Source organism: Bacillus rossius, chromosome 8, assembly GCF_032445375.1.
Source record: "Bacillus rossius redtenbacheri isolate Brsri chromosome 8, Brsri_v3, whole genome shotgun sequence".
NCBI lineage: Eukaryota > Metazoa > Arthropoda > Insecta > Phasmatodea > Bacillidae > Bacillus > Bacillus rossius.
The window spans coordinates 67,159,858-67,415,364 of NC_086336.1; the positions used below are offsets into that span (position 1 = coordinate 67,159,858).

The 255,507-nt window shown below is 41.5% G+C and overlaps 9 protein-coding genes across 29 annotated transcripts; 3 read left to right on the forward strand and 6 right to left on the reverse strand.

Moving 5' to 3' along the window:
- The first annotated feature begins 8,869 nt into the window (after nucleotides 1-8,869).
- On the forward strand, nucleotides 8,870-16,475 carry LOC134535173 (leucine-rich repeat-containing protein 23-like). 2 transcript variants are annotated; one of them, XM_063374184.1, is made up of 4 exons: nucleotides 8,870-9,399; nucleotides 12,062-12,415; nucleotides 13,737-13,916; nucleotides 15,982-16,475. In XM_063374184.1, exons 1-4 carry the CDS (start codon nucleotides 9,016-9,018, stop codon nucleotides 16,201-16,203), a joined length of 1,140 nt encoding a protein of 379 aa, XP_063230254.1. In that variant the 5' UTR covers nucleotides 8,870-9,015; the 3' UTR covers nucleotides 16,204-16,475. The 2 variants fall into 2 exon arrangements, with proteins under 2 accessions (XP_063230254.1, XP_063230255.1); XM_063374185.1 differs by having other exon boundaries at nucleotides 12,152-12,415.
- Nucleotides 16,476-17,163: 688 nt separating this feature from the next.
- On the reverse strand, nucleotides 17,164-42,603 carry LOC134535338 (aminopeptidase N-like). Its single transcript, XM_063374408.1, has 16 exons — nucleotides 42,569-42,603; nucleotides 34,350-34,539; nucleotides 34,159-34,264; nucleotides 32,716-32,926; nucleotides 31,459-31,614; nucleotides 30,500-30,808; nucleotides 29,693-29,876; nucleotides 28,855-29,011; nucleotides 26,719-26,987; nucleotides 26,102-26,321; nucleotides 24,491-24,768; nucleotides 23,559-23,758; nucleotides 21,389-21,556; nucleotides 20,376-20,519; nucleotides 19,494-19,575; nucleotides 17,164-18,444 (listed from the first exon to the last, which is right to left on the reverse strand). Exons 2-16 carry the CDS (start codon nucleotides 34,518-34,520, stop codon nucleotides 18,274-18,276), a joined length of 2,826 nt encoding a protein of 941 aa, XP_063230478.1. The 5' UTR covers nucleotides 34,521-34,539; nucleotides 42,569-42,603; the 3' UTR covers nucleotides 17,164-18,273.
- Nucleotides 42,604-48,821: 6,218 nt separating this feature from the next.
- LOC134535162 (ubiquitin carboxyl-terminal hydrolase 1) lies at nucleotides 48,822-78,046 on the reverse strand. Of its 2 annotated transcripts, XR_010075582.1 has the most exons (10): nucleotides 77,567-78,046; nucleotides 77,169-77,426; nucleotides 67,651-67,886; nucleotides 65,194-65,417; nucleotides 62,637-62,971; nucleotides 61,615-61,851; nucleotides 60,909-61,095; nucleotides 59,147-59,545; nucleotides 55,729-56,361; nucleotides 48,822-55,677 (listed from the first exon to the last, which is right to left on the reverse strand). XR_010075582.1 is itself a non-coding variant. In XM_063374149.1 (9 exons), exons 2-9 carry the CDS (start codon nucleotides 77,413-77,415, stop codon nucleotides 56,082-56,084), a joined length of 2,145 nt encoding a protein of 714 aa, XP_063230219.1. In that variant the 5' UTR covers nucleotides 77,416-77,426; nucleotides 77,567-78,046; the 3' UTR covers nucleotides 48,822-56,081. The 2 variants fall into 2 exon arrangements, 1 of the variants encoding a protein (XP_063230219.1); XM_063374149.1 differs by having other exon boundaries at nucleotides 48,822-56,361.
- A 7,463-nt stretch (nucleotides 78,047-85,509) lies between these two features.
- Nucleotides 85,510-90,984, forward strand: LOC134535164 (coiled-coil domain-containing protein 12). The gene is made up of 3 exons (XM_063374151.1): nucleotides 85,510-85,809; nucleotides 87,880-88,018; nucleotides 89,657-90,984. Exons 1-3 carry the CDS (start codon nucleotides 85,655-85,657, stop codon nucleotides 89,858-89,860), a joined length of 498 nt encoding a protein of 165 aa, XP_063230221.1. The 5' UTR covers nucleotides 85,510-85,654; the 3' UTR covers nucleotides 89,861-90,984.
- A 2,134-nt stretch (nucleotides 90,985-93,118) lies between these two features.
- On the reverse strand, nucleotides 93,119-100,557 carry LOC134535163 (transmembrane protease serine 11D-like). The gene is made up of 7 exons (XM_063374150.1): nucleotides 100,484-100,557; nucleotides 98,335-98,432; nucleotides 97,776-97,864; nucleotides 96,454-96,580; nucleotides 95,795-95,911; nucleotides 95,044-95,199; nucleotides 93,119-93,391 (listed from the first exon to the last, which is right to left on the reverse strand). Exons 1-7 carry the CDS (start codon nucleotides 100,521-100,523, stop codon nucleotides 93,236-93,238), a joined length of 783 nt encoding a protein of 260 aa, XP_063230220.1. The 5' UTR covers nucleotides 100,524-100,557; the 3' UTR covers nucleotides 93,119-93,235.
- Nucleotides 100,558-105,772: 5,215 nt separating this feature from the next.
- LOC134535166 (protein maelstrom homolog) lies at nucleotides 105,773-125,276 on the reverse strand. 6 transcript variants are annotated; one of them, XM_063374154.1, is made up of 10 exons: nucleotides 124,970-125,253; nucleotides 122,695-122,841; nucleotides 120,021-120,154; nucleotides 119,095-119,260; nucleotides 116,917-117,086; nucleotides 115,729-115,839; nucleotides 114,755-114,835; nucleotides 109,952-110,018; nucleotides 108,935-108,986; nucleotides 105,773-107,725 (listed from the first exon to the last, which is right to left on the reverse strand). In XM_063374154.1, the coding sequence occupies exons 1-9, from the start codon at nucleotides 125,124-125,126 to the stop codon at nucleotides 108,955-108,957; spliced, it is 1,065 nt and encodes a 354-aa protein (XP_063230224.1). In that variant the 5' UTR covers nucleotides 125,127-125,253; the 3' UTR covers nucleotides 105,773-107,725; nucleotides 108,935-108,954. The 6 variants fall into 6 exon arrangements, with proteins under 6 accessions (XP_063230224.1, XP_063230227.1, XP_063230223.1 ...); XM_063374157.1 differs by having other exon boundaries at nucleotides 105,784-107,231; nucleotides 124,970-125,276; XM_063374153.1 differs by having other exon boundaries at nucleotides 105,784-107,231; nucleotides 108,926-108,986.
- A 1,019-nt stretch (nucleotides 125,277-126,295) lies between these two features.
- LOC134535167 (upstream stimulatory factor 1-like) lies at nucleotides 126,296-141,880 on the reverse strand. 12 transcript variants are annotated; one of them, XM_063374166.1, is made up of 6 exons: nucleotides 141,564-141,704; nucleotides 138,895-139,100; nucleotides 137,285-137,326; nucleotides 135,834-135,934; nucleotides 133,825-133,971; nucleotides 126,296-130,685 (listed from the first exon to the last, which is right to left on the reverse strand). In XM_063374166.1, the coding sequence occupies exons 1-6, from the start codon at nucleotides 141,593-141,595 to the stop codon at nucleotides 130,470-130,472; spliced, it is 744 nt and encodes a 247-aa protein (XP_063230236.1). In that variant the 5' UTR covers nucleotides 141,596-141,704; the 3' UTR covers nucleotides 126,296-130,469. The 12 variants fall into 12 exon arrangements, with proteins under 12 accessions (XP_063230236.1, XP_063230229.1, XP_063230239.1 ...); XM_063374159.1 differs by having other exon boundaries at nucleotides 137,285-137,488; XM_063374163.1 differs by having other exon boundaries at nucleotides 126,297-130,685; nucleotides 137,285-137,416; nucleotides 141,564-141,703.
- A 448-nt stretch (nucleotides 141,881-142,328) lies between these two features.
- LOC134535170 (signal recognition particle receptor subunit alpha homolog) lies at nucleotides 142,329-161,127 on the forward strand. 2 transcript variants are annotated; one of them, XM_063374176.1, is made up of 13 exons: nucleotides 142,329-142,520; nucleotides 142,666-142,863; nucleotides 143,019-143,193; nucleotides 143,879-143,932; nucleotides 145,381-145,522; nucleotides 146,829-146,973; nucleotides 148,324-148,490; nucleotides 150,454-150,598; nucleotides 151,039-151,230; nucleotides 152,508-152,679; nucleotides 154,704-154,831; nucleotides 155,508-155,684; nucleotides 156,691-161,127. In XM_063374176.1, exons 1-13 carry the CDS (start codon nucleotides 142,404-142,406, stop codon nucleotides 156,814-156,816), a joined length of 1,938 nt encoding a protein of 645 aa, XP_063230246.1. In that variant the 5' UTR covers nucleotides 142,329-142,403; the 3' UTR covers nucleotides 156,817-161,127. The 2 variants fall into 2 exon arrangements, with proteins under 2 accessions (XP_063230246.1, XP_063230247.1); XM_063374177.1 differs by lacking the exon at nucleotides 143,879-143,932.
- Nucleotides 161,128-166,296: 5,169 nt separating this feature from the next.
- Nucleotides 166,297-211,739, reverse strand: LOC134535168 (interference hedgehog-like). Of its 2 annotated transcripts, none has more exons than XM_063374173.1 (15): nucleotides 211,601-211,739; nucleotides 198,065-198,156; nucleotides 195,031-195,245; nucleotides 193,710-193,908; nucleotides 187,894-188,097; nucleotides 185,516-185,734; nucleotides 182,517-182,672; nucleotides 181,002-181,166; nucleotides 179,032-179,136; nucleotides 177,004-177,256; nucleotides 176,551-176,704; nucleotides 175,776-175,992; nucleotides 174,165-174,353; nucleotides 170,983-171,149; nucleotides 166,297-168,994 (listed from the first exon to the last, which is right to left on the reverse strand). In XM_063374173.1, the coding sequence occupies exons 2-15, from the start codon at nucleotides 198,135-198,137 to the stop codon at nucleotides 168,854-168,856; spliced, it is 2,457 nt and encodes an 818-aa protein (XP_063230243.1). In that variant the 5' UTR covers nucleotides 198,138-198,156; nucleotides 211,601-211,739; the 3' UTR covers nucleotides 166,297-168,853. The 2 variants fall into 2 exon arrangements, with proteins under 2 accessions (XP_063230243.1, XP_063230242.1); XM_063374172.1 differs by having other exon boundaries at nucleotides 187,522-188,097.
- Between the last annotated feature and the right edge of the window lie 43,768 nt (nucleotides 211,740-255,507).

Below are 255,507 nucleotides of genomic sequence, written 5' to 3' on the forward strand. Positions count from 1 at the left end.
GTATCGTGATGAAGTATGATTCACATATTTGTACTCTGCATTTTTATTACTATTAGCCAAAGACTAGCCTATAATTTGTTTAATAATATTTCCATTTTTGGCTCGACACCTTGGGTAAATAGAGGGGTTGATCTTTTTGAGCTCTTAAAATATTTTTGGTATTCCATTTTTTTAATTGTATTTGCCCAGAGTGTGTCGAGGACGCAACCCCCCTTCCATGTTGGACGGAAGGCGGGTTACACTGGTGATCGCATATTTACATGTTTGCGATATTGTTACGAGGATGCTAGTGGCGGGACTGGCCAGTCGGTCAGCCTGCGGGAGGGGCGCGGTCAGACTGCGCCCGTCCCTCTATCACCGCTACACGGTACTCCAATTAGCCTGTCTCCGTGGCTCCGTGGCTCTGTGGCTATCCTCTCTAAGGCGTCTGCTTTTTTTTTCAAATAATTATATACATTGGTACTTACACGTAGCCCAATGCCCAGACTAAATAATTTCTTTGTAAACAACGTTGGCAGCTTATTTCACATGAGACAACACAAACAGATTTTATCTGTTCCTGCAAAATTGAACGTTTGAACCTACGCTTTATTTATTGCACATTGCTTTAATTTGTCTGTCATTTAAGTCAGCGTAAGCCGCGTAAGCGCTATATAATCGTTATTTTGTGACTTGATTAAAAAATCATCGGGATTATCTCTACTGTCTTTGAATTTAAAATTGATGTATAGTACACATAAACCTTCCGGGAGATATTCTCTAAGACCGATATTTCAAGACACAAATATAAAGGTTTACGTAGGTGATGAACCGAACCATACTCCTAGTGCACTATAGGACACGGCTGGTCTCTTATTTTTAGGCAACAGATTTGTGTGTCCTATCCTTTGCTGCTTTGTCGCTCAAATTCCGCGCATGCGCAGAGCTCACTTATTCGTTCATTTCATCCGCATCTGGCGCCATTAACTCGTATATAGTCATTAATTGTGAATGTCGGAGGACGTACCAAACTTGTTGGTGTGCCAAATGAAACTTTATGATAGCTAGAGACCGGAAAAATTCGCGGATTCATTTCGCGATAGGCTAGAATTCAAATAGTTATACCTCAGTGCTGCCTCTGCTATTGGCTCACAATTCGCATAGATGACTCTGGACCAATGAGAAAAACTCAACTAAAGCAGCATCAAATCACAGACTGCTACGTTGGGACGTCTCACAAGACAGCAGCCAATGAGTGGGTGACATTTGAATGAGTGTACGTAGAACTATGGAGTTCATCCTACAGGTCATTGAACCCGCGAATTTTTTCAGTCCCTAATGATTGCAAAACTCTTCTGGATTACATTTTGTACACTTCAATGTTTATAAAAACAAATAATTGCAACTTTAAAAGTACTTGAGAAAATTAAAAATAACGTCATTTAATTCGCGCAAATGTGCTGCTATCTGTGAAACATTTAATGCAGCAAATATGTCCATTGTTGCCAAACGTCCGCTAGAATGCACTACAATCAGTTTCTAGCCTCGTATAGGACACAGTTTATTAAAACGGGTTATTTTACGTTAACTGACAGGGATTGAGTTTGTACACGTCCTGGAATACGAGTTAGGTTACGATTGTGTCCAAACGAGGCAGTCCTTGCCCGAATGTCTTGGAACACAACCCTGAAATGATGGTGAAAACCATGGCCCCCACGAGGGTGGGGCTGGGTGGACCCCTGGGTCCACTGCTCGGGCCCAGACCTGTTTATTGTTAAATGTTTAACTATTATAATCTTTACAAACTATAAAAAAGCATATAAATAAAGCTTATTTTGGACTTATAAAATAGTAACCATTGTTGCACTCTGTATTTCCAGGTTAAATAACATTCTAGGTAAGAAATAACCTATCAATTGTAATGTACGTGGCTGCACACTGATCCTGAGTCCAGGGCCCGAGATGGAACGTGGGGGCCGTGTGAAGACCACATCAAATCCGCCGTGTAGTTCAGCAGAAAGCGCACAGACGGACGCGGTCACGCGGATAGCGACTGTCGAGAGAGGCTGGAGGACAGACGGCGGTAGGTGGACGCAGACATGGCAGGGACACGCGAACCAGCATGGGGTGCTGTCACAACTTAGAAACACACAAGATAGAATCTTCTTAGTTATGCCTGTTCTAAGTTGTGTGTTTCTAAGTTAGAGACGTTTCTAAGTTGTGTGGTTCTGCGTAGCGTGTTTCTAAGTTACGTGTTTCTAAGTTATGACCGTTCTAAGTTGCGTGTTTCTAAGTTGGGGTGGTTCTAAGTTATGATCGTTCTAACTTATGATGGTTCAAAGTTACGTGGATTTTTTTCGAGGTTTCTAAGTTATGACAGTTCTAAGTTGTGTTTTTCTAAGTTACGTGTTTCTAAGTTATGACAGTTCTAAGTTGTGTTTTTCTAAGTTATGTGTTTCTAAGTTATGACAGTTCTAAGTGACGTGTGGTTCCCAACCAGCACGACCGAGAAGCGCGGTGTCCCTGGTGACTCGGCGTGGCTGGCGGCCGGGACACGTGACACGCCTCTGGCACTCCGAACACGAGCTCCTCGCGCGACCCGGAACAAGAGCCGAGCGCACTTGACACGCGGACACGCGACCTCGGGTGTGCATCCGCCGCTTCGTTTCTCGCTGTCCTGTAACCTCTCGTGTCTGACCTCCCACACCCTCCTTATCGGCGGCGGATCCACAGGTTCACCTCGGAGGGGCACGCTAGGATTTCAGAGTAGCCAGAGGAAAAAAAAAACGTCTTAAATTTACTAAATCTACTCACACTACACATAACATCCAACCACCAGATTTTATGATTCTACAATAAATTCATTAATTATATTAAAATATTTTATTGGTTTCAGAAACAATAATTTTTGTCGACAATATTAATGTAGCAGACAACGGGTTTTTCGGGGGAGGGGGGGGGGGCACTTGCCCTTGGTGCCCCTCCTTGGATCCGCCACTGCTCCTTATCCGGGAAATCCTAAGAACTGTGTAAAACATCCATCATGCCCACCGACAAAATGAAAGAACTTGTAAGGAAACAGCAAGCAAATTGGTTCTATTCTCCAAACCCTTTTTTTTCCCCTCCAGGAATTTAAAATTCTGCGTTCTCTCCTGTTAAGATTGTGTTAAGATAGTGACGTAACTAGGGGAAGGGGAGGGTGGCACTAAACTGGCTCTGTAATATTCACTATAGATGTTTACTCGAATATCACACAAGTGTTGGAACACACCCCGCGCAGACGTGCCGAACCCTCGAGAGAGGCAGAGAGGCGCCGCTGCTGATTGGTTTACCGTGTAGCGATAATAGACGGGCGGGCGCTATCTGCACCGCGCCCCTCCCGCAGACTGTCTGGTGCCGGCTGACTGGCCAGTCTCGTCACTAGCATCCTCGTAACAATTCCCTAAGCATGTAAATATGTAATTTTTAGTTCAATAATCAAACTTCATAGCTTAAATGTGCGTGTTTTCGCTATATATTATTTTATTTCTTTCTCTTGATAGCTAAATTCTGGTTTAAATCCCTCCTTTAAGAACATAATTCCAGATTTGGATTAGACCCATCAGCGAATACCTTATATTTTCCTTAACACACGTGTGTTTTCAAAGTGCAATTCGTGCAGCCTACTATTAGGGGCAGGCATTTTTCGCGAAAAGATCTGCAAACCTATTAGACTGCAACAAGGTATACCCGCACCTGTGGTTTCTTCCTTGTGATTGGCGTCCGTCTGCGAGAGAAGTCGTTGCCTTGTTTGCCCGAGCCATTCAAGACGCCTTTGCTTCCGCACTGGATCACTGTGATTGGTGTTGTTACAATCGATATGTACCTGGAAGAAACTCACCCAATCACGAAACACAGACGATGCTACAGTGTTCTAACTTTCAGCTGGTCTCAAAATCTTTTCGCGAAATCTGCATGGCCCTACCTATTATTCTACAACGGGCGTTTGCCACGGTGGCGGTAGGACCTCGGAACTGTGACCACTGAACCGTTCGACGGTCGTGTGTCGGCAAGCGAGGGAAACCGAACAAGCGCGCGTGAACTGGCCGTAGAAAGTGCAGAGTTGCCGACCCGTGTCCGATGCAGTTCCGCGCGCCCGACTTGGCAACACCGCCGCCGGGGCGGGACGCGAACAGTCCAAGTGTGGCCTGGATTATCCGGCGGGAGGGGGTCACGGGACACGTGGATAGGCAGACAAGGCAGTCGTGTTTACGTCTTGTTGTCAACAAGGTCATTAGTAGGGACCGGAAAAATTCGCAGATTCAATGACCTCTAGGATAGCCTCCATTATCCTCTGCACTTCTCAAGTATCCACGCGTGTTCATTGGGTACTAAATTGTGAGGCCTCTCCACTGGGCAGCTTGTGATTCGAGGCTTCTTTGGTCGATAGTCTCTCATTGGCCCAGAGAGCTCCAGTTAAACTGCGAGCCAATAGCAGAACCAAAATAATTGTACACGTGTTTGAATTTCAGCCTATCACGAAATGAATCCGCGAATTTTTCCGGTCTCTAGTAATTACTGTAGAGACCTGCAAAATTCGCGGATTCATTTCGTGATATGCTACAATTCAAATAATTATACCTTAGCGCTGCTTCTGCAATTGGTTCACTGTTAATCTGGAGTAATGAGGGCCAGTTAGAGACCCTCGCTCAAAGAAGTGTCGAATCACAGACACTCGGTCGAGACGACTCACAAGTCAGCAGCCAATGATCAGGTGGCATTTGCCCGAGTGTGTAGAGTGTAGTAGAGTCTATCCTGGAGGTCACTGAATCCGCGAATTTTGCAGGTCTCTAGTCATTAGTAGAGACCGGAAAAATTTTGCGGTTTCATTTCGCGAAAGGCTAGAATCCAAATGCGTTTAACTTTTTGTTGCTTCAGTGATTGGACTACACTTGGTCTGGAGGACTCTGAGCCAATGAATAACCCTCACCGAAATAAGTATCGAATCACAAAACTTTCCAGTCGACAGGTTTCACGAAATATTAGCCAATAAACAGGTGTAATTTTCCCGAACACATAAAGGATCATGAAGTCTATCCTAGAGGTCACTGAAACCGCGAATTATTCCAGTCCCTAGTCATTGTCATTAGTGAAGGTAAGCAAATCTCGCACATTCGTTTAGTCGATAGTTAGAATGCAAACCTTCGCACCCTTTCACTGTGTTCATTGGCTGGACGTCAAAATATTCGCGGGCCAATATTACATCGTACAGCCTTCCAGCGCGACAGTCACAATACCACGACAACATTAACATGAACCACTCTAACATGGTTGTCGGCAAATCTTCCCATACCGAATTCGTTCATAAAATTCAGTATAGAATGTGCTAAAAACAGCGTAGGTCATGTAAAAATATTTTATTCCGTGTTGGAAATTGAAGTGCATAAAAAAAGAACATTTTGTCGTCTCTGGCACGAAATGATAGCTACAAGGAAGCTATAAATGTGTTATAAAAAAGTACCAGAAAAATTTATACTACCGTTAGCTGTTCAAAGGATTAAAATTAAATGTTGACAATGTAGAATAATAACGTTACATAAACAGTTGAAGGCACACTACAAATATGTAATTGTACCCACACGTAAAATGAAATTTCGCTTTTTAGCATAAAGATTTACTAAGTAGGTGAATATTTTCGAAGTTTAGGTATGTAAGGTTTCCGTTTGGTTTTCCATCATGCGGCATGACACGCCGAAATTATAATCTACTTCTTGCGGGGCCAATGGGATGCGTATCTCGTCGTGTCGACGTAACGGCGACCTTGTCTTTCATTGGCTACTGGGCGTGTCGTGTCCGTCGTGTTATTGTGACTCCAGCTTTAGGCTCCTGTTGATGAAGGCATACGAGCACTGATGTAGTTGGTTATTGTTACGAGGCTGCTAGAGACGAAGCCGGCCGGCCAGCCTGCAGAATTCCAAGGGATAACACCACCGGCTAGTGACCGGAAAAATTCGCGGGTTCAATGGCCTGTAGGATGAACTCCATAGTTCTACGTACACTCTGTCAAATGTCACCCACTCATTGGCTGCTGTCTTGTGAGACGTCCCAACGTAGCAGCCTGTGATTCGATAAAGCTTTGGTTGGGTGTTTCTCATTGGCCCAGAGTCATCCAGGTGAGTTGTGAGCCAATAGCAGAGGCAGCACTGAGGTATAACTATTTGTATTTTAGCTATCACGAAATGAATCCGCGAAATTTTCCGGTTTCTACCACCAGCCCTCCCCGTTCACCCTTTCCCTAACGCTACACACGAATCCCATTAGCGGCTTACCAACGATTCCGGGTCACTCTGAAGGTTTCGGCAGGTTTCCAGGGCTCCATCGCGTGAAGTGGCGTAACTAGGACGCCATCGTTCTTGCAGCTTCGGGTGTTGAGTCTGGGAACATGGTTAACGCGACTCTTCAGATCCAGGGTGGCGCTCGGCAGGTACATCTCGTGAGGCGACGCCGGCCTGCGGAGCTTCTCGGAGAGTGAAGTGAAGAGTTGGCGAGCGATAGTGGGCGACGAGAACTGGGTTTCGTGGGCGAATATCGGAGCATCGGGGACGGTGTTGTGTGTACGGCGGACGAGTGAATAGTGCGAGGCAGTGTGTGAGGACCGAGGTGTGTGGTAAGAGAGGAACAGTAGACACAGCCACTGTCGAGCCGAGCTCCAATGGAGACAGTAAATAGTGGACTTATGAAAGTGTAATTAATTTGTAGACAATTATTTATGTCTCTGTAATTGAGAGAAAATAAAAGTGTACATATTGGCTAGTAAAAAAAACTCTAATTAATTAATTTCAGCTAACATTTCTGTGCCTGTATTTCCTCCAATTGTAACATTATTATGACAGACGTAGTTAAACCCCGTAAATCTCAGTTATTTCTTCTCAGTGTTTACAGACTACAACATTAATACAGACTACAATATAATTATAGGCTGTAAGGAAGTATGAAAACGTTGGGTGCTTAATCCACGCGTCGGGTGCTTCATCCAGATTATATATTCTTCTCACTCACAGGAGTTGACAATTTCTGATTTAATGTTAACTTATTTACTTCTTATTCTTATGCTCTTCTTCTCTACATATTATATGTTAACGAACACGGAAGTAATACGAAAAATCGTTTGGCCAGGCAAGTTGATAACATGTGTTCATATCACCTGGAATTAACAAGAATACGTCATTCTGGGATCCACTAATAGCGCTCAGGATTGTGTTTCGATGCGATTATTCTTGCTTTACGAATTTTCTATTATTTAGGGCCTTTGTGCATGGACAACCACAAATTTTGTTTCTTGTCTGCACAGCAAAATAACTTTTTTGTTATAGTTAAGTTCAATGATAATTTCTTGTTGATGTGTTGGCATCATGCTTTAATTATTTATTTTTTTTAGCAATATTTACTACATTATTAAATTTTTACGATTCTTCCTAGCGAGTTATTTTCAAGTTTTTTTCCTTTATAAACAGTTGCAATTTGTTTTTTTCTAACCAGTTGACTTCCAATACAGAACATACACTCACTCCATAGACTAATAGCTCCACGTGTCAACCATACCTCTATGAATTATTTGACCTTTTCAACCATTTATATTGTACAAAAGCTGTTACAATATAATACTTGCTTAAAAAATACATGCGGCGGAATTATGAAACCTAATCATTGACAATGGGTTTTTTTTATTTTTTTTTGTTGGTAAGATGTTGGATGTCATATAAAAAGCGGAGGTATGCGCCACTTTACCCTGGGCGTACAGCAGCACTGAGTTGATCCTATAACCGCCATGATTTGTCGTGCTTCATTCTCTCTAGCTCGTGCTCCGTCACGGACTCTTCCAATATATTTGCAAACACGCTTGAGGATTCCCTTTACCAGGGGGATGACAGTAGATAGGACAAACTGAAGCCTTAAAAATTGGATCATACCATGTTTCACCAAACATCGGGAAAAATAGATTACAAGTTTTGATCTCTTTAGTTTATTACATGTCCAGTTGTTATTAATTTGTGTTAATCTAAGTTGCTGTTACAGTACTAGAAATTACTTCTATTCTAATTATAAATAGTTTCTTGTGATGCCATTTTTTATAATTTTGTTGGGTTTGATTCTCTGTTCTGTGGTCGAGCTTCGAGCTATCATACGGCCATCTTTGTATTGCCTCGTGGTAATAATGGGATTTGAAAGTAAAAGCGTATATTTTTAAAATGTCACTTAAAACTAGGTGCTGCGTGCAGGGGCGTAGGGAAGGGGGGGGGGGATCATAGGGATCCATCCCTTCCCCCCCCCCCCCCCCCCCGAAATGTGTGGAAGGTTTTTTTTTTTACCCGAGTTGATTTTGTAATTTGTGTTATTTTAATATTCAAAATCAATAATGTTTACAGCAGAACAATATTCAATGTTATATTATGAAAACTGCTAAAATAGCACCATTTTGCACGTAAAAATCCAAATTTTTCCGGGGGAGGACCCCCGGACCCCCCGCTTCGTAAAGGGGGGTGGGTTAATAGCCAAATGTTTCCCCCCCCCCAAAATAAAATCCTGGCTACGCCCCTGGCTGCGTGGCATATTGCCGAAAACGAAAATTAGAGAGCACGTTGGCCTGTCGTTCCACAGATTACCTGCAGAACCTACAAGGTATGTTTTATAAACCTAATGTGCTAACCTGACTTCCATGCGTACTGTTTTGAGAAAAAAATACCGAGTCCTGTTAAATTTGATCTGTCACGCGCCAAACCTTCTTCAGGTTGTATTCGGCTGTAATTTTTTTTTTCGTTGTCAAGTTGCAAAGAAATGGTATGATCGCCAAGGGTTTTGTTTACAAATTCAAGCGAACGATCATTACCATGGGAGTGGCGCCTCTCCCTTTACTTACTCTATGGAGGATTCGGATAATATGTTGAAACCACGTAGACGCGCTTGACGTTAACTGCTGCTGGAAGGATATTTTGTTTTTATCCGTGAGCGTGTGGTGGAGGTAGGGTCTAGCGCCAGGGGAGAGGCGAAGCGGCCGAGATGTCTGACGAGGAGCTGGAAGACATGGGCGAGGAAGAGGAAGAGGATGACGAAGAGGCGGCGAAGGAGCAGGAGGAGGAGGAGAAGGTGGAGGACGAGGAGGCGGCCAAGAAGGAAGAGGAGGTGGAGGACGAAGAGCTGGAAGCGGGGGAACCGGGGGTGGGACAAGAGGCGGCGGAGGTGGAGGAGCAGCGCGCGCTGACCCTGGAGGAGGCCAAGGACGGGCTCGCGAACCTGGGGCGCGCGGCCTCGGGTCTGCAGCACGCCTACCTCCTGGCCAAGGTCAGCGACCTGCGGCTCACCGACGTGTCGGCGCTGCAGGTCTTCCGCCACCTGCTGTTCGTCGACGTGAGCGGCAACCTGCTGCGCGACGACGCCTTCCAGGTCAGGCGTCAGGCGGCGCGGCGAGGCGAGGCGCCGGCAATATTCTTAGGTAAATATGTAGTTGGGCTATATGTGTTAAAAAAATTTATAAAATCCGAAAATACTTTTATTATATGCTCTTTCACTTCCTCTTTTCATTAAACCCGGCAGAGATAAGAAATTCCAAATACTTTAGGAGATATCGAATTTTTTTAATTTTCATCACAATACCTGTGCATTCATGCGGCGTGGACCATTGTTTCTTGTTTACGAGTATGAATTTTTTTTTCTTGCGGTGTTCACCATTGTTTACCCGCCTCTAACTTAGGTGAGTTTTTAACGTTTAAAATTTTAATGTTTTATTTGTTATTTGGATATTGTTGTGCAAGTAATAAGTAAAAAAAAATTACGTGAGTTCCTACTGTTCATCCTTTGTCCCGGTTTGTTTGGTCAGGTCAGTTACATTATAAATACTTTAAAACTAAATAACCATTAAAATTAATACATATTATTTTTAATGTCCACATAGTTTGAAAATATGTATAATGTAACTGACCTGACCTAATCGACCATTTTAATTAATTGGGCATTCACGAACACACGGCATGGTCGAATGATTGCACAGGTCTTGTATTGCAAAATAAGAACGGCGATATCTCCTGAAGTATTTGTAATTTGTTATCTCCGCCGGGTTTTATGAAATGAGGAAGTTAAAAGCATAGAATAAAAGTATTTTCGGAATTTTAAATTATTTTTTTTTTTAACAAATATCGCCCAACTACATATTTACCTTCTTACGTCGCGGCTTCCCCGTGAATAACATAATAACATTTCGAAAATACTTTTAGTGAATACTAAATACGTTCCTCTGTTCACCCTGAAAACAGCGTTTCTAAATTTCTACTGGTTCCAGCAGTTAAGCGGTAGTCACCATGTTGTGCTTTAATTGCATAGCACGTAACCTGACGTACAAAAATTAATTATTACGTTCGATACACGTAACGACAATTAATTTTATACGTCATGTTAGGTGCTAACGCATTTAACATGTCGGCGATTCGCGACTATTACTGCTATTTAAAAAAAAAAAATCCCTGTCTAGTTTTGACGCTTGGGTTTGGATGCACGGTAGGAACTCGCGTATTTTTTTTTTTTAATTATTGTTTACATTCCACTGAATCACAATATCTGAATACAAAATACGCACATTCTTATTTACGTATAACCGCAGGTTCGGCGACGCAATCAAAGTACAAGGCGACGGCCGCTGCAACTGCATAGACCATCTGACGTGACCTATAAACGGTATTTTTCTCAGCCATCAATAAGGATTTAGAAACGCTGTGTTCAGGGTGAATAAAGTAACGCCTATTATCTTTGAAAGATTTGTGCAATAGGAGTGCATGATTTGATGTAAGCTTTTGGACATACGCCATTGCTAAGCACATGTATGTCTGTAGAAGAAAACTACAAAAAACACTAATGACGAAAAACACAAATTAAGCAAAAAATTGCTGTTGTCAGGATTTAACACCACACAATACTCCACAACATGAATATGGTCAACAAACAAAGAAAAACAAACAAAAATGGACTAACAGAACGAAAAAAAAACCACGAATGCTGACAGCACAAAAATACCGAACCCAAAACATTCAGCACAACATTTGAAACGAGACAAAAACACAGCAAAACGAAAAGACGAAAGTAACGCATTTAGCATTAAAAAAAAAAAGTATTTTTGTAATGTTATTATTTGACTACGGAAAAGCCGCGATGTAAGTATTTTACCTGCGGCATGACTCGCAGGGGCTCCAACAGCCGCTCCGCTGTCGGACAGTCGGGAAGGAGCCAGGTGAACTTAGACGTGGCCACGGGTCAGACCACTGCCATTGTGCAATGTTTACAACGTACGAAACCGAGAACACCAAAAGTCGATAAGTGGTCATATGTTTTAACTTATGAGAATAAGCACAATGAAAATTGATCACAAATCTTAGCAAGAAAAATTAGGCTTGAAAAATCCTTGCTTGTCTCTTTTTTTAGCACTAAAATTTTTTTTTGGAAGTTCAAACTTTTCTCTATCATAGAAACAATATCTGTTATTTTATATTACTGATAAAAGTTTTTATTGTTTTTTTTTTGACGTGATAACGTCTTATAAATCCATGAACAACGGCTGCACGTACGAAAAAGCGTGAATCACAGTCAAGTTCCGCCTGAGCCGAGCGTGGAAGAACCGGCCAACCACCGTGCGAGAAAATCTTCCATAATATCAAAACAGGTTTAGGGCGGGCCTTTTTTAAAAGCAAGCAATTTGAAAAAATTTGATTTATTCGTCCAATTTCGTCATTTTTAAATTAACAAATTTAATGACATTGATTTGATTTCAGTTTATTTCTATAACTAACTGTTCGTGAATATAAGTATTTAGACAAATTATTTAAATTAAATTTGCAAAAAACTGTAAATAATATTTGAAAATTAAAAATAATGCAATTTTTCATCAATGTTTTCTTGTGACGTTATCACGTGAAATTATCGTTCGTAAACCGACTTTACAGACAACACCCCTTCCCACCTATCTTTTTTTTGTGAGTTACGTTTCTGCTGGTGCGTTGAACTCTCCGTCGCAGTCTCCAGGGTAGAGACGGCAGCCGGAGCGCAGACGTGGTGGGCTCAGGTGCTGGCGAAGATGGCGCAGCTGCTGAGCATCCAGGCGGCGGGGAACCGCCTGACGAGCCCCTACCTGCCGCCCATGGGCCTCCTCCAGGTGCTGGCAGTCAGCGACAACCCCCTGACCTCGGCGGCTGGAGTGGAGCACCCGCTGCTGGAGTGCCTGGAGCTGAGCCGCTGCGGCCTCCAGGAGCTTTCCGGCCTGGAGGCGGACAGCCTGCCGCGCCTCAGGACCCTGGAGCTGCGTGGCAACTCGCTGGCCTCCGTCTCCGGCCTGCGCCTGGAGGCTCTGGAGGGCCTGTACCTGGCGGCCAACTCCATCGCGCGGCTGGAGGGGCTGGAGGCGCTGCCCAGCCTCCAGGTCAGCTCCGTGCTTCAGCCGTTTCCAGGCCTTCGACTCAGGGGTGGATCCAGCGTTTGCTGTCAGGGGGGGGGGGGGGGGGGCAATGTAGGTTTCAAAAGTATTTAAAATGGGAGAGTCCGGGGGTCCACCCCACGGAAAAATTATAGGTTTGTTGGCGCGGCGTATAGATGGGGAGGGGGGTTGGTTGTGGTCGTACTGCAACTCTCCTCACTCCACCCTCCACTCCAGTAATGGGACAGCCCAGCTTGTCTCCCGCCACCCCCTTCTAACCCAAGCTACGATTTCCCTTGGGCTCAGGACAGCTGTAAAGTTGAAGGATGAAGGAAACATGCCCAGAGTGAAGTTACTCTGTGTCAATGTGGCACACAGTTATCGATATTTCGGTTTCATGTAAGACATTGCGTGGGTCTTTATATGTATTTGGCTACATCATCGATTTTGCTTCCCTGGGTGAAAAGGAGAGGGGGGCGATTGCCCCTATCGCCCCTCCCCCCCCCCCTTCTTTGTATCCGCGCCTGCTTCAACTATGTACCGGGAGTTTCGTGCCAAAAGGTTGTTCTGAGAACACGAATTTCAGCTATTTCCACTCTCCTGCGTCAGGCCTTTGACTATGTACCGGGAGTTTCATGCCTAAAGGTTGTTCTGAGAACACGTAATTCAGCTATTTTCACTCTCCTACGTCAGTCCTTTGACTATGTACCGGGAGTTTCATGCCTAAAGGTTTTTCTGAGAACACATATTTCAGCCATTTCCACTCTCCTGCGTCAGGCCTTTGACTATGTACCGGGAGTTTCATGCCTGAAGATTGTTCTGAGAACACATATTTCAGATAATTTCACTCTCCTACGTCAGGCCTTTGACTATGTACCGGGAGTTTCATGCCTAAAGGTTGTTCTGAGAACACGTATTTCAGCCATTTTCACTCTCCTGCGTCAGGCCTTAGACTATGTTCCGGGAATTTTTATGCCTAAAGGTTGATCTGAGAACACGTATTTCAGCTGTTTCCACTCTCCTGCGTCAGGCCTTTGACTGTGTACCGGGAGTTTCATGCCTGAAGGTTGTTCTGAGAACACGTATTTCAGCTATTTTCACTCTCCTACGTCCGGCCTTAGACTATGTACCGGGAGTTTCATGCCTAAAGGTTGTTCTGAGAACACGTATTTCAGCTATTTCCACTCTCCTGTGTCAGGCCTTTGACTACGTACCTGGAGTTTCATGCCAAAAGGTTGTTCTGAGAACACGTATTTTAGTTATTTTCACTCTCCTGCGTCAGGCCGTGTGGACCGTGTGACCATGTGGACCGTGTGGACCGCCCCAGGTGCTGCACCTGCGTGACAACCCGCTGACCTCGCTGGACGGACTGCCCGCCTCCCTGGCGGCGCTGCGCTACCTCAACGTGCGCGGCTGCCGGCTGGCCGCGGCCAGAGAGACACGCAAGCTGGCGGCGCTGCCCGCGCTCCAGGTGCTGGTGGTGGCCGGCAACCCCTTCGCCGGCGGGGTGAGTCCCGTCGACCCACTGCACTCCAGGCCTTCCTGCCACGCCTCAGCAGGCAGGACAAGTGTTATGAGTGGTGTTGACGGGTGTGCAGGAGGCAGAAGAGGAAGAGGAGCACTACCGGCTGGAGGTGCGGGCCTTCCTGCCATGCCTCAGGAGGCTGGACAAGTGTTATGAGTGTTGTTGACGGGTGTGCAGGAGGGAGAAGAGGAAAAGTAGGACTACCGGCTGGAGGTGCAGGGCTTCCTGCCACGCCTCAGCAGGCTGGACAAGTGTTATGAGTGGAGTTGACGGGTGTGCAGGACGAAGAAGAGGAAGAGGAGGACTACCGGCTGGAGGTGCGGGCCTTCCTGCCATGCCTCAGCAGGCTGGACAAGTGTTATGAGTGTTGTTGACGGGTGTGCAGGAGGTAGAAGAGGAAGAGGAGGAATACCGGCTGGAGGTGCAGGCCTTCCTGCACGCCTTAGCAGGCAGGACAAGTGTCATGAGTGGTGTTGACGGGTGTGCAGGAGGAAGAAGAGGAAGAGGAGGACTACCGGCTGGAGGTGCTGGCCTTCCTGCCATGCATCAGGAGGCTGGACAAGTGTTATGAGTGGAGTTGACGGGTGTGCAGGACGTAGAAGAGGAAGAGGAGGACTACCGGCTGGAGGTGCTGGCCTTCCTGCCATGCCTCAGGAGGCTGGACAAGTGTTATGAGTGTTGTTGACGGGTGTGCAGGAGGGAGAAGAGGAAGAGGAGGAATACCGGCTGGAGGTGCAGGCCTTCATGCCACGCCTCAGCAGGCAGGACAAGTTTTATTAGTGGTGTTGACGGGTGTGCAGGAGGAAGAAGAGGAAGAGGAGGACTACCGGCTGGAGGTGCTGGCCTTCCTGCCATGCCTCAGGAGGCTGGACAATTGTTATGAGTGATGTTGACGGGTGTTCAGGAGGAAGAAGAGGAAGAGGAGGACTACCGACTGGAGGTGCTGGCCTTCCTGCCATGCCTCAGGAGGCTGGACAATTGTTATGAGTGATGTTGACGGGTGTGCAGCAGGAAGAAGAGGAAGAGGAGGACTACCGACTGGAGGTGCTGGCCTTCCTGCCATGCCTCAGGAGGCTGGATGATTGTTATGAGTGTTGTTGATGGGTGTGCAGCAGGAAGAAGAGGAAGAGGAGGACTACCGACTGGAGGTGCTGGCCTTCCTGCCATGCCTCAGGAGGCTGGATGATTGTTATGAGTGTTGTTGATGGGTGTGCAGGAGGAAGAAGAGGAAGAGGAGGACTACCGTCTGGAGGTGCTGGCCTTCCTGTCACGCCTCAGCAGGCTGGACAAGTGTTACATGTGGTGTTGATGGGTGTGCAGGAGGAAGAAGAGGAATAGGAGGACTACCGACTGGAGGTGTTTGCCTTCCTGCCACGCCTCAGGAGGCTGGACAAGTGTTACATGTGGTGTTGATGGGTGTGCAGGAGGAAGAAGAGGAAGAGGAGGACTACCTACTGGAGGTGTTGGCCTTCCTGCCATGCCTCAGGTGCTGGACGATTGTTATGAGTGTTGTTGATGGGTGTGCAGGAGGAAGAAGAGGAAGAGGAGGACTACCGTCTGGAGGTGCTGGCCTTCCTGCCACGCCTCAGCAGGCTGGACAAGTGTTACATGTGGTGTTGACGGGTGTGCAGGAGGAAGAAGAGGAAGAGGAGGACTATCGGCTGGAGGTGCTGGCCTTCCTGCCACGCCTCAGCAGGCTGAACAAGTGTTATGAGTGTTGTTGATGGGTGTGCAGGAGGGAGAAGAGGAAGAGGAGGACTACCGGCTGGAGGTGCTGGCCTTCATGCCACGGCTCAGGAGGCTGGACAAGTGTTATGAGTGGTGTTGATGGGTGTGCAGGAGGAAGAAGAGGAAGAGGAGGACTACCGACTGGAGGTGTGGGCCTTCCTGCCATGCCTCAGGAGGCTGGACGATTGTTATGAGTGTTGTTGATGGGTGTGCAGGAGGAAGAAGAGGAAGAGGAGGACTACCGACTGGAGGTGTTGGCCTTCCTGCCATGCCTCAGGAGGCTGGACGATTGTTATGAGTGTTGTTGATGGGTGTGCAGGAGGAAGAAGAGGAAGAGGAGGACTACCGACTGGAGGTGCTGGCCTTCCTGCCACGCCTCAGGAGGCTGGACAAGGTGGCAGTGGACGAAGAGGAACTGGAGCAGGCTCGAGAACTGCGCGCTGAGCTGGAGGAGGCGGACCAGGAGGAGGCGGACCAGGAGGCCGAGTCTCAGGCGGATGACGTCGGCGATGGCGACGACGATGGCGACGAGTCACCGTAGCTGTATCTGTCCTCTTCTGCATCTCCAGACACTCGTGGTTCTTTAACGATATATACAAAATGAAGCCAATAGTATATAGGTTGGCATGTAGAGGTGGTGGGACCAAACTTGAACTCAACTCATGACATGGAGCGAAATAGCCTATCAATGTAGTCCATTTTTATATCCCAAAACTAGCATTGTTTTTTTTTACTATATTGGTGCAATCTCATCTGTAGGAGTGTGTGTAGAATTGTAATTTTTCTAAATCAAAAATAAAATAATTAATGGATTAACTTTGCTATTTCATCAGAATCTTGAATATTAATGCTGGCCTTGCATTACTCTGCAAGCTGGAAGGTCTTCCATTCATTTGTGTTATTTCCGTTCTGATTGGAATCTTCAAGGAGGTGGCTGCAAGGACTACTGCTTCTTCCAGGATATGTCCCTTCCAACCCTAAGTACTGGTAAATGGCGAACATTTGAGGACGCCATTCACCAGTGAGAGATCCCGGATGTGACTCGTGGTAGGACCAACCTGAGGTCTCACGAGGCTGTAGCAGACACAAGCAGTGGGTCCGCTCCTTAGGTCTGAGTTTCAAGTGATCAAGATTTTTAAAACACGTTAGCAAAGATATGGACACTGTGTATGTATTTACTTTTCTTGCATATACTAAAAAGTTTTTTTTTAATTAATATTTTTTTAAGGCCTGTCCATCTCAGTTGCTGCCATACTAATGGTATGTAGGCCAAGATCGCTGATTAGTGTTTGTTAACATTGTTGCTTTAATAAAAACAAAGTAGTTTATAAATACTGCCTGTGGCAGAGAGCTCCCACTTCCTTCCTTTATTTCTTTCTATCTAGACTGGTTTGGTATGTGACGTTCTTCGGCAGTGTCGTCAGTTGGAATGGCATCTGTACTTGCTGGTGAGTTCGTGTTGTTTGCATCACTTATTATTGTAATTATTGTATGGAAATTATTTGACGCAATAGAAAAGGTTGTTTATTAATAAGCATATATACTTTTTTTATACATTAAATAATATTAAATTCCTTGAACAATTTGGAGGTTATATTTCGCTCAAGATGAAAATAGAGGTTAAGACTGCCACATTCCCAGCAATCAGAATGTCCACCTGTGGCTGCTGAAGCACTAGAACATCTTCAGCAGGGACACTGAACAGCTTTTGTCCCAGAAGCCAAAACTTCAGTAGCCTTGGAGTAGGAACAGAGTCACTGGAAGTAGTATACACATTTATCCTTAGACCAGTTTAATAATATATGTAAGATAAGCGAAATGCACAAGGTTTTTTTATAACAACATTTACAAAAAATCCTTTTATTAAACATGTAAAAAGCAAAAACACAACGCAGGCTTTGTCCAAAATTATTTTTTCGTGACGAGAAAAATAAATATTCTATGAAAATTTTGTTTAGGTATTCTTACAGCAATGAAAGGTATTTTTATAAGTCGAAAATACACAACCCCGTGTACGACTTTCAGTTAACAGGAAAACAACAACCTAAAAAAGAAACCATTACATTAGACCATAGTTTTATAAACAGAACCATGTACATCTGGTACGGTCACAACACCTAGTTTTGTTTAGCTATCAGAAAACATTGGGTAAGCTGGCATGAGACTCCATCCAGCTAGGGCGTTATTTGGATAAGTTACCGTTGCAGTCATTTTGATCTTGAGCCCTCCTCTGGGCCAGATACTTGAATCACTTGAGGGTGGGCAAGGGAGCACCAAGGACCAGTAGAGACACACGCGCCAAAAGCCAGCTGGATATGGGCTGCATGTTGTGGCTCAGCCACTGCGTGTTAGAACGCGCCCTCTCCACGGCTTGCCGCACGGACTGCCTCGCCGAGTTGGAGCGCCAGCTCTGATGCTCCACCAGCTCCTCTGGGCGCTAGAGGGCGGGTGAGGGAGCACCAGGGGCGCGTTCCTGGAGCCAGCTGGAGATGGGCTGCAGGTTGTGGCTCAGCCACTGCGTGTTGGAACGCGCCCTCTCCACGGCGTGCCGCACGGACTGCCTCGCCGAGTTGGAGCGCCAGCTCTGATGTCCCACCAGCTCCTCTGGGCGCTAGAGGGCGGGTGAGGGAGCACCAGGGGCGCGTTCCTGGAGCCAGCTGGAGATGGGCTGCAGGTTGTGGCTCAGCCACTGCGTGTTGGAACGCGCCCTCTCCACGGCGTGCCGCACGGACTGCCTCGCCGAGTTGGAGCGCCAGCTCTGCCGTCCCGCCAGCTCCTCCAGCTGCAACATGCATGCATTCATGAACGAACGAATGTATTAATAATTTATGAATAAGTGAATGCATGGATTAATGAACGAATGAACAAAGCAGTGATAAAATTTTGTCATGTTCGATGTCACTTTAGATGGATGAATGGTTAAAACCATGGAGTTAGGAATTGTCAGGAGACTGCATGCGTTGACGGTCTCCATCGCCACATTGTCTGTCAAAAACATTGCGGAAATTGTGCCTGACCACATCTGATGATGGTTAATAAGTTTGAATTATATTATCCGAAATTAAACACAGTCCCTTCCATTAAATAAAGTCATTTACAATGGTTTCCGCAATGTAAACACTACACTTAAGCAAATGTTTTGGCCGACTAACAAATTGGCGCAGGCTATTTTATGAGATTAAAAGTCTTCACTGTTTACAATGTAATAAAGCAAACATGAGCACATCCTGGTTAAAAGTGAGAGATGAATCAGTGTCGAAATACACTGGTTCTGAAATCGAGAGCATCTCATGAAATTCCGCTGCCTTATCAAATATTACATTTTCCACCCGTTCCTTTCGCTATACTTGCTCATGAAGAGGCATTCTTTCTTAAATATAAACAAAATAAATTCTTACGTTCTACTGGCCGAGAATTCTTTAGATGTTTCATGAAAATAACATATTTCCAGCTTCTGCACCCCTTTGCATAAATAATAAATCGTACACAATATGTACATGAGGAATTTACGCAAATATTATTTTATCAAAGTTTTGCCATAATGCAGGATTATTTCACTTGTTAACTAATGTGTTGGCTTGAACAAGTGTTGTAAAATGGTCCCTGTGGTTTATTGAGTCAGCAAGCTGTGGTTAGTATTTTAGATGCACGGGATGGTAGGAATTTATTCCCCCGCATTTTCTCGCAATGCTACCAGAGGATCTGGTCTGCAAACAACCAAAGAACATTATCCAGTATCTACCCTACTTATTGTACAGTCTCCAGAACATCTTAAGTTAACTGGCTGCATGTATATTCATTGCAATATGACATCATGTGTAGAATACGTACTTCTTTGATGTGTTCGGGTTGCTTCAGCCCTGCAGACAGCGCATCAAGCAGTGTGGGGACGTAGAAAGGGTTCAGCCCGACACTGAAACACAAAAGAGAAAGCAATTTCAGTCAACTGCTAGTTGCTTCAAAGAGTATGGTCTGATCTGAGAGCTGCACTGTGGTGTCAAGAGGAAGGACTTTATGTGTCGTGGTCCGGGAGATCATAAAGACGAATACATGCCACACAACTCAGGAAAACCAAAAAAGGAATCTGCGATGGCATATGGTATGGCTAAAACTGGAATTTTCCTGGAGTTCAGGAAACCATTTAAATCCGAAATCCATACTTTTGGATCACTGTTCGAAACAGGCTCCTCCCGGATGAGAGTTCAATGTTTTTTTACAAAGCCAAGCTTTGGTCGTTGTCAAGGTCGTATGCAGGGGAAGGAGATGGGGGTTGAACACTTCCCCCAAAATCCTAAAATTTTATTATTACCACCAATAAAAGAAAATAATTTTAAAGCAATCAACAGGCCAAGTGGTACCTGGTCTTACTTATAATAAAATCAAGAACACTGCTGAGTCCATAACATCCAGTGTATGAAAGCCAACATTCGAGACTCCACCTGTCACCCAGAAAAAGTGCAATGAGCATACAGTCACGGGAATTGCTGCAACAGATAACTGAATGTATGAGATCATATCTGAGTTACTAAACAAACATACATTGCATCTTTCTACCCAGTTTTTTCCAGAGCCTTGATATATTTATATATATAGTTGTACTTTAATATTATTTGTTACTTAGTTTTGCTGAGCCAATATTTTAGACCGTGAGGAAGGAAGTCTTCAGAACACCAGGGAGACACAAAAGCCCACCGCGGTATGGTCTGCACTTACGCCTGCACGACATCGTCCAAGCGCTGCTGGAGGAACTGCCGACCCACGTCGGCGCCCACCTCAGTCTTCACGACGGCCCTGAAGACCGCCGCGCTGTCCTGCTGGCGCATGCGTGGACTCCTGTCCAGCGACCAGTCCAGCAGCCTGGGGCATGGACATCGCATCTAGTCTCCCCGTCCACCACACAGCACCTGGCCTCCCCGTCCACCACACAGAACCTGGTCTCTCCGTCCACCACACAGCACTTGGTGGGCTCGTGACGACTTGCGGACCGGCGGGGCTAGAGTAGCTCATCCCGGACTTAGCACTGGGTTTGATGGTTTTATTTGGGTGTTCTGTAGGTGTTCAATGCATAATAATGACTTGTCATTTATCCGCAGTTTAAGTTGTGATGATGTATTCCTCCCATTATAAAGTCCGCATTAAATCTCAATCAAGTATTTATATCAAAAACACTTGCGCATTACACATGAAGTTATAAATCTATTAGATTTCAGTGAAAACTTTATGTTATTTTGGGTGATGCTAAGTGAGCTGTTACAACACCCGAAACTACAAACTGCACAGGAAGTACTGCATGTTGATAATGTTACAGTCTAAACCCCTTTGTTGTTGAACTAAGTTTTTTTTTTAATTCACCAAATCAAATTTTACTAGTGATATTACTTGTTTAGGCATACTGAGGGGAAATTGTTAGTTTAAATCAAAATGTGTGCACACCATGCATGTGCGTTTCGTCTATTTGTGTTGAAGCACTAGATATACAAAGTAGCACGTGGTTTATTTTCAAAAGAATGAAAAATGGTCACTGTAACACAAATATAAAAAAAACATATTCTTAAATCTATTTATTTAATGTTGAACTAAATGATATGACTCATCGTACATAAACGCATTAATTTACTATCCGAAAGAAACTATTTTGAAAATACAATTTTTACCGGCGAGTGTGCTGTGCTCACTTGAAGGTACCACTCATGCCAAAGAAGTGTGAGTGGAGGGACGTGTCTCACCTGCGCAGCGAGGCGGGGTCCCGGGAGCAGGCCAGGCCCTGCAGCAGGCTGGCGCCGTCGGTCCTCGACCCGGTCCCTTGGAGGCGCTCCCACAGGAACTGCCAGCGCCTGGGGCCGCCCCGCTCCGCCGCGGTGCAGTAGGTCGTCGCCCTCAGTTCAGCGGCGATGCTGCGACCAGGGAGCCCTCGTTCAGCACCCTTCACCACCCCTCACGGCTACCTCGCAACCACTGAGGTCGACGTTACTCCCTACCTCGCGACACCCACGACGTCGCAGGAATGGTGCTGCTACATGCCCGATGGTGGGCACTAATAATGAACCATAATTGTCATAAAATACAACCCTTCAAAACTGTTCCACCATGAAAACATTACATGTCGCCCTTCATACATGGCGCAACACCATCATCTTGACCAAAAAGCAGTTTCACGCGTGCCCCTCGTTTACAACGTCCCGCCACGTTCTCCGTAAAACCTTTCTGTTTTCACTGCTGAAATTGAGCAAAATTTATCTTGGGAAATTTAAAGTCTGGCAAGCTTTTGATGGATGGATGGAATTTTTCGGACCATCTGAATTGGCTGCAGGTCACATGATTGACGGACAGAGGCGTTGGACTATTGTGGCCCTGTTAAAACCGTTTGGGTTTTTGTTATTTAATCAATGATTAATTAAATATTTATGTTGTATTTCCACAGCCTTTCAAGGAGGAGTATCATTTTGAGTGATAAGATTGCATGTCCATATTTTTTTTTAATAAACTCATACATGCTAACAAATATTGGAAATGTTTACGAATGCTCAGAACACTTTGGTAGTTACCATGCACTTACTGTTTAAAGAAATATGTCTTCAATAACAACCCTGATCTCAATTATTTATCAAAAATTAATCTCAAATACTATAGGTCAGCCACCAATTACCCATACAAATTAATTTTGTTTACTTCTAGTCTATTTTCTCAACCATTAAGAATTTAAGAACATTCCAAAGTCAAAATCAGTATGAGTAATGTTTCCATGTCGTGAAACTATGTGCTGGAAAATCAAGAAATCTGATAATCCTGAAGGCACCGGTTCACCATCAAGACCATAATTTTGACATTATGTGCCCCACTCTAGTACAGACCGAGTTTTTGTTGAATTGTTTTTAATTATTAATCATGGGTACAGGAAGGTTCAATACATTTATTTTGAACAGTTCAGATCAGCTGCACTGAGAGAGCTAAACCTGTGTACCCACAATTCCCCATGCCCGGAGGGTTCTCGGCAACCGGTCACTAGCGTGTCGCCTTCAATTGATGCCAAGCATCCTGGCATGAATCAACATCTGTGATCATCAAGTTGGTTTTCTAGTGGTTCGGAATCCCATGCATAATGCTAAATATCCTGTTCCTTCAGGCCTTTGTGCACAGCCACGCGGCGTTAAACCCACGGAGATGGCATCTTATGATGTAGTTGAAGTCTCTTTCTGCCCCACCATCATTGTATCGCAACACCCACAATATTGTGGAAATAAGCTCGATCGTGCCAGATGATAGTCAATAGGTACGAATTATTCATTCATTGAATTATTCTTGCAATGTAGAAGATTGATCTAGAACAATTTCAATGACATTCACCATTGCTGATGATTTATAGCTGATTTTTGACTTTCTCTTCATATGCTTATGCATTTTTTATTGTCCATACTTTGAAGTTTTTTCTATGACATTCATGTAAACCAACAATGGAATATGTCATGAAATTGCTTGAAATCGAGTAAAATTGAAATTTTCCATCATTAAACACAGTCAAGGGCGTCTCTGGCAGGGGGGACGCCGGAGACATGTCTCCCCCAATATTGTCAAGCACATCCAGTAGTTTTATTTATACTATTTTTATGTTTATAAAATACATGTATTTACAGTGATGACATATATTAGTAGATCAGGTGTCAAATAAAAATTACATACAAAGCATAGTTTGAAAATAAACAAACATGTTATACTTAACTCAATGGAGGTACAAGCATTTAAATTAATTAATTAATTTAATGTCCCCCCCAAACTTGATGTGCCAGAGACGCCCATGAACACAGCCGCTCCCGCCGAGCCTGGAGTCCTCTGTGTCTTGTGACCTGTCGGAGCCACAGAGGTCGCAGGGGTCGGGGGGTCACGGGGGGAAGGACTCACGGGTTGCGGTCGTCTGGGTGGGGCTCCCTGACCCACGAGTCCAGCAGCTCGAGGGCGGATCGCGCGCAGCCCTCGTGACCCAGAGTGCAAGCCCACCACCGCAGTTGCTTCCTCAGCTCCCGCGCCTGAGGGGACTCGCCGGCCTTGGTCCGGAAGCCCAGCTCCTCGTACCGCCCCGTCACCAGCCTCAGCACGAAGCCCTGTGGAGCGCGCACTCGGTGACTGTAGGCTCTCCGTGGAGACCACGTCACAATCCTGAGCATGGCCCACACAAGGGTGGGGCTGGGTGGACCCATTGGTCCAGGGCCTGGGCCTGGAGGGGCCCCGGGGCTAAGCCCCGTTTATTTTTAAATTTGGACTTATAATATAGTAACCATAATTATACCATGTATTTCCAGGTTAAATAACATTCTAAAAAGGGTATAGGTAAGAAATAACCATGCAATTATAATGTAGCACTTGGCCGTACAATTTGGGGCGGAGGCGTCTCCGTTCCTGGGTCCAGGACCCGTAATCGAATGTGGGGGCCATGATCCTGAATCTGTTCACCTTACATTTACTAAGAGCACTGGAATTTAAAAAAACAATGGGTGTGTAAGGCCACCACGCATATTAGAAGTGAAACTACGCAATTAAAAATTTCACTTGACAGATGAAACTGAACAATAATGAACACAGTGGAGGTTCATAACTGTAACAAACATGGAAATTTAAAACCTTGCGAAGATTTTAGAACCACTTTCACAGTCAGCAAACAATTTGCATTTTTTAATTAGTTTTTCTGAGCCCACAGATCGGACTATGAAGGCGGTATTAGAGGCGGGGATGAGAGCCTGTCCTTGAATGCGAGGGAGCTATCATAGTGGTACAGGAGAGCGAGGGAGCTATCAGAGGTGGTACAAGAGAGAGAGTGGCCTGGCCGCCAGACTGACCTCGAAGGCTGGGCCCGTCTCGGTGCCGCCCAGCATGCGGTACAGGTAGGACAGATTGTCGAAGGCGGCCTTCCACGGCAGCACGTGGTCCTCGCGCAGCAGGTAGGCCAGCAGCTCCAGGGCCACCGGGTAGGCGAGCTGGCCGGCGCGCGCCAGATCCAGGGCGTCGTCGAGCAGCTGCACGCGGTTCAGCACGTGCACGTCGCGGAACTGGTCGCTGTCCAGGTGTCTGGCCAGCAGCCGCCAGTTGCGCTCGTCGTACTGCACGCGGTAGAGGCCTGCGAGGTGCGTGCCAACAGTTTTGCCAAAGCCCAGCACAACTCAGAGAAACTGAAGAAGGTATTGGCCATGACTATCAAAAGTCAGCACCCTGGTATTTATTTGGAGTGATGGAAAACAGACATAGAAGACGGATGGACTGGAATTCGAACATGGGTCCACACTAATGCAGTTCCACGCTCAGTCTGCATGATAGAAGTGTTGTACAAGCACCGTAAACTTCCTAACATGCCACATGTTCCCATCATCAGGCATGTAATCATTCTCCAAGTATGCTGTTGGCTAGTGCCTAGGGTATGGCAAAGAGTTAATCAGCCTGGAGACTTTTTGGTACCCCCAAGTCATCACCAAAGATAGTTGTTTATAGCATGACTGGGGCATACTATGCAACTGTCGATGATTCTGCAGTGTTTCACCTTTGCCTTCTGCAGTACTGAGGTGAACGGACAGCACATCACCCAGTTCTGAACCCAGAAAGTAAATTCTCCAGAATTGAACAATCAGCAAGGAATCGACACTGGGACATCACTGCAAGGAACCATAACTCAGAAACCAGCAAAACAGGCCTTCTTACTCACCAAGCAAGCTATACAATAAGTCAATCACAGTTAAGTAAAAAAAACATGCTTTTGAAATAGAAAGTTCTTTAAATAACAAAAAAAGTCATGTTTTAATAGGCGGAGATAGAGCTTCCTGACCCAATTTCAAGGTCACGTCTACATTACCCTTTCCCTCCTTCAACTTCAAGGTCATAGCAGTGAACTTCGGAAACAAGATGGCGTTCATGATATACAACATGGCCGTCAACAGCAGATGACACCTGGAGGGAAGGTTCCTGAATAAATAGCTGGAAGGGGTGGAGATTTGGGTGGAGGGAGTAGAGGCGGACGAAAAGGGAAGAGAGGTGGGGAGAGGGTAATGACCTTGAAAGTGGGGCAGTAAGTACCTGCTCCCCCTAGTTCTTTTATTCCCCATTATTACAGTTTTTTCTATGAATATTTTTGTATTATAATCAATAGAAAAAATTAGGTAAATTTTGTGTTCAATTATTTTCTTTTTTTTAAGAGTTTTAGATTGCTGACAGGCCTCACTCGCTAGATGTCCAAAGATGTCTTAGAAAATTGAAAGTACGATAAAATATTTGATATTCCATTTGTTAATAATATATATTTTTTATATTTTTATAAAGAATCATTTATATTTTTATTATGTATCATTGTATTGTTGTATTGTATCAGTGTTATCTCATGCTAGTTGGAACTTGTACAATCACAAGGAAACAAGGCCTACTGGTGCTGAGCTAAGAGACGAGACTGGAGCGGCGGCAGTTACCGGCGGCCCGCACGTTGAGCAGCACCCACTCGTCGGCGGGCAGCTGCTGGAGCGTGATGTGGGTGTCGGAGGGCCGCAGCCAGCCGACGGGGCGGGTGTCGTTGAACCCCAGCGCGCCGCGTGTGGTGGAGGTGACGGGCACCCACCAGCCCTGCCGGCTGCTGGGGCGCACCTTGCCGCCGCCGGAGCGCGCGCCGGAGCCCTCGTCCAGGAACCGCTCCTGCGCCACACGGCGGTCCCCCCGTAGACACGGCCTTGGTGGGGCTGGGTGGACCCCCTGGGTCCAGGGCCCGGGCCCAGCCCTGTTTATTGTTAAATGTTTAACAATTTTTAATTTTTACAAACTAGAAAACATATTGAATATTTTATAAATAAAGCTTAGTTTGGAATTATAAAATAGTAACCATAATTATACCCTGTTTTTTTTTTTAGGTTGAATAACATTCTGAAAAGAGTGTGGGTAAGAAATAACCATGCAATTATGATGTAGCACGTGACTGTAAATTTGGGGGGTGGGGGACCGTCTCCGATCCTGGGTCCAGGGCCCGTAATCGAATGCTGGGGCCCATGCTGTAATGACCCCGACCAAGAACCACGGAACTCGTCCCGGGCCATACCTGACTGACGGTCGCCGTGTCGTTGTCGTAGTCCCTGAGCACAGCGAGGACAGGGTAGCCCGCCCTGAGGCTCCACGGCGCCATGATCTGACCCACGGTGGCGTTGGCGGGCAGCACCACGCCGTCCTCGCGGGCCTGCGAGTCCAGGTGCGACCACAGGTCCTCCTGGCCCGCCGTGCCGAACATGTGGACCTTCAGGTACCTGGTGGTGCCCCGCTGGAAGGTCCCCTCGCCCAGAGCGTGGCTCAGCATGCGCAGCACATAGTAGCCTGCCGGCCAGTTCACGTCCATCAGCATGTGCCAGCAGCGAGTAGGTACTCTCATTTACCTCATTGACACAGCTGATGATGGTGTGCGCCATGAGAGGAACAACTTGGGCGAAGTAAAGCATTTGGATTGTGCGAGCAGTTGGAAGGGAATAGCAGCTAATATATACACTCTATTAGGGAAGAATTTACATCATGGGCACAGCTGATGATGGTGTGTGCCATGAGGGGAACAACTTGGGTGAAGTAAAGTGTTTGGATTGTGCGAGCAGTTAGCAGAGACTGGGCTTTACAGAAGTGGATGTGTGTAAGCATGGAAAATTCTAATTCGAACTTACTAAACTTCATCGGATTTGGTCGAGCTCCATTTTCTCAATGTTGGAGTGTGGTGATATTGGGGTTCGAAATGACAAAGTATGCTGTCTCCTAACAATTCCTAACTCTGTTGGGGAGAGGGGTGATATAGGAGCTGATAGCTGCCATATTTCTTCAAATGTTTTCTTATTACAATTTTTCATTGTTTTATTTTCAACATTTGCCTTCATTAAAGCATAATATATATTTAAGGTTAATGCCTAGTGTTAATGGTGACTGGCTACTATAAATAGTGTCTGGTGTAAAGGAAACTGGCATTTGGTATTGTACCTACACATTTTTTTAAAATGACTACAATTGTAATAACACTCTCAATAAAAATTATATGATGGTCTTTTAAAATCTATTAATTATTTATATCTGCCTGAATGAAAGCAAATTTTATTAAACTGTAAAAAATTGTAATGGCATTTTAACTGTGGAAAGCAATGTGGTGTCACCTGAAAAGATTGTTTGCCTTTCGGAACCAGCCTCAACTGATCATTGACTAAACACTACAACGAATGAGAATATTGCGAGGCCAATATTTTCTGCCCATCTAGTTGTTTGGCACATACATTAAACACATTCGCTCTGTAATACCAGGCAAGTGTCCATTGGCATCGGCACTATGTTGGGCAAAGGGGGGAGTGGATGTATTAGGTATTGCCCACCACATGCAAAGGAATGGCCGAAGCAAATATTTAGTGAAATGCAGCAGTGTTGCCTGCATTTAGGTTACTTGAATACAGTAACTAGTATAAGACATGCTTTGTGCCCAAAGGGTTAAAATCATCTTCAAATGTTTGTTTCCTATTTCACTATTTATGTTAAACAACATTATGTTGAACATAAGTTATCAATTTCTACAGACTTCTAGAAAGCTTTAAAATTAGGCTTGTATTGTTTATAAGTTCGGTGTTTGCTACATTATTTTTTCGATTAAATTATACAACAAACAATATAAAATAATCATTTGCCCCTTCTGAATTTGAACTAGATAGATGTCTTTGCGAGGGTTGGCACTATGTTGGTGGTGGATTATTGGAATAAACTCTTTGGAATTGACTCTATGAGCAAAACTCTGCTAAGGCTGGCCCTGTGTTGGTAAACTTTGTGTGGACTCTTTGGGATTGACATTTTAAGATTGACTCTTTGGCAGCCACACTATGAGCAGGGCTATACAATGGTTGGTGGTAGCAGTGTGGACTCTTTGGGATGGACTTTTTTAAGATTGACTCTTTGGCAGCCACACTATGAGCAGGGCCATATGATGGTTGGTGGTAGCCGTGTGGATTCTTTGGGATGGACTTTTTTAAGACTGACACTTTGGCAGCCACACTATGAGCAGGGCCATACAATGGTTGGTGGTAGCCATGCGGACTCTTTAGGATGGACGTTTATAATATTGACTCTTTGGCAGCAACACTATGAGCATGGACATGAGATGGTTGGTGGTAGCCGTGTGGACTCTTTGGGACTGGCTTTTCAAGATGTACTCAGCGAGGACCGGCACCTTTGAGGTAGGTGATGGAGTCGAAGATCTTCTGCAGCTCCTCGGACCTGGTGACGCCGAGCGTGAGCGGGTGGGAGTTGCGCTGAGCGTCCAGGGACAGCACCCTGATCAGCGCCTTGCCCGCGAACATCGTGTGCTGGTCCCACTCGGGCCGCACCTGCCGACACCGAGGCGACAGTCAGGCGACATCGACCCGCCCGGCGAGATCGACCACCGACTAGAGATCCTTGTTTTCTATGCATATGCTCAATAGAACTATCAGCATCTGTTTGATGATGACACTCAAAAAGTTGAGGCATGAGGTGTGTATTTTAATTATCTAGTCACTTGATATCAAACACTTACTATGTTGAAATTCGAAGAATAAAAATAGGAAATTATTGATTTTAATAAACGCTAAACATGTCTAAAGTGCATGTCATGCTGTAGGTCTATGATTTTTTTTTATGGTTACTTTAACAAATACTCTACAGTTGTGTGCATTGTCTATCTCATTACTAGTATGTGAGATGGACCCGCCTAACCAGTAATTATGGTAGAAAAAAACTTTGTGAAATCTGATCTGTAGATGAACTTCCAGATACTTTACTGAAATACTTTGTCTGCAAAATATTCCCTACGATCCAATATTTGTCTCAGCAGATTCAGCAAACTCATACACATGCATACAAACTTTCTTTATATGGTATTTTCTGGGTTTAATGCAATAAGTCTTTTAAATGTCTAATTGGCTGAACGAAGCTTCTCAAATGAGCTCACAACTACGAGTTACCAAAGCACGAGGTCATTTCAGCCCTGGGGGAGTGGGGGATGTGTCCGCAATCGGCCACACACTCACTCTATCGACCACCAGCGCGGCGTAGTATGTGGCGAAGCCCTCGCTCAGCCAGATGTCCGACCACCATTTTATGCCGACCAGGTTCCCGAACCAGTTGTGGGCCAGCTCATGCGCCATTACGAATGCAGACTTCTCCTGGATACTGGTCGAGCTGATGCCTGGTTGGTGTAGCAGGTACTTCTCCCTGGAGAAGTCATTCATAGCAATACTGACGAGGAGGCATATGAAACAACAAAAACATGTATTTAGTAAAAACAATAGTTATTATTGATAAAAGTATTGATCAATTTGTAAAAAAAAATTACAAATCAAGTCAAAATCAGCATACTCCCTTCATATATATCAAAGATAATTCAGGGTAAAGCTCGGATGATGCCCCATTACCACATTCCAAAAATTTAACACAAGCAACACTTTATCACACACTCTCTCTCTCTCTTTCTCTCTTTCCTCTCCCTCGCTATCTTTATCTCAGTACCTAACCTTTTTTTTCTCCATCTCACTGTCTCTCTAATATTATTCTCTCTACCCCTCTCATATGTTGAATCATTCATCTGCAGTCATCTATTGGAAAAGGTCAGTTCATGAATAAGTTTGGTGGTAAACTATTACCAAAAACTAAGAGTAAATGTGAGTTGAGTTATGATTAAGTTTGGTGGTAAACTATTACCAAAACTAAGAGTAAATGTGAGTTGAGTGTGAGTCTCGCCCGAATGATACAGACTACGACCTGTCCCAGGAAATATGTAAGTAGGCGAGAGCTCCAGCTAGAGTACAGTCCGGAAGGCTGGAGGAGAAGAGGCTCACTGGAAGGAAATGAGCCCCCAGTTCTCGAGGGCGTCGGTGACGAAGGCGGGCAGCGCGAGCACGTCCTGCTTGGGCAGAGGGTTGTCGACGGCGGCCAAGGAGGCCAGCGCTCTCAGGAGGTCGGCGCCCATCCTGGTGGCGAGGGCGGTGCGTGGGACCACCTCTGGCCTCGCCCACACCCGAAGCGGCGTCCCGGGGCCCGGGGCGGGGTCCCCGCCTCGCAGCGACCCCACGTAGAAGGCCACCAGGTAGGTGGGCATGGGCGGCGACTCCTCGAAGTGGTCCCACACCCAGCCCTGGCGCCCTTCCCTGCGGCACAGCACGCCGGAGCCAGGTTGCATCGAGGCATCCCGTGTCTGGTTGTTCCAGAAAACAGTGGAAGCATTTCGCCACGATTGTTCGGCTTGAGGGTTCCAGCCCTTCTGGCGAAGGGTTTACCAACGTTTCGGTCGACACTACAGTCATCATTTTCAGGTTGGCCTCTTAGTAGTCTTTTTGTAGGTGACTGAAACCTCAAAGACTGCGATTTCGACCGAAACGCCGGTTAATATGCGTCTAGAACCCAAGAGGCAATGGCTACGAAATCTTGACAACCTCCATGATTACTTCTGATTTGCTGTTTATTATTTTTTTTATTCGGGAAAAGCCAATTGTTTTACAATTTTTTTAATGCTTGTTTCGAAAAAATAAACATTGGCTAACAATCTGAATCACTGTGACTTGCTATGAGAAAGCGTCACTAAGGTGACTGCTAGGTCGAGCCACGTCCTTGCACCAAGCGGGAGTTTGCCTTCGTTACTGGCGGGCAAGCCTTCGGCTGTCGAGAAGTTGTGTGACGATGCGTGTTCGAGCATGCAAATGTGATGGCAACAGAGCACAGGAGAGCATGTCGTCGCGCTCCCCAACGGGCAAGGCGAGCGAGGCAGCCGAGGCCGCGCCAGCCAGGTGGGGACACTCACATCGGCTCGGAGCTCGCCAGCGGCATGTTGGACAGCGCCGAGTGATCGGCGGACCGCGCCAGGCTCACCTGGAACCTGGCCCTCAGGCCCGGCTCGTCCCAGCAGGGGAAGGCGCGCCGCGCCTCGCTGGGCTCGAACGTCGTGGAGGCCAGCCACCTGCGACACCGTACTCTGCATTAGTTTTATACATTTACATGAAAACAACTGTATCAGTACAAGATAGTGTTCCAGGTTATGCTGGGTTCGGATTCTTACCCGAGCATCTATGCTTTGTGATGTCTCATTACCTCCCATAGTTGAAGTTATTTGTTACCGTTCCTTGAATAGCAAAACCAAATAAAGTCAAATTGATGAATTTTCGATTATCTTCTCCGCTGTTTAAACTTTGCTCGAATGAAATATCAATTAAAATATAAAATTATTCGCTAATTTCCATAAAAAAAAATACTCAATATTATCTTTAAAAAAAATTTCATATATGCAAAAATAACCATGGCAATGCTGCTAGGGCATGATGATGCCAGCTACTACCTGGTGGTGTTGGCCTCCTGGTCCGTGTAGGACTGCCTGTAGTAGCCAGATAGAGAGGAGGACAGACGGCCCGAGAAGCACAGCTGTAATGCTGCTAGGTCATGATGATGCCAGCTACTACCTGGTGGTGTTGGCCTCCTGGTCCGTGTAGGACTGCCTGTAGTAGCCAGATAGAGAGGAGGACAGACGGCCCGAGAAGCACAGCTGTAATGCTGCTAGGTCATGATGATGCCAGCTAATACCTGGTGGTGTTGGCCTCCTGGTCCGTGTAGGACTGCCTGTAGTAGCCAGATAGAGAGGAGGACAGACGGCCCGAGAAGCACAGCTGTAATGCTGCTAGGTCAGGATGATGCCAGCTACTACCTGGTGGTGTTGGCCTCCTGGTCCATGAAGGACTGCCTGTAGTAGCCAGTGAGCGAGGAGGACAGACGGCCCGAGAAGCACAGCTGTAATGCTGCTAGGTCATGATGATGCCAGCTACTACCTGGTGGTGTTGGCCTCCTGGTCCATGTAGGACTGCCTGTAGTCGCCAGTGAGAAAGGAGTACAGACGGCCCGAGAAGCACAGCTGTAATGCTGCTAGATCATGATGATGCCAGCTACTACCTGGTGGTGTTGGCCTCCTGGTCCATGTAGGACTGCCTGTAGTAGCCGGTGAAAGAGGAGGACAGACGGCCCGAGAAGCACAGCTGTAATGCTACTAGGTCATGATGATGCCAGCTACTACCTGGTGGTGTTGGCCTCCTGGTCCATGTAGGACTGCCTGTAGTAGCCGGTGAGAGAGGAGGACAGACGGCCCGAAAAGCGCAGGTGCAGGCGGTAGGTGCCGCCAGGCATCAGCGAGTCATCCAGCGACACCGTCAGGAGGTCACGTGACGCCTCCACGGCAGTCGTGTTGAACAGCTCCGACCCCAAGACGCCCGCGCTGTAGTTCATTCCTGCGGACCGGTGTCCAGGCAGACTGTACTCACAAGTCTCGTAAGGAGCACCAATTGTTCCACTGTGGTTCTGTTAGCAGTGCTTGTAAGCACCATTTGGGTAATGGATACCACTGGTAGTAGTCCTGTTCTGAACACGTCTGACGGGAGACACTAGTATCCTCTCCTGTGAGAAGTGTATAATAGTTCCTTCGGCGGCATTGTAGGAGTGAGTAGTCGGTGCCTACTGCCATCTTGGATATGACATCATGAACGCCATCTTGGATGACTTTGACATTCAAAATTTGACAACATTGACCATAAATTTGCCAAACTGACATCCCCCTTTCGAGGGAAACAAATTCCTTTTAAAAGAAAAACTTTGTCGTTTTACTTCCCAAAATTTCTTGTTGGATTGAAATGTAATGAAATAGGAATTTTTATTTTAAAACTGAAATTTTCCCTTCGAAAGAAAATTTTTTTGATATAAATTGTTTTGAAATTTTTCTGTAGAAATATTTTTTCTGAAAACTGGTAATTTTGAATCATTTTGGCAAGTTTGTGTCAATTTTGAACCAATTATGGCAAATTTTGAATGTCATGGCCAAAGAAAAATGTCATCCAAGATGGCGAGGGAGACGTCACAATCCAAGATGGCGGTCGGCAACAGCATCACATTCCTACACCTGCTTCCGCGCCGGATATACCTACTACTCCTGTGGTTTACAGATCATGAGAATACTCGTAGAGAGGGTATACAGTAACGAATGTTCGCCGCCAACATATATTATGTGGCACAGTCTTTGGCTAAACAGTATGAAGAACGTGAGCCGAAAGAAAAAAATGGGTGGGAAACGGATATTTTTTTCTTTTAATGATAAAACTTTTTGGCATCCGGATCCTGGGAATAAGACCAACCATTCATTACCACATCTCTAGGCCATGGGCGTAGATTTAAGAAGTGGGGGTGGGGGGGGCACCCGAGCCTCAAATCAAAAAGCCCCTCTCTGAAGAGGCTCGCTTTCCCTTTAATAGATCGTTACTGTGAAACGGTAATGATAAAACTTAATCCCCGGGAATCCTACAGAATTCGCCCCAACCAAGCCAATGCACTAGTACTTGCTGTTGAAAAAAAAACTGTCTATTTGAAACAACACACACTTGCGTGATATGCGGGAGATCTTATCACTTTGAAGTTCCCGCATATTCCGAGAGGCTGCTGGGTTCCTCGGGAGGCATGGTAGAGATCTCACCTGGAGACAAGGAAGACACCGTCACTTCATCTTCGACGATGTGAAGACCTTTGCTGTGGAGGGTCAGGTTGCTAGTCATCTCCAGCACATGGAAGTCGATCCACTCCTGGAAAATAAACGTTTATTGTTTGGTTTTTATTCCGTGGTTAGAGATATCTGATTGTTGAGACATGTGCGGGGATGGCGTTCACCTCGCCGTGGAACGTGAAATTGTCCTCTTGGAAGCGCGTGTCCATGCTGATCCTGTAGTGGGAAGGCACGGCGGTCCCCGGGAGCCTGTGCACGGGGCGGTCCCCCAGAGACCCCGGCAGTGACGTCACCAGGGCCACCAGCACCAGCCTCGTCGCCGACAGCGCGTCCATGTTGCTCCGCGGGTGGACACTGCGCAGAGAGAACGCTGTGGTCGCTAGCTTCGTCCCGCTTCGGACTTGTTTGGTACTTAGCGTGAACTCTTGTATATAGAACTGTGTTGTGAGTTGACTTTGTGGCACTTATACCGGACCAAGTGATAGACAGTTTAAATCACCCACGCCCCAGCTTTTTACAGTTGGCACCATGTTGGAACACTGCAAGGGTTGACGTCCATAAACCGTGAGAGTGGCATCCCTGCAGGGAGAAACAAAAAAACAGTCTTTGTTTTCATCGGCATGATGGCGGTAGGTCTCAATGGTGCGGGCTGATGCTATCGTGTAATTTATATTGCATCGTCGGTTAATACCATATCGATACAGTCCACATATATTTGTCATCATTAACAGGACTAGTCACCCACACACTTCACTTGTCGCCCTGGGTGTCATCCGAGGAGACGAGGACATCCAGTGGAGTAACTCTGAACAGTGGCAGTCGGTTAGCAGCTGGCGATCAGTCTGCCGAATCGACGCCAAGTTGGTAGTAGTACGGGAAGAATCCATGAGAGACGGAATGGTGTCCCGCTGAGGTTTCTCCAAGGCCCTGGATTCTGATTGGGTAGGACCCGCACATGGTAGTGGTGCTCCGATCGCTTGGAGCAGCTTCCAAGGGCTCCCTAGCCTGACGCGGAGTCGACGTGGTGAGTGACGACACAGCTCCGGTACCAGCCTGGACAGCTGGGAGTGGTCTGGATAGGCCTCCACCCGACCACGGGTTCACTTTTGGTGTTTTGAGGGGTCCCAGTGTGATGTGGGAGCTCGGGGTAGGCGCCAGCAGGGCTCAGGACACAGCAAACTGCCTGGTGAGCTGAATCCTGATCAAAGGGGGGGAGTCCCTTGACAGCTCTGTCGTAATGTTACTTGCTCTGGATTTAATAAAAGGATCTGTAAGCCACTCCCATTCTACCCTTACAGGGCGTACATGCAAGAGGACTGGTGGAGGATGCCGACCAAAAGGTTGGAACATAGCTGTCTTTTATTAATTACTTAAATCTTGGTGTTTGTATTTATTTCGTTTCTGGTAATGTTACTTTTGTTTGGGATTATATATATATATATATATATATATATATATATATATATGAAACACTATGGCTTTTCTAGTATCACTATGGTGTGTTTTGTAAGGGTTGGTAGCCTGGGTTTAATACGTTAATTTTTTTTATGCTTTATTTCTATAAAAGTTTTAGTATACTGTATATTGCTTACGGAAGTTCAAACAAAAATCATAAGGGTTGTTGATAACTTGTTTTAATGTGCGGGATCTTTAGGAGTAATTAATTCCGTTCACGGTAGTTTGCATTCTTCGCCGCTAGAGAGGGGGTGGAGGGAAGGTGAAGGCGTAAGGCGCTGGCGACTTGTGCCACGTATACTGAGCAGAGTGTGTCGAGGCGGTAGCATGGGGCGACTTTATGTCGATGTTTTATTCGATGTTTCGAAAACATCGATACATCGATAAACATCTATGCTACATTTCGATGTATCGAAATAAAAAAATGGGGGTGTCTGTAAAGTCGGTTTACGGACGATAATTTTACGTGATAACGTCATAAGAAAACATTGACGAAAAATTGCATATTTTTTAATTTTCAAATATTATTTACAGTTTTTGCAAATTTAATTAAAATAATTTATTTAAATATAATCACGAACAATTAGTTAAAGAACCCGCCTTCACCTGTTTGATATTGTTACGAACGTGAGCAAGGCCACGTCGCGCGCAGGTGCAGAGCTAGCTGGGCTGACATCACATGCCGCCATAACATGAGATGTGCAGTGCGCACCTGGGTCGCCGCTTTATCTCCCTCCAGCCCCCGCTCCCCCCGCGCGGCACTGTTAGTTTGACATCCGAAACCTGACAGCTGCGGAGTTACGCGAGCCGCCGACACGTGTTTCGAGAGATTTCTGCCGTCGTGTCGGCCCGGAATGACGCGACTGGCCCCAGCCGCGCTCGTGAGTTCTATAAATGGCTGCTGATATATAAAAAGAGGACGTAGGCCTCAGGAGAGAGAGTTCAGAGAGAGAGAGTTCAGGCGGGAGCCTTCCAACAGCGGAGCTTCCGGGGCGATAGAGCGGCGAAGTCCCTGGACGAATGTCCCAGGGCGAAGAGTTCAGTTCCGGGCGATAGTCCGCGCGGCGGAGTCCCGAGCGAAGTTCCGAGCGATGCGTCGAGCAGATTCTCGGCGAAGGCAAGTACGTCGGCGGCGGCGGAGTGCGGTGACGGAGTCCGGCGGCGGAGACCCACGAGGGGTGCTGCGGCGAGAGTTGCGCCAGAGGTGCGGCCCAGCGAGGTGTGTGGATTGTAAGAACTGAGTGACTGGGGAAGCAACATTTTTAAGTGCAATTGATTATTTGGCAATTTTATAAGATTAAATTGTAAGTGACATAAGTAGTGGCCATAAATAAAACTGTGTAGTGTAGTAAAATCTTTAATTGGGCTATCCTTTACGAACCAGCCGTAAATCGTAACAATATTATAAAAGATTTTCTCGCACGGTGGTTGGCCGGTTCTTGCACGCTCGGCTCAGGCGGAACGTTACAATGAGTCGTGCTTTTTCATGCGTGCAGCCGGCGTTCATCGATTTATAAGACGTTATCACGTCAAAAAAACATGTGAGTATTTTCAGCACGCGCGTCCCTGTTAAGGCTGCGGCCTGGCGCCAAGCCTCGCGGTTCTGCCGCCAGGGGCGTTGACCGCGCTGCGGTCAGGTAACGGGACGGCTTGCAGGTCAGCCCGGCGCAGGACGCGACCCAACTGGCGGAATATAGCAGCTGAATAGCTGCGCGGCTGAGCGACTCCAACATCTCCAACTAAGTTTTTAATATAAAGAAAACATAATCACTTATAGTAATTTTACATACATTCTTAGTACAGAATTTATGGAATGGTGTATTAATGAAGTTGCTTATTAATTATAATTGTAAAATTTAATTTGGAACACCTGTTTTAATGTTTAAATATCTTGGCAGCAATTAAATAAGCAGGCCTGTCATGTACACAAGTGCATGAGTGTATTTTTTTGATAAATAGAAATTGAAGTTACGATTTTCAACACTCATGCTTTGCGGCTATTAATTTTTTTATTTAATTTATTTAATTATTTAATTTTTGAAACAAAATATAACGCATTTTACATAGAGTTTTGGTTGTTCCGTAATGCAACCAACGACCACAATCAAATCAAGGTTGCCAACATTAACTTTTGAAAATTTAATGACGTTTAGGTTGTTAGGTTGCTTATCAATACCGGATAGGTCGCTTATTTCCAAAGAAACCAAGCGCGTTAGTTACAGCATTGAGTTTGCTACTCTATCTTCCTTGCTTTAGGCCCCCCACCCCCCTGATTCACGATACAGGCATAGTGTTGGGTGCAGTCTGCCAAACACTGAGGTGTCCGAGTTTATGCGCGTGGCAGCGCTTCGTTACAAATATTGTTTTTTCAAATATTAACTACTTTTCCCCACTTTTCACACCAAATAAATAATTGATTCGTGAGCTTAAGTAGAACAACAGCCTACCGCTTCATCAGGCCATGGTCCTTCGATAGTCGCGAGTTCCCGAGACGTCGCCTGCACTTAGGCCTTGTTTACGAACTGCGCAAGAGCGCAAGGAGCGAAATGTTCAGCAACCACATTTTAAAGTAGGTACCGGTTTATGAACTGCGCGAGGCGCAATAGCGCAACGCAAGTTTCTAACGGCCATGTTTAAAAAAGAAGTGTTCCAAAAACTGTTAAAAGGCTCAGAAGTTTAGAAGCCAGCGATGTTCTGTTTAGGTATTATACACACAACGTGTTTACTTGTTAAACTTTTACACTGTGAAAGAAAATAACACTTCAATCAATGTATTGATATATTTTGTTTTTAAGATTAATATTAATTATAAAGTAAAGCTCGGGGTAGAAAAGTGTTTTCTACTGCTTTACAAATTTTAGCTAAGGGTTGGTAACGTCTTGCGACGTACCTTCTTTATAAACGATCAATTTTTTTTCCCCCATTGGTAGAGACCGGAAAAATTCGCGAGTTAATTTCGCGATAGGCTAAAAATAAAATAGTTATACCTCTATGCTGCCTCTGCTATTGGCTCACAACTCAACCTGGATGACTCTGGGCCAGTGAGAAAACACCCAACCAAAGCTGTATCGAATCACAGGCTGCTACGCTGGAACGTCTCACAAGACAGCAGCCAATGAGTGGATGTCATTTGACCGAGTGTACGTAGAACTATGGAGTTCATCCTGCAGGTCATTGAACCCGTGAATTTTTCCGGTTCCTACCCATTGGTTGCGTGTTAAGTTGTTGCGTAGTTTATAAACCCGGCCCTACATGGAAGGATGGCTATCACCCAGGGGTGGCGCTAGAGGCGGCGGTGGAGAGAAGCGATGCCGTGGAAACGGGAGCAGCTACCTCAGGCCCCACAAACCCAGTGGTGACTACGGACTTGTAGTAGGTCTTGTTGTGGGGCCTGGGAGATATGGAATAGCCTTCCCCCGGATATAAGATTTATAACAACGTTTTTTAAATCCAAACTTGAACTTAAATTTAGGCGAATATTGTAATAAATCAAAGTCGAGTTAGTTTTATAAGTGGATGATAATCGAAACCCGATGAAGTCGCGTCATTACATGAGAGAATACAATTTTTGAAAGTTTTTACAGTACGAAATCTTGAAAAAACCTCAATTGAAATCTAAAATAACTATTGAATACTCCCTTTTACTGGTTGATGTCGTTATTTTTCACAGAAAACCAGACACACGGGGGAAATAAAAATGCCAGGGTCTTGGCGCGGGGTCCCTGGGCCTGCGACAAGTCCGCGCGTTTCCCGCCTCGACACGAGAGCAGCACCGGTCGTCTAGAGCCGTCTCCTTCCCCGCCGGCGCAGCTGAGACCACAGACATGTGCGCTCTGGTGCCAGCTGACGGCATCGCACTGGACGTAGTAGGTGTAGCTTATCTGAACGATTGGGCGGAATTCTTACTGGCGTGTTGCGCTCTAGCTTCTTCATATTGTTACGAACGTACACTATAAATTTAATTACTGCGCTCAAGATCTCTGTCACAGCAATTAGTCTTAGGTCCAGATCGCTCAGCAAGGGTCACTTGTCCTCTTCACCTCTCGCTGATCGCACGGGTATCGCCAGTATCACTCCCCGAGGGGGGAACTCTCTCCCCTACTCTCGGAACTCCCGCGGAGGCCGGCGTCGTAGCTTATATACCCGTGTAGTCCTTCTAGAAAGGACGAGAAAGGCTGTGACGTGTCGCGTCATCCCGGACCGACCCGAAAAGTCCAGAAAGAAGGCGTATATTCGCGCCACTCCGCGCGGCGGCCTCGGGAATCCCGCAGAGTTCCCAGGTCGCCTTGCCAGTGACAATAGTCCACGGAGGGACTATGTGAGGGGAGCGGAGGAGGATGGACAGCCAGGCCTTTGTAATCCGGCCGGGCAGGCGTGGCACGTGTGACGTCAGCGCCCTTGCTGAGCTGCAGCCAGTCTCGCTGGAAGGCCCGCTCAGGTACCTACCTGGCAGGCGTCACGGTCTTGCCTCGTAGCACGCGTGTAACAATATAGTACGTATTTCTGCGATTTCAAATATTTTTATACCGATTGCAATTCAGCTTCCGTGCTTTTTTTGTTTTGTTTTTACATGGCATAGGACTTTTGACGTGACAACATCTAATAAATCGATGAACGCCGGCTGCACGCACGAAAAAGTGTCCCGTTACGCACGTTGTTCCGTTACGCTGTGTCCCGTTACGCTTATTGTACGCTTGCGCCGCATCTATCTCTCTTCCACTCGACTGTTTATAAAGTGAAGTGAAAAGTTAATGTGGTTTTCATTGTTTATTACAACAACAATTTCGGTAATAAAGGTTAATTATTCTTTCATTTATATATCTGATTACTAGTATATTTTCAAGTATTTATTCTTTTATTATCAAAATAAAAATGATTCAATTTTATTCATAAAGTATGCAATCATTTCATCAATGTTTTGTTATAACGTTGTGACGTTAAACTATCGTCCGTAAACCGACTTTACAGACAACCAATTTTTTTACATGGCATAGGACTTAGTTTTGGCTACTTTTTGAAGTTAACACTTGTGAACTGGTGTGATTATTATGATAATTCTAGTCGGCCGCGAGAAATGATAAGTTATTTATCCGCGACGCTTACGGACTAAGAGCCTGTTAGTGTATACGTGGTCGCAATAAGGTATAGAAGATCTGGGAGATATGATTTATGCCTTGATATTCCAAAAATTACGATGAACAGTAAAAGATTATAATTATAGCGAAAACATAAGACAGATTCAAGATGGCGGGGCCTAGTCTCCCTTTAAGATGCCCGCCTCGCAGCAGGGCCTGCAGACCACCGGGTGTTAAGGCGCCATTTACAAATCGCTCAACGTTTTTCGAAATTCGCTGATTATGAATAACATTTCAGACCCATTGCACGTGTCTCTACCAGGTTTATTTCCATGGTTTAGTCTAAACGTGAACATTCAGTACAGTGAAAAAAGCTGAAACGGGTGTTTTTACGCTCGTTTTTTGGTATCATTAACCATACACCCAGTATTATAAATGGTACACTGCTAACAATATTCATTTTAAATTTACGAAGAACACTGGTCACAAATTATCCAGGGTTTACAATTGAAATATTACTATTAATTTCAGCCAGTGAAATGTATCGACGTATCCGACATCTCTTTGGCAGTGTTAGTAAATAACTACATTAACTACCAAATGAACGTCCCACGACATGTGACAAGCAATTTGTGAACATAGTTTTTCAACATAAAAAAAAAATTTGAAATATGTAAAATTGTTAGTTTACCATTCTACACATGAATAATTTTTATTTACATTAATCACCAGTAACTTCTTATAAGTAATAACTAGAGACCGGAAAAATTCGCGAATTCATTTCTCGATAGGCTAAAATACAAATAGTTATACCTCAGTGCTTCCTCTGCTATTGGCTCACAACTCACCTGGATGACTTTGGGCCAATGAGAAACACCCCACCAAAGCTTTATCGAATCACAGGCTGCTACGTTGGGGACGTCTCACAAGACAGCAGCCAATGAGTGGGTGGCATTTGTCCGAGTGTACATAGAACTATGGAGTTCATCCTGGAGGTCTTTGAACCCGCGAATTTTTCCAGTCCCTAGTAAGAACACCTGGGCATTCTAATATCTCGACAATTTCTAGCCACAGTATGGATGAAGAATATGAACAGTCATCTACTCCACTCTCATTGGCTGTTGCGCCGTGCGTCCAGTGACAGAAATGAGATATGTATTAATTTCCCTCACGTGCGCACGGTCGTTGCGTGTGCTACTGCGAGTAGGGTTGTAGGGTTACCAGACATTGATAATAAAAAAAGGAGGACATTCATCTCGCAAAAGGAGGACATTTCACTAAAAACGAGGACAATATATATATTTTTTTTAAAAAAAACATGAATTAATTGCAATGGAGTACGATATTTTACAATGTTTTGGCATTTAATACAGTTTCAGTATAAAGAATCAAACAAACTACGCATATACAGCATATTAAAAACACCTGCTTTTGCATGTGCTGCTACCTGTCTAGCTGTCATAGAACTACTTACTAGTGGGGTGACTGCGGACAGCGCATTAGCGCGCACCGAGCGCTTTACTCAGAGTGTAACTGCAGGAATTATCTCACTTTATAAAAAAGCCGGACATTTTGGAGCATTAAGGAAAATCCGGCCGGACGCAAAAAAATACATATAAAGGAGGACATGTCCTCCTTTTGCCGGACGTCTGGTAACCCTAACTGCGAGTCGGTGGGTCGGAACACGCTGAGCGCACGGACTCAGACTCAGACGGACACTCTCAGACTCAGACTCAGACCAAGTGTCGGTGACGGAGACTCTCAGGCTCAGACTCAGACCAAGTGTCGGTGACGGACACTCTCAGACTCAGACTCAGACCAAGTGTCGGTGACGGAGACTCGCGGAGACTCACCTGGTGCAGTCCGCGCGGGGCTGCGGTCGACGGACGAGTGTCTGGGGGCCTGGGAGGCGGGCAGTGGGGGCAGTGCCGCCTCCGGGCACGCCGCCACCTCGCGCACGGACGCTACACGAAGGGCAAGGGGGGGGGGTCATTCCCCGGGCGCTCACTGGCACGTGTTCACTTGGATACCGTTCCAGGGCAATTCAAATTACGAATCTAGGGGCAGGCATTTTTCGCGAATAAATCTGAACGCCTATTAGACTGCAACAAGGTATACCCGCACCAGCGGTTTCTTCCTTGTGATTGGCGGCCGTCTGGCGAGAGAAGTCGTTGCCTTGTCTGACCGAGCCACTCAGACGCGTGAATCACTGTGATTGGAGTTGTAAAAAATCGTCGTGTACCTGAAAGAAAGACACCCAATCACGAAACACTGCCGCGATGTTACAGTGTTTTAACTTTCAGCTAATAGAGGAATCTTTTCGTGAAATATGCATGCCCCTAATTATTCGTATTGAAATATACATACACGTGTATCGTCTAATATTTAAAAAAACTTGTAATTTTTTCCCCCGTACTAAAAATGAAACGACTGCGAATAAATATATATTTTATTTGCCATCTAAGTCGAATCGAAATATTTGTAATAGTGTGGATTAATATGTGGTGGCGATGTGAGGTTTCGTCAGGTTTGGTTGGTTTGTAAAAAGAAAAAGAAATTGTCGCCAGCTGGTGGCAGGATAAACGGAATAAACCAGTCCTCCGCTGCGATGATGGTTCTTCCAGGAGTTGGTCGTAGGTTTCAGTAGTAGCCGGTAATCTCATTGAGAAGAATTTTGAAGGAGGAACACGGAGGAAAACTTGGAGAGGTGATTTCAAGAACAACACTGTATACAAACGGTCTGGGTGGAAACTAGTTTAGTTGTCTAGTTACGTCCCTGACCACTTTCCCCCGCGCACTTATTCCACACTGCTCCACAAACACCTCATAGCACCGACATCACGGCGTATCAGGGTGACGTGATGAAGGAAGCGTGTTTGCTAACTCGCTTTCTTGTCTGCCTGTCCGTCCGATACAAATTTTGCAATCGATTTCAAACCAACTTCCCGATGAGCTACACACACTTGAAAATTTGAACATAGCTCAGAACTGGATGACGCAATTTTAACTAGCTTTCTATTTAAGTTTGTATGTTTGTTACAAATTTGTTTAGCAAAGCTTCCTGATGTATGGCGTTAGGCTACGAGCAGAACAGTGCAGTGTTGCGGGATGCATAACTCAGCACTCTCAGGCGGTGCCTGTATCACGCATAAGGGACTAGGAGAAATGTCAGTCACACGGTCATATAGTAAGGTCTGGCAACTTCCTACCCTTCTCCTTGGCGAGGCCCGTTTACTTAGCAGAGCTCACGGCGACTTAGTGAACTAACAGCGCATATAACAGTTCAGTTTAGAACTACGTCAATGAACGGTGTTTGCACTGTATTTTACACCCACTCTAGTTTAGTGCGTCCATGGGCGTCGCAAGGATACATTTTTTTTTTTTGGGGGGGGGGGGAGGCTTCAATTGATTTAGTTATTGAGGAATATCTTTCCCCTGGAAGAAAAAAAGGCGGGGGGTCCAGGGGTCCTCCCCCGGGAAAATATGGGGTTTAAAGGTGCAAAAAGGTGGTTTTTAGGCATTTTTCTTTCCTAAATATTCTAATTATAGTTGGTTGCACTATAAAATTTATTTTTTATAAAAATATTTTCCGAGAACAAATTTGTAAAAACACAGTTAACATATCTGCTGGTGCTATATCCACACAAAATCATTAATTTAAACATCCGAAGAAACTACGAAACTAAATATATTATTGGAGAGGCAGAAATTAAAGACCTTTATTATTGGGGGGGAAGTGTCCTCCCCCTCCCCCGTCCACCCGGTTGCGACGCCCATGGTGCGTCCGTCACGGCTTCTCTCCATTAGACAATTGCTGCATCAATAGTTCACTAATAATTTAATCCCACTGCAAAATACATTAACTGTTGCGAGTTCTCTCAATGACAGCTACTCCCTACACTTCTTACTAATATTGATCGCATGCGCTCCACGATTTTAGTTTTAAATCTTAAAAGATAATAATTCATAGGTGTTAAAAATCAACAATCACAATTTTTTAGGACAATCTGTATGTTTTTTAGAATATGTATGGGATTATAAATCTTTACTGGGCTAGTAGAAATTATTTTATACTTTTAGTACGTTTTAAACTCTTTTTTTTAAATATCATTTTACTAGTCATTATTGTTTTGACCTGGATAGCTTGCACATGTAACACAGTCGCTGAAGGATTTGCAGCTATTAACTTTAAGGGGTCCACCTAGTCAGGGGTGTATCTGTGTCGATGAGGCGGAACGGTAAATGCGACGCCCGCTGGTGCTTCTAGCAAGCGCGGCTCCAGGAGGGGGGCGGTGGGGGCGACAGCCCCTCCCGAGACCAATTTTATTGATTAGTGTATATTTATGTTTACTTAAATATTTAATTTCATATGTTTAACTTTTATCTCATCAAAAGTTGCACGGAGCTACTAAGGTTCTGTATTTGAAACCTGTAATTTGTAAATAATATTCCAAGGCCAATATCTGGCCACTTTAATTTTTTGCAACTACGACCTTTCTTTGTGCGATAGCCCCTCCCGAAAAGTCATCCTGAAGTCGCCATTGGCTTCTAGTGGGTTATCGCCTCTGATATCTTCCCAAGATGACCTAGTGACGTCTGACCCTCAAGGCCGGTGTGTAAGCATATCCTGGGGCGGCTCCTTGAAATGTGCCACGCAAGTCTCTAGCAGTGAACGCCCGTCTCCGGAGTCATCTGCAGTGCTCCAAGGTTCCTGAGAGTCGACCCCCGAAGGAAAGGTGCCAGTGGGTGAAATAAGGAAGTCAGGAAACCTCTCGTTTGAGCTACTTGCAAGCCTCTGACCAGTCATCTCACTGCGATTCTTGCGACTCGCCACACACTTCTTCACTGTTGTGACCGCCACCACTGGGGAAACCTTCTTTTAACAGACGAGAGAGACAAACGAACGATCGTGCATCTTCGGGGTTTTTTTTTTTTTTTTGTTCATTGTAAATAAATATGGCGGTGTTGATAAAAGGATACTAATGGTCAATAAGGTTAGGTTAGCTACATTATAAATACTTTAAAACATTGTGGACGGTTGATTTGGTTATGATAGCTACATTAAAGATACGGGAAAAAAAAAAGCATGAACTTCGGGGAACTTCGGGTTTTCGGTCTCTCGTCTGTGAAAAGAAGGCTTCCCGCCACCCACAGACACCAGGTCCCGGTGCCCCACAACCTTTGGAATCTCATTCGTGGGCCCATCTAGCACCTGCACCTGGCTTAACCCAGTGTGCTGATTGGCTGTACACTTGAATCTCAATACACGTGTGCCTGTATCCATGGACACAGTGTAGACACAGTGTTTGGATGGGTAGTGGTGGAGAAAGTACTCAAACTCTGCAGTATCTTTCAGTTGTGTGCTGCTTCATTGTACACACTGATACACGATGAGACACTTCACAAGTTATGGAAGAAGTAAGAGGTTATCACACCACCAAAGCCTCCCACTCAAGACTTTCAAAGTGGAGGTATATTTATGAAGACTTGGAAAAAATGATATTTCTTTTAATTACCATTCAAAGATTTTGCACGCTATTTTGAAGAATAACATGTTCAGGTACTTTTAAAAACTTCAACTTGATTGCAAGATGACAAAAAAACATTACTTCATGGCATCCTATGTAATTATCTTTGAAAGATTTGTGCAATGGGAGTGCATGACTTGCTGTAAACTTTTGGACATATGCCATTGCTGTCATCATTTGTGGTTTTTTTTTTGTTATCTTAGTCCATTTTTCTTTGTTTTTCTTTGTTTGTTGACCATATTCCTGTTATTGAATATTATGTGGTGTTTATATCTTGTTGACAACGGCAAATTATTGCTTAATTTGTGTTTTTGTCTTTTGGGTTTTTTGTAGTTTTCCTCTACAGACATACCTACATGTGATAATAATGGTGTATGTCCAAAAGCTTACATCAAGTCATCCTATGTAATATGTATGTCACATTATGACCAAAGTGCACATGGTCCCTGGTTCAAGATTATACCATCGTTTTAAACTTTTCATTGTGGAGTCCTGAAACCAGAGAAGTATAACAGAGCTGCACATAGTCATTGATGCCTCAGCCTAGAGCAGCAAGGTAATCTCGTTAAATTGGCAGTTTAGAATTTTTGGAGTAGGTAACAAAATAAACATTAACTAACTTATTTTAAATTTAAAGTAACCTACAAAAATAATAATTATATTTGTCATTGGTACACTATGTAAATTTGTTTATAGATTTTTTTTAACAGGTCAATAAACATTAAAAAGGATAAAACTAGTCACATTTATCTTGAATATGCTGATGTTTTGAAACACTTGATGAACAAAATGTAACATCATTTGGTATAATAATTTCGGCAGCCAGTTAGGCCAAAAACAAAATGCATCATTGCTAGACTTCGAAAACCCAATCTCAGAACTTCAGGCCACCACTATCTCAACTTCCCGCTTCAACACTCAGATAAGTTGAATTATAAGTAATAAAAAAATGTCTTCCAAATGTTTCATTTAGCTACACAACACTGCTTACATTGAGTCCCAATAAATATTCACCTTAAAACACTAAATTCAATCCCGTTGTATTAAAACCTAATGTAAACCTAAATAACTTCACATTCTGTCAATCCTGTTTTTCTAACATGTAACTTTTTGATACTTTTTCCTGAGTAATAGCTGATTAAATATTTTCAAGTCTCATCTTAAAGTAGATAATAAAGGATAGCTGGCTGGACTTAGTCACACTGGTAGCATCCACTGTCAAAACAGGAACACATAATGCCTGTAGAAGAAATTTCACGAAATAAATTTAACAGGTCAGACGTAATGTGCAGATTCTTTACGTATGAGAATGTAAAACCATTTTAGAAATAATTTCCACACGATTTACGTAGACAGTTTCCAACCACTCACGTACGACTACATTAACTGAAGTGAGGCGCCCAAAAAACAAAATGCAAGTCCACATAACGCTGCTAGGACTTTCATGATTTCCAGCTGCGTTGTTTGTTTCGGAGCTTTTCCACATCTTTCAAAGCCTGTAGACATCCTGGCACAGTACGCAGCTACTACTTGGGGCTGCACGCCGGTCCATCTCATTTTTAACCTTGTTGTTAAAAAAATAAGATGTTATTGGTAAAAGGAAATTTGAATTTTTTCTAGCAAGCCATTTAAAGTGCTGGTCAATTAATTTTTCTATTCATGATTTCGTTATTAGAAAATGTTTCTTAAATTTTATTGCCTCACGTAACGCGATATTTCCAGAATTTGATCGTAAGAATTTATAAAACCAACCCAATGATGATTCATAAGGAAATGATACAAAAATTTGTCGAAATAAATTAGCAAAGGCATTGTTGAAATTTAAGTTCCAAATTGGCTCAAAAAAACTTTTGTTTTAAAGAGTTTATATTTAAAATTTTCTGGAGCAGTGCTTGGCAGGTATCACATATGCCCCTCAGGCCTCCCGCAAAGTCCAAAGCAGCCACTGGCAGTACATCTGACAAAGTAAAATAGGTACTTACGAACAATCATTTGAAACCTGTGCACAACACACTGCTTAAAGGACGAGGATTCAGAAAAGATGCTGCACGAACATGCCACCAACACTGCCCGCCATTACCATTAATGACGGGCGTTTATTCACTGGCAGTCACTTGAGTGCAAGGGAACTATGGCTCCTTCACAGCCGCGCAGAGAAATCAAACACAACAGCATCAGCAGCTCTGCACACTAAAGAAGTGCCAGGTCGAACGACATATACTCCAGTTAGTCGCAGCCAGCACTATTGGTAGCCTTGCAGATGTGGTCATTTACTTAAACTAGTCACCACATCAAACTAATTATGCACCTCGAGAAAGGATGCTCTAACTGTACACGCATCTGAGCAAGCAGTGCGTAAAACTGATGGGATTTGGGCAAGGTGAAAAATAAAACTTTATTTCCAAAATGTTACTTATTTCGTGTGATCTAAGCAGATGTGAACTTTAAAAATTGTTCACATAATTTGAGTTTTTAACTGCAGAATGACTGCTAAAATTCAAAAAGCATGGTCTATCCCACAAGGAATCACAAATGTTAATTTTAATACCATTCATGTCCAATACTGAGTACACCGAGCTCATTACCAACTTCATTTTATTCAAGAATCATAAATTAACATACTAAATATGTACTTCCATCAACAATCAAGCACATTATTTTAATTTACATCTGGTTACAAGAGTTACTAAATATAATCGTATAACTCTACTTGCTATAATTTAGTTATTCTAAATTAAACTTAACATGGCTTACCCTACAGTGTTCATCTGAAAACAGTGATTGGAATGTAACTGCCCAATTTCCAACACCCCTTTTAGTCATAATTATTCTTACTAAATTCCAAAATACTTTCGATGCAACTAATTCAACCTAAGACATGTTTCAAATAAAAACTCTTTATACAGCATACAAAATAGATAATTTAACACATAATTTTGTTGTGGTTAGTTTTAATGGGATTACTAAAACTTGCACCGTAACTCCGTAACTTTAACAATACAGTTTTCTCCAAAAATTTGCAGTAAACTTTAAGGTCACATAGTTATTTGATCACGTCAAACATATCTTTAAAAATAAATAAAATGTGCATAAACATTAAAATTGTAACCACTGGGTGGGAAGACGTACAGGGTGCACAACAAAATAAACAGGTATTATTGTGTGTACAATGTCAAAAACAATAGGCACTTACAAAGCACACACAAACTAATTCATAAAAATTGCCATTACAAGCAAAGTGTAGATAATAAACATTTGTGCAATATTTTTCTTCGTGACAGCCAACCTCCTGCAGTTAGAGACCTGATGTTTGCTCATGCATAGAAGAACGCTATCACGAGAGCATCACATGCAATAAAAAAATAAAAATAAAAACAGCAACAGAATTATTGCCAAGTATTTCCCACAGTCTTCAAAATCAAACACACACGCGTCTGCCACTTCACAATAACCGCAAAATGAACGCTCGCGCTCCGCTAGGGACCGTACCCGCTCCTTTACCACGTTCGACTGCTCATTCAGAGTTCTGTAACTCCGCGCGGAAGAAAGCAAACCTACCATTCGTTACGAGCTGTCGAGTTGATCGCAAACAGAGGAACCGAGAGCTGACAGTTGCATCTTCCACGGCTAGGCATTGAGTGTGGATGCCCGCGGCAGCCTGACCGGCCAATAAGAGACAGTGGACTGTTCATTTAAAGCAAGGAAACCAACCAGAAAACTGTTCCACTCTGCAGTAACTAACACAACTTGTAAGCTATGTTGTATGTCTAACATCTGGTCAAGTAATCAACAGGTGTTAAAATAAAATTCTTCGATCTTTATTGTTTAGTCTTTCCATAAATAAAAGGTTTAAAAATATGGAACTTTAATTAATGACTATTTAGTATTCATCCCTCATATATTTTCAACAAAACTACAATTTTAATGCTATTTTATACATATTCTTAACATTACACAACTGTCTGGCAAGAGCCTGCAAATATTTTCTTTAAACTGCTGTAATTTCGACAAATTAATTTAATTTACATTTTCCACATAACAAAAGTGTTCATATAAAGTATTATCGGTAGCAGATAAAATCGACAATATACTATTCAAAACTCCACACAATCATTTTTACAGTAACTTGTTACAAGCTACTTGTAAATGTCAGCACATAGTGTTCTGCTGAATTAAAAAACATTTACTCTGAATTTTTTTTTAACACACACATAATTACACATAATTTCTACACCATACTATCACACAACAAACCCTGTAAATTTAAAAAAAAAAAAAAAAAAGTGTTTAATCTTCACAAATTTCTAGTACAAAGTTCTACACATTTTATCACTCAATTATGAGTTGACCAAAACAATTTGTTGTTTCCAATAAACAATACAGCACACGCACTAGTGTTTTACAAGCTGTCTGACCTTAATATGGTTTATCTTAATTTCATCCCATTTAGTGAAATAAACAACTGTGGAAACAAATATGTACAGATTGGTAAAGTAAATAAAAAAATATATTATCTGTATATTATATTTAAGAGTTAAGGCAGCATTATCATAATGCATTCCTAGCAATAAATGCCAGAATTCCCTAGACTCCACAAATTCCTTAATTTATTCAACATGCAATGCCCAAGTAGCTGTACATTGGAAGGGACGATGGCATACACTCCCCCCCCCCCTTTTTTTTTTTTTTTTTACAAAACCAAAATTTGCTGCACCACACATTCAAAGTTCGTTCAGATTGTATAAAATTTATTATTTAAAATTGTTTTAGTGCTATTGGTTGGTTTATGTCAGACACACGTGAAAGTAGACTTTTGAGGGGCTGTTCCTTTAAAAAATTTCGGACTCTCCCAAAGTAACTGGGGTAACACCTCCGATCATCCGGGAATCAAACTAGCCAACACAGGCATGCTTTTGTTGAAACCATTGAAGGCAATGCTGTATGCATTTAGATGAACTAGCCCAAGTCTTTCTGCACTCAAGTGAGGCACTGCTCAACATTCCTTCCCCTCCTTTCCTCTTCCCTATCCTCCTTTCCCCTTCCTCTCCAACCTCCTCTTCCTACCTTCCCCGCCGCGCCACCAGCGCACTCTGACGTGTGTTGTTCCTGGCCTATATAACCCGGCACCCAGGCTTATTTGCCGCAGTCTCTCGGTCGTCTGACTCAAAGGCTGTCACTTGGGCTGGCGTCGCGTTTGTGGTATGTACTCAGCTGTGAAACTTAGTTTCAGTAATTAATATGTTCTCTCATTCTTGCCTGCGCGTTGTGGCCGCGCTTTCACCTTTGCATTTTTGCCATGATTTGTAATGTTTGTAAGCCATCTTGGACCCTTCAGGTCATTGCTTGATTTATTTCTTTGCTTTATTTTTCTTTGCTCACGCCGAGTACTACTTCTAGCTTGTGTAATACTTCTTTTCTGCGGTTGTATATGGGCACGCCACGATGGTTTTGGACACTTCTTGTCAAGCCGCGTCATAATTGTAATTGTAATTTATTTACTTCTTGCTGTTGCTTTTAGCCTAGTGGCCCATATGATTTGTGCTACGTCAAACGCATCGCCAGTTGACCCACTTAATCTCAACAATATTTTAGCTTGTATGAATTCCCACCTGAATGCACGATGAATGCATAGTTATTGCTAGTAAACGACTTATATATATATATATGTATGTTTTGCCTCTATATTTTTATAAATAAAATGTTATTTTGCATACGATTGACATTATTTCTTGCAGCACTAGCACACCATTGCCGTGGGTCTTACTGGAAAGACCCCTTGTTGTTTTTTCTTCGTTTTCAGTTGTGACCCTCCTGTCACGGCTACACAAGAATCTACACACAAAGCTACGCAAGACTAGGCATGAGATGAAATACGTGGATGACTTAACCCAAAATGATTTAATGGGCTATAATAAATTGACAACCAACATTGCCTGTTGCCTACGTTATTTTCCTGTGCTGTAGCCAAAGTAACATATTAACAGGCATCTCCAAAATCTCTGAACATTTAGGAGCCACACATAAAATCTAGCAGCCAACCATACAGTCTTCCGCTTAATTAGATTATTTATAAATTTATTGTATCTCACGCAGCAGTGCCCTTCCCACTTGATAAATGGTTTAACTAACAATTTATCATGCTATCTCATATTCAGTACTATGGTTAGGTTTTCTGACATTTAAATACCAGCTTTTTATTCCTTTCAAGAAGTATTTGTGTGTTCGCAATATGTTTTACAATCATGATTTACATTATTTCATGCTCTTTAAATTATTCCGACGATTGGCTTGCATTATGGGAATAAGGCCCTGGGTGTTATTTTTACGTTTCTGTAATTAGGTTTTTGTGTACCAGGGAAAATTTTGCAAGCGCTAATTTACGAATAAAGAAAAAGTATATATATTTTTTCCTTTATTCATAAATGAAAGTTAGCATAATTTTCCTTGGCATTTAATGCACTGGTTATTTGTTTGATCTGGCAGGTGCAATGGTTTGCCAAGCACATAATAATTAGAGAGAGAGAGAGAGAGAGAGAGAGTTGGGTTAGCTGTGAGAAAAGACTGTGGAATTAGTTGAAGTGCTGTTGCCATGTGCCATGATTGACTAATATTTTTTTCATGTATTTTTTCTGATTGGTTAAAAATGATGTCACTAGACTAAGTGATTATTTGCTTGGAGTAATTTTGCCAGTAAAGCATCATGCGAGAGTTCAATTATTTTAATACTGCTGTGTTTCTGCGAGTGCTGTGCTTTGATTGGCCAGTGAGGTCACGCAGCTGTCTCCTCCTGGTACGGTGGACGCAGATTCGTGGACTCGTCGTCAGTCGTCGCTCGGGAATCTGCATTCAGTGGCGGCTCGCCAAATTTAACACATAATGTTCAGTCGAGAAGAACTTCACGTCTGTATTCAGACCGTGCTGAGGAACATTGTTTAGGACATTTTTAATTAGAAGTTTTTGAGCATAGGCAGCAGCGTAGGCCCAGTTGGGGGCGGTTTTTGTGAATCGGTGGCCATGCCAAGCAGATGACTGTCCGTCTGCCCTTTGCACTGTGCGTCGCATCGTGGGATTTTCGTTAATGAACTGTGAAAAAAATATTGTCCCCTAAATGATGAACCTGATTTTTTTTTAGAAGCTTTGTTAGTCTGCTAGCTTTTAGTTGTTTTAGAGTGCAAATGCTACTGTGTGGTAAAATGGCGGCAGTGTTCATTGTTTGATGAACAGAGAAATAAATCAACAAACTTTATTCGTGACTTATTTATTCAAAGCAATCTTCAAGGTAAATACGTACATAACCTCAAAAAGTCAAATTCAATGGAACTGAAATTATTCTTGATGCCCAGAAAAAAATTCAAGTTTTTTTTTTGTATGTGCAATTCAGGCCGTGGCTAGCCGGTGAGGTCTGGATTGTTACTAAGTAAACAAAACAGTGCCAGTGCAATGATACACTGGTGTGTTTCCAGGTTGCACCGTTGCCTAGTTGTAAATATGCTATGTTGCCAGACCTATGGGACACACGGGTAATGCGTTCACGGAAAGAGTCCATCATGTACGATTTAAAATTATAGATAATACATATTCTACTTTATGTATATAATCAGTTCTATAAACAAAACTATTTTCAAACTTATCATTTTACAAAAAAATTTCACAGATTGTTATAATTCTATTCAAAAAATATTCAATATTTGTGAAAATTATGATATTCAACTTGAATTATAAAAAATAGTGTTCGCAGAAGCCTACGATCTACTCTAAGTACTTTTATTAATCTACGAGCTCATGTTATACTGCACACACTCTAGTTGAAATACCATACCAGTTCTTTGCCTGTCCCATAGATAAAACAAAAGTTTCTCCCCAAGCTCATGATACAACTGCATCTTTACTAAGACATCACATCAATCACTTAAGTGACTTAATGCTTTGTTTAAACTGCCAGGTCAAATAATTAGGTCTTTTTTTTTTTTAACATAATTCCAAATCTTTATGCAGAAATATGTATTATGAAAATGGTTTTGAAGTAATGTTTTACACTTTGCCCATCCATGGAGAAACAGAAGTTTAACTTCCAATAATCAACCATGTAACAATTTGTAAGTAAAATGTTTTAATTATGATTGTTTATGTTACTAAAATAATGTAACATGTAGAATATAACTGGTGCAAATATTAACTAAAAGCAATTTGAAATGACTATATAAAAAAAACTACTCTAAAATGGGGGGGGGGGGGGGGGGGGGAAGAAAATTAAATAACTCAAAGAGCAGGGTGATACATGGAAAAATCTCTTATTTTTAGTATTAGTAACAGTAGTATTTTTACTAACAGCATTTTAGTCTGTATTACAGAATGTTACAGTCTGTCGCCGGAGTGGGGTTTAGTACATGGAGAAACAAACACAGAACCAGATGAAACGGGCACTGGCACCATCACAAGTGCGCGTCTGAACAGCCAGCGTCGCCATCAAACCATTTCACGGCAGCTCCTAGCAGCCGTACACAGCCCACGTCTTCCGTGATCTCCTAGCTCAAGCGACACTCCATCATCACTTCAATAAACTACATCCCAACAGCAACACACGGTTAGTACAGTACAGTTATTGTATTGTGGAGTGGATTCCGTTGGTCGAAAGTAACTTTTGTAAAACACTAGTACGTAATTCCTTTCCATTTTCTCAGAAAAAAAGAAAGGCTATTAACATTTACCCATATCTGAAATATACGTAATTTATGTAGGTATTGAACAAAAAAAAAAAAAATTTGTGAACATCTGAAAATAAAATGTTAACCTTGGCCCAATATTAGCGTCAAAACCAAAATACTAAAAATGAGCCACGTCAATCACATTAATCAGCATACATCTCATTAATTCCAATCAAACAGGAAGCTAGTATCTTCAAAACAGTCCATCTTGTACGTAAAATTCAATATTCATCCAAAAAAAAAAAAAAAAAAATGTGTTTATATTTGCTCTAATTTTTTAGTAACTTAAAAGTTATCCTAACCAAACCTACTATGAAAATAGTAAAATTTTACCTAGAAAATAGCTTGCTGCAATCCTGGTATTGAAATCTCTGTGTATTGAAACAAGTAATATCATTATTTATAAAGATTTATAGTTGCAAAATGAAACATAATCAGAACAAACACTTAACTACACTAATAAAAAATTAAATAAAGTTACGTAAACAATTTTGAAAGTCATAAGTCGAGACATTTGGTTTTCAGAAACTTACAAATTGAAGATTGGAAATACGCACGCCCATCAAAACACTATATAGGCATTAATTATTGAAACTAGCAAATCCTGCTGATCCTGACTGTGGCAAACACAACATGAAGTTTTTATCATCCTTTGATAACCAATTCAGACAACTACGATCATAATTATGTAATTATGATTACATTGGCTATGAAACTGGCCAAAAAAAACTGTTTGGTTAGCTACGAAATGTGACCACTATTCCAAACAGTTTTCAAAACTAAAACTAAACTGTCGGGTCGGTTATGGAAGTATACATGACGATGCATGTAGCAAGTATTAAATGTAAGGAAGTGAAATGCACAGCACCTCCCACCATTGCTACGTGCATCACAAACTCACCTACACGGTCGAGCACAATACCTCTGCGGCTACGTTACTTACGGGGAATAACTTTAAACAACGCCCTACATGCACAAGTACATGAGCATTTCCCCCAGTATTTATACACCGATAACTCTGAACACAAACTCTTGCCAAAGTTTAACAACTTTCGGTTTGTACAAAGACAAAATGAAGTCGTGTCGTCAACGTACAGCCATGGAGCGAGACCGTCCCGAGGGGAGGGGAGCGCCTAGACGGGCCGGCCGCGGCTCCGGCGGGAGTAGAACAGAAGGTAGGGGGTGAGGGCAGACACCTTGGAAGGCTTGGGCGCCAGCACATCCTCGAACTCCTTGCGGGAGAGAGCCCGGACCGTCTCGTCGTCGCACTCCAGCCACGCCGGCTCCGGGGAGGGGGCGTCCCCGTTGACCCGGAGGGAGCCGTAGGCGTACGCGTGGTGGGGGGCGGGGTCCCCGTCCGCGAGGGACTGCCCCAGCTTCACCCCGCAGCAGTCCATGGAGCGGCACGCCAGCCTGCCCACAGAGTCCTGCGTCAATACACGTCACTACGAAGCTACATCACGATGGTCTCTATTTCGTTCTAAACTGTACATTCTCTGGGACTGTACTGGATAAATATACTGTACTAGGGTTGTCAGTAAAATAAGGTCTCCAAAATTTATTCACAAGTAAAAACACGTTTGTTTGCAATGAACTGAACATTATTGGAAAGCCTGGACTTTCTACTATTTTGCTACATGATCTCCATTGCGATTGATGCATTTTTGCATGCGGTATAGTATTTTTTGTATACCCGTGTCATAGAACTCTCCGACCACGGCCCGCAGGTAGCGTTATGACCTCTTCAACTCCTCATCGGTCCTGAAATTCATCCCACCCAGGTGTGACTTCCATGCAAGACCAAATCGGTTGAAATGTTCGGTTGTTGCACGGGCAGTATCGGGACAAGCATTGTCTTGATGAAAATGCAGCATGCCCTTCTTTTGTTTTGAATTGCACGGCGAAGGTTCTTCAAAGTTTGATAATAGCGATCAGCTTTTATTGTTGCCCCCGTAAGCATTAACTCAAACAACAATATCCCCATCCTATCCCAAAACACGATCGCCATCACTTTGCCGGCAGACAATGTTTGTTTAAATTTTAGTGGCTTCAGTGATCCTGAATGTCGCCACTGACGGGACTGTTCTCTTGTCTCTAGTGTAGTGTGATGCACCCAGGTTTCATCGCTAGTGACACCTGAATCCAAGAATTCCTTTGCTCTCTTCTGCAAAGCAATTACGGAATTCACAGGTTGCTTAACCCATTGAGGTTTGTGATCTTCGGTGAGCATTCTGGGGACCCACCTTGCACACACCTTGTGATAATGCAAATTTTATTTCAATCTCGTCAATAGTAAGTAGTCCTACTGATATCAGGGATTGATTTGCACAGCTCCCGAATCGTCACCCGTCGATCTTCAAACATTACCCCCTCCACTTTTGCAATTGTTTTGTCCGAAACGATGGCCATTCAGCACGATGATCATCATGGACATTTGCAGATCCACTCTCAGCACCATTTTCACATATTTTTTATGTCCACATACTTCACATAATGAATTTCTATGTCCTAGTACACAAAAATCGAATCACAGAACGTAACACACACTTGGCGGTAGCGGCGTGTGGAAACTCCATCACAAATGGATACCAAAACACAACTAAGCATCCCAGACAGCTCTGAGTGGTGGGAATTTGTAGGGGGGAAACCAAGCTACAGCCAGAGTTGCTGGATCTTGCATTAAAGCGTTCCTCACGACTGCAGCGCCTTGGAGACATTTTATGGACAACCCTCGTACAAATAGTCAAACCCAAATATAATCATTATAATCAAGCACAGTTAATCCTGCGATCAAAAAAAATAAAACTACTTCAATCAAAACATCATGCTTCACATAAACATTAAATTGATAACATAGTCAAATGCCAATAAAGCAGTCCACTATTATATCATTGTATTAGCAATAGCATTGAAATTTTGATATACCAATGAGCAAAAAAGGAATAGAAGAAAACCTTTATTGAACACTTAGGTACAGGCTGGGAAGAGGAAAAAAAATTATGTGTGTAGTACTGGTGCAAATCAACATACATCTCTACAATAACTTTAATTTTTCAAAGACCTAGTCATAAAAAAAGATCATGAAAAAAATTCCCCAACTAAGAAATTCCTTGAGTTTTCCATGTTGCCAAAAATCCCCTTAATTCTCCAGGTTATCAAGTTATACCTATTTCTAGAATCCCTGTAAACGTTTCTTAAAAATGCAAGGTGCAACTGTCCACAGATTTTCCCATTTTACAGTGGCGGCAAAAACACCACTAGTACTCAAGTTGTACACGGTCAAATTACCGTATTTACTCGTGTATAGTGCGCACCACGATTTTTGCAACAAATTCAAAAGAAAAAAAATTAAAAATTTTTTTTCCTGAAATTTTTTTTCCCATAAATAAATTTTACTAATATTTTGTGGTACCTGTTAAGTAATTACTTACGAAACAAATGATAATTTAAATTGATGTGTGGTGATGCGTCAGGGAAATACTTAAACTCTGCTGTGTAGATGGAAGATAATGAAGCGCTGTATAGTCACAACTGGTACGAGGCGGGAAGGAGGGAGGCAGGCAGGAACGGGACTATGACCATCAAGTAACCTTGACAGTTGACAGGACTAAACACCACCACTCCCGTCACGCTACGTTGCTAAGCTGGCGCGGAGGACTGGATGACTCACTGGTAGCTGCTGGGACGAGGAAGCGAATGAAGTGGGAGGGGGACTGGTGACAACATTCTCTGTCTCTCTCTCTCTCTTATTTTACTAGCTGCTGCGCTGGCTTTCTGTAGAGGGGGAGGTCTAAAAATAAACAAGAGACCATGATGTGCGAGCTTGCGCGATCACGTGTGTGTGTGCTGTGAGCGTGTGTGTGCGAGTGACCAGGTTGTGTGTGTGTGTGTGTGTGTGTGTGTGTGTGTGTGTATGTGTGTGATAGAGAGGCCTCGTTGCGTGTGCGTATGTGTGGGGGGTGGCCAGAAACGTCACCCGGCAGTTAACGACTTCCACTCCTCCTCCCCGCCCCCCCCCCCTCACTTTTTTTACCCGTGTATATCGCGCATTCTTATTTTTTTCCTTTACTTGAGGGGAAAAAAGGTTGCGCTATACACGAGTGTATACGGTAAATAAAATCACTTCTTTACAGTGTACACTACAGTTATCGTCATTACAATCACTCTCAAGACCTGTGAACTTCACATGAACAGTCACCTGGCAGAGCGGTAGCCGGTGTTGGGGCCCAACAGCTTGCCGGAGGGGTCTGCACTGCCCCCCGCACTGCTCTTTGGCCGGCTGAGGAACTTGAAAAGGCCCCCGACCTTCTCCCCGGAGCCGGAGCCCTGGGAGGCAGGCTTGCCCGCGGCCGTGAGACTGTGTGCCTTGCGGCGATCCCGCTCGCAGTGATGGTAGTCGTGCTCCCCATCCGACGCGCGCACATACGCCACGTAGTGGCCCGAGGCGATGGTCGCGCCCAGGTGCATGATCACGCCGTACAGCTCGTACTCATGTGGCCGCTCCTCCTCCGGCAGAAGCAGGCACTTCTCGCAGAAGCACGCCAGCCTCAAAGGCGTCGGCATGTAATCGTTTACCTTCGACATGCACACCATCGACCTGCGAGCAAGACACTGCACATTACTACACAGAGCACAGACATGTAGTCCACCTTCGACATGCACACCATCGACCTGCGAGCAAGACACTGCACATTACTACACACAGCACCGACATGTAGTCCACCTTCGACATGCACACCATCGACCTGCGAGCAAGACACTGCACATTACTACACAGAGCACCGACATGTAGTCCACCTTCGACATGCACACCATCGACCTGCGAGCAAGACACTGCACATTACTACACAGAGCACAGACATGTAGTCCACCTTCGACATGCACACCATCGACCTGCGAGCAAGACACTGCACATTACTACACACAGCACCGACATGTAGTCCCCCTTCGACATGCACACCATCGACCTGCGAGCAAGACACTGCACATTACTACACAGAGCACCGACATGTAGTCCCCCTTCGACATGCACACCATCGACCTGCGAGCAAGACACTGCACATTACTACACACAGCACCGACATGTAGTCCACCTTCGACATGCACACCATCGACCTGCGAGCAAGACACTGCACATTACTACACAGAGCACCGACATGTAGTCCCCCTTCGACATGCACACCATCGACCTGCGAGCAAGACACTGCACATTACTACACAGAGCACCGACATGTAGTCCCCCTTCGACATGCACACCATCGACCTGCGAGCAAGACACTGCACATTACTACACAGAGCACCGACATGTAGTCCCCCTTCGACATGCACACCATCGACCTGCGAGCAAGACACTGCACATTACTACACAGAGCACCGACATGTAGTCCACCTTCGACATGCACACCATCGACCTGCGAGCAAGACAATGCACATTACTACACAGAGCACCGACATGTAGTCCACCTTCGACATGCACACCATCGACCTGCGAGCAAGACACTGCACATTACTACACAGAGCACCGACATGTAGTCCCCCTTCGACATGCACACCATCGACCTGCGAGCAAGACACTGCACATTACTACACAGAGCACCGACATGTAGTCCCCCTTCGACATGCACACCATCGACCTGCGAGCAAAACACTGCACATTACTACACAGACACTCCACATTATTACACAGAGCACTGACATGTAGTCCACCTTCGACATGCACACCATCGACCTGCGAGCAAAACACTGCCCATTACTACACAGACACTCCACATTATTACACAGAGCACCGACATGTAGTCCACCTTCGACCTGCGAGCAATACACTGCACATTGCACATTACTACACAGAGCACTGACATGTAGTCCACCTTCGACATGCACACCATCGACCCGCGAGCCAAACAGTGTGCAATACCAACACACACCTAGCAATGGCATGCAGTGGTTTACCTTCGACTTACCCGAATGTTGAGGAGAATCTCTTGAGCTGCAGTACGAGCAGGCGGGGCAAGGTCTCGTAGCATACAGAGCGTCGGGCCTCGTTGTAGCGTAGACACTGCTCGCACCAGTACTTGTTGCCATCTCGCAGGTTCTCACTCGTCACTATGGCTGCCTGGTACACCTCACTCACCCTCTGCGGGCCGTCCACTGCAGCAAAACGTGCAAGCACACGCCTCTACTGACCACCCTTGTGATACATAAATCCACGCTACAGGTGGGAAAACCTATAACTTCAACACACTCATAAAAATGAAAAGACTACAAGAAAATCTTGTTTTAATAAATTGAAGGTCAAATCACCAACTGAATTCCAAAATTAAAAAAAATTAGATGTAGCATGTTTGAGGCAAACCACCCTTTTTATGTACTTGTTAGAACTCTTGCTACTTCAAATGCAGATGGCAGATGTAGAAAATTGATGAAAGGAACTAAGGCAAATATTGCAACATAGAATCCACAATTTAGGAAATGGATTGAAGCGACAGTTAACATTTATTGTGTATCGAAATCTCATTACTAGATATATTATGTATTATTTTTAAAAAAATGAATTTTCATGTTTTATGCACATTGACTACATTTCTGGCGGGACTACATTAAGTTCACTCAATAACCTTTATCAGAATCATTATGTGTATTTATAATCGACCCAGATGCATGCCGTACCTTCCTCGACGGGGCAGCCGGCGGTGTCCGTGGTGATGGGCACGCAGATGTCGCTGAAGGTCTCCTTGCGCTCCGTCTCGTGCTCGCACTCCATGCACCTCGTCCGCAGGATGGTCACCCCCTCGAAGTCCGCGGACACGAAGTTGTAGCCCACGGCCCGCTTGCGGCCTGCCTCTGTGTCCTCCCCGCCTCGCTGGCTCTCTCCTCCCGCCGCGGCGTCCGCCGTCTCCGCTATGCCTGGCGGCCGCAACAGACCTCATTCAACATTCATTATAAAGACTTCTCCATCACAAAATTGCATTACTTTCGGAGAGACGGTATTGAATAACTTTATCAAATGTATGATTCCATGATGACTACGTACGTACCTGTGAACACAGTAACAAAATGTCTAAGAAACAAAGAAAAGGAAAATACTTTTGCACTACTTTCACTAAAATGTTTAAAAAAAAAAAACACACAGTTATGAAACTGAATACACATTTTAAAGACGTAAAAGACTTCAATAAGCCAGACCGGGACACACCAAGCGTGACAGCGCCTTAACCAACAAGACACATGAGAGCAAATTACAGTACAATCCCGATTATCCGCGAAGTTAAGTGGCAGGGCCATCGCGGATAGTGAAAATCGCGGATAATCCGCAAAAGAGCTGAAAATGGGAAACAAAAATGGAAACATTAATTTCAACTTAAATATCTAAAAATTTATGTACAGTTACAGTTACAATTATTATTACTGAATAATTAACATACAATACATTTGGTCTTTTTTCTAATACCGGCTATCATTTGGTTCTAGTATGGCACAAAATGTTATTAAGCTCTCCTGAAAAATTTGCTTTATGTCACATGGGTGGTGATGTTCCTTAAGCGACAACATGAAATTTACTGTTTAAGAAAGCAGTGACGTTTCTTAAGTGATGATGTGTATGATGTGTATATATGATGTGTGTTGCCTACGGAGCAACTTGTTTTAAATATCAGTGAAATGTTCCCCCTGGTTGATCCATCAGACGATACCTGAGAGGTGCTGGCCGCCATTGAGCAGGGCCTGCTCCGGCTCCTTGAGCAGCACCGCGCTGCCGTTGCTCAGGCCGTTCTTGGAGGCCGAGGAGCTGCTCCTCTTGAGCTTCCAGGACTTGCGCACGGTCCACGAGGACCCCTTGGCCCCCGGCGCAGGGGGCGGGGGCCCCGGCTCGCGGTCCGCCAGGCCGTTGACGCTCTCGCCCAGCAGCTGCGACGCCTGGGCCTGCGTCGCCAGCAGGCGGCACGTCTCCCGGATGTTGTCCAGCAGACACACCAGCAGCTCGTGCGCGTCGTGCTGCTGGTTGCCTTCGAATATGGGGTTCACCTCCCTGCCGCACACACAGCCCGCCAGCACCATCACCTCCCTGCCGCACACACAGCCCCCCAGCACCATCACCTCCCTGCCCACAGCACACTAGCACCATCACCTCCCTGCCGTGCACACAGCCCGCCAGCACCATCACCTCCCTGCCCACAGCACACAGCACACTAGCACCATCACTTCCCTCCCGCACACACAGCCCGCCAGCACCATCACCTCCCTGCCGCACACACAGCCCACCAGCACCATCACCTCCCTGCCGCACACACAGCCTGCCAGCACCATCACCTCCCTGCCGCACAGCACACAGCCCGCCAGCACCATCACCTCCCTGCCGCACACACAGCCCGCCAGCACCATCACCTCCCTGCCCACAGCACACTAGCACCATCACCTCCCTGCCATGCACACAGCCCGCCAGCACCATCACCTCCCTGCCCACAGCACACAGCACACTACCACCATCACCTCCCTCCCGCACACACAGCCCACCAGCACCATCACCTCCCTGCCGCACACACAGCCTGCCAGCACCATCACCTCCCTGCCGCACAGCACACAGCCCGCCAGCACCATCACCTCCCTGCCGCACACACAGCCCGCCAGCACCATCACCTCCCTGCCCACAGCACACTAGCACCATCACCTCCCTGCCGCACACACAGCCCACCAGCACCATCACCTCCCTGCCGCACACACAGCCTGCCAGCACCATCACCTCCCTGCCGCACAGCACACAGCCCGCCAGCACCATCACCTCCCTGCCGCACACACAGCCCACCAGCACCATCACCTCCCTGCCGCACACACAGCCCACCAGCACCATCACCTCCCTGCCGCACACACAGCCCGCCAGCACCATCACCTCCCTGCCGCACACACAGCCCGCCAGCACCATCACCTCCTTGCGCACACACAGCCCCCCAGCACCATCACCTCCCTGCCGCACACACAGCCCGCCAGCACCATCACCTCCCTGCCGCACACACAGCCCGCCAGCACCATCACCTCCCTGCCGCACAGCACACAGCCCACCGATCAATATCGAGATAAAACACTTGCAGCAAGATTACAATACCTACAGGTAACATCTGTCATGCCAGTGACGGAAAAGTAACGAGCCCTTCCACAAAACCATGCCATCGTACAGAAATATTCCATCCAAAATTACTAAGTTTTATTTATTTTGTATTTCCCTCTGTTGGAGAAACGCAACCCACCATCCTGGTTAGGGACATTTAATTTTGTCATAGCGTTGTTTTGAAATACGTATCTATCCTAGTTATTGTCAACTCAAGGCATACAAAATATATTTTTAAAATTTTCTACATTGTTATTGTTTGTTATTAATTATAAATTAGCACCAACCTGAATGTCGTGTAAAATTAATATTAATAGATAAGAAGGCAATACACTAACACTTAATCACTTTCATTTGATGTAATAACTGCACAATGCCACAGCTAGGTCCTATACACTTAGAAACAAGATTTTATGGTTTTATTTTCTAGTCAATTTCTTTTTAAAACAGGAGATTTTAGTGTTATTGTTTATTTTTTAATATACTGTCTTTATTCAATAATAAAGTGTTTTATTCAACACACATAAATTCTTCTCTCTACTCATTTCAACAAAAATAAGATGCACTTGTACAGTAAAATAATCAGAACTGATCACAAAAAAATTAAAATAAGTCAACAAAATTTTTGTGTGTGTTCGAGAAATGATCTAACATCATTACTGTAAAAGGTGTTGGTAATAAGAGATGCGAGATTATATATATTTTTTTTTACAAAATTATTTAATTTATGCGTTTTGGCACAAACTTCATGCTAAATAAATTAATCAAATTCATTAATTTACTATTATTTATTTATTTATTTAATAGTTGTTGTATGCCTACCTACAGCTTATGGCCTTGGGTGGTAGGCACGATGCAAACAACACGGATACATGCAGACAAAACAAAACAATACAAAATACAAGACGACAAAACAAAAACGATACACACACAACATGCAACATTTAACAATTAGTAAATAATTTCTTTGCAAATTTTATAATGTAGGAAATTAGAACACAAAAAAAAAAAGCTAACTTGAAACAATATGATTATTAACCACAAGAAAGAAAGAAAAATTAAGTTAGGAATAGTTGTATTTTTTTTTTGAATTTTAAGTATGATAAAAGATTAAATATTGTCGGATTGTCGGTCGGCTCGGACGGTACCTGAGGGCGTGCAGGAAGACGTCGGGCTGGAAGGGCTCGCTGCGGTCCTTCAGCTCCGAGGCGTGCAGGCTCTCGTAGAGCTCATGAAGCCGCTCCGTGGCCAGCTGGATGCGCGACTTGAAGGGCAGGTCCAGCACGCCCGGGCCCAGCGACAGCAGGTCCTTGCTGCTCCAGCTCTTGCTGCTGCTGGCGCTGATGTTGCGTCCCAGCGACGACGACTTGATCTGCCGGCACACCGCACACGCACGCTCACACACACCGCACCGAGGGGGTCGACACATCACCGATGTTCCAACCTAGACATGCTCTTAGGGCCTGGAAGTGCAATGAACTCGAGGATCATCACAGAAGAGGATTCGCTGTATCGTCGGCTTACTTCTAAAACCTCGTTAACTCCATTTCAGTCAATTTTACAAGAGAACTTTATGAGCTTTTGGAGCACGGTTTCGACTGACAAAGATACGAGGTTTTATAATCTGTGAATAGAAAAGAGACCAAGTAGAGTTGACTTACGAGGTTTTATCAGCATATGCACTATGAAAAAATGAAAAAAATACACCAAAACACATCCGGAATATAAAACTGGGAAAATCTGGACTTACAAGGTTTCGGAAGTAAGCTGATAAGTGTATTCAAAAACCTAGCGAAAAAAGGTTTATAACGACATACTCTTCTCATGTCAACTTTTATTAACATTTGCTTTGGACAGTTTCCCCCTTAATAATTATCAAAATCGCATATACAGCTCAAACCACAGGCCCTGAAATGAAGCATTGTTTCATCAGCTGACGGGCTGCCCACGGATAAAATTCTTGCAGACTCCAGCTAGTCAATGAATACCAATAATAAAACTGTTTGAGATAATAAACTGTACATTGGATGAAATTATGGGGGGGGGGGGGGGGGGGGGGAACCAATTGAAAACTATTAATATTATTCCAAACTCAAACTATAGTTACTTTTTAATTGTTTTTTTTTTCTGTGTGTTTATAAACATTGCCACAAACATTGCTACCTATTTGTTGTAGAACCAATTAGAGTTTGAGTTTCCCCCCAACAAAGTTTAAAAACTATAGCTTCAGATTGCTTGTTACATATGCGTTACATATGCATTACATTGTGGTTCAAAGTTTCTATAGCCAACATAGAATATCTATTATTTGCTTCGTGGTCAATACCTTTTTATCAGAAATTAATTCAAAATTTATCAATTTTTTTAGTCTATTCCAGCAACAGTTAAAAGTTTACTGTCAACAGTGATCTCATTTACACATTTACATTTCTTACATATAATAATAGTAGCAGCATTCGACACCACTGTACATGATAATAAAACCTGATACTTTCTTTGAATGATTGTTGCAAAGGGGAAGATTGATTTGAAACTTTATTTTGGACATTCAACACTGCAGGTTTGCACTGTATGCCATAAGAAGAATGGACAAAGAATGGACAAAGAAAGGTGAATACACAAACGCACAGAAAACAAGTCAAAATCAGCAGATGACCAATGTAAAATGCTTAAGACAGCACAGAGAATTCTGGGGAAGGAATTAGAACATCATCACAACAAAGCCGAACACAGTACACATCCTGAGACTAGCGCAGTGACGAGGGGACATCAGACCATAACATGCCAGCAGGAAATGGATTTGCAAAATCAGTGATTTTTCATTCTTGAGCCATTCACATTCAAACAACTGTACAAAAAACTTATATGCCGGTAACTACAGTATATATATTTTTTTCTGTTTTTCTATTTATTTATTATACTATATATCAATTTTCGGTATTTTAATTAATAAATATATTCACCCCACTCTCATATGCTTCCCTATTGGCTGCTTTCTTACGCAGAACCTCACCGTATTATTAAATCAGCAAAGAAATGCAAAAGGCATACAATTTGGCTGTCTCCCTTTCGACCAAAATATCTTATGAAATTTCCATGTGTCTATCAATCACGTATTTTACTTATTAGTAGGGGCAAGATTATAAGGTGAATTATGATAAAATTGAAATAACGCCGAGAAGCATGTCAATACAACCACACACCTTCAAAATGCAAGTTGATAATCACATAGAACCGAAACGCAAGTCATATCATGCAAAAATTACTTCAAATCTCAAAAAAAAAAAAAAAAAAAAAAAAAAAAAAAAAAAAAAAAAAAATTATGTTTGAAATTCAAGCAATGGACAAAAATTGTATGTACTAAAGTGCGTAGACCAGGAAAATTAATTTATTTAGCTTTACCGTGCATCTCACATCGAATCACTTCCAAACCACAAACGCCCATGTCCTGAACTTGTCTGAACATGTCTGCGCGGGGACGGACCTTCATGAGTAATTTTTAATGTTTGAAAATTCAAGCAATGGACAAAAATTGTACTGAAGTACATAGACCAGAAAAAATTAATTTATTTAGCTTCGCCGTGCATCTCTGCGCGGGGACGCACCTTCATGAGCTGGCTGCGGCTGCTGACCTCAGCCAGGTCCGCCACCAGGTGGTGCAGGTTGTGCAGGAAGGCCGGGGCGAAGCGCAGCGTGTACAGCACGCTGTTCAGGAAGCAGGTGTTGCCCAGGTTGCAGAGCGTCGCCACGGGGGAGCAGCCCGCGCCCGCGTCGCTCCCGGGGCTCTCGTCCGCCGAGCCCTTGTGGCTGTCCCCGGCCAGGTAGCCATTCATGGTGGCGTCTGCCAACAACCGTGCCCCTTCCACTCTCCTCTCCGTACAACACACGCCCGTTCAGAGGAACCGACCAAAAAGTAATCAACATATTTAGAGACACCTAAAACATACAAATGCATTTTATGCATGCAATTATAGTTGTACTGTACAGCTGACATGATGTGCAAGATGGAAGCAACAAGTGACGTCTGTCTCAAACGTGTTTTTGTTTAATATAAATAACATTGTCCTATGTAGTGTATTGTCCCACTCAAAATTTTCATTAACCCAGATCGACTCTGGTGACCACAGCACGACTTCTGAGTTGTATGTCTTGAGATGCCTGCATGGCTGCATGGCTGTTAATGCTTAGTTTATGCCCCACTGTATAAAAGTATTAACTGCTTAGCACTGATAACCACACAAAACATTTGCTGCACTTTTTTTTTTTTTGCAGTTGAATCAAACTTTAGAAATATTATGGGGTGGATATGAATGTACATACAATTATGATCATACATATAATTAGCTGTTCATACTGATATAACCTTTGGAAACTGATTTTTTGTTTCATTTTAAAGTTTTACTCTCGTTAGTGTGTTGCAATTCTAGTGTTTACTTTATAGTCAATATTAGTTTTAAATGTCTATGGCAACTGCATGATGATAATGAATAGCAACCAGATGAAACTTAAAGTTCAATGACATCTACGATGAAGAATCCACAGTCCAAATAGTCATGCAAATGTGACTAGTCCATTAGCTGCACTTGAGAGATATCTCAACTATGTTGAATGTGCTCTGATACTTCTTTCGTGGAAATTTGTCAAGCTGCCCCTGAGACAGCTTCAAGAAATGTAAAATATTTATTTAAATCTCCTGTTACACATACAGAGAGTTATATCATGTTTTTTTTTTACTATTACGCTTGCAATTGGGCTTTCACTCTGTGGCAAGGAGTCCTCCCTTTTCTCTCACTTCCTCCCCCCCCTCCTTTAGCATTATCCTCAGATCCTTTGCAACTTCCACCCCTACCATCTCTTCATCCAACCCATTCCACTCCCTTCCTGTGCTGCCAAGAAAAGCATTCCTACCCTTTCCGTTCTGCCGGTTTCCACAACCTGGGGCGAAATTTGCAAAATGCATGTGCCGATGTGGCAGTAAAATACCATTGTATAGTCATTGTAAAATAAAACCAAATAGACTAAAAATTTATATTCACTAATTAAATGAGTGAATGGACAAACTTAACGCCTCGATATCAGGTCATTACAGATGATGAGTGGGTGATAAGATTGAAACGAAGCATTGGCCAGAAGAAATGCACTGGGAAACTAGAGCACCCTGAGAAAACCCCCCGCTCATAACGTACGCCAAGTTTCAGATTTCAGACTTGCGGAATATCGTGGTTTGGCCCCACCGGGAAACAAACCTGAATTGCTTTGGTGAGAAGCGGAAGATCCGACTAAAAATACCACAGTAGCTTCATAATCATGTACTGGCAATCAACAGTCATAACAACATAAAACGTTTTGAACAAACACACTAATTTTTAAATCCAGAACTGTCAAAAGATGTTATTTACCAAATTCTTATGTGAAATTACTGAATAAAGTTAAGTTACTCATTACAACATTTATTTTTACTTTTAAAATTCCTGACTATTACTGAATTTTGCTGATTGCTTGGAAATGTGGCATTGTTAAAAAGGAGAAACATGTTACTGATACACACATTTTTATTCTGAACTAAATTATGGAATTTTAATAATGGCTTAATTCAAATACTTTCCAGTTCAAACACATTTTCAAGAAGAAGTTAAGTACAAAAAGAACAAGATACGGAAAATTCACGCATTCATTTAGTTGCAAGTTAGACTGCAAACTTTCAGACTCTTGCACTTTGTTCCTGATTGGACCGCAGTTATACGGACACGCCCCTTCTACGGCCGTGAGCCAACGATGCCCAGCTAGGAAAGTAGTAAGTGAATCAAGTAGTGCCGATAAACAAGGGTAAAAATGTTCTCGTTGAGAAATCAACCAACGGTAAAGTAAACACGACTTTGAATTCTACCCCGAGCCAGACAAATCGGCTTAATTTCCAGGTCTCTACTCATTTACTACCAAAATAATTAGTTGTAGGAACATTGATGTTTAAATTTAATTTCATACAATAAAATTCAGTCTTGCCTTCAATATTTTATTTCAAATCTACTGAATGAGTGCAAACACTCTTACCGCGAACAGCATGTGTCCTCCTTAGGCAGAGAGACAAAGAATGCTGTCACTCACATTATAAATAATAGATGATATTTTAAACAAGTAGCCCTGCGAACATTAAAATCTGATAAAGGGGTCAAACAATTGCCACACCAGACAGGTTTACGCTCCGCTCAAAGATACAACACGCTATGCCACAAGCCTTGGCCTGTTATCACAGAAAATACGGTTATAACTATAAAGCAAACATTTCCTGTTTGCAGTCTCCGAGCACTAGCGATAAGTGCAGATAAGAAAGAGATAATGCACTAAATATTCAACAGAAGTGTTTTAGTTCAATGAGTTCTTTCCACCAGCCCACAGAATGCGACAGTGCTGTCTCCTGCAAGCACTGCATAAGGCCAAGGTTACAGATGTCAATGAAACAAAATATCAACAGATGGCTGTACATACCAAATTAATTATTTGTTCCAGTGTTATAATCATTTTTAACCAAAAACCGTCCCAAAAAAATAGCATTTTAGCCTATTTCACTTCAGCTGGCATTGCAATACTGATTTATAAATGTACGTTCAATTATCTTAAATGCTCTTCTAAGAGTCCTTACAGACAAACTGTTCTAATGATGAACAATTTTCTAAACAGGATGTCAACACAAATCTGTAAAAAAAATTTCCCTGACTTTTCCATAACCAAAATTACAAATTTCCCTGACAATTTTTTTTTTACACGCTTTATATTAGCTTCACCTGTATGTTTGTAACCGACTCCTTTGGGTGCGATTTTGAACCACTTTAAACGGCCAGATTTCATTGAAACTTTGTAGATTTATCAAGGACCGATGACAATAAACTAATTTGATAAGATTATTCCATTAATCAATTTGCAAAATAAGATTTATGTCAATTTATATAATTGGTAAAATGAAACAAAGACATATATGTACAGAAAACTATTTCGCTCATGTGCAAACTCTTTTCTTTCAGTTTGTCTTTGGCGCGATATAAACAAAGCCTACTAAATATTGTGACATTTAATTAAATTAAAATTGAGAGTGGGTTATGATTATTGTGAACAATATACTTTCTTGAAGAGAATATTATCTATATTTGTAAAAATATGAAGAAAAAAACTGAAATAAGGGCTTTAAATGTTGTTTCTTTCGTTAAATAGAGAAACACAATTACGTCTGTTTCATTTTTACCAATTAACCAAGAGTGAAACATTATTATAAAACAACATTTTATGCCAATATTTCACGAAACATGGAAAAATTGAGGTTTGATTTTGCTGTGAAACCAACAGCAGATGGGAAATCAAACACCATATGCATAACCTCAATAGCTACACCTGATGGGCAGATTTTTGAAATTCCACTCGAACACCAACCTGCAAATCTTCACCAAGCAGTTACAAATACTCCAAACTATGCCAAGGTCAGTAAATCATTAAATAAAAGACATCAAACATGGAAAATATGGATAAGTTTGACATGATATATCAAAAAACATATTTGGATAGAGAGCATACAGTTTAAGGATTTTTACCTGGAAGAAATTGAGGAAAAAAAACACTTTTATAAATAAACCAAACTAAAAAGTAGAAATTAATAATAGTTTCAAGAACTAAAAACACGCTTTATATAGAAAACCAAACTAAAAAATAGAAAATAAATTTTAATCAATTTGAATTAAGAATAGTGTAAAAATTTTTTTATAAATATAAATTAATAATAGTGTAAATAAGAAAATAATGTATTTTATTAAAAAAAAAACTGTGGGGTGCTTTTTAAGATATTATTGAAATGATAAACCTTCTACTCATATCTGTCAATAAAATATTTACAACTATTGACACTATGCCGTGGCCTATGGCATTGGAGACAAGGGACAGTTAAAAACAGAATGATTGGACCGGGATTGGACCAGAGTCTTCCCGAAGGACAGTCCAATGCTTTACCACGACTACAGGGCTCTCTACAGGGAAAATTATGTACGTGGCTGACTCCCTCTTCTACATCTCTTCAGTGGTCACTAAATTTTCACGTCATGCTTTTATGATGTTACGACGTGGGCTTCGTTCTCGTCGGCTGCACCTTTTGCAACTTCTGCACTCAAGAGGTGTAGTAAGTGAAAAACGTTGTGGGTGTAGAGAGTACAAAGGATGTACATCACAATATTACCACCCGAACCCATGAAGACTAGTAAAAAAAAATTATTTCATTAAGAACATGTAAAATAAACTGTAATTTTAAAATTATGTACGCAAAATTAAAAGTTTTTCTTGAATATGAAAATTTATTTTCAGGTTTTTTTTTACCCCCCTTTAAATTTGTGACATGTATTTTCTCGCTAAATATTATAACAATATCTGAATCATCTGTGAAATTGAACACTTTATCGTGTTACCACCACTTCCTCGTCCCGTGTACAAGATGCAGCACCCAGGTGCAGTCGCAATTGCACGTCCCAGCAGTTGCAGTTAGTCTAGTACTAATTCCGATAAGACAGCTTAGTTATCGTCTGGTTGCAGTTTTGGAAGCTGAAGTTGCAAAAGCTATTCCCCTGGCCTTCACCAACTCAATGGAAATTAAAACCACATGCCCTTATTAACATATTTATAACATTCTGATACTCTATAAAGCTTACCCACTCAAAAGAGTAATTTAAAAAATAAACAGTGATGACAAAATTAATTCAATTGGCTACCAACAGCTAGTAAATCAATACTTTTGGTTTGGAACAAGAACAGAGGACATATCTTACACCTGCAGAATCTTATCATTTTTATCATGTGTGCTCTGCGCTTACTTCAGGAAGCACAGTTGTAATTATTGCTGATAAAAAAGAACAGAAAAAAGTTCAGTCTAATTAAAAACAAATATGATTTTTGTGGGATTATCACCCCAAGATTAGAAAGACCGAAAATATCTACTTTAGGTGCCAAAAAGTTACTTTTTGTTTCAATGCACAAACTTTAAAATAATCTTCACTGTAAATAACCTTGTAAGAAATTCATCAATGTGATAGGCTGTACACCAATGTTCAAATCTCACTCCTTAGACCAGCGGGTTGTTGAATGAAATGAATGAACTAGGTCTTCACATCTCGTCAACAGCAGGGTTGTTAATACACGAGAGGCAATACAACGAGAATGGAGTACTGACGGAATGAATGGCTGGGGGAAACTGGAGCATTGCGACAAAAACCCAACGTCCGCCACATTTCCTGCTAGCGACAACCAAAGGTTTGACCCCAAATTGCTCTGTTTAAGCCTGTTTTCATACCTTATGTCATAAACAGCTAGAGTATAAAGCCATACATAATCATATGTATGGAAATTTACGCAACATAATCGCCTTCAGACCTCATGCTGCGATGCAATTTAAAGTAAACCAGTATTCAGCAATCTGCCAGCTGATATCTTTAATATAGGTTTAACTACTGAAGGTAGGTAACTGATGAATATACAGCATATTTTAAGATAAACTTAATAATCAACTACATAATTTATTTACAGTATCATGTTATTCCCCCTGACAGTGTCCTATTAATAGAAGTTGTTTTATTCTCCCTGAATATTTTGTTTTTATAGTACATTTCAGTCATATTGCAGGAGAAAAAAATATATGTACTTAAGTATATTAAATAATTGACACTTTATAACAATATATTCGCAATATAGGAAACAACTCAATTACACCATTTTCAGAATTTTAATTTTGAGGTTATACTTTCTTAGGTGCATTATGGAAAAATGGAAAAATGATGAGTGAATTTTTACAATGCAAGTTCATCATGCAATGAAATTTGCACAGGAAGATGGAGATCCCACGTGTACTAACATAAACCCATAATTAAGTCTCTTCATACAAATTTTGGGACATACCAAACATATTGGTGCACCAAATGAAAATTTATGATAGTGAAAATTCCCTGGAATATATGTGGTAAACTAAAATTGTCATAGTAAAAAGAAATTCGAAGTTTTAAACAAACATAAGGTTATTGGTATTACAACAATTATAACACGCACAGCAAATTAGCTATGGGGATGTAGTTCAAAACTTGGCCGTGTTTATTTATTTATTTTTTTACTTTTATTAAATTTCAGATTACTGGTTACAAAAATTTTACTTTTAAGCAAACATATATGAATACATTTTATTTGTTTATTGAATTACTATAATATTATTAAATACATAAACTTAGCTTAGTCCACTGAATTGATTTTTCATACATGGTAGGCCTAAATCCTCTAATTTTACTTAAAGTAATAAAGTAATAATTTAATTGCATATATTACTTAGGACATGTAATTCCATGAATTTGCATAGGTAATAAAAATATAATTTGCAATAGTACAACTATCATTTAATACGCAAAAATGTATAGTAATCTGATGTGTGCGGAAACTATACAGTATAAGCTTTTTAATGAATTTTAACAAAATTAGCAGTATTTTAGTAAAATTCCTTGTCAAACTCAGGTCCAAGCCGAAGTTTAGAATTTTATCAAGTCATTTTCATTTTTTATTGGAGACGTTTCATTATATAGTTTAACCTTTCGCTCTACAAATCTAATGATTCTATAGTCGACATAGCTGCTCAGGTAGCGAAATATAGTAGCTGGTGCGGAACTACGTGTGAATCACTTTCAGAAATTTAGTGACATTAAATACGGTAAATATGTATTGTACGGATTAGCGCCAAAAAAAATCGTACAAATATGAAATAACTTTCATTATATGCTATCTTACGTCCTCTTTTCAGAACCGCCTACGGAGATAAAAAATTCCAATTACTTTTGGAGATATCGAATTTTTTAATATTCATTTTTTGGCGATTTTTTTAAAAAAAAAATTAAAAATCCGTAAATACCTTTATTCTGTGCTCTTTAACTTCCTCTTTTCATTAAACCCGGCGGAGATCAGAAATTCCAAATACTTTAGGAGATATGGAATTTTTTAATTTTCATGATGTGCACTGATGCGGCATTAAGCGGGAAGCCTACGATTCACACATCCTTCTGGACATACCCGAATACTCACGTTGGCAAGCCTTCTTTTCTTAAAATTAGCAAGAAGTAATTAAAAATACTTTAAAACATTGTGGATAGTTGGTTATATTAGGTAAGTATAGCTACATTAAAAAAACTGTAAAATCATTTTATGGTTGCTTAGCAAATAACTTTTTAATATGTAGCTATCCAGCGCTAGGAAACAGTTTTCATGATTTCACAGTATTTTTAATGTAGCTATCCTAACCAAATCAACCATCCACAATGTTTTGAAGTATTTATAATGTAGCTAACATAACCTAATTGACCATTAGTTTTCATTAGTTGCATATTTATTTACAATAAACAAAAAAAAAAAACGAAGATGCACAATCGGGCGTTTGCCTCTCGTCTGTTGAAAGAAGGCTTGCCAACGTGAGTATTCGGGTATGTCCAGAAGGATGAGTGAATCGTAGGCTTCCCGCGTTTTTCGTTCACCATTGTTGCTTGTTTACAAGTATGATTTTTTTTTTTTTCGCGACGTAGTTGAACGACTACATCACGTAAAAAGAAAATTACGTGAGTTCCTACTGTTCATCCTTTTTCCCGGTTTGTTAGGTCAGGTCAGCTACATTATAAATACTTTAAAACTAAACAACCGTTAAAATTAATTTTTATTATTTTTAATGTCCGTTCAGTTTCAAAGTATTTATACTGTAGCTGACCTGACCTAATCTACCTTTGTCCCGTTTTGTTAGGACAGGTCAGTTACATTATAAATACTTAAAACTATACAAGTAAAATTAATTGATATTATTTTTAATTTCCGTTTATTTTGAAGTATTTATCATGTAACTAACCTTACCTAATGGAAAATTTCTGTTATTTAAGCATTCACGCACACACGGCAAAATATAAAATGGTGTCTGTTAAATGATTACATAGGGCTTGTATTGCAAAATAAGAACGGCGATATCTCCAAAAGTAATTGGAATTTTTAATCTCCGCAGGCGGTTTTGAAAAGAGGACGTAAAAGAGCATATAATGAAAGTTATTTCATATTTGTACAATTTTTTTTGGCGCTAATCCGTACAATACATATTTACCTTAAATACTGTTCCATAAGGTAAAAACATTTATTTAGTGTGGATATTAGAGATAGAAAATATGTTTATAAACTTTCACAAGTGTATTTTTATAAGTGAGGTTATGTTCCAGTATGTATAATTAATTTAATTATGAATTACGTCATTTTTAATAAATAAATTAAATAAATTAGAATAAAACATCATTTTTAATAAATAAATAAAATAAATTAGAATAAACATTCTGCATATTTATTGATTTCCATTATTAATTAAAATTTACTGTATTTTACTAAATTAAATAATTAATTTAGACACATTTTTATATTAATATTGAATACCTCCTGAGAATTTATTTAATTATTTTTTATCTAAATTTCAGAATAGTTGAGAGTGATAAAAATGAAATATAACTTCTAACAATTGTACATAAGTGCACACTTTTTTTTTTATTATGAGTACCTACAATAGTAAATTACACTTAACTGCATTTTTGAGACAAGCACTTAGTTCTTTAAATGATTTCTTTGAATGATTCTTGCACTGAGGAAAATTGATTTTAAACATTTTTATGAACAAACATCACTGCCGGTTTTTACTGTATGTCATACAGAAGGCACAAGAATGGACAAGAATGATGAACACACAAACATACAGAAAAACAATCCAATGTTAAACGGACAGCACAGAGAATTCTGTAAAAGTAATTAATCATACAAAATATTACGGCACAGACGAACACAGTTAAGAAACCTACTCTGTTTGTCCATGCTGCCGTTGTGTTTCCTGAATATATGTTTAGTTTCATAGATGGGTTCACCTGTGCATCGCTATTTTGTCAAGTTACCTGTTTTGTATTAATGCTGGGTTCATCTGCTTATCTCCGAGTTGTCCATCAGTGATCATTCAAATCTTATAATAAACACTAACATTAACACTAAATAATCAGTCACTCAACATATATATATATAGAGATAAATAACCTCATACGGGAATGTCATCACTTACCTCCTTCCAAGGGATTCAATAAATCTCTATCCTTGGAGGTTATACTCCTAGAACTTCTAGGAGATGAGGAATACCCCAATTCTTGATATCGCTCCGGCAAAACCAGGCACCCTCTTCTCGCATGTGTCAATTCGTTATAAGGCGTTCTTACTAATTTCCCATGACCACCAAGAGAGAGACAAATTTTCTTCCTCGGTGGGGCCCTACTAGACTCTCCCGCAGCATTTTCTTCTGAAAGAACAGTCATCTTCTCTACACCTGAAAACATTAGGATTTATTCAAGTACTCTATAATAATTCTACACCGACACACTCAACTGTCCCATTTCCAATGTTCTGCTACAAATTTCGTGCCAACGTTTATTACGATCATTTAACATCAAATGGACAGGTACTCACGTATTATATTTGTGAGAATTCATGGAAATAAAGTATATAATTAATATTGAAACATAAATAACTGATCGCCCATAACTTAGGCTGGGCTACACAAATTCTTTAGAAGCACTTCACATCCTCCATTTTCATCACTTCTGAACGTAACAATTTAGCCCACAGCCTTCTAATCACTGGACAATCCCACGAAACAGCACCAAAGCAAGAAAAGTAAATGTACCAATATTTTCATAAGTCATGCCGGAAATAGTTTTTGACATTTCATAAAACAAAAATATATTCTAAAGAGGTGGAAGATAAAACTTTAAAGAAAAATAAAATATTCGAGCACACAAATTAAATGGTAGTCATATGTCTTCAGAAAGTAATCTCTTCAAATCTTAAGGCTCTGTCAAACTGTCATAATCTCGTTCCAACAACCATGGAGTTAGGAATTTCAACAACTTTATATTGTGTAAATACATATATATGACTATACTACAATAAGACTTCTAACGACGAGAGAAAATTTGGGCCAAGAACGCCCATTATAATACAAGGGAATTATTTTAATTTTGCTGGCGTTCATCAGGCTGAGCCACTAGTATCGCTACAGTGGGGTGTTGCCAACTTTCGCCATGGTAACAGCTTGAATTTTCTTTATTATAAATTGGAGTGGGAAGTATTGCAAGGGTGGAGGAGGGTAGTAAGGTTAATCATGCTGTTTAAGGTGAAAAATTAACTAGGGGGCTGGGGGCAGCTAGGAACTAGGGTGCACAAAAGTAGGTATAGAGAGCAGAAACTCTGGAGGGAATGGAAGGGGACGGAAAGAGGGAGGCTTGCCTTCCTAGTGAGGACAGGGAGGGTGTGGAATGGGCTGGAGTAAGGAATGCTGTGGGTGAGAAATGCAAGTTACCTGAGGAGATGACTAAAGGAAAGGGGAGAGTGAGAAAAGGGGAGGACTCCTTACCGAAGGTGAAAAACTGATTATTGGTGTAAATTGACATCAACCGCAGTTTCGAGCTCGAAACTATGGGTGTGCTTAGTAAGTGCTGGCTGATTTAAGGTGTTGATTGCCCGAGAGGGTGCCAGGCTGGCTTGTGTGTCTAACTGAATCTATGTTGTGACATCGTCCGACCGAAGGCCACCCTAAAGCCCGACCTGCAACTGCCAGCATCCGACACCGCTAACGGAACGCACCCCTAGCCATGACCAACCCGAGTAAGGCGAGCACCGGAAGAACAGGTAGCATAAAAGGCCACACCCTAATTAACCAGCCACCGCGATCCCTGTGCATTATAAATTAAACATAATTTAATGATAATTTCATTTTTAATTAAAAACCCCGTCCAAAGAAAGTGCGACGTAGGAGTGCCCGGGTCACTCACGTGTGGATTTATGTAACTATATTTGTGAATGCTCCCCTTGCGGCCTTCAGCCTAAATTAATTAGAGAATTGTGTGACGTAATTATGACCTCCCAATTTTTTGTATATAACTCGCCACTAGAGCAGTCAACAAGTGACGAACAGTCTCCAGTGTGACTCACTTTATTCAAACTTAATTAATGCAAACTTGTTAAATATAATTCCTAAAGAGTATCTGTGTATTAAGTTAAATCTTATTATTTTATGTATGAATTTAGAGCCACTTTCAATCTCTTGTTAATTTAATAATTTCCGAATAACGAACCTTTAGAAACTTTGGCGTGAGAGGACGCTGAGCCCTCCCCTCGCGCCAGGGCCAGATGCCAGTACCGAGCGACTCGCGGACCGGGACGGACGTGGGTCCCACGGGGAGTCTTCAACCGCTGTCTTCACCGATTTCACTCCTGGTAATTATAGTCACTCTACAAAACCTTTTCGTATTTAACTTCCCGTGTGCACCCGGTCCTATTACAGTTGACTTGTCCCAGGCAGAGAGGAGGAGCGGGAGCGGTCCCCGAACAGGGGTCGCTGCCCAAGAGCAGGGGAAGATCGGGCAGAGGAGCGGGAGCGGTCCCCAAGTTGGGGTCGCTGCCCAAGAGCAGGGAGAGATCAGGCAGAGGGGGGGGAGAGAGTGGGAGCGGTCCCCGAGAGAGGTCGCTGCCCACCAGAGGAGGAGGGAAGGAGGAGGAGCAGTCCTCCAGAGAGGTCGCTGCCTAAAACAATACTGCTCAAGAATTCAGTCACTTTTATTGGCCCAGAATTACTGGGAAGAGCTTTCTGCCGAGCTTAGCTCAGCCAGGGTAAATATACAATGTATGTACATATTCAGTAGGGAGGGCACATCAGTACCCTTCCTGTGCATACATATTCGAATTACAATACTCTTTACATTCACTTGTATCATTAACAGGTTTCTTGTCACAACACTATATATTTACATATTTGTCCTGAATTAGGCTGGGCAGATAGACAAAGTTACCTTAATTTACATTCCCCTTTGTCTGCCATCTAGGGGCCGGTTGCGAACTAACTTTCATCCCCATAGATTATGTAGGATGGGTGGCGCACTTGGGGCTTGTGCTATCATACCAGCCAAGGCCAAACTGGTGGACATGACACGGTGTAGGGCCTATCCCAGCCGCATGAACGTAAACACCCCGCACAAAACATTACGCGGGGCAGTGCAGCATACGGCACGGGCCGACTCCCGCAACCACAGACATTTAGGTAATCGCCGAGTGCAAAGGCACCGGCAGCAACGACGTAAAAACTATTGATAAATTTAATAGCGAGCCGCAGGCCACACAGGTGGACCCGGGTGTCGCCGTTTGCAATTTACGGGATTGGCCGCCTCAAATCGACCTCCCCCCTCAACCTCGACTGTCGTGAGGACTTAATATTAGTGACGGCGCATCAGAGCGCCCAGTGTCAACTTAGTGTAATTTGTGTAGGGAAATTCAATGTGCATCGTGTAACTGTAACTGTTCATTTGTAATTAAACGTCCACTTCGCACACTCCGTGCGCGATGTGTATACGACAGTGCAAAACCGAACCCGTGTATGTTATTTTGTGAACTTCCCTAATCCAGTCAGGAATAAGCGTGCTATGCTGTGTAGGGCCAGTAACGTATCAATAGCCAGGGATCCCTCCCACCACGACCACCGCCGCCGTTCCTAGTGGGCCACGCAGGGGCATTCGCACCCAAAGACCCAACTCGTGGTTAGCCACAGAGCTAGCCTGGCGCCCTCCCGGACACATTTTCAGTAAAAAACCAGCCTTCCCACTAGGAACCACGCCGCACCTCGAACACGAGAACCCGGACGACGGCAGTTGTTAGTGGATCATCAGCTCCAGAGTGAAACACTAGGCTCATAGGCTGTAAATTACTCAATATATATATACATATATATAACTAGCTGCTTTACAAGTGCCCAGTCCCTCTGGAGCATGATTATCTTATTCCTGACTATTATTGATAATGATTGGTAAATATCTGAAGAAAATTTCAAGAAACATAGTTTTATTCACATATATTATTTTACAGTTGTAGCTCATGCGAACAAGTTATGCTGTTGAGCCTTAAGCAAGAAATAAATACACATTGCACTAATACACTACACTTAACCAGTGGCGGATCCAGGATTTTGGTTTGGGAGGGGCTTGACCCAGCTGAAGCTAGGCTTTATCAAGGCAAACACTAAAACAATAGTGAACCCAGATGCTTTTGGAGGGGGCTTGAGCCCCTTAGCCCCCCCCCCCTGGATCCGCTACTGCACTTAGCGGCAGTCTCAATGAAAGTGTGATTGTAGGGGGCCAATCCCATAAGTTTGCAAATATAACCATGGTTCGGGCTCTGCTGTCAGCAGCAGGTGGCAAGGTAAAGTTAATAACAGTCATGTTAGACCCTACATCGCAAAGTGACCTAGTGTTTAGGGTTAATTAATTATTATTTCCAAAATGAAAAGATCAATTGCATTAGATTTAATGCTCCCCATGGAACAGAGTGTCCGCCCCTGGCCACGATTTGATGAAGACTGCCAGATGGTAATGGTGCAGCAGAAGAAATAGTCCTACTCTGAGCCAAAACCATTAAAAAATAATAATAATAATTTTACATGAAAACTTATAGACTAAAAACATTACTTTTATTTCATATTTAACTACTGTAGTACAAATAGATGGCTAAGGACCCAAAAAATGGTGTATTTAATTATTAAGTAAATAATTAGTTTTAAAATGTGGATCAAGTCAGCAACTGTTTGTTATTTCCTGTTGACGCCGACCGCCAATGCTCCTCTATGTCGCATAGACCGCTATGCCTTATCAACGTCTCGCAAAAGCGTGTGCACCGAACGCGCTCGTGCACGCAGCAAAGTGTAGTCCGTGCGACGAGGCGAACGCCATGCAACGAGTGCTGCGCCGGCGGAAGGATCCGGTCGGGTGTCCGCCGCACTACAACAAATTATTTTAAGTATATTTTTCCCCAGGTTTTTATTAAACATTATTTTTCATCAATTAATATTTCAGTCCTTGCAAAATCATGTTTCACTGTGCGATTTGTCCCGAACCTGGCTGGTTCAGTTTCCCGCGAAATTCACACGTTTCCGCAGGAGGGCTGGCGGGGGAGGGGGGTCGCGCGCGGCGACACCAGCAGTGTCCTATAGGAGCTCCAACAGGCCGGCAGCCTGCGCGCAACGCGGAACCATCAACCTTTGCTTTCACCGACATGTAGTTTTCAATTGTGTAATATCTTTTCAAAATTTTACGTACAGTTCCGCGGTCGGCCTCCATCTACCATGAGGTATTTAACTTAATTAAATCAGTGCTCCAAGATGAGTGTTCTACGTCATACGTAAGTACTGTGGGAAGTTTACGAGAATTTACGTCGGCGCTTCACGCCCCAACTTAGCCTACAGGCTACTTAGTTTTGGCCCGCACGGGACAGCCAGCAGGCGATGCTTGCCGTCGAACGTAATAACGATTCAGTCCCTGGGACACATCTAGGTATCACGTAGAGACGCCGGAGACACGGGCCTACGTGCCACTAGCCCAGTTTATTAAGTGTTATGTAGTAGTGAAATAGTTTGACGTCGTCCGACCGAAGGCCACCCTAAAGCCCGACCTGCAACCGCCAGTATTCAACCCCGCTAAAAGAACGCGCCCCTAGCCATGGCCCACCCGAGTCAGGCGAGCCACCAGCAACCAAGGTAGAACCCGGCCCCACCAATATAAACAGACCGTCATTTCAATCAACCACGTTATAAAAACAAACACTGATTATTAAACAGTATTACGTATTAATTTAAAGTCGGTTGACGAAAGTGCGACATAGGAGTGCCCGGGCACTCACGTGTGTAATACTTCGATACGTGTGTGAGTGTTCCCCTGGCGGCCTTCTGCCTGTATTAGTCAATGAAACCATATGACATAATTATTCATCCCTCGTGTTACGTTATTACCTCCACCAGAGCAATCCGGCAAGAGACGAACAGTCGCTGGTGTGACATAAAATTTAAATGAAATAATTCCTAAATATAATAACTTTAATTTGTAAAAGGGACAAATGACCTTGATTCAGCTTTAATATTTAATGTAAGAATTTAACGCCTTTAAATTCTATTATTAACATATCATATCAAAAACTAATGTAATGAGGTCAACCCTGGCGCGAGGGCCACCGAGCCTCGGCCGGACGCCATGACATGACGCCAGTACAGCGCGACTCGTGGACCGGGGCGGACGCACGTCCCACGGAGAGACATCATCCTTTGTCCACACCAAGTTCACTTCTGGTAAATATAGTCACTTCTTAAAACCTCTTTTTTAATAACCTCTCCGTGCGTAATTTTCGGTCCAGGACTTAATCCGGCCGCATAACTTTAAACCCCCCCCCCCCTGCTCCACACTTGGTCTGCGTGGTAGGTTCGGCATACGGTACGGGCCGCCTCCCGAAGAACAGAACTTTGGTTAATATCAGTCGCTCCAGCACTGACACCACCCCGTAAGGGAACTTTGAGCGAATTTAGCCGCGGTCCGCGCTCTACGCTCGTGGACGCTAGCACTGCCTCGATACGTAGATTTACGGGATTGGCCGCCTCCAATCACCCTCACCCCTCGTTGAGTAACCAGGCTCAGAAACGCCTTGTGCCACGCTAACACGAATATTTAGTGACTTTGTAACGCACCCTCGTGCAACATTTCTTTTGTAAACGTGTGCAACGCAACTCCACGTAACATTCATAGACTTGTGCAACGCACCCTCGTGTAACATTTCTTTGTAAACTTGTGCCACGTTTTTATTGAGTAGCTTTCAAACTCGTTATTGTGTAATTGTGTAGTTTTGTATTTTTGTGACGTCACCTGTTGTACGACGTGACGTGTAACCAACGACGTTACACCAAGGCCACAGTCGCCTGAATAAATGACGCACGTCATTTATTGTCTCATTTCAGCGTATGATTATTTCACCTTACGATTCCCAACCTCCGCCGAGTAGGGAATCCCTTAAACCCACGCAACATCGCCGACGGTCCTAGTGGGCCACGCAGGGCAATCGACCCCACGACCCACCTACCGATTAACACCAGAGCTAGTCTGGCGCCCATCCGGACACATTACAGTCACAGCAGCCACCCCCGCTAGGAACCGCACCGGGACTCGAGCCCGAGACCCCGGACGACGGCAAGTTGCTCGTCAAAGTGTTATCTGTCACGTCAGGGTTTATGTATCACCGTTGTACGGCATTGTGCCGCCAAATGTATTAACGATTCAGTCCCTGGGACACATCTAGGTATCACGTAGAGTCACCGGAGACACGGGCCTACGTGCCACTAGCCCAGTTTATTAAGTGTTAGGTAATAGTGAAGTGTATTGTTCGTCAAGATATCGTTTGTCATGTCAGAGTGTATTTTTGTAACTATCGCATCACGTGTACAAGTCCGCCCCTCACGCGCATTAAAATCGAGAGCCGCCACTGAGGAAGTGAGCTGCGCATGTGACTAGTCACGTCGGGCAAACCGTTACGGCCAGAACGGGCAGCACCATGTATTGGGCTGTGCTGTATTAAATTCACCAAATATCTTCCAGAAACTTTGTGTTATTCTTCAGGCGTCCCGAGTGGCCATAACAGCTCGGGGGGCCCTACTGCGTTAACCCCTACCACTAGCCACAAGGCCGGACCTTCCCTGAGATCACAAACCCGAGCAAAAATCACGTCTAAATAGTCAGAGGTAGCGGGGACGGCGTCACTGTAAATACTCCTTCTGTTAATATTTACATTTCTTATAATTATGTGACACACTCAGATGATTGTAACAAGTAATTAAATCCCAAGGTCCCAATAGGAATTAAGGGCTTTTTTAAAGCACAGTGCCCTTGAGGGCCAACGGACATGACTCACATCGCACTTTCTTTGTGGGCATTAATGGGTTTATATTAATTTCGTTATGTGATTACTGAATTGTTTCGTCGACAAATGATAAGTTGTTGTAACCAAAAAAAGAACACTGGGTATGCTATTTGCATATTGGGTTCATGCTTGACTGGCATAGGCTGTGCAAGTGTGTTCCACGAGTAGAGGCTACTGCTGACAGGGTGGGAACTTAGCATTACTGCCACCGGAGGTACATCAAAATCAAATCCAATCGATTGTCGAATAATTAAGATGGGTAGAGGGTGGATTCCTATTGTCCAATTGCAATTGGTAAAGACAGTTCTCCGAACCAATCCCAGTATACTTCACTAGTGGTGCAAATATGTTTTGTAGTTTTTTGTTATGAAAAGTTTTTAATTAGTTAATATGAGTTTTAATACGTGTTACAAAACTCTCAAATTTTTTTTATAAACAAAATTTTCTAAAAATATTTAGTATATAATTGGTTTCATGATTACTTGTTATAGTTTAAAAATATATTCTCGGCCCATATAATCATATTTTGTCTTTACCAACAATTGTTTTTTTCAATTTTAATTACAATATTCTATTTTGCAAAAAAAAAAAATGGTTGGGAATGTTTATTTTCCACGTGAGATTTGTTCATATAAACCTTCTTCAAGGAGACAAATCAATGATAATAGTTGCGAACTTTGTGGTTTGTTGACGCTTGTGTTTACAAAATAACGGCAAGATTACTTTGATGGTTCAGATTGAAGTGTAGTTTTTTATTGAATCTTTAATTTTAGCTAAATGACTATAATGAAAAGTGAAGAGAAGGTTGGCATGTTAGAAGACGAAGCTTTTAAAAGGAAAGAACGTTTAAAAGCCTTGAAACGCAAACATGATAATGTCCCTCAGAAAGAAGATTTAGATAATGTGAACAAATCGGATCTAACGCTTCCAAGGTGTTTTCACATAAATATGTGTATATTATTTATTTATAAATTCCGTTGAGCCTTGATTTTGGTTGATACCATAAGGCTATGGAACTACTCATTTAAATATTTACAGTTTACATTTCTAAAACATGCAACAATCTGAAGTGATACATTGATGCACTGAAATATACATTTACAAGCAAATAATACGTACATAGTTATATAGCTTTGAAAGATAACAATTTTCAAAATATGTTAAAATTTAGTTCAATATTAATTTTTCTCTATACAGACATGTGGCTATTGAGAAGCCAAGGGGAGAAAATGACCTGGAAATAAAGATAGAGGAGGTGGGTAAGATAAAGAGGGGGGGGGGGGGGGGGAAGGCGGCTGGTCCCAATGGGATAGGAATCGGCCACCTCAGATTAGGAGGGAAGGAGATCTGTAGATACTGGAGGAGGGACAGCTGTCGAGGCAATGGAAGGAGGCAGTGGTTGGTGCATATTTTCAAGGGAGGTGGAGATAAGGCAAAACCTAAAAATTATAGGCCTCAGCCTTACATTGAGTGCAGGGAAGGATATGGAAAAACTGATAGTGAGGTGTATGTTAGGAAAAATTGGAGAGCTGGAATGGATGGATGAGAGGCAACACTGCTTTAGGAAGGGTTTCTCCTGTGAGATGCAGTTGGCTGGATTTCTGGAGGACTTGGTGGAGGCAGTGGATGAGGGCAAACAGGCAGACACAATCTTTTATTGATTTTTTAGAAGTTGTTCGATAGGGTGCCACACAAGAAGGTGATAGAGGACAGTAGGGCGGTAAATTGGACAGGGGACTTCCTGAGGAATAGGACACAGCAGGGTCCTCTAGCCATCGATGTTGAAGGTAAAGGTTGCAGGTTCAGTCCTAAGACCCAGCATTACACAAAGTTATCAGCACTGAGTCTATACCCAAGTAGTTCGGAGCCCCCTATAATCTTGGATATCTGTTCTTGTAAGCCTTAGTGCATATCTTTGTGATGTAAAACCCTATCTTAGCTGTAATTTTTCCAAAAAGGTTTTGTTATAAAAGTTTTAAAATTTATCGGTTGGACTACTTCCATGTTTCTAACTCGTAAAGGCCCCGCCTACCTGTTCACACATCCGTTGTGCAGAGCTTCAGATAAAAAAAAAATTAATTTGAAAACAGCTGAAGATATTCAAATGGTGTCTCTTTAAAAAAAACATTTAAGGATACGCTGAGGGTGGGAGAGTAGTTCTGTTCCCAGATTTTATTTTTAACTATTTTCGAAAGAGTGAAAATGACTAAAACATATGTTTTCAGAATAATTTTTAGGCATGAACCTGGTAGAGATTGTTGAGAGTACTATACAATTACACCGCTTACACGGCGGACCCCCTTAAGTGGTTTGATGTGGAATATGGAATTTACTTTGCATGGCCACTCGGCGAGACTACATATCGTGGGCGTGCAAGGAAAACCCACAAAGTCCCTGAGATATTCATATGGAAAAGTCCAGTTTAATGTGTTTCATGACAAGTATAATTATATGACAAGTATGTTATTATGTTAGATTAAAACATGTTTCACTACCGTATATATTTTACAATATTTTACAAACCCATATGAATATAAAAATCAATTTTTCTCATAATTTCATTATATGGACTTAGTGAGTTTTCCTTGTACGCCCACGATATGTAGTCTCACTGAGTGGCCATGCAAAGTAAATTCCATATTCCATATCAAACCATTTAAGGGGTCCGCTTTGTAAGCAGTGTACTTGTATAGTACTCACAATCATCTCTACCAGGAGGTTCATGCCTAAAAATTATTATTCTGAAAACACATGTTTTAGCCAATTATGAGAAAAATTGATTTTTATATTCATATGGGTTTGTAAAATATTGTGAAATATATACGGTAGTGAAACATGTTTAATCTAACATAATAATATACTTGTCATACAATATACTTGTCATGAAACGCATTAAACTGGACTTTTTCATATAAATATCTCATGGGCTTGGAGGGTTCTCCTTGTACGCCCACGATATGGATGGCAGCACCTCCGGAACGCCCCGGGTAACGTGTCCGCAGGCCCAAGTTCCGCAGCTACCGGCCGGCGGACGAGGCGCTGCAAGGGGACGTGGTGGAGGACGCCGAGCCGGGGGACGTGGCCGGCGAGGTGAAGGCCCAGCTGGAGGCGGCTCACTCCCGGGTCGTCATCGAGCAGCTGGTGAGCCTGCCCCCCCGACCGCTGTTGTGACCAGGAGCGACACGCTCTCGCTCTCTGGATCGCTCGGCCACGCTCCACAGTTCAGAATGTTCTCGTGCCCTCTGGGATTCTGACTCGGAAGACCGTTCCAGGTAGTTTGAAAATTTTTTAAATCGTATCCTGATGGTCATCATTTCGGTTCAGTAACTGTTCAAAATTCAACTTAACCATTGCCTGTCTTCCGCCAGTCAACTATTGACAACTCTGGCGTATAAGGTGAGGATTTTATTGAAAGTTAGAAGATACTAAAGCTGCTGTTCGTTGTACGACAGGTTCGTCTTGTGTGACTGCTCTTATGTCACCAACCCTTCCTGTCATCTTTCTACCAGGGTGCAGTGGGCAGAAAGATCGTGCCCTCTTCATCCTGCCTCCCCGCCCATTGGCTGTTTGTTGAGTCATTCATTATCGGAAAGAGAGCAAAGGCCTTGGTCAGGGGGAGGGTCTGTGGGATTCCCCCCCCCCCCACACACACACACACACACCATTCCTTCCTTTCTCACAAAAGATCAGTCCAGTCTTAAAACTGTACTACTAAATGTATGTGATTATTAGCAGCATGTTTGTGAATACCAAAAAAAAATTAACGGTCCTCAAAATATGACTACAGATATGGTTTAGGCTTGTAATTTTTTTTTTGTTCAAAAATTTTTACTCAGGTAAAAGGTTCTGGCTGCAGATCTTGAGGTAGCTGAACGAAACCAGTATTTTTTTATTGTTCTTGTTACATATTTTCCTCTTAAAATGGCACCAACACTATTATTAGATGGCATGTGGCCAAGCAATGTAACGCCAAGGATCAAGTGAGTGGCTTCACGTCTTACGTGATGGAGCAGATTTACTTTATGGTTATCAGTATGTATACTTAAAAGCTGACCATGTTCTGCATGCAGGAAACTGTGATATCAGTGTCCGTAATTTCGTATTGAAATGTTTTGTGAAACTGAAGGAAAACCCTCATCAATATTTAATAAGTGTTGAGGGTTGCTTTAGTACGGTGAAAGTTTGCCTTAGTACAGTGCAAGGTCGTGAATCCGGCACCTTCAGGACAACAGCCCATCGGATTTGCAGTGTTGTCGGAATTCCAAACATCAGATAGTTTTAAAAGGAATACCAAAGAAAAATTAGCACAGTTAAACCTTGTCTACTTGGGCTAACTGGGATTAAAAGGCAATCCGAACAGTGGAAAATTCAGATAACCCAGGTAATATGTGTAATAAAAAAATATATAATCCTTAAATAAGCACACTTGCCATTTACTACGATAAAAAAAAACTAGGTTTTGTAACAAAAATTCCTGGTATTCATGTTTCAAACATGTATGGCGTTTGAATGCCCTAAATTGTGTACCCGACAGTCACTGGTCGCTGATTGGACCACGTGACTCTCTGACATCGTAGGTGTTGTGGGCGAGGGTCCTATCGGATTTGCAGTGTTGTCGGAATTCGAAACATGAAATAGTTTCAATAGGAATACCATAGAAAAATTAACACAGTTAAACGTTGTCTACTTGGACTAACCGGGGGACCAAAGGCAATGAGGATGAAAGACGTGGCACGGCACGGGGCGAGCTCTGGGGGTGCGTGCGTGTGTGCGGGGCAGGACATCAGCAACCTGGCGCCGCGCAAGCTGGACTGGGACCTGAAGCGGGACGTGGCGCGCAAGCTGGAGCGCCTGGAGCGCCGCACGCAGAGGGCCATCGCGGAGCTGATCCGGGAGCGGCTGCGCAGCGGCCAGGAGGACCTGGGCACGGCCGTGAGCGCGGGCGCCAGCGCCGCCCGGGAGCTGGATGTGGACGAGGACTGAGCCGTCCTCTCTCGCTTCATGTGTCTGACTCAGGGGCATAGCCAAGGGTTCAAACTCCCCCTCTTAGCAACAAATCTTTAATTAATTTCTTTTTCATCACTCAAACGAATTTCATATTAAAATTAATAAAAAAAATTTTACCATTACAATATTTAAATTTAAGTACTAAAAACTGCTAAAATAGCACTATTTTATACCTTAAAATCTAAAAAATTTCTCGGGGGAGGACCCCCCGACACCCCCCCGCTTTAATACGGGAAGGGGGGGGCATGCTTCTTAACACCCCCTCCCCCATACACAAATCCTGGCTACGCCACTGGTCTGGCTTAACAGCACGAGTACACCACATGACTGCAAAGTTTTCATGGGTCTGCTGTTGTAATTTATAGATACAGTAAGTCCTCTATTTACGTCGTACCGATTTACGTCGTTTCGGATTAACGTCGCTAATGTTTGAGTACTCATGTTTCAATTTAAGTTGTCGCCGATTCACAATAACGTCGTTTACAATGACCGTAAATCTTTATTTTAACCAAAACACCGTATATAATTCGTTTATAATTCTTTGTTTCCTTCGGTAGTTAATTTATGCTATGTAGCGTAAGCTACACGTTCACCGCCTTATCTTATCATACATCATGAGGGACGCTTCCTGCTCTCCGCGCGGTGATGCAATACTACCAGCCCGCCCGCTCGGCCACCCACGTATCTCGCACGTAGAAGTGTTATCTACTTCCCGCAACGACACAGCATTTTCTCCTACCCCTTTTCGTCCAACTCCTTGGCACTTCAGTAGAGGTGTAAAAGTAACTAAAAAAAGTGTACCCGTATGTATTCGTTACTATAACAATTAGTACTCGTTACTATCGTATCGTTACTCGTTACTTCTGATACCGCATAACATGCTATGTTATGTAACAGCAACGAATCGAGTCGTATTTCGTACGCGTATAGTATGACGTCGCGTAAATAATAATAAACCGAATATAAACAATGAAAAGTATTTGATAATTAACAGCTTTTGTTAACCAAGAAACAATAAAATCTCATTAGAGCAGCTTTATTATATCTCTTTTAAGATAAGAACAATAAACGTGAAAATACGCGATAATAAAAAACAAAAACATACATATTTATAATTTGTAAAAAATACTTTCTTACGTTTCTGTTCCAATCTCAAACTTTGTCTACACACACAATACCTTTAATAAACAGTAAAAAACTTGGACGACGAATTTCCAAATTATACTTTTCTTAATAAACAAACATTGTTCTTTGTAACGAATAAGCGCGCGCATGCGTAAAACATACGAAAAATGCGAGTAACGAAATGCATTCGTGTGTAACCTTTCGTTACTCGTTACTAGATGCCACACCCGTTACTCAGTAACGAATACATACGGTTTGCTACAGCTCTACACTTCAGACGCTATGATATCATTGAGTTGGCCGGAGTTTTAAACGTGCCGTTGTTAACTTTATCGTGATTAAATGCGTTTGTAGTAGGCCTACAGTATCAGCTCACTGCAATTTATGATTTTTTCTTCATAAGATGTCTTCCAAACGACTATATATCTGTTTTTATATTTCAATCAATAAAGGTAATAAAGCAGCTGGTTAAATAACCATTCTATAAAGCTGAGAAGTACTAGTTGGACTTGTTTCCCACGCTGTCGGTTGTCATTTGCTGATAAAATTGCCCGTTGTCACGTCTGTATGCCAGCGCTTCCGGCCGACCTTGGGCCGTGGTCGGCCGGTGGCATGAAACATGGCTCATTTTGCGTCGTTTCTATTTACGTCGCGGTTTTCAGGAACGTAACCCCGACGTAAACCGAGGACTTACTGTATACCTAAATTGTAAAAATTTGTATTTCTATTATTTCTTAAAAAAAATTTTGGCACAAGATTGTGTGAATGTGCCTAACATTCGAGGGCATCATACCAGAAGGGCGTATCAACGAAAATGCAAGTTTACAGGGGATTATGCACATACGCCCATCTAGCATGACCTGATTTCCTTTTCTTATATGCCATAATGTAATAGTTCACCACCACCTAATCTAATCACATTGACCTTGCGCCCTTCTGCCACAACATTTATCACATTATTAGATACCCTTACGTCAATTATCTCGATATTGCAAAAAGTGTTGATCCGCCCTTCTGGTATGATACCCTCGAATTATGTCTGTGTGATTTGAAAGTTTTTAGAACTATTTAGCTGTGTATAGTTAAATATATGTAATTCTCTCCGTACAGTTTCAAATTATAATTATTATTTTTTTATTTATTTACTGTGGATTCTAATTTTGGTCACAATATCACGTTAGTACGGTTTAATTTTCCATTATGCTTTTTTTTAAAAAAAAAAAGGTATTCGACAGTATTTTGTAATGTGCTCATCAGGAGGCAAGGTTTTATTATCAAAGAGCTGGAGAGGCACTAAGATTATGTCAAAAAAAAAAAGTAGACTTTAAAATATACATAACAAAGTATTACTCTGTTGATTATGCATTGGTGATGGTAAAGTTACGGACCACCCTGACTATTTCGGGTGAGACCGCTTGGACTCTGAGTTTGTGCTTGTGACGGCCACGAACAAAGCTGTTCACCCATCCTTCAACTAGCTAGTGTGTGCTGTGTTTACTAGGAGCGAGGAATGAACTGTCTTCAATAAGCACGGTGGATGACAAGAATCCTTCGGCCAGGCACACACTGCCACCACTTAAACATGGCTTCTCTGTTACTCAATCGTTAGATCGCACAGGTGAACAACCAGTCAGGGACGCAGATCTGTAGGATTCGCAGGGGGGGGGGGGGGGGGGGGGCCTACGGAAATCTCCAAGGGGGCCAGCGCGGCCCAAGAGTTTGGCAATCGGGTTTAACCGACACGAGTCATCTCTGGACGCTGTGCTCGTATGTTGCATGCTGCCCATATTTTGGCATAAGTGCATACAATAAGCTGAAAACTTTCAAATGTACAGAAAGTTTTCCACGAGACGTAGTTTTTACATCAAACCCGTTTCGCGGTCACGCTTTCGCAAATGCAGGCAGGCTGTCCGTGTGAGGGGCTTCTTTTTTCCAGGGAGGGCCTCCCCCCCCCCTGGCCCCCCATGCGATCTACGCCCATGCAACTGGTTCCTCGGGTCAGCCGCAGATAAATGCGCTGTTGCGTAAGGACTCGCACCATTTAGTATCACTAGGCTGGAATAATTCTTTGGACGTATGTATTTACCAACTCGGGGAGAGGAAAGTTGGAAAAAAAAAAATTTTTTTACATCGGTTTGACACATTTTAATAACTATTATTCTCGTAAACTCGTGTTTCTTGGTAGGGAAGGGAAGGGGAGGGGGTGGCGATGTCTGGCGGCCGGGGCTACGCCCCCGTCTTGAGGTGGACCCAGAGGCGGTAGGCGGCGAGGCGGGTGTAGACGGCGACGGCCCGCGGGCCCGTGTGGTGCACCCAGCCCAGCAGGCCCACCAGCTTGGCCCGGCGCCGGCTGCGTACCACCATGGCGCTGCCCAGCTCTTCCTGCGCAGTTTCCGGTGCGTGCGGTGGACCTTTCTAACCGTGTCAGCGCGAGATAGTAGCTTGCTCCGAGGCCGGGACGCTATTCGCCTTTTCCGATGAACAATTGGTGAAGCCAAAAAAAAAAAAAAAAAAAAAACTGCAAAGGAGCACAAATGATAGTATAATTTTAATGATAATGAACTATTTTGAACGTAATGTAAAATTGAGAAGGACGGTGCGATTGGTCAGCAGCAAACAGCCACAGAGTTACTGCACATTCTATTTACTGTTAGGAAGGGGGAGGCTAGTTTTAACCTTCAAATAAGACACGTTATATGTAAGTTCTCGCCACTGACGTGGTCGAAAGTTGTGAATATTTTTATTGTATCGGCCAAACATACTTCAGAATTTATTGTGTTGTGCGACAATTGTTGTGACGGTGTATGTATTTTGGAATACTTGAATAAATTTGACAAGATTGACTCAAGAAATATCTTAACAGGACTGAACGAACATTTTGGATTTATGATTTATTCTTCAAGAACTATAAAGCTGTACATATATTCCAGTTCAAACTATAGAGATATGTGAAATAGTTATATGGAAGAAAATGAACGTGTTGTCAGAACTCATTGAATAGTCTAAACTAGTAGAAGAGGATTTAACTAAGCTTCAGGAATTTTAAGTTTGTCGCCACAGAACTTCTGTGTTTGAGCCGAAATTAGACTACGGCAGTTCTTATATCAGAGAGCATGAATAGTCGTTCATCCTAAGAGACTTTCGCGAGGCAGAAGGCAGAAGATCCACATTGCTGCTGTACCTTTATTGAGAACGTTGGATGTGGAAAACTGAACAAACCAGTAATGTGTCCTTAATAAAATCCTTTAAATTGCTGTTACAAGATTGATTGATGTTTGTTAAACCATTAAGTTTTTTTGTAAAACTGTTTAAAATTGTCTTGTTAGCTTTCAAGCGGTAGCTAATTCTTACAGTTTTCTTAATTGTGTTTGTCTTGACCAATTTTAAGTAAATTATTCAGTTTATTAAAAGAGTTGATTAACTGATGTAATGTTAATCTCAAGTGTGAGCGTATATTTTCACAGTTTTTTTAAAATAAAGTTCTGTTTATTTGGCACCTAAAATATAAATAAATTTGTTCAATAATTTAAAATACTGAAGAATATTAAGTTCTTATCAATGTTATAAACATCACAATTACAGATTACAGAGTATTTCCACACACAGCAAAATGTCTCTATGGATGTAGACATTTATCATACTTAAACACTTTTATAATCATAACGTGGATTGAAACTAAGTAAATATGACACAAGTCAGGTCAGGTTTAGTATTAATCAAAATAAATATTGGCCATCCCAACATAGAGGAAATTTAAAGAATTATAGTCTTAACATGTTGCATAAATACGTTAAAATTTGCATAAGAAGGAATGTAAAAGGCTGTCTAAACTAAATGCACCTTACCAATTTAACTAACCCTTTTTTAATTTTCGTAGAGAAGAGAACAGGATTAAGTAGTCTTGGATTGCTTAGTCTGCTCTGGTGAACAGGTTGTTCCCATCTGATTTCTCAATTTATTCCGAGCTCTACGTGCATGCTCCGATGTACCGGCAATGGTCCGTGCAAGCTGGTGACCGGAGCCAGGTGGCGCACCTTGTAGGCAGCGTTGGCGCTCCTCTGCGCGCAGATCATGTCGGCGGTGACGGCGAAGGAGCCCGAGTACACGGGGCTGCCCTCGCACGCCTCCTGGGACTCCAGGTCCACGGACAAGCACTTCAGGTCGCCCCCGGAGCTGCTGTTGGCCTCGTCCTGTCGGGCACACACTGCCTTCACAGACGCGAGATTTATTCCTCAGTTCCGTTTACAAAATGGAACATTTTGGAGTTACTGGTTTTATTTATATAAATGTTGTTTGTTTTCTGAAGATAGTATAAAAACCAATTCACAATGGTGTTAATTTTTTTTTTACAACAAAATTGTGTCTTTTAAAATCATAATGTGGAGTAAAACTAAGTAAATATGACCATAAGTGAGGTTTTGTATTTATCAAAATAAATATTGGCCATCCCAACATAAAAGGAAATTTAAAGAATTATCATCTTAACATGTTGCATAAATACGTTAAAATTTTCATCAAATCATATTTGGCTTGAAACAAAAAAAAAATTAATTGGCAAACATTTGTGAAACAGTGAAATTTCCCCTGTAATTTATGAACATCTCTATACACATCGCAGCAAACCCTGAGCCAGTGACAAGCAATACGAGTCGCACACAGCTTAGTCCCTGTGACGTCAGGCCCCTGGACACACACCCCTACACCTCCACACACACACACACACACACACACACGTCTACACCTCCACACACAGACACACACACACACAATCACCCGAGAGCTCACCAGCGCTGCGACCCTACGCGCAATGACGACGGCCTTTGTGCTGGCAGAGAGGTCCTCGTCTTGTAGCGGAAGTTCTACGGTCCGCACGTTTCTGTTAGCAGAGAACGGATCTTTCACCTGTTGGCAGAAAACATGTTCAACATAACGTGCACTGATGGTAAATAAGTGTGGCAGTGTAACCAACGCATTGGTAAATAGTTTAGCTTCAAATCTTTGTGTTTTGTGCACATGCTGTTGGATATAATGGACATTAAATATGTGCTGAATATTTCTTCAAGAATAATTGAATTAAATATTGGTAATGGCTCAGGTTTTGTGGCAGTAGTGTTCCACAGAACAAATGCTTTTCAAATCCCTTGCACAATCTTTCGATTTGACGACATATGAAGACTGGTAGATGGCTACCCTAGGTTGGGTCTTACCCGGCAGAGGGTGGTGGCTGATACAAAGCCAGCACAATGTTTTTAATTGATGTCGCGTGGTTTTGCATGATATGCATTTATTAATTTGCACTCCATGCAATAGGCAGGAAATTCAGCTAACTTTATAACACACATATACGTAAGCACTTTGAGGATGCAGACCACTTGTAAAGGTTTGACCTCCAGAGAGCTGACATTGCGTGTGGGCGTGAAGAGAGAGTAGCAGTGAGTTCACACCTGCACGAGCGCAATGTTGCCTTCCATCTCCGAGAAGCTGTGGTGCACCACAACAACGGCGATGCGGTGGATGGTGTGCGAGCCGTTCTTCGTCGCGGCTATGATGTTTGCTTCCCCGGCTAGATGCCTGTTCAACAAGATTCGTTTGACTGTGCAGTTGTTAGTCGCCTGGGACAATGTTTTAAAATGATATCTTTATTCATTCACAAAGTTATTTCGTATACATGCATATTTGCCAGATTCTGAATGCCCTCCAAGCGAGCTTGGGCGTAGCCAGGATTTGTGTAAGAGGGGGGGACCGACGGAAGTTACAAGAAAATATTTTGGACGGACCTGTTTCTGGGGGTCTGGGTGTAATGGAATATCCCCCAAGGAAGCAAAAAGCCTGGGCACCCTTTCATGGATATTTTTTGAAAAGATATTGCTAGAAAACTCATTTTTAGGCTTTCTGATGACCCTTCAGAACATCTTCAAACCCTGGAATTCTTAGATAAAAAGTTTCCCTTATGAAAGGTAGATCCTTGCACTGTTTACCACTGATCATGACTTTATGTCCCATAACATGTTTAAAGTAATGGTTGTAAACTGAGTCATACTTGAGTCATTTTAAGTGTGAAGCATGGGTGTTTAAACTACATACTAAAGACACTTAATATTAACTTAAATTATAGAACACAGCAAAGTAGTATTCATGCATAGGAGCCAATGTGTAATGGAAGGATTCACAGCGTGGCTTAAGTCATTCATTCATATCATTTTTGGCATACTGAAAGATACGATGTAAACCGTCACAAGACTTGTGATAACATAAATAAATGAAGTGCCCCTTGCAATTGACACATCAAATTTAAACCCATATAGAAAAATACTATTTAGTCTACAAAAGTAACATTCAAACCACGCTGTAAATAACAATTAGTCCAAGTCTTAGATCACTAGCGAGCTCCGGGTGTAGGAAACAAGTTTTTATCTGCACAATTTTAATATTTTAATCGACGCACAGTATTTGATCTTGCCTAGGAAATGTGGAGTGGAGAAGTTGTTTGGTCTGAGAACACAGCCCAACTGTGGAACACTTACTTGATGTCTTGAAGTGACCTTGCCAAGCTGGCTAATGGGATGCATTCTTATTGAAAAAGGACGGGGGGGGGGGGGGAGTAATGACCCCACCTGACTATGCCCTTGCAAGCAAGGTGCAAGGCTTGTTTAGGAGCACATAAAAAAAACATTTTGATTCCCCTGCCTCGTGTGATAGATAGCAGATCTCAAGACTGGCTCGACATTGCTGTTAGAGCTGAGCTGTGGGGGATGTAACTTCGTACCGCAGGGCACAGGAGGCGACGGTGACCGCCCACGTGTCCGAGATCACGGCGGCTCCGCACCTTGTCTCCTCCTCTTCCCCCATCCACACCTGCAACACGACAGCCTGCAGCTGAGCTCAGTCCACTCCGTCAGATGTCTACCCTCTTGGTGTGTTCTCATAAGTGCACGGATGTTTCTGTCAAACGTGATTGGTGAGGTGTCATTTTCTTTCCCAACATTGACCATGTCTCAAGTTTCTCAGAAGCCCACTAACATCTGGGAGATCAACCTTATGCCTGTATTAATGACACATTAAGACCCTACAGTCACAGCAAGGACCGTATCATTGTGGAAAAAATGTATATGTACATTTTTTTAACATCTTGTAATGCCGTTAAGTTCACGCATCAGGTGTTACTGGCAAACATTTGAAAACCAGTAAGTGGAATTTGAAACTTCTTGTATTTACTTGGATTCATTAGAAATTTGGTAATCCACTATGTGATGGAACACGCCAAGTGAGCTAAAATAATACGCTCAACTTTAACATGCTTATCTCATTACTGATGAATGACTCACCATGAACGTAACATCTCCAAACCTAGCATTCCTGATGGTCGTCTCTTTCTGTTCGAGGTTGTCTGTCTTGGCCAGTAATGACTGCACTCCGGTGGGAACTGTTTGAAACATGGAGAAACGTGCAGATACAGATAATTAAACATGACTGGACTGTACCTACCTCTAAACTTGATACTTCATTGCCTTCTTAACATCACCATCAAACACTTGTGTAAACTTTTCTCCCCCCCCCCCCCCCCCCCTCACCTTTTCCAAAAACCTCTCATAAAACATACCAGTGCCACCTTCTGTACTGTTGCATTGGAGAGGCTCATGTGGGGGAGTGATCATATTGATCGCCTGCCACCAAGGCGACTTGGGGTTCCTATCATGGCATTGTCAAACCCAAACTGTCACAAGTGGGAAAACACAGCGTATTTTGCCGCGAGCCAGTGAGTCTTCTCTATGTACTCCCTTTGAAACCAGTACGTACAAATTAAACCTGTTAGACAGTCCCTTAGTAATAAAACACAGTCATCACTGTTTACGGTAAGTGTGTGGTCGTTCATTTGAAAGGTTCGTCTGCAGGGAAGAACAAGCCATGAAAATTGGTGGTTTGGGATGATTGTACATGCCAGGTACCTAGCCTATGACATCAACTGGATAACATAGTGAGTACTTCCTATGAAATAGAGTAAAATAAAACACTTAAAATGCTTAGTTGTTAATGTAATTTAACGGTCATAAGGCTAACTAGGTAATGCCCAGAGTGTCAGTTTTTGAAGGGTGGAAGGATTTGAGGTGCGAAAAAAAATCAAAAAAATTTCATTTTTTACAATAGAGTACTGCCATGGACAGATTACAGGGGAAGGTTAGTTAATACTGTTACGAACGTGAGCAAGGCCGGGACACGTGCAGGTGCAGAGCTGGCTGGCGGCTGCCGCCTGGAAGATAACAAGGATTGACGCTTACCCCCCCTCCTTCTCTTCACTCCCCGCGCGGCGCCCTGCCTTTGACACGTAACTGAAACCTGACAGCTGCGGAGTTACGTGAGCCGCCGACACGTGTTTCGAGAGATTTCTGCCGTTGGGTCGGCACGGAATGACGCGACTGGCCCCGGCCGCGCTCGGGAGTTCTGGAAGGTGACTGGGCACATATATATATGTGTGTGTGTGTGCCCGGGACGCCGGCTGAGGAGTCTAATTTGAGAAGAGAGTTCAGGCGGGTGCCTTCCCACGGCGGAGCTTCCGGGGCAATAGTGCCGCAGGTGCGGCAGAGTGGCGAAGTCCTTGAACGAAGGTTCCAGGGCAGGGAGTGAGTGAGTGAGTGGAGTCGGTAGTTTTCCCGCGGCGGAGTTTCCGGGCGATAGAGCGGCGAAGTCCCTGAGCGAAGAGTTCAGTTCCAGGCGATAGTGTCGCGGGTGCTGCGAAGTTCCGAGCGAAGCGTCGAGTGGGATCTCGGCGAAGGGGAAGTGCGTTGGCGGCGACGGAGGACCACGAGGGGTGCTGAGGTGCGGCCCAGTGAGGTGTGTGGATTGTAAGAAACGAGTGACTGGGGAAGCAACATTTTTAAGTGCAATTGATTATTTGGCAATTTTATAATATTAATTGTAAGTGACATAAATAGTGGCCATCAATAAAACTGTGTGTGTAATAAAATCTTTAATTGGGCTATCCTTTACGAACCCGCGGTAAATCGTAACAATACTAACTATTGCAGTGTGCTTAAAAATATTACACCTTAAACCAAATACTTTCGAAATAGATTTAAAACTCGTTTAACAATATACAGTATAGCTACTATAACGCTTTTTTTTTTCGGTAGTTAAAACTGCAACAACTATTTATTAAATTTAAATAAGGACTAACAGCTTATGTCTTTGAAAAACCTTATTATTTAGTAGCAACATGTGCTGTTTTAAAAATGATAATAAATAAGCTGGAATTTGTAAAATTTTATGGTGCTTTTGGGTAGTTGGAATAGGAAAGGGGGCGGTTGAAGATAATCTGCACGGAGCGCTATCTGTCCGGAATCGGGGCCTGACGGATATGCCATATACCATTCCCGGGTTTTTCTGGGTGTTCATGAAAACTTGGGCATCCTGAATGAACTGGTTGCAATGTTCGAACCCAATGATAAGCTTTGATGGGCGGGGTGTGGGCCTACTCACCTCGGCCTAGCGCCAACAATGCCAGCAACAGCGCAGACATCTTAGCGCACGTAGCGGTTACGGCGAGACTGCCAGCAATTGGCAGTTGCACGCCGCGGTAGCGCACGGGCGCTGTTGTTACGGCATCGCCTCCCGCGAACATCGTACTGCGTGCCTCAACTATCGCGTGCTCGTTCGCAAGCCACGCATGATGGCTTTATAGAAGGTTGCAACGCCCTGTCACACTGTCAAATTATTATCGCTTCCTACACCTTCGTACATGTTGTGTCCAATAAAGTTGGAGGGTTACGACGTCACTAGCACAGCTAGATTTGTTCAACAAGTTGGATGTTTATAAACGATTGTAGCCTTGAAATAATAAAAAAATTGGTTGTCTGTAAAGTCGGTTTACGGACGATAGTAATAACAAAACATTGATGAAATGATCATAGGCGTGCCTACAGGGGGGGCCAAGTGGGCCATGGCCCCCCCTAATGTAATCACTCAGATCGGCATTTTCTCTAATGCGTTCGTTAATATTCGTATATTCCTGGCACTGTGACACTCAAAACTGTTTTTCAGTGTTGCAGCGTGCTAATGAACAATATTTTTAAACATTTTATCGTTCTGGAAATACAGCCGCCTTAGTTTATTTAAAACACGAGGTCCTTTAAAATGGCCAAGCAAAAAATTTTTTTTAAGAGGTTTGTTAAAGTTCTGTTGTCTGAATTGCTGTTTTTGCATTCTCTAAAAACAAGTTCATTTCAAGGTAGATCTGGATCAAGCTATTGGAAAATTTGAGGGGGGGAAATGTGAAAGTACCCTTTAAACATTGTCTATGGAGAAAAAAAACATATTTTCAAGAATTTTTAAATTATACGGATATAAATATTAACTAGTAAACATATCTCGTTGATACTGCACAAAAATATAAACACGGCAATGAGTGAATGTATTTAGGCTATTTATCATTCTAAATTCAGCTTCTGATTTAAAAATTTAGCAGGGCCCCCCCTAATGGAAATTTCTGGGCACGCCTATGGAAATGATTGCATACTTTTATGAATAAAATTGAATCATTTTTATTGAATTATCACTATTTTGTATGGATACAAAGGAGTGAAATGAAATCTACAATTTAATTGATAAATTTACTTTTATTTGCACTCATTAATACGAACAGATTATTTTAACTATACCTTTTATACATAATTGCTATTTAACTTCTTCCAATCTGTGTTATTCTGTTAATGATAGGAAACGTAGGAAACGAGTGGGAGTGTTTCAAGTTAAATGTGCCTCGAAAAAGTCAAATCGATGGTTGTTCCAATCGAGTGGAAGAGAGATGCGACGCAAGCGTACAATGAGCGTAACGGGACACCGCGTAACGGGACAATGTGCGTTATGGGACACTTTTTCGTGCGTGCAGCCGGCGTTCATCGATTTATTAGACGTTGTCACGTCAAAAAATTTATAAAAAAAGAATTATGTGGTCAATGATGCATCTGTAGACATATTGTTGGGAATTCGGAAACTGTTGGGAAGTACTTTTTCCTCTAATAATATTGATGACAGTAAATAAATTTTACCCATCGTCCTTTTTTTTTCCGCAAGGGTTTGATACATCTTTAATGGCAGCTTTTAGCTATTGTACTTGTCTACTTATCAGTTGTATTCACGAAATACAAATTCAAACCTGGAAAACTAAGCCGCTGTTTTCAGATTTCTAAACTTGACATCGATATATAACTCAATTTATACAGTTTATTTTCTTTACTCTCCCTTTCCAGCTCCTATGAACCAAAAGAAAAAAAAAATGTTTACAAAATAATTATAAAAAATATTATTAACATTTAAACATAGTTGAAGTAGAAAATAAGGAAAAAGCGTGGTGTTCCTAAGGTACTTAGGTACGGTCACAAAAAAAAATTAAAAGAGGTAGGAATTTAATTTGAACATATTGGCAACAGTGGCAAGTATTCCATCAGTCATTCATGCATAGACAAAGGTAGAAGGGGATGACTTCATCGGGTAAGTAGTAGGCCTATTGTTCATTTTAGTGTTTTTTACATACTAAAATAAAATTTTTAGTAGTTTTTTTCTTCGATTGTTCAGAGTACTTTACAGACACAAACTATTTAAAAATAAATTCTATTGCTTTTCAAATGTTATAACTTTTCTTTTTTTAAATTTATAATAAACGTAATCATTCTAACCGTGTATTTGTTGGCGATTATATTAAAAATGGCCAGCTGTTGAACCAAGGGACAGTTTTGCCTATCATTCCTATTAGAGCTTTAAAAGTCAAAACTAGTCTACAACTGTTGACAAAAAAAAACAAATTACTAAGCCAAATCGTAAGACCGTTTGACTCATTTAAAGAACATTTCTCGCTTACTCGTATTCCGCAACATGTGTGTTAAACCAAATATTGTATATCCTATTACAATATTTGGTTAAACTGACACTCAAAATGGCGGCCGAACGACTGCCACGCCATACAGCGGCAGAACTACGCAACTCGTGAGCGTCGACACGGTACGTGCGGCAGCAGCTAGAGTGCTTTGCCACTGTTACGAACACTTACGACACTTATACCTGCCTAAAGTTGCCTAGTTACCTTAAAAGTTGTAGTTTGATACTTTGAAGTGTTGCTGATTAGTGAAATGGGTTCTAAGAGGTGTTCACGGTGCTCAGATAAGCTGAAACGCAGTGTAGCGAGGTTCTGGAACAAGGGTGATTAACCGGTAGTTAACCGGCCAATGAGCTGGCGCGTGGGTAGGGGCCCGAGTCACGCGCCAATCAGCGTGGGCCGAGACGACCAGCAGGTCAAGCATTGTTCCTTTGCTCGCCACCGTCACAACGACGTCTCAGATACGATGGCTGCGGGGAAATGAGAGCACGGATCCCATCGCCATAATCTCCCGTCATTTGGGCCGTCTCTCGTAAACCATAAATAAAGTTTGTCGTACACCCAGCGTGTAGTGTGTGGCACGATAGACAGCGCCAGGTGCTACTAAATTATTCAGGAATGTATGTGTGAAGTTCACAAAGAAACCAACTATGTTTCATGCAATCGTGTAAAAATAATTTCAACTTTTAAAGCTATTGCGGCATATACGATTTTAAAACAATAACTGAATCGATATGCTTAATCAAGAAGTGCCTACCAAGATCATTTCTTCATTTGTCTCTCAGTTAAATGGTCATCGGGCCTTAATTACAGGGCCTCCAAGATTAATATTGACTCAGAGCTTATTTTATACAGACTCATCACTCATACATTTAAGTCAATGCCAGGATGTTGGTATCACATTTGCAGGTGGGAATGGCGGTGATAACTCCTTCCAAACCAAATTATATTTAAGTTAACATAAATAATTTTTTTATTTGTTAAGTTTTCTTTCATTAAAAGTTGTTTGAAACTAATAAGCAACAGTATTTGAGACCATATATTGTTAAATATTCCACGTCTATCTCGGACTTTTTGGGCTCCTTTCACGCTGGGCCACTCATAATGCGCCACAGTGCAGATGCGTGGTGTGTTAGGAAAACTTGCAAGAATTGTCTCATGCCACTCCGCCAAATTTCCAATCGCTAGAATAAAATTTTATCTGAAGGAGGAAAGTGCATTGTTTTTGCTAAATCAAAAGAAATACCATAAAAACATAAGATGATTCATCCAATTCTTTGTTGAGCAATAGCATAACAATTACTTCTTTTTTTTAACTCTCTCAGCATTCCTTTGCAGCCATGTGTCAGACTACGATTCCCTCCCGCACTTCTAAAATAAACCTTTCATTGTGGAAATTAGATTCTGCCATTGCTCAGTGGCTTGATTGAAGACGTACCAATGTGTGCACGAACCCTGGTCATTGATGGCATGAATGTGCCACTCAATGTGAGTAGCTCTGTTTGGTTTTATGTAACCACGGTGTGGCACGTTTCTACCAGCACACTAGCAGTGTCTCAGTGTGAAGGGAGACTTCATGTCATGTTTCGCAGCTGCATTCTTTCTTTGTATGAGAGCCATCCAAGGAGTCTTCCTGCAGCTGTCCCTGACTCAGGGGGCAGAAACAATTTTTGATAATACTAACTATTACCGTAAAAACAGAGTTTAAATTTAAAAAAAAAAATTAAAATATCTTAGTATCCAATTTGTTTGGATCTATGTATAAACATCTTAATATTATCTTAAACCTTGATACAAAGAAAATTTCTATACAACCACATATTAGCGGAAAGGATAAAAAATAGTTTTTTAAGGTTAAAAATAATTGCATAACTACCTTAATAGTAATATGAAATTCACAAAGCTATTCAATGCTGGATGCATGGAGTTAAAAACATTCAAAATATTTTGCTGTATGAAACATGAGAAAATGTTTAATCGATCATTTTAGAATATTGAAGAATATATACATTGTAATGTAAATAGGTTCTTAAAAAGTTCCAGCAGTTTACAGAAATTCCAAAAACATTTCCAGAATAAATAAGTACTTAAAAATCTACCTACGTCTGTAGGTTGTGTCAAAAGGGATTTTTTGTAATCCGAGTTGAGTTTTGATAAAATATGCTAATTATTTTCATGATTTTTTTGTTGCATTTTGGTGCTTTCAGCGTTATATGATCTACTGACATGCTTCATTGTAATTCTTGTCTCTAGTAAAGAACTATCGGGGGCGTCATTACTCTGCATTCCCTTGACCAGCAATACTGTCATTACGGGACAAACCCAGTCCAAGGTACATCCCACCCACTCTGCGGTAAGTGCTCCCGGCCAATTGCAGCCACTTCCTCTGACCGCCAACTCGTTCCAGCATCCCGCGGGGTTTCCTCGACTGTGACATTAAGTGCCTGCAATTAGCACTTTTGACTTCTGAGAGCCGTGTTTCTTCCATTCTTTACGTTGACCTTGGCCTGCTGGACTGAGAGAGAGAGAGCAAGGGCTAGGCACAGTTGGATCCAGTAGACAGGAATAATCATCATTTCATCCCATAACCATTACAGTCAAGTTTTAAATAAATGCAAAGAAAAAGACTGAACCTAAATTAATGTATCAATATCACTATTCGGGTACCTGGAAATTTTTTTTTTTCTTCAGTGAGCTATATAATACATTTCAGGTATTTTTCAAGTCTAAAAATTATGTTTTCAAGCAAAACTTCCATCACCAAAACTTTTCCTCAGGATCAAGTTGCAACTTGTAGCAGCATGGCTATTAATGTAGTATTTAAGTATGAAAAGGATATAGCTATTCCAGCTACATACATAGGTCACTTTTATACAGAATTCTAGAAATTTAGCAGATAGGTTTTATGTCTTTATGTATTTCAATTTAATCTGAAGGAACTGCATGCACATAAGGTAACAATGCATCAGAGGGTATACACAAAATTGTGTAGTCAACAGCAATCAGTTATAAAAAAAACAGTTTTGAAATTTTATTAAAAAAAAACTCAAGCACTAATTCTACATACATTTTTCCCTTGAAAATTACACAGTACCATCACTCAGTTTTAATAACAGTGGGAAGTCATGTACTGTGTAATTTCTCAAGTGTGTCATTCTTATAATGGAATGACCATACAATTATATACATAACTCTACAAATTCATATTGTCTCCAAAAACAGGTCAAATATATTTAAGTGTTTGTATTTGTACAAAAGAACATTTTAAGTTGGATGAGCCAAATAACATCCTTAATATGTCTATTCAGGAAATATTATTTTAAAACTATCAAGTTTCACCAACATGTGTCGAGATATTCTGTATGCCCTGAACTTATTCCAGTCTTTTAGGTTCAAAACTAAAGCAAAATAATTTTTTTTTTTTACATTTATCTTAGCCCAATTCTAAATGAGCGAAAATACTGAGAACGGACTACATGTGACTAAAAAATTAAACTAAATAACCCAAAGCTATCAAACAAACATTGATTTAGTAATCTTAACGTAAGTTGTTATCACACACACCTTTAAAGTGTTGTTCACTTAGTGAACTGTTGTGATTTGTGGTGTATGCGTGTGTGTGTGACATTTGTGAAGTGTTGCGATTGAGTCAAGAAAGATGCAGGATAATAGGATATAACAACTGAAAAGTTTTTACATCCTATTATCCTACAGCTTTCTTGACTCATCGTCATCACATCTGCAAGTTGTATTGCAGTATGCAGACACAACATGGGTCATTGTAACATGGGGCACACTTGTTAAAAGTACTATTTAGAACTTTTTTCCTCCCTCAGGTTTATCACAAAATAATTTACGGCAATATTTTATGTAAATTCAACTTATCGTTAAAACAAAATAGTTGACATTTTAAAAGAACATTCTTTTAACCATCATACAAAAATCATGAACAAAAAATTTCAGCACAATTCATTACACTGTTTGAATCAATTGAATTGAACGAAATAGAAACATAAACTAATCTACACCAATCACTTTGTCATCATCACAGAACTTTAAAGAATAACTGGACACTTATTTGAAAGCTCACATCAATATACAAAATAAACTGGTATTTCCTACGTATTTTAATATCAATCAAAATGTGTGATCTCCCACAGCTGGCAAATGTCATAGACATTGCACATATCAATAAAAATGTGCGATTTCCCATGACTGGCAAATATAATTAAAATTACTGAATACAGTCTGTGTAACCTAAACCTATCGTAACGATCTACATGAAAAAAAAGCTGTAATGACCAACTAAGGCATCAGTCTTCAATGACGAAAATCAGCAATTCATTTTCTTATAACCTAAAAATAAAAATAAAATAAAAAAACATGTCAGATATTACAAATTTAAGATTTAACATTCAAAAAACAAAAAAAATGTTTTTGGAAGCAAAATCTAATGAGAGAGAACTTCTATATTCTAGATTATACCTAAGTCCACACCTCCACAGCTCACTCAGGAACTAAACCAGGTCCAAATGGTCCTACAAGGCACTGTTTTAAGAGTTAGTGCTGATGCCTGCTCTTATGCAGTCACTTATGAAACTCCATTGCAACAGAGCACAGCAGGGTTATATTAATACTGTTTCAGATATCACATGTAATGCTTACTTTTTCCTACACAAAGGTTTGAAAAAATTTTTAATTATATACTTTTAAAATCATCCCACTAACTCTCAAAACAGAATTAACCATTAGCCAGCTTGAACTTTTCACACACGTAGTCGCAGCTTGTAAAACAGATTTTGTATTATATTCAATAACTCTTCAGTTAACTCTTCAATAACTCTGTTCACCTGAAACAATATTAAATATACAAACTCAGAAATTTGCTGCACAGATGCCCACAAGAATAATCATTTATTTCCTTCAGTTAGTTACAAAGGTACTACAATTTAGATAGTTGAGAGTGTAACAACATAACACAAATACCGGGTGAATTAATTTCAGGACTTTTTCAGGACCTTTATATAAAATTCTATTGCAACTACTGTTGGTCACATGGTCATATATACGTATATCATTACATACATACTAGCTGTACTCCGTGGTTTCGCCCACGGTTTAACATTTCCCACAACCGTGAAACAGACAGGCAGCCTGCTGTTGTGAGCAGACGGGTTTTCTCAGGGTGCTTCCATGCTCCCCACCACCCCCTCGTGGCATCTTGCGTACTCTGCAGCCCGATCCTTGCTGACCCTGCCTGCAGCAGGAAGCCACATCTGCAACTTCTTCCAAGAAAGTGTCCACTATCAACACTTTCAGGATGATACAAGCTCCGTGTCCTGGTCTGGCAATCAGCATTCACACCCTGCACGGGCAGCAACTTTCCTTTAGCTTATTAAATGCACTGATCACACTGCATACAACTGCAAACTATTCTACAATGTATTTTATAAAATATGAAAGAAAAGAAAATATTTTGACAGTGAGGCATTGCCGAAAAGAACAAAAATAAATTAACAAAAAAATTTGGGAAAAAAAAAGTGAATTTGTAAGTTTGACAATTAACCACTAAATAGTCTGCTAGTACTTTACAGTGTTAACCAACTTCAAGTCTTTCACATTCAAACGTTAATCGTCACTTCCTATCTGCTTTATGCCCCAAACAATCTCGCACTGCGAAGAAAAGAATTTCCATACATCCATCACGCACATTACCAGTAGTTCAGAGTCAGTCAGACCTGTACAGGCCAAGATAAACGAAGGTCTACTTCGCACCGAAAATCGGTCAGTTCACTAAATGTGTGCTATGTTCATTGACATGTTATAAATGGAGATTAATCCATTCCAAATGAACATGGATACGTAGCAAATGTATAACACACCATGTACTCAAGGAAGTCTTAGTATAAAAATGTGGTTTATCTCACTTATTTAGTATCGTGAAAATGAAACAAATTTTAAAAAAATCAATGTACTCACCTATGATTAATCATTACTCATTAGTCTTTGCAACCTGACAAATTAAAATTGGTAATTAATGTTTCACTTACCATAATTACCTTCAAAAAGAGGTAGATGATTACAGGTTGTGTTTCATGTCTTGAATACTCGCTGAAATTAAATCACACATTAATTACATTCAACTTGAGCCAATGGTTTCAGTAATAAACTAATCATGCACACTACGATGAACATAAAGTGTGGTTCTCTGATTCAAAAACACACACGAAGGAGTGGCTTTTAGAACTTTGGTTGTTTGTACAAAAAGTGCCCCTGTGATGGAAATACCACCAAAAGGGTTCTCAACAATAACGCTGGGGAATTCATCTGCACTTCTGACATTTCGCTTGAAAGGCAACACATCTACCTGAACCATTACATGACAGGTTTCATTTTGTCGTCAAAAAACGTTTCAAGTTGGAACCTGAACTCGCCACACGGTAGCTGTGCCCAAAAAGCAGCAGCAGTAGACCACACACGTCGTGACCAATGAATCTACACTTGCACTCAGTAGGAATTGTCCAAATATGCTGCCCACTTGACAGCGTAACCTGTAATAAGTCCCATCACCTGCAGTGAAAACTAAATAATGATCATGGTACTACGATCACCCATCGAGCTGCAGAGGGAAAAATGAAAGCACTTTGAGAAATCCCACCGCCCACACCTGCCACATTTCCCACTTGCTTAGACCTGAATTAGACCCAGCCAGAAATCACAGATGGATAACCGCCATATATTTGGCAAAAAATATTTCATACCACAAAATTACTCTGACACTATGTATTATATTTTCTTCCTGCTGCTGTGGTAGGTAGAATAATTTTTAACAGGCACATAAAATTTTCAGGGGAATGATGTTAGCTCCACAGAATAAAAACAAAATATTCATTTTTATTGGTTTCTGCTGGAGTTGAGTGATTTCTTGCCAATGAAGACAGAATTCCAATCTACAAAATACAACTGTATCTAGTAAAAATCATTAATAATGTTTTTCTCTCCTAAATTAACTTGATTATGAATTTTGTAGACCAGCGCATATGCACCTCGGCACGAGATAAGCCACGCACACTCACCGTACGGCTGCCTCAGTGCTGGCAACGCCCGAGCCGGGAGCCTTCGTCTCGGAGGTGCACTGACACACTGAAACAGACCAGCCGTCACAGAGCTCACACCTTCTGAAGAATACTTACAATATACAGTAGAACCCTGTTATAACATTTTTTCAAGGGAGCATAAGGTAAAAAAAAAGCATTATAAGCAGGAAATATCAATTTAGCACTAGTCAGTGTTTGAACTTATTACATACCCAGAGCTGCCAACCTCAAATCACACACATCAGTAATGACAGTTAAGTTATATGAAAAAAGTATGTGTAAATCATGCACGATAAATTTTTCTTGGGGTATTATGACACACTCACAAGATAAAACAAGGACAATAATATTCAATAAAAGAAAAATATAGGCCTATGTATATGAATAATATGCAATTTAATGAATAAAAAAAATCTATTTGAACAATACAATCATCTGAATATGTAAGAAATGTCAATAATTTTACTGTAAATTTTGAATCTTCGATTCAAAGTTAAACTTTAAAACAACTGTCTTTTTATTTGCTTCTTTTATCCTGGTTGGATAAGAACTGTCATGTAAACAACCATCAAGACAAACACAAGGACTTGTAAACAATAACTCTGCGTTCGTTACTTTTTGTTTCTTCAGATGTAGTGAAAAAACGACGATATAGATTTATTACTCATCATGGCTATAAAATGACCCGCATGTTTCTTTGATTAATATGCCGTCTACAATCATCCCTTCCACCATGTGCAATCGAAAAGTCACACGTGCATACATTACAAAACGTGTGGCGTTCCAAACATTTGAAAACAAGCACGGCCATTCTTTTGAATATTTAAGTCAAAAGTTCTGAAGAATTGCGTGGTTTTTTTTTTCCCCTCAGATACACATCATTCTGTCACACGCTTCATTTCTACAACCGGCACTGAAGAACACAACACTATCAAAAAACAAAAAAATTTCACGTCTGTAGAGACGGAAAAACACTATGATGAAAAAAATGGATTTCAAGAAATAAATTAAAACAACACAGGTTAGGCAAAGTACCGTACAAAAATTATCGTGATGTAAGTAGCCTTCAAACGATAAGTCCGAGAATATGTACTAGTTGTATCGTACAACGGACGTAATACCATCCCATTTATATTTCAAAACACGAGAATTAATTTACTTATTTCGACAGTACATTCGCACACTTATTAGTTCCGTTATTTGCCCAACCAAGCGATGTATTCAAACTGCGTTCACGAAACACGCACAGCAGAAACGGAATTTTCTCCGTTACCATGCAGCACAAAGCCTCATTTCCGTAATAAACCAGCGATGTTCCGTAATTCGGGGTTAAAATCCGTAATAATTACGGAAAATCTGTAATGGTTGGCAGCTCTGCATACCCAAAGGACTCATCAAGCTATTTAAACAAATTTAATGTTAAAACCACTGATGGGGATTCTCGATGCTCGAATTTGTTTAAAACCAAGCCAACAGTGTTACGACTTCTCCGTGCTTAGAGCTTCTGTTTTATTTTCTTTAAAGACACACTGCCACATTTCTGTAAAACTGCCTCGCGATTCCTGAAGATAACGTTTAGAGTGGAAACATCCATTTCCAATTTTTTCCCACTTGAAAATGTGTAAACTTGGGATTCTTACCAGCCAATAAAATAAATTAAACTCTATCAGTAGGGGCCTGTTCTTTTCGCGATCGCGATTAAACGACGATAAACGCGAAATCACCGTTAAATACAGTTTTTACGCGAAATTTAAATACTGGTTAAAAGACGTGTCTCCTCAATAGTAAACAAACACCGCAACATGGCCGCCGAACATTAATCATAAATGCACTAAAGCAAACAAAAGCTCACACGCTCACGTTATAATGTTAAACCCAAAAATATACTGTAAAAATACGCAAAACTACGGCGTTTATTTTCCTTTCCGGCATAATGTTTGGATAGATAAGACAAACAGGCGAAGTTTTAAAGCGTACGCACACCGCTCAGGGCACTGACGTCAGCTTGGAACAGCGACACCGGATAAATACAAAAGCAAGCAGATGATTGGGCGAACGGTGTTTGGAACAGCCTTACGTGAGTGGCCATATCACATCAGCCGGGGGCGCTGGCATATAGTTGGAACAGCGTCGTAGTATCAAGCAGATTAAATCGTGCCAAAAAGCAGAAAAATGTAAACAAACATTAATTTTCGAATGGTGTGACGATGATGACTAGTTGGCCAACAGTTTTTATTGATTTTGTTGGGTCGTTACAACAACGCGGAAATACCATAACGCCGAATGTCAAAATTGACCACAATGCCCAAATAACAACTGAATAAATTTGTGTGTGTTTCTTAAATGTACCTTAACGCCGAAATACCACAATCAAACCTAACCTTACCTTACTTACCTTACCTAGCCTAGCCTAGCCTAGCCTAGCCTAGCCTAGCCTAGCCTAGCCTAGCCTAGCCTAGCCTAGCCTAACCTAACCTAGAGGTGGGTCGAAAAGTATCTACCTGATACTTTGGCACTGATACGCGCCTGTATCAGGAACGGTAAACGAGTACACTTGAAAAGTATCAGGTACTTTAGTATCAGTTCAGAATTCGCCTGGAACAACACCACGGCCAATGTGCGCAGAACCCGATTGCAGATGACGGTCACTTGGGCGGAGCTTGTGAAAGGGGAGGGAGCAGGAACGACGAATAAGGGATAAAGAAGGGAAATAATGTAGGGGAGGAAGCGCAGGGGAAGGCGTTGAAGGAGAGGCGCAAAGGGAAATTGTTACGAGTCGTTTGGTTATTGTCCCACATCAAAGTACGCTCAGAGCGCAGTGCGTGCACAAACTCGTTCAATAATAAAACTAATGAAATTTTAATATTAAAAAGTACATTAATACAAGATATAATATTTATATTTGTGCACCTAACAGCTATGAAAATGCAAATAAATTCTCAGTTGACACCAATAACAGATGTAATCAACATTAGGACTTTTTTTTCCGAAAACAATTAGTAACTAGTGTTTTCATACATTAAAAGATTACGATTTTATAAAAAATTAAAAATAAAAAAAAAACAGATACGTACATTAGTGAGCATACTATATCAATGTTTAGTTTCAAATGTTTCTTCAGATTAGTCGATGATGATTTATAACTCAGTTTTTGTTTACACAAATTACAATTAGCAAACTCATTATTTTCCGTAAAAAAATTCCACACAAATGAAGTCTTTTTCGTGCACTTATCCATTCCTTATTTCACTATAAAGATACTAACTACAAAGCATGACAGCCCGCAACAATGTACATGGTGATACACGGCCAGGACGAACTGCAGTGAATGTTAAACTGATTGATACTGGCTGTATCAGGCGGGCATGAGAGTATTATTTATCAGCGTGATAAATAATGTATCAGATTCTCCTTCCGGTCGCACGGTCTGCGTACGCGGAGCTTTGTTGCTTCCTGGGACCGTCTGATACAGAAGTATCAGAGACTTGTAACTAGGTACATTACTGTATCAGTATCAGGTTGGAACAGATACCGAAAATTGCTGTAACAACCCACCTCTAACCTAACCTAGTCTAACCTAACCCAACCTTTGTGGCAGCCCTGTAATGACATTTTTCGGCGTTGTGGTACACAGCAGTTTTCTAGCTGTCGTCGTTGTGATCAATTCGGCGTTGTGGTGCATCCTCGATTTTGTTAAAGGGATTAATAGTTTTCCAGATTAGTTTATGGGAACGAACTAATAATCAGTGTCTAAATCAAAAGTATTGTCATATAAATATATGTAACCTATTTGTTTAGGGTATTCACATTCAGTAATGAGTAGGTTCAAGTAAAATTATTTAACTTAAATAATTTTAGATATTTTTACGGTAACACACGCTTTTTTTTTTTTTTTTTTTACTTTTTAGCACCGCTTTTGTGTTTTTAAGTGAATTTTAGCACCGCTTTTGTGTTTTAAAGTGAATTTTAACACCGCTTTTGGTAATTTTTAATGACGAAATCTGAAAATTTTATTTACCACTTTCAGGGGGCCCTATCTATCAGCGATTGAAAACACTTTTTTTTTTGCCATCACAGAATATTTGGCAAATTAAAATACTGTAGGGCTACTTACACACATCTGAAGGGTGTCAAAAGACACGTAACTGCGAACATTATGTACCTTTGATATATAGAATACACAGCGTTAGCCAGAACCAACATGTAGCGCTAGTGTTCTGGCACACTTACATTTTGTTTTTTCATACAATCCTATTCGAACAAACTACATCTATGGTATAGCAGTAAATGTAGACAAAAATATGTAAAGTAAACCTTTTAACATGTTACACTTCACAGTTGGGATACGTGTTGGAATAGTTAAGTTTTTTTTTTTTTTCATTTACATACTGAATTTGCACTCAGGTAAATGTTACCGGCCATATAAATGGCTGCTGACAAGAAAGATGTCTTATCTCAGTTCTTCTTTAAGTGACAAGTCCTCCACTTAAACTGTGGGCCAATTAAGACGCAACCCGAATGTATAAGCAGACATTTCCGGAAAATGAAACCAAGAATACAGCCGGGCTCTACCTATCACGATCATGCACGTGTGATGTATGAGGCGAGCCTGACGTAAAGATCGCTTTCAATTCTTTACGCAACTAAAACATTATGTGTGCTGGAGAGCCGGTTGTATCGTTGCCTCGACTATCGTCACACGGTTCCAGTCGTGCGTTCTGGACTGGGGTGTTGCACGCTGGCGACACAAGCAAGCAGCCCCGGGAGGTTGCGACAGCCTACCGTTGCCTCCGACCGCCCCTGTTGCGCCTCCCCGCTGGTCGAACTGGCCTCCGGGGACTCCTGCTTGGCTCCGCCGGGGACCTGCGCAACAGCACACTGCGTGTTCCTTGTGTGCGGGGTCACCAGTACAGTGCGCTACGCGAGTCAGGGGGATCGGCCACAGACCATCCCAGTATTTACCAGTGTGATGTTTGGAAACCAAATAAAAAACAGAAAATCAGCATGGATGGACTTGGAACCATTGTGTCACCCGCCTTTCCAGGAGTCCGAAATTTCACAGCTACACAACCAAGTACTGTTTTACACACTAGAAACAGGGCACATGTTTTTTTGAAGGTTTTCTGGAGTACTCAAGTTTACACTTTTGACACGTCCACAATGCAAAACCTTACTCCACGTCCTTCGCAAGAATCCTTGCAGACACACGCGGGCTCCTAGTTCAGGTGTCTGCCACTCGGGGGACACTTCACCTCTCGGTTAATTCTCCAAAAGGCACTAAATGTTCAAAAGTATTTATCAGAAATCTTCAGAAAGAATGGTTTCCGAAACATCAGAATTTTTCCAGTTCTGAGAATAAAAGGTACTTATAACCACCTTAATCATTGCAATATAGCAGATCATTTCATTATATTACCACTTTACAGCCGGTATTTCACACATTCAGTGTTTTTTATTCGTCTTCATACAAATAGTTAATTAAAAAGGGTCTGTCGATTTGAATGAGCATTTATTTGAATGTTATCTGCAAAATTCAAGTCACCAATTGCCTTACAATTACATGAATTACAATTAATATAAATCCTTTAGATCCTGGGAGAAAATAAAAATGAAAACATCACTTTAAATTTTCTTTGGTGCTACTAATGATATTTGTAGTATATATGCTTTAATTTAATAATCCGACATTCCAACCTTCAGCACACAGTGATAGTTGATATCACAGACAGTGATGGTGGATGGAAGCTGGAACTTACCGAGGGGCAGGGCCCCTGGAAGGGGGCGGAGCAGTGGCTGGAGAAGGTGAGGGCCCAGCGCTTCACCAGGGACAGGCTACAGCACGCCGGTGCGTCTATCCGCTCGTGGAACTGCAAGCAGCATCACACAGCTCGCATTAGCTGCTGCAACCTGTTGCACCGCTCTAGCGGTTCCTCAACAGTAACATTGCTATGGATCCTTTTCTAATGAGTTACATCACTTTCATATCTTTAAAGGCATTGGACTTGTATATTCCTTTAGTGTATATTGCTCTTTTAACAGGTTTCAGATTGTTAACTTTAGCGTCAGGCATTCACCTATGAAATATGACTCATACTTGCGTACAAATGTTCTTTCTTTGACGAGTCAATATTCAATTACCACCTGCGGAAATTTTTTTTATTTTACACGACACTGCTCCACACTAACGACTCAAATACAAAAGGAGCAGACGGGATTGATTACCGCTCCTCATTAGCAATTCGCAGCGCCAGCAAATAGACACTAGCGTCACTAGCCCTGCCACGCTTGCACATCCCAAAGCCAGCACAAGAAGAGTATGCCCGAATTCTAGTATATTTAACCACATTATATCAGATTTTCACTGTAATATGAAAGTCTCATTAACAGAGATTTTATGGTGTTATTTTTAGGCCCCTTTTGTTCTTAAAATAAAAGATTTAAATGTTAATTTTTTTAAATTTTTATGAATTTTGTTATTCATAAAGATAGCACACTATTCATCAAACCTAGCACTTAAATGTTGTGTTATGCTTATTTCACCAAAACCGTTAAACACTTTTGCAATAATTACAATGTAATGAATTGTAATAAGCTTGTCCAATGTCATAATGTAAAAATGAATTATAATAACAGTTACAATTATACAAACTTCATGTTAAATACATTACCTACATTCTTTGAATTTAATATATTACAATTACACAATTATAGTTTTGTGAATTGAGTAGATGTTTTAATTAAAAATGCTGATTTATTTCATGAATTTAGCTGCGTTTCGATGCTTAATGGTGTATTAACTAGCATGTCCGTGTTATATGTTTAATTGGCATACTTTTCGGTGTTGTTATGGTTTTATCACAATTCACCAATTAATCTTGTCCCTACTCATTATAATAATGCACGGACAATTTTGACCTAGCCAACACTAGTGACGAGGCACGTACCTCACAGCCGATGTTGGGCGTGTAGAGGAAGCTGTCCCTCTGCAGGGCCTCCTGAGCATCTCGCAGGCTCGACCACTCGGAGCCGCTCGCCGCCGGCGCGCCGCTCGTTGTCCTCCGCAGCTCGTACAGCAGCTTGGCCAGCGGGTGGAGCAGGAACCGGCACGGGGTGTCTGCAACAAGCTGGCACGGGTGACTGCAGTGCGCGCGGGCAGTTGTGACCGAGGCGTGCAAGCACACGCATGACCGTGCACCATTGCCTGCAGTGACCGGCGTGCCTTCTTTGTGTCTGCGACGCCTGACGGACTTGCAAGTGGCGGTTCGACCGTGCAATTGTTAAAACATGAGGTTTCGGGCAGCACCCAATCAAATATTTGAAATTCTCCGCAACAATGTTGGTCCGTCAGCATTGTGAATGAAGGACTTTCATCCAACTAATACCGTATTTACTCGCATAATGTCCGCAGTAATCAGGCTACATTTTTGACAAAAAAAATGGGGTGCTGTCATTATGAGGTGAAGTCCGAAAAAAATTTTTTTTCCTCAAAATTTTACGTTTTGTGTAGAGTAAAAAAATTGTTCTCTCATAATTAGTTTACTAGCAGAGCGCTGGTGACTGGCGACCCTCCGCAGCGGATGTGAGAAATGTGACAGGTGTCGAGATAATTGGGTGCCGGCGATTAGTGGAAGACGCCACTCATTTTTTTTTCTTGTCTCACTCGCGTGTGCACTCTTACGTTTAGAAGCCGCAGCCAGCCTACACAAAATAAACACTTTGCGTGAAAAGATACTATTTTAATCTTTCATTGAGATGGCAACTGACGGCACGGGGCAGATGTCTAATGTCTGCATTAGCCGGCGCCGGCGAGCCTCCCTCCCTGTCCCTTGCCCACTGTGTGTATAAAAAAAACTGTGGGCATGTACCCCCACCACTTCTCCGCTACCTCCCCCCCTTTGTGACGTAGTGTGAGTGAGTTGGCGTGTACTGCCTTATGCTATATATAGCCCATCCCCTTGCAACTCGCGTGACGTCGCAGGCAGCTGCGCAGTGGAGTGCGAGTTTCTGAGTCCGGACAGTTTCACCACGCTACAAAACCCTCTCAGCGACCGCTCCGGAGAAACAAACAACTCAAGGTCAAAGCATTGTTGACAGCATCAGTAATTTTCCATCCCGTTACTGTGCCTTTCAGGGGTGGCCAAGGTTGCTTTGTCTGGTGCGGACTTTATGCGGATTTTAAAAATTCCATTTCAAGTATTTAAAAAGAAAGGTGCGGACATTATGTGATAGCGGACATTATGCGATTAAATACGGTAACTATTTTTCATTTAATTCATGGCTGACTGCAATTACTAGACAAAAGCACTTATGGTCTATGCAGAAAAAAAGATAATACAGTGTTTGCAGAAAAAAAACTCAAATGTCCCAATAAAATGTAATGTTAATTAATGTACGATTTTTCCGAAAACTATTCAAACTAAAAAAAAGTGTTACCTCTTAAGCTAAATTTATGTGCAGACTGAAGTGTACGACTACAAAAATTTTTATTCTTGTCATCTGGTAATGAAGCTATCATTGGTAATTTTCCTACAGTACTGTCATATTAAAATGATGCTACATGCAAAAAATTATTAACTCAAGAGACACATTTTTGATGAAATTTTTAAAAATAAACTAGAAATGAGGCAAAAACATAATGAGCCTAATAATGAAATGCACTACTTAACTGAAATACAGCCAAACATTATATGTGATTTGATACCATCTGTCTCTGCCACGATGTAAGTTTCTTAAAGTTCTATCAACGAATGACACATTCAATGTTGCATACAAATATGTTCTACTACACAGCTAGCATGCACAGTAGATAGCCATACTCCAACATGAGTTCTCATTCACCGGGTAAGGCCCGTTAGTTGGCTTCGTGCCCTTGAAACTGCATCGAAGCGGAGGCGTCTAAATGTCATCTTCCCAATTTACCATGCATCCCTGAACGTGCCCCTTCTGGCATAGGCACCAGCGACATTCCCTTCTAAATATCTAAATTGTTTATTGGTGCTCAAAAGAACAAGGTGGGTTTCAAGTCACAAAATGCACGCTTCTTTAAAAAAAAAAAGGTTGCGAGGTGGAAAGAAGTGAAGAACACATCGGAGCAGAGATCCGGTCTACGTCCGCGAACCGACCTGAAGACATGGTCAGTTTCTGCATCAAGTCGAACGCGACCGCCTCGTTCACGAAGTCGTAGTGGAACAGCTCCTTGTCGTAGAAGGTGTAGAGGGGCGGCAGGCACATCTCCTCCCCCGCGAACTGGCTGCGCCGACGGCACTCCCGGACGGCCTTGGGGCCTCCCTGCAACAGCAGCGGCCTCGGTCGGCGGCGTCCCGAGAGCGTTCTCCTGCCATCGCCTGGTCCCGACCCTGAGCGGAGCTCGAGACACATGCACTGTGTTTCTTTCAGCCGTTATCGGCAACTATAAGAAAAAAAATGGTTGTGTTCGTATCTTGCAGTTTGGTGGTACGCTGCAGCTTCGCTTTTTTTGAAGGTCCGATAGAATGAAACACAACACTGGCTGCATTCCTGCTACATGCATAATACACAAACACCCCAAAAAACAACACATACAAATAATGGTTATACACCTTCACATTACCAGAAGATGTACAAATACTGAGACAACACTTTTTCAGCACTTTTTCAGGCCCTTTCAATAATATTTCATTATAACTTTTGGGCATCACATCGTCATTTTTATGAATAATAAGCAAAATAAACATAACATGAAATAGATCTAAAAACTAACTACTTGTTGAAATGTGCCTATTTTTGTTAGAAAGCTAAAAACTTTATAAAAAAGTTATGAATTACAGCCTCCCACTACTTATATTTAATTTGTGACTATAAACGGAAGTGAGGCGTCAAAATACAAAATGCTGCTGCAAAATATAAAATTAAAACTTTCAGCACATTTGCTCTTTATCTGAGAACTTTACAGTGACATTTGCGACCAGTTCCTCAGTTTCGTTACTTTATCACGACCTTCGTAACGCTCGTGAGCTACAGCCACCTGAACGCAGGAATGAGTGTGTCTCGGAAAGAAGGGGCAGCTCACCCACACAAACTGCTGCACCTCGTCCAGCACCTTGGCGAGGCTGGGCTCCGCCTCCTTGAGGGGAGGGTAGGGGACCCGGTGGGTCACCTCGCCGTACGCCTGGGCGTCGTGCGCGAACCCCACGGGCAGGCTGCCTGCACAGCGACACAGCGTTCCAGACTGCAGAGACTCGCCGGCTGGCCTCTACGTTCAAGACCAGGGCTGACAACCGTGCACACGCTCACCAGGGAGGGCCAAATATAATTTCATATGAATAACATCAAAACCTGTACTGTCAGTAAACCAACCCCCCCTCTTTACCAGCCATGCGTGCTGAAGGCAAAAAGAAAAATAGCAAGGAAAAAATAATAGAGTAGAAATGGAAATATACTGTCTTGTTTATTGAGCAAAATAATTATAATATGGATCATGGCTCATTCCTGCTAAATAACCATTTACCAAAAGCTAACATAGAAATACCAAAAATATTATCTAACAATTAATACATATAGAAAAGTTAGCCTATAGGATTCTTTAAAGTTTGTAAAAAGGTAAAGGGGTCCCCATGCCGTGTGCAGAGAGCTCCGGAGAAACCACGCAATTGGGAGGACTGCTCAAGCCATCAGAATAGCGTCTGTCAACGAAAAGTATTGAGAAATATTCTGAGGACAAATCGTTAGTTCTGTTCCCGTATTTTGTTTTAAAACTGTATTCCTAGGAGAGTGAAAATGGCTAAAACATTTTTTTTTTTCAGAAGAATTTTTAAGCGTGAAACACTTGGTACAGATTGTTTGAAAGCACTCAAGGGACTTGCATTACACCTTTATCTTCATTTCTCCGCCATGTAATAATATGGATATCACTCAAATCTCATAGCTGCCCTTTGCACAAGAAGAAGACTGCGCACCAGTCCACAGCTGTGTGCTTAGAGGCGATATTGCGCTACAAGCACCAAAGTGTGTAACACTTAACATCCTGCCTCACTAACACAATTACACCCCTGACTAGGCGGGCCCCTTAAAAGAAAAAGCTTGTATCTTAAAGATACAAAAATCATTAAATAACATGAATGCATAAGTGCGTAAACTTGCAAATAAACAGCTTATAATGGATAATAGGTTAACACATCAAACAAAACTATTATTTTTGAGCAAATCATTCTGGTGGCTAGCCTTACTAATTCCTCGCCTGATTCTCAGATTGGCATGAATTGTTGTAGCTGACATCCATGCCAGCTCGGCTTTATACGGATTATTACAAAATAGTTGACTGAAGGTCACTTAGAAAGTATCCCCAGATGATACACACCCTGATTTAACCATCCCGCTAAGATGTTTGACACAGAGCATGGGGATAGACAGAGAAAAATAAATATCACCATAAAAACATTTCCTAATTTGATTAATGTTGCTAATATATTTTTTTTTTTTTTTTTTGTTAAATACTACTGCTTAAAGCAAACTGCACTCCATTCACTATGAACATGGAAACTATGTCAAGTTTCCTTCGGAAGCCTACATTGTGATTTATTAATGGGTTTTTGCTTAAAGCTTTTTGCCCACCCAGTCACGCACACATAAACACGAGCACTTCGGCTCAAAGACAATTCCTCGAGGACCACATTAAAAGGAAACTTAAGAGAATGAATAGGTACCAACTCAACAGCAACACAAAGAAAAATGTCCTCTTTTTCAGTCACAGCATGTTGTGAACCCTCTGAAGCAAATTTAAAATGTTCTGGCCTAGATCAAGAGCCAATGATACAATGAACTTTAAAAAATAAATATTTATAACCTAATCCAAAAATATGTTGTGATTTTTTTAATGTCATCCTATGTATGTATATTACTATCTAGAATTCACATCAAATGGGTTTTAAGGAACTGACAAGTGATAAATAATAATTTCAGTATTATTTGGCTTAGTGTCTTGAAAACAGCAAAGTCATTCAAAGTGCAGGAAGCCAAGTCACATAGCAAGGAACCATTACAGCTTTGCCTCGAGTGATTTTCCAGAAGCTCTTAGGAACCGAAAACAGGCGTGATTCAAACCCGGACCCTGTGGAACGAGCGTGCAGTGTCTTACCACTGCATCACAGCGCTCCAGTATGTTTTAAACTATCTTCCTTGCATATCTTCATGAAGGAGAGTTCTTCTTTAGATTAAAAAAAAAGGGTAATGGTCACTGCTTTCAGGGGTGTAACTAGAGGGGGGGTAGGGGTAGGGATTCAACCCCCCCCCCCCCCCAGCTGCAAATCTTTAATTGATTTATTATTCATTACTCAAACAAATTTCATAATAAAATTAATAAAATTTTTACCATTACAATATTTAAATTTAAGTACCGAAAACTGCTAAAATAGCACTATTTTACACCTTAAAATCCAAATTTTCCCAGACACCCAGCATTAATACGGAGGGAGGGGGGGGGGGGGGCATGTTTCTTAACACCCCCCATACACGAATCCTGGCTACGCCACTGACTGCTTTGTACCCCAAAGGAAATTGTGTTTTCCTCGATGTCAACATCATTGTGTGCAGTCTGCGGGTGTCTAAGAGAAACACTTGCACAAACACGCTCCGAGTCAGACGGACAGAGCCAGCAGAGCTGTAACCGTGAAGGGGGAGGCACGGACAGCCATCGGTGTCCGTGCCGGGACTCGACGCACGAGGTGTGCGCCCCCGCGGTGGCGGACCTGGGTTAATGAGCGTGTGGTAGGTGTCCTCTACGCCCTTCTGGAGGCTGAACTTCAGAACCGCCACTTCGCAAGGGTAGAACATCTTCGTCCCGACGAGCACGTACGCGTTGGCATGGATGAAAAAAAATGGATGGTCCACCAAATCTGTAACATAACCATTAAGATACCTACAGTTTTTATTTCTTGGAATTCTTGGGTTAACTTAACTTAAGCACCACAAAAAAAAATTGGTCATTACTTTCGAGAATTTATATAATATTTTCTTATAGTCTAGGCCTATTTGTTTTTAATATTTAATACTTACTATCAAAAAATGTTATAATTTATGTACTTTATTTTTAGCTTTAGAGTCAGTGAATAATCATTCAAATACATAAACCATACATTCAATCACTTTTAAAAGTTTGATGTAAAAACATGAAGTAATGTTAGTTTTGTTTGAATCTTTGTGTTTCATGATCCCTAAAGGTTGTGATAGTTATAAGCAGATGAACATGGGTCAGAAAAAGTTGATACTCTCATATACAAAAAGAGAAACACAACTTTTTTTTTTTTTTCAAATGGCAGATAGGAAGAAGTCTTTAAAAATGCAACTGTGAATGAAGATTCGTCCGAAAATGAAATTTTTTTTGGAAATATCTAATATGAAAGCTTAAGAGAACTAAGTTGTATAATGTATTTTTACATAAGATAGTAAATGACATACTTCACATACCCTGTAGTAATTACATAAATACATGTAAACAAACATACTTTCATCAAAAAGTCATTTAGCCCCAAAATACCCGGCAAGAGTATTTCCCTCACTAATCTTCCTCGAAAGGAGAGCAGAAAGAGTGTGTTCCGACTGACATAAGAACATCTTGATCCCTTGAAAAGAAATAGCAGTTGCCATAATGTTTCCTGCAGGAAAAACTCGAAACAGCACCCTGAGAGTTAAAAGGACACATGATCCTGTACATATTGATCCTTAGTACATAATCCTAAGTACATGATCCTTAAGGTTTTAATTTCATGTCAAAATATTCAGTAAATATGTAGTTGAGTGTTATTTGCGAAAAAAAATGTTAAAAGTCCGAAAATACCTTTATTAGATGCTCTTCAACTTCCTCTTTTCATTAAAAGCGGCGGAGATAAGAAATTCCAAATACTTTAGGAGATATCGCCGTTATTATTTTGCATACAAGACCTGTGTTTATCATTCGACCGTCGCCATTTTTTTTATTTTGCCGTGTGTTTGTGAATGCCTAATTAATGAAAATGGTTTGAAACTAAGCGTACATTAAAAATAATATGAAATTATTTCAATGGTTCTTTAGTTTTAAAGTATTTATAACTGACCTGACCTAACAAACCGGGATAAAGGATGAACAGTAACAACTCACGTAAAATTTTTTTGTTACTTATTACTTGCGCAACAATAAAAAATAAAACTTTAAAATTAGAAACGTTAAAAACTCGCCTAAGTTGGAGGCTTAATTAAACACTGTTTTAAAACAATAAATTATCTAAATAATCACGTATTGGTTCATTTGAATTCTGGCCTATCACGATCAATCACGTGACATCATTATCCAATAAAAAAATAGATACTCGTAAACAAGAAACAATGCAGAATGCCACATGAATGCACTGGTATAATTGTAATTAAATTTAAAAATTCGATATCTCCTAAAGTATTTGGAATTTCTTATCTCCGCCGCTTTTAATGAAAAGAGGAAGTTGAAGAGCATCTACTAAAGGTATTTTCGGATTTTTAACATTTCTTTTCGAAAATACCGCTCAACTACATATGATGAAATTTAAAAATTCAATATCTCCTAAAGTATTTGGAATTTCTTACCTCCGCCGCTTTTAATGAAAAGAGGAAGTTAAAGAGCTTAGAATAAAAGTATTTTCGGACTTTTAACATTTTTTTTCGCAAATACCGCCCAACTACATATTTACCCCCTTGTTAAAAAATTGTGTAGATATTAATTAGGTATATGAAAAATTTATGAAATGGAGGGCTAAGAAATCAGTGTTTTATTGAAGAGTTAATGAGACACATTTATTCTATTATATTCCTGATATAATAACCTCCTTAATCTCCCCCCCCCCTTGCCGAGGGGGCAGGGTGGGTGAAAAAAATGGGGGAATTTTCTTGTAAATTTTACCCCAGCCAAATCCACCTGGAAAAATATTCTCGATTGTTTTTTAACCCTTAATTCAACATCATGGGTATTTTAAGCATTTACATTAATTTTACCACACAATCATAAGAAATACTTACTTGAGCTACTAAAAAGTTTAGCAACGGTCTTTTCTATTACTTCATAAGATAAATTTAACATTTGGCGTACATCTTCTTCTTCAACGGTGACATTTTCCTGCAAAGGTGTATCCTCTACGGTGTAAGTAAGTGGTTTCCATTTATTTTTCTTCCCCATATTCAATTATAATAATAAGCAAAAAAAATAAACGAGAATACACAACATGAAACACCGCAAACAGTGTAAATTAAAGCCGTTTAAGATGCCGCTCAAAAAGAAAAAAAAACTGATAGCAACCCACTATTCATAGATACATACAGAAAGAAATATAACAAAATTACACGAGACTAAATTTGATACAGACTATTAAAAATTATTGTTAGTTATAACCGTTTGCCTAACATTTTTTATAAATAGAATAATGGACTGATAAAATCACAATACTTGTTTATTCATGAATTAGCTGTGTGAAAGTTGGAAATTATTTAGAAAAAAATTCCTTCATTATAGAAATCGATTTTCCCTCCAACTGAATATCAAAACAGGCATGCTGGATGTAGCTGTTACACATGTGTCTAGTTATTAAGCGTGTGGGGTAAAAAAACAGGAATCTATCTGCCGTATCAGATTCGATCAGATTACATACACTTGATGCTGACCGTCTGGTCACCTCAGACAGTGCGTGTGCTACGAACCCGTCCGTGCATATAGTTTAGTGTTATGCAGTGTTTCGAACAGCCCGCACCACCTACGTGACGAAAGACGCCCGCGCGAATATCAACTTCAACTCCTGTATCTGCGGGGTATTTCTGGATTCTTCTGCTAAAATGTAATTATCACTTTGTGTTAAATATATGTAATAATGATTTTATAATGCTTTAATCACCTATTAAAAATGTAAGTTTTGTTCACTGTGCAAATACGTCTAACTCTTGCCCTGATTCAATTCCCGCACTTAGTGAGTTTCCCAGAAAAAGTGACCCCGGGTGTCGCGCGCCTCCCGGGAAACACGGCAGTGGCCCTCCACCCTGAGCCGAGGCCAGTCACTGCAGTGTACCATGGGGACTTCACCTTCCTTCCATCATATCGATCAACACCATATTGTAAGTCTTTTATAATCCGTTACATCTTCTCTGTGGCTGGCCTCCTGCGATTCGGCCAGACACCGCCAGTCGCTGCACTTATCATACATGGATTCTCCATGATTTTTTTCTGTTTAAAACGGACCACACATGTGTCTCTAAAGTGCCGATCGCGTCATGGCATTGGCGCATGCTATTAGTTTCTTTTGTGATTTGCGAGTAATATGCATTTAAAGCCCGTCAGGCATATTTCTGTGTGTCTAGTGCTTTGTATGAAAACGTTACCATACTTGTATGCAACATGCCCGTCGCGCGACTTACGAACTTAACGCCCAGGAACGACCACCACATCTAAATACTCCACATGTCAATCATTAGTAACTGTACCATATGACTTGTGAACTTAACATCGGGTAATATCCATCATGTCTTAGTATCTACTACATCAGAAACCAGTAATAATTGCAATTATTGTTAGAACCATGCCAGCAGCATGGCCTAGTTAACTGTGTCTGCCAGAGGTTGAGGACTTGAGACCCTCACGCAAGCCATATTAGTTCGTGTAGAATCCCAATCATAACAACGAGTCTAAGACTCTCAAAGCGGACCAGGCCTATGACAGCACTATGTACAGGATGTGTGGTAAGAATAAACAGAATATTGGCCTCTTTGAGTTTCATTCAGAAAATTAATGCTACACCACACTAACGTGCCACTGTCTTGGCCATGTGGCCGAAAAAAATATCTGTTGACCATCGTGCTCCACACCGCAACCACCCAGGGAGGATGTGAGACCTGCGTCACACTTAATGAATCGCGTGGGCAGGATATACACATAAGGTCATGTACGGAGTCTTGCAGAATGGATTGGATTGCTGGTATGGTGCCTGGGTTGAGAGCCGAGTCAGTTACATGGATACTTGAAAAGTTACACTAAGAAGGCTTGCCAATGGAATGTCTAGCAAGTGGACATACTGGATAGATGAACATATCCAGTAGGATATATGAGCAGAAGGTCCACCTCATTGTCACTACAAAGCCTACAAAAAAAAATACCAGAATAAGTTATTCGTCAGTAAGTTCAGGTACAAGTTAAGTCCATTAGCAGCCCCATGTAAGCTAAAATAAAAAGACTGGTGGATAAGTTTTCGATTAAGTGAAATCTGTGCCATGCTTGTGGCATGATAGACCAAATGGAACAAAATTAAGCATGTAGTGTGTTCAACGTCTTTTGGAAGATCAAGTAACTAGTAGTTAAACAACCAGTCTATCTGCATTTAGTTGACGAGGACTCGCTGCGGAGCTAACTGAAATGGATTAATAATGATTATGCTACGGTTCTCACAAGTTATGTTCGTGCCATCAACCATAGTGACATTACTTACCCAAAAATGTTTTCAAGCAATACACACCTGACTGTAATAAAACCAGAAATGTGGGGTAACAATAATTTTATATACAATATTTACTTGCATTATATACATTGTAAAATACCTACATTTTTTTAAAACTGTGAAGCCACAACAAAATTGTTCCATAAAAAAAAATCACAAAAATTGCACAATGGCACATACACAATAACTACAATTAGCCAAAAACTTGCCACACGAGCATTCAGTGCTTTGTAAAACAGACGAAGCTGGACGCAACTGTATCACTCCTTCAATGGTAAGAACATGGTAACTCATCTTTATGCGATTTGGAGTGATGGAGTCACACTAGGAAAGCAGAGTCGAGTCAAAGTAATGATTACCAACTTGCAATTATTTACAAATATCAAGCGCTAGCCAGGTCTACAAACTTCAGGGCCCCGCCTATCCGGGCGCACACACGGTGTGAAGAGCTTCAGAAGAAACCACGCAATTTGAAAAGTTATCAAGATATCAGTAAGGGTGATTTTATGAAAAACAAAATAAGAATGCGCTGACGGAGGATGAGTAATATTGTTCCCGTATTTAATTTTCTAACTGTATTTTCAGAATGCAAAAGAGTGAAAAAGGTTAAAAAATTTGTTTTCAGAATAATGTTTCTGCATGAAACACCAGACAAAGATTCTTGAAAGCATCCATCTAACGTTATGGTCAACACTCAAATATCATTGTCATCTTATGCATGACGAGAAGACAGCGCGCCAGTTCAGAGGCGATACCACGCTAGATGCATAATCGAGCGTCGCGCTTTATCACACCGCCTTGCCGACACACATACACCCCTGACTAGGTGGGGCTCTTAAGGTTGTAGATTAACAAATGTTCACACCAACAATTAATAAGTTAAATCATCCTTCCAAGTAACAAACATAGTGTTAAATCCATGAGCATACAATACCTGGTTATGATTATTTCATACAATCTGATCTGTAGCCACCACATGAATGGATGAATTAAGGCCTTATGTCTTGTCATTATCAATGTTAATAGAGACAATGAGTGAAGCTAAGGGGGTGGAGCAGAGATGGAAGCGGTTAGTAGTGGACATAGGAGCACCCTGGGGAAACCCAACGTCAAATTTCCCACATGTGAAAAAACTGGGTTTGACACCACCAGAATTTATCACCAAACATTAAGCGCAAGGCTGAGTTGTGGGAAATTAAACTGTATTTTTCTACTGTTTCAAAATAAAACACCAGAAATACAAATAACTTCACATTATAATTTCATTTTACCTTACTCACTAATCTCATTAAATTTATTCTCTTGTACAGGATTTTTTTGTTGGTTATCCAAATTGACAACAAATAGCCTCAAAATGTACTTTATGATTTGTAAATCAATACGAATAGTTTATGTTGTTATCACTGTCAAGTCACCCGTCTTTTGTAAGCCCTCCTATTTTGGATTTATTTTTCTTAACTAGAGAACCTCTCACAAAAAATGTTTTCATAAAACTTTAACTAGTACAAGATAGTGAGCAATATCGCTGAAGAAAATTTGATGGCAGTCATGTACATCAAATTTGTTAATTTAAAACCATGTCAAATTGAATGGTTTCTAGCAATCAGAAGCTGCCTAGTGCAAATCATGCAAGACAGGCAACTGAGTATATACAGAAATTCAACTTTCAAAGAAAAGAGAATCGTAATTTGCAAAAACTCAAACGTGACGTCAGAGTTTGACAGTACGAGACACCCACTCAAGAGACTGTCCAACTACATACTTCAAAAAGTCTTGAATCAAACTATTTGCAGAGAACATTGAGCCATGACAACAGTTCATGACAAAATTAATGTGACAACGCAAGAGGGCCTTAAGTCATCAAACATACATATCATCTGCTCCACCCCATATTCCATCCAGCTCTTTTCCACGCTTACCTCTACACTTAGTCTTTAATCTGACTTCATTAACTAAGTCACGGCATTACAGTGTGAATGACATAACATATCAAAAGTAGCTTTTTTATTTGTCAAATACTGCACCACCACCTGTTCTAGAAAATTTATGGTTCTTATCCTGTCAACGAGAAAACAATTATATGCACAACTAAATTCCTAAAACTTAAATTATTTCCTTTTAAACAATACAAATAAATATATATACACACATCAAAACAGAGTTGCACTCCTCAATATCATTTCAAAAATACATCATTTTTCTTCAATTGTAAAAACAAAAACAGTAATTTTACATTTTATGAATTAGTTAGCTTAATTTTTAAAATAAACACTATGATCAAGCTCAGTAATAACATTGCACAACAAATGCACAATAAAAGAAAAGTTTAGTCTTTCTTATTTAAAATCCCCAACCAGTTCTATAAGTGTTACAGAAATATGGTGATGCTGTTGATAATATAAAATTTGCAATTTAAAATACATGTACAGTAATAACATTTTTCCCCTTCAGATTCTACAAATGCTGTTGAACACACTGGTTTTATTTATATAATGAGATCAAACTAAATTTTCTTTTTAATGAAATATGTATACTTGACATCAAACAATTTGACTCGACTCTTGAACTGTAATAAATTGAACATATCCTTACCTGTATTTTATTAGAATAACGTACACATGATTATCGATAATACGCAAACGTTTCAAAAATATTTTAATACGCAATTTTAAATTCTACGGATAAAAATGTCAAGCGGTAAAATCAACCATTTAAACTGCATTTAGATAATTTCACTGTATGGTCATAAGTTATAACATATTTACACAACGCAATCACATAATTTTTCAAGGCTCAACCAGGATAAACTAACGAAACATATCAACAAGGTACTCCCAAACAATGCCAAACGTGCATCAAAAACGGCTCAATATGTACAAATGAGGAAAACGATTTAAAAAAAAAAAAACGGATGTTACAAATTTTGTACAAATATATTCACATCTTTCCCAGGACATTTTTTTGGTGTCGAACGTTCACGAGAAATCCGTAGCATCGTTTTCGCTGCATATACAACTCGGTCGCGCACACCGGGGGTGACGGCGCTATGACACGGACGACACGTCCAGCACGATGCCGTGCTGCCGCAGCTGCGCGATCAGCAGCGAGTTGGTCCTCTCCAGCTTCTCGTTCTGCTGCCGCAGCATCTCGTTGTCCAGGACCACCTGCTCCGAGTGCTTGACGCGCTCCGCCAGGCGCTGGTTCGACGCTCGCAGGTCGATGATGTACTCGCACGCCTTCGCCAGGATGCCTCCTTTGCTCTGCAACCAACGACGACGACAACTGCGGGGTGCCGCCTCCCGACAGGAATCAGCGTTCCCTTACAACCCGAGGAGGGCAGGCCCCGACAACCGGATTCTGTCGCAGCTTCACTCAAAGTGGCGTAGCACCTGGCTTTTGGATACTCAAACTGAATATTTGTGGATCAGGGTACCTAATTAACACAAAAGTTATATGACTAAATGTGCTAAATACCAAGGTTGTTAAGGATGAGGTGATGAACGAATGAGACTGGATCACCGACGGAATGAATGGGTGGGGGAGACGGTGGCACACCCGAGGAAGCCCACTTGCGAAGGATCAAGGCTCCGCCCGCCCCGCCAGGAGGAGAGTATCTGACCACACGGCCGTTGTGGCTCCCCAAGACAGGTTTAGACGCACATGTAAAATAATCGGTCATTTCCTCCCATTATCAGTTTTTATCCAGGGCTGACAGCTTTCAGGCCAAAGTTTTCGTTAAATAGATTACAATTAAAATTTTTCGAAAATATAAAAATCCAAAATGGTGAGGACATATCTCCATGACATGTTTCTCAAACCTAGAGAGTATAACTGCATATTTTTTTATTTTTTTTTATTTTGGTATCAGAAAAGAAAAATGTTAGTAAAAAATTTTTTTTTAGTAAAACCTTTATTTAGACTTTTACTAAAAAGTAGGTTCGTACTTCAAATGGCTATGCAGAGGCTTAAGGCATCAAGACTGAGAAAACACAACGGCTCTGAAGTCATACACCCAGTCACATAATTATTGTGATTCAATAGAAATCATGGCCACCGAGGGTCAAGCATTGCCAACAGTAATACAGAAGACCCCCCCCCCCCCCCCCCCCATTATCCAGGGTAATGACTTACAAGGGTCCACGGATAACCAAAAAACACAGGTTAAAGTAATATAAAAAAACTTATTAAAATTTCTTATCCCGACTATCTAGACTGTACAAGAAAAGGGCAAAATATTGTTTGTTGGTTAGTCACATTATTAACTCGTTGCATTACCAATTCATAGAATTCCATTTAACGCTACACAAGTGCTGTTGCCAGTGTGCATGCACAGAAATAAAAATTAAATAATAATTTTTGTGTTAATGGTTTATGGAAGTGAAATATGGCACGGTTAACTTGCAAACCGGATAACCTGCACCCAGATAATCGGGAGTCTACTGTATTTGTTTATGATACTACGCCCATAATTCAGGTTATCATATTAAGTAGTCACATGAAACCGCTTGTGATGGGTAGCATTTACTCTCCGATTCCACTGATTATTCCATTCAGAATAGGAAGTGAAGCATCTTCACTTAAAAAAACTGATTCCAATTTCAAATATTAAATTAAGTACTACATATGTCCACCCTAAGTTTAAAATAACTTAAAAATTTAGATCATACCACACATAACTCAATAAATGACACAGGATACAAAATGACCACGGAAATAAAGAGATTAATAAAGTACTAAAAATTACTCCATAACCGTAACCAAATAGTAAAGTAATTTTCAAAGTTAAAATTATTCTTCAATTCAAAAAAGTACTCATTTAAGAATTTTGCTTTTTCAGTAAAGTAAAATTATTTTTGTGCTCTAAGTTTATGGCAAATGTATAAGCAACTAAGGGAAATATACAAGTAATTACTAATTAAAAAATTAAAAGTTCAGCCAACTGCCATCTACTATAGTTGAATAATGTTATTTTTCTAGTGCACTTTTGTTTGCTGCAGCAGTGTGTGAAGCTTAAAGTTGAAGTCGAATCAAAGAATAATTTCCCTTGATTTAGTCGTCGGGAAAAATTAAAATTCAGAAGATGAGAAGAAACCTATTTGACAGGTGTTCAGCAAAGATTTGGACTTCGGTAGTTGGGTATTTTTATAAAATTTACAAAACAAATATTTAAATGCAAGTCAAGCCATTTATTGAGGTGTCAAAGTATGAATGTTTGCTGAAGAGCCGGTCAAAACTAAATCTCATGTTATAGTGAAAAGAGTGTATCTTCTTTTGCACTACATGTAAGTTAAATAAATAAACTTGAATGTTAATACGTACTATATTGCATGATTTCCAGAACTCAACAGCAAGCAGAAAAATGTATATATGTCAACTAATAATAGTGATGAATAAAAAAAAAAGAATGTCAGTAATAATGTTTGAGTTTTATTTTTAATTCCTACCCTGCACTAAATTACTAAATACTGAGAATACAAATTTATATATTAAACTAGTCTATTTTTGTTACAAATCCTAAATAAGAATAAATAAAATCAAGGGGAAAATATTTCTTTGCACAACTTATGGTTATGAGGCAAAAAGTTTTTATAAGGTAACTGACTATTCATACTGTAAAAAAATTTACAATGCTAATTTAACCAAGTTACGTTCAAAGATGGCTCATCCAAGCAAGATTTAAAAATGGTACAACGACTTCTTAATTTTTTAATTAAACAATATTTTTATTTGTTTGCAATTGGCAGATTGATAAGTGAACTAGGACAGTGTAAAGCTTCGTCCAAGCAAATCAATCAAAGCTCTTTTTAATATTCTATTTGACTTTGCCAAGAATATTGTTATTCGTTTTATTTGAAGCTTCGGTTCTGATACAAAACTTCAAATATGATGTAAAGCTTAGTGTTCGTAGCAAAGCTTTAAAACACTGGAAGCCTTAAGATTTGATCATGAAAATATTTAAAAAAAATTATTTGTGTTGTTATTGCGTTGCTTGAAGAGAGTTAGTTACTTAAAAAAAAATCAAAAGGTGGCACTCCGCTTGCTTTTATGAATGCTCAATATTAATATTATGAATGGTTATTTTGTGATTTGTGATTTGTGTTATATATGGATATCAATTGGTTAGTCACTTAATCAGTTAAAACATTTTAAGTTCAATCCTATATTTTAAAAAATTAAGTGCATTACAGCTTTGCGGAGAACAATATTCGCAATTCGAATTGATTAAGCAAACATTTCAAACTTTTGGTTTGATATTTGCAAGAACGTAGTATTCGTACAGGCCTAAAGCAAACGGAAACTGAAGATGAGGGTGGGGTGTTAACGGGACCGGCGAGGCGGCGAGGCGCCGGGCGCCAGGGAAGGGAGGGACATGCGACGGGGCTGTGCAGCGCGACTCACCTGTTCCTCGGTACTCACCTGTGCTGACTTGGCACTCTCCGCCGTGCAGTCGGGGATTATCTTGCTCAGCTTCAGTATCCAGTTGTTGATCTTGTCCCTGCGCCGCCGCTCCACCTCGTTGTGCGTGGCCCGTCTCCTGTCGTCTCGCTGCAGGGCCGAACAAACATCCTGAACGCTCTCTCCCTAACATAGCAGATGTACAGCTTCTTACGTCTACTGCATTAAGTGCCCGTGATTGCTTATTGCATATACATGACTTATACGTAGGGATCAGATCATATGGTGAATTGCAATAAAACTGAATAACACCGAAATGCAATAAAATAATGAAATTAATAAGCTTATTTAATCGGAACAACCCAGATTACCAGAATGTAATCTTTTAATATATTAAATTCCATGGATATAAACTGTTTACCATGGAGTTAATATCAAAACGTATGTACTAAATAAATAATATAATATTGGGGAAAAAAAATGTTGCAATTGTTATTACGTAGTAACTAATTTTTACATAAAAACAGTAAAACATTTTTCAAACGCACTTGCGGATTTATTTGTATTGCTCCCAGTAGTTAGACATGCTTATTAAAAATTATTATTATATTGTAAAAGTGCATCACGTATCAGTCAAAATGACACCGTTTTGGCATAGTAAGTGTAACTGAACAAGTAAGAGTCGTATTTAGTGAAAATGGTGCTACATGTATGAATAAACGGAGGTAATGAAAAACAGAAACACAGAGATATCCTATTTTAAAAATAACCTGGACTATAAATAAAACCGTAATATATTGTCCCTACTAACACAGGTCACTCGCTAAGCTCACAGAAGTGAGAGGACAGACCAATCAGAGCGTGGCTGCACAGCTATGAGCTTGTCTGGACCTGATTGCAACTGTGATAGTATAAAATATTATAAAAAACTATATGAGTTCTTAAAAGGCTTCTTGTACAATCATAATTATAAAGAAACACATCTCCTGAAATTTGTAACGTCTTACAGATTCAGCAACAGAGCATGCCAGAAGCAGTGTACTGCAACCTAAGCGTGAGACTGCCTACACTGCACTCTACTAAAAATAAATTTGCGTTAGTCAGCATGTACTAAAATTATTTTATCAGACATTACAATTCAGGCCATGTTCGAATAGGCAGATTTTGTAGACAAAATGGTCTCCTGATCAGATTTTGTACATGAAAAAGAAAATTTATTTTTAATCTAATGACACTCCTAAAATTACATATTAATATTAAAACACATTTTTGCAACATTGATTTTATAATTTACAAAAAAAAAAAAAATATGTATGTCATTAACTTAGTTTAACTTATAAATAAAGTATGGTAATCAAAATGAATGTTATAAATTGCTATATACGTAATTCAGTTCAAAATTTTTTGAATGATTAGTTGAAAAAATTATTAGCTGTAAAATTCTATAAATTTAATACAGTAAACTCTCACCAATCCGGGGCCCGCAAAACCGCAGTACTCAAAAATAAATGGTATTTTTAGAGATGAATTTTTTTTTGTATTGCTATGGACTATAAACAGTAGGAGTGAGAAAAAAAATTGAATCATGAAAGCATCTAAATTTAAACAAATTACACATTTACAGTTTTGAACGATGTCATGATTATACTCCGAAAGAATTTTTTTTGAAAACTTGTTCACCTAACGTTCAATATTAATGAAGTTGCAGTTATATATTGATAATTTTACCATCCACCAGGTACAGCCAACCCTCAATACCTAGACTAGACCATTCCTCGCCCCTTTGTGGCTGTCTCGAGAACATTTTCTAGACAAAGAGTCTTCGCTTCAATATTTACTTCAATATTCTCCAAAGGATTTAAGAGCAAAACAAATTATATAACAATTATTTCTGTACAGATGACATGTATTTTTTGAAAATAAATCTACATGAAACAAGTCTTTCAGGGACAGAGTGTTCCCGGCCGAGCTAACCCCCGTCAGGGGAGGACGCAGGACTGCAGCCGGCTCACCCTCACCGTTCCGCTACCCCGCGACGGCTCTATCTGGATGGCGGAGCGGGAGGCGGCCGAGCCGAACACGTCCTGGGGGTTGATCACGTAGAACTGTCCTCCTGCAAGCAGGCCAGTCACAGAGCCCGGGTCACCCGACAGCACGCACGGGCACAGAGAAGGCCAAACATAACCTAGCAATACGCTCTTTAAACAATTCATGCAACGGGGAATTTCCATTTAACGCCATTTTTCGGACACATCACCATTGCAGTTTTGCACTGTTTCATCATTTTTCCATGACAAACAGTGAAAAACTGCAATTGTGCATGTCCGAAAAAATTGCATTAAATAACCTAACAATCATGTGAACTACAATCAGTTGATAGCAACATTTCTGATGTCAAGTTGTAGTGACAGACAATTCAAATTAATTTTTTTTTTCCAACAGTGAAAGATTGTTGCTTGCGCTGGGATTCAAGTTACGTGACGGCGGCAGAAGTATCATGGAAATAGTACTAAGATAATCCTGATCATCATAATTATTGTGACTAATTATGTCTATTGGAACTTGGGATGGGCCAATCAATTCCTCAAACACCATCAAATCTATTTATCCAAGTTCCATATTCTAGGAAAAAGATTAGTAAGAAAATATTACAGAAAATAAAAGTAAATTAAAAAAATTCTACACTGATAACCTCTGAAGTTTACTTAAGTCAATTTTTTTCCTTCATACCTACCCTGTTACTATTCCCCATTATTGTACTTTTAACATGCAATTACAAAATAACAATACAATATGTATTGGTGGTCCTGGAAACTTAATTTGTGAAATAGTCTTTTAAAGAGTAGAAAGTTACAACACCGTAGTTAATAATTTTTATTTATCCTATATTATTTTATTTTTGACCCTTGACACCTAGATTCAGACTCGAGGGGTATATTCGAGGTACTCTCCGGGATTTGAATTTGAGATGATTGGATCTGACCCATAACTAGAGACCGGAAAAATTCGCGAATTCATTTCACGATAGGCTAAAATACAAATAGTTATACCTCAGTGCTGCCTCTGCTATTGGTTCACAACTCACCCTGACGACTCTGGGCCAATGAATAAACACCCGACCAAAGCTTTATCGAATCACAGGCTGCTACGTTGGGGATGTCTCACAAGACAGCAGCCAATGGGTGGGTGGCATTTGACCGAGTGTACGTAGAACTATGGAGTTCATCCTGCAGGTCATTGAACCCGCAAATTTTTCCGGTCCCTACCCATAACTAATTCAAACAATTAAATTTATAGTGATTGGACTGCACGAAACAGACTTATCAGTGTGATAATCCTAATTAACAGGTTGTGTGAACAACGCTGGTGAACAACATGGCTTTAAAAAATGTAGGGTCCAATGGATCGAACATTGAGTAGACGAGGGAGGCCGTACAGCCGGGTGGTCCAAGCAGCTACGCACCGTTGATGGGGCTGGCCAGCACGGCTTGCTGGACGCCGGTCCCTGTGAACCCAGACGAGGACGATACAATCTGCGACAGCGGCTCCACAGAGTCCGCCCCGCCCACCTGCACCACCCGGTACGTCACGGTCTCTGTGGCACAAGCGACGGGTGTGCGGCACTCCCAGATAACCTGCCCGGGACGCCGAGGCCGGCAAACAAAACCTGCCAAGCCAGTCTCTCAAGGAAATAACAAGCTTTTCTCATCTCCTCCCTATTTTTATACAACATGCAATTCTGTACACCGACTTCATTTCTCAATTATCAAAACTAGAGCGTTGTAATGCGCCCAAGGTGCCCATGGAAAAATTATGAGTATCACAAACACTCCAATCAGTGCTATTAATAGACAATTTTAGCAGCAAGGAATTAAGTGACCACAGAAGAAGAAAAAATTCAAAAGGGCGTATCTACAAAATAGCAAATCTGACAAAATAAACTTTCAGGTATACAACCATATATATACAAATAATATACAAAAATACCAATGTTTTTTATGTCATAAACCACAAAGATATAAGCATATTAAAAAATAAAAAAGATTTTCATGTGGGCATAAGTACAAAATTTTAAGCTTCATCAAAAGATTCCCAGTGACTCAAACTCAAACAGGAAAACCTTACTTCCAAGTCACTGTACTACTGGGCAGTGCTCCCAACAACCGGCTTCCAACCATAATTCGAGAAAAAACCATTTACAGTAAAAATATATATTTTTTCAATGCTATTTGAAACATACATGGTTCATAAACTCCTGGGCAATCAAAATTTAAGGATTTTTAAAGGACCCTTAACTTTATTCATTCACCCCTATCAAGGGGTAAAAACCATTTGTTATGCAACAAAATACTTCCAGAAAATAACGGTTAAACTGTTAATGAACAAAAAATAACTCTGTTTGTTAGTTCAATTCTTACAGATAATGCCCTAGAATTCATAATTCTCTGGAACACTTGTCTAACCCAAGCATTGTGTCCATCCTAAAATTTAATCTGATTTCAAACTACATTTTTTTATTTTTTTTTTATTTTTTTATAATCTAATCACATGGCCAAAAATTCTTTAATTGTAAGTACTGCGCATACGCAAGTGTTGTTTGCTGCCAAGTCGGCAACAAAAGAACATTAAAGTACTCGTGTTTAAACATGACTTGCACACTATCTGTCTTTATTAAGGAGTTTTAAACTATGCTCAAGAACTTGTAACGACCCTTGTTAAAAAGGAATCAAGGACTTTTGAAGGATATCGAGGAGGCGTATGGTGTATGGTTAGAGACCCGTGAATTTCGCGGATTCAATGACCTCCAGGATAGACTCCAATATCCTCTAACACACTCGGGCAAATGCCAACTGTTCATTGGCTGTTGGACTTGTGAGTCGTCTCGACTGGGTGGCCTGTGATTCGACACTCCTATGAGTGAGGGTCTCTAATTGGCCCTCAGTCCTCCAGATTAACAGAGAACCAATGGCAGAAGCAGCACCAAGGTATAATTATTTGAATTTCAGCACAACACGAAATGAACCCGCGAAATTCACGGGTCTCTATGTATGGTGTACGGTGTAGCGGCCTCACCTCCGTCGCTCGAGCGGAACTGGTACTGCACGTCCCCGTCGTCCTCCAGCAGCGCCTGCGTGCGGGCCAGCTCCGCCACCGTCGACTGGTCCTCCGCGGAGCCCAGGGAGCCGTCGTCCTCCACGATGGTGAGGGACTGGGTCACCAGCTCCTTGCTGTCCGCCCCCAGGCACGAGCCGTCGCTGGCGTCCCCGTCCCGGTCCTGGCTGCGGCACACCCTCGGGTCTACCTCCGCACGCCGTCCGCAGATCACTCGCACAACCTCGTGAAACCCTCACAGGCCGAGTACCTGCCTATTTAAATGCCTTCCCTTCGCTAAACATGTCACTGGATTATTAATTTTAAAAATATATATATTACCTTGCAGATTTTTGGAGACTGCTTATCATAACTTTTTTTTTGTAAATAATTATATTAATTATATTTTTTTACACAGTGATATTTTTTTTTATATTTGAAATAAACTAATAATTTTTTTGTTGTTTTATCAAAAATAATTTCTAATTAATATATGTACTAACTTAATCTTAGAATCAGAAAAATACATTAGGTAGTTTACTTTCAGCTTGAATCAGTTACCTTTTTTTTTAATTAACTAAATTTAAATTCAACCCGTTAAATTTTTTTAAATCTTCCCAGACATTATTTTAAGTGATTTCTTGCATCTGTAAAGAAATGATGTAAACGTCCCAGTCTGAATTCAGAAGTTCTGGTCAATTACTAATGTTCCTTACCCAAGTAGATTTTTTCAAACTATTCTGAACTTTTGCATAATTTTAAAATTGTGGAATTATATAATTAAAAAAAAAAAAAACATCATTTTACAATACCAGTTTTTTTTACTATTAAAATTTAAATATTAAATACAGTGGGGAAAAAAACTTAACTCACCTTAATTTAAAACAGAAATTGGAACCAAGGTAAATATGTAATGTAAATGACAATTCTAACTTCCATAAATGCAAATCTCCAATTTGGTCAAGAGATTTTGGTCTTAAAGCCAAGAAAAACATGAAGCCAAGACACAAAGATTGTGTTTGCAAAGCCAGTTATCTCCAGTTTCCTTAGATAAGCTACCACACTGGGAAGTCTGTCCATTTCATCCTCACCACTACTTACTTATGAAAAAAACCTATGTTCTGAACAAATCTGCACTTCTCAAGCAGAAATATTTTGTAGTGGATGCCAAGTGAAATCATTGTCATAATTGAAGCTAAATATATATATATGATTTTAACAAATAACATTTATTTGTAAGATTTTATTGCTGTGAGCGTCATTCAGACATTTTCAGAAATTTCACATCTAATTTACCATTTTACATTCGTCTGTGCTTGAGTACTGGTAAACACAGAATAATAATTCAACCACACGTGTGGTTCTCCTCAGATATTCATGAATATAACGTAGCTTAAGCTGTTTTCAAAAAGACAGTGATTTTTAACGTTAGTACATTACGGCCACCACCAAGACATTTTTTAACCTTAATAGATTTTCTACTATTTCAAGAACTACAGGATCACATTGCAGCTAGTATCAAGAAAACAGTAGAGCAACGACAACAGAATCAGGAATATCTATTGTTAAAAACATTATCGGCTACACTATTAAACCGCAAAACCAATTTACATCACTATACTTATATTAAAGCTAATATTTCAAATAAATTTACACTATCCCTTAATCCGAACATACCATGTCGGCAACAGAGTTGCAGCTCAGGCAAACATAAAATGGTTAGTTACATGTGAAATTCTTGAAAAATCTGAAATCAGGCAGAATCATTAGAAATAAAACAAGGACCAGAATAAATCACTTTCAGGTGTTTTCCTTTTCTTTGATAATTCTCATAATTTTTTTTAATAAAATCAATTTTACAGCTATTTTAATAGTTTTGACTTCAATATTCCCTGGGTATTAATGGTTTTTTACTCCACTATTTCCCTGGACATCAATGCATTAGCGACAGCTTTTTTTAGTATATTTTTAAAATCCAATTGTATTTCAAAAATTGCTTTTTGCTGGTAAATCAAACATCAAACAAACCTAAAAAGGTAAAAGAAAAAAATTATAACATTACAATGCCCAGATGCAAAAAAAAATTATATTAATTTTAAATACTGATTAAATTAATTTTGCTGCTTTATCATTTAGTTCATATCAGGAGCTACTTTCAACACTTACGTACCTAAAATAACATCTTTCTTTGGTAACGATCAAGTATGACAATGCTCCTTTACAGAATTATGAAGTCTAATTAACATAACTCAAAAATACCATCTTCTGAATTATAATACATTTTTCCCCCCTGAAAATCCCCTCGTGTCAATTATTACCTTTTTAAAATTAAGGGCTATTTGGAAATGTTTCATACATATGCTGATAGTTTATAAATAATGTGTTAAAAAAAATTAATTAGGCGGCTAATAATCTACGTCACGAAAGAGAATGCTAGGCACTCTAAACTACAAAGTTTCCAATTTGTGCCACATATTGATACCATTAATACTCTTTCTTGGGCGTAATAATACGTAATTATTTTATCTAGGGCCAATCACTTGCGAAACTAATTTTAAAACAAACGACATGACCTTCCTCAGAGTTCAACATAATAAAGGTTATTTTTTTAATATTTACTAAAATTACAGCTAGTTCAATGAAATCAATACCTGTTTTCAAGTGAATGATCGAGCATATCCATCAGAAATCACTTGGTAAAGTTTTGAATTTGCCAGGTACCCCACAATTTGATCACGGGACCAAACAACAGGTCATGTGAGCACCATGTATTGGACTAATGGCTGACTTGCGAGTTTGTGGAAGGGGGAAGGTAAAATCAAATATTTTATCCAAAATATTACTCCCAGGCAATCGTAAAGGTGAGGTTTCAAAAAATATTAAATTATATTATGAAGTACTACGTTAAAGGATACCTAATGGATAAATCTTTGGAATATATTTTATAGACACAATGGAAATACCAAATAAAATGTATGTTGATTTAACGTTTGACGCTATCTACCACGCAAAATAGAACTTTTGAGTACATGTACTTTACTGCAATCTATGATGTAATTTTAACACTAAAAGGATAATCAAAACAATGATTTACTAAGCTTAGTTTGTCATCAAATCATTACGATTTGTTCATAATTTTCGAATTTTTAAATATAAAATTATTTGCTGTGAACAATGATTTTTTTTCCCCTTGGTACACAATTTTATTAGATATGAAAATCAAATTATAACTTGGTGAAATTCCTATATACATTTTAAAAACTAATCGCAGTTCAAACTTATGTCTGAATAATGTAAACATTTTTTTTTTAAATTAAATATAAACTTTAAAAAAAAATTATACATGTTCTGCAATTTCCGACATGACTGTCTTTGAGTGTATTATACTGTTGTCATAGTGTAGTCTTTGGCGTTGAAACGTCACTGTAGTGAATGATTGTATGCTTGTTGCTGTAGTGTGAGTAGAGCAGCTGTTTCATTGCGATCTAAAAATGTTAGATTTATTTACAATTTTTAGTAAGGGCGGTATTGTGCTTTGGTGTTTCCAGAGCACGAGCCAGATATTCACACCATCTGTTAATGCTTTGATTAGAAGTGTTATTTTGCAGGTACGTTTACATTATCATACTTTCAAATACAGTCGTCTGTCCATGTGAACTTATAAACCAGATGTTTAGTCATGGGAAATGATTTATTTATATATATTAATTTCTTTTTAGAATATGCTGTTGTAATTTTTTTTTCTCTTTGCAGGAACGTACAGGAAACAATAGCTTTGACCACAATGCTTTGACATTGAAGTACAAGCTCGATAACGAATTCGAACTTGTATTTGTTGTAGCGTATCAGAAAATTTTGCAGTTGTCCTACGTTGACAAATTCTTGAATGACATTCATCTGGAATTCCGTGACAAATACAAGACCGAACTTCAGCATGGAAGTCATTTCCAGGTGGGTTTAACATTTTCATCCATGCTACCAGAGTGTACAAGTTGTGACAGTCGTATAAGTTGCAGTGGTACCCAGAGCATAGAAAAAATGTTCCAACTTAGGCAGAAAACTGTCATAAAATTAGTTTCTAACATAATTGATACTTGTTTCTACAGGGATTTGATTTTGCTGAAAACTACAACCTGGTGCTGTCATCTGCAGAGGTTTGGGGGAAACAGCAGTCCAAGATCCCTAAGCAAATGCGAACTTTCGAAGAGTCTTCTAAATCTAAGAAAACAGTCGCCTCTATGATAGAGCGAAAGAGCGATGAAAAGGAAAACAAAAAGACTGGTGAGTTTTTGGTCGTCGTTACTGATAAGTTCAGGATTGCGACTCCTACAGGGGTTGGTGAGGCTGCTCGGAGAATTTTAAGACCAAATTGAAGTTAAATAAATACCTTATTGCAGTTATGATTATGTCTCAATGTTTGACAACCTGGGATTTTATTCAAATGAATTTTCATAATTTCCATGGAAATTAAAATCTTAAAATAAAATAAAAACAGCCAGTTGATCACTTTTTATGTGAATTAGGCATTCTGTAGTGCAATGGATGCTCTTTCCCACAGAATAAATTTTCATGAATCACTATTGAGTTATCACAATACCCACCTTGATACAAAAAAAAAAGTATATGCCCTTCCCTCTAGTTTTAAAAATATTGGAATAAATATTTGTAAATAAATATAAAACTCGATAGCTATTTATTCAAAACATTCCAAAGGAAAGGGCTGTTATAACTTCAGAATTCCTTAAAATGTCCAGTAATGAAAATTTGAACTCTTGGGAGATAAAATTCACCCTCGCATTTACATGACACTTAATTTTGTTCATATTGAAATAAGTTGTTTACGAAAGATGCTTGATGTTGCGGCCAGGGAATGAGTCGAGGTTGTGATTGGGCATTGCTGCCTAGTGCGTGGTGGGACGAGTGTCTCCACGAGCCGGATGCTCATTCTGCTACCTTTTCGTTTCAGGGAAGAGCAAGAAAAAGGCAGTAGGGTTTGTCAGTGGTGGTGGAACAAACTCTAGTGAGTAAATGAAAGCTGACTCGTGTGCTAGCTTGTGTGTAGTCCTGTTTGCGCTTGCGCCTGCTTTGACGTCTAGTGCACGTCATCACGGTTGGTTTACGTGTGTAATATTTGAAACTTTAAATCTGCAGGAAGTGCTCATTTATTGGTGTGAAGTTTGTTGCTGCTGCACTTTTGAAATCTTTTCCAGTTTATTATTCATATTTTGTTGTATTTGGTAATTCTTCTGTATCAAGTCAATCCCTTGATCTTGATTGCATGATCCTTTGGTATATGATGCTTGTTTTAATTTAGCACTTAGATCCTGAACATAACAAAAATATCACAATGCAAACAAATTATGTCATTCTGTGGAATTTTATTTTTGTATACAATTTGCAATTATTATTAATTTTTATATCACAAGTTTTAACTTAAGTCCAGGATCTGTCGACATACTTAATTAAAACAGCAAGCATCATGTACCACAGCATCATGCCATCAGGATCAAGGAACTTTTACGTTGTATTTTACATGACTACCATGTTTTATTTTTACATTTGCAAAGCAGTAGTTTTGAAAACGTAGGTAGGCCTACCTGTTTTTAAAGCTTAACGAAATTTTAGTGCCTAGACACACATCATAATGGTGTTAACGCTGTAAATAATCAGACTGTAGACACATCTTTTGCATGTCTTTGAATAAAATTAGAGAATATTTGAATGTATCTCTCAGCGTTACAGCACGCTGAAAAGTAAAAATTTTTCTTACGTATAGTTTAATTGATTGATTGATACATTTGTGATTGGGCTTCCACCCGATGGCAAAGAGTCCTTCCCCCTCCTTCTCGCCCAGTTTCTGTTTCATGTGTGTGTTTTTTTATAGGGCATTTGTGTGAGTGTTAATTGTATCTTGAAAGTTTTGTCATAAAAATAGGAAATATATTTTTAATGTAAGGGTGATGCATAAGTAAAGATTAACTGATTGATAGTGTATGATTGTCATGACAGTCACTATGTATACGTAATATGTAATATCTTTTAAGTAACGTTAAATATCTGTTAGTACTCTTTGATTATTTTACGGTTTTGCAAGTGGTGTTGCATGGATGTCATAAGACTTTCGAAGCATGCATAAATAATTTTGTGTTGAATATTGTTTGTGCACTGATCACAGGATCCAACAAGCATGGTAAACATATCTAATGAGTTACTCTTGTTTTGACAACAGTTTATTAAGGAGTGTCAAAATATTTAATTTATTCAAAGAATTGTTGGACATTGGAATTTATGAAAGGTTCTCAAAATTTGGATGTTTTCTAGTTTCAAAGTAGTGCTGTTGATATACTATTTAAAGTAGGTTGTGGATCTTCAGGAAGGGTTTGTGCTGTGGTGGAGGTGTGAAGTAAGGGGGCGTGTCGGGGACGGAACGACGCCTGACGGAGCGCCGGGCGTGGCCGTGTGTCGCAGCGAAGCAGCCCGAGGCCCCGAGGCCCGAGGCCCCGCGCCTGGCCGCCGTCAACGGGGAGCTCGGGGAGGACGTGCTGATGCAGAACCGCATGCGCCTGGCGCAGCGCCTGGGCCCCAAGAGCCCCAAGAGCAAGGCTGACAAGTGAGTGACTCGCTTTCCTCTTCAGCTTTCACAACCGTAGCCCCAGTGACTATTTACACTACTAGAATGCATTTTGACGTGATAACGTCTTATAAATCGAACGCCGGCTGCATGCACAAAAAAAATTGTCACGTTCCGCCTGAGTAGAGCGTGCAAGAACCGGCCAACCACCGTGCGAGAAAATCCTCTATAATATCAAACAGGTTAAGGCGGGCTTTTTAACTAATTGTTCGTGATTATATTTAAACAGATTATTTAAATTAAATTTGCAAAAACTGTAAATAATATCTGAAAATTAAAAAGTATGCAGTTTTTCATCAATGTTTTTATATGACATTATCACGTAAAATTATCGTCCGTAAACCGACTTTACAGACAACCTTTTTTTTTATTCAATCTTTGGTGCTATGCCTTAATAGAGTGTGCGCTACCAGTAGAGATCAGATCGTATCACTGTATGTTCGACGACTGGGCTAAATTGCTTATTCATACACATACTCTAGGAATCATAAACGGTTCACTGACTGCCATGGGTTGTAGATTGCATTTCGACCGTCCGCTAACCCAAAAGGGATTGGCTTGTCGGATAGCTGAGTGCCATTGGCTTGAGGTCTTTTGTTCGTGTGCCAGTGTACTGGTGGTTGAAGACGATCTGTGTGGTAGGAATATGCCATGAGATGTTAGATATCGCCATACGTACAGTAGCAACATTCCCTATTATTTTTTTTATTATTATTATTTTGGTAAAAACAATTAGTTGTTGCGCCTTGTAAGCGTGGAGATAACATGAATGTATATTTCAGTGAACTGTTCACTGATTGCTAACAGTGTCTAGCTTATGTTTGAGGATTGAGACGGATCCACATCCCAGGAAAGTTGTTTCTCCATCAAAGTTTTTTAGTCTTGAGAACTAAGGGGGCTGTTGCATGTTGCAATGTTTTAGCCAGAGTTAGTCAACCCAATGAGTTAGTTTAAATTACTTCAATTAACTACATGGTTTGATTGGTCTTTGTATACAATCCTTCCTAAATTTTTTTGAGGCCTTATGACAAGAGTATATATATTTAAGGTTTATGTTCAACGCTGCTCAGCGAATGCTAATGTGTGGCAGGAGCGCAGCCGACATGCAGAGTTGACACCCGAGTGGTTCGAAGAACGGTAATCTTGAAAGTTTGGTCACCTTGAAGCTCGGATTATTGTTTGCTAATGTAAATGTAAGATATTTGCATGCGTCGGCCAGCAGTAAGTAGCGTCGGAGAGCCGGGATGGCAGGGCACGGTGTGGAGCGAGAGAGGGGTGTGCGCAGGAAGAGCCCCAAGCCGGCCAAGGAGGGCAAGAAGCCCCGGGTGTGGGACCTGGGCGGCAACAAGAGCGACGTGGCCGACCTGGAGCGCACCCGGGACAAGCCTGCGGACGGGGCGCCCTTGGAGGAGCTGCAGCCCGACACCACGGTGAGGGGCACTCTCTCTCGCAGGTCCCTGGTTGTGCTCGGATCCTGTCCGTCCGTCTAGGAGCATCTCGTAGCACCGCGCGCGCGGACAAACCATCTCAGCGCGCAGGGGCGTAGGAACCGGGGGGGGGACAGGGGGGACGTGTCCCCCTGAACTTTTTGGGTGGAGGGGACTGTCCCCCCCAACTTTCTAGACCGTGATATTTTTATTTTATAATATTATTCTGCCCAACTTTATTTGTAATTTCTTCACTCATCAAATTTTATCTTAAGGAAACAATAATAATTTTAACATCAATGTATCCAATGGTTAGATACAAAAACTGCTTAAAAAGCGCTATTTTGCACTTTTAAAATCAAAATTTACCGGTGGAGGACCCCCGGACCCCCCGTCTTAGTAAGAGGGGAATAGGTTTACATGACATCAAAATCATTATTTGTCCCCCTCAACTTTATGAACACAGCTACGCCAATGTCAGCGCGGCGAATACGGACTACCGCGGCAGTTTTGCAACCGAGACGAGTTCCACTCAATGACAGGTCAACTTCATTACATACACTTGCCGATAAAAGTTCCAAAGGCCCATTTATAACGAAATAAGTGTACTTTAATAGAAACGAATTTCACTGATTAAATGCGTGAATTGTAACGAAATAAATCGAAGGAAAGAACTGAAATGGACTACGATCCAGTCACCACAAGCTGTTACGTCCATAGACTATTGGTGGATAGAGACCGATTCTTGTCTTCTGCATACGAGATCAACATTGGCTTACTCTTTTGTCCGCGCCTACCGGCCTTTTAACAGCCTGTTGGGTAATCCACGGGACATAACTATGTTAGTGTTGTTATGTGTGTGGGTTTGGCTTTCCTCGCTTCAGACAGTATGGTGATGGCTACACTCTAGTTTCTTTATAATGAGCTCGTGCTTAACACTAGAGATGCATTTGTCACATTGTTTAGTGAAAATTATAGTAAAAGTTTGTACAATATTGTTCACAAAAGCATGTAGCTTTATTTTCTTTCGTCTTCTTCAGTTAATAACAAATATGGTCACTGAACAGATCATAATATGTAATGTGATTATACTAGTTACTTTTTCAGCACGTCATATCACTTAGTTCTTTCAGTTGACAAGAAAATAATGTATAAGTTAATAAGAGTTTTCTAATTAAAAACAAATAAATCATCAGTTGTATTTGAGCAGCTTATTTTCTTGCGATTCACACCAATCTTCTGTTTGACTTGAAATATGGACTGATTCGTTACTGTAAAGTTGTCACTTGGTTGAAAGATACTGGGGCTACGACACCATCATTTTTTTTATGGTAACTGTAACTTCACGCGCAGATGGTGGGCCGCATGGTCGGGGGCATCAAGGACCTGGAGGTGGACAGCGACTCGGAGCAGGACTCGGACTCTGACGAGGCGGAAGTGGCGGTCGTGAACCAGCGCGGCACCGCCAACACGACCACGCCCGCTGCCACCAAGGGTCGCAGCGTCTTCTCCATGTTCAGGTGACGCTCCTCCTTCATACTTCCCCACGTTAGCCCCTCCCTTGCTTTCACCACCTCACTCTCTCTGTCCCCCTTGCTTTCACAGCCTCATTCTCTATCTCCCCCTTGCTTTCACCACCTCATTCTCTCTCCCCCTTTCTTTCACAGCCTCATTCTCTCTCTCCCCCTTGCTTTCACCACCTCACTCTCTCTCCCCCTTGCTTTCACAGCCTCATTCTCTCTCTCCCCCTTGCTTTCACAGCCTCATTCTCTCTCTCCCCCTTGCTTTCACCACCTCATTCTCTCTCCCCCTTGCTTTCACAGCCTCATTCTCTCTCTCCCCCTTGCTTTCACCACCTCACTCTCTCTGTCCCCCTTGCTTTCACAGCCTCATTCTCTCTCTCCCCCTTGCTTTCACCACCTCATTCTCTCTCCCCCTTGCTTTCACAGCCTCATTCTCTCTCTCCCCCTTGCTTTCACCACCTCACTCTCTCTCCCCCTTGCTTTCACAGCCTCATTCTCTCTCTCCCCCTTGCTTTCACCACCTCATTCTCTCTCCCCCTTGCTTTCACAGCCTCATTCTCTCTCTCCCCCTTGCTTTCACCACCTCATTCTCTCTCTCCCCCTTGCTTTCACCACCTCACTCTCTCTGTCCCCCTTGCTTTCACAGCCTCATTCTCTCTCTCCCCCTTGCTTTCACAGCCTCATTCTCTCTCTCCCCCTTGCTTTCACCACCTCATTCTCTCTCCCCCTTGCTTTCACCACCTCATTCTCTCTCTCCCCCTTGCTTGTACATCAGCCTAATCCTGTTTTGCCTCACCTGATAACATACTTCTTGTTGAATTCATATCTTCAACCCTGTGACATTATCTTCCATGCATCTCTGGCATATTTTATTTGAACTGAGGAAAAAAAATTCTGAATGTATTATTGTTTGTAAAAATAACATACAGCTTGCCTCAACGTGAAACTAGACCATTTAGTTGATCGTGCTACTTGTGAACTTTTTTTTTTAAGTTGTGTTGGGATGTTATCTGTAAACCGTAACAATTTACCAAACTTGAGTTACAAAAACCTATTTTCTGTATTCTGCTGTATGTGAACTAGAGTAGTTGCTTTATTTTCCTAGATTAAACCAGTTCAGTGCATGTCTCATGTGTAGTTCAATACTTGAATTAAACTTTTTTCATATGTTATTCTCCTTCAAAATGTTAAAAAAAAAAAAATACTATGCTGTAAAGATAATTTTTTTTTGTTTAGTACATAAAAGATTTTTAATTCAAACAGCTACATGTAAGTGCATGAAGCATTTGAAGTTAACACTGGCATTACTTACCATTTATAACATAGAATATAAACATTGATATAAAATTAATCGCTACAACATTATACTACTTTGTTCTTAAAACGTTTTCTTCATAAAAGGTAAACTGTGTATATCATTTTTCAGTGTGAGTATTTTTAGTTTCACGCTATCTGCTGTGAGTCCTAGCTTTGAATATATATACTGTATAGAAGTCGCGAGTGGATACGATTTACTCTACGTTTTTCAGGAGCGTATGATGAGCAGCTTGGGAACTTCACCGCTGTAGTGCACTGCCGTAACGCCCTGTATCGTCTTAGTTGTTATTTACCCGTTAGAGCGCAGCACTGTCGCCCGCTGTCATTCCCCGCACCCCCCATTCATCATTCACTGCAGCTCAAGGTCGTTCAACGGGAGGGGGAAGGAGTGTTTGAAGAGTTCGACACTTCTCCGCTAGGGACCACCACAAGTCGATGCCCTAAAGATGGTGGCGATTGCAGCGGTGAATTAACCAACTACCTCAAACCGATTAGAAATTTTAACCTGGGCTGGCGACTTCTATACAGTATATATATTCAAAGGTCCTAGTAACCAAACAGTCCCCTGGCCCGGCATCTGTCGGGCAACTTGGCGGCCCCTGGAGCGGAGAGGGAGAGGGAGTGCGGAGCGGGGTGTGCGCAGGGGACTGGTGGGCAGCAAGAACCTGTCGCGGGACGACATGGCCCCCGTGCTGGACAAGCTGCGGGACCACCTCATAGCCAAGAACGTGGCGTCCGACATCGCCCACAAGCTGTGCGACTCCGTGGCCGCCAAGCTGGAGGGCAAGGTGCGTGTTCCCCCGCTCCCCGTCGTCGTCGTCGTCACTTCGGCAATCCTCCAGCAACTGTCGGTCATCCATCCCGATCCCAATACACATGTACTGCAGGTAGTCGATGCCACACATTCAATTACGATTTACTCTACGCTCTCCGCTGCAATGCAGTTGCTGTAGTGCAGTAGCCAGTAACAGTCAGTCAATAGCCAGCACTAGTCAGTCAATAACCGACACTATCCCGATCAAGTAAAAGGAACACGGAGTCTGCCGACGAGTAATAAAATGACTTGAGTCGGTATCAAGTCCGCAACTACACACAAAGGAAGCCTCCTACACTTGTACTGAACTGTAATTATCCTCCCTCGTCGCGCCGGCGGTGCCGTGTTGTGCGACGGTGGCTGGTGACGAAGGTGTGCGTGGGTGTGACGCGCCGGTGTCGTGCCCTGCGACAGGTGCTGGGCACCTTCGACAGCGTGGCGTCGACGGTGAAGGGCACGCTCACCGACGCGCTGGTGCAGATCCTGTCGCCGCGCCGGCGCGTGGACATCCTGCGGGACGCGCTGGAGGCCCGCAAGCAGGGCCGGCCGTACGTCATGTCCTTCTGCGGGGTCAACGGGGTCGGCAAGTCCACCAACCTGGCCAAGGTACCGGCTCTCTCTCCGGGGCTCGCTCGGCGCACACTTCATGCTTATCGTTGTGATTTCACTTGAATACAGGGGTGCAACAACAAGGGGGGGGGGGGGGCAAGGGTATCTTGCCCCCCCCCCCCCCCTTCTGAAACCTTTAAGTGGGGGCAAACGGGGGCAAAGAAAGTGCTGTGTAATCAATTTTTAGATAATAAAACTGCTTGAATAGCACCATTTTCCACCTTGAAATACAAATTTTCCCTCGGACCCCCCGCTTCAATAGGGGGGGATCAATGATTCTTTATAAAAAGGTATATTGTGTCCCTGTCCCCCCCCCCTCCCTTTTAGAAATTTAGTTATTGCGCCCCTGCTTGAATAGATACAAATTCTTTATTACAGTGATGTCTTTAATCCGGCATATTTGATGCCACAGCCTTGCTGGATTAACAATGTACTAAATTTAATGGGAATACCAAAGAAAAATGATATAAATAAGAACGTACTTAATGAGCCGCTCTATAAAAAGAAGAACTACAGATGAACATTTGTTTCCTTCAAAAAAAAATCCTTAATGGAAATGTGACCCACCATAAAAACAGGAAACACCGTGCTGAAATGAAAGTCAGCTGTAATGATAAACTCTGAGCGAACTGGAAACGCTGGGAGCGCAGCGAAGCAACCTGGCCGCCAAGACCAACAGCCGGGATTCGCCCGAGGAAACCTGAACGCAATTCGTTCGATTGGTGTCGGATTACAGAATGTACTGAGCCGTGGAAGGCCAGATTACAGGCCTTTCAGTTCAAAAAAATGTATTATTACGTGAAAAAAATCCGTAAAAAAATTTATAATTGTCAAACGGAAAATGGAAAGGTGGATACATATTTTTTTTTAATTTTTCCAATAGGTTAGACATGCTTATTAAAACTTGTTGTATTGAAAAAGTGAACCATGTATCAGTTAAAGGACACTGTTTTGGAGAATTTAGTATCATGGAACATTTAAGCGTTAACATCTGTTTTATGCTATTTTCTTTTTGTAAACAGGTTACATAGAATATAATACCGAAATCTCCTAATTTTAAAAACGATATCGGCTTGAAAATAAAATCGTTATATCTTATCTCTAGCAATAAGAAATTTCCAAAATTTTTGTAGTTTGAAGTGCTATTTGGCTGTTGGTTTTAAAGGAACGAATCGTTGTTTCTGTGTTACATGACATGTAAAAAAACTGGTTGTGTGGAGAGAGTAATTGGCATGTGTCGAGCTTGCGAGGACGGGGGTGCGTGTGGCGCGCAGATCTGCTTCTGGCTGATCGAGAACAACCTGCGCGTGCTGATAGCGGCCTGCGACACGTTCCGCGCGGGCGCGGTGGAGCAGCTTCGCACGCACACTCGCCACCTGAACGCCCTCCACCCGGCCGGCCGGCACGGCGGCCAGCAGATGGTGCAGCTCTACGAGAAGGGCTACGGTGAGCGGGGACTCCTATCCGGGGGGCCGTCGAAGGGAACCAGTGACCATTTTCCCCTAACCTAACTAAAAACTAAGTGTGTTCGGGAGGGGTCTGTGTTAGGGGAGGGACCTAGGTGCGTCTCAGGCCGAAGCCCATCACGCCTTGGTCGTGCCGGGGATCAGCCACGCGGGGAGAGGGTCGCATGCATCGTGTGCTAGGAGGGGATTGGCCAGCCATGGCAGCAATTGGCGCCATGACTAACTCCCCTCGCTCTTAAAACTAGACTATAACTGGAGATAGGTTGGGCCCAGGTGAAAGCTGCATGGACACAAGGCACTCTCGTGCGGGATGCAAGTTTGCATGCATTGAATGTAGGGAAGTACAGGAGACAAGAGGAATGGTCTGGATGAAGAGTTGGCCAGAGTAGAAAGATTCTGCCATGCGGGGGTTGGGCACTTGGACTCAAGGTCCGCAAGCACCCCTGGCGGTGACCATTACGGGTGTATCCGACGAAGCCGAGCAATCTCTAGCTGCACGCATCAGTAATCTTATTTATGCGTGCACGTACCTAAATGCCAAATATCAGAAGCTACAAAATAATTAACGCACATGTAGCATTCAGATAATTAATCTATTATGTAAATGGTTTTAAAATTTGCACAGTTCTAAAGAACTTAATTTTAAAAAAAAAAGAAAAATTTATACAATTTGTATTTATGTTACGAGCTTGACGAAGGTCTACCATATTATTATTTGATGATCCAAGCGCTGCATTTATGGATTCTTGAATTTACGTGGCGGTAAATTATTGTTTTAGTATATTGTGTATGTTAACTAAATTCAACGAATATGGATTTTACCAAATTTTTTGTGCTAGGTTTGCAGCCAACTGTAAACCGGCTATATGTGAGAGATTTTTTGACAGAAATTCTGATAGACACACACTATTTCTGATGTGTTTCCGTAGTAAATACATAACATACTGTAGTCCTGCAAGTGGACGTTCAGCAAAGTAATAATTACAGAAAATACATAATACTTGGCAGCACTGCAGTGGATTTTTACTATATCTGAAATTAATGAAAAAAGTACATATTACTAATCTATGCTTTTTTTATTTGCCTTAACTTGTAGTACATATATCTTATGGTTATACCTTGCCAGCCACAGGGTACATGTTTTTTTCTTTACATCCTAATTCGATCTATCACTTTCAGTAATTTGCATTCAGCATTGTAAAAATGACATCAATAGCAACAAAGGGTAGAAAGTGCTTCCTTATCCTTTGTCCTTCCATTTTTTTTTAAACTTATCATGTTGCAGAAATAAGTCTGAAAATAAAAGTAAACTGGTAAATTTCTGGAGTATTACTTTGAATCAGAATCCATTTTTAAGGGATTGACCACATCTCCGGTAGGGTTTCCACGTTCTGGAGAGTCAGGGAATATATACTTTACAACCTGGAAAAGTCATGTAAATTCCTCAGTGATAGTAATTTAAGAGGGAATGTCATGTTTTGGTACGCCGACACCCAGACTTTTGACAGCATTTTTTTCTTTCCAGATTGTGTTTTAGTACGTAGTCATACTGTAAAATGACGTAAGCAAGGTTCTGTTTGAACTACTAGTACAGCTATAGGGATGGTGGATACTGGATTCTAATATTTCTTTCAGAAAATAGCAAAATATGTAATGTTTGATATTGTATGTTAAGAAATTTTGTTTTCTAACTTCTGTGGTGTGGTCACCCTGGTCAGATGTAACAAAAAAAAAAAACCTAGTGTGTGATTCAGTGCATCAAGATGGCCGACAATTGGCGGTGTATGCGCGCGTGGTCCTCCGGAACATTTTGCCTCGTGGAACATGAATTTGTATAACATGTAAATTATTTTAAAAATTTCATCAGGTTAAATTTTGTAATTTCTCTTTAATGGTAAATTCTTCTGTGGATTTGTGTGGCCACCCTGGCTGGTAACCACTCGAGGTGCTGTACGTGAGTGAGTGAGTGTGTTGGAGGAGAATGGTAGCAGAGTGGTGTTGCAGGGAAGGACGCGGCCGGCATCGCGATGGAGGCCATCAACTTTGCGCGGGACCAGCACGTGAACGTGGTGCTGGTGGACACGGCAGGCCGCATGCAGGACAACGAGCCCCTCATGAGGGCCCTGGCCAAGGTGAGCCCTCCGCGTCGCTGCCGTGGAACCCTGCGTGGCGCGGGCGTGGACGAGGCAGTCGGCACGTATCTGTGAGGACCACGAGGGAACCTGGACGTCGCTTTAGTCTCCCGCTGCGTCACCGACGCGAGAATCCCTCTCTGTCTGTAACTAAAACTACTTCTCAAGTATTTCCACCATGTTAAAAGTAATTTAAAATTTAAAACACATAATTTTACACTGGGAAAGAAGTTTATGGGCGACATCTTTCACGAAAAAAAAAAAACATACAGTTTATGGAGAAAATGGCAGGACCGAAACATTCGGCAATATTGGACAGGAAAATAAATATTGTATGGGTACATCTTAAAGAGTTTTTTGATTACTTTATCTCCCCATTTATAACTTTTACTTCACCTGACGGCAACTTGAAAATGCAATGCTGTTGCGCAGTGCTTTATCGTATGATCTTGGGCAAGGTCTGAATCTACAGCGAAACTAAGAACAAAGTGATTTTTATGCGAGTTCCTCCCCCATCCCGGCCCAGAATTTTGATTCCCTAAAATTGAAGTTCGGCAGTTATGTGAGAGTGTCGATTATGCGATAAAACACGACACTGGTGTTCTAAGGTACATTGCGCAGTGCAGCCAGTAAGCGAAAGTGCTGTGGTGATGCGGAGCGGGCTCTCGTGTCGCAGCTGATCAAGGTGAACCAGCCCGACCTCGTGCTGTTCGTGGGCGAGGCGCTGGTGGGCAACGAGGCCGTCGACCAGCTGGTCAAGTTCAACCAGGCGCTGGCCGACTACTCGTCGTCCGCCACCCCGCACCTCATCGACGGCATCGTGCTCACCAAGTTCGACACCATCGACGACAAGGCGAGTCGCCCGGCAGTTTCCGAGTTCTGAACCTTCACCTTGTGTTTCTGCTTTTAGTGTTGTGTTTCTCCACAGTCTGGTAACTATGAGTAATTAATTCATTTACCAGAAAGGTATTTCTTTTCTGTTCTAAATAAATATATGCATTTCTATAATACAGTAAAAAAATTTACGTATTTTAAAGAACCAAAAAAAATTTAAACATTTAGCTCTAAAATGCATGACGGCTTTCAATCAAAGTATTTTGTATAAAGTCTAATGTTTTTAAATAACATATGTGATAATAACTTTCCAAGGCAGTCTGTGTACATAGTAGCAATGGGAAGATAAACATTTGTTGTGCCACTCTCAAATTATTTTAGGCCAATGTCGGCAGGGCTTTGACACAATGATATGATGTAATGCTACCAGCAACTAATTTTTACTAGACTGCAAGCGATATAAAAAATTGTGTTGTTATATGCAAGTTAATGTTGTACCCCGATTAATTGTTTTGATGGTGTATTTTTTTGATAGTGTAGTTTCAGAATTATAAAAACTGTTGTGAAATAACTTACCCTAATGCATTGAATACTATTGCCATACTGCAGTGCAGTATTGAGAATGATAGGACCCGCGTAGAGAAAGGTGCAGCGTGTGTTAGGTGTGACGTGCCTTGTGAGCAGGAGCGTAGCCGGGGGGTTTTTATAGGGGTTCAAACCCCCCCTCCCTTTAGCACCAAATCTTTAATTAATTTCTTATTCATCACTCAAACAAATTTCATATTAAAATTAATAAAAAAAAATTTTGCCATTACAATATTTAAATTTAAGTACCGAAAACTGATTAAATAGCACTATTTAACACCTTAAAATCCAAATTTTCCTGGGGGAGGACCCCCGTACCCACCGCTTCAATACCAGGGAGGGGGGGGGGCGCATTCATCTTAACACCCCCCATACACAAATCCTGGCTACGCCACTGCTTGTGTGGATGTCTGTGCGTGACGTGTGCGTACTGCCGGCAGGTGGGGGCGGCCATCTCCATGACCTACATCACTGGCCAGCCGATCGTGTTTGTGGGCACGGGCCAGACCTACACGGACCTGAAGAGCCTGAACGCCAAGGCCGTGGTGCACGCGCTCATGAAGTGAGCTGCCTCTCCCCTCCCTCCCTCACCACCCTCCCCTCCGAGTACCACCCGTCTCTCTTGCCGCCGCCTCTCGCGTCTGCGCTACCGCTATCGTTCATCGCAGCAGCAAATATTTACCAGACAACCGCTACTCGGATTGAACTATTTGAATCTAAATTTTTTCTCTGTGGTGAGTTTTGTAGGTCTTGTGATATTTTATACTGTAGCTGTTGTACTTGAATATCATAACTGTGGCAAATTTTTTTTTTTCCGGCTTGATTTCCCGTGAAGGCAATTTTACAAAATAATAATTGTAAGGTGTGAAACACCTGGATTGTTTTTTTTTCTGTATTTTTAAACTTCTGGTGGATTTATAATAGAAAAATCGTGACCACGTAGCCTCTTCGCTTGTTTGCATTGCTCATTTTCCTGTTCTGTCCATCATTTGTTCATTAGTCGTGGATCAAGGGTTACTTAATCGTGTTCCTCCTTCTTAACATCGACGGGTACCCAGATGTCTTGCTCGAAGAACGATCATTGCCCGTGTGGTGTTTGAGCTATCGGCAGAGAGATTGCTACGGACAAAATTTGCGAGATTGTCTTGGCAATTGGGCAGTGGCAAGTTGTTCGAGAGAGTCTGCTGTTGCATTCGTTAAAAACAGGAATGGCAGAGGTCTCGGTTTGTTGTGATATCGGGTTACTGTCCTGTGCATAGTTTTCGTGGATTGTGGAGCAAGGGTCTGTGTGATAAGACGTTGTGAAGTCCATTTGAGTCGGTCGTTGAGTTCTCTTGAACCAGTATTGTAGCTGTTTAGAGCTTGTTTGTGTCTCTGGCATTGCAATAAGTCATGTGCAATACTTTACCCTAGCAGTTAAGATTATACGTGAATATTACAGACAAACAAGCCTAGTTCAGGTGAAAAGCAAGTACTTAAAATATAGTGGTAATTGTGCCTTCATTCCACTGATTTGCAGAGTGCCAATATTTATTATTTTTTTATAAATGCAATTATTTTTTCGTGCTGATATTTTTGAAGTTTTTTTTATGAATTACTACTCCGCAAATTCTCTGTGCACCCCTCGAACGTTGCCTATCACTCAGGCAAGCGGCATAAATAGTCTAGGAATAGTGAGTGTGCATTCCTGTGCAATAAACCTGCATAATAGTTTTTAGTACTTCAACTATATGTTCTTTTAATTATTTTTTTTCAGTGGAGAAGATTGAGTTGAAACAATTTTATGGCCGTACATCATTGCCGGTTTACACTGAACGTCATAGAAAAACATCAAGATATTTCTATGACATAAATTGTAAATCAGCAATGCGTATGTCCAGAAAATTGTTTTAAATCTACTTCCACTTTTGTCACCCAGAGGTTTTGCTGATTGTTTTTAGCAGCGCAGAGATTGATATTACGTATTTGGCACTTTTATTTACCTACGTGTTTTGATTATAATATGATTATTGATTAATATTAAAAAAAAATCAAATATTTTATTCACAAAAATTTTGAATGCCAGCAGTTTCAGCTGAGCTTAATGAAATTGCTCAACAAATGACCTTCCATTCTTCACACAAACAACCTTACATTTAGTTTGTAGCTGTCATTCTTGGGGACAATTAATACTCTTTCGAGAATAAGAACATTTACTGCTCCTTTTCTTTTATAAGTAAATGCCTGGAAGAACCGAAGATTGTGAGATCCTCACCCATGTTTATCGTGCCTAAGAGAGAAATAAGATTCGATCTGCAAGTCGGTTGCGTGTTGCTGTTAAGACTTAAAGCTTGTGGTAGAATGTGTGTTTTTAAAGGCCCCTTTCTTCAACAGTCTACAACAGTTTGAATCTCTGGGCAGTCCATGTCCTTATCCTGATGTGAATAACTTCACATTGTTGCAGGAAAAACTGCCAAGTCTGCGATTGCGATGTCCCAGTAGGCGAATACTGATATTGATTTCCAAAGTTGTCACCGAAGAGCAGTAAATATAGAGCGCTAAAATACGTCTTTTTGTTTACTTTTTCATGCACTGTAAATGGGTGCACAGTTTAGTTTTGAATATTCATTTAACTTGAGAAAGTTGTGAGAGTTCAACTAAATTCGTTCCTTTCTGTTTAAGAGCATGTTTTTGAAGTATCATGAGTGTTCTTCTATGCTACCAGAGGACACAAATTGGGACCAAAAGTTCAAGTTGACCAATGTATTTGGACCACCCATGACATCAGAGGGTCACGTGGGCCAATCAGCAATCAGCAATCACCAGTCAGTGTGTGGAACACAATTTAGGACATTGCTATTGTAGATAGGGCTTAATACTGCCATGTGTTTACAGTTGTCTGAAGAAAATATTTTAGGCTACAGTAACATTGGAAAACAGATATGGTTAATGTATAGCCAGTTTTATTTGAAAAGTTTGAAAACTTTATTCTGTTATATATAATAACAAAGAACAAAGTAATTTGGCTTTCAGAAAATTTGGTGTGCAATTATTGTAATTTTATTTTTCTTTCAAATATATCTTCAATACGTATTGGATTAAGTAAAACCCAATTTCATTAGCAGGTTTTTCTCAGTACGTAATGGATCCTCTAGACACACCAAACCAGACATCTTCTTGACCTGTGCTACTGCTCTGTGGAATGCATAACCAAGTTTCCGTGGAACTGCGGACCAGAGCATCCTCTCTGGTCGCGACCTCGCGCGCAAAAGACGTGCCAGGTTAGCCGCGCAGTGGAACCTCAACACACACTTGTCTGTCGGGACCATAGTCGTGGCGCCGAATGTTGCCTCTTGATAAAAGAATCTTCATATCTACTTGGCCTGTGCGGGATCCAAAAATTCGGGAAAAGTTTCCCGATCAGTAAGGTTTTTTTTTACCTTCGGGCAGGGGAAAAGTTATCGATTTGTTCTGGTTATTAACGTCTAGGGTTTTCATTTTTCGCTAAATTCAGCGAGCTGCTTAAAGTTGTAAAATAATGATTTTTCATGTTTATTCAAAGACATAACTACAAACCACCTGCATTATTTGTTCACCACATTTTAACGAATAACATAAAGGACTCCATTATCCTGACACGCTATGACATGTTTTTCAAGTAAATACATAGCGACTGTCGGAATGCAACTTGAAGTATCTGTGGTCAAGTGATGTTCATCTAGGACAACTCCCTCCCTCCTCATGGGTTGAGAAAGTTACTTCACATTGCAAATAAAACAAGAGAGAGTTTTTTCCCCCTAAGCAACATACACAGGACAGATAAAGAAAGTATTGTGTATTGTTTTGTATAGTGTATTCTTACACTTAGTAATTTAAAAAAAAAATTATAAATTAAAAGGACTTAATTATCACGCAAAGAACTAATTAAATTATAATAGTTTTAATAATTTTCTCAATGTAAATTCTATTTAAACCCACCCTACGAAAATTTTTACCAGTTTTAAGGAACATTTGAAAGTGAATTGTGTGGCCAACTGCTTATTTCTACAGCAGTTATTTGCTGCTACTTATTCTAAACTGTATCTACCTCTTAAATTTCAGTTACAAACTGAGCCATAATCTCTCAAATCAAAACTTATTTTGTTTTAAATTCTAGATTTTGACCCCAAATAGTGTGAACTACTTCCCGGCTACCCAAAATCCCTAAGATGTATGTTTTTAATATTACGAAGGACATTTCAGGAAATATCTTTGTTCTATCGAATTAGAATTGTTTATTTCACTTAATTATTTTACTGATCCCATCCCAATTCCCATGGGAAGAATTCTTTTGCACCCAAAAATTTCCCGAACTGAAAAATCCATTCCTTTACAGTCCTACATTTTGCACACGTCTTCACTACAGAAAAAACCAACATCTAAACTAGCAAGAGTATTTTGTGTGCAATTATACATTTCATAAAACTAGTAAAATCCTTCATGTAATGGTTTAGCTACATCTATGTATTGTGATTATTAGTTGTGCAGTAAAGTACCCAGGGATAACAGTGACAGAAGATAATTTTAAGTATTTTTTTGTTTGAATCTAGTGCTGCTCTGTTTGAATTCCTTCCTAATTGTATTTATTGTTTACCCTAACATCTTGATCTGCCTGGCATGTCTACATGCAGTTAAACAGGTTCTAAATTTGTACCACTGATTCAATTACGTACTAGTAAAGTTTATATTTTTGTTTTTTAACAGGTTGTGGTTTAGGTTTTTGTTATACTTTTTTTTATGATATGGTGTACAATGTTTAACTGTAAATGAATAATTCTCAGTACTGTTAAAGGTGCACATTGCAATTATTTGTACATATGTATTGTAATAAAGGAAAAGTTGAAACGTTGCTTGGGTAACTATAGTGTCTGCTCTCTTGGTTCACATGACAATAATTGAGACTTTGTACTTCAATTTCTAGTTGAAAAACTTAATCTGTAAACCTCTAAATGGGGAATACATTTAGAAACTGTTTCTGTAAGATCTTTATCTGGTAAACTTCCCCGTTGGAAAAATTCCTCTTTTATAACACGTGTCTACATACAATGTGATTAATTTAGTGATGGCCCGATATTCAATATCGGAGATCAGTAATATCGGCACATTTTTCAATATCGAACATCGGTAAATACTTGCGATATTTTGATAACCGATGTTTGCTCTCGCCAATAATACTTCTCACATAACCTTAACCGTAATTCCAAGCTTATTTTCCGCGGGCGTAATTTATCTTTCTTCACGTCACCATATTACCTAGTTATTCCAAGCATATTTTCCACTGAAACACAAGATTTCAAGCCTATTTCTTCTTTCTGATACTGCAATGCATCCCGACGGTACAATTCTTCCATGTGTACACAAATCCCAGTCATTAGTGCATATTTATTCGTTTCAGATATTCGCAAAATGTTTTCACTTGATGAATTTTCGAAGTTCACTATGTGTACATAAATTGAAAACATAAACGAAAATAATTACAATATTTAATTTAATAAGTGGTGTAGCTGTAAGTAAACATGAAGAAGAATAAAGTTGCTGCTTGATATAACAGACATTTTCTTTCCGTGTCGTTTCATGGTCGCCAACTGCTGTTCTATACACAAACGTTACACCAGGCTCGCTGTAGGAAAGGTTTTGATGGAGATTAAAAACGGACGAAAACTAGCTTCTACTGCGCAGCTCAAGTACCCTCCCTTCTTGGTGACGAAGAGGGGAGTGTAAAGGAAAGAAAACACGTGTACGGTACACACCATACTGAAAACATCATGCGGCTGTTATGTAGTTGGTTCGCCTACTGTAATACTTGATTTACTATCCCTTTCAGAGTGGTTACTTTCGGCACAGCAAAACACATATATACAGTATACATTACACTGAAACCAAAATACATTTTCCAGGTTACTTACCTACTGCAGTTCTTCAATGCCCGACAACTCGCTGTCCCTTTCAGAGTGATTTCTGTCATCACTGTAGCTATCAGCTTCACTTGAAGTGTCAGTTTCTTCGCCTAAGTTAATTATCACTTCTTCCACAGCGATATCGATTGCCCCTTCCTGTGTTCTATATCCGTTTTCAATTGTTTGTACGTGTGCACATACTGACTTCCATTTGTCCTGATCTATCTCGGAGAACCGTTGATTGCACAAAGCGATAACACTTTTAATGTTAAAATCAACATTTCGTTGCGCAACCCACTGTTTAACGTCCGCCCAGATGAGTTCGATGGGATTTAAATCAGGGTGGTATGGAGGAAGACGTAAAACTCGGTGAGAGTGCTGTGACATAAGCTCGTCAATAACGTAACTCTTATGTAGTTCTTTGTGTTTTTTTATTATTTCGTACAACTCTGGTTTCAACATGTCGGGCCGGAATGAAATACCTTTTTCACGTAGCCATGTCTTCATGTCCTCTTTCTTGGAGTTGGAGTTAGGACACTTTTCACGGAGTTTATTGTGATACGGTGCGTTGTCTATTACCAGAACACTGTTTTCTGGAAGATTAGGTATAAGCTTCTCTAATACCCACTTCTCGTAATTAGTGGCGTTCATTTCATTGTGATAGTCACCCGTAGCTTGCTTTGAACGCCACATTAACAACGCATCCTTGATAAAACCCATTTCGCCACCTGCGTGAACAATTATCACTCGCTCGCCTTTAGATACGGGTTTCAACAGGCCTGCATTGCTTTCGTCACTCCATGATTTTTCTGTACAGTGCGAGCTCAGTAAATACGTCTCGTCCATGTACACTATAGGCCTGCCTTGCTGCCTAGCTTCCTTTATCTCTCTTAGATACGCAATCCGTTTGTATCTTATTTCTTGTCTCTCTGTAAGTACAGAACGATTTGTTCTCGTTTTCTTCCATCTAAATCCCAATTCTCGTACGATTTTTCGTAAGCTTGTTGCTCCTCCCTTAAAACCAATACTATTTCGTAGTTCTTGTAGTAGTCTTGGGATAGTAGGGGCGATTTTCTGATTTATATAAAAATTGTGAATACTTCGTCACACAACACACTTATCAAAATCGTCAAGTCCCGTAACATGCTTTGTACGCGTCCTATGCTTGTTTGGTGTTTCGAAACGTGTGCCCTCGCCGACTGCAATACGCTGCATCTCTTTGGTAATCTGGGTAACTACATTTGTAGACACGCCTGTAGCCACAGCAACACGTCTTCGTGCTTCGGCAAAAGGGATGATAGGCTCTTGAGCCGCTTTTTCATTGTTCATGAACTCAATCACATTCGCAATAACTTCTCGCGTTTGACTATGCAGAACCTTGTGTTTCAGCTTCGAATGTATTGGAGGCATTGTTACGTATATACCTCAAGAGAACGTGCACACAAAATCCGACAATTCTCGCGGTAGCCTACTCTGTTAAATACGTACACAACACAACCACGGAAAGAGGAAGACTGATATATTCACGCACGGTAGTAGTCTACTAGACAGCCGTGCGCTATCGATGGCCTTCGCAGGCACAGCCAATTAGAGCACAGGCGCCGCTTTGACTGCCGAGGGGGGCGGTATCACAACCTGCGCGTCTCAAAGCCCTTCCTAGCCTGCGCGAGTTGTACGTAAGTTTTACAAAAGCTAAAATATGAAACGTGTTTACGTAGGGCAAGTTGCAGCAAAGGTATTATGTTGGCTATATTGAATGCATTGCCAACAACATAAATAAAGATGTGTGGTTTTATAAACTCTGCAGTACGTTTCAAAGTTGTATTTAAATTACTTTTCACGTATTTTTAACGTGTTTTCGCACCAATAAATGGAGTGATTCACTTGAACAATGGTCACAAAACTTGCTACTTGAAGACCTTCCTTTCTAGCGTGTCGTTAACCGTGATGAAATTTTACAAAGGGTACAAAAGTTTGAGGTTTTTCGGCGGTAGCCTACAACTCACGTAGTTTTGGTTCCCTATCACGTTCGTGCAACTTCGGATTTCTCTCAAAACTCTTGCAGGGAACCGAAACTACGTGAGTTGTAGGCTTCCCGTTTTCCGGACGGTATTTTTCGTAGATTACAGTTGAGACACTGGACTCAGTACATGCAGTGACTTGTAATTCATACATTATAAGCAAATACACTAGAGACTAATACCGGACAGCTACAAGATTTCTCAACATTTCTCCACAAAAATCTGAAATTTGTTTCCTTGTAGTTACAATATGTTTTTTTGCATACTGTAGGTAATACCTACACTAGAATATTGCTTTATCTGGCCTTGAAAAACAATTTATTTTTTTAAGACCTTGAATTTAGAGAGCTTGTTTGTAGGCCATTATGATAAATTCATTATTAGCTTTCATTTAATGCGAATTTACAATATTTTACAATTAATAAAAATAATATAATTCACATAAGTATGTTTTATTAATATTTAACATTTTTCATTATTGTCTCTAACAATACTCCAGAACCACAATTTTATAGAATCAGTGTTAGAAATGAGATAGGCCTAGTATCGAAATATCGGGTATCGGATCGGTAAATTTGGAAATATCGGAATCGGTATCGGTATCGGGTTTTTGGATATCGGGCCATCACTAGATTAATTTCCCTGCATGGTAGCAGTTGGTGTGAATGTTGCAAACCAGGGGTTAGCTGCACGGACGGGCTCGGGAACTGAGCTTCGACCACTCAGTGTTCTTGGTCGAAGGACCAGGTAACTGCACAGTTTCCGGTACCGCAGTAGGATGCTCCAGAAATGTACGGAGATGGTCGCAAGCAGGCAGGTCTTGTTCCACAGCCATCTCAAGTGCCTCTGTAAAGAGGTGTCAGGTTTCTCAAGAAGAAGAACGTTCGGTGAGAGGAAACTACACTCTTGACACTGGGAAGTGTCCTAAAGCATTTCAATTCTCTTGCACCACACAAACAATGCACGACAATGAACTAGTTTGAATTCACAGCTGGAATACGAAATGTAAATGCTTGTTAGGGGTCTGCGAGTACTCGAAAATTTCAAATTTGAACCAAATAATTGTACATTTTGAATCATATAATTTTTAAATTATTTGTTACCTATAGCTACAAAACTTATAGAAATTTAGGTTTTATAAGCTGTCACAACTATCCATTACATTGAATCGTAAATCCTGGCCTTTCGTGTAGCAAAAGTAGTAGAACCTCATTGTTACATGCCTGGGATTTACGAATTCCCATAACGTATTTTTTCTTGCACCATTATTTTCTCTAAATCATTAATGCACTTTCTTGCTTTGTGCAAAAGTGTTTCCTGCAATTTATGTTGCAACAGCACTGCATTTTTTAAGAACTATTCAAATAAAAATTAACTCATTTGGCCTGCACAAAATATGATGAATTTGTCTTTTTACAAACATGTCATGTGCAGAATTAGTTACTTCAGGATACCCTTATTCCATAAATTCTTACTTTTAATGTTTTTTCTATACAAAAAATTATGCCTAAGTGTTTTTTTAATTATTTCAGTACAAATATGTCTTTCAGTTTACTGTGTTTGGCATAAATTTTTCTTAGACTTCTGAGAAGACTGAAAAAAATTAACTGGATTTTTGTATTCAATTCAAAAAAAAATTGTTATTCGTACATAACTTTATATTCGACTTGAATGAAAAAAAAAAAAAAAACAATTTGCAGATGCCTAATTTTTCAAGGACTAAAATAAAGCTCATTTTAGATTCAAGTAAATACATTATGATGACTGCTCCCACTGTAATTTATACAATATTCCACTCCTGAACCATTAGAAAATTTATCATTTTATGAATGGTTTATGAGTTACAACTATTCTGCTGAATTTGTCATTGAATTGCACTTTATTTGGCTAAATAAGAAAGTAAAGAATATCTATAGATGTAGACAAAGACCAGCTATTATGAATATTTAGTTTTATTACTTCAAGTTTCATTACTAACAAAATTATTAGCAATACCTTAAGTTTATGATTCCTACCGACCAGTACTCCTGGTGGTTGGAGGCAATCGGGAGAATATTGAACCAAGTCCATTGTCTAGGCATTATAGCAGGTGAGAAATAAAACACAAAAGTTTAAGAAAAATAATAAATATATCTTTAATCTTGGAAATCATAAAAAAAATTTGTTACAAAAGTGGATTATTTACAAGTTAATTCACACGACAAGTCTTGCACTGTATTTGCAGGTGCTTCAAGCCTACCAACCTGCAAGATGAATGGTTTCTAGGGTGCATTTACAGTTGCATTTAAATCTAGGCTATGTTAACGAGAAATATGTGCATTAGTAAAACTTTTGTGTGTCTGCAGTCTTTTACCTTCAACTGCCACGACAGAAATTTTTACCTTCAACTGCCACGACAGAAATTTCACAATTTGGATGGAGTTACAACATGTTTCCACATCTTCAACCACAGCCTCTGTGGAGTTTGTGTGCTAATGCAGGCAGCAGTGTGAATTTTTTTTTTACTATTAATTCACTAGATATTTAACAAACAAAGAAAACCTATTCACTGAACTAACAACCCAACATTCGTAAATACTGTCATTTCTTCCCGATGTACACAACTAAAGTAATTGAACAATCATCCATACAAACACACACTATTACAGGCAGTATTACATATGGCAACACCAGTGATGTTGTTCTGAATTAAGTACAAAAGTACTCCTAACCTAAGGCAAGATTTAAAGCTAATAGTTCCTGTTATGCCCCCCTCTATCAGTCAAGCATGTCTTCACATTGAGATATGTGCTTTATAGTTGTCAACCAGGAGTGCAGATTTTTTCATAATTATTACAGCAAACCTTTTTTTTTTTTTCTTCTAGCCTAGAGACCACGGAGATACAGTGCAAAAAACAGACAAGTACAAAGAACCACAAAAGAGTGGTGTACCATCAGCGAATGCATAAGGTTTACTGTATCAAATTTACTACGTAGTTGAAAAATATTTCTTATGGGTTAAAATGTTTAAATAATGCAATTACAGTAGATCCTCGATTGTCCGTGCATTTGGTTAACCGGGTTCTCAATTTAAAATTAAACACTTTTTTTTTGGGCAAAAAACCAAGCCCGCGAAATGTAATTCGTTAGGGAAGGGACAAGCTATGACCTTTCAAGCTATCACAAAACTGCACATTTTTGAGTATTGAATTAGTTATTCTAGAATCCAATCAACAAATTAATCTTTTTTTTTATATTGTTACATCCATCTGTTTTCTATTTAAAACAGGCATGAATTTAAGTTATCATTTTTAAGCTTATCAACTTAATTTTGAATTCGTTCAAATGCAATTTTTTTTTAAAGTCTCTGTTAATGATAAAGTTTGCAAAGAGAAAATTCTGTAACTTTTGAAGCTGCGCAATATGTAACTGCAGATACATCAGTGAAGTTCATCAAACTTTAAAGCCAGAAAATATCTCACCCTTTGTGGCTAGCCAGTGAGCTGTGTTGTGTATCGAAGATAAATTGAATTAGGTGACTTAATGAGGTCCTGAAATCTGATACAGTTAACTTCACAGACGTTTGGCAATTTAATTCAAACTCTAAAATGGTCTGAATTAAGTTCCCAAAAAGTAACTGCACAATGAACAATGTAATTTTTAACATAAGCCTTGAAAAATTTTTATGTTAGTTTTGTATTGCACCAAACTCATTTGAAAACTGCTTCTACACAAAATAACTCTATAAATATTTACACTAAATGTACAAAACGAACACAAGAACAGTGCGTTGCGTGTCCTCCAGATAACTACTGCACTACATATAGTGAAATAAATTTTTTTTAACACAACCATGGAAACTGAATTCCCGTAAGTACTGGCTACCGGCCTGCTGCGAGACAGTGAGAGCTGAAGTGGAGGTCGAACAGGCGAGCTACTCGTCGTTTCAGAGAGCAGCCCACGACTGTGGCGACAATCTTCCCCGCTACGGTCCCTGCGTGAGCGTCAAAAAAAAGACACGATAGAGAGTTCCGGGGCCATTTCGTAGTGATGGGCAGCAGGGGTGCACATGTGCCCCTAGAGTTTCACACGTGGGTTTTAACCTACACAAGCCATCCCTGGATAGGGTGCTTGTATGTTGCATACTGCCATCATGTTGGCCTACATTCATGCAATAAGCATAAAACTGTAAAATATACAGAAATTTACGTTTATAAACCCACTTTTTCACAGTCACGGTTTTGTAAGTGCAAGCGGAACTTCTTAATTCCGGGACCCTGGCCTCCCCTGGGACTGATGCCCATGACAGGCAGAATTGATGAAGCAATTTTTGCTTCGTAATTCATGCAACAATTATGTAAGCATAGTCTACTAATCTGAGCAGTAACTAATAAAAGTATGCTGCAGGATATCGTCATACCAATTTCCTTTAAGGTAGCTGGAAAATAGATCTACGAGCAGAGAGAAAGAAACGGCTTTTTGATCGAATGATGCAGAATTAAAATTTAAAAAAAATGTTTCCACTTGGGTCAGTTCTGCGTAACAATATTTATTTAATTTGACGGAGCGGTGTGTGCTGTCTCGCAGCAGGCGGGGCCAGTGCACCGGGAACGCAGCGGGATTAGTGAACACGGGCGCGGCATGCCGCCGACGGCACGCCGGTAATACTGGGCCCCGGGGCGGGGGCTTCAGACGTAGTTCTCCTGGGCGGCCGCCCCCTCGTCCTCGGACGGGCCGCCGTCAGCGTCGACCCCGCTGCTGGCCTCGCTCGCCGACGAGCAGTTATTGTTGCGGCTCGACAGGAATGACATCTCCACCGCGTTCTGGATCTGCGGGGCACACCACACTCTGACATCGGCCGCCGAGCCCGGCCGGCTCCGAGGACCCCACCCCGCGTGTCCGTCCGTGACCGCGCTGGTACATCCACCACTCCGCTTCCCACCAGCTGTGCCTTGCATGTTTAGTGGTTTATCCTTTCCAGCGACGGCATGTCACCAGTAATAAACACTTTATGACTGAATATAACCGCGCTAGACAATTTTCCAACAAGCGACAAGATGAAAAATTCTAGGCACACTTGGAAAAACAGTGAAACCTCATCATTAAAAACCTTGTTAATACAAATCTCTCTCTCTAATACATACAAAGTGTTTTCACAGTCCATAGACATTACATAGGAGTTACATATACTGCTAAGAAATTTGTTTTATGAAGGAGTGGTTAATGTGTTATACAAAGTTGTTTTTGGTTCAAAGGTTAAACAATTACGTGTAGTAAAGATTGGTTAACGTAAATATTTCAGGATAATGTAAAGAAACAATGTGAATTTTCAACTAAAATTATTATGACATTGCTTTGGTTCAGTTCAGTGTATGTTGTGAGGAGGGAACGGCTTAAAAATTAACTATTCTTTCCAAATGATGGTATGTATTTTTGTAGGTAGGTCATTTCAAAAATATTTATTTATTCTTATCTAAAATCTTTTAAAAAGTAGTTCAGTCCAAAATATTTGAACTACAGGTGAAGCCATTTAAAAAAAAATATTTTACCATCCCTAAAAACATACTTTTGGTGGTGTTTAAAATAGGCTGCAAGTATCTTTGAAGTATATTCAATTTTTTTAAGTGTGTCATGCATGTACTAAAAGATAAAAATATTTTTTTTCTTTTATTTTACTTGAATATGATTTATAAATTATAAAAAAGTTGGAATTAAAAGTTTTTAATATTGAGGTTTGACTGAACAGGTTTATTAGTTTAATAACTTAATTCTAGATGCACATTAGTTTTACCTAATTACATACTACTTACTAATACCAAACAGCATATAAATTGTGCCATGTTTTTGTATAGGTGCCATTTGTTGTTAATGAAGGTGAAATGGTATAAAAGAGCAAAAGTTAATTGAATTGGCACATGCTAAAAGGGCCTCAGTTACAAAAAATGGCAACGTGAGTAAAGCATGAAAATCACATGTTACAGGATAGCTTCAACTATCTATGCTAAAAAGGGATTGAGTCACACGTGCGGGGTAGTTAATATTAGCTAGGGGAATTATTAATGTATGCTAAAAGGTTTACTTAGAGACAGTTTTATTAGTTTTTCTCAAAACTGGGTTGCTTGGACTGAGGCCCTTTTAGCATGTTCCGAAACAATTACTATAAAGCATTGCCATTGAAGAAGGGAATTGCATTTCACAACTCAATAGCTTCTACCCTGCTTCTGCACGTGACATACCAGACAACTTGCACCACCATGCTGATAAAGGAAACGAATGGTAGATGAATAGCATTACGCATTAGGAAAATAATAGTCATGCAAACTAGAATAAAACTTGAGTTCAAATAACCATAAACTATACCTACTCAAATACTTCTGTTCATGCCTTGAATAGTGCCACTATAATTCTCAGTATATTACAGGAGTTAATTAAGTCTACGATAAAGTATGAATCACTATTTATCAGAGAATGCACAAATTAAAATTAAATTATTTTAAAACCCTTTGGCACATTCAACTTAACGCACATAAAAAAAAACTCATTGAAGTTACTGGCCAGTTGCAAACTATTATAGAATGCCCGTTCTCAGTAAAATTACTAAAATTCTTTCCTTCCGCCAATACCACAGTGTCTAAACCATAATGTTTGCTTCCGAATTATAAATATAATTAAATATAATATAATTATATAATATAATAATTATATAATTATAGTTCTGAAATAATTACTACAAATGGATTATAACTAGGTAAATTAGGTTAAGCATGCAACTGCTCTGAAGCAAAGCACTACCATCAAGCGATCGTGCACATCGTACCTTGTTCTGATCCGCGTCGGCCAGAGGGTTAGTTGTGATGTTCATTTTGTTACCCTGCTGGTAGCCGTTAAGAGGCAGCGAGCCGTTTAGCAAGTTTGTGGCGTATGCGTTAGGCGGTGTTATGGCTGAAGGCGACTCACCCAGTTTGTCGTGCTGGCCGTCGCGTTCTGCAACAAACGAAACTCGCTGGTGAGTCGAGACAAGCGACCGCACGCTACACCGATCAAAACACTCATACCGTCACCTGAAAGTACGAGTTCCGCTGTCGCGCCACGGTGTAAACGACGCAAAAGTGCGCTTTGTCAAAACTTCGAAACCGGACTTGCAAACAGGTTCTCAAGATAAACCAAAATGCAGTTTTGTGTATTTAAACCATTCTGGACTATTGATTTAAATGATTTAATCATTAACCTAGCTAACAAAATACTGAAACACTGTTTATTGTAATGTTGTAGAAATACAAAGAATAAAATTATCTAGATTGCCCTGGTTTCAAAAACTATTACTTTCAGTTGACAGTACTAACATAAAGAATGAAATGACTTATCATAGTTAAGCTAAGCCCACCTTCATCACTTTATATAGCTACAACATGAAATAAAATCAAAATTAAAATTACTTAATCATCTCCAAATCTGTATATGTATACAGATTACAAAATCTTTGACAATAGCACTACAATCTTCCCTGCACTTCAATCATAAAAAGAGGTAAAAAAAAAAAAACAAAAAAAACAATAAATACAGTCCATAATTTAACTACACAGTAACACACTACCCAAAATCATTTTTTTTTATTTTGGTTATTTTTGAGGTTCCATTTATTTGTAGATTTGCTGTTTTAAAATGTTTACTATTTAATACTGTAAATAACAGGTATCATTAAGACGGTATAGCTTTTGAAATCAGTGGCATATGAGTGACCTTTTATTTTAAACTAACCTGGATCAACTAAAAATACTGGAGCGCAGTAACGCACCTGGTGGTCAAGGCCAACAGCCAACAAATTCACCAAAAAAAAAAAATCTAAATGTGAGTGGCTGGACGTGCCAAACCACATAATGCTATGTAGTAGTGGTGCACCGATATGACTTTACCGATTACCGATTCAATTACCGATTATGAGAGCAATAATCGGCAGATACAGATTCAGTTACTGATTATAATGAAGAAATTTTTTTAAGTGTAATAATGCACACAAAATTTTTTATTCCCATGTGAATTTAATAACAAGATTAGGTAAAATTGAGAATACAGTTATAATAACAGTATAAAAATATATAAAATACACTATTAAGTCATTGAAAGGGGAAATTAAATTAACTTATATTTAAATATTTGTTATTGTAAACAACTTGAACTACAGTCTAATAATTGTAATTTACAATGGGTAAGTTTTTGTTGCGGAAAACTAGCATTATTATCGACTATCACATAAGGTTGCATCAAAAAATTACCGTTTAACAATGTAAACATGCTGCTTTATTTTGTTCACTTGAGTTTATAGAAAAATGTTTCCACACTTCACTTTTTTTCTCCCTACTCGCCATCTCACTATAATTATATAAAAATTACTAAAAACCAATTCTAGCACATGTGATTTTATTTATGTTGACTGAATATATAAAATTATAAATACTTTTTCACTTTTCACGTCACATACAAATAACAAACGGATAATGTTACCAAAGACGCCCCTAACGAGTTTGTAAAACGCAGTGATAAAAACTAGAAGGTATCGGGACCACGATTTTGAACCGCTACTACGACTCGAAAAGATTGATTGTCATAGAATCCACTGCAACTGTTTGTGGTATTTTGATTGCGTGCCATCTATTTTACTTCTCTGGTTATACGTAATGTACAAGGCCACTAAACAAAAGACGAAACGTAAATAAACGTGTAGGAAAAATGCATTTTTTATTGTTTGAGGCAATGAGATTTATTAAACTTAACGAAATATCTGTAATTATGATATGACGCAGTTAGATTAATTTTGTAATATATACAAATATTACCGTATTTCGTCCTAAAATGTGTAACAAAACATTACACTGTAAAAACCTACTTAATTACGCCGGGACGTAAATAATCGGCAAAGTAATCGTTAAGATAAACGGATGGTACGTTAAGACGCTCGTAGACTTCGTGCATTGGGGCGTCTGCGAGATCTGAGCAGCGATAAACATTTACATCATATTGTTGGAGAAATAAGAAGAAGGTGTAATGCGAATCCACCGAGTGATTTAAAAAAATCTGTACTTGTGTGTTTCATGCCCAAAAATTATTCTGAAATCATTAGGGATGTGTGAATCCTTGATTTTCAGTTTGGTTCGAATACGATTCGAATCCCTGGCAATATTTGAGTTATGAATCCAATTCCGAACATTAAGCACAGAATAATTAAAAATAACTGATTAATTTAAAAATAATGTGTGTTTTCTTTTTTCTAACTGTAACTACTGGCAATTATTTATTACACTAAGATTGAAATGTTTATAATTATGTAAACTTAATTAATACTAAACACATTAAAATATAAAAACCAAAACATTCAATTCTCCAACTCAATCGTAATAAACTGCACGCCACAGGGAAATCTCAGTTTTATAAAAGTTTTAGCAAACGAAACCATTTTTTCTCCAATAAATAGCTAAGACTTTTTTTCTTGTAGGTATGTAATTGTTTTTAGTTTATAGTTTGCTATACGACGAAATTCGTAATTATAGTTTAAGCTCTCGAAAACTCAAAATTCTTTTAATGTCACTGTGTTAATTATTCAATTTACATATCTTTCTTTGATACATCATATTATAAATACTTACGTAATAGTAGCCTAATTTTATTTTTCGCTGCTACATAGTATTTTTGAGCCGTATTACATTGATTTATAACTTTTGTGAATATTCGTAATACTGTTCGAATCCATGTACATACAACGATTCCGGGTTCGGGTAATTGTGGATTCGAACCATACCCGAAAATATCGGGTACTCGCACATCCCTAGCAAAACATGTGTTTCGACTATTATCACACTTCTAAAAACACAGTTAAAAAACAGAAGTATTTATCTGCCCTCTGCATATTCTTAAAGGTTTTTTGTTCATAAACAGACACCACTCTGGTATCTCTGCACCCCGCGCGTGTGCCCCGGCAGGCAGGGCGGGCTAGGGGGCAGCGACCTGGGGAGCGGCGGTCGCGCGCGGCCCTGCGACGGCGCAGCAGCACGGCGAGCAGCAGCAGCGCGCCGAGGAGCAGCAGGCCCCCGGACACGGCCCCCACCACCAGGAACAGCCGGCCGCCGGGGGCGGAGGGCTGCGGGCTGCCGGCCGCCCCCACCATCACCACCTGCGGCCGCTCCGTCGGGCTGCCTGCGCACACACACCGCCACGTCACAGCTGGTCACGGCACAACCGAGGTCGTCACTCGTCAGCACGACAAAAAAGGAAGAACAATCAACAAAGAGGCCGCAAAATCAACTGAAAGAAAGCAAAATTTGGGAAGCAGAACGAAAAGGAAGCACATTTTGGAAGCACAATCAACCAAATGAAGCACAATCAACGAAAAGGAAGCACATTTGGAAGCACAATCAACCAAATGAAGCACAATCAACGAAAAGGAAGCACATTTGGAAGCACAGTCAACCAAATGAAGCACAATCAACGAAAAGGAAGCACATTTGACAAAGAGCACGTGATAGGATGTCCATCTGCTCCCACCAGGATTCAATGACTCCAACAACAAACATTAAACTATGTTCGGGCTTCATGACTTAGGCCCTTGTTCGGGCTCGTGCGATTTTTGTTAGTTGTGTCGGCAGTGTTCAAGATGATGCCAGCGGGTGTGTAGCTACTGTTCTTTGTGTCTGACATTTATATTTTTTTTTATTATTGTAGTTTTACTTCACCAGTCAAATTCTCATTACCAAAATGGTCCTCCGGGAAAAAAAAATCATCTACACAGTGAACAATCGTACACTTGTATTTTACTCGCAAACATAATATACAAAACCTGACATAAAAAAAGAGCAACAAAATTCAAGATACATAAACAAAGGGAAAATTTACACTATTGGTGAAAACGTTTGATTTTAATGACCCAAATTATTAATGTGACCCATATGCAAGAGCGACAATTCTGCACGTAAATAAAGCAATACCAAGCTGTAACAAATGTCCATTAAAAAAAAATTTTTTTTTCTGGGCAGTAATATTAGTATTAAACATGGTTAAAACAACACATGTTTTGGCCATAAAGATTGTAAAAGAAATCACGGTAATTAAAACAGTAAACAGAGCAGGGTCATTTAACTGGATCCAGTATCACTTTTTCGAACAGTAAATGAACAGAGTCGAATGACACATGGCAGTGGTTCGGTGTGACTGAAGACCACCTGCGTGGAACCATTTCAACTTGCTTCCCCTCACATTTAGGCTGTGTCCTCAGACCATCACTTTGATGCTCAGGAGCTAAAACTTAAATACATAGTTTGATGAGATCCATAAAAATAAATGCAGTATTAGGATTGTTCCAAAAAGGTTTTTATGCATATTGCAACAGCCATTTTTTGTAATTTTAGTTTGTACTGCCAAACATTTAGGATTTTATCTGTTTTCAACAGAAGCGCCGATAATTCGAAGGATCGGCCAAATCTAGTTTCTGCCGACCTGACTCGGCACAACTCTTCAGTTGATGGGGGAACACAATCGCATCCGTGTCGTGATCACGCTCGTCAGCCGCCGACGGCACGGCAGAAGCGACACACTGGACTCGGACGGAGGGCCGGGACTCACCGAGGGTCTTGTTGGTGAGGATCGCGCTGAAGTCGGAGGCGCCGCCGATGGTGAAACTCTGTATCTTGATGTCGTAGGCGGTGTCGGGAGCGAGGTGCGTGATGTTGAAGGAGCGCGCGCCCTGGCCCTCCACCGTGGCCTTGACGTACTGGCCCGCGCTGCTGGTCGCGCGGTAGTACACGTAGAAGCCGTCCACGCGGCCGGACGCCGCCAGGAACTGCAACACCACCCCTCGGCGTGAGGCACTCACCGGGGTCGCCTGCCGACCGCGGAAACAAGCATCGGCACAGCTCACAACCTCAAAAAATTTTAAAAATTTACTACACCATACTAAACACTCAACCTAGAATTTAAATAGCCAACCTAAATTGAATTGAGGGTTCCCGAGAGTTATCAATATAATTTGGGAGTGAAAAAACACAAATGTGCTAGCTTTGGGCTACCTTTAAGCTACCTAGATGCTGCGTAGTTCGCACGTTAAGATAAAATCTTTTCGAATGGTATAAAACTCTTGTAAATGCCTCATTATTTAATAAATGGGAGTGAAAAAACCCTGATGTGCTAGCTTTGGGCTACCTTTAAGCTAGATGCTGCGTAGTTAGCACTTTAAGATCAAATCCTTTCGCAAGGTATAATAACTCTTGTGACTGCCTTCGTTGTTTTATAAAGACCTAGTGTTGAAGTCATACACCAGAGAGGACTTGCCGAGAATGTCTGCGCTGCACGACGGAAGACCCGCCGCGGGGCCACGGGAGCAGGCGGAGCGGGCACTCACCTCCCAGAAGATCCGGATGGCCGTGGCGCCGACGGCCTCGGTCCGGACGAGCCGCGGGGTGCTCTCGAGGTGGGAGCCGCGGTGCAGGTGGAACCGGGCCGAGTTGGGCCCCAGCTTGTTGTCGTTGTTGGAGTACACCGCCGCGATGCGGAACCTGCGGGCCCACGGCACGCTAGCAACGCGCATTCCACCCGGATGTTCCGACCATGGACGCACGAGCGGTACGTTTCCATGTCGGTATACAGTATTTTTGAGTTGAGCAAACTTAAGAAACACTACGTAGTTAACATGGTTAATTATACTCGATTTTGAGTATAAAGCGCTCAAAGGTGTCAAAACACGGTAGGATAATGGCCCAAATATGTAAACTGACTGAAAACACATCTGAAACAAAGATGACAAGCCACAACAGCATGGGTCGGTGTGAAGAAAGCAGAAGCAGGGCAGGCGCACCTGTAGGTGCGGTCCGGCTCCAGGCCGTCCACCTCGTAGCTGCAGACGTGCGGGGCGATGTCCTCGTTGCTGGTCTTCCAGCGCGAGCTCTTGCCCTTGGCCCGGGCCCCGCCGCGATGCCGCGGCATCTCGCGGTGCTGCACCTTGAAGAACTGGATGGGCAGGCCGCTGTTGGGCGGCACGCTCCAGTGCACCATCACCGACGAGTCCGTCAGCCGCGTGATGTTGGGCCGCGACGGCGGGATCATCACCGCTGCAACGCAACCCCCTCGCCGATCAAGGTCGCCGGCGCACAAATTTACCAATTTTGGAATAAAACTACAGATTTGTCACAACAAATAAATGCACGGATACGATCTAGTAATCAGGGCCGGATTTAGAGGTCTAGAGGCCTCGGGGCAACAGAGGAGCGGAGGCAGCCTGGTCCCAAATTATTTTCCAAAAAAAAATGAACAATTTTTTTCAGTCGAGTTTTCCAATAAATACTTTATTGTGAAATCAAGTAGATTCTCTTAGTATTTATAAAAACATACATAAATATAATCGGAGACAAGAATTATATGAAATTATTGTGGGGGCCCTCCGTTTGTGGGGGCCCCGGGGCTTTCGCCCCGGTTGCCCTCTCCTAAATCGAGCCCTGCTAGTAATGTACAGTAATGTAATCGTTAGCTTTAATAAGTAAGTACTTATAAGGATAAAGGTCTAGTGTCAGGTGTTTTCAAAAACTAAATACATAATAACTAAATAATTTCTTTCCAAACAATGTTGACAGCTTTTATCTCACGAGACAACGCAAACAGATTTTGTTTGTAAGTCACACGCGGAAGGGCTGCATATAGCTTGTCCATGGGAAAAGCAATTAACGCTCAAATCCATATTCCTTCAACATTTATTTATTGTCACCGGAAAAGATAGTTTTGCTGGGAAATAAAGTCGTTCAATTTGAAACGCTAGTTCTGGTATAAATGGAACCAGGGGAATCAAAACGACTTCTCCAGTTAACATTGGTCAGAATTAGGCACTCAAATAAAAATGTTTTTAATGATTTTACTTGCAGGCGTATAACATTGCATAATTTCAGCAGATTAAGATTATGTAATAAAATAAGGTAAATAAATTTAACTGGATAATACCATGTCGGTCAAAATAGTAGCTTCACAAATAACTCATTATTTTTAAACTAATTTTGAAAGGAAAAAATGGTTACTGTGGGTCATCCTTACAAGATTAATGCACACTTTTCAGCAAGCCATTTTAAGACTTAAAATTCTGTAGTACCTACATTAATTTGATGTATCAGTCATGTATATGTCAGCATAAGCCATGTAAGTGTCCTAAAAACTTAATTTTACAACTTCATTAAAAAAAATTGAGATTATTCTACTGTCTGTAAATTTAATATGGATGTATGATACGCGTAAACATTCCAGAAGAAATTCCTTAATGATAATGAAAAATTGCATCAAAATACATTGTGTAGTTTAGGAGAAGTAAGTGAACAGACAGACATAGAAGGTAACTTATTTTTCAGATACTTTATACATTGAAAATAGTAAAAAAAAAAAAAACTCTACTAATTAATGCTTATTTTTAATAATTCTAACAAAGTAAAGACCATCTTTCAGGACTATCGAAAGGACAGACTTGTTAATATTCTAATGAAATTGGTTGCTTTTTCTTCATTACTTCTAAAATGTATATTAACGGAACGGCAACATTTCTCTACAGCCACAGCCTTGCAGAAAGCATCAGCACAAGAAAATTAAATGAACGTGACAAATTCATTTGAATATTTTTCACACTAAAAAAAAAAAACCCCTACTATTTTAGCATTACTCTCACACGGAAAACATTTTCTTGATTAAAAAAAAATTAGTTTTTATTGTATTTTACAAACTCAAAGATATTTTCAATATTATTTCAAGAACCATACGTTAAGCCTACAGTAGCCTTACGTACAGCCAGCAAACTACAGCGTGTATACTCGAACACAAGCACGACGGACGGGCGGAGGGACTAGCGACTCACCGTTGCCCTTGTGCTTCCTGCGGCCCTTGCCCTTGTGGCCCGCGTCGTGCCTGCCGGAGCCCTTCGCCCCGGACACGGCCGGGGGCAGGGGGGCCGCCGCCTCCACTGCAACACAGCGCGGCGCTAGAGCCCAGCACACGCCAGTCGACGACTAGCTTCCAGGGAAGACGACCCCTCGTCAAGCAAGCTTCAGTACTGTTTACACCTCGGTCATTCAAATATACATCTACTGTCCTTACAGCAAAAGTTATTATTATTGCACAAATATTGGAACCATGTTACTGTCAAAAAAATATTTTTCAAATGTTTGGAATAACTATAACATAATATATTCACCTGAAAATAATAAGATTAGAATTTCTCATTGAAAGACCAGCCAAATAATCGAGGATCGTCGTACAACCGAGAGCTAAATATTTTTAAAAAATTTTTACAAAAAATTATTTAATTGAATAAAATGTTTAAATATACAAAATTTGATATGTTTTTTTTAAATTTATATTTAAATAGATGCATTATTAGTAACGTTCCATATTAGACAATAAATTTTTAATTCTCGCAGAGATTTGGGCAAGAAAATAAATGAAAGTTTTTTGTTTGTGTGTGATTCTGTGCAGTGACTTCCTACTAAGCAAGGGAAAGAAAAGGTTATTTAGTAACTTGCATTATCAGGGGTCATCTTGCATTCCGGGTCGACCATTGTCACGGTGTCTTCAGTTCAAAAAAATGTTTCAAAAGTCCTTAAATAAACAGAAACCGTGTTGAGGTTACGACATTGTAATTACAGCATCATTTATTCTAACATGCATTTTTTTTCCCCCTTTCACTTTAGTTTGCAGTCACGCATCAGGTAAACATAAATACAGTAGAATACCGGTACAACGTACCTCATTATAACGTATATTTCACTTTAACATATTTTTTTTAAGTCCCCGCCAAAAATCGTATCTTCACCATGCAAAACTGTTTCAGTTTAAAGTATCATATTTTCACTATAACGTATAATTCTACTATTAGCGTGGCATTACTACACCAAAATTTACTTAAACTGGTAAATAAATTTCCAGCTAAATGATTAATGTTGTAGAACAAGCATACACAAATACCACCGCAACAAATTATCTAACCTCTAAACCCTCAAAACAAAGTTATGAACAGTTGCGCGCACTACCATAGATTATACCGTACGTAGTATGCGACGTGAGCAACACAACACTGTTCAATACATCGAAACACGGAAGTTTGAGAGAAGTATTAATTATTTAGACAAAAGTGTTACGCTACGCTAATATACTGTTTGTCGTCTGTGCCGGGATTGTTTATTGTTATTGTTGAGTTTATTTTCAGGTTACGTTATTTAGACACCGCATTGTATTTGTGCTACAAAATGAGATAAAGGGGGATAAAAAGAAACGAAAGCAATTCACGCTTAAGGAAAAAGTGAAAATACTCAGAGAACTAGACAAAGGGAATAAACAAGTCGCAGTTGCGAAGACATAATATGAGATAGAACATTTTGTTCAACAGAGCATCATTCAAGCTCAAAAACAAACTGAAATAACAGATTTTTTTATAAATAACTAAACTTAAGTTATACAAACACACCATTGTATAAACTGAAGTCAGATGTTGGCCAAAAAATAATGTATTTTATAATATCGCTATTTTTGTATTTTTTAATATTTTTTTTCTTTTCATAAAGATAATATGTATGTATGTTTCAGTACTAAGTACTTTCAGTACTAAGTACAAAAATTTGAGGTCCCTGTAAGTACTTAGTACTGAGATTCTACTGTAAGTAGTTGGAGACTGTTCACTTAAATCATGTGTAAATTATCTGAGAAAAGGTTTTAATGATTCGTAATACAAACAAAAAATTTGGTTCGCCCAGTAGTTGCAGACACCCTGGAAACGAGCAAACCACGTTCTAATCTGAACAAAATCTTGCGAGACGCGGTGCCGGGACTCACCGTCGGGGTCGGCGGGGAAGGGGCCGGCCCCCGGCTGGGACGTGACCTGCTTGGGCACCACCTGGAGCGTGGCCGAGCCATAGGCGGAGCCCAGCTCGTTGCTGGCGAAGCACTGGACGATGCCCGCGTGCCTTTTCTCTATCCGCTCCAGCCGCAGCCTCCCTCCTGCACACACACACAGCTCCTGACCCCCCCACGGCCCAACTCTCCAAACAAGAACGATAGCAATTACAATTCACTGTTACTTACCAATTATACATTCAACTGGCGGCAGTACCCGGCGTTGCCCAGGCCAAACACACGGAGCTTTATTGTCTGCGAGTTAAAGTTAAACTGGATAGCGCTATACGACAGTGTGTTGGACATAGAGAAATGTCACACAATTACTGTTTGTATGTTTATGATCTATGATTTTTTTTGTTCACCCATGGCGATCGGTTATTTATTATTTATTATTAATTATAAATTATTAAGACCATCAATCGAAATAAAAACTATCCTATCTCTCAAGTTGGAAAAAATTACACATAAATGCCAATTTTCATCGAAATCGGTTGACTTGGTGAAGAGTTCACTGGAAACAAACATCAGGGCACTGCATTTATTTATATATTAAGAGTTTAATGTTATCTAATTCAGAACCTAAATGAAATAATTAAAACATAAACATATTAATAAGAGTTTTATCAGTAATAAGATTACCTTTTATTACCCTAATTATTAGATTATATTAAGGATTTATTATTTTATATAGTTATTCTGCAGTGTCTAATATTAAATATTAAGTTATTTCTGATTTGGGTATTCTTTATAATATTTTTAATGTTTGTGCCAGCATACGCGGCTCTACATAAGATGTTAATTAATATTTTTGGTTATTTCAGACCTCGACACTTCTCCCGACACCTTGGACGCAGTGGCTCCCCTTAAACGTTTGGAATACATTTAGGTACTTAAGAGTTTTATGTTATTGCATTATTGGTAAGTTAAGTTTTTATCTTGTGGTTTAAGGAACGCAGCCACACATTTACTCATTAATTTGTTTATTACAGATTCCCGCTAAGGGAAACATTTAAAGGGGAAAAATTAAAAACATTTTGCTCTTCTTCCATAAACACAAGTGATTTTATTCTTTTAATCATCTCAGTTACACTTCGTGAACTCCTAAGATATGCAAAAAAAAATAATTATTGTTACTATCCTATTTTTTGGGTAATAATCTTATGCTATAATTATAACAATGTATAATTAATTATTTTATAATAATTAATAAAAGTAAAATAACACTGATTTATTTCATAGCCGTATAGCATGAAGTCCACTAGAATGTGAGTACAACTTAACTACATCCAAGGTTCGATTAGCTCCAATTATCTTCGAGATGTAATTTGTCCAATTCAATTGACAAAATAGATTGAAAGGGTTAAGATGCTGCTCTCTAAGTCCCTAGATAAACACTTGTTTATTTCCAAACAGTTCCAACGATACTTGTATTGCGACGCGACGGGCGAGTACCTGAGACGCGGGCGTGGGAGTCGTTGTCCAGACTCTCCCCGTTCAGCACCCAGGACAGTCGCGGCGCGGGGCTGCCCCTCGCCTCGCACGCCAGGGTGACCTCTCCCCCCTCCTCCACCTCGGCGTTGCCCGGCTCGCGCGTGACCACCGGCGCCTCTGTGGGCACACGCAACCAGCGCTGCACGCTCGCCTCCGCGCGCCGGGGGCTACGGAGCTTTGAATATATATACTGTATAGAAGTCGCCAGCACAGGTTAAAATTTCTAATACGTTTTTGAGGTAGTTGGTTAATTCACTGCCGCAATCGCCACCATCTCTAGGGCATCGGCTTGTTGTGGTCCCCAGCGGACAAGTGTCGAACTCTTCAAACACCCCTTCCCCCTCCCGTTGAACGACCTTGAGCTGCAGTGAACGATAGGTAGGGGGTGTGCGGGGAATGACAGCGGGCGACAGTGCTGCGCTCTAACGTTTAAATAACAACTAAGACGATGCAGGGCGTTACGGCAGCGCCCTGCAGCGGTGAAGTTCCCAAGCTGCTCATCATACGCATCTGAAAAACATAGAGTAAATCCTATCCACTCGCGACTTCTATACAGTAAGTATATTCAAAGCTACGGAGCGAGGCGACGCAGTGGATCCCGGGTTCCCAGTCCCGGTCCGACATCACTCCAGTTGCGTGCTGGGGCTGTTCCCATCCCCACTATCCCTCAACTGCCTTGCTGCCTGTTTCCGTCTATACTGACACGTCCCGACAAGAAGAAATAAAAATTTTCCACCACAGTATTGTAAAACAAAACAAAAGTGTTCACACTTTAACTTACTTTGCAGTAATTTTAGTCAAATTTGAGAAATTTTGAAAGTTATGTTAAGGAGCAAGTGAAATATTTTAGTATTTTACTCATCCAATCTAATGGCCAGGTTGCTGAGATCATTCATGGGATTTTAAACCATCAGTGACAAGACATTTTATGTTCTCCCCCCCCCCCCCCTTTTAAAGAACCTTCTTCTTGCACGAACATTAAATTAAATAAATTATTACGTAAATAATATATTAGCCCAGGCCTGCAGTTTTTTACGGATAGTAACCGTTTTCACGGATATTTGATAAATAAAACAGATTTGTGCATGGGCCAGTATTTTCTCATTTAAATTCTGTTCCTGTAAATATTTACATTTTCCTATACTGGTAAAAAACACACGGAGAAGACGAACTGCAAAAATTCCCATTACAAGTGGCACCATGACACTTTGTCCAACGTTTCAAGCTTTTTATTCAACAGACCAAAAACATTTACCCCAAGGCAACATTTCACGTAAGAACTGAGGTAATATCTATAGCCTTGGGGTTAATGTTTTTTGCATGTTGAAACATCACAAGGGTCATGGCATTACTCTTTACTTGAATCGTTTGCCACTACAGGTTTTTAAAAGTAATGATTTACAAAGTAATTATTTTGACTTTGTGATGTGTTACAATGGAGAGAGAACAAAACGTATCACCGGGTAAATCATTACTAAAACAACATTAGCGTAAAAAAAAAATAGGATGAGTTAAAATGGTTGAGGTGCAACACAACAAAATTTTTCAGCTGCTTGTTCAACAATTCTGAAAATGTGACAAAGTGGGCTGAAAGATCTTCGACGGCACAGAAAAAAAAAAACAATAGTTCATAAGAGAAATAAAAGAGCTGTTTAGCAAAGTTGTTCTGTAATAAATACTATTTTGTCACAAACACTGAATGCAAAATTACATATGCAAAGAAGATACTAAGGAAGAACTTGATTTGCGAGAACAATAGATGGAATCATAAACGCTAGATGTCCTGTTGTATTGTAGAATGCTAAATTCTTCAGGTCTGACTTTCAAGCCAACTGATGATTTGCTGGAAGGGGGAAAATCACAAAATCCAAAGAATGATGTGAAATACATAACTTTAATAGTATAATTTATATTAAATGGTGATGAGTCGTTTTACTCATGACCGGATGTCGGGAGCACAGGTAATGCCATGGTGACGACAGCCGTTACGTTCTTATGCTTGCCGAGGTAGAATGATTCCACAATGGTTTACCATTGCCTTCCACAGGGTAAAGGTGAAATACCCAGTCCCGGACCCAGAGAGAAAGTCTGAAAAGCCCCTCCCCAGCTGAGAATTGAACCCTGGCCCTTGGTCCACCAGTCAGGCTGCTAGCCACTAGGACCAAGTGGGCAGATTTGCATTTAATAAACAAGGAAAATACCACAACTGCCTATCTTCGAAGTGAAAAACCTTCATCATAAATTTCATTTTCAAAGTTTGAGCAAATAAATTTAATGAAATCTGCTGTTTTGTTTACCAAGAAACGAAAATTTTATTCTACCAATATTAGATTTTTTTTTTTTACTACGGGCATGGACCTATTGTTTTACTATGTACAGTTAAAATTACTGTGATATCTAACCATGTAAATTTAGAATTCAAATGTTACTGGATCTTACAGTATTTTTAAATGCTACAAACAGGATTTGGAAACTGATCTTGGTGGCAGGCCTGGATTAGCCTAAAAATAATATGTAAAATATTGAACATGTTATATAAAAATTTATGTTTGCATAATAATGTAGTAAATGCATGATAAATACGTTAAAAATATGCGCAGAATCATAAAAGGATAAAGTATAAAGCAGCATGTGTAAAGTCTCTCCACAACAAAATACTTTTTGCTTATTACAGGATGTGTAAGTGAACCATGCGTACCAAGTGCACAATACTGTCGCAAATTTCCATTATGTAATATTAATCATAAAATATACACTTACAGTTATTTAAATGTAAATTATTTTGTTTGAAAAAGGAATAACCACATAATGTTTGCTTGTCTATTTAGTTGTTTTCGACGGCTTGGGGAACCAGGCACCTCGGGCAGCTCCTGTTAGTCGGGATATTGCATCGTCTGTTTGCGGGCAGGCGAGGCGACACGGAACACGAGAGTCAACTCGGGCGGCGGGGGAGTGCGGACCTTGCACGTGCAGCGTGGCTCGGTGGGTGAGTTCGGCGCCCACGCCGTTGCCCAGGCGGCAGAGGTAGGTGCCCTCGTCGGAGCGCCTGACCTCCCGCAGGGCCAGCCCCTCCGCCACCAGCCGCAGTCGCTCCGCGGGCAGCCCCGCCCCGAGCCTGCTCCACGACACGGATGGCACGGGCTCCCCGACCCCGCTGCACTCCAGCGTCACGTTCCAGCCTGCCGACACACCGCGCCGGCACGCCCTGCAGTCCCACACACACACACACTCACCCTGTATCCTGCTGCGTCACTGCTGACAGCCTGCAGACCGCACAGCATACGAACTTGCACTACAATGTCTATATTGCATGTGTACAAGTCGCCTGAACCAAACTGACTAGTTGATGCAAAATACGTAAAGCAAATAGATTCATTAGGGCTTAGTATCTTGTCAATAAATGGCTCATTAGAGAAGCTGAGCGGTGATTGGATGAGGATGGAGCAATGACAGAATGACGGAGAGCCCTGACAGGTAAGCCTAAATTTATTATTTTCCCCACCCTCCTGTTACTGCTTGTTGCTTAGAGGGAGTGTTTATTTTCCAGTATTGCTCTCACAACCTTACGCTCCCAATAAATAAATGAGTTACGAGGATTTATAATGCTTTCCTGCTAATGTGAACATTTCACAAATGACTTCTGGCAGTAAACTGACAACTACTGCACAAAATTGTACTTGTTCCGCCCTGACATTGACCACACATCAGGAATATAAGTTATCACACTTTAAACTCTCATATACATAAATAAAATGGCTGCTATTCCCAACACATGACGCTGATGCTGCAAGGGTTGAGGGTTGGATCCCAACACCCGGCACAGAGTCTGTTCTTGAGTGGTTCGGAGCCCACCATTATCAATGAGGTCTCGTCCCCAAAACCTCTGTTGAACCACATCAAATCAATCTTCCAAAATAAATCAGAAAGGATGTATTCCAGTCACATGGGGCAGGCGGCCAAGGGGCAGCACCCACCTGCCTGCACGGTGTAGTCGCTGGGGGGAGGGAACAGGAAGCGGGGCGGCTCCCTCCCCTGGTGGCCCACGCTCAGTACCAGGGAGTAGGGCAGCCGCTCTGTCTGGCCGGGGGCAGCACCCACCTGCCTGCACGGTGTACTCGCTGGGGGGAGGTGACAGGAAGCGGGGCGGCTCCCTCCCCTGGTCGCCCACGTGCAGCACCAGGGAGTAGAGCAGCCGCTCCGTCTGGCCGGGAGCAGCACCCACCTGCCTGCACGGTGTACTCGCTGGGGGGAGGGGACAGGAAGCGGGGCGGCTCCCTCCCCTGGTCGCCCACGCGCAGCACCAGGGAGTAGGGCAGCCGCTCCGTCTGGCCGGGAGCAGCACCCACCTGCCTGCACGGTGTACTCGCTGGGAGGAGGGGACAGGAAGCGGGGCGGCTGTCTCCCCTGGTCGCCCACGCGCAGCACCAGGGAAAAGAGCAGCCGCTCCGTCTGGCCGGGGGCAGCACCCACCTGCCTGAACGGTGTAGTCGCTGGGAGGAGGTGACAGGAAGCGGGGCGGCTCCCTCCCCTGGTCGCCCCCGCGCAGCACCAGGGAGTAGGGCTGCCGCTCCGTCTCACCGGGGGCAGCACCCTCCTGCCTGCACGGTATACTCGCTGGGGGGAGGGGACAGGAAGCGGGGCGGCTCCCTCCCCTGGTGGCCCACGCGCAGCACCAGGGAGTAGGGCAGCCGCTCCGTCTGGCCGGGGGCAGCACCCACCTGCCTGCACGGTGTACTCGCTGGGGGGAGGGGACAGGAAGCGGGGCGGCCTCCTCCCCTGGTGGCCCACGCGCAGCACCAGGGAGTCGGGCAGCCGCTCCGTCTGGCCGGGGGCAGCACCCACCTGCCTGCACGGTGTACTCGCTGGGAGGAGGGGACAGGAAGCGGGGCGGCTCCCTCCCCTGGTCGCCCACGCGCAGCACCAGGGAGTCGGGCAGCCGCTCCGTCTGGCCGGGAGCAGCACCCACCTGCCTGCACGGTATACTCGCTGGGGGGAGGGGGCAGGAAGCGGGGCGGCTCCCTCCCCTGGTCGCCCACGCGCAGCACCAGGGAGTAGGGCAGCCGCTCCGTCTGGCCGGGGGCAGCACCCACCTGCCTGCACGGTGTACTCGCTGGGAGGAGGGGACAGGAAGCGGGGCGGCTCCCTCCCCTGGTCGCCCACGTGCAGCACCAGGGAGTAGAGCAGCCGCTCCGTCTGGCCGGGAGCAGCACCCACCTGCCTGCACGGTGAAGTCGCTGGGGGGAGGGGACAGGAAGCGGGGCGGCTCCCTCCCCTGGTGGCCCACGCGCAGCACCAGGGAGTAGGGCAGCCGCTCCGTCTGGCCGGGGGCAGCACCCACCTGCCTGCACGGTATACTCGCTGGGGGGAGGGGACAGGAAGCGGGGCGGCTCCCTCCCCTGGTGGCCCACGCTCAGCACCAGGGAGTAGGGCAGCCGCTCCGTCTGGCCGGTCAGGTAGTTGGTGGCCAGGCAGCCGTACCGCCCGGAGTCCTCCAGCGTGACGTTGGACAGCACCAGCGCGCCCGTCCGCGCCGACGGCCTCACTGTGACAAGCACCCACACCGTACACAAACACATGATGCAGACAATTCCTACCTCCCGCCACAAAGCTAGTACTGGTGTTTTTAGATGTTATAAAAATTTGTTTGCAAATAATAAAATAGATAGTACATAAATGATTGGTTAAAAATATTTTATATTAATAAGTAATTCGAGAGATATCATAAAAACCAACAACATATTAACTATAGAAATTTTTAAGAACAAAGCAACATATGATATACCCTCAACAACATCGCAGCAGCGATATTCATGAACCAATAATTGGCCAGTTTTTTCATCATATAAGCAGTTATACCTTTCAACCATAAAATTGGTGAAATTGGTGACACGCTACACAATTTTAATGCCAATTTTACAAATTTTATTTTTTGTTCTAAAGGGTTTGTAATAACAGTCTTACAAGTTATTTTTGTAAAATAATAATTGCAAGAAGCATATGGACAATCCACATGGTGTGAGATCCTGCCTCAAGACAGCAAATACAAAAACTATGTCACTGCATATAAAATCTACGGGCTGGCATAAAGTTTGTAAATACTGAGTTGTAAAATTAATCCAACCAAGTACATTGCTGGTGTGAAAGTGAAATTGCGCAGCGCACAATAGAAAACCATGAACTACTGTGACCTGCAAAGTGTCCGCAGTATGCCAGATACACTAGAAGGTCTTTAATCCAGCGCGTTTGGCTCCACAGCCAAGCCGGACTAGTTAAGACAAGATTATACGGTGCGTTGCAAAAAAAACTGAAAACACCGCAAAGTATGTCAATAGAACATGTAACACTGAAATGCAAGTTAATGTAACTAAAAAAATTAAATCAATCAGCAATTTGACGAATTTAACTCAAATAAAAAGATTTAATCTTTTATAATCATAAAGTCATTGAATGTAATTTATTTAGCATGAATTTTATACCAGCACATATATATTAAATTGATGTAAAAAATTAATATTACATTTGTTTGAGCTTGCAACTCTTATATTAGTAGCAATTTTTTTTACACATGTTTAAAACATACAAAAATGTGCAGATTTTTTTTTATTTTTCTGTTCTAGACATGCTTATTACTAATAATATTACTGTATGATTGCATCAAGTGTCAAAATTAGACTAAAATATTTCTTGGTACTTATTTCGACAAAATGGTTTCATATTTGTTGAAAATACAATTTTTTTTAATGAACTAACACACAATATAAATTTAAAACATTAACACTGAAATCTTCTGTTTCCAAAAAAAATAATTGTCCTAAAAATAAAACCATAAAAATCTTGTCCCTAAAGATTAGGGATTTTTATGGATTAGCTCACATCATACTAGTTTAAATGGGAATACCAAATGTGAAAAGTAACCTGCTAAAAAGTGGGAACCTCAAAACTATAAACGCAGTGGGCGCAATAATGTGATTAAGGTCAACAGCCTGGATTCACCCAAAAAAAAAAAAAAAACCTCAACACAACTGGCTCAATTGATGCGGATTATACACTGTGCCATACCATAGAATGTTGGCATTAAGACTGTTCACTGAATCTGTCTTGCTACCAACGACGTTGCCAAGCTGATAAGAAAGGCTGTGTCATATGGGTCACTATGATATTTTTTCAAGTTTCACTAATTTGATATATTGGGGAAAAAAATGTAGTGTGATATATTGCATTATAGAGATATCTGTGACAAGTCTATCCAATCATTGCAGTTCCCAACGTGAGTGTGTTTACATGCATATTGACTTATTGAGTGTTCTTGCTATGTGTGTAGACCCAAGTGATATTTACCATGATAACGCTAAACCAGGGTGTATGTAAATATTTGGTGAAATAATGTCATGACTTTATACGGGATCTCTAAATGAAATTTCCTTTAAAAATGTTTAGATTACAGTTATTTTTTTTACATAATACTCATAGTAACCAAAATTCAACATAACACCAAATAGATCTACTTACTACTTATTTCATGAACATGCCAATTTTTGTTAGATAGCTAAAACCTTGCCAGATATAATTTCCACATTTTTTAAGTAAACATTCCACAAATATTTATATTAACGTGTAACAATAAACAGAAATGAGGCCTCAAAAAACAGCAAAAGGCAAGTAAGCAAACGAAGGATTAAAAATAAAGTTTTGTGACTTCCAGCATCATCACCGATTTATTTCGAGACATTTTCATGACTTACGTGTTCAGAGACCTTTAGTTTCGTCACTTTTCCGAGGATTTTGTGAGCTTTAGGTACCCTATACACCAGGCGCGTAGGAACCGGGGGGGCAACCCAGGCGACTGCCCGGCCATAACATTTCATGGCCGGGCAAAGTGATGGTTTTGCCCGGCCATTGCATCAGATGAACAAGAGGCATTGTCTTCATTGCAATGCTAAGTGGTTTTGTGGGATTTTCTTGTCTGTGCGTTACCTTATTCTTTAAATAAATTAAGACTTTTCGATAAGTGTACAGGCACAATAAATACGGCAACTGTTCTTGTTTTCTTCTAAATATTCACGTTTCACAGTGCTGATAGCGGAAATATTATTGTGGGATATAAGACCAGTAAATAATTCCGCTAGTAGCTTACGCTCCGTTTTTGTCCACCCTTGTCTACCTGACCTTCAGACCCTTGCATTCACCCCGCCTCGTTTCTACCTAACGGTAACGACCTGAAGTGCAGAGCGCTTTCCACATCAGTCATCATTCAACAGCTGTACGTCTTGCTTTTAAGTCCAAGAAACTTTGTGAGCCGTACTACAGAACTGTTTAAAATAAACTTATTTATCTATAGTATCGTGAGTGAGTAGTGTGGAATGGCAGTGATGAAAACATTTAGGGTTTAAGGAGAAAATTTATAAAAGTATTTTAATTTTTGCGGCGTACAATGACTCAGAAAAGCATCAACTTTTTCTTCAACAACCGTTCTGCACAGTCCTGCGGCTAAAAGGCTGCAATGCCTGTGAAGACAAAGATCCTAAAGAAGAGTTGGATTCCTTTAACTCAGGTATTACTTTTGAGCAGTTTAGACTGAGACGAATTTTTACATGATCCCGAAAACCATAATATGTAATATACCTATTTAACATTAAAGTTTAGTATGTCGGTACATTATTTTTTTCCGCTCGTCGCTCGTGATTATTCCATCGAGTAATAAAAAAATTTCTTTGAATCTACAAATCATTGAACAAGAATTTATCAAGCAGATTTGCAGTTATTTTTAAGCATCTTCACTCGCCTATTATGTGGGGTTCGCATTTGAAACTTATTCTTAAGGGGAGTCTGACAGTAAAAATATTAAAATATTGACTTTTTTTAATTTTTAATACCAAAATAAAATTTCGACTTTCCTGAATAAAATGATATGAGTGTTATTGCGAAAAGCTTTTTTCCATGTTTAATTTTTTTTTTTAAGTTGAACTGCATTTTTCGAAAAATTAATTTTTGTGACTTTTTTAATTTTAAATGCTAAAAAAATTATTTTGACCTTTTTGAATACATACAATGTAAATACTTTCTAGTACTTCTTTCAATAAAAAATATAACGAATAGTAAATTTTCAAAACTTTGGAGCCTTAATTCAGATTTGGTGTATGTATAGACCTTTCCTGTATTGACCTTGATTTATTAAGTCTGACAGTAAAAATAAAAAAAGTTTTTTGTTCATTTTTAATGTCAAAAAAAACTTAACACTTTCCTGAATAAAATTATATTATTGTTATTGCCAAACGTTTTTTTTTCATCTATATATATTTTTATTTATTTTTTAATTTGAACTGCATTTTTCGAAAATTATTATTATTTTTTAGCTTTCAAATTTTAAATGCTAAAAAATAAAATATTATTTTGACCTTTCTGAATACAATCTAAATACTTTCTAGTACTCCCTTCAATAAAAAAATATAATGAATACTGAATAGTATATTTTCAAAAATTTGGAGCCTTACTTGAGATTTGATTGTTGTATAGACCTTTCCAACTTGCCTTTAAAATGAATTCTACGAGGCGAAAACTGAAAAGTGAACACTGTTTTGTGATGCCGAGCCTTAAGTAAATTTTTTATAAAAAAAATTAAAATTTCTGCTAGTAGTACATTCTATTGTTATGTACGAAAGATGCTTAAATAGCACCATTTTGCTCCTTAGAATACAATTTTTTTTTCTCCCGGGGAGAGCCCCCGGACACCCCCTTTGTGAAATCCACCAATTATAATGATACTCTCGTTTGCCCCCCCATTAAATATTTGCTTCCTGAGCGCCTGCTATACACCATATCACGTATATGAGCCACTATAAGCCAATTTTTAATGTTAAGTATTGGTGGTAGCAATTGAAGGTGTCCTAATGTTTAGACGACTTTATTTGTGGTACTGATGATAGCTATATAATCAATTTTGTACATTTCCAAAGCTGTGCCATAAAAGAGAACTATCCCCATGTTACGACGACATTATTTGTGGTACTGATGATAGCTATATAACCAATTTTGTACATTTCCAAAGCTGTGCCATGAAAGAGAACTATCCCCATTTTACGACAACGTTATTTGTGGTACTGATGATAGCTATATAACCAATTTTGTACATTTCCAAAGCTGTGCCATGAAAGAGAACTATCCCCATGTTACGACGACATTATTTGTGGTTCTGATGATAGCTATATAACCAATTTTGTACATTTCCAAAGCTGTGCCTTGAAATAGAACTATCCCCATGTAACGACGACATTATTTGTGGTGCTGATGATAGCTATATAACCAATTTTGTACATTTACAAAGCTGTGCCACAAAAGAGAACTATCCCCATGTTACGACGACATTATTTGTGGTACTGATGATAGCTATATAACCAATTTTGTACATTTCCAAAGCTGTGCCATGAAAGAGAACTATCCCCATGTTACGATGACATTATTTGTGGTACTGATGATAGCTATATAACCAATTCTGTACATTTCCAAAGCTTTGCCATGAAAGAGAACTATCCCCATGTTACGACGACGTTATTTGTGGTACTGATGATAGCTATATAACTAGAGACCGGCTAAAATACAAATAGTTATACCTCAGTGCTGCCTCTGCTATTGGCTCACAACTCACCTGGATGACTCTGGGCCAATTAGAAACACCCGGCCAAAGCTGTATCGAATCACAGGCTGCTACGTTGGGACGTCTCAAAACATAGCCGCCAATGAGTGGGTGATATTTGACCGAGTGTACGTAGATGTGTGTTGTTCATCCTGCAGGTCATCGAACCCGCGAATTTTTCCAATCCCTACATATAACTAGGGATAGGAAAAATTTGCGGGTTCAATGACCTGCAGGATGAACTCCATAGTTCTACGTACACTCGGTCAAATGCCACCCACTCATTGGCTGCCGTCTTGTGAGACGTCCCAACGTAGCAGCCTGTGATTCAATAAAGCTTTAGTCGGGCGTTTCTAATTGGCCCAGAGTCATCCAGGTGAGTTGTGAGCCAATAGCAGAGGCAGCACTGAGGTGTAACTATTTGTATTTTAGCCTATCGCGAAATGAACCCGCGAATTTTTCCAGTCCCTACATATAACCGAAGTAGGGGATGGTTGGAACGCGGCGCGGACGAGCGTCGGCACCTGGCAGCTTGCGGCCGTCCTTGAGGAACTGCAGGATGGCGGGCGGGCGGCTGAGCGGGGCGTCGCAGCGCAGGGCCACGGTGTTGCCCGGGGACGCCTGGTACACGCGGTCCTCGCCCCCAGGGAACGGCCGCAGCTCCGCCAGCGTGAGGCCGGCCGGCACGGACGTCAGCGCAGCCGCCCCGAACCACGCCACGCACTGCGCCACAAGACACCGCTGCCTCGAGCCTCGTCTGGCCAGCGCGCAGGCTTGGGACGTAATACAGTAGAACTAAACTAATTGAAAAAATTGTTGGTGAATTTTTTTAATTATCTGGCCAGTACACAGACTGATGTACGATTAAAGCGCGTAATACAGTAGAACTAAACTAGTTGATAAAACTGTTGGTGAATTTTTTTAATTATCTGGCCAGTACACAGACTTGGGATGTACGATTAAAGCACGTAATACAATAGAACTAAACTAATTGATAAAATTGTTGGTGAATTTTTTTAAATTAACTGTTACTTCAAAACTATGAACTGTTATCTTTTATACCATTAAGATTTGTGGTTAAAAATTAAAACTCAGACCAGTTAGGGTGATTGTCGAAAAAGCAACACGAAATGGCTTGGTAATCGCTAGGAGTTGTCTCTCACAAAACTGGGGTGTCGACTTCTCACAATCAGTGTTGATAGATCTTTGTCATTTATTTTGTATACTTTGTGTACTTTTGTTTTGTATATATTTTAGGAGATTTTAGGCTATATTAAAATTTTTGAATATTACTCTAACCAAATTTTTGTCAACGTGGTGCTTTTTTAAAATTTTTAATGATGTATTGAAAAGTTTTTTATGTTTTATTCGCAGAAATAAAAAAAAACACTTTTTAAAGATACGTTTTTCCTTGAGCATTAATTTTCAGTTAGTTTTGGATTGGTTAACTTATAGCTACAATCAGATAATTTTTGCAGAAACAATAACTTTAACTTTAATCAGTTACATACAGGGGCGCAACAACAGGGGGGGCGGGTGGCAAGGGTATTTTGCTGCCCCTCTGAAACCTTGAAGTGGGGGCAAACGGGGGCGAATAAAGTGCTGTGTAATCAATTTTTGGATAGTAAAACTGCTTAAATAGCACCAGTTTCCACCTTGAAATACAAATTTTCCCGGGGGAGCACCCCCGGACCCCCACTTCACTAGGGGGGGATCGATGATTACCTATAAAAAGGTATATTGCCCCCCTTTGGAAATTTAGTTGTTGCGCCCCTTCTTACATACGTTTGTTAACGTTCCCAACAATGCCGTCGGGGGGCCGGAACCGACCACGGCGCCGCTCACCTGGTACTCCCCCGTGTCAGAGGCGTCATTGGCACGGACCACCAGGCGGTTGCTGCGCGAGCCGTGGCCGGCGGCGAAGGAGCTGTCGAGGAAGCGAGCGCCGTGTCGCCACCGCACCTGGTCCGCGGGCACGTTCAGGGAGCAGTCGAACACCACCTCGTCCCCTGGAGGGGCGATCAGGGGCTCGGGGCTGCGCACGAACCACAGCCCCACGCCTGCAACACCCCGGCGGGCCGACAGGTCCTGTGTTACAATGTCACACCGTTGGCTCACATTGGCTTCTTTCCTTATGAAAACATATCTGACTTGATGTAAGCTTTTGGACATACGCCATTGCTAAGCACGTGCATGTCTGTAGAAGAAAACTACAAAAAACACAAATGAAGTCATTTGTGTTTTTTTGTAGTCTTGTCTTCTACAGACATGCGTGTGCTTAGCAATGGAGTAAGTATGTCCAAAAGCTTACATTAAATGTCATGCACTCCCATCGCACAAATCTTTCAAGATAATAAAAACTTATCTGAGTAAATAAAAAAAAATACCTATTGAAAACTTTGTCATTTACTCTGTATGCTTGGTGTGCTCAATTTATTTTATATTTCACTGACATGAACATAAGTGTAAAAAAAACAACAAAACCTTTTTAAATATAAGTAGTTTCCTTAACTATTCTGGATTATACCAGTATTGTTTTAAGCTCAAGGAAAATTTTTGATTCTACAAAAATAATTTCTTATACACGCACACATAAGTAAAGTTTTTTTAACCACGCAATATTTATGTTCACAGTTTGAACATGATTAAGTATAAACTTCTAGGCAGATGGTTGCCTCAAATGCTATGCACATTTTTGTAGTTTCCTGGTTTTTTTTCTGAAAGACAAAATTAACAGATGTAACTTAAGGAAATGTGTTTCGACACCTGCTGCAAAAAAAAATGTATAAACTAATCTCAATCTGCTGTGTCATAGTTTTATAATATTCATAACTATCTCCTCCAGTTTTACAACCGCAATCGGTCACGCAATGAGAAAAAGTTCTCACATACTACGCATGCCAGTACACAACAGAGACCTCTGTCTCAAAACCCACAATGCATCATTCATTGCAACCAATCTGGATGATGGCCAATGAAAGTAGAAAACTCAGATAGACGAGAGGACAAGGCTGATCCAACTTGTCTTCAAAAATAATACCATATTATTATTATTTAGTGTGAGAGAAATGCTCAAAGTGCATACAATAACAGGTTAAGCAGGGTTGACGACAAGATGAACAGTTAGATTTAAACAATATATATTTAAAACTCCTGCAACAGCTATAGCAGCGTCAGTGCCACAGTTACCTTGCTGCTCCCAGATTACGTTCCACTAGGATAGCAACCCCCTGACCCTCCCAGAGAACTGAAAAAGTGAAATTCAGGTTTCTAAAAATATATATATATATTACAATAATGCAGTAAACCACCAATGCTTAATAAAGTATGAAGGATACATCACATTTTTCATATGAGATATTATTTATTTTGCCAGATCGACCAAGGTTATCTGGGACCCAAGTTTTTATTTCAGATATAAGTTTTAATAGGTAGATTGCAAAGGACTCAGAAATATAAAATTATTTGTGATATGATACGTTGGCAGTGATTCACTCATCGTAGTTGAGGTATCCTTGGTTGGATCACCTGAATTATAAACACTAAGGGCTTATTTAGACATATCATTAATTATTATTTAGTTACTTTTCTAGAAAAAAATAAATTATTTAGATTTTTGTTTGTTACTTGGTTTTGGGTGTTATCAAGCTTGTGTCTTATTCTAAAAAGTTCAAGTGTGTAGCAGAAATGCAATATGTTGTTATATATACAACATTTTACATTTTTTTGTATTTTTGATATTTATATAGCCTCTCCATTATTGAATTTCTTAGAATAAAAATTTAAAATAAAAAATAATCAAGAAGCTGAGTAAAAATATTTGAAGAACAGAAAACACAATTATTTATTCAGTATCAGTTCTCACAGTCAATAACAGAAAATCAATTTTAAAAATTTAGATTGAATCTAAAAATGAATATAGTAGGTACATTCAAGAGGACTGAAACAATTGATATAAATAAAACTAGGGATGATAAATAATTCCTAGCATATGGTAAGGAAAAGCAAGTACACTAGTCAATAATGAAGTGTGCTATCATGTTTTAAGTAAACTGTTGTTTTTAAAACATACATATCTTTGGTAATGTAACAAAGCAAGACAAGTAGGAAAACCAACAGTAAAATTCTTGTCTTTGTTTTGGTACGCTTGACTGGCCTATGGGATGGCACTCCAAGGACAAGAAGAAAAGAAAGTAGATCTAAAGGACAATCATGGCTGTATCCTAATACATTGGGACATAGCACACACATCTCTACGGTCCTTAGCAGATGCAGCCACGACGTAAAGGACGCATTTCTAACGGATGGATAGTATCCGAATACTTCTGCTAGCACCACCTGTTGACAATTGGTCGGTCGTACCAATGTGCACGTAACCATTTTGAGTCGTGATATCTACAAATAATCAGCAAAACGTAAATAACAACCAATTTAAAAAATTTCATGTAGCTTGGATACTATAAATGTTAGCTATCAAAATAAAGAAAATTTGTTATGAAACTCGAAAATATTAAAAATACTTATAATCAGCATTAAATCTCCCCCATAATTTTAAGTTTGCCTTTCGGTAATTTTTATTTACATTTTTATTTTTCTCCGAGTTATCACTTAAAACGTTTTAAACAAATCTTTTGCGGAAACACTCAAGTAGTATTGTACACAAACAAAATAAAAAAAGATTCTGAAGCTAATGGACGTAGGGACCAATCAGTGGATGCGAGTGCCGCATCCCTAGAGATCTCGAATTTAGTGGACGCATCGGCATCCCTCGTGAGAGTTCGGAAGCAACGCGTCCACTGCGATGCCCCTCAGCTAAGTGATGCATCAGGCTGGTACTCGGATGCAGCCGAGGCAAGAGAAGTGCGTGACGCCAGCTCACCTGCGTGCAGGGGCGGGAACAGCAGCAAGCACGTACTGGCACACACCCACCGCTTCGCGGCCGAGCTGTGCATGCTGCAGAGGAGGGCATTCCTGCAACACACACACACACACACACGCGTCACTCCAGTCGCCCAGTCCTGGCCTACCCACACACAGCCACTCAGTACAGGCTAAAGCTCGCTCGAAAAAATGTTTTTTTTTGACGTGACAACGTCTAATAAATCGATGAACGCAAGCTGCACGCACGAAAAAGTGTCCCGTTACGCACATTGTCCCGTTACGCCGTGTCCCGTTACGCTCATTGTACGCTTGCGCCGCATCTATCTCTCTTCCACTTGACTGTTTATAAAGTGAAAAGAAAAGTTAATGTGGTTTTCATTGCTTATTACAACAACAATTTCGGCAATAAAGGTTAATTATTCTTGCATTTTAAAAATCTGATTACTAGTATAATTTCAAGTATTTATTATTTTATTGTTAAAATAAAAATGATTCAATTTTATTCATAAAAGCATGCAATCATTTCATCAATTTTTTGTTATGACGTTGTCACGTTAAACTATCGTCCGTAAACCGACTTTACAGACAACCAATTTTTTTATAATTGAAATAATTTTACAGTAATTGTTGTGGACACCATTAAACACATGGTTTTTGTATCTAAAACCTTGGGCGAAGATCCCCTCTTCTGGAATTAAGAAGCCCCTCGCTGGGGAGAACGGGAATTGTGAAACATGGTTGTTAAAAGTAAATGTCAAAACTATGTTTTCCGGGAAATGTTCTGCATATTTTAAAGTTATCTGCTTGTTCCGTGCGCACATAGACCTAGATGTTGGCAGTATACAACATACAAGCACCACCCTTCCAGAGATGATGGGTAGAACACGCGATCAAAACTCTCCCCCCACCCCACCACAAATTTCCATGATCCCCCCCCCCCTCCGGCTTATCCTTCAGATTTGCTCCCCTGTTTAAAACCATCACAATGGTTAATGCTTAAGTTTTTTCATAACTATTTTTTTGTGTAATTGGTGTTTTAATTTTACTTCACAAGAGACAAACCTAATCTTCTCAGTTCTGATGACATTTTTAGGTTAAATTTGTGCTTTCTTATAAAAACTGCAGCTGTTGTCAGAATTTGAGGAATGACAGGTGTGACAACTTGAAGAGGAAAGCACTGACGTTATCCCGTTGTCGCCTGGCCAATATGAAGTCATGTCATTAAGGTTCATTTCCAATGAATTTTTTTATTTTGAAAGATTCACTGATTCTGAATTTTGTTGGGAGGAATTTAGATTATACAAATCGACACTTGTAATGTAAACTATTTATCATTATTGTAGAATCCTAATAATTATATTATTATGAAAATAGTTTTTTTTTAATTTTGTTAAAACTATAAAAATACTGAAGAAAATAAGCAAAACAATCGAAATTTAAGTTCGGTGTTGGCTTAAAAAAATTTGTTTTAAAGGATTTATTATTTATTATGTAAAGATTCCGGGGGAGGATGATCGATTCAACCCCCCCCCCCCCCCCTCCCCAACCAAATTTCCCAAAACAACTTTATGAGGCATTATTCCATAACCCTCCCACCCTCCACCAAGAACTTTCTTTCAATAAGGCTCCACTCCACAAAGGGAAGCGTTCTTTTCACAGACGAGAGAGCCAAAACCCGAAGTTCATGCTTTTTTTTTTCCGTATCTTTTATGTAGCTATCGTAACCAAATCAACCGTCCACAATGTTTTAAAGTATTTATAATATAGATAACCTAATCTAATTGACCATTAGTATCCTTTTATGAACACCGCCATATTTATTTACAATGAACAAAAAATAACCCCGAAGATGCACGATCGTCTGTGAAAAGAAGGCTTCCCAAGGCTCCACTCCACATATTCGGGTCCCGCCGGAGGTGGAGGCGGCATGTTCGGAACCCGGCGGAAGGAAGTGCTACAATGGTGCTACACAGGTACTGATACCGGGGTGAAGAGGGAGAGGCGGGGGTGTGCGCCCCCCACGGCGACACGCGATACCCGCAACTGTACACCGCTCGCTGCTATCACAATGGGCGGCACGTGGGGGCCTCTGGCTCCCTCCCGCACAGCAGACTCAGGGAGACTCGGGGAGGGAGATAAAACACGAGCCACTCACGTCACCCCTCTCCCGTCTCCCGTCACCACTCTCCCGTCTCCCGGCACCCCTCTCCCAGTGGAGCGCGTGTACTTAGGTAGGCAGAAACAACCACACCTGCAGACTGGGCAGGAGGTATGTGATTCATGTCGGAAACAAATCTCATCAAAAGCAAGTGCAAGTACTATACGGGAGGAAGAGTGCAGTGAAGAGGAAAGCTCAACTGACAGTGATGAAGAGGAATCAAGCATGGATGTAGTGTTGCACACATTTAATAACATTCTACCGAGTATAGGGGGAATCACCCATAAAGAAAAGAAAAGTGAGAACAGCAAAATATGCAAGGAAAAAAGTAATGCTACATTCAATACACCATGCATATAGTTAACATCAAAATACGCAGATAGCGCGGCATTCGTCACAAATGTAAATATAATCCACGCCATGTTCGTTATAACACAATTTTCTCGACTAATAAATGTAGGTACTATAAGTAAACCTGAAGAAAACCAAATTTGCAAAAAGTGTATTCGCTGGTTTTTGGCAATATTAAAAAAGTATTAGTAGTACTTGTCCGTTAAATTAACTATTTTTTCATTCGTTTGAAAATAAACCACGAGCTACGTTGAATACGACTGGACCAAGCGAACCTGCGCATGGAAAGAGGACTTCATCCTGTAAAATTTCCGTTGAATGGTGCGCGCGCATTTCGTTTCATTTAACATTTCGCCCTCGACCGAGTAAAAAGTATAACTTCAAAAAAAACTATGTTGTATAGTAGACTGGGGATCTCTGAAAGTTTGGTGACAGTTGTATTTATTCAAGAACAAGGACGACAGATACTAGTCATGTACAGATACTTTTCATAATAGCTATGAACGTCAAGAATTTTAACGATTTTAACGATAGTATTTGTATATTGGCGGGTAGCTTCGTGGTTCGCCAAGCTTGAACTGTGGTTACTGTAAGTTCGTGTGTAAAAGTCATTCATGGCGGCCATGTTTGCTGACAGGGAGTACAAACAAGACACTCACAGCTACTATCACAGAGTCGCTAGCAAGTGGTTCGCAGTACATTGTTGAGATCCCCACACACGATCAGTTCGAACTGATCGTTGGGAACTGCCGTGTGTGCAAGGACGGTGGATTGATCAGTCGGAACTGATGGGACTCACGAACTGATGACTTTCCATCAGATAGGACCGTGGGCTCGAGAGTCCGAACTGCCAGTCCAAACAGTCAGCTGAGTGTCGTGGCAGACATATTTGTTATACGCTTTGGTTGCTTTGCTGATTTTTTTTTGACGTGACAACGTCTAATAAATCGATGAACGACGGCTGCACGCACGAAAAAGTGTCCTGTAACGCACATTGTCCCGTTACGCTGTGTTCCGTTACGCTCATTGTACGCTTGCGCCGCATCTATCTCTCTTCCACTCGATTGGAACAACCATCGATTTGACTTTTTCGAGGCACATTAAACTTGAAACACTCCCATTCGTTTCCTACTTTTCCCATTATCGTCCTATCCTTAACAGAAAAACACAGATTATAAAAAGTTAAATAGCAAACATGTATAAAAGTTATAGTTAAAATAATCTCTTCGTTAAAGTAATAAACATATTTGAATTAATGAGTGCAAATAAAAGTATATTTATCAATTAAATTGTAAATTTCATTTCACTCCTTCTTTGTATCCATACAAAATAGTGATCATTCAATAAAAATGATTCAATTTTATTCATAAAAGTATGCAATCATAACATCAATGTTTTGTCACGTTAAACTATCGTCCGTAAACCGACTTTACAGACAACCATTTTTTTGTCTTAGTCATGGTTCTTAAATTCATTAAACAGTTAATACTATAGTGTATCCCTTTGGCTTTGTGATCTTTGTTGAACAATTTTTTTTTGTGAACATTGCCACAGGTGGCCGTGGTTACACACTTCCGTCCCGTTCACGAAATTACTCCCGCCGCATGCCGCATACCGAAGAGTTAACTACGTCACGCTGAAACCAGCGGTGAAGCCCTCACGACGCTAGTTTCATACAAGGCAAGCAACTGCATAACACTGCATGTTCTGAAATCAAAATCTTTCTAAACATGATCGTTTATTTTACCATCACGTGGTTGTTATCTCTTCAGCACATTCAATGACATTTTCACATTCACTACAGGAACTTGGTTACATATTTTTGCACAAAAAAAAATTGGTTGTCTGTAAAGTCGATTTACGGACGATAGTTTAACGTGACGTCATAACAAAACATTGATGAAATGATTGAATACCTTATGAATAAAATTGAATCATTTTTATTTTAATAATAAAAGAATAAATACTTGAAATTATATTGTTAATCAGATTTTTAAATGCAAGAATGATTAACCTTTATTGCCGAAATTTTTCTTGTAATAAGTAATGAAACCACATTAACTTTTCACTTCACTTTATAAACATTCGACGAAACAGTTCACGTGTAGATGACATGTAATTAATTTTAAAAACTGGCGTTTAGCTATAAAGTTTAAATATAATTATGAAAATGTTTTTACATAAATAAACTGTAATCAAATATCTATCATCAATTATAGAAATCACCATAATTTTTTAGTCAATTGTAACATAACCTATTATTACTGCACTCACCGACAGCGTAACGGAACAATGAGCGTAACAGGACACAGCGTAACGGAACAATGAACGTAACGGAACAATGAGCGTAACGGGACTGTAACGGAACAATGTGCGTAACGGGACACTTTTTCGTGCCTGCAGCCGGCGTTCATCGATTTATTAGACGTTGTCACGTCAAAAGCAATAAGATAGTTAGCCTCGACATGACGTCGGCGCATGCGCAGCGTGGACAGGTCCAACTCAGGAGGGGTAAGGAAGGAAAATCGGACCTGGAGGAGGGGAAACCAGCAGTCCCGCGGCGGGCACTTCAAAATCCAAGTCATTACTTCGGGCTGCCGGCTCAACGCATGAATAAACCGTTTGAATCTGCACGAACGCGAATTACTCGGGCGTACGACTCGAGGACAGTGAATGTTCTGTTCCTCCGGCCAGACCGTGCATTCCGCGCTAAATAAGGACACCGGACGGCGCGTGCAAGGCTGCATCGCGTCACAGCTGAGCGGCCTGCATACTCGTCGGTCCGCCCAAACACGTCTCATGGCGGTATGGTATTCAAAAGAAAACAAACACGAGCAAAGACAGGATAAAGAAACTAACGCAACTTAGTCACATAGGTTTACAGTGAGATTATTTTAGAAGAATTATTTTTATCCTTGGTGGACTGCAATAATTAGATTGTTAATTTTTTGTATGTTTTGTTATAGCCGACCTGTAACGAGTATTCAACCCCACCACGCAGGGGTACAGCTTTATAACTATCAATGTCAGTTCGAGAATGAGACGAGATATTCGTTTGTGATAATATACCTGTTAATAAATTGTTGTATTTACGAATTCTACTGGGCACCTAATTTTCTGACTCACTCGCATCCGTTCTTTCCTGCCTTGTTAGGGTTTCCTATTCCTTTAGTGATATCCGTGACAGCGTTTCTTCCCACTATAGCCCGATATCATCCTGCAGAGAAGCGGCAGGAATTGTTACTCCAAGTAATCTATATTTTTTACTGCTTTGCACATATACTTTTGACTTGTTTTAGCGGAAATCATCAAATAACTGACTAAAGAGCGAAGTATGAAAGACAATTAAATAATAAACCAATACATATATAAATATTCAGTTTTGTTTTATCAAGCAAAATCATCACTTAAGTTTCTATTCGTGAACGTTGGAGATATAAAAATCTACTACTCCCTGAGATTTTAGAGTGATAAATCAATATTTGTTTTGAAATTCGACAATAAAGAAAAATTCAGTCATAAAACATATGTAAATGCATAGCAGAATGGCGGGCCATACGCATGACTGCGCAACACGTGCACATTTGTTCTTCAATTCAATTATGTATCCCAGTGAAATTATGTACTGAATCTAACATTTGTTTGTAGTGTTAATACGTATTGTAAGTATGATTCTCCGGAGACAGCTGACTAGTAGCTTGTGAATAATAATTTTCCACTCAAAAATTATATCACAGCACGAGAACGTACGCAGAATTTCACTTCCGGGGGGGGGGGGGTTAATAGAACCACTTGAGCCTGCTGCTTGCTTTGACATTATTTCCATTGTTTGGTGGGAATGATAGATATTTTAGAATTTCTGGAGATGGGTATATATATTCCCCACCCCACCCCCTTATCTAGATAGTAACGATTATTTATTTTTATAACAGGAATTATATAAGCAAGCAAGCTAATACCTCGACATTTCTTGTCACTATATTGTTACGATTTACCGCGGGTTCGTAAAGGATAGCCCAATTAAAGATTTTATTACACACAGTTTTATTGATGGCCACTACTTATGTCACAAATAATCTCCTAAAATGGCAAATAATCAATTGCACTTAAAAAATAATGTTGCTTCCTCCAGTCACTCGTTTCTTACAATCCACACACCTCGCTGGGCCGCACCTCTGGCGCAACTCTCGCCGCAGCACCCCTCGTGGGTCTCCGCCGCGGGACTCCGTCGCCGCACTCCGCCGCCGCCACACCTCCCTTCGCCGAGATCCCACTCGACGCCTCGCTCGGAACTTCGCTCGGAACTCCGCCGCGCCCGCGACACTATCGCCCGGAAACTCCGCCGCGGGAAAACTCCCGACTCCACTCACTCACTCCCTTCCCTGGAACCTTCGTCCAAGGACTTCGCCACTCTGCCGCACCCGCGGCACTATCGCCCCGGAAACTCCGCCGCGGGAGAACTCCCGCCTGAACTCTGACTGCTCAACTCTCACTCTGAACTCCTCTGACCGGCGTCCTCGGGCATATATATATAGGCCTAGGCGCAATTACAGAACTCACGAGCGCGGCCGGGGCCAGTCGCGTCATTGCGCGCCGACCCGACGGCATATTTCTCTCGAAACACGTGTCGGCGGCTCGCGTAACTCCGCATCTGTCAGGTGTCAGTTACGTGTCAAAGGCAGGGCGCCGCGCGGGGAATGGAGGGAAGGAGGGGGGAAAGCGACAATCCTTGTTATCTTCCAGGCGCGCGCGGCGCATATCATGTTGCGGCAGCCGCCAGCCAGCTCTGCACCTGCACGTGTCCCGGCCTGGCTCACGTTCGTAACAACATGATAGATGTAAACAGTTCCCACCTCCCGCCAAAAAGCCCACTTGCTCTGCTCTCATTGGCTGTTAGTCATGCGTACGTAAAAGCCCCCACATTTGATCAGTCCAGTTCCTAGTTCTGGTTTTACTAACATTTATGAATTGTTTAATTTTTCTTGTGGTTCCTGTCGCTGTTGGATGTATCGTTTCATCGTAGAATATGGAGAGAAAAAACTTTGGATGTTGCAATTGCAGTTGCACTTTTAGTTAGAAAAAAAAAGAAAAAAAGAACAAAGCAACCAAAGAGTATAAACAAAGATGTTTGCCACGACAATAAACTGATGGACTGGCAGTTTGGACTGGCGCTACGCTGTTCCCACGCACGGCAGGGCACTCGAGCCCACAATCCTATATGATGGAAAGACATCATCGTCCTCGCACACACACGGCAGTTCCGACTGTTAAGGCCCCCGCCTACCAGGGCATACATACGGTGCGCAGAGCTTCAGGAAAAACAACGCGATTTCGAAACTACTCAAGATATCCGAGTGGGGTCTGTTTACGAAAAGCATTTAAGAGTTCGCTGAGGGCCGAAAAGTACTCTTGATTTCGGATTAAGTTTTTTAACCGTAACCGTTTCAGAGTAATTTTTAGGCGTAAAACAACCGATAAAGATTCTTGAAAGCACTTAAGGGACTTGCATTACACCTTTCTTTATCTTCATTTCTCGGCCATATAATGTTACGGTCACCGCTCAAATTTCACAGTTGTCCTGTGACGACGAGAAGACTGCGCGTCAATTCAGAGCCTTGCGCTCAGAGGCTATACCGCGGTAGAAATACCAGCGAGCGTCGCGCTATCACACATACACCCCTGACGAGGCGGGCCCCTTAAGTTCCATCTGATAAGTCCGATTAGACAGTTCGGACTGATCGTGTGTGTGTGTGGGGGGGGGGGTCCCTTAAGTGAAATAAAATTGGCTTTATTAATTTCCCTGCAATGCGAACGACCTCCCTCCCATACACAAAGAAGGCACTAATAGTAGTTGTGAATCAGGTTATTCAAAATTATGGCAGTCAAATATTGAACCGATGTTTCTACACTTTTATTTTTCTATAATATTTTGAATCCAACTTTACTCCACGACGTTCGTCACTATCAATTATTTTATAATCTTATTTTGGGGAAACAAAGCAGAACGTGTTTAGAATGGTACAAGGCTGGAGGGGGTCTCAACCAACCTGTTTTCCTCCCCTTCTCAACCAACCCCTCTCGAGATGGTCTACCTAACCCCTGCCTGCACTGAACAAAACCAACCCCCCCCCCCCTACCCGGCGCCAAAAGCGTTCGTTTTTATACCGTTATCGACAGGGTTGGCCATGATCTAAACCAAGTGATTCCGCTCTAACAACAAAAGTTTGATTATTAATGTATCTTGCGATTTACTGGAACAAAAAAAAATTATACAATGATCAAGATCTTATCATTTAAATCACCTGAATAAGTTGTAAATTATACACTTCTAAATACTCCTCTAAAATTAAAAATTTAAAGATAGTAATTTCCTTTTCTGTGGGATAGCCCATAATATGGGGTATTCAATCGGAAACACCCATTGTATGGAGAATCTTCTTCCTGTGAGGAAATACCCTTTCTGTGGTTAAGTCCCAGTCAGGTGTGCAGACTTGCTGGACTTCAGTTCTTTGACGTTATAACTTTTCTGGTTCAACATGGGTGGCAGAAAACGGGATGTTGTATGGTTTTTCTTTTGTACATGGCGAAAACCAAAATAACTAAAGAAAAAAATAATCCTGGCTTAAAGAAAAAAAACAACCTGGTTCAAACAAAAAAGATTATTTGTTTGTTTTTTTAACCGGGTTCAAACAAAAAAGATTATTTGTTTGTTTTTTTAACCTGGTTGTATTTGGTTCGAATCCTAGCTGAGCGGTTGTTTAATAACGTCGCGTTCTTGATAATGAAGTTTCCACGTTCAATGTGGTTGAGTGTAAGAAAAGGCGTATCGCCTTAACTTCGACGCCACTGTAACCCAGGTTTTTGACTACCGTTGCCGTTAAATTTTTACACATGATGATAGTTGTTAACAATAATTGATCCTATATAAAATCAAACAAGCACTAAACTGCGCTTCGATGCGTCTCGCACTACAGTTGGGCCAGAATCACAGACGTGCGCAGTTAGGCGGGAACTGCCAATGAACAGACTCCATGTCGGATACCTCGGGGACGCAGCCAATAAGGGGCCCGCCTCGTCAGGTGTGTGTGTGTGTTAGTGAGGCGGGGTGATAGGCGCGACGCTCGCTGGTGCTTCTAGCGCGGTGTCTCCTCTGGACTGGCGCGCAGTCTTCTCGTCGTGCACAGTAAATTAACTGTGAAATTTGAGCGGTGACCGTAACATTATATTGCGGAGAAATGAAGATATAAAGGTGTAACGCAAGCGCCTTAAGTGCTTTCAAGAACAATGAAAAAAACATGCGTTTTAGCCATTTTTAACTCTTCTAAAACTACAGTTTAAAAAACCTAATCCGAAATCAAAAGTACTTTTCGGCCCTCAGCGAACTATTGAATGCTTTTCGTGAAACAGACCCCAATCGGATATCTTGAGTAGTTTTGAAATCGCGTTGTTTTACCTTAAGCTCCGCGCACCGCGTGTGTGCCCAGGTGGGCGGGGCCATTAAAGCCGGCGCCAACGAACTCGGTAAACACACGCCGGTGTGCGGGGGATTTCGCCAAGCCGATCGCTGCGGCGGCACGAGCAGGCGATAAACAAGCCTTCGCGGAACACCGGTCGGACGCGTGCCCGCGTGTCATCGCGGCGTCATCTCGCACGCGGACAAGTTGCACAATATGGCGGCGCCGTCCGTGGCGGGACGAGGGTGGAATACCTCATCGGGGCAGGCCGGCGGCCGGCCTTGTAAGGTGTCCGCACCGAGGACTCTGCGCGGGGCATTCTGGTCACAGCTCCCGTCCGTCAATCAGCGTGTCCGAGGCCGCGTTCATAAACTACACGAGTCAAGTCGGTTTATTATCTTTGAAAGATTTGTGTAATGGGAGTGAATGACTTGATGTAAGCTTTTGGACACACGCCATTGCTAAGCACTTTTTTCTGTAGAAGAAAACTAAAAAAATACCCAAGAGACAAAAAACACAAATTAAGCAAAAAAAATTGCTGTTGTCAACATGATGTAAACACAACAATATTCCATAACAGGAATATGGTCAACAAACAAAGAAAAACAAAGAAAAATGGACTAAGAAACGAAAAAAAAAACCACCACAAATGACGACAGCACAAAAATATTGAACCCAAAAAAATTCAGCACAACAAAAGTCGGTTTACGGACGATAATTTTACGTGATAACGTCAAAGAAAACATTGATGAAAAATTGTATAGGCCTACTTTTTAATTTTCAAATATTATTTACAGTTTTTTGCAAATTTAATTTAAATAATTTGTTTAAATATAACCACGAACAATTAGTTATAGAAATAAACTGAAATCAAATCAATGTCAATAAATTGTTAATTTGAAATGACGAAATTGGACAAATAAATCAAATTTTTTTTTTTAATTGCTGCTTTTAAAACGCCCGCCTCAACCTGTTTGATATTATAGAAGATTTTCTCGCACGGTGGTTGGCCGATTCTTGCACGCTCGGCTCAGGCGGAACGTGACAATGAGTCATGCTTTTTCGTGCATGCATCCGGTGTTCATGATTTATAAGAAGTTATCACGTCAAAAAAAAATATGCAAAAACGAATCGCAAGTATCGGCCAACTTTCAACTTCTTGCATTTCGTTTCGACTTGGTTTCCGCCGTATAAGTATATAATAAGTTTTTGATACGACCAACCATAACTGCAAGGGGTTGCAAAAACAGGGGCTGGAAGACAAAAAAAAATCATAACTCCCTTCGTAGGCACAGCATCGAATTCGTACTTATTTTGTATCAATCTTATAATTTTTATCTAAAACTTACGTCTGAATCGATTTTTGATTATACTAACCATTGTTGCAATGGGTTAGAAAAAAAGAGGGGGAGAAATTTAAAAGAAAATCGTTTAACTCTCTTAGTAGGGGAGTAATCTAACTGTTTGTAAATCTTATGATTTTCACCTAAAAAAAATTTCTGAAACAATTTTTGATAATACAAACTATTACTGCAAGGGGTGGAAATATCAAGGGTAGAAAAACAAAATGTCATTACTTTTTTTAATAGATATACCATCAATGCATTATAATGTATTGTAAAACGCCTAAACGTTACCTCAAACCTTTGGCTGAAACAATTTTCGATGAAACGAACTAATACCGTTAAAACAAGGGTTGAAATTTTAAAAAAAATAACTTTCTTAGTACCAGATTTGTCAGTATTTATTAGTAACCAACTTAATGTTACCTTAAAACTTTGTCAAAAAAAATTATACGACCACGTATTTGCGCAAAAATTGAAAAATATTTGAAGATTAAAAGATCTTAGTAGGGATAATATGTAATTGTTAAGACATCCAATGCTGGATGCATTGAGTTAAAAACATTCAAAATATTTTCGCTGCATGGAAAATGTTAAATATATCTTTTTTTTTAAATTGGCGAACATACAGGATGTTATGTAGGCTACCTACATTAAGTTCTTATAATGTTCCAGGAGTTTATAGAAGTTTCCAAAATATTACCAAAATAAATCACGGTACTTGGAAATCTACCTACGCCTGTAGGACAGTGCCGAAAGGGATTGTTTGGACAGAAATAATAACAAAAAAATGCAAACATGGGAATCCTACTATTTTAAAAACAATGTATCAAGTGATGAGTCACTGATAGTTCCGGGTTGTTAGGTTGGCAATACGCACAAAAAAGGAAGAAAAAATTCTCAATAGCCATATTCCATCACCTGCCACTTAGATAATTATTTTTAGGGAAATACATAAAACCTAATTTGGTATTTACTTGGAGTCATGTGCCATATAGACATGGCTCTTAAAATAATTTTTGCACGTAGCAAACAATATACATAATTACGATTTCTAGCTCATTTATTTGAATACTTTAATCTGTACCCAAACATATTGTTATTTTAGCAAGATATGCTTAGATATAATCTTATCGTTGAGGTGTATTCATATGTTTTCGTTATTTGATACTATTTAATTACCTCGTAGTTTATGAAATGATACCTTAAACTAATTTTCAAATTTAATGTTTTAAATAGTGTTAAGAAGACATGTTGAAGCAAAAATTGAAAGAAAAAAAGATAGCTAACAATTAAAACTTAACGATCTAATATAAGCATCTCACAAAAATAAAAATTGTAAAAGGCCAACCCCGCCAATTTACAAACAAATAACAACACCCAGATTTTTAAAACAAACAAAACTCAGTATCAGAACAAAATGTTACTCAAAACAAATTATTTTCACGGTAGTTTTATGCGATGTTTGGTGGCAATCGCAGAGGAATACTGAGTGTGTACATGGAACACGTTTTGCACTGTAGGGAGAAATATATTTGACATGGCGTTACCTAGATAAATTACAGACGTTCTGTAATACATTAGCTGCGTTCTTATTGGCTTAGTGAATACTGAGATAAGATTTTTTTTTTTTTTTGCTTCTTGTATGTTCTTAATAGTTCAGCAAACTTTATTATTTGATTAAATACATGTAAGTACTCGGTGAGTATAAAATATATAATGTTTTCAAGAACTAAAAGTATAATTTCCTATAATATATATATCTACAATTAGATATGTAATAAAATAAATAACAACGTTTTGCAAAGAAAAATAAATGCACAGCGATGGAATTCAACAAAAAAATCACAGTCAACGTTTTTCGAAATAGCAAACGCTCGATTATTTTGAAGACTATCGAAACTATTAATTGGAGATGTAAGAAGTGTGTAGAAGCTTAACAAAAACAATCAAATTTTACCGCGATAAATCACCGCCTTGCGCGCTTAAATTGACATAAAAGTAACGAAACTATTGTTTACATTACATTAGTTTGACAGTTCTGATTGCAAATCGAGAACCAATGTTTGAATGTTGGTAACACGCGGAGACGAGAATGCCTCATATTAAAGTTTCTGATTCTAGCTGCAACCATTCAAACAAAGGCTACCGATACTTCAGCTCAAATCAAACCGAGAACACTGTTCATCGGTGGATTTGCGTGTTGGCGGACAATAAGTTACATTTACCTAGAACACCTGCACAATCTGCGTTCCGACCAGCGGCGAAGACATTCCAACGAACCCCCACACTTCCCCCGCGCCCGAAACTCCCAGCACTCGTCAGACAACTATCCCGCGACCGACACTGGCCGCTCGGCGCCGAACAATCCCGCCGCAGTACTGCCAACATCTCCGCGCGGAACTCTCGCGCCAGCCGGCTGAACATTCTCGTATAGCGCGCCGAAATTCTCGCGACCAGAGTTTTTATTTGCCTCGATAACTTGCGATGTTGTTCCCACTGCGACACTACGCACAGTTAAAACAAATAACGATAACAGACAATAAAATCAGCTGTTATCTTTAAAAGATTTGTGCAATGGGAGTGCATGACTTGATGTAAGTTTTTGGACATACGCCATTGCTAATGGCGTATGTCCAAAAACTTACATCAAGTCAATAAAATCAGCAAATGTCAACATGTGCATGACTCTTCGGTGGCCATGTTCATAAACCCAGAGGCGGTTGTGACCTTTCTTTGCCGAAGGAAATTATAAGATTCAGTATAAAAATAAAAATCGTAATTAAAATGTAATCGAAAACGCTCATCCAACTTTCAAACTAAGTTATTTATTTTTATGGTGTACAATGTCTAAAACCATAATTTCTTGATTGAGTAAAAATTGTTGGGAGGGGCTGATAACTAAGTATTTTACAGTTTTGAGGCTTTTTGATAATACTGTATATAGTGTACAGTTATGATTATGGAGCGGAAATATTCCCTGGTTCAATTACCTGTAGGATGGACCCCACAGTCATCTGGGTAGGTCTACTCGGGACAATACAACCCATCCATTAGCTGCTGATTTGTGATATGTACTTTTCAACTGGGAAGGGAACTGCGTGACAGACAGCTCGGCCAGCTGAACGACAACACAGGCGGCCATCTTGTTGGCGAGCGCGGAAGTGGGCACCCAAACAGCAGTTTAACTGCAATTGAAGGTGTTACTGCTCCCCTGCCCACCCCCCTTCCCCTCCCAACCCAGCTGCGCGGGTCAACGTATTAAATGACAGATTGGATAACTCCGCTAACTGCCGACAGTCTTCTACTGGCGACAGGCGACCTGTCGCTCTATCCCTTCTGGAGTGAGACCCAATAATATGCCAGTTCGCGAATGATTGACGTAATTTAACTTACAATAAGTATTATTAATATGCACCCAACGCCGTCTTCCTTTCTACAGTTTTAGGAACACGTGCTGACTGGCAGCCGTTGGGCGAAGGATGAAGTCGCTTACCGCCCAGGGACGCATGCGCCGCTGGTACCAACACAGACGCGCACAAACACAGCATCATACCGAAGACATCGAGTCCAAAAAAGGACTCCAAAAAACCAAGCAAAAGGTTTTTTAAAAATTTTCCTTTTATTTAAATCGTGTTTTTTCCCAACTATTCAAATAGAAACTGTAAATAAATTTAAAATTATATTAAGGCAAAAGAGCACCGAGTGCTGGAGTGTCCTGTTGTATATACCAAAACTGTAAAGTTCAAAGTATGTGTTAATAAAAACTTTTGAATTTTGAATTTTGAACCACACGGTCCAAACTCCCGACCCCAACGTGGCTCAAACTTCCTGCCCCGACCAACACAAATTCCTGTACCATCCTTCTTGTCCCGTGTTGAACCTGCCTGTTTTAATGCTTGCACTATTCAACCATGCGTGAATGAGCCCATAGTTTCTACCTGGGTCCAACTTAATTAGTTATAGTCTAAAGTTAAGATATGGGGAGTTAGTCATGGCACCAATCGCTGCCATGACTGGCCAATCCCCCCGAACAAAGCACATGATGCATGCTACCCTGTCTGCTTGGCTGAAACCCAGCATGATCAGACGGTTTGGGACGGACCCGGACAAATGTACTCAGTGTAAGTTATGAGTAGAGACACCTGTATTTTGTGAATACATTTCGTGTCAAGGTGTTTCACAAAATACTTTAGCTTTTCTCGTGTGGTTATTGGCTGAGGTCGGGGAGAGGTGTCGTCCCGCTCTTGACGGGGACCAACATACTGCCATATCTGTTCAACCAAACTATACAAATTGTCCCTCTGGATTCTTCAACTGTAACTCATTTAGGGAATTTAATTTACCTATGAAAATAAGATACCTGTCTCAGCTCTTGAGAATGTGGTCACCGTACTGCAGCACCCTCACAATTTGCCACGACTCTTAGAAAAAGCTAGTGTTTTGTGAAATACCTTGACATGAAATGAAACTGCGAAATACAGGTGTCCCTAGTTATGAGGTGCCACGGCCTGGGGTCTCTGCCCCGGTGAGGCGCCGGGGTCGCCATCAGGGGCGGCGGAGACCGCGCAGCAGACGGCAGCAGACCACGCGTCGGGCGAGGCAGAGCCGCAGCTCAGCGGGGTCTAGGGACCTCGTCCTCCCCCCCCCCCCCCCCAGGCCGTGCGAGGGGGGAGTGCAGGGCCGGCGCGTCCACACAGGCGAACTAGGCAACCGCCTAGGGGGCCAAGTAGCTGGGGGCGGCGCAGCACGACACACTACAGCTGATATAATATGGTTAACGATTATTCAAACTAGATGAAAATATATTTTTGTAACAGTTTGAAATGTTTATATTGACATAAGTAATTATTTAAAGTCCACATTGACCTGTTTATGATTTGTAATAAGTAAAAAAGTTAAAAAAAAATCACAAGCCAGCTAACATTTGATTGTTGACAAAATCTTAGGCTTACGTGATGTATTTGAGGCAAGGAACATTTTTTTTTTTTGGTGTGTTTGGATCGGGGGGGGGGATTAAGGTTTTTCGCCTAGGGCGCCAATTTACCTTGCACCGGCCCTGGGGGAGTGGTCCCCCGGTTCAAACAACACTCGAGTGCGCAAGCAATATTGAAGTCAACACTTCCAAGACCACAACTGTTGCAGCAAGAGGCCAACTGCACAGATAAACAAATTAGTCACAACCATTCCCCAGGTTATCATAATTGATTCCCCGAGAAACTAAAATTTTTATAAAAACTCTAAATGTTAAAATTCAATAAGCACTCTTTAATGTTCAAACTATAATTTTGACGTGACAACGTCTAATAAATCGATGAACGCCGGCCGCACGCACGAAAAAGTGTCCCGTTACGCACATTGTCCCGTTACGCTCATTGTACGCTTGCGCCGCATCTATCTCTCTTCCACTCGATTGGAACAACCATCGATCTGACTTTTTCGAGGCACATTAAACTTGAAACACTCCCATTCGTTTCCTACTTTTCCTATCATCGTCCTATCCTTAACAGACTAACACAGATTGGAAGAAGTTAAATAGCAAACACGGATAAAAGTTATAGTTAAAATAATCTCTTCGTTAAAGTAATAAACATATTTGAATTAATGAGTGCAAATAAAAGTAAATTTATCAATTAAATTGTAGATTTCATTTCACTCTTTCTTTGTATCCATACAAAATAGTGATAATTCAATAATAATGATTCAATTTTATTCATAAAACTATGCAATCATTTCATCAATGTTTTGTTATGACGTTGTCACGTTAAACTATCGTCCGTAAACCGACTTTACAGAAGACAATTTTTTTTTTTTTTTAACTAATGCTTCCAAGCGGGATGAGTGTGCAGAAAGCCTGCTGGAGGTTGTGGTACTCCGCCACACCTGGTGTCCCGTCTGGCCTCGGGGGTACCCGGTACCGGGGTCCGTCACGGCGGCGGTACCCCAGGGACCGCACGGGGTCGCGTCCTCCGTCAGCAGGAGGTGACTCGCTGGCTCAGAGTCCTCACGAACTGTGGACCTGCAGCAGACGCAGCACAGTGGAATAAGAATTTTAATTTTAAACCACCGCTAATATTGAACTCGCGAATATTTCCAGTCCTGCAACACGCACCTAGCGCTGCCGATAAAGAGTGGTATGGGCATACATACCCCTCGGCCTATGTGAATCAATAGCAATCACATGCTATACATACTGCTCGTTTCGCACTCGAAGAATGGCGCAGAAAAGTTTACTATAATATTTGAGACAGTGGTAGTTTGCGACACAATTAATAGGACTGGTGGACTTGGACTGTACTTGTGTTTGCAAAGTTTCTTTCCTGGCTGGCTCTGATTGCTGGGGGGGGGGGGGGGGGGGGGGGGAGGAGAGAGTTCTGCGCGCGGGGTTAAGCGACACAGGTCATCTCCGGATAGGCTGCTGGTAGCTGGTATGTTGTACGCTGCCCGTATTTTGACCTACACGCATACATTAAGCAAAAAAAAAACTTTAAAATATATAGTAAGTGTTCCATAAGACATGGCTTTGCCTTATTCACAGTCACACTTTTGCAAGCGCACAAGCAGGCCCCTTCAGTGAGGGGATTCTTACTTCCAGGGGGCCACCAGCCCCCCCCCCCCCCCCCCCCACCCCTGGATCAACGCCACGGCGAGGCCAGTCATCTCTCATAGTAACAAGACAAATGAAAATGTGGTTTTGTGTGGTAAAACACTGTAGCATTGCAGGATGTATCCAGCTCTAAATGGAAACAATAGAGGAAGGGGGGGCATTTTTTTTTTTTTTTTTTTCGAAATTCAACCTCTTTCATAGGGCAGGGGGGCCAAGGTGCCGTACAAAAAATACGTAATCTAGTTACAATTCCTTACTCTTTTTTCCCCGCTTTGGAAGGGGCTGCGTCCACCCCCCCCCCCCCCCCCCCCAAACTGAAATTAAGTTTTGTCAATGTTTCGTGATTGGTTGAGATTCTCTCATACACATGTCTTCTGTCAGCACACAAATAATCACAGCTAGAATGGCCTGGCCAAATAATTAAACAGTTGTCTGCAGCAACCAACACACGATTTTGTAGACAGGTTTACAATAGATCATTATCTTCGATAACGTGTCTGAATAACTTAATCGTGTTTCAAGCGGACAGCCTGGTGGCTGATGGAAATACACACCGCGATAACGGAAGGGTCTAGGATCGTGCCTACAATATTTTGTCCCTCTTTCGTCGTACCAGAGGATATTGTTCGTGTGCGTACGAGAATAGTCGCACGCGTGGCAACACTGTCACCCCTCCAACCTTGGGAAGGACAATGTACCCCTCTCACTTTTCCTTTTCCCCGAAGGGGCAAGGATGGGGATGCCACTTTTCTTTCCCCTTTGAGGATTTTAGGCTTTGTAGCAAGTAAAAGAAGCTTAGCTATATAAGTAAAGATCGAAAACATTCACGTATTCATTGTAGCATTTGCTTGTGTTCCGTGGCTGGCTGGGTTTGTTTCAGGTGCATGTCTACTGTAAGCAAGCACACCAATCACAGACATCCAGTGCGGAAGCAAACGCGTCCTGAATGGGCGATGGCGTTTCTCACCGACTTCCGCCAGTTACAAGTCAACAATCGCTAGCGTCGGCATACCTTATTGCAATATAATGAGTAGAGACATGCAAAATTCGCGGATTCATTGACCTCCAGGATAGACTCTACTACACTCTACACACTCGGGCAAATGCCACCTGTTCATTGGCTGCTGACTTGTGAGTCGTCTCGACCGAGTGTCTGTGATTCGACACTTCTTTGAGCGAGGGTCTCTAACTGGCCCTCATTACTCCAGATTAACAGTGAACCAATTGCAGAAGCAGCGCTAAGGTATAATTATTTGAATTGTAGCATATCACGAAATGAATCCGCAAATTTTGCAGGTCTCTAGTGATCAGATAGCCCCTAGTAATAAACAACGATAAGAAGCGTTGACCCAATCACGTATAATCCGAGGTTGAAGAGCTTCTGACGTTGGTATCGGCCAATGAGAAATTCCGCGGATTAATTTCACGATAGGCTAGAACACAAATACTTACATATTTGCAGTGCTTCTACCATTGGCTCACGGTTTGTCTGGAGGACTCAAGGCCAATGAGAGACCTTCAAAGTCACGAGTCAGCAGCCAATGAGCAGGGGATATTCGCTTGGGCAGTAAAGTATTGTGGAGTATATCCCGGTCCCTACCAACGAGGACTCTAAAATGGCTCGGCTGTGTACAGAACAGTTCAGTCAAGCCTGGAGAGAAGGGAATATTTAGGGGCATGCGTATTTCGCGAAAAGATTCCGAGACCAGCTGAAAGTTAACAAACACTGTAGCATCGTCTGTGTTTCGCGATTGGGTGAGTTTCATTCAGGTACAAGTTGATTGTTACGACACCAATCACAGTAAATCAGTGCGGAAGCAAACGCGTCCTGAGTGGTTCGTTCAAATAAGGCAACGACTTATCTCGCAGACGGCCACCAATCTCAAGGAAGAAATCGCTGGCGCGTGTATACCTTGTTGCAGTTTAACGGGCGTTCGAATATTTTTCGCGAATAATGCCTGCCCCTAGGAATATTGCTAGGGACAGACAGACATTTTTTTTTTCACGGAAAGAATCTTAACGCCTATTAGTAGAGACCGGAAAAATTCGCGAATTCATTTCGCGATAGGCTAAAATACAAATCGTTATACCTCAGTGCTACCTCTGCTATTGGCTCACAACTCACCTGGATGACTCTGGGCCAATGAGATACACCCACCCGAAGCTTTATCGAATCACAGGCTGCTACGTTGGGACGTTTCACAAGACAGCTGCCAATGAGTGGGTGGCATTTGACCGAGTGTACGTAGACCTATGAAGTTCATCCTGGAGGTCATTGAACCCGCGAATTTTTCCGGTCCCTACCTATTATTAGAGACCCGTAAAATTCGCGGGTTCATTTCGTGTTATGCTAAAATACAAATAAGTATACCTTAGTGCTGCTTCTGTCATTGGTTCACTGTTAATCTGGAGGACTGAGGGCCAATTAGAGACCCTCACTCATAGAAGTGTCGAATCACAGGCCACCCAGTCGAGACGACTCACAAGTCAGCAGCCAATGAACAGTTGGCATTTGCCCGAGTGTGCAGGGGATATTGCAGTCCATCCTGAAGGTCAATGAACCCGCAATTTTTTCCGGTCTCTACCTATTAGAATGCACCAGTGGTTTCTTCCTTGTGATTGGCGGCCGTGTGAGAGAGAAGTCGTTGCCTTATTTGAGAGGGCCACTCAATGACTTGCTGTGATTGGTGCTGCGACAGTAGCCACGCAGCTGGAGGAACCTCGCCCGGTCGCGGAACACGGACGACGCCACGGCGTCCCGGGGAGTGGACGCCGCGCCGCGACACAAAGGCGTCCCAGGGGGCGGATCACAGCCGCTTCCTGGAAGGCTCTGGGCCTGCAAGCGGCGGTGTCCCGGGCGCGGAGGGCAACCAGCTGATAACCACTTCAAATATCGACCATCCGTTTATTGCCTCCGCCGCCTGCGCACACACGCGGCGGGTTACCGGGAATCAGATACCGCCTCATGAGGGGCTCCAGACAGAGGTGGCCGCCCGCAACAACGGCTTTCAGTCACGCCGTCGGGCGTTGTCTCGCTTCCTTTCCTCTGCTGCAGTTTGTAATTTCAGCTGTTGATCTAATTATTTTTTGACGTGACGTCTAATAAATCGATGAATGCCGGCTGCACGCACGAAAAAAATGTCCCGTTACGCTCATTGTACGCTTGCGCCGCATCTATCTCTCTTCCACTCGATTGGAACAACCATCGATTGGACTTTTTCGAGGCACATTTAAACTTGAAACATTCCCATTCGTTTCCTACTTTTCCTATCATCGTCCTATCCTTAACAGAATAACACAGATTGGAAGAAGTTAAATAGCAAACATGTATAAAAGTTATAGTTAAAATAATCTCTTCGTTAAAGTAATAAACATATTTAGTAGTATAGGAATGGGGCTCCTGGCACAGGGTCCAGGGTGTGGTGCCGGTGGTGCCGGTGGTGCCGACCGCCATGTTTGATTGTGACGTCACGGCGGCCATCTTGGATGAGCGTAACGGGACACAGTGTAACGGGACAAGTAGGACATTGACCTTTGACCCTCAAAATCCGCCAAAATTAGGCAAAAATTGCCCAAAATTCCTCAAAAATCGTCAAAATTTACATTTCTAAGGAATAAAATTCCGCCAAAAATTCTCAAAAAAATTGCACAATCCAAAAATTAGGATTTCGAAAAACCTCAAAAGTCGTTTTGCCCTATAAAGAACCCAAATTCCTAAAAGAGGCTTAAAACTCCTAAGACCTAGCCGCCGTTAAGCCTCTGACGTCATCTAGGATTTCGACCGCCATTTTGAATTATGACGTCACCGTTGCAATTTTCGTTACGCCCGCCATCTTGAAAATCCGTAAATATTATCCTATTTTCATGTAAAAAAATCCAATATTTATAAAAAAAATCAATTAATAAAAATTTAATAAAAAATGTTTAAAAAACAAACATTTACGACACGGAGTTCGGAGTCCCCGGTTCGAACCCGGCGAAGGCAAAAAAATTAAAAAATGGCGACCGATCCAACCCTCACAGTGGCTGCTGGCATACTGACTCCCACCACTATTTTCAAAGCATATATATCGCCAGTGAGCATGACGTCATGTCCGCCATCTTGAAAATCCGTAATTTTAATGCTAGAGATTCGGGAAAAAATTTAAAAATCATTAAAAAAAATAATCAACCTAATTAAATAATAAAAAAATCCTTAAAACCACCGTTGCACTTTTCGTGACGGCCGCCATCTTGAAATCACCCGCTGGAGGTCACCATCTTGTTTTCGTCCGCTAGAGTGTGCTGATACCATGTTTGTATATTTATCTGGTCACAACACCTTTGACCTTTTACGCCTTGTTTCACCCTGACATTTGTCCACAGCCAACATGGTCACGGCCGTGACAGATCAACTCTCGAGGGCAACTGCAACATCACGAGCACCAAACACTGCATGTCCGCAGTGGCGGATGCGAACCCACCCCAACTCCTCGTAAGTTAACACCAAATATGCGTGATCTCGGTGAAGGAAGGGAGGTATGTTAGTTTATTTTATTTTATTTATTTTATTTTGTATTTTTGTTCCGTTGATCCCACATGGAGTGAAGGCTGCGGGATATAGGTACAACATGTCACGTTATGCATGTAGTTCCCTTTACATACAAATATGTATGTGCAGACATTAATATTTACATGATGCAAGTTAAAAAAAAAGTACAGAACATGTTACACAATTTAACTGTATAGTGATACTTGGGAGATGCAAGGCGAAATGTTACAACACCTGGAATCACAAACCATAATGGCAGCGATAATGTAACTGTCCAGACCTCTCTTTCTTTTCTGTTGACAAAAGATTTCTGAACACACGTTTTTTTTTTTTTTTTTTTTTTTCCCTTTCCGAAAATGATTCCTGCATCCGCCACTGTATATCCGTTCTGCTTCTGCATTGGCTATATAAGCCGGTAGCAGGCCTTTAGCTAACGACATGCACTGCTCAGAACTGGTTGCCAACTTTATCATCTGCAGGGTCTTGTGCTGCAACAAAAAAAAATACAGTGAGATATGAAAGTATAAAAAATGGCTGAGAGTGTTTCTAACGTGTTAACTACAGAGAACAATTATAAATTCGGTTTTTGACTTCCATGGATCACGACAAGGGCTTAAGGGGCCCGCATCGTCAGGGGTGTATGTGTGTTAGTGAGGCGGGATGATAAGCGCGACGCTCGCTGGTGCTTCTAGCGCGGTGTCTCCTCTGGACTGGCGCGCAGTCTTCTCGTCGTGCATTGAGCGGTGACCGTAACATTATGTGGGGGATAAGTGAAGATAAAGGTGGAACACAAGTCCCTTAAGTGCTTTCAAGAACCTTTACCGGTTATTTTACGCCTAAAAATTACTCTAAAAACACGTCTTTTAGCCATTTTAACTCTTTTGAAAATACAGTTTAAAAACTTCATCCGAAATCAAAAGTACTTTTCGTCCCACAGCGAATTCTTAAATGATTTTCGTAAATAGGCCCCCACTCGGATATCTTGAGTAGTTATCAAGTCGTGTTGTTTTTCCCGTAGCTTTGCGTACCGTATTGTGTGCCCGGGTGGGCGGAGCCATTAAGGACCCCGCCCACCCGGGCACACGTGCGGTGCGGGGGACTTCAGGATAAACCAACCACGCGATATGAAAACTGATCAACATGTCCGAGTGGGGCCTGTTTGCGAAAAGTATTCAAGAATTCGCTGAGGGACGATAAGCAGTTTTTAAACTGTATTTTTAGAAAGGTTAAAATGGCTAAAAATCGTGTTTTCAGAGTAATTTTTAGACATTAAACAATCGGTACAGAGTCTTGAAAGCACTTAAAGAAACTTGCATTACACCTTAATATTCATTTCTCGGCCATATAATGATACTGTCACCGCTCAAATTTCACAGTTATCCAGTGACTACGAGAAGACTGCGCGCCAGTCCAGAGGAGACAGCGCGCTAGAAGCACCAGCGAGCGTCGCGCTTATCATTCCGCCTAACTGACACACATACACCCCTGACGAGGCGGGCCCCTTAATGCAGGAATGTGTATGAAAGCAAAGGAAATATATACTGTAGGCCTAAGTAAAAATGTATAAAAAGTTGAAAATTTAAACATCTTAAATTTATAATGTTCGCAGGCTTTCACGGCCGTTGTCTGAAGTAGCTTGGCTTCTGGGTTCGACCAGAAACGTCGGTGAATTATTCTCCAAGGACACGGCTACAACCCAGAAGCCAAGCTACTTCATCTATAAATTTACGTTATTTTTGCGATTAAAAACATCGGCTGTCGGCTCACGGACAAGCTTTTCATCTGTGGCGGGTTCTCACAACAGCTGCGGGCGTAATCAAACTGTCGACAATATGTCACGTGGCGCCGCGGGCTGTCGTCGTGAACATCCCGACAAGAGCGCGGGCAGCAACAACCACCTCCACAGGGGGGAGTTGATCGGCGAGCGCCGCGCCGACAGCTACAAGCGCCGCCGGCCGCCGCCAAGCCCTCTCTCTCTCTGCCCCGCGGGTCCCCGTGTCGCACTCCGCCCCCGGTGCGGGGGCGCCTATTTTTACGTCGTCGCCGTCGACGCGGAGGAAGTCGTAATTTATTCTGGAGGGCGCCTCTTTTGTCCTCTGGGAAACTGTCCAAATATTCCCCCCCCCCCCCCCTTTTCACTCTTCACGACCCCGCGGCGTGCCGACGCTACTGCCTACTCCAACTCGGGGTTCTGTCATAACCTAGAAACACACAAGATAGAATTTCCTAAGTTATGACAGTTCTACCTTTGAATATATATATACTGTACAGAAGTCGCCAGCCCAGGTTAAAATTTCTAATACGGTTTTGAGGTAGTTGGTTAATTCACCGCCGCAATCGCCACCATCTCTAGGGGCATCGACTTGTGGTGGTCCCTAGCGGACAAGTGTCGAACTCTTCAAACACCCCTTCCCCCTCACGTTGAACGAACTTGAGCTGCAGTGAATGATTGGTGGGGGGTGCGGGGAATGACAGCGGGCGACAGTGCTGCGCTCTAACGTGTAAATAACAACTAAGACGAAACAGGGCGTTACGGCAGCGCACTGCAGCGGTGAAGTTCCCGAGCTGCTCATCATACGCTCCTGAAAAACGTAGAGTAAATCCTATCCATTCGCGACTTCTATACACTATATATATTCAAAGGTTCTACATAAGTTTAACTTTCTAAGTAATGGCGTTTCTAAGTAGCCTTGTGTCTTTATAAGTTGAGTGTTTCTAGGTTATGCGTTTCTAAGAAGCGTGGTTCAGCGTTGCGTGTTTCTAAGTTATGTGTTTCTAAGTCATTATAATTCTAACTTATGATAGTTCTAATTAATGTGGAATTTTTTTTTCTTTCGAGAATTCTGAGTTATGACTGTTCTGAGTTGTGTGTTTCTAAGTTACGTGTGTATTTCCTGTTGCCCCCGCACGCTCAGTCCGACGATGCTCCATCAGGGGGAAAAAGGAGGGGGGGGGGGGGGAGCAGACGAACTTGTGTTCGGGCGCTACGTTTGAGCGGGCGCTACGCAGGCAGGGGGATTTTTTTACTAAAGAGGTTTGCTTGGATATCGTAGTGTAAGGAAAACAACAACAAAAAATGCTGAAACATATATAAATATGTGTATTTCGTCAAATATTTAAAAACTGATATTTTTCGCGTGCTATCCTACTTGCGATGTATTAAAAATGTAACTGCTGTATAAACATTCAATTTATTTACCATCTAAATTTAATAAAAAAAATTGGAATAGTGTAATTAGTAGGTATGTGGTGACGATATGAGGTGATGTCAGGAAAGGTTTTGGTTTCGTTGGTTTGAAATGAGGGGGCCCCGGGTGGAAACCAGTCTAGTTATGTCCCTGTACCATGCCCCCACAAGGGTGGGACTGGGTGGACCCCTAGGTCCAGGGCCCAGACCTGTTTATTTTTTTAATGTTTAACTATTATAATTATTTTACAAACTAGAAAATAAAATATTGAATATTTTATAAACAAAACTTATTTTGGACTTATAAAATAGTAACCATAATTATACCCTGTATTTTCAGGTTAAATAACTTTTTTTTTTTGTTATTTAATTGCCATATCTGTAATTGCTCAGTATAATTGATGCTTGTTGTGATTGGGGTTGGTGTTCCAGGAGTGCGGTGGCTGGCAAGCGCCGGACCCGGGACTCCAGCCTGCTGCTAGCCGCCACGCGGGGCCCGTCGGCCTTGGGGCGGAGCGCGGTCTGGCCGGATCTGCAGCACTCCCCATCTCTCCCACACCAGCAACAGTTGGCAGCACTCTCCTCTAAACCAGCAACAGTTGGCAGCACTCTCCCTCTCCGCTTCCCGCGCACCGTCAGGCCTCGGGCTATTATCACCTTTATCATCCAGGGAATTTCGGGCTTACTGACGCCGTCCCGCGGAGTGGCGAGAATATGCATCGTCTTTCTCGATGTTTCGGGCGTCGGGTCGACCCGGGATGACGTGACTCTACACAGATGCTCTCGTCGGTTCGAGAAGGGCGCCTCAAGTATATAAGCAGCGACGCCGACCTCCGCGGGAGTTTGGGGAGTTCCACGGGTGAAGAGAAGAGCGACTTCGGCGAAGAGGGCGAGAGACCCCTTCGAGAGCGGCGCGTCGCGGAGTGACTGGATCGAGAGTGGCGCGACAGAGTGGCGCGAGACTGTGTGTGTGGACAGGCGCGAGGTGAGGGGCGAACCACTGTCGAGCCCAGCTCCAGTGAGGAGTGCGAACTGCGGAACTTGACAGACATTGAGTGACTTGCGAATAAACATTTTTAAGTGTCAGTGATTGGTGTTCGGACATTTTTAAGTACAGTTATTTATTTGTAATGTAAATATTAGTAGTTAATAAAACTGTAGTAAAACTTAATTGGGCTATCTCTTACAAACCCGTTCTGATATTTATTTTTGTTTTTTATGATTGATAGTTAGATTCTGACTTTTATATTAATTTTTAGGAATATATACTGTCACGACAAAGTTCGTAAAGGATAGCCCAACTAAAGATTTTATTACCACACAGTTTAATTGAGTGATACTATTTACATCACTAGCAAATACTCTTCTTGTAATGCCTAATAATAAATTACACCTAATGATATGTATATTTACCAGCCACTCAGTTTTCACACACCGCACACCTCGCTGGGCCGCACCTCTGGCGCAACTCTCGCCGCAGCACCCCTCGTGGACCTCCGTCGCCGCACTCCGTCGCCGCCGTCGCACTACCCTTCGCCGAGGATCCACTCGACGCTTCGCTCGGAACTCTCGCCGCTCCCGCGGCCTCTCGCCACTATCGCCGAGGAACTCCACCGCACCCGCGACACTATCGCCGCCCTGGAACCTTCGTCCAGGGAATTCGCTGCTCTATATCGCCCGGAAACTCCGCCGCGGGAAAACTCCCGACTCCTCACTGACTAACTCTCCCCGGAGGCCGGCTTCCTGGCTTATATATCAAAGGGGCCACTTGTAGAATTCACGAGCGCGGCTGGGGCCAGTCGCGTCATCCCGCGCCGACCCGACGGCAGAATTCTCTCGAAACACGCGTCGGCAGCTGCCAGATCGCTCGCGTAACTCCGCAGCTGTCAGGTGTCATTTACGTCGCTGAGATAAAGTGCCGCGCGGTGAGCCGGGGGGGGGGGGGGGGGGAGGAGGAAGGAAAAGCGACGACCCTTGTAATCTACCAGACATGCGCGGCACATCTCATGTTGCGGCGGCCGTGTGATGTCAGCCAGCCCTGCACCTGCGCGCCGCGGCCCTCCTTACGTTTCGTAACAATACATTTGAGATTTTGCTTTACTTATTTTATATAAATATTATGCAGTGTTTAATTTTAAATATTAAGTTATTTTTTATTTGGATATTCTTTATAAATTTGTAAATGTTTGTGCAGAATACACGGTTATAAATAGATGTTAATTAATATTTTTATACTAATCGTAACAATATGGTTTCGCTTTGCAGTTCTTATATCTTGGGTACACTGTTTCCTGAGTTCCCTGTAGTTTTCACGCGTTAGTTCCTTAAAAAACAGTTTATGTTTTTTTTTTTTTTCAGTTCTGAAGATTCGGAACGCATGGTCTCGTCTTGCCATTAATCTACGAATGTCTAGTGTCATCCACAGGTCATACGTGTAGGGACGACAGGCGCATGTTGGTCAGAGATGTCTTCTGCAGCATGCATGTACCAAGTCCTGTGCTCGGGCCTAGCACCATACATCTCCATCTCACCAGCAAGGAGCCGACACGGCGGACAGTCTTGTACTGTCCCCGAAGTGTTTATTTAGCTAAGTGACCTTGATGGAACTTCGAAAGTATTCTACCGCCAGAAATGATGTGGTAATCCTGCAAAGTAACGGCTTTTTAGGAAATAAAGCTAATAATAGCTCAAACGAAAATTTTGTTGTGTTAACTAACCTACTATGATAATACGTATTAAAAAATTTGTCAACAGGTATTGCGTATATTGGTGCAGTTGACCAAACTTTAAAAAAAAAAAAAAAATGTTTCGTCCCCAATCACCACAATTTTTCTCTGGACAACAGTCAGCGGTCTTTAATCCGTTGTCATATGGCACCGATCAAGTCTCACGTACTAATAGTTCCGTCTGGAAGATATTTCAGATAGTATCGTACTATTCGCTGATCCGGTACGGCCGTGGATACTGCTATAGCGCGTCTCATCACTAGATTGCAGTGTGCATTTAAATGGGTGTACACTTTCTCTCTCCAATGCACGATCTCCGCTGTAAGCGCTGTCCTTGTTATGTGCGCCATGTTGCCAGATGCACGCCATAGAGCGCGAAAGTTTTCAAACCCAACTTTGTAGTGTAAAGAAGAAAAAAATTGTTTGACGTATCGGAAGAGTTGTACTTCGTAAATCAAAATTTTGGAATGAGAATTGTGGAAATACATTTTCCTGGTGTACTTCATGAAGGTGATCATTTGATTTGTTTCCAATTTTTTTTATTATATCTAAGGAGATGTAATTGAAAGTAGCCATCTTGGTTTCAACCTTTTTGCTAACGTTCTTTTCATCCATGGAATGACGTGTTTTTAAAAGTGACTGAGATTTACAAAAAGGTTTCTCCTGTGAAATAATAATTGAGGTTTGGCATGTAATTATTTTTTTGTCATAATTACAACTGTAATAGTACTGAGAGCAGACATGGTCTTAGAAAAATTAATAAATAGTGTAATTAACACACAGATAATTATAAACGTAGTAACAAGTCGGGTGCCGGGTGGTAGTGGCATAGCCCCACATTCTATTACGGGCCCTGGACCCAGAATTAGACACGGGCCCCTATATTACAGTCGCGTGCTACATTATAACTGCGTGGTTATTTCTTATCCATACTCATTTTAGAATGCCATTTAACGTGAAAATACAGGTATTGTGGTAAATATTTTGTACGTTGAAACTAAACTTTATTTATAATGTTTTTTTCTCTCTTAACAATGACCACAGAAAGCATGCGTTGGAGTGGCGTCGCCGCCGACGCACTCTCCTCCTCCACCGCTTCCCCCACCGCATACCTGACTGTTCCCCTCGTTGGGTCAGAATTATCTTAACGCTCAAAAATAGTAGCCCCCTCAGCAAAGACGTTTCTCATCAAAATTTAAAAAAAAAGGGGGTTTACTGTAAAGTCGGTTTACGGACGATAATTTTAAGTGATAACGTCACAAGAAAACATTGATGAAAAATTGCACACTTTTTTATTTTCATATATTATTTACAGTTTTTTTTTTTGCAAAATTAATTTAAATAATTTGTTTAAATATAATCACGAACCATTAGTTTAAAAAAGGCCGCCTTAACCTGTTTGATATTATAGAAGATTTTCTCGCACGGTGGTTGGCCGGTTCTTGCACGCTGGGCTCAGGCGGAACGTGACAATTTTTTTTTCGTGCGTGCTGCCGGCGTTCATCGATTTATAAGACGTTATCACGTCAAAAAAAAAAAAACTGGTGTGCGTGTATGTACAGCATATTTATATATAATCTGGCTACGGCGACGTGAGCCGGAGATACATGACAATTAAAACCACCAAAGTATGTATGTTTTAGTCTAGCTGCTGGCTGGCGGCTCGCAGATTGACTCCGAGGCGGCACTCGAACCCACGACCCACGGGCTGGAAGTCAGTCAGAGATGCTGGCCGCCGGACCAGCGAGCCCCAGCCAGCATCAGCTCATTTGCCGTGAACCCTCTGTCCAAGCGCGGCTCCAGAGGAAGGGCGCTGGGGGCGACAGCCCCTTCCGAGCCCAAATTTTACGTATTATTTCTTTGTAGGAAACATTAATGCTAACTTAAATACTTTCATTAATGTGCTAAACTCTTCTTTCAATCATAATTTGTACGAAAATACTAAATGTCAGTATTTGAGACCATATATTTGGTGAATATCCCAAGGGCAATGTTATCCTCCTGTGTGTGAGAGCCCTGCCCGAGAGGTCTTCCCGGAGCCGCCACTGCCTCTGCCACGAGCGTCACTACCTAGTTAGCGATCCCCGCTGGGCTGGCGGGTTGCCGTGGACTGCGCCGGCCCAGCTATAAGTAGCCTGCGCACAGTTCGTGTCATTGTTGCTGGCAGCTGACTCGGCTGCATGCTCGCGTACCTGCATTCCGCCATTCCGCAGCGGCGGTCTCTTCGGGCCAGTAGATCTCCTCAGCAGTTCTCCACTAGCCCAAGACCGGAAGACGACGGAACCAAGTCTCAAGACATCTGAAGAAGATTTGGAGAGGACCAGTACCCTAGATCGGAAGATATCCCAGAGTTATATGAAGAAGACCGGAAGAGTATAAAGTATTCAAGTTTTGGAAGATTATTAAGTAGATCTGATGGCAGAAGAGACAATAAATTGTAATTGTATTTGCGAAGCTGATGTAATATTGAGAGGAAGAGTTGAATCGCTCACAAGTTCCTGTGATTAAAGAATATGAATTTGTTTAGGATAGGTATAAGGAAGTACCTAATACAGCAGAAAGAAAGAACAGATCCTATATAAAGATAAACAGAACATCCTGCATGGGTTTCATGGTGGCTGTTCCTATGCATGGTAATCGAACCACCGGAGCATGCATAAATTGTGTGTTGTTTAAAATGGATTATATGTGAAACGGATTTGATTAATGGAAATTTACTTAAGCAAATATATGTTGCTGAAATGTGTATATATAATCGCATTTAATCATATATAATCATATAATATATATAAATAATTATAATAAAGGAATTATGACCTTAAACCAAAACAAAATAACTAAAGAGAATGTAATGGCTAATAATGTTATACAGAATCAAATTTGGAAAAGAAAATTCCTTCTTGCATACCCCTCGGGGTTTATATCAAGAGGATAAAAGATTAAATAAATGCCTATTAAGAATAGGATTAGTGTGTGTGTGTGTGTTTGTTATTTTTTAGTGATGTGGGAGATCGGGGAAGGCACCAGCAGTGCTGATGAAGTCTTAAGGGCTCAGGACACAGCCAACTGTCTGGTCAGCTGAGCGAGGTACGGGGCTGAGGCGGTGACTATGCTGGGTTGGTGGCCCCAGCTGCTGGTAATTGCCGAAGCTCTAATACCCTCCCGATCAAACAACAGGGAGTGATTCCTAGCAGTTCTGTTTTAAATAAGCTCTGGAATGTATATAAATCCAACTGGATGTTTTTCCCACCCTACCCTGATAGGGCGCATGTGTCGGAGGGGAACTTAGGTCGGAACAGCGCTGCGCGCGCCCCCCCCCCCCCCCCCCCATCACCCTGTGTGTGTGTGTGCCCGGGCAGACTGTAGCTACTACCGCGCTGTCGTCTCCGCATCACCACGTGAGCCAGACGGGAAGCCTTATTTTCACAGACGAGAGAGCATCTTCGGGTTTTTTTTTTTTTTTTTTGGTTCATTGTAACTCATGATAACTAATGGTCAATTAAGTTAGGTTAGCTACATTATAAATACTTTAAAACATTGTGGACGGTTGATTTGGTTAGGATAGCTACATTAAAGATACTGCGAAATCATGTAAACGGTTTCCCAGCCCGGGATATCTACATATTAAAAAGTTTATTTGCTAAGCAACCATAAAATGATTTTACATTATTTTTTTAACGTAGCTATACTTACATAATATAACCAACTACAATGTTTTAAAGTGGTTATAATGTAGCTAACCTATCCTAATCGACCGCAAAAATTTAATGCCACACCGGTTCATACAGTGAGTTAGGACGGGCATGAACTTGGGGTGCGGCTCTCTCGCCTGTGAACTGAAGGCTTGCCGAGCCGGACGCGGGAGGACAGGCAGCACGGACGCACGGACGCGGATGCGGCTGGCGGAGCGGCGGCGCGGGAAACAGGATGGCAGGAATGCGTGATGACTTGATAGCGAGAAGCCGTGAGCCGGGGTCGGCCTGGCGCCTGGGCGACCTTGGGCCGCCACCTGACCCGCCAGGGGTGTCCGAACCTGCTGCAGCTGCTGCCGCTGTGGACCCCTACGCCCTGCCACACACAATCTTTTTTTTTTTGACGTGATAACGTCTTATAAATAGAGCCCGGAAAAATTCGCGATTTCAATGACCTGTAGGATAGACTCCGTGATCCTCTATGCATGCGGGAAAATTTCCTTTTGCTTCTCTGGCTACTGACTCGCGACACATGTTAACTATGGGCCGCTCGTGATACGATACTTTTTTTTTTGTTGAAAGTTTTTCATTAGGCCGAGTGTCATTCAGATAAACTGAGGCCCAATCACTGATTCTAGCCTATCACGAAACGAATCCGCGAATTTTTCAGGTCTCTACTTATAAATCGACGAACTCCGGCTGCCACGCGCGAAAAAAGCATGACTCGTTGTCACGTTCCGCCTCAGCCGAAAAGCTGTCGAAAGAGTCCCGAAATCGCCTTCATCAACGTATAGCTGCTGATGGTATCTTCCTGATGTGATCTTCAGCACTTGATGCAAAAAAAATGGGAATGTAGACTGATTCCAATAAAATAGACTTCATTTCTGTAAGTTGCTCCTTTTTTTTAAAAAAAAAAAAAAAAAGATTTTCAAAACCGATACACGCCTTTTGCCCCATCTTGTAGAAAACACTTTGCAGCGCTTCTTTCGTGGCTGTGACACTGTGGAGATTATGGATTGACTAGTGCGCGACTCTGAGCTTCAATGACAGAGTCTGTGAGTGTCTCGGAGCGGCGAGTCCGACAAGCGTGAGGTTTATCACGTGGTCGATACGTCACCAAGAATCCTGTCAGGACAAGCCATCACAAGCGGTCAAAATAATTCGTACAATTTCGTCCTCTGCATAGGAAGATATTTTCCGCAAAAAAATATACATAAATATCCCACCGTTCATTAGACTGCAACGAGGTATACCCGCTCCAGAGGTTTCTTCCTTGTGTTTGGCGGCCGTCTGCAAGAGAACCTACTGATTGCCTTATTCGGCCGGGCCGCAAGGAATGGCTGTGATTGGTGTTTTTCATAAATTCGTTTATTATTGAAATAGATTACATGTGGCGGCGAAGCCAAGAAATACAACAGCATGTACATACAAAAACTATTTACACACATATGCTGCAATGCCAGACAGTTATTGTCCCTTCCTGCAGTCCATGACACGAATAAAATACAAATGTATTATATATAGAGACAGGAAAATTTCGCGATTTCAAATGATCTCTAGGATAGACTCCCAAGATCCTCTATGCACTCGGGCAAATTACACCTGCTCATTGGCTACTGATTCGATACTTCTTTTGTTGAAGGTTTTTCATTGGCCCCAGAGTCTGTCAGATAAGCTGAGGACCAATCACCGATGCAGCGAATGGGAAAAAGTGTTTGGATTCTAGACTGTCGCGAAGTGAATCCGCGAATTTTTCAGGTCTGTAATTATAAGAGACCGGAAAAATTCGCGAATTCATTTCGCGATAGGCTAAAATACAAATCATTATACCTCAGTGCTGCCTCTGCTATTGGCTCACAACTCACCTGGATGACTCTGGGCCAATGAGAAACACCCAACTATAAGCCTTATCGAATCACAGGCTGCTACGCTGGAAAGTCTCACAAGGCAGCTGCCAATGAGTGTGTGACATTTGACCGAGTGTACGTAGAACTATGGAGTTCATCCTACAGGTCATTGAACCCGCGAATTTTTTCCGGTCTCTAGTAATTATATAGCTTACATGACAAAACAATATACGACAGAAGATGCATAGTAGCTGGAGAAACTCTACCCGTCACAACTACGGTGTTTGACCACACGCACACAGACTCAGCTGATGAGAAGGTGAGTGGTGAGTTTCGCAAGTGCGTGCCTGCGCAGTCCACCTCCCACGCACCGCGGCGCGGCGGTAGCTCCGCCCAAACTGGAGCAAGCCCCGCCCATACCTCGCGCTGATCTCCCCCAAGGTCGCCGCGAGGTGTCCACTCGCCTGCAAGGCTGCCAACACAGCCGAGCGATCAGGGCGCAGTCTGATGGCGCCTGTGTCCTACAACCTCACCAATTTGTATTCGTACTTTTTTTTTAAAGTGATAACGTCTTATAAATCGATGAACGCCGGCTGCACGCACGGAAAAATTGTCACGTTCCGCCTGAGCCGAGCGTGCAAAAACCGTCCAACCACCGTGCGAGAAAATCTTCTATAATATCAAACAGGTTAAGGCGGGCTTTTTAATTAATTGTTCGTGATTATATTTAAACAAATTATTTAAATTAAATTTGCAAAAAACTGTAAATAATATTATTTGAAAATTAAAAAAGTATGCCATTTTTCGTCAATGTTTTCTAATGACGTTATCACGTAAAATTATCGTCCGTAAACCGACTTTACAGACAACCCCCCCCCCCTTTTTTTTTCTTGTATGTACCGAATGACACCCGAACTGCGAACTCCTTGTACCCGAAAGTACCCGAATGTAGAAGTGAGTTCACCCATATTGTGTAGTCTACCGTTGGCAACACTGTGTGTTCGTGTGTCTCGGTCGCTGCAGACGGGACGTGACGCCCAAACGAAAAAACTCTAAACTGATTTTGTATCATGACTAATGTCATCTAGGAACCGGAAAAATTCGCTGATTCAATGACCTCTGCACTTCTCAAGTAAACACGCGTGTTCATTGGGTACTAAATTGTGAGGCGTCTCCACTGGGTAGCTTGTGATTCGACGCTTCATTGGTCGATAGTCTCTCATTGGCCCAGAGAGCTCCAGTTAAACTGCGAGCCAATAGCAAAACCAGCAGAATTGTACACATGTTTGAATTTCAGCCTATCACGAAATGAATCCGCGAAATTTTCCGGTCTCTAGCTCATCACACACGTCTAGCGACTGTAAAAAAAATTGCGGAGATATTTCGTGATAGGATGAAACTGAAAAAAAAAAGTTTACCTCAATTCATCTCACGGACTCTGGGTTGATGAAAAACACTGAAAGAAAGCAGTATCGAACCGCAAGAATTCCAGTAAACAGGTCTCGCAAATCAGCACCCACTGAGCAGGTTTTGAGTTCTTATAGGATCGTGAAGTCTACCCTAGAGGTCGCTGAATCCGCGAATTTTTTATTCTGATCATACCCGCGACCTAATTGCCAGGTACGCTCATGCGTACAAACATTTGCATTCTAGTACCTATGCAAGAACCAAGTTCTGATCGGCCTTGTTCGAGGCAGTAACGAGAGAAGCGTTGTAAAGAAGGCATAACGAAATTTTAAGTTGAGTGCACAGTTGAAAAAAAAAAGTAACAGTAAAGTAGGTCGTGTGCAAAGATTTGACCGCCATGTTTTCAAACTAGCGCATAGGACGGTTGTGGTCTGGTACGGACGCATTGCGCGAAAGCCAATGAGAATATAGAAGATGCAATATTGGCGGGACTAAGGAACTGTTTATAATTATCAATAATATTGTGGCAAGAAGTTGTCGAGATATTAGAATGCTCAAGTATATGTAATTCCTGCTTTAAAATTAATTACTACTATTACTTGTAATATAGGGGCAGGCATTTTTCGCGAATAAATCTGAACCCCTACTAGACTGCAACAAGGTATACCCGCACCAGGGGTTTCATCCTTGTGATTGGCGGCCGTCTGCGAGTGCCTTATTTGACCGAGTCACTCAGGTCGCGTTTGCTTCCGCAGTGAATTACCGTGATTGGTGTTGCAACAATCGACATGTGCCTGAAAGAAACTTACCCAATCACGAAACACAGGCGATGCTACAGTGTTTTAACTTTCAGCTCGTCTCGGAATCTTTTCGCGAAAAATATGCATGCCCCTACTTATAAAAAAGTCACTTGAAATTAATGTAAATTAAAAATAAAATAATGTGTGTGTGTGGAGTCCACGCGCGACAGAAGAGAAACTTATTGCTTATTAGGTATAGATAGAGATACGTTACTAATATTTTTAATAGAACAGGAGATTATAATTGAGAATAGTAAGGATGCGTGTATGATCTCAAATGAAATAACTCTTTTCCACACGAATAAATAAAATGCAGTTTCTTTGAATAAAAATGTATGTACTTTTTCCTCGTACACTTAAAACAAGCTTTGATTTTAAATAATAATTCTTAAACCTGATGCTTGCCGATAATTAGTTTATGCAACTTAAGTAATTTGACCAAATGGATATGTGTAGTTTGAGGTAGGTAGCGAAAGTAACAACATTGCATACGAATAGGACCTAGCTCAATGCTACTTTGTTGAGCCACAGTCGTCCAAAGATACACTCCGATCGAAAAATATTCACACTTCTTAGTTGAACTCAACATATTTACACACTCGTGGGCTTGTAACTATAATACGGTGTGTGATTTAGTTAACCAAATAATAATTCGTGACGAATAATTACCCATGTCAAACTAAAGCGTGAAAAGTATTATACCAGCAGAAATATTTTGTTACACAGCTAAAATAATACTCACATAACACTGTTTAACAATTCTGAATTACACGAGTAATTAAATTAATAATATACGATAATTTCTTTCAGATATGGCCCGTGGCACGGTGCACAACAATAAGCTCAAACCCCGTTGTGTTGCCCTCTGCCCAAACACTCCCTTACTAGATGCCAGCAAGTCGGATGGCGTCAGGCGCAGGCGACCCGCCTATCCCTGCAGCAGGGCAGGGTTCAGCCACGTGGAGACGTCCCCGGAGTGGGGATAACGCGACATCCACCCCCAAGTTGCGCAAGAGCTCAAGTATGTTGCGTCATTTCTACCTTTCCCTGCCATCTCCTCTATCGGTACCTAACTATTCCCCTCCTCAACCCGGTTCACCCACCACATACCAAGCTATTTCCCCTCATGCGATCAGAATTTTCGTAACGCACGAAAATTATTGTTACCCACTCAGCAAAGAAGTATCACTTCAAAAATAAAAATTTAAAAAAAAACGTCTCGTGGCCACAACGGTAAATTAAAATTTTCATATATTTTATATGTTCCAAAAGTGTGTGTTCACAAAATTCTGGTCAGTGTTGTGGTATAATCATTTGGAAGTTAATATAGTTTACCAACTCTGTCAACAGATGTCAGATACATCGCGAAATTACATTGGCTGAAATTAACAGTATTGTGAAGCCAGGGGTGAAGCCAGGGGGGGGGGGGAGTTTAGGGGTTCCACCCCCCCCCCCCCCCTTAGCACCAAATATTTAATTTCTTATTCATCATTCAAACAAATTTCATATTAAAATTAATACAATGTTTACCATTACAATATTTAAATATAAGTACCGGAAACTGCTAAAATAGCACTATTTTACACCTTAAAATCCAAATTTTCCCGGGCTTTAATACGGGGGGCCATGCTTCTTAACACCCCCCATACACAAATCCTGGCTACGCCACTGTTGTGAACCGATATCGCGTAGGTCGTGTGCAGTGCTCGGCCTGAACCCATCCTTACTTACCTCTTCTCGCCCTGCGACGGAGGACTGGAGGAGTTGAGGGCCGGCGAGGCGGCTCGCGCCAGACGCGCGTCGCTCCGCAGTTGGCAACCCTGCGAGCGGCCAGCTGGCGGCGGGGCGCGGGGAGCAACACAGGCCACTCTGTTCGGCTCGCCGCCCGCTGCACGTCTGCCATCCATCGCGGCTGATCTGAACAGTGCTTCACTCCACTCAACAATACGTGCGACTGCGAAAGTACTTGTCCTAATATGCTGTCAGTTTGGAAGAAGCGTGTCATTGTTGAAAGAAATGCAAGTCAGACGTCGACTCAAAAATGATCAGATTGCTTGGAAGACACTTTAGATGGTGATGTATCGTGAAAAAAAATGTGTTATGCCAAGTTCCTTTTATCTCACTGTGGTCAGAGAAGGTTAAATCACGGATATTCTGCATTGTAGTACGTGTTTCCTCAATGACTGAGGTGGGCGCGGGTCAGAGCCAATAAGAAAATGAGGGGCAACGGAATATTACCATACTGGAAATATACCATAGTGCAAGTATTCCGCCTGGCCTCGTCGAAAAAGGCGGAAAAGTACCATAACGGAAAACTGCCATAAGTTCAAAGGACGAGGCGGAATTCTACCATATTTTCTAATACGCTCCATGGAATGAGTACAGCAGCTTTGCTCTCGAAGTAGTGTATAGAATACGTCGCTAGGTATCACTGTTAACCCCCTAGCTGTTTCTTAGGTTAACTTAATAGGCTACAGATGGACGAGAAGAAAGAAATGTTTCCAAAAATTTACTATAGGTAGTAGCACTGTATTATTATTATTATTATTATTATTACAACGATTTAAAAAAAACCTATGGTAGTTTAACATTATGGCACTTTTCCTTGTGTTTAGACGGAGGCGACGAAAAAGTACCATAATGGAAGACTGCCATAATAAAAATGGACGAAGGGGAATTCTACCAACATCTAAAACATTCCACAGCCTTACTCGTAAAATCGTAATGAAACCAGCTTCATAGAATTTACATTTTAACACACTGGAATTATTGAAGTAATTGTAGATCATAATTTAATGAGTGCAAATCCAACGCAAATATTGAAGGGTTTTCTTTAGTAATGTTTTCATTATTAGGGTGATAGAACAAAAAAAAAAAAAAAAACTCAGATATTAAGGTTTTGAATGTCCATGTTAAATTATTTAAAATCTACAAAATGTATTTTTAAGATGCTGAAATTCGAGGGAAATATTTTTGTGTAGTGTAGTTTGTTGGCACAGGGCAAGCAGCACAGGCGCTCTAGGGGAGACATAGGCTCGTACATGGAATGTTGGTGGGCTTTGCAAAGGCTAGCAGTCTTTCAAAACTCTGCTGCACACAGATAAATAAAGATTGATAAAGTTCATATTAACTAATTAGTTATAATTGGTTAATTTGGTTTTCAAAAAAAAATCTTACACAGAAACTAAAATGGAGTATACAAAATAAATATGTAGATTATAAAAGTTTTAAATAACTTTTTGCTTAAGTTTTTTACCAATGAATGTTTCTAGATTATTCAAAAAGAGTTACAATTTTTTTCAAATTTTAAAGTTACTAATGGTTTTAAAAGGGTCACTAATTCTATAATTGCAAGTTGAAATTCTTAATCAAAAATTAAATGTAATGTCTGAAGCATCAAAAATGGTAATAAAACGTATATAATAAAATTAAATGTGTATCACTGATTGAACGTCTAGGAAATAGAACATGCAAAAAAAATCAATATAGGAATGAAGCATATTTAAAAGCTTTTACCTGAAATTTTAAAATATTAATTTAAGAATTTATTTCTGCATACTTCCAATTCTATTAAATAAAAGTTAGTTATTTAATTCCAAATTACGACACAGTATACAATCAGGTGTGGATGCATAGAAAGTTATAAATTTAATAAGAGCTAAGATCTTCAAGTGCAACTAATAGTATTATCTACATGTTGGTGAAAAATAAAAAATTGGCATCCACTATAACTCAAAGGTATTAAAAGTGAACACCACGTTTAATGTCATTTCTTACTACGTGATAATTCTAAGTAATTGAATTAGTTTTTTTTTTACAAAATGTTATACAATAATGCTATCGTAATTGTTAACTTGAAAACCAGATCTGGACAGCTGAAATATCTTGCTGAATAGTTTCACAAACATATTTCCTTTTATTTTCAGCATCTTTTCTTGATCAATTACGATTACAGTTGGAATATCATTTATTATATATTAAAGAGTAGTTGAGATAAACTTCTTCTCTGCGGAACATCTAATACCATGAAATTGCATTTGCAAATTTGACTGCAAAGCGTTTATTTGTAAGATAATTAAAAAATATGTATACCACGCATTGTTTGACGAGGCCTAAATTTGATAATTTTTTAATAATAAGATTGGGTTGGAAAGTATAAAAGGCTTTGCTCATGTTGAAATTAATATAATATTTTATTTATATCTGGATGTTATACTGGAGCGCACGCGCACACAGATATATATATATATAAAGTTACGATTACAGTTGGAGTTGGAGTATCATTTATTAAATATTAAAGAGTAGTTGAGATTAACTACTACTTTGCGGAACACCTAATATCATGAAATTGCATTTGCAAATTTGACTGCAAAGCGTCTATTTGTAAGATAATTAAAACATATATACTGTGTGTGTTAAAGACGAGCTTCCTGATTGAAAACTACGTGGTTTTTCAGAAATAATATTTTTAGGAATAAAATTCATGTGCCTATAAATATTTTTTTCGTCAAAAACGTCTAAAATACTACATAACAGAGGTATTGGTCAATAGTTTGTGACTAAAATTAACTGTCAATAATACTTCAAGAAAATAAATACCGATAAATGGTTGAACACACAACATCGGTAGACAACCACTCACTAACTGATACACACTTAATTCAAATATTTTATGTTCAAAAGCAAATTTTTAAAAAATGTTTTCAATGTTTGTTTGAGCTTTATTTATAACATGTTGGAATGATAATGCTACAGTTACTAAAAACTAAAGCGTTACAAAACTAAAATTTTTTTTTTTGCAAAACTCCGTTCCCCCGGAGAAACCCCCGGAATGGCCACCGCATGGGGAGCCCAGGAAAAGAAACGGGCTCCCCATTTGGAAGCCACCTGGAAGGTTTTTTTCTGTTCCACCCACCGTTTCTTTGGTAGCCTGACTTGTTGCAAGGGATTGTATTCCTACCAGAGAAAATGCCACCATTTAGTCTGGGCAATCCGCCTTGGAGGAGCCGGGGCGCGAACCCGGGTCCTACAAGTCACAAGGCAGGCGCTCTACCCCAGAACCAGAGCGGTAGAGCGGATACTTGCAGTCTTCTTAACACTGACATGGTGTTATTCCACGATTTTACTGTAGTTTCGTGTGTCATTAACACGTGCAGTACGTGCATTAACATCTCACCTCGGTTACGAACAAATTTAAGTGTTCTTATGTTTTTCGTTCAGCATGAATTATGTAATTTCATAACAGTGAAATATAATTTGTAAAACTAGCCTGGCAATTTTGACGTGACGTCTAATAAATCGATGAACGCCGGCTGCACGCACGAAAAAGTGTCCCGTAACGCACATTGTCCCACTACGGTTGTCCCACTACGGATGTGCCCTGTTATGCTCATTGTACGCATGCGTGGCATCTCTCTTCCACTCGATTGGAACAACCATTGATTTGACTTTTCAATCACATTTTCGTCATTAATATTATGTAATTTAACGATAGTCCACCGATTTTCAGCACAATCGGTACGGTTATTTAAAAGTAATGTTGAATATTCAAATACAATTTTAACAAACAATGGTGTTTTACAGTTACACATAATAATTAAAATTACACCCGGGATCTTTTGCACAATGTTTTAAAAAATATTGTAACACATTATAAATAAGTTTGGTGTATTTGGGATGCGTATTTGTTATAAAATAGTGTTATAAAAACAAAATAATATTTATTCTCCTAACGTGAACAAAATTTTTATAAATATATATATAACATCTGAAACTATGGTTTTCAATATGGCCTCGTGGCCTTGTGGTTAGCATCGCTGACTATCAATCTAAAGATTGATTGGTCGGATCCCGGCCGCAGCGGAACTTTTATTTTTGTACTTGTAAAAATAAATACGGCGCGTGCGACAGTACAAAAGTAATAAATATATTTGAATTAATGAATGCAAATAAAAGTTAATTTATTAATTAAATTGTAGATTTCATTTCTCTCCTACTTTGTATCAATACAAAATAGTTATAATTCAATAAAAACGATTCAATTTTATTCATAAAAGTATGCAGTGGTAGATTTTATCATACAAAAAATAAAAAAAATTACTTCCTCAAAGAATATAATATTTTTAATGCCTAAATGGTTTGGTTGCAAAAACCTATTACGGCTCAGTCTCAGGCCGAATATGATATTTCCTTTTCTTCTGGATCAATCATTTCATCAATGTTTTGTTATGACGTTGCCACGTTAAACTATCGTCCGTAAACCGATTTACAGACAACCAATTTTTTTTTGTTTTACCGTGCTTAATATGCTCAGCTAATACTGGAAAGCTATTCAAACAACTGTTTGCGAATAGGCATTTTCAAAATCTTAAATTTAGTACTAAATCAATGATAGTGTTGGAGAAGTCAAATTAAAATATACATTTCATACTGACATCGCCGGAATTTTAGGTAATTATAGTACTGACTTTAAATCGATCAGTTTCTGAAGACTAAGAATTTAGATGACACAAGTTTTGTGAGAATTGCTTACTTATTGAGAAATATTCACATTATTTGAATACAGTTATATTTTATTGGAACTTACAGTACTCCTGAGTACAGAATTCTTGGTAATAGCTTACATCAGGGTTAAGGATATTTATATATTTATATATTTGTAATTTTAATTGTAACAAAAATTGGAATTCGGTGTTTTCATTTTTGATGTGAGATATTTATACGTGTAATAGCATAAAACATGTATTATGTTTTACTGTTACAGTATCATAAGTTCATTTAATGGTTGTGTATGTTTATTTTAGTCCCGTCTTTGTTGACTGAGGTGGGTGCGTGTACTCCAAGCTCCAGTGGAGAGTACACAATCAGGAACAATCGCCAACATGGGAGTGTGTCTGTGTCTCTCCTCACTCTGTGGCCAGGCAAGGGCAGACGACACAGCCCGGCGCAGGCACGGGAGTGTCTGTGTCTCCCCTCACTCTGTGGCCAGGCAAGGGCAGACGACACAGCCCGGCGCAGCGCAGGCACGGGCGTGTCTGTGTCTCTCCTCTCACTCTGTGGCCAGGCAAGGGCAGACGACACAGCCCGGCGCAGGCACGGGAGTGTCTGTGTCTCTCCTCACTCTGTGGCCAGGCAAGGGCAGACGACACAGCCCGGCGCAGGCACGGGAGTGTCTGTGTCTCTCCTCACTCTATGGCCAGGCAAGGGCAGACGACACAGCCCGGCGCAGGCACGGGAGTGTCTGTGTCTCTCCTCACTCTATGGCCAGGCAAGGGCAGACGAAACAGCCCGGCGCAGGCATGGAAGTGTGCCTGTGTCTCCCCTCACTCTGTGGCCAGGCAAGGGCAGACGACACAGCCCGGCGCAGGCATGGGAGTGTCTGTGTCTCTCCTCACTCTATGGCCAGGCAAGGGCAGACGACACAGCCCGGCGCAGGCACGGGAGTGTGTCTGTGTCTCTCCTCACTCTGTGGCCAGGCAAGGGCAGACGACACAGCCCGGCGCAGGCAGGGAAGTGTGCCTGTGTCTCCCCTCACTCTGTGGCCAGGCAAGGGCAGACGACACAGCCCGGCGCAGGCATGGGAGTGTCTGTGTCTCTCCTCACTCTGTGGCCAGGCAAGGGCAGACGAAACAGCCCGGCGCAGGCATGGAAGTGTGCCTGTGTCTCCCCTCACTCTGTGGCCAGGCAAGGGCAGACGACACAGCCCGGCGCAGGCACGGGAGTGTGTCTGTGTCTCTCCTCACTCTGTGGCCAGGCAAGGGCAGACGAAACAGCCCGGCGCAGGCACGGGAGTGTGCCTGTGTCTCCCCTCACTCTGTGGCCAGGCAAGGGCAGACGACACAGCCCGGCGCAGGCACGGGAGTGTGTCTGTGTCTCTCCTCACTCTGTGGCCAGGCAAGGGCAGACGAAACAGCCCGGCGCAGGCAGGGAAGTGTGCCTGTGTCTCCCCTCACTCTGTGGCCAGGCAAGGGCAGACGACACAGCCCGGCGCAGGCACGGGAGTGTGTCTGTGTCTCTCCTCACTCTGTGGCCAGGCAAGGGCAGACGACACAGCCCGGCGCAGGCACGGGAGTGTGTCTGTGTCTCTCCTCACTCTGTGGCCAGGCAAGGGCAGACGACACAGCCCGGCGCAGGCACGGGAGTGTGTCTGTGTCTCTCCTCACTCTGTGGCCAGGCAAGGGCAGACGACACAGCCCGGCGCAGGCACGGGAGTGTGTCTGTGTCTCTCCTCACTCTGTGGCCAGGCAAGGGCAGACGACACAGCCCGGCGCAGGCACGGGAATGTGTCTGTGTCTCTCCTCACTCTGTGGCCAGGCAAGGGCAGACGACACAGCCCGGCGCAGGCACGGGAGTGTGTCTGTGTCTCCCCTCACTCTGTGGCCAGGCAAGGGCAGACGACACAGCCCGGCGCAGGCAGGGAAGTGTGCCTGTGTCTCCCCTCACTCTGTGGCCAGGCAAGGGCAGACGACACAGCCCGGCGCAGGCACGGGAATGTGTCTGTGTCTCTCCTCACTCTGTGGCCAGGCAAGGGCAGACGACACAGCCCGGCGCAGGCACGGGAATGTGTCTGTGTCTCTCCTCACTCTGTGGCCAGGCAAGGGCAGACGACACAGCCCGGCGCAGGCACGGGAGTGTGTCTGTGTCTCTCCTCACTCTGTGGCCAGGCAAGGGCAGACGACACAGCCCGGCGCAGGCACGGGTGTGTGTCTGTGTCTCTCCTCACTCTGTGGCCAGGCAAGGGCAGACGACACAGCCCGGCGCAGGCACGGGAGTGTGTCTGTGTCTCTCCTCACTCTGTGGCCAGGCAAGGGCAGACGACACAGCCCGGCGCAGGCAGGGAAGTGTGTCTGTGTCTCTCCTCACTCTGTGGCCAGGCAAGGGCAGACGACACAGCCCGGCGCAGGCACGGGAGTGTGTCTGTGTCTCTCCTCACTCTGTGGCCAGGCAAGGGCAGACGACACAGCCCGGCGCAGGCACGGGAATGTGTCTGTGTCTCTCCTCACTCTGTGGCCAGGCAAGGGCAGGCGACACAGCCCGGCGCAGGCACGGGAGTGTGTCTGTATCTCTCCTCACTCTGTGGCCAGGCAAGGGCAGACGACACAGCCCGGCGCAGGCACGGGAATGTGTCTGTGTCTCTCCTCACTCTGTGGCCAGGCAAGGGCAGGCGACACAGCCCGGCGCAGGCACGGGAATGTGTCTGTGTCTCTCCTCACTCTGTGGCCAGGCAAGGGCAGACGACACAGCCCGGCGCAGCGCAGGCACGGGCGTGTCTGTGTCTCTCCTCTCACTCTGTGGCCAGGCAAGGGCAGGCGACACAGACCGCGGGGAAGACGCGCACGGCCGACCCTCATTATCAGCGACGCAGGCCCTGCAATCTGCGGCCCGTAAAATAACCTCTCTCTCTCTCACGCTGTCCGTTCCCCGCCTTTGACGGCCGAACAGATTGTAGGAGGAGTAAAAAAAAAATAAAAGAAAAGAAATACTTGTATTTTTTTTTTTTTTGTTCGTTACATTTGTCCGCCGTCGCGGCCCGTCCTCTAGGTGCCTCTCGGAGGTGGTTGTAGGGTGGGGGGTGGGCGGGCTGTTTACGAGCGGGGCGCACAAAAGGAAGTAGCGCCCACGACCGGGCCGCGGCTCTGGATTAGCCCGGGGGGGGGGGGGGGGGGGGAGAGGGAGGCACTACTACACGAGCAGAGAGAGACGGACACAAAGGCCCGCGCCGCCTTGCTGTCGGCCCCTTGAAGGCAGGTGCTGCGCTGGGATACCAGCCTCGGGAAGTCTTCAACTCACGTAGTTTCGGTTCCCTGCCACCTTTGAATATATATACTGTATAGAAGTCGCCAGCCCAGGTTAAAATTTCTAATACGATTTTGAGGTAGTTGGTTTAATTCACCGCTGCAATCGCCACCATCTCTAGGGCATCGACTTGTGGTGGTCCCTAGCGGACAAGTGTCGAACTCTTCAAACACCCCTTCCCTTCTCCTGTTGAACGTCCTCGAGCTGCAGTGAATGATGGGTGGGGGGTGCGGGGGAATGACAGCGGGCGACAGTGCTGCGCTCTAACGTGTAAATAACAACTAAGACGATACATGGCGTTACGGCAGCGCACTGCAGCGGTGAAGTTCTCAAGCTGCTCCTTATACGCTTCTGCAAAACGTAGAGTAAATCCTATCCACTCGCGACTTCTATACAGTATATATATTCAAAGCTGCCACGTTCGTACAACTTCGGATTTCTCTGAAAAATTAAAATTAAAAAAAAAATTGAAGGGTTAGGTTGGGTTAGGTCAGTCACAACATGCTTGTTTTCATTGGGAACTTCTGATTTAGCGGCTGAAGTGGCGTTGATACCAAAAGGCCAAACTTCGGAAATCTTCGGAAATTCTTGCAGGGAACCGAAACTACTTGAGTTGTAGGCTTCCCACCAGCCTCGCTTCCCCAGTCTCCTTCATCTGCTGTACTTTCCCGTCGCTTTCCACGCGACCCACAAAATATCGTTTAGGAGAGGGGATAGAACCAACCACACGTGATATTAGGATTCCATAATGGCGACCGCAACGAAAATTTTGCAATTTACGATGTAGTGGGACGTCCGATTTTCAAAACGGCTGATGTAATCAAAGACGGCGGGCGTGGTTAAAGGTCAATGTCAAAGGTCCATCCATGATGGCTACCGTGACCTCACACTTAAAGATGGGGAGACCTAAGATGCACATAAAGTTCTGCCATTCCCGATTACACCCGAAAAATTCACCTTCGGCCAACTTCGGGATTTGTTTTATTTTTGCGCAGGAAAAAATGAATTCAAATATTAAAATTGGTCGGTTAGGTTAGCTACATTAAAAGACTTTAAAACACCATGGACGGTTAGTTAGGTTAGTACATATAGCTACATTAAAATAAACAGAGAAATATAAATATATATAAAGAAACCCGAGGTTGGCCGAAGGTGAATTGTTCGGGTGTAATCGGGAATGGCAGAACCTTGTGCATCTCAGGCTTCCCTTCAAAGATGGTCGACCCCATCAACCATCCACACACCGGCACCAGCGCCAATACCGCCATCTACATACCACCACGGTCGTATCCAAACCAGGCAGTGCTTACACGCTGCGATATCGCAGTAAACCACCAACACGAGTGCCTCACTGGCTCTGCCGCGGACTGTACAGGCAGCGGCAAGAGGGAAGTGAGGATAAGTAGGGCAAGGGACAGGATGGGGGGGGGGGGAAGGTTCAGACTGAGCTTTGGTCTAAAAAGGGAGAGGGGGGTTTTTGGCCAGGATTCCCTCCGCTATTTTGACATCCGACGACAAGGCGCCTTCTGAGGCGACAGCACTCCCGCTGGCTGAGTCCTTGTCAGGACGGGTCGAGCTGTGGAAAGGGGTTTAAGGGTGTGCCGTGGAAAAAAAAAAGAGTAGGGGGTAAACATGGGTCTTAAAACCTCCCTTAAAACCTCAGCCCCTGCAGTAAATACACTTCCTTTCAAGCGTTACAAACTCTCGGATATGCGGGGCTACACAATTTTTATTTTTCCTAACCTAACTAAATCTAAATGTATTTGCTGGGAGGGGTGTGGGTTAGGGAAGACTCTAGGTGCGCCCCAGGCCTACGTTGGGATTGGGGGATTGGCCAGCCATGGCAACAATTGATGCCATGACTATAACTCCCCTTCCTTAAACTCTAGACTATAACTAGTTGAGTTGGGGTCCAGGTAAAACCTGCACAGACACAGGGAAAACCCTGAGAGGTTAAACAGTGCGAGGACAAGAAGGATGGTCCAGGAAGAAGAGTTGGTCGGGGCAGAATGTATCAACAATGCTAGGGCCTGGAGCTTGGGCCTTGCGGCCCGCATTGTTGCTTGTATACCAGTGGCGGGGAACCACACATAACTTAGAAACACACAACTTAGAACAGTCATAACTTAGAAAGTCATAACTTAGAATTATCACAAGTTAGAAACTCACAACGTAGAACTGTCATAACTTAGAAACACGTAACTTAGAAACACGCAACGCTGAACCACACAACTTAGAAACGCCAAAACGAAAGTCATAACTTAGAACCATAACAACTTAGAACCATAACAACTTAGAACCATAACAACTTAGAAACACACAACTTAGAACCGTCATAACGTAGAAACACGTAACTTAGAAACACGCAACGCTGAACCACACAACTTAGAAACGTCATAACTTAGAAACACACAACTTAGAACAGGCATAACTTAGAAGATTCTATCTTGTGTGTTTCTAAGTTGTTACAGCACCCCCCAGTGGCGTACGCGCTCCTAGTGGCGGGCTTACACAACACCTTCCAACGAGACCACGGGAAATCCTCTTGGATACCAACGGTGAATGTTTGCGACACGCACAATTCGGGGCTGATAGTTGACCAACCACCGAGACAATGGGCGGTGTTACTGGGAGCGCGAATCTGCCAGCTTGTTGGACTTCAAAACACTGTGCTCAAATATGCAACGGTGACACGGTCTTTTTTTGCTCTACGATGATCCAATGACTGCCAGATCTATACAAATTCTAACCCACTTCCATACGAGCTAGAGAGTTTATATTTTTGCAAACTAATAGATCTTGGTCCGTATCAGTTACAAAAAAAATATATTTTTCAACCATCCTCTCCCCCCTCCCCTTCTCCGCTCACAAAAAAAAAATCACACAAGTGAAGCACAACAAAAATGTATTCTTTAAGCTAAAGGAAACAGCCAGTGACTGCAAAAACTATGCCGTTATGAAATTCTTTCCTCCGCAAGCACTTACGTTATAGGAAAACCTGGTAAAGAACGCAGAGGCTTTATCCAAGCTTGCCAATAACCTTACCCAAGTGCACTTAGTTTCTTGCGTGCTGGAGACACATGTGTACTTGCTAGCTATCTGTGTTCATTGCGATTTTTATGGTAGGTCATGTATACGTAATGCATAATGTACTCGCGACCCCAGGTGTGTGTGGCATCGTTATTGGATATTTATTATTCGTAGCCAAATTCTACATTTTTTTTATTTATTTTCGAATTTTAGTTCGCAAATTTTTGATTTCCATTGGTAGAAGCTTAAACACACACACACACACACACACACACATATATATATCTTATATATAAAATTCTCGTGTCACAGTTTTCGTTGCCATACTCCTCCGAAACGGCTTGACCGATTTTGATGAAATGTTTTGTGCTTATCCGGTATCTATGAGAATCGGCCAACATCTATTTTTCATCCCCCTAATTTTTTTTTAATTTCCAGTTTTTGGTAGGAAATCACCATGGCAACGGCTGTTGCTTTGTTGATGCTTCATTCGTCTCTATGGCAACGGCTATTTCATTGTTAGTGCAGTCCTCAACACCGTTGAAATTTTGCAAGTACTTTAAATATCAAAAATTGCCCTTTTTTTTCAAGTATATATATTTTACAGACTTGAAACTTCACAGTAATGTTCCTTATGTTACGCAGGATGACATTTTCCGAAAATTAGATCCCATAGCATAGGTGGTTAAAACCAGGCAACAGTGGGTACTTTGTCTGCATGAGAACAGTATTTTGCATTGTTCATGCCTTCTGCGTCTCCATGGCAACAGGCATCGCGCGGCAGTGGCGTACCCACAAGGAGGGGCATGTATAATGAGCGGCGCAAGAGTGATCTGCCTGTAGACTGCCGTAGCGAAGTACGGGTACATCAGTTTTATGTTGCGTGCACGAGTCGGGAAACCATCGGTACATTATACAGCATTGTAATAAATTTTCACGGAATTTTTTATTATTTACCATTACTGTAAATGGGAGATGTGGCATAATTCTTTTTCCATTAGTATAGCCGTGCGAAGCCGGGTCGGGCAGCTAGTATATATATATATATATATATATATATATATATATATATATATATAGAGAGAGAGAGAGAGAGAGAGAGGAAATAAATGAGCTAGACTTAATGGTGCTTGTTTTATGTTGGCCTGTATGAAGATTTGTGGTTTCTTATTATTCGTGACGATGTAATTTTTGTAGCGTATTTACCTGGATTCGATTCTGGTGTATGCACTACAAAATTTTTCGCGGCGCAAACGTTACCTTGGTAAGGCTAGTGTTGTAATCTCTCGTCCCGCTGTTCGTATACTTTGAAGCGATTCCAAACAAGTAATGTTCATGTACTGGGTTGTGATTCCCAGCATGTTGTTAAGGCCGGTCCACACGCAACGTTTTGTACACAGTTTTGACAGTGGCGAGGCGTGAGGTTTACATGAGGGAAAGCAATAACCCCATTCACCGCAAAACACGGTGGAGGGGAGGGGTGCTATTTAAGTAGTTTTCTTAACTGAACATTGACTATTCCACAGGTGACAATTTTTTTAAATTATAAACTATTTTTGAAAAATAATAATGTTTGGCATACATTATTCTGATAATAAAATACCTACTCTACATTATTTATATACTAAGTGGGAGTGTAGTATCATCAATATCTGGTAAAAAAATATATAAACAGACAACACATGGCAAAGTAAGTAGGGTACTTAAAATAAAGATAAGAAGCTCATAAAAATGTACTAGAATAGTAAAAATTAAATGTTGGTATTTTTTGTACCAACACAAAAGAAACTATCTTCATATGTGATCAGAAACTCTGTTAACTGGTACGTGGTTATTCACAGTCACTCCAGCGAGATTGCAACTCTCGAGCTGGGATCCCGTATCCGCCACCCGCGGGACGCGGTCGGTAGCAGTTGGCACTGCTAGGCCGCCTCCCGTACGCCCACAAATCCCCCACGCACTGCCAGCCTTTGGTTACCCAATAGGGCGCAGGGAACTCCCAGCCAACAGCCCGCGAGAGAGATGCGCGCGCCCCGAGAGACGACCGCCGACTGAAACGCCACCTCGCCACCTGCCCTGCCGAACTGTAGCGGACATAGCCGAAGCAGTTGGCGGAAGAATTCCACCGTCTGCTTCGGCCATGTTTGCTTGAGTTCGGCAAATAAGCACTACCTTCGTAGCTTCTATCGCGTGTTTTTACAGCCAATCCCCTCCTCGAACCTTTGTACCATGCCACCCCCCTTCCGAAAGGAAACTACTGCGGCAGCCTTCCTGCTGAAAGCGGTCCTACCAGCACTTATAAACCTAGCAACGCTTCTAAAACAACATGTTTTGTGTGTCGACGAGTTCTTTTCTTATAGCGCACAGCGCACAGTATTGGGTCCCAAGAAGATAATGTAAAAAATACATACACCTAACTGCACGAGCCAAAGTAAAATACTATTCTGAATAAAATATTTATTTAAAAAATACATTGTCTGCAAACTGCCTGGGCAAGCACTGCTTTCCTTGCTTGCCCTGACGAGACGCCACTGAGTTTTGACTGCGCAGGCAAAACTGTGCAAACAAAAGGTTGCAGTTTAGCCGTGTCCACACAACATAGTATGCAGCCAAGTTTGATCCTATCAGTTGCGATAATTCCTTACTTTGGCCAATTCTTTCCGGTATACCGACCTCAAAGAATTAATGTGTGTGTTTTTATTTTATTTTGTGATTTTATCTCTGTTAGCCGCGATGTCAACCTATTTGTATTTTTGCACAAGTGCTTCATACGCTTGACTTTTTTTTGTCCCTATCGGTCGCTATATTATTTTTATTTGACCCGCCACAAACACGGAAAGGACTTGTACAGACCGATGAACTCTGTTAGAAATTCACGTGAACACTGTCGCAGATCGGTCATCGTTGAACAGATTACACTTGTTCCGGCACAAATACCGAGGGAGAACTGAGCCCCGTGTACGGAGAAGACGGAGGAAGTGTCCACACGCTACGACAAGTCTGTGCAGGTCGACTAAACTGCGCGGACATAAATAATGCTCTTGGCCACAGTTTTCCTTCTCCGTGTTCCGTCTCCGAGCAGTTCGCAAAACTGCGCAGTTTTCCTGTCGGCACGCTACGTCTTGTCTACAACGATGTGACATGCGCAGGTAAATCGTTGCTGAAAACGTTGCGTGTGGACCGGCCTTTACGTGTCGGCGTGACGGCCGGAAGCGACGGGCCTACGTGCCTCGAGCGAGCGGCCGGACGCCAACCGACGCTTCCGCCATCTTGCGGCGATCCTCGTCACCGCAAGACGACCGCACGACGACCTTGGTGATTTTTAAAAAAAAACTTTACGTGCTTGAACTGAGGTACTTGGACTAAGTAGTACGTGAATAATTTTAGTTATTGTATCCCGGACCTTAGGCGGTTTAATATATAATTGATAAATTTAATTAACTCTGTACTGTCTGGTATCAAGAGGAATCTATCGAATCATTCATTCTTAGCTAAAAACAACTGATTTTCAATGGCGGATCCAATATGACTACCATGATGTCATACTGGCCGATGTAACATACTCCTTGGCATTAGTGGGGGGAGGCCAGCCTGCTGGTGGCTTCCGTGGAGGAAGGATCTGTAGCAAATTTTTTTGTCCGATCTCCATGACATAAGCACTTTTTTACTAAAATTTTATTAAAAGTTTTTTAAAAATTTTCCCCACTATTCTAACTTTAAAAGAACTTTAAATTAAAATTAATAAATTATTTTTTTAATTTTCCCCCGAATTTATAGTTTAATATTTACGGATTTTCAAAATGGCGGCCATAACGCAAATTGCAACGATGGTGGTTGAGGTCAAGGTCATGGCCTCAGTGGTTTAAGGCGGCTTGCCCATGATGAATTTATGCCGCTTTGGGGGATTTTAGTTTATTTTTTTAAGGCAAATTTAGCTTACGACATTTCTAATTTCAAATTTCTAATTTTTTATTTACGATTTTTCCCATCGAAAATTTAATTTTCATTTTTTTTGAGTAATTTTTGATGAATATTTAGTAATTTTTCAAGGTCAAGGTCAAAGGTTAGATCATCCAAGATGGCCACCCTGACGTCACAATCCAAGATGGCGGTTTATCATTGACCACCCCCCCCCCCCCAACCCATCCTCTTAATCCTCACCCAGAACTGCCCAAACCAACACTAAGGACGGTATTGCAAGACGATCGGGTAAGGTACTTTATACCTTGTCACCTAACTCGTTGGTCGTATTCCAGAACGTGAATCTCAGTAAGGAAACAGAAAAGCAACTGATTTAATAAACAGTGCCCTGCGCGAGGCTAGAAACAAGTTCCAACGCATTCTAGCGGATGTTTGGCAACTTGTTACAGACAAATTCCTGGAGATAGCAGCACCATCGCACGAATTAATTTTCTCAAGTATTTTTTTATGTTGCGATTTTTTTTTATATGACCATGAACGTGTACAAAATGTATTACAGAATAGTATCGCTAGGTACTATAAAGTTTCATTTGGTACACCAGCACTTCGGCACGTCTCCAGATATTTACGAAATTTAATGTATACGATTTAATAGCGCCATATGTGAGTCCGCCATCTTGACGAAACCAACGAAAAAGTGAGCTCTGCGCATGCGCGGAATTTGGGAAAATGCAGGGGCGTAGACAAGGAGGGGGGGGGGTTAGGGGTTCAACCACCCCCCCCCCTTTAGCACCAAATCTTTAATTAATTTCTCATTCATCACTCAAACAAATTTCATATTAAAATTAATAAAAATTTTACCATTACAATATTTAAATTTAAGTACCGAAAATTGCTAAAATAGCACTATTTTACACCTTAAAATCCAAATCCGCTTTAATACGGGGGGGGGGGGGGGGGGGCATGCTTCTTAACACCCCCCCATACACAAATCCTGGCTACGCCACTGGACAAATGATCGGCAATGGATAGAATACCAAAATACGTTCCCTAAAAAGGTAAGGGACTGGTCGTGTCCTATCGTGCACTTAGATTAAAGGTGTAGCATATTCAATACCTAAACCCTTATCTTTGTGTCTTAATATACAGGTGCATAAGGCCATGCAGAAATGAAAGTCTAAATACGTGCAGGTAAGCACGAGAGTGCAGTTGTACGCACATTTACGCGTATGGCGTCTGTACCAACTTCCACTTTTTCATATCCTTCTATCAACCAACAACTTTAATAGGCTCGTTCAATTTTTAACGTTTTAAAGTATCTCTTACTAACCCTTACACTATATTTCAGCAAAGCACAATGGAAGTATGCTGGAAATAGCAATTATGATGGCAGTTTTGTTTTATTTTTCTACTTGCGTTGTTGTTTAGACAGAGAAAGATATTTTAAGATAATTCCCCTGCCCAAAGCACAACGGCGCCACCAGTTTGACGAGGCGATTACAATGCTATTTCGTGTCGGGCAGTCCTTTGCTTTGCTAAAACTAAGAGTAATTGTAGGAAGGGTCCGGGTTAGGGAGGGACCTAAGTGCGTCTCAGGCCGAAGCCTATACGCCTAGTCATGCCGGGATTAGCCATGCAGGGAGAGGGTCACATGCATCATGTGCTAGGAGGGGATTGGCCAGCTATGGCAAAGATTGGCGCCATGACTAACTCCCCTATCTTAGATCTAGATTAAAACTAGTTGATAATAAATAAATAAATAAATATAATAATAAAATATTGAAGCTTTATAAGATATTAAGAATCCACGGAAATCTGCCCTTGCTTCGTATCTATCGATACTTTCTTATAAACCTGTTAAACTATTACCTATTTGTAGTTCATTTAATATGTAATTCCTAGAGACCGGAAAAATTCGCGAATTCATTTTGCAATAGGCTAAAATACAAATAGTTATACCTCAGTGCTGCCTCTGCTATTGGCTCAAAACTCACCTGGATGACAGGGCCAACGAGAAACGCCCGACCAAAGCTTTATCGAATCACAGGCTGCTACGTTGGGACGTCTCACAAGACAGCAGCCAATGAGTGGGTGGCATTTGACCGAGTGTACGTAGAACTATGGAGTTCATCCTGCAGGTCATTGAACCCGCGAATTTTTCCGGTCCCTAGTAATTCCTGTTAAATAATAATAATAAAAATAATCAGTGCTTTTTAATGTCTAAAGTTTAAATTCTTTACCTGAAAGTTCACAGATTCGTTTACTCGGCTTCCAAGTACGTACTTCAGGTGAATCCGGACTCTGCCTTGCGTGAATTGTCAACACACCCGCGATGTAGAGAATTTCATTTCGTGTTGGACTGTGAGGGGGGGGGGGGGTTAATGATATATTTGATTGTTTGCATTAACTTTCTCTCCTCGTGTTTGCCGGATCTCCCGGAGAAGCTCAAGGGACGCGTGCTGGAGCGAGGCGCCAGGGGGGCGGGGCCAGGCGCGTGGGCTCCAACCACAGGCAGCGAGCGGCGCCGGTGACTCAGCGGCCACGCCCCTCCGCGCTGACGTCACACGGCCCCGCAGCTGACGGCAGGCGCTCCTCGCAGTAGCACGGTAGCACGGTAGCACGGTAGCACCGGGAGCTGTCAGCTCTGCCCACGGCGCGTCCCAGCTGCTACACACACCCGGGTCTCACCGTGCCCCCACCTGTGGCCGCTCTTTCAACACGTATTAGGACATGGTCATGGCGATCTGCCTCTCATCTCAGATGTGGCAGTTTTTATTACACAATTTCATGTTTTGAGAAGGCATCTCAGCCAGGCCCAGATTTTGGCATATACCCCCCTGGTACATTAATGCGTAAATAATTGAGCTTTACACAACCAAATAAACCTTAAGGCACACTTCAGGCCCGTGTGCCAACCTACCCCACAAAACACGAACCCCGACCGTTGATCCAAACGATTTGAAGAAAATTTTCGGGTGCAACTCGAAATAAAATGCATAATGCCAGTTTACAGAAACTTCTGTTTATGGTCTCGCACACACGCTAAATGCCTCGGATGGCGAATGGTGGATCGGATGGTATCTCTTCAGTAAGTCTGCACCTCAATGGATGGCGCTTTTTATGCGTGCCTCATCAAGGCTAGCTTGACTACAGCTATATATATATATATATATATATATATGTGTGTGTGTGTGTGTGAGTTATAAACATGGCCCCCACATTCGATTACGGGCCCTGGACCCAGGATCGGAGATACCCCCCCCCCCCTCCCTTTCACCAATTGTACAGTCACGTGCTACATTATAATTGCATGGTTATTTCTTACCTACACTCTTTTCAGAATGTTATTGAATCTGAAAATACAGGGTGTAGTTATAATTACTATTTTATAAGTCCAAACTAAGCTTTATTTATATGTTTTTATAGTTTGTAAAGATTATAATAGTTTAGCATTTAACAATAAACCCAGAGGTCCACCCAGCCCCATCCGTGTGGGGGCCATGGTTATAAAACATAGTTATCAACCCTGTTTTGTAGTCATGATTTTTCAAGCCTCCATCCCCCCCCCCCCCCCTTTCCAACCAATTCCCGTATCTACGCCCGCGGACCTCTCAGATAGCATAAACATGCAAGCACCACCTTGTTAAAAATATGTGCAAGGGAGATAACTCTCATAGCCCATTTCCCCTCCTCCCCACACCACCACCCCGATCCCAAAAATCATGTTATCTTTAAAAGATTTGTGCAATGGGAGTGCATGACTTGATGTAAGTTTTTGGACATACGCCATTGCTAAGAACTTTTTCTGTTGAAGAAAAACTAATAAATAAAATAAATAAATAAAAATAAAAATAAAAATACTCAAAAAAAGATACAAAAACACACAAAATTAAGCAAACAATTGCTGTTGTCAACAAGGATATGAACACCACAAAATATTCCGAAACAGGAATATGGTCAGCAAACAAAGAAAAAAAAAAAAAAAAAAAAAGTACTAAGAGAACGAAAAAATCCCCACAAATGATGACAACACAAAAATATTGAAACCCAAAATAATTCAGCACAACAGTTGAAGCGAGACAAAAAACATGACAAAACGAAAAAACAAACAAATACAATAGTTTTACCTAAACAGAAACAAGCGACGTTTCGGGAACTGCTATCTGCTCCCGTCCTCAGGCAGAGACGCACATGGTACGGAAACACAGGTGCGACTGACAACAGCAATTGTTTGCTTAATTTTGTGTGTTTTTGTATCTTTTTTTGAGTATTTTTATTTTTATTTTTATTTATTTATTTTATTTATTAGTTTTTCTTCAACAGAAAAAGTTCTTAGCAATGGCGTATGTCCAAAAACTTACATCAAGTCCCAAAAATCATGGCTACCGGTATTTCATTTTCTTGTCATCATTATTTGAGGTATTTTTCCCCTGTCAATTTAATACGATAGCTCTCAAATTTTCTCTATCAGATAAGATAAAAGTCACTTTAGTGGCCTTTTTTTTTCCACATCTGGTGAGATACAAACGCAAGAGAAACACACAGAGTTTACAGACATTTCACGCGAGACATTCTGAACGCCTATTAGACTG

Excerpts from the sequence above, each read along its gene's own strand:
- LOC134535173 (XM_063374184.1), top strand. The coding sequence starts at position 9,016 with ATGTCTGACGAGGAGCTGGAAGACATGGGCGAGGAAGAGGAAGAGGAT. Across the intron at positions 9,400-12,061 it reads TGCGCGACGACGCCTTCCAG|GTGCTGGCGAAGATGGCGCA; the intron begins GTCAGGCGTCAG and ends TGGTGGGCTCAG. Across the intron at positions 12,416-13,736 it reads AGGCGCTGCCCAGCCTCCAG|GTGCTGCACCTGCGTGACAA; the intron begins GTCAGCTCCGTG and ends GGACCGCCCCAG.
- LOC134535338 (XM_063374408.1), bottom strand. The coding sequence starts at position 34,520 with ATGGACGCGCTGTCGGCGACGAGGCTGGTGCTGGTGGCCCTGGTGACG. Across the intron at positions 31,615-32,715 it reads CAGGAGGCCAACACCACCAG|GTGGCTGGCCTCCACGACGT; the intron begins GTAGTAGCTGGC and ends ACGGTGTCGCAG. Across the intron at positions 23,759-24,490 it reads AGACGGGCCCAGCCTTCGAG|GGCTTCGTGCTGAGGCTGGT; the intron begins GTCAGTCTGGCG and ends CGCGCTCCACAG.
- LOC134535162 (XM_063374149.1), bottom strand. The coding sequence starts at position 77,415 with ATGACTGTTCTTTCAGAAGAAAATGCTGCGGGAGAGTCTAGTAGGGCC. Across the intron at positions 61,852-62,636 it reads TGGCGGCCAGCACCTCTCAG|GCATAGCGGAGACGGCGGAC; the intron begins GTATCGTCTGAT and ends TGCGGCCGCCAG. Across the intron at positions 59,546-60,908 it reads AGATTCTCCTCAACATTCGG|GTCGATGGTGTGCATGTCGA; the intron begins GTAAGTCGAAGG and ends TCTTGCTCGCAG.
- LOC134535164 (XM_063374151.1), top strand. The coding sequence starts at position 85,655 with ATGACTATAATGAAAAGTGAAGAGAAGGTTGGCATGTTAGAAGACGAA. Across the intron at positions 85,810-87,879 it reads TCGGATCTAACGCTTCCAAG|GCCCAAGTTCCGCAGCTACC; the intron begins GTGTTTTCACAT and ends ACGTGTCCGCAG. Across the intron at positions 88,019-89,656 it reads GGGTCGTCATCGAGCAGCTG|GACATCAGCAACCTGGCGCC; the intron begins GTGAGCCTGCCC and ends TGTGCGGGGCAG.
- LOC134535163 (XM_063374150.1), bottom strand. The coding sequence starts at position 100,523 with ATGTCTGCGCTGTTGCTGGCATTGTTGGCGCTAGGCCGAG. Across the intron at positions 96,581-97,775 it reads GTCGCCTCCTGTGCCCTGCG|GCATCTAGCCGGGGAAGCAA; the intron begins GTACGAAGTTAC and ends CTTGTTGAACAG. Across the intron at positions 93,392-95,043 it reads GCGCCAACGCTGCCTACAAG|GAAGAGCTGGGCAGCGCCAT; the intron begins GTGCGCCACCTG and ends GAAACTGCGCAG.
- LOC134535166 (XM_063374154.1), bottom strand. The coding sequence starts at position 125,126 with ATGGGGAAGAAAAATAAATGGAAACCACTTACTTACACCGTAGAGGAT. Across the intron at positions 117,087-119,094 it reads GAAACTGACCATGTCTTCAG|ACACCCCGTGCCGGTTCCTG; the intron begins GTCGGTTCGCGG and ends AGCTTGTTGCAG. Across the intron at positions 110,019-114,754 it reads AGGGGCGGTCGGAGGCAACG|TGTGTCAGTGCACCTCCGAG; the intron begins GTAGGCTGTCGC and ends GGTCTGTTTCAG.
- LOC134535167 (XM_063374159.1), bottom strand. The coding sequence starts at position 141,595 with ATGGATATGCTCGATCATTCACTTGAAAACAG. Across the intron at positions 137,489-138,894 it reads GTTCCGCTCGAGCGACGGAG|GTTTTGTTTGCCGGCCTCGG; the intron begins GTGAGGCCGCTA and ends CTGGCTTGGCAG. Across the intron at positions 130,686-133,824 it reads AGGTGAGTACCGAGGAACAG|AGCAAAGGAGGCATCCTGGC; the intron begins GTGAGTCGCGCT and ends CGTTGGTTGCAG.
- LOC134535170 (XM_063374176.1), top strand. The coding sequence starts at position 142,404 with ATGTTAGATTTATTTACAATTTTTAGTAAGGGCGGTATTGTGCTTTGG. Across the intron at positions 145,523-146,828 it reads CCCAAGAGCAAGGCTGACAA|GAAGAGCCCCAAGCCGGCCA; the intron begins GTGAGTGACTCG and ends GGGTGTGCGCAG. Across the intron at positions 151,231-152,507 it reads AGTCCACCAACCTGGCCAAG|ATCTGCTTCTGGCTGATCGA; the intron begins GTACCGGCTCTC and ends TGTGGCGCGCAG.
- LOC134535168 (XM_063374172.1), bottom strand. The coding sequence starts at position 198,137 with ATGCACAGCTCGGCCGCGAAGCGGTGGGTGTGTGCCAGTACGTGCTTG. Across the intron at positions 193,909-195,030 it reads CTGACACGGGGGAGTACCAG|TGCGTGGCGTGGTTCGGGGC; the intron begins GTGAGCGGCGCC and ends CTTGTGGCGCAG. Across the intron at positions 176,705-177,003 it reads GAGCCGGACCGCACCTACAG|GTTCCGCATCGCGGCGGTGT; the intron begins GTGCGCCTGCCC and ends GTGGGCCCGCAG.